This window comes from Balaenoptera borealis (assembly GCF_965194805.1).
Source record: "Balaenoptera borealis genome assembly, chromosome: X".
Classification (NCBI taxonomy): domain Eukaryota; kingdom Metazoa; phylum Chordata; class Mammalia; order Artiodactyla; family Balaenopteridae; genus Balaenoptera; species Balaenoptera borealis.
Window position 1 is genome coordinate 99,368,607 of NC_138881.1, and position 212,514 is coordinate 99,581,120.

At 40.3% G+C, this 212,514-nt stretch overlaps 1 protein-coding gene across 7 annotated transcripts; it reads left to right on the forward strand.

Moving 5' to 3' along the window:
• Window positions 1-1,466: 1,466 nt before the first annotated feature.
• DOCK11 (dedicator of cytokinesis 11) lies at window positions 1,467-190,958 on the forward strand. Of its 7 annotated transcripts, none has more exons than XM_082376942.1 (54): window positions 1,469-1,734; window positions 41,635-41,751; window positions 41,835-41,924; window positions 43,047-43,129; window positions 44,145-44,214; window positions 44,833-44,928; window positions 56,085-56,219; window positions 58,395-58,572; window positions 58,988-59,067; window positions 60,333-60,416; window positions 64,475-64,615; window positions 65,785-65,997; window positions 71,083-71,205; window positions 72,706-72,788; window positions 75,981-76,103; window positions 76,307-76,383; window positions 78,996-79,180; window positions 79,269-79,334; window positions 81,089-81,181; window positions 83,215-83,338; window positions 94,657-94,778; window positions 95,394-95,480; window positions 96,855-96,944; window positions 103,015-103,133; window positions 104,732-104,801; window positions 104,883-105,008; window positions 105,948-106,019; window positions 106,925-107,071; window positions 110,399-110,482; window positions 114,121-114,232; window positions 114,736-114,774; window positions 116,431-116,609; window positions 120,873-120,989; window positions 122,573-122,648; window positions 123,227-123,336; window positions 125,152-125,263; window positions 130,997-131,063; window positions 132,427-132,474; window positions 133,798-133,940; window positions 135,201-135,316; window positions 137,492-137,629; window positions 141,207-141,389; window positions 143,633-143,746; window positions 146,036-146,251; window positions 146,340-146,397; window positions 154,598-154,704; window positions 169,564-169,686; window positions 172,853-172,966; window positions 173,494-173,640; window positions 181,503-181,713; window positions 182,395-182,585; window positions 183,029-183,129; window positions 184,392-184,530; window positions 189,621-190,958. In XM_082376942.1, exons 1-54 carry the CDS (start codon window positions 1,633-1,635, stop codon window positions 189,741-189,743), a joined length of 6,264 nt encoding a protein of 2,087 aa, XP_082233068.1. In that variant the 5' UTR covers window positions 1,469-1,632; the 3' UTR covers window positions 189,744-190,958. The 7 variants fall into 7 exon arrangements, with proteins under 7 accessions (XP_082233074.1, XP_082233072.1, XP_082233071.1 ...); XM_082376943.1 differs by having other exon boundaries at window positions 95,397-95,480; XM_082376946.1 differs by lacking the exon at window positions 172,853-172,966 and having other exon boundaries at window positions 1,468-1,734.
• The last annotated feature ends 21,556 nt before the right edge of the window (window positions 190,959-212,514 follow it).

Below are 212,514 nucleotides of genomic sequence, written 5' to 3' on the forward strand. Positions count from 1 at the left end.
TGATCCACCTACATTCAACAATTAACAAATTTTATATACATACGCTCTGTGCAAAGCCAAGATTGGTGATACATGGCTTCTGCCATTAGAGGACTTCCGGGTCCCAAGCCCTCTGGAACCTTTGTCTGTGCTTTACTGGCACTAATGTGATGGCTGCTGAAATAGACATGCTGCTAAGAGATTTGGCCTTTTCTGGATTCACAGAAACCATCAACCATGACCTTGTTTTCATAACAAAGTCCTATATATAGGTGTGACTGCTTGGTCTTTGAAGATGGTAAAAAGTGGGCAAAGTGCCCTCATGGCAGTGGTAGGAACCCGCTTAGAAGGGCTGCATGGCTCTCCAGAAATTGTTGGCCATTTTCAAACTCTTAACACATTAAGTAACCGGACAGAAAATTCCCGCGATTAGCAGAGCCTCTCACTTTGTACTTGGGGAGGTTTTACAGGGTCACTAGTACTTCAAGATTCACATCCTTATTTCTGTCTTAAGCACGTTTATTTTACATCTAGTTAGAAGATGTTCTTTGATTCTTGGGAAACAATTTCTTGGAAGGTGAAGAGGATAAGGAAAGGAGTAGGAAATGGAGAGGCGATAGCAGGATGTGTAAAAGCTTCTAGAAGACCGGTAAATCCTCCAGACTCCAGGTAATAGCCTTCCCAACCCCTCCCCCCCCCCCGCTACCCCATCCCCCCCCCCGCCCCCGCCCAGTCTCTGCCGAACTAGACAACCTGCCACAGGATCAGGCCCCACCACCCAGCTCTCCCCTGCCCTGCTGGGGGTGGAGGAGTGGGTTCGCCCACAGCAAGTTTCCAGTCCCAGAAGCCCGCTCCCTCCTGGGGTTGCCCCCGACCCCTCCCACGTGAGGAGGATCGATGGGTAAGAAAACGGTGTGGGCAGCAGAGGACCCAGGCGAGTCGCTCCGGCCAGAAAACCCGCTCTCCCTCCTTCGACAGCGACATCGGCTCGACCCCTCCCGGGTGGAGCACACAATAGGCGGCTGCTCCACGTTGTCGCCCAGCCCCTCGCCGCCCCGGTCCTGGGGGCTTGCGGGGTGGGGGGACGCGAGAGTTCCCCAGCCCTCCTGCGGGCACTGCAGCCTCCGGGGCGGGAAAGGAGCGCTGGGGTAGAGCGCGCCGCACACTTGGAGACATTTCGTGTTGTTCCCCCCTCCCCGCCCCCAAATACACACAAACGAAAATGAAGCAACCAGACCTCCCCTCCCGGAGGCGGCTGCACCAGCAATATCAGCTGCGGGCGGAGCCCGAGCGGTTGCCACTTCCCCCCTCTTCCCTCGTGACCCTCGCCCCCCCTCCAGTGCTCCCTCCCCCTCCACACACCCTTCCTCGCCAGACACACCCTCCTCCTCGGGCTGCTCGCGCACGGAGCACAGGCTCTCTAGGAGAAGGAGCGGCCGCCGCCGTGGGGCCGGACGGCGAGCGAGCGAGGAAGGGAAGGAGGGAAAGAGGGAGGGGCAGCGGAGGGCGGGCGGGAGGGAGGAGCAGCGGGAGACGCGCCGCCGCCAAGCTGCGATGTGGCCGGCCGGCGTGTAAACACTTGGAGCAGCAGCGGCCGCGGCCGCCCCGGCCCGGGGCAGTGAACACGCCAGCCGAGACCTGCCCGCCGCTGCCATGGCCGAAGTGCGCAAATTCACCAAGCGGCTCAGCAAGCCCGGCACGGCGGCCGAGCTCCGGCAGAGCGTGTCGGAGGCCGTACGGGGCTCCGTAGTGCTGGTAAGTGGCCGGGGGACGGGGCGTCCCGGGGGACGCGCTCCGGGCGAGAGCGACCGGGCGGCTTCCCGCGCGCGCGCGCGGGGTCGGGACGGGAACGGCGTCGGCGGCGGCCGGCCGGTGCGCTCCGCGCTCTTTCTCCGTTTCAGTAAGTTTTCGCCTGGCCGCCGCTCGCCGGGGTCCGAGTCCCAGGCGCCCGCTGACAGCGCCGCGGCTGCCCGGCTGCCCCGCACGGGCTGGACGCCGACGGGCCGTCGGGGGCTCAGAACCTGGGCCCCGGCCGGGGGTGTGAGGTCGAGAGCGGACCCCGCACTGCCCTAGACCCGGCACAAAGAGCCGGCGACCCGGGCGCGACGAGATCCAGAGTCCCTGCTGCCCGCACCTGAGGCAGCCTAGGCGGAAGGATGCGATGCCCGTTTTGCATATACACACACTCGCGCGCGCACACACACACACCGTGTACACAAAAAAAGAACCCCACCCAAAAAGCCCCGGGCGCCCAAGCTCCGGCGGGCGGTGAGAACAGAGGAAGCACAGCGACTTCCTCCTGCTACTGGGGAGAGGGTGGTGATGGGTGTAGAAGGGGTGCTGCTGCTGCCGCCGCCGCCGCTGCTGCCGCGGAGGGAGGGGATTGGAGACAACGGGTTTCCGGGGCGTGTGGGCGCGGGGTCTGCAGCCGCAGGGCGAGCGTGTCCCCTGGGACCCGAGAGCGCTCCAGAGGCAAGGAGATGGGGCCATGGGGGTTTGGGGGAAGATGGTGTGCGCCAGTCCAGGGATGGAGGACCTGGGCTCAGAGCCCCACCGCTCACGGCTGGGGGATGGGCATTGGAAAGCGCGCTGACCTCCTGGGAGCCTTTCCATCGCACCCTCAGCCTCATTCGGATTGTCTGACTGTGGAGCGCAGCGGACGGGTACTCACGGGCACTTGCCCCTTCTCCTGTTTTCAAGACACTCGTTGCCAATTTCCTGGACCAGTAGTCAAAACCTAAATAAGCAATCAGACTGGTTAATTAGCATTTGTTTTGTTGCTTTGGTTTTTTTGTTTGTTCGTTTTTGGCTCTCTCCATGCTGTCTACCTTACAGCGAGTCGTCTGCTGTGTTTAAATTTCACCATTAAGAGTGAGCTCTTTTTGTTAAAACAACTTATCATCGGAAGGGAACTTCACAGCTTTTCCTTGTAATTTTTCTGTTGATCTTGTAGAATCTGCGATAAAACCAACATTAAAGGGAGGCCAGGGGCCTGATCCCAACAGTGGAGAAAGTTGACATTAGTGGGAGTTCTGGAGGAGGATCAAAGGTAAAATATGTACCTTTGAGATAAAGATCTGATCCCTAATAGCTACAACTGTGCAAAGCCAAATGACTTTAAAGAAATCTCTCTATCGTAGCTGGACCCTTGGAAGTTTAATCCTGCTGTTTAGCAGAGCTAAAAACCCAGACCTTTAATGTTGTTTTAATGGACTTGGCTTATTGTGTGTCTCACTGATTTTAGAATGAGGTCCTGTTGGGGTCAGATTGGAACCTCGATTGTCATCACAGCCAGTTAAGAGAGGAAAGCAAGCTGTGGGTAGGGAATTTATACCAGGGCTCTCATCTCGGGTGATTGTTAACAAGTGATTCAGCCTCCCTAGCACAGGAAACGCTTTCCTAAATTCAGGAAGAAAACCTCGCTTAAGCAGGGGTGGCTGGCCCTCTACCACATCGTGTGAAGGGAGCCTGTGAAGTGGACAGATGGTCTCAAGAGAATAAATGGGACTCAGCAAACCTCCACGGGGATTTGACCAGCATTTGACCTGCCACCCTCAGCAGCGTAAAGTTGACAGTAGCATTCTTGTCCAGGGTTTTGGGTTTGAAAAAGAATTTGGGGTAACACGGGTGCCTTCCTAACCATTGACTCTTTGGCACAAAAAACTGTTAGTGAGAGGAGACTCTTCTGAGAGATACCGCCAGCCTAGCTTACTTGGGACCAAGGCCACAGATTTTTTTACCAGGCAAGGCACAGGAATGATATTTATTTACTACTCTGGTATGTGGTCCACACTGAGATTTTGGGAGGTGGGGAGAACCGATTCTAGGAATCTAAATCTATATCTGTTGCGCCCCTGCAACGTGCAAGGCACAATCCTAGATGCCCTAAAATTATGAGTGAGTGTGGATGACTTTATCTTCATTTGTTTCTGTTAGTTCCAACCTGGGTTGGGTCTGTGTGTATGTGTTTGTCAAGAGGACATCCAGATTATGTACATAAATCAGTTTTATCTTATTCATAGCACCTTAGTGAATGCTATTTTGAAGCAGTTCAGTCAACTAAGAGATAAGGAAACAGTCTTAAATGGAGTGTACTCTCCTAAATGGCTCTCTTTCTTGGCCCCTGCTTTTCTGACACCAAGAGCTCGTTAACCAAAGTTAGCAAAGCCACGGGTGGCTGGAGAGCGAGCGGACCACATTGCAGCTGCCATCGTAACGTGTGATTCTTTTCTGATTTAAGACCCAAAATGTTTATTAGAGACAGCTGAGGTAGGATTTACACTTGCTGCTGTAAACCCACGACATTCAAGTTAGGGCTTCAATATGGAGTCGCGTTTTCATTAGATTTCAATATGGAGTCATTCCTGCCGCAGAGCAAGCTTTCCTGTGGTGTATCTTTCACTAGAACTTGGAAAACCCACCAAGCTGAACAAATATACAGAATTTCCTGTTTAGGTGGTTTCTTTTTTTTTTTTTTAACAATTATACCCTTTTTGGCATGTTGCTAACATCATTCAGTTTTGTTCACTGTTTGAAAAATTCAGAAGGCCTGGGCTATATATAACATGTAGTTGTGTATTCAAACCTTCATTCAGTTATCAGTACTTCCTCAAATCTATTAACTATATGATGAAGCAGACAGAGAAAGAGAGACTGTTTCGTTGCTGCATTTTCTTTTTTTTTTTTTTTAATGAAAGACAGTTTTAACCCAGGCAAAGGGATAATTACAGAATTAACCACTGGCAGAGATTTCTCAAGAGAGACTTGGGGAGGAATATTATAACCTGAGAGTGTATGTGATTAACTGAGAAGTGTTTACATATATACACATTTTAAAATGCAGAGTTTCAACGCTGTTTTTGTTATAATTCAGGATGTAGCTCTTTGTGCCTCTGGGGGAACAAAGGCATTTGATAAACCTGTTGTATTCTGGCTGCCCTTGGGAGGAGTCCTTGTATCAGCCTGGGAAGGTCGCCTAGTAGGTGTTTAAATACTGTTGGCTTGCTGCTGCTGAATTTACCCTCAATTCCTTGTGCGCCAAAGGATCAGGAAAGAGTTGCTAGATATTACGGGTTGTAGCCCCTTGAGGCAGGGCAATGCATGCATGGTCCCCTGGCTGGCGCCTGGCCAGATGGCATGTAACAAAGCCAGTGGAGAAAAGCTCTCCAAGAGCTGAGAATGGCCGAACAGGGTCTGCAGCTGTTGACACCCCCCCTCCCCCCCCCACTACCACCTTTGCAAGGAGTGTTCCTTAGGTTCGCATTTAGGGAAGGCCTGAAAATGAATCAGCTCCCCTGCTCCCTCTTCCCAGGGGAATTTGTGGAAAGTACTTAATTGAGGACGAAACAACTTACACGGTAGAATAAAGCCAGTTGCAACGGGCTTTGCCCGCGAGTCTGCAGTTCAGAGACTTAGCTGGGCTCTGCATGCACTGACCCAGAGTGTGGGCGAGTAAGCATGAAATAGTCTTACTGCTCCCGTTGGCTCCTCCAGGTTTGGAGAAGGAAGGATCTGTCAGCCAGCCCAGTGCAGAGGTTGCTGTGAAGCCGGAGAGGCCTCCTTGCCCAACCCTCTTTGAAGCACCAAATAGTACTGAATAGAATTTCTTTTCCAAGCCGAGCATGTTAAACAAATTTATCATACAAACTTGTAAATAATTACTTCACTTACCCATATCTTATGAACATTTCTTCACGCCAGTGATACAAATCTACATAATCATGTTTAACGACTGCCAAAAATTCCACTGTGGGTGGACCATAGGTTAATCATCCTTTATTGTTTGGTGTCTTGAGAAGTTCTAATTTTGAGGAGTTATAAACATGAGCTCTCCAGTACAGTAGCTACTAGCCACCTGTGGCTATTTACATTTACGTTTGAATTAACTAAAAAATTAAAATTAATTTAAAAAATTTAAAAAGCAGCTCCTAAATTGCCCTTGCCACAGTTCAAGTGCTCAAGAGCCACGTGTGCCTAGTGGCTGGCCCGCGTAGGACAGCCCAGAGACAACATTTCCATCACTGCAGAAAGTTCTTCAGGACAGCTCTGGTATAAACATGAATTTGAATGAACATCTTTGAGCAGGCATTTTCAAACATGCTAGATTGTCCCTCTAGGATAAATTTCTAGCATTGGAATTGCTTTGCTCAAACATTAGACACATTTTTAGCATTAACAATTCCTCTTAAACCTGCTGTTAAATTGCTCTGCAGAAAGTTATTGACATTTGCCCTTCCGTCACCAGAAAGTGTGAGTGTTCCTTTTGCCCCCTCCCATGCCAACACCTGTAATTAATATTTTTTAACCTTTGCAATCTGGTAGGCAGTAAACGGCATATCACCGTTCTAATTTGCATTCCTTTGATTAGTCTTGAAGTTGACCAGGTTGGCATATGTTGATTAGCCATTTGTATTTCTTCTTTTGAGGATTTGAGTGAACCTTCTTACAGACTTATTTCCTGGTTTGTAATTCTCACACTAACGGTCTCTACCCCTAAGATTCTGTTTCGGTAAGTCTGGGCTGGGGCCAGGCATCTGTATTTTTAAAAACAACCCAAGGTGACTTTGATGTGCACAGAAATGCAGATCTAGACCACTTGCCTACTCAAGGCAGAAATGTCCCCCGTACCAGCCCTGACAAACGATGCCTAGCTTCTCCTTAAACGCTCTCCGCCCATTAGAGGGCTGGGTTAGAAACGGCTCTTGCGCTGAAATTTGTTCTCTGTAAGTTGCACCACTAGGCTAGGCCTAGCTCTGCCATTTGGAGCCGCACAGAATATGTTTGCTTCCTCTTTCACATGGCAACCCTTCAAATATTTGGAGACAGCCACCATGGCATTTTAAAATGCACTCTTCCCAAAGCCAAAGAGCCTTCATTTCTTTCCTTCCTTCCTTCCTCATGTGACTTGGTTTCAAGATGCTTCACCATCACGATCATCTTGTTTGGGCTCCTTTCCAAGGTTTCAGTGTCCTCCTTAAAATGTGGGAGCCAGAGCCCAGGCTCAAGAGTCAGACCTGGGCTTGACTCTGCCCTCTGTCACCGGCTTGCATTGTGAACCGAAGCAAGTAACGAGATCTCGTTTTCCTCATCTGTGAAATGGGGATAATAAATAGTTGTACTGACCTTGTGGAGTTCTTGTGGGGGTCAAAGAAGGTAATATTTGGAAAACGTCTGATGTATAAGTGATTCATAAAAGTTAAGGAGAGATATAGTAAAAAAAAAAAGTATTCTAGAAGGGTCTATCACAGATTACAGTGAAGAAGGGGGCAATATTTCATACCCATTCTGAATATGAGCCAAGAAGGCAGGGGCTGTGTGTTCCTGTCTATTCCCAGTGCCTCTCACAGCGGGAAATACATGGAAACAATATATAGGATGGACCAGGTGTTGGGTGCCTGGAGACCAGGTAACTGGGTAAAATATAGCTATATGGTTCTGGAGAGGGACAACAATGGCTTAGCTGAGGCAGTGACAATGGAGATAAGGCAGAAGAAGTAGGAGAAGTGATAAAATCATCAGGATTTAGTGATCCTTGAAGGGGGAGTAGAGGGGGGAAGGAAGAAGTGGGAGGAGGGGGGGGAGGTGGAGTCAAGATGACTGAGGTTTGTCAGCCCAGGTGACCAGGAGGGTCAGTGTGTTCCACGAGAGGGGAAGGGAGAAGCAAATGAGCTGCCTCTTCTAGAGAGGGTCGTCAGGGCAAAGCCGAGTTACAGTTAAGGTGGTGGAGAGAACATTCTGGGGAAAGGCTGAGCCTCTAGTGTCGTGTTTTGGCAAAAGACTAGGGTTCTTGAGGACAGAGAAGAAAGTGTTCCAGATGGGATCAGGAAGGGGAGGAAGAGCCAGGGCTGAGCAGCCGGGCTGGCGAGGCGAGATTAGCTGATTGAAGAGGTTTGCACCTTTGGGGGTCGTTAGGGAAGTGGGAGGCAGGGTGAGGGGGAGGAGCGGCCTCCCCAGGCAGGCTTCATGGGAAGTTAGGTCACCCCCTGGGCAGCTTCCCGTCCCAGGGTTCAGCCTGACCAGCCTCCTTCCCCAGGTGCCTGAAGAGGCTGGCTAGCGTGTCCTGCCCTTGAGGGACTCACAAGCCTGGGAGGGAGATGGGTTGTATGCAAATGAGTGTGAAATAGAGAAGATGGAAGCGGCAGGAGGCTAGTGATTGGTGCTGCTTCTATCTTCAGTTAGTTACATCATTTCTGCCCGGCCCCCGCCCCCTCATGGTCTTTTTTTGTGATCCTTAACGTTTTTCAAGACGTTGGTCCTTTCTGGGTTCAACAATGTTAAATGAGGCCTTTGGCATTTCCCTCATTTACTGGGCTACAGAGGCCTTTTTTGGTTTTTTTTGATGGGAATGGGGAAAGTAAATGGCAGTGCCTGACACTCTGAGAAATTCACATACAGTGTACATGTGTAACTCACCTTGACATTCCTTGACCTGACCTCTGTGAGCTGCCGGCTTGCTACTTTCCCAGACCCCCAGAACTCCACCTCCGGGAGCCGCCCCGCCCCGCCAGGCTTGTTTGCGGGAATTCCGTTCAGAGGAGTCATTCACCTCCCTGGTCTTGCTTTCTTCTGAGACATAAAATGATCAGTAGGCATGTTGAAAAATTATTAGTTTTTTTGTTTGTTTTCTTTTTTCTTCCTTTTTTTTTTTTAAACACAGAGGGAAGGCCAGAAACCACAGGCGGGGAGAAAGCGCGAGAGCTGTTTCCCCTTTTCTGTAAATCCTAATGGTAATTTTATGATACATCTCTGTTTGGGATTTAGATATCTTAGTTTCCTTTAGCTTTTGTCAGGAGTGCAGAGGGGTTCATGGGTAACGTTGACCTGTCGCTTATATCAACCCAGAGCCAGATGCCTTTCCGATTCTTGCAGGGCCGCACCCTGGAGGCTCCCAGAGCAGGAACTGGGGCAAAGGGACAGTCTCATTCAGCTCCGTTGCCTGTGACTCGTGCTTAGTAGAGCACACTGGGCTCTGGAAGCTCACTGCCCGGGTTCAAAGTCCAGCTCGGCTGCTTACTAACTGGGTGACCTTGGGCCAGTTATTTCACCTTCTGTGCCTCGATAACCCTCTCGTGGGTTTGCGGAAAGGCTTCGACGAGTTGCATGCAAAGCCCTGGGGACCGGGGCTTGGCACGTGGAGGGCACTGGACAACTGTTGGCTCTCATGCTTATTCCCGGGCTTGATGGTGTGCAGAAGTCTTTTGTGTATGTGTGGCACGTCAACCGACAAAAGTAGACGGGTAGAAGGGAAGCAGGTACCCTTGCTTTTTTATTTCCCTGCTCCAGATCATGCCCCAAAGGGTGAGCCACATACATGGCTGAGCCAAGGGTACTTCTTGGCAGAATAAGCTGGCTGCCCATGAGGTCCTGGGGAGCAGCCGTTCCCAGGCGGACTGGGTCATATCGAAGAGCCCAGTGGATGTGAGCTAGGGCTCTGGGTCTGTGGCAGTTCTTGCCTTCAGACTAGTCAGATGAGTGAGTGGGAAGACTAGTCGTCTAGGGGGGAGGAACGCCCCAGCCTGTGCCCGGGGGGAGGTCCTCTGGTCTGGGGAACTTATGACAGTCTGTTCAGCGCGGTTTCTCCAAAAGCATGGATAGAGGAGCATTGGGCTCTGTATGGAAGAATAGAACTTGAACGCTCTTTCCTTTCCCTCTCAAAACTTTATTGACATGCCTTTTACTCATTAATCCTTACTTTAAAAAGAATCAAATGACTGTTGACATTCAAGTGCCTTTTTAAAGAGGTATTTTGGAAACATGTATTTTAGTGGGAACATTTTAAGCTTACAGGTCTTCTAAGAAATTAATATACTTTTCTATGCAGCTATCCCGGTTTTGTGGTAGCAGGATGAGTCCAATTAGGAATAGTGCGTGCAGGTTTCCAGCATAGTCAATACCGTGGAAAATATGCCAACTGTTCCAGGGACATGAGGTTGACCTACTATCTACGCACAGCCTCTCACAGTCACGCCAAAATTTGCTCTTAATGATTTCCTGCCATTCTTTACCACCTTGTTTTTATTGCTCATCGAGTTTATCGTTGACAGGAAGTTGTATTTTGGCCTTTCTCGACAGCTTATGTTGGACTGTATATGTTTCAAGCTGCAGAGAAATGTTTGAAGGTATTCTGATACTTCAGCTTTCCCCTCCTGTTGCTTTCCGTAGTGACTAAAAGATTTGACTGGGTGAGATTTAACTAAGAAGTCAGATGTTCTTCTAAGCCTCTGAGACAGAACATCTTTATTTGAAGTGCTTCAGCAAAGTGTGTCAGGAGGCTGGGGAATGCCTTTGTACGAAATGGTGGTTGGATAATGACAAGACCTTGTATTTTTATAGCCCCGATCTTATGATGAGTTAAAAATGCTGTTATGCCTCTGACCTCGCATGTTCTTCCAGGTCACTGTGAAACGCGTACCACATTGTCATCACCTGTCTCCCATCAGTGGGGAAACAGAGGCATGGTTTCAAGTGAGGCAGGCTGTAGGCCACCCAAGTTTGCTAAATGACAGAACAGGTAATGAACTCCGGGTGTCTCAATTTCTTTGGCATAATCAGGTAAAGAAGCACTAGCTCCTGGGCCAGATTCCACAATAGAACGGGTGGAGGAAGCTCTCTTTGTGTGGTTTTGGTGATGATCTCCTCCTATTGGGAAACAGTGTTTATTTCTGAACAAGCTTAGGTCTCTGTAGTGGGAAAGTAGGAGGTGAGGACAGAAAAAAAAAAAAAAGAGGGGTGGGGTTGTTACTGAGAAATGTGGGCAAGATCAGTATAGATTTTTCCTTGCCAAAGTCAGCCTAAGGATTTTGAGAACTTTTTGCAATTGGCCGTTCTTCCTTTCTTTGCTATTTGACTAGCTATATGGGGGAAAAAATCTCCGGAACACTGGCTCTGCCGAGGTACCTGGGATCATTTTCAGGGAACTGTTTTTATGATTTTTTTCAAGCAGGTTAGTGCCGTCCAAAAATAACAACATATATATTTCTCTCCATGCCTTTTATATTAGCGTGTAGTTTTCCCACTTGAGAAACTGCCAGCTTTATGTCTTACAGGACCTGTTGTCAATGTTCATGGCGTGAGTGGAACAGTGTGGTTGGCAAAACCAGTTTATTTTCATAGGTTAACAAGTTCCGAAGGCTTCAGTCCATTAAATGGTTTCCTAGAGACCAGAAGGAGGGAATACCACCTTCTAAGTTGCCTAACTTACCACCAGGAAAGCACTTAAATCCAGGAGGGCTCTCAATCAACTGTTGCGAAAATTGAACAAAATGGTTATTTGAAAGCTCATAGGCGCCCGCAGCTCTCCTTCTGGCCAGAGGAGTGTTTAGATCATGCTCTATTGCTTGTGGAGCAAAGAAGTTTCTCCCTGCTAACCTGACCCCAAGGGAGAATCGCTCCTCCACTGCTAGTGACCTGCGTGACTGCTTACAGAGGAGCTCTGCCTCTGTCTTCGCCTTCCAAACAAAGTGAAACCGGGTCTGGCAGAATTCTCACCAGGAGAGCCCCCCCACCCCGGGAGAGCCGGGGGAGAATTCCGTAGGGCTTTGTCGCCTCAGTTCTGCGATAGAGGCCCAGCTCCCTCCCCCTGCTTCCTCTGTGTGGACTCGGATGTCCACTGCCAGCCCGGCACCGCCCCAGGCCCGGAGACTCGTCAGGGCCTAAGCAGGGGACATCAGAAGACTCGTATTCAGAGCTCCGGATCTGGGCCTTAAGTCCCCTAGGCTACTGGTTCTGCCCGATCTGTAAAATCCATTTCCGGTCACTGGGTTTTATCTTCTTCCTTGTCCTCTTGTGTCACTGTCCCAGTCACTGTATCCTTGTCTTGACCCCCTACCCCATATCTAACCCTCTGTCTTGGTTTGCCGGCCAATTGCCCAGCTCCTCTAGGAGAGCTCTCATCTTGTTGCTGGTCCTGAGGAGGCCTGTCCTACACTCACCATGACCGCACAACAGCTTGAGCTTAGCACGCTGGGTGTCTGCTTAGAGAACTCAGAAAAGGCAGAGTACTTGAGATGAGGAGTTCCAGCAGTGACCCTGCTGAGAGTTGCACTAGATGCATGGCCTGTTAGTTTCCCATGGCCACTATAACACATTGCCGCAAACTCAGTGTCTCAAAACAACACAGATTTACTAAACTCACAGTTCTGGAGGTTGGAAGTCTGAAACGGTTTTAAGTGGGCTAACGCCAAGCTGTCTGTAAGTCCTCACTCCCTCCCAGAAGCTCTAGGGGAGAATCTGTTACCGTGCGTTTTACAGCTTCTAGAGGCTGCCTGCATTCCTTGGCTTGTGGCCCCTTCCTCCATCTTCAAGCCAGCAATGTCTGGTCAAGTCTTTCTCACATCATATCATACTGACACTGCTTCTGTCATCACATCTCCTTCTCTGATTCTGACTCTTCTTCCTTCCTTCCTCCCTCCCTCACTTAGAAGGACTCTTATGATTGATTACCTTGGTCCCACCAGGATAATTAGTTAGGATAATCTCCCCATCTCAAAATCCTTAACTTGATTACATCTGCAGAATCCCTTTGCTATGTAATATAACATAGTCACAAATTCCAGGGATTAAGAAGTGGACAGCTTTGGGAAACCATTGCTGGAGGTTGAGGAATGGTGGAATTCTAGGGTCACATGGGTTTCCAGCATGGATACTGACCTTGTGGTGGAGGAGGAACACGGGTCTGATAGACTGGCAAACTGCGAGCCAGGTGCAAAAGTCTTCACAGAATAAGAATGAGAAAGCACAAACCCTTTTGAGAATTTTGGCTGAAAGAAAGCAATATAGGTTTGCAGTCTGCAGTTTCAATTTGGATGTTTTCTTAAATTCTTCATGATTAAAAAAATTTTTTCCCACACAAAAGTCCCTCAGTCTGGAGTTCTTGTAAGTGGGCACTGCTTTCAGACTTGAGGTGTTTCAAGATACAAGCTGGCCAGACACTTGGCAGGCACTTAGCCAGTTTAGGCCTATGGAATTTTCCACCCTCAGCTAAAGAGTAAAGAGGTAAGGGGGTGGGTGTGTGTATTGAAAAGAGAAAAGGATGGTTTCACATCAGAGAGGATAACTTTGGCTGACAAGCCCCAAGACACCTCTCATGTGTCCTGTGTGAGAGACACTTCACCCATCCTGAAGGTCAAGTTAGACTGGGCATGGCCCTCCTGCATTTTCAAGGTAATTGGCAGACCCCTTCCCAGAAATGGGTTTCTAAAACACGTGATTCGAGAAGCAGAGAGAAGGACTGGAAAATCTCTCTGATTCCTTCTGTCTTCATGATGATTTCAATTGAGAGAGAAATTGAAACTTCCTGTCTCATTCACCAAGTCCAGTCGCTGCCATCTTAGAGACACACACTGCAAAAGCTTGCTGGCTGATCACATTTGCACCAGCCCTCCTCACGCTGGCCATGACAATATACCTGATAAGCTGATGGCAGAGAGCCTACTGCCCTGAAGAAGCACTCTATCATCGATGTGGATTGCATTTTCTATTTTTACATCAGTTCTAATTGGCCATGGCTATATTTCTCCGAGGCCGGGCATATCTTTTTCCAGACCCTTGGATAACTGGCTGAAATGTACTGAAAAACATTTTGTAAAAGGTTGGGAAACCCCCAGATTTTGTTTAAAAATCTGTACCGACAAAATATACATTAACCATCTTCACTTTCTCCTGTTCCAGTCTTCCTTTCTTTTCTCCTCAATAGGAAAATAGTTCCAATTCTCCTTATAAGCCAACTCAATTAAAAAATTCAGATGTTTGCAGTGGAATTATATTGAAATTTTTTCTAATGTATTTAGATACTACTAATCTCTAGGATGTGAAAACGTATTAACTGTAATCCTATTTAAATCTTCTTTAGAGACTGATGTTCATTTTCTTTATGTTACGGGCTGTTGCCCTTCAACCTGGCTTATTTTGTTACAGTTTATTTCATATTATTTTACTGAGTTACTCCTTTCTGGTTTGAGGTTTTTCCTTTTTCACTGGCACTCATCTGAACTTCATGGCTTAGGGATAGTAGGCATTGGATGAATGACCTTCGTGACAGAGTTGATGCCTCAGGACTCTGGAACATCTGGGAGTGTGGTATATACCAGAAGAAACTAGAAAGCAAATGTCTTTGAGAGTGAGCTAGAAGAGAGAGAGAGAGAGAGAGAGAGAGAGGTGGGGGGGAGGGGAGAGGCGTGCTGAGCTATGGGAGATAGCAAGCTGCCTTAGCTGAAGGAAAAGAGAGATACTTTCCTTCGGGTCATGCTAAAATCCCAAGGGAAATGCTTTTAGAACTGTTGCTTGAATTGAAGCAGAGAATCTATTTCTACTGATTTCTTTTTAATACATTGGATTTACTTAGGGCAAGGATGGGGGTGGGGTGGGGGAAGTGAAGACAAGGACTTAATCTGAGGAAACTAAAGGATAAAAATAAGTGAAGATGGAAGGAAGGGATTTTTTCCCCCCTCATTATAATAGACCAAGAGACCAGAGATGAAAATATTAGCAATATTTAATGAGGGTAGCAGTATAGTTTTAGATTCAGACCGGAAGAAATCCACCCCTGTAGAAGTTGTGCTAGGTAAATGGAACAGTTTTGTGTGGGATGGTGGCAGTGCACCCTGTCAACTCGCATAATTCAAGACCCCAAATTAATTAGTTAAGGAATGTGGAGGACACTTCTACGTAGTTCTCCGCCGTATGTGTTAGTTGGAACCCAATTCTCCGACTTGGGGGTTTAAGACTTGTGACCACCGGAAACCTGTAGAGGCCAGATTTCTTTTGGGAGTCAAGGGTTGGCTGGCCCTCACTTCCTCCATCTTCCAGTAGAAGAAGGGCAACAGTTCACACCTATTCCAGATCCGTATTTCTCAAGGCAGCAAACCCTGCTAGACAGGAATGGGGGCCGTGGAGGCAGGTCTCCGAGGCCTTGAGACTTGCTCTGAGCGAGGCGCCCACTGGCGCAGGATTCCTTTAGCTGACTTCGTGCTCGCCCTGCCAGATTTCTTTCTTTCTCTTTCCGCCTTCCACTGACCGCTGACTGTTCTCCCCTCATTCTGATCTGCCTCAAGTGCTGCTCCTGGCGGCCCTCACCTCTCTGCGCTGTGACCTTCCAGGAAAAGCTTCTGCATATTTGGCTCCAGTGTCACCAGCCCTGTGCTCTGGAAACTTCCTTCCACGGTGGGCACTCTCTCACTCACCCCGTCTCATCTTTTTCTCACCTCTTCCTTCCCTCTCTCCTCCGTGTTTGGTCATAAAGTGTTCTCTGGGGGACAGGGCCGGCACTGTGTTTATTGTTTTTAACCTTTTCTTTAGACAAGGATGGAAAATTCCAAAGGCCTGAGCTAGTGATGGCTGGGTGCCTTTTCTGGAAATCCAATGGCCTGGATGCTAAGGGAATGTTGTGGAGCTACACATCTGGCAAGGTTGTCCTGGCTAAGATGTCCTGGCTTTGTATTTAGTTCCAACTAAAAGAAGCGGAGATTCTGTCTGCGGAAGTATGGAATAAGAATGAAGAGTTTAAGAAATGATATAATTACCACTCCAGAGCCCAGTATACATCACTTTGTGTGTGTGTGTGTGTGTGTGTGTTTGCTGGGTTTTATTGGGAAAGAGTGGCCTTTGGCTTAGTAGACCTTTCAAAAGTGAAACCTTCCTCATGAGAGACAAGCAAAGTTCCTGCGGCTCAATTTAATGGAGGATTTTGCTTTCTTGGGGTGATGAGTTGGCAGAGGCCGTGCACGTTTCAGAGCAACCAGGGACATTTCAGAGTGTCTCCTGGGGGGCACGAGTGTCCTCCCAGTTGACAGCAGGTGGGATGGAATAGGTCTACCTCACTGTCACGGTTCTTGCCCCACCCTGGAGAAATCATTTAGGCACGATCTCGTCCACATGTCCCTAGGGGTATGACGTATCAGAGTGGACCATCTTGACAGTAAGCAAAGCAGTTATTGTCTTGAAATAGCTAGAAACTGACCCACCATTCTGCTGCCTCTCAGGAAAGGATGAGGGAAAATCACAAAATCCCCAAACCCATAAAAATACCAACTCTATCTGCCCTGGCTCCACGTTACTGGAAATGAGCGCCCAGATTTCCTAGCAGGCCTTCCTGTTCCTTCCTGTCCACCAGGAAGGCCCGTCCCATTTTTTTTAAAAATTTTTATTTATTTATTTATTCATTTATTTTTGGCTGTGTTGGGTCTTCGTTTCTGTGCGAGGGCTTTCCCTAGTTGCGGCAAGCGGGGGCCACTCTTTATCGCGGTGCGCGGGCCTCTCACTGTTGCGGCCTCTCTTGTTGCGGAGCACAGGCTCCAGACGCGCAGGCTCAGTAGTTGTGGCTCACGGGCCCAGTTGCTCCACGGCATGTGGGATCTTCCCAGACCAGGGCTCGAACCCGTGTCCCCTGCATTAGCAGGCAGATTCTCAACCACTGCGCCACCAGGGAAGCCCCCGTCCCATTTTTGAATTCTCTTCTCCCACCACATTCCTTCCTGTCACCTGAGCTCTAGCTGTGCTGGACCATTACTGCTCCCCAAACACACTCTAAACTTTCTCATCTCCATGCCTTCGCACATGCTGACTCCTCTTCCTAGAATGCCCTTCCAGCCCCTTCCCTGCTAAAGGGAACCCTATCTGTCCTGCAGGGCTTAGATCAAATGGCCATCCCTCACCCCCCCACATTTGGAGCAAGTTGCTCCTTCTATAGGCCCATAGCCTCCTGCTACTTGTATTGCTTTCCTGTGACTGTCGTAAAAAATGACCACCAACTCGGTGGCTTAAAAACCACGAATTGATTCTCTTATAGTTCTGGAGGCCGGAAGTCCAAAATCAGTATCAGTGGGCCACATTCCCTCTGGAGAATTTAGGACAAGTTCCGTACCTTGCCTCTCCCAGCTCTGGTCACTGCCAGCATTCCCTGGCTTGTGGCTGCATCACTCTAGTCTCTGCCTCTGTGAGTCGCATGGCCCGCTATTTGGTCGTGTCAAATCTCCCTCTGCCTTTTTCTTATAAGGACATATGTGATGGCGTTTAGGGCCCACCTCGATAATCCAGGATGATCTCTTCATCTTGAGACCCTTATGAACTCGATCACATGTTAAAGACCCTTTTGCCATAAGGTATCATTTGCAGGTTCCAGGGATTAGGATGGGGACATATCTTGGCGAGGGGGGGGGCATTTTTCAGCCTACCATTCCAGTTCTCCAGTTTTACAGAGGATTGATTTCATTCTGCCTCATAACTATGGCTGACAACTTCTCTCGTCCATTAGCATGTAAATGCCTTAAGGAGTGGGCAGGAGAGTAGAAGGAGCTAATGCATAGGCACCAGAGTGCCAGAAAGGCCCAGTGATTCCACTGACCCTCTCTGTTACCTTGGACAGGCTGTTTAACTTTGTGGAACCTCCTTGTGCTCATTTGTAAAATGGAGCTAATATCAACCTCAGTGGGCCTTGCCAAGTTGTTTATAATGGCAAAACAGCAACCGCCCCCCTCCCCAAGCTTAAACAACCTGAATGTTCAAAAGTAAAATGTACATCCATACACCAGAAAACCATGCAGTCATTAAAATGACATCTGTATTAATTATTGACATGGGAAAAAGTTTAGGTTATGAAACACCATGCAAAGTATGATCGTATTTTTGTAAAATAATGCTTATGTGATATATGTGACTTTAGTTACTTAACCACTCTCTGCCTCAGTTTTCCCAGCTGTAAAATGGAGATGATGATAGATAGTACCGACTTCACAAGGTTGATATAAGGATTGAGTAAAATAATACAGTAATACACTTAGAATAATGCCTGGAACATAGGAAGTGCTGAATAAATGTTAGCTGTTAGTATTACTGTTATATTCAAAGAAAACATTCTCAAAGGGAATGCCTGTGTTTATAATATATGTGAGTATATAGAATATTAACAGTGCATATCTCTGGGTGGTGGGATTATGAGTAAATTTTATTCTTGCTTTACATTTTCTGTTTTTAAAATGTATTATTTCTGTAATCAGAAAAAGTAGAATTCAGGAAAAGCTCCACACTTACTTTTCAGGCTTGCTATATTTCTCTGATATATATAAATGCATATGTATGTGGCATATAGTATCTATATAGTAATTAGCCTGGTGCTGTTATTATTAAAATAATTTCTCCTATAATCCTTCAGCTCCTTGCCCGTTGCTTTGCACGTCTCACATTCTCTGTGTCTTGAATCAATAAAATTAGGATGGCCTAGAAATTAGAGACTTCAATTCCCATTTGCTTTTCATTCCTATCTGCTTAAGTATTCCTCCAATTTTGATCATAATGGGTTCTCTATAAAGTGAAGTTTCAAAGGGTTTATGTATATGTATATACACACACACAGTATATGTGCCTGTATGTCTACATCTGTGTAATGTTTCATATTATCTTCACAGTTTTTGAGAGGTGGAAATGCCTACCCTGAATTTTCTGAAATGTAAATTAAAATTGGTCTCATCTTTCTTGCATGTGACCTGTGTCTTAGGTTGTCGATACTGTAGTCATCCTTTTCTGCCATTAATATGATCAATCACAAGAGGGACTTAAATTTCAAGTTTGGCTAATTAATAGGTGATATGCATTGATATTGCAAGGATTTCTGGTTGCCATTTTCCTGAGTTCAAAATTGCTGTATCTTTGTTCTTTTATTTAAAAATAATCTTAGATTTTTTGTGGATTTAAAACAAATGGATGGGAGAATTATGGATGAATTAGGAATTATGGATGAAATGGAAGGTCTTGCCTCTGACATTTCAGATAATTAGATTATGCTGCAGATCTTGGTAAGCAGGGTCTCTTTTCCTCTCTGTACTGTGTGCCCTTTTTCTTCCCTATCAGCATGTACATCCTTGAGTTCATTTCTTTTTCGTTGCCTTTGTCCTTCTGTTTTGTCTTTTCCCCACCACATTTCTTCCTCTGTTTTCTCTCCAGCACCCACTCTGATCATAATATAAAACTGATATATGAAAATTGATCTGTTGTATTTAAACTGAGTTTTGAATATTTTCTCTTCGTAACTTAAAAAGCAGCAGAGAGGGAGGCATGAATAGGGCGAGCACAGAGGAATTTTAAAGCAGTGAAACTATTCTGTATGATACTCTGATGGGAGATACGTGTTATTATATATTTGTCCAAATCCATAGAAGGTACAACACCAAGAGTGAACCCTGGTGTAAGCTCTGGACTTCGGGTGATTAAGAGGGTCAGTGATGGTTCATCGCTTGTAACAAATGTATCACTGTGATGGGGGATGTTGATATGGGGGAGGCTGTGCTGTGCACGTGGGCAGGGGTACATGGGAACTGAACTCTCTGTACTTTCAATTTGTCTGTGAACCTAAAACTGATTGAAAAATTACAGTCTATTTTTAAAAAATACTATGCATGAAATAGCTCATGTTTGGAAAAAAATAAACTTAAACGTAGTTCTTTTGTGCTTATGTGGACCTTTACTTTTTTTGCCTGTTAATGGTGCTAATTTTTTTTCCCCATCCCTGGTAGTTTGGAAGGTGGCATTCCCAGCTTTCTTGCCAACTTGTTTGGCATAATTATGAAGACTAACAAATGTGGTTTGAATACTTTGAAGACTTTGGGTGAAGAGTGCTAGGTAAAAAGCAAAGCGATTTTATTGTTAGAGTGGGGGAATTGTGAGTCAGAAATTGTAAGGTCAACTCCTCACTGTACGACCTTGGAGGCAATGAAATGGGTATAAGAATCACTGAAGTCATGGTGAAGAGGTACCTGTAATTAAATTCAGCCTTTGGTACAGCTGTGTTTGCTCAATGACGCCCATGTGCAAATCCAATCATTCAGCATACATTAGGGGAATCTGATTTTTGAATAAATATTTGATTGGAACCCTTTGGCAAATCAAAGAATCCTTTTGTAATGCAAATGGCCACCCGCTAATTTATGTCTTTTGTAAGGTAGGATTTAATGCTTTAAGCTTATACAATTCTTCTGCCATTTAAAATCAGATTGTTTTGGTGCCCCGGAGAGAAGAATTGCTCTGGGAAGTTGCATTAACTCCTTCAGCCCTGAGGAAACCATTTAGTCACTTATTGTTTCTGAGAACTAAATAATACCCGTGTCACCTGAAAGATTTAAAATACCCTTTGTAAGTGGCTCCTTAGTCTCTGAAAGAACGACTCATTCCTTCATTGTAACCTGAAAGAAATCCAAGTGTCAGAAGACACTGGGAAATGGACTTAAGTTATACTTCTAAACATCGATACTAGAGGTTTTAAATGTTAGGAAACCAATATGATATGGGTTAAAAGTTGATGGTTGGAGCCACTATATTAGGATGTGGCTGAAAGGGCAAGGGGTGGATTGAGAGTCCTTTCTAGCATATTCCTTGGGAAATTCTTGCTGGCGGCATTAAGAGTCTTGCGCTCTGGTTGAATTCGATATACCATGGGTTGTCTTATTCTTTTGCCCAGGGAGCCCACCTTGACCCCCTGCATTTCTGACTGCCCCATGTTTATACATGGCTCCATAACGTTCCTTCTGCCAGCTTTACTTAGGGTTACTTCCCCCTCAAGCAGCCTTTGGATCCTTCTTCTGCACGTGACCAGTGAAAGGAAACTAAGTGTATTAGAACAAGTCTTGTGTTAGTGCTGGGAGATAGATTGCATTCCCGTACCTCTTAAAACCCATGTTCTTGACAATGTAAAATGGGGCTGTGGAGGGTGAGATTGTCCAAGTGTGGGTCAGCCATTGCCTTTCACTGACCCCAGTGGATGCTGCTTAATGGAAAAATATGATCAGGGTTCACCCTATGGAATCATTGCTTAATATTGTAGATGACTCATTGGAACTAGTGTGTTAGAAAATCACTTCCAGATGTGTCACAGAAACTTTTCCAAAAGGGAGAACTAAACTCTGGGAAACTGCGTTAGTTTTCTTTTTTCTTTTTATGCTCTTAGCGCCAGAATCAAATCTTCCTGTAGAGGGTTAGTCAACATATATTTGGAGTTCTAAGTAGTATGATCCTGTTCACTTACTGTGAGACTGGCTCCCATCTTCTCTCAATGATGAATGGTCTGGAAGCCTTACCTAGACCCTCCGGCGCTGGCCTCATTCTTTATCATTATCAGCAAACATCTATGGAGCATTCCTATGTGAAGGCTCGTTGCTAGGTCCTGTGAAGGGTGGAAGAAATATCTAGTTGAAGAGCAGTAGAAGTACGGGTGATACAGCAACGTGACTGAGAATGTGAGCTCTGGTGTCAGCGTCTGAGTTGAAATGCCACTCTGGTTGGAGAGTGTTGAGAAAGTTACTTAACTTTCTAAATAAGTCTCAGTTTCTTGGTCTATAAAATGGGAGTGACAGTTGATAATAATACCTACTTCATGAGGTGAGCCGGAGGCCTAAATGACACAATTCATGGTAAACGCTTGGCATCGGCTATGTAAGTGTTAGCTATTATTATTCATCTGCTTTGTCCCCATGTGTAGTTTGGGTGTGTTCGTGTGTGAAAGAACATGAAACATGAGTTGTTGACTGATGCCCTCCAAAAAGCAACTCCAGTGTATGCTTTTGTGAGTTTCTCTTTAACGTGATCTCACTCCAGCAGAGAATTCGCCGGCCTCTCCTAGTCAGTGGATTTTGAGTTGGGCTGTCTGAAAAGAGATAATGGGTTGTCATCTCTTCAGAGGCACAGGATGACAGATCTTGCAGATTACGCAATGATCAGAAGGAAAGTATTCATAAGTAGCACAGCCTGGAGCCCTTGTAAAAGCCCAGCCTGCTTCAACAAGGTGCCATTGGTAACTAAAATCTTATGATTTCCAGCCTACTTATTTTTTCACAACTTACCTGTTACCATGTTGCATTCGAGCAGTTTTCTATTGAATGTGTATTCTTCCCCCAGATCTCAAATCAATATGTGTGTTTCTATACTAGAATGTGATCAAAACATTTTAAAAACTTGCAAACTGCATCAGAAGAGGAAAAGATCATACCCATAACCGTTAAGTAGAAATTGGTGTCTCTACTCATTTTGAAGAATTAAACATGGTTAGGAATTTGTGAAACTGCCACTGAAACTACTGTAGTGGTTACGAGCGTTCATGCCAGAGTTAAACAGCCCTGGCTTTGAATCCTGAATGAATGAGTTTTCTATTGCTGCATAGCAAATGACCACAAACTCAGCAGCTTAAAATAACACACACTTCGTATTTCAGTTTCTCTGGGTCAGAAGTATGGGCAGGGCGCAGCTGGAGTCTCTACTCAGGGTTTCACAGGTGTTGGCAGGACTGTGGTCTCATCTGGAAGCCCAGGGGCCTATTCCAAGCTCCTTCAAGTTGGCACAGATCAGTTGCTTGTGGTTGTAGGACTGATTGGACCCGTTTTCTTGCTGGCTGGCAGCTGGGGGTGGCTGTCAGTTCCTAGAGGACAGCCTCAGGTCTAGCCCCATGGACCTCTCATAACACTTCTGTCTCCTTCTTTAAGGCCAGTGGGTGAATCTCCCTCTCCAGGAAGGGCTCAGTTCCTCTCTCAGGGTTCACCCGATTAGGCCAGGCCCACCCAGGATAATCTCCCCTTTGATGACCTTGGAGTCAATTTATTACTAACCTGATCAGGGGAGTGATATCTCATAATATTCACAGGTCCTGCTTACAATCAAGGGGAGGGAATTATACAGGGTGAGTAGACTGGGGGCAGACCTCTTAGGGGGCATCATAGAATTCTGCCTACCATCCCTGCCCAACCTCCCTTAGTCTCAGTTTTCCCATTGATAAAGTGTGAGCAATGATAGTATTTTCTACCTCACAGGATAATTGCGAGAATGAAATAACACGCGTAATGCATTTAGCACAGCACCTGGTGCTTAGCAAGCTTTCAATAAATGTTAGAATGGTAGAGAAGAGCTACTTTTCTTCCTCCCCTCTTACATTTTCTCTCACACCAGCCATCCCATAATGTGATGGCTTTGAAGGTAGAGCATGTGAGCATAGGCTAAAGGAGTTGAGGGTTTTTTTTTTTTTTCCTAACGATTTAAGTACAAAAAAGAATTTCCTAAGAGTAAAGGTGAAATTTCTAAGACAGTTGTTTTGCAATGTCTAGGTGGAGGCCTTCCTACAGATATCCTTCTAATTTGATTCTTTGCTAAATGAATGCATGTACAGTACTCAGTTCACACCCTGGGGTATGAGATATGCTTCCTAGTTAAGGGAAAAGTTTCAGATAGTCTCCTTATGAAAAAATGGTTTGGTGGATCAGTGATCTATAATGAAAATACCTTTGATAACAAATGCTTACTTCGTAGAGCAGGAAATATCAATTTACAGGACCTGCGGTGGGTTTCTAACCTTTAGTCTTAGAGATATTCAACAGTTTAGCCTCACAATAGTCCTGAAATTTAGACTGAATTTATTCACATTCCAGGGGATTTGAGTGTGGTGCCATGGTCGTCCCTAGAAGAAAATTCCTATGTGGTGCTTCTTCTGATTGCCTGTAGAAACTGATTAGACTTCAGAAATACTTGGAAAATAAATTCCCACGTGACAAAGAGTTGTTTAGAAAGCCCCATTTTGCCGATAGGAGTAGGGAGGCAGAGAGGGAGGAGGGAGGAGAAAAGAAATGAAGGGCAGAGGCATACAAAAGGCAATGCCTGAAATTTACAAACAGAGGGAGTCACTTCCTGAGAGTTTGAGTCTTCAAGAGGGAACTGAACTTGGGTGTCACTTTCCACAGTAACGACTTAAACAGTCCATTCCATTCAGCAGTAACAAATCTGCGTGTTGATCTTGCATGTGAGAAGTTTGGAAGTTTGAGTGTGTATAGTCAAGAACCAGCCAGAGAAGGGGTTAGGGTGAAACGTCTGCCTGGTGGAACTGGGGAACCTTAAAAGTCTTACAGGATCCCATGTCCCCACCCACCATCCTGACCATCCCCATTGAGCTCACCTACCACACCCAGCATGAGTTCCCTTTCTGGGACTCTCGCTAGCATACAAGTGTCCTACAGCACTAGCTGCCTAGGAAGGAGCCAAGTTGGGGGAGGAGTTATGAGTTGTTACCTCATAGAGAAGACCTCAATTCTTGTTCCTTTTCCCTTGAAAAGGAAGTCTACATAGAGGTATGAGGATTCCCGTCCCCGTCTATACTTTATTTTTTTAATTTTTTAATTTTTAAATTAAAAAAAAAAATTTATTTATTTAATTTATTTATTTTTGGCTGCGTTGGGTCTTAGTTGCTGCGCGCGGACTTTCTCTAGTTGTGTCAACCGGCTTCGCATTGCGGTGGCTTCTCTTGTTGCGAAACACGGGCTCTAGGCGCACAGGCTTCAGTAGTTGTGGCGCGTGGGCTCAGTAGCTGTGGCTCGCGGGCCCTAGAGCACAGGATCAGTAGTTGTGGCGCCCGGGCTTAGTTGCTCTGTGGCATGTGGGATCTTCCCGGACCAGGGCTCGAACCCGTGTCCCCTGCATTGGCAGGCGGATTCTTAACCACTGTGCCACCAGGGAAGCCCCCCATCTATACTTTAGGCTGTCTGCCTATCCCCTAAACATTTTACCTGTACTTTCTTTAAAAAATAAAGTTAAGAACTTTTGTGCATCAGAGGACACTATCAAGAGAATGAAAAGGCAACCCACAGAATGGGGGAAGATATTTGCATAGTGTATACCTGAAAAAGGATTACTATCCAGAATATATGGAGAACTGCTATGACTCAACAACGAAAAAACAAACAACTCGATTTAAAAATGGGCCAAGAACTTGAGTAGACATTTCTCCAAAGAAGATAAACAAATGGCCAATAAGCACATGAAAAGATGCTCAACATCACTAATCTTTAGGGAAATGCAAATCAAAACCACAATGAGATACCTCTTCACACCTATCAGGATGGCTGTTATCAAAAAAGTGGAAAATAACAAATGTTGCAGAAGATGAGGAGAAATTGGAACCCTTGTGCAATACTGGTGGGAATGCAAAATGGTGCAGCCACTGTGGAAAACTGCTTGGCAGTTCCTCAGAAAGCTAAATACAGAATCACCATACGATCCAGCAATCCCACTTCTAGGTTATAAACCCAAAAGGACTGAAAGCAGGGGCTCATACAGATACTTGTACACAGTGTTCCTATCAACACATCCTATCAGTGTTTGTATCATATTATTCACAGTAGTCAAAAGGTGGAAACAACCCAAATGTCCATCAACAGATAAACAAAACATAGTACATATGTACAGTGGAATCATATTCAGCCTTTAAAAGGAATGAAATTCTGACATGAGCTGCCACATGGATGAACCTTGAAAATATCATGCTAAGTGAAATCAGCCAGACACAAAAGGACAATTATTGTATGATTCTACTTATATGAGGTACCTACAATAGGCAAATTCATAGAGACAGAAAGTAGATTAGAGGTTCCTGGGGGTTGGGGAGAAGGGGGAGTTAGGGTTTAATGAGTACAGAGTTTCTGTTTGGGATGATGAAAAAATTTGGACATGGGTAATGGTGGTGTTGCAGAACAATATAAATGTACTTAATGCCACTGAAGTGTACACTTAAAAATGGGTAAAATGGTGAATTTCATGTTATGTATATTTTACTGTAATAAAAAAAGCTAATAAAATTGATTTTATGTTTTTGGATTATAATAGCAATACAGGTTTGTGCTAGAAAAATTGGGGGAAAAGCAGAAAAAGAAGAAAAAAATCACCCATAATCCCATCACTCAGGATACAGAAATCTTTAATGTTTTCATTTGACCGTATTTACTTTTAACTACTCGCCTCTTGTCAGTAAAATGGCGCTCACTTTCTACCACTTCCTGTATAGGTAGTACAGTAGCGCCTACTTATTCCCCCGTGAAATTTTGGTGCCTTAAACAGTCCCCAAACAGAAAAGAAATAGTAGTGAAAGAAGGAGCCGCCGTGGCAGGCGTCGTGTCTCAAAGCTGTTGAGCACATCATGGGGACTTAATAGGGTCAGCAGGTCTGGCTTCCAGCTGCGGTTCTATGAAAAGCGTATAAAAGGGCTTTAAGGTCTTTGGTCTTTCTCATCTACACACTGAGCCCTGGAGCAGCGTCACATTTAGCCACGGATTCAAGTCCCCCTTAGACAGAGTGTGGCTCTTGCTTTAAGAGAAGGTGAGGGCTCTTAACTCTTGCAGTCACTGGCTGCCTCAGGGCCTTCCTAAAGGAGCTCTGGCCACGGGTCCCCGAGGGAGAGAAAGATGCTGAGGCATTGCAACGGGCTGCCTCGGCCTGCTTGCCCGATGACCACCTCACTTACAGCCTGCAGGCGGCTGCTGTCAGGTTGAGGTGTTGACAAGAAAGCAGGGCCGAGCCTTTGACCTGGCCAGAGGCTGCGGCTTCTCCAGTCGATGCCAGTATGTTCCAGGAAACTCTTGCAGGGTCAGGCCTGGATTGCTCCCTCAGAGAGGCCTCCAATGGTCAGAGGAAGGAGGAAAGGCCTCAGTGGTTTAGTGAGGGATGGGATGGCTGATAGAGAAAGCTCTGAAGCATTTCACTGGGCTTGGCCTTGAATTCTTGCAAGAGACTTATTTGCTTTCCTGCTTGAAAATGGGATAATGTTTAAATACGGGATGAAAAAGTGCAGTGGAGGGAGTGGACCTGAAATGGTAAGAAATCTTGCAGTTGGCTCATCCTCTGCCTATATATATTTAAAGCAAAGAAGCAATAATTCTGTTTTTCCAGAATTATCTTGATTGTGAAATATGTAAGCAGTGGCGGTGAAATAATTACACTCCTTAAACACAGCGGAATTCCACAAGCAAACAAGCGCTGTCCTTTGAACAGTCACCACCATAGGAGACTACACAATTATTCCCTAATGTCATTGCTCAAAACACGGGGAATTTCCCTCAGAATGAGTTTATGAGTCATGTGAGGTGATCCGGGCCTTTACTGTATAGTCACATCTCGTGTATTTTGTTTTATCACCTATTTTTTTTTTTATATCATTAGGTGAGAGTCCACATTTTGGTAATAAAGGAGAACCGTCATTTAAAAAAAAATCTGACTTCTAGTGGTTTAATCGTGTTCCTCCAAGTCTATAATTACGTCATCGTTGCCACCTGACCCCCTTTTTTTTCTGGTTGATATAGGTCCAGTCATTTTAAGCTAAAATGTTCTCTTTCTTAGGCTGGAACTTCACACAGCCTATTGAAATCCCTAGAATTTTTAAACACCTTGTGTGAGAACTTGGATAAGGATTTACTCTTGACTTTTGGAGTGGTATGTCATACACATAGCGGGTGCTCAAGAAATATTTGTTGGTAGATGCGCTTGGAAATCAAAGGGATTTGTGAACACTGGTCCCAAATTCTTTGTACTCTGAAGTTTCTCTTATATTATTTGGAACACTGTAACTATCAAAAATCAACAGTATGAATCCAATTTAGAAGGAGACAAAAATTGAAAAGAGATTGAGAAACATCAAAATGGTCACTAACAGTGATCCTCTATGGATGATGGGATTCTAAGGAACTTTCATTTTCTTTTTTACATTTTTAGATTAAAGATTCTTCAGTGAACATGTATTGCTTTATAACGACACAAAACCAGTAAGTCTTATATAAAAATAATGCAATCTGTATGAAGCTAGTAAGGCAGTAGATCTTAGCTTTTCTTGGGTCACACACTCCTTTGAGGTTCTGGAAAGCTCTGGATCCTTTTCCTGTAAAGGTGTACATACAACATTTTCCATATAATTTCAGACTTTCACAGATCCCACGTAGCCCATCCAAGGATCACTTAGGACCCTAGATTAGGAACCAAATTAGGAATGGAGAAAGCAGTACCCAGAAAGGAGTTGACTGCCAAATAAATGTGGCAGGATACAGGGTTATATGAAATTTGGTAACGTCAGCGTGGGGACATCGGATTCAGTGGAACAGCCCTTGCAGCAAGCTATGCAAGTCAACCAGGACGCCATTGTAAGAGAGGGGATTTTCCATTCGTGAAACTTCAAGTGTCCTGTTCTCTTTCAGGTCGTGGGGAGCTGACAAGGAGTAAGTAAAAGCCTTGAGGGTGGGACTGAGAGCCCAACTGAGCCTAGGATTTGTATCCCTGTAAATGAAGGCCTTGAGCAATCAGTCAGGCTCTTGTCCTGCAGCAGCAAAGACAGGCAAGCAGGGGGTTTGATCTAGAGCTGGGGAGTGGCCATGGATGTGGTTCTGAATGACAAGGGACTAGTGAGAGGGCTATCGGCCATGGGGTCCAGGTTGAAATGAAAATGAACACAAGACAGGAATGCGCTGTAACATGGAGAGAATGGGCAAGGGTGATGTTAGCCTAGTTGGAGATTGTCCTGGGGAGAAGGTGTGGAGATTCTTTTCTAGGAAAGACATAGTTTTGCCATTTTGACAGTGGTTCAGCCACATAATATAGGTAAGAGGCTTGTAGAGGCAGCGTTGTTCTAAGTCTGAGGTCTTGCAGTGGCATTGCACCGGATGAGGAACGTTGCAAAATGGGGATGCTTAGATAAGGGTGTGGGGAGTGCTTCTTGCTAGTGCTTCTGCGCATGTGTGGCGGGATGCATTTTGGATTACTTTTAGGGAAGGAAGCCAGAAAACATACCAGTAGGCACATTCAGCACACAGTAAATGTGAGCTCAAGGGAAGGGAGGGATGGGGAGAGAGAGGTTGTTCAGGAGGAAGTTTGGCAGTGGGAGAACTGTTACCAGCACAAAATGAGTTTTGCTGGAGTCATCAACTTTCTCTCCAGTTTAATTCAAATGCCCAACCAACACGATTTTCCACCTCCTGAAACTTTACATTTCTTCATGTAGGTGTGCCTGGTTCTGTGAAAACTTCATATATGATGTTGTGAATATACCAAAAGAGAAATGAATGAGTGATGATTCACATTATTAAAGTGTTCAGTAGCCTGGCTCCTTTGGACAGCTACCCAAATGTGTGTATTTCAGTGAGCATTTTGTAGATGGTGATCATCTTGAAAAATTGGAAGAGGCAGGAAATCTTAATGTTGAGAGTTAGAAAGATAATGACAGCACAGGGAGATCAGCTCGGTGCTTTGCATCCACCTAGAGGGGTGGGATGGGGAGAGTGGGAGGGAGGGAGACGCAAGAGGGAAGAGATATGGGGATATATGTATATGTATAACTGATTCACTTTGTTATACAGCAGAAACTAACACATCATTGTAAAGCAATTATACTCCAATAAAGATGTTAAAAAAAGAAAGAAAGAAAGAAAGAAAGATAATAACAGTGGATTCATAGTTTGCTCATTCAGTCATTCAAGATAAAATTTGGGGGTGCTGGGGATAGAGCCGCGAATAAGACAAAGGCTCTTGAATCACAGAGCTTTCATTCTAGTGAGGGGAGAGGCAGAAAAGGAAATGGGCACCTCAGCACTTCATCCTGGGACTAAGATGGGGAAGGAAGTTCAGGCACTAGCTCTGGGTTTGAGGAGGTGGGTAGCAGTGGGTAGGAGGGAGTGGCCATTTGCACCTAGAAAGATGGGCAGCTTCATGGAGTCTTGCAGTGGGGCTGGGGGAAGAACTGGCAGAGGAGCAGCAAAGGTGGGGTAACAGGGCCCATTAGGAGATCTGCCCACGGGGGTTGGAGGGCCTGGGCTGGAGGCTGGGGGTGGAGGCCAGATCTTATAAGCCTTGCTAAACGGTTCAAGCTTTTTTCTGCAGGCTATGTTTTTTATTTTAATTAAGAAAATTTATTATTAATTATATTAGTATATTATGCATTCTCCAGGAGAATGTAGTGACTTTCCCATTTTTACCCCAACGTTTTTCTCTGCTTCACAAATCACCAACTCTGCAGGCTATGTTGAACCATTAAAGGGGTTTAAACAACGGAATACTGTGATCCAACTTACGCTTCATCGAAAATTTAACCATTCTGAATCAAATTAGCCATTGAGAAGGTGTTGGAAACAAACTAAGTGCAGATTGGCAGTTGATCTTTTCAAAATAAAATGTTCAGGCGAATTTAATCTCAGTCCCAAGGAAGATGCAAGCAAGTATTTCTCTCTTTATTTCTCTTTTAAAGAAAAGCTCTTCACAGAAACAGAGCCCTCACTTTATTTTCCTCAGTAGTTTCGTGTGCAACTCTAAATGAGTAGTTTTCCATAATTCAGTGTATTGCTCCTGGAAAATGTAGACAATGGGGCAAATTTTCAGCCTATGCTGTCATTTTATGGATTAATTTCCATTAGCGCTGACCTTCTGGCTTGCAGTGCATAAATATGAGTAAAACATCTGTTCATGTCATTCCCCTGCTTAAAAACCTCTGCTGGCTGCCCATCGCCTACACTAGGGAACAGTCCAATCTCATGGCCTTGGCATCTGTGGTCCTCCGTAAACGTGCCTTTCCAGCTCTTCCCGGCCATTTCTCCTTATTCTGTGCATCCCCAGACTCCTTGAACACACGCTTTTCATCCTCGTCTATTACTTCCGCTCTCGTCTTTGCCTGCAATGCCTTTCTTCACCTTGCCTGCCATGGGCGTTTTTATTCAGTCCTTCAAGGCTCAGCGCACATGCTACCTCCTCTCTGAGCTTCCTTCACCCGTGGAATTAATCTGCATCCCCACAGCACTCTCTGTGTCCCCTGTCTCTTATCCCATCGTGTAGCATCTTAGTTCCCCGACCAGGGATGGAACCGCGCCCCCTGCAGTGGAAGCTCGGAGCTTTAGTCACTGGACCGCCAGGGAAGTCCCTATCCCATCGTATCTTAACTCTCTGTTGAGGGCGTCTGTCTTCCCTTCAAGCTCATGAGTTCCTGAACGGCAGCATGCACATCTTGCCCACGTTTGTTTTCTCAGCTTTGTAGCGCACTGCCTCTGGCACGTGGTCGATGCTCAGTGACCGTCAGAACTAGGCTGTGTGTTTTGTGTTTCTGTGTGTAAGAGCTCCAGAAGAGCCCTCAGGGAGCTACAGGGCAGCAAGCCTCACTTGTTCCAGGCCTGCCAGTGGACTCTCTCCTAACCATTCTAGTGAGGGGCCTGGTGGTTGCTGTACGGGGAACTCTTCTTCCTAAATAGTGGAGGGGTTTTTTAGGTATAAGGAAGTGAAACTGGATAGGTTATTTTTTCCCCTGGCTTTCTTAATAGCTTTGTTGCGATGTAATTTGCATACCATACCACTCACCCATTTAAAGGGTCTGTGTCAGTGGTTTTTAATATATTCACAGATATGTGCAACCATCACATCGATTTTATAACATTTTAATCACCTCAAGGTTATTCACTTAAGAACTTCAAAAAACCTTTCATAGGGGTCAACCCCTAAGACTCTCCTATCAAGTGGTATCTCTGATGATACAGGTTTGTCATAGGGAGGGAATTGGCTTAAAGAAGGAAACAAAGGCTATATACAGGCATTTTTTAAAGAAGAAGTTGTGTAGAAAAGCTGAATAGCCAAAGGATGGTTAAGCAAGGGATGCTGGTCTGACTTAACACCCTTTCCTAAGAGTTCAGAGAGGCCAGGCTCTAGGAGCTGTACCCCAGTGAGACCCCATGAGGCTGGATAATGTGGACAAGAGCTGGGGAGATAATTGAAACTTCTTAATAGGAGAGTAGGTTTTGAGCTTGATTATGCTCCGCTAGAGCAACATGGGAGTGATTGTAGACTGAACACTGAGCACGGTCTGCCCAGGATGCGTTAGGGCTGGAAGGACAGTAAAACGGATCATGGTCAGGAAGATCATCTATAGATTCCTGCCTCAAGTCATCAAAAGGCAGAGCCTTCTGGAAGAAGGTCTGCCTGTTTAATCACAAGTGGGTAGATAGGATAAACATGGCTCAGGTCACCATCTACTGGAATATTATACCAAGACATAGGGCATCTCCTGATATTTTAAAGAGGTACACTTAAGAAAAATCAAAGGAGCTCTCTATTTATTTCAAATAGCTTTTAGAATGTATTATCTCATGAAGTGGTATAAACTGAAAATACTGGTAAGGTTCAAAAAAGGCAGAGAGAATTTCAGTTAATGGATAGATCCAATATGACCGATTATGGAAAATGAAAATATTTGTAGAAAAGTGCGTTTTTGCCCCTGTCAAGGTTGGTTTTCAAAATGGGGCCCATCAATTTTCTTTACTCCATTGTCAGGAGCAAATTAATGGGATGGGTAGACCAGTGGTTGGATCCAGTGTGGAAAATGATGTGTGGCTGGCTGATTTATAGATTACTGAGCTTTTGTAATGAAATAGGCTTGTCCTGCTGTTTTCAAATGACACAAACAGGACCTTTGGGTTTTTATGTTTTCATGGAATGTAAGTAATCTCCACATACCTATAGAACATCAGTGCACTTTACATTTTGTTCTGCTTAAGAATGCAAGGTATGTTATGGTTCTGTTTGTCAAACTCAGGAAAAAGTCAACAAGATTTCTTTTTTTGTCATTACTGGAGTGGGAACGAAGATCCAAGGCAGGTTATAAATTAGTTGATGGGCACACAATCTAATTTCTCCTTGCTTGAATGAATTATCTGTAATAATTTTGTATGTCTATGTGAACTTGTTAAATTCTTTAATTTGTTAGAAAGAAAGCCATTATGTGTAACCAAGGTGCATTTTCTTTCTTTCTGTCAATAATGGCTTGCTAAAGAATAGAAACAGTGTTCTTCTAGTTTCAAAAAGCTACTTTGCCATTCTCTCAATTTATTCAATCCTTTCTTTTCATTTTTACCTCTTGTTGTCTTATCTTTGAGTCATTTAAATACTAACTAGCAGAAAGTGGACACAAAATGTAAGGAGTGATTGAATTCAAATCAGTTTTCCTACCTGTCAGCCAGCATATTGAGTAAACATATAATTATCAGTTAAAGTGAAGTTTGGGGGCATAGAGTTCATCGAAATTCTATTTATTCATTTGTAGATAATCTAGATTATTTGCGTAATATTTGAGTTGGCTGTAATGAAAAACACTTGTTAACCGAGTTTGATTTAATCATATAGTACATATGAGACTTGTTTATTTTGTGATTTAAAAAAATAATATAAATTCTTTGTAGGTTTTAAAAAATAGTTCTTGAGTTTATATAAATAACCGAATAGACTTAGAAAAGGGAAGTAATTTGGCATTTAAAAAGAATTCCTCCCTATGTGAAAACTCTAAACAGGGAAGAAAATGAGTTTTATTTTTCCTCAGTTAGATTTACATACCTTTAGAACCTCATTTTGCTGATTTCTTGGAATCAGAAATTAAATTCAAGCTGGGATCTGAAAATGAATTCTGAAAGCCTTAGCTAATCAATGACTTGTCCCTCTCTCCTTGTGTGCTGCCATTTTGGCTTGGAAGGCATACGTGTAGGATCAGTCTCTTTGTATTATTCAGCTGCTTATCCCTCATAAACCACAAAAGCTTCTGGCTTTGTAGTTCTCACGGCTGTCTTCTAGGTTCTGTCTGTAGAGAATACCGAGGTGAATTAGACACGGTCCCTTGATGATATCTTACTGTTGTTTTCTTGTAATCTGATTCTTACCCACTTGAAGTCAAATCTGCCAACTCCTTTCCCCAAAGTAAAAGACCTAAGGTGCTAATCCCTACTCATTGATGGCAAATGCTAAATTGGAAGCAACAGCTAAGAAATGTAAAACTCCTTATCCAATTACATTACAAGCTCTATAAGCCAGTCATGCTCAGCATCGTCAGGGCCATGAGAAGGCAAGATCTCACTTTGGTAAAAATGATGGTGTAGTTCAAGTAAGCGCTAGCAAATCCTAAAATGTCAAGTCCATCCAAGGAAATTAAACATGGTAGGAGGGACTTCCCTGGTGGTGCAGTGGTTAGGAATCTGCCTGCCAATGCAGGAGATATGGGTTCGAGCCCTGGCCGGGAAGATCCCACATGCCGTGGAGTAATTAAGCCCCCGAGCCACAACTACTGAGCCCGCATGCCACAAGTACTGAAGCCCAAGCACCTAGAGCCTGTGCTCCGTAACAGGAGAAGCCACCGCAATGACAAGCCCGCGCACCGCAACGAAGAGTAGCCCCTGCTCTCCGCAACTAGAGAAAAGCCCGTGCGCAGCAATGAAGACCCAACACAGCCAAAAATAAGAACAAATAAATTTATATAAAAAAAAAAATGGTAGGAGTGAAGGTGGGGAAATGTTTTGTTTTTGTTTATGTGTGTTATGGTTAGGAGTACTGGCTCTGGAGTCCATCAGATATAGATTTGAATCCCAGCTCCACTAATGTGTGACATTGGACCTGCCTGAGCCTCAGTTTCCTCGTCTGAAAATGGGCATAATAAAAGAACCTCCCTTGCAGGGTTTTTGAAGGAATTAAGTGAGATAATAGAAAATGCTTAGCTTGGTGTATATTGATACTCAGTGTAAAGGACAGCGAATGTACAAGGCACTCTTTCCCCCTCCAGGTGTTTACAATCCCGCTAAGGAGACTAATATGCAAAGTACCCACAATGCAATTACAGCTATATGTGAGAAAATGCCACAGTGGTTGGGAAGGACATTTTGAGCTGTGGGTGAGAGAGGCTGGAGGTTGGGCTGTCACAGGAATGATGTGAGAGCCAAGGTGTAAATTAGGAATAAGCATGACCCAGTGGTCTCATAAAAAGTATGATTTTCCCTTTAGCTCTTAGCTTTAAGAAAGGTCAGTGTCTTGAATGTGATCTGTATGTGGGTTTTTGTGCCAACATTTGTCCTGAAAAACAATCTTTATTAAAATGTGTCTGTGTCGGGCTTCCCTGGTGGCGCAGTGGTTAAGAACCCTCCTGCCAACGCAGGGGACACAGGTTCGAGCCCTGGTCTGGGAAGATCCCACATGCCGCGGAGCAACTAAGCCCGTGAGCCACAACTACTGAGCCTGTGCCCTAGAGCCGGCGAGCCACAGCTACTGAGCCCGTGCACCTAGAGCCTGTGCTCTGCAATGAGAAGCCACCGCGATGAGAAGCCTGCGCACCGCAACTAAAGAAAGCCTGCAAGCAGCAACGAAGACCCAACACAGCCAAAAATAAAAATAAATACATTTATAAAATAAAATAAAATAAAATATGTTCGTGTCTATTTTGCCAAGTCGGTTGTACTAACTGAAAAGATGGCCTTCCCTCCCCTAGCGTCATCATCAGATTATATTAATTCAAAGCTTCTTCGGTACTTGAGTTCCTTTTGGGAAAGAGGGAAGGAAATGAGCTGGTGAAAGGTAATCATATGATTGAGAAAAGACAAGGTCATAACAAAGTCAAATACTCTTGACGTGAACCTTATGAAAAAGTTCCTTACAGTTATGGTTCCTTTGTTGCCGTGCTGTGTAGGGTCCCCCTCTAGAGATCTCTAGTCTGCAGTGGTGACGTTTCTCATTTCTGCTAGTCACAGCCCAAATTTTGCTGCTCCTCATCGTCATACACCACTCTTGACAGTTACCTAGTCTCCGATCTTACAGAATTTATCAACTAAAGTAGAAGACAAGATGAAATGATCCGAGGCCACGTATACCCATACAGGGAAATTCTTCTGACTGATATAAATGTGAATAGATGGGCTTGCACACTTTAATGTGCAAGAACACTTGTGCAGTTGCTTTGTTGGAAGAAGATGTGGTATCAGAGGGTCTGACAGATGCATGGAAGCCAAGTGGTGCTTCAAGTTATAACAGCTTCTGTGATCAACTTAAACGTCTTGGGTTTATCCACCTCCCGCTCTAGACCGTGAGCTTCTCAAGGGCTAGCACACAGCCTGGACCTTAGCAGGGACTTGATAAGCATGCTCTACCACCAAACCCACTTTCTTTTCTGTGTTGCCGGAAGCAGCATGTCCCCAGTGGCCATTTTGAGCACAAAGTGTTATTTTGAGATCTCTGGAGAAAGCGCTCCAAACCCTGCTCCAAATGTCTGAAACAAAAGGGGAGCTAAATCCCTTAGGGGGTCTGGAGACATTCCCAAGGGAGGGAGGTGGGGGAAGGATGGGAAGGAGAGACTTACAGAGTAACCCCCTCTTTTTGAGTCTGTTCCTTCTTTTCTAAGATGGTTGTTATTTTTAATAAGATTATGTTCAGATGCCATTCAAACAGTCTGATCACAATACTGCAAAAATCAGCTTCTAACTTTTGGGCTAAATCATTCTCCTTCTCAAACCAGTCGTTGCCGTGCTCCGTCTGGCACCAAAACTTAATGTGGAGAAGCGGGTGGCAGTGGGAGATTTTTGAACTGGCTCCGTGCCCCACTGCTAAGCCTTCTGCCTCCTCTGCTCTCCCTCCCAGTGTGATGCAGAAGGGATTCTGTGAAGCCAGTGTTCACTTCAGACTTGCAGAAGAGACATTCTTAGAATTCTTAAGGAGAACTAGTTTCTAAAAGTCGAAAATTTACCAGCAAACGAGTGACCTTTGGTGTAATATCTAAGCAAAAGTAACCCAGGCTGATTTTGCACTGTTGACACGGAAATATTACACGATTATGATTGCTTTTTAAAAATGCAATTGAAATGATATGCTTAAGTTTCTAATGAGAGCATAAACCGGCTTACTGGTAATGTGCGCTTGTAAATACATGAGTGGTTGGAGGGTTGACTGTATACCTGCATATACATATTTACATATCACTTTAGGGTCGCAAGCTTGGTTTTACATTTATACATACATAGTTAAGATGATGAAAGATCAGTCATCCTGTACAGTGGATGTACAGGGGCCACCACAAAATCATAAAGTCTTAAGTGTTTGATGCTGTTAGTGACTCCCGGTAAGAATCCATTGCTTCCTCTCTTTGTACCAAGAAGCAGACTGTAACCGAATCTGTACTGATGAGTTCCCTTTTTCAGTCTCGGTCCTTTCACTCTATGTTAGACATCAGAAAGTTATCTCCATTTGCGGAATTGTGCATTTCTTCACAATTTGAGGGTTTACACAGGGAAGTCTATTTAGATTTGGTCTGAGTGGCCTAAGTCTGGAAGAGTGTACTGTGTCCTGAACCATGGTACAAAGGTTGACATTTAAAAGTTTATTTTTCTAGGGATTAGGAAAATATTGACTTATTTTCCTTTGGGGGGCTAATATAAAGCTTACTGTTTCAATAAATGTATTTCAATGAAAAAGAGATTTGATTTGAAGAAAAATATGACGTATATGATAGTGCAGAAGTTGTGGCAGAAATCTTGAAGATTGTACCATGAGTAAGTCGAGTTTGGGAGACACTTAAGAACAGAAAAAGGATCAGTAGTTGGAAGACTTGGACTTGAATCCTGATTCTACCGCTAGATGTAGACAGCTGATCTTAAGCCTCCGAGCCAGTTTCTTCATGTACAAAGTTGAAATGATAGTATTTTCCTTGTCTGTTTGATGAGTTTTGGTTAAGAAACAGGTAGAATATATGTTGAAAGTGTTTTCTTAAGACTGCAGAGTCATCTTGGAGTGAAACAACCACCAAAAACCCTAATAATGTGAGCAGCAAGTTATTTCAAGAGAGCTCAGGAATCAGTGAATGAGAACTTTCAAAGGCAAACCTTTTTTTTTTTTCCCCCTGCATGATGAAAACTGAGTAGGTTCCAAATTTAGGCTGACGGTTTTCCTGTCACTACTTAGGAAGAGAAGACTGAAACATATGCTCGCTTCTCTCCAGATTATATAAATGCTTTTGCCTTTTACTTAACGCTGCTACAGAACTTATAGAAGGACACAGTGGGACCTTGCTATTATTTGGGTGTTTATAAACTACTGATTATTATTTTTTTAAAAAATATATTTATTTATTTATTTATTTTTGGCTGCATTGGGTCTTTGTTGCTGTGCATGGGCTTCCTCTAGTTGCGGCGAGCGGGGGCTACTCTTCGTTGTGGTGCACAGGCTTCTCATTGTGGTGGCTTCTCTTGTTGTGGAGCACAGGCTCTAGGCACAGGGGCTTCAGTAGTTGTGGCACATGGGCTCAGTAGTTGTGGCTCGCGGGCTCTAGAGCGCAGGGCTCAGTAGCTGTGGCTCGTGGGCTTAGTTGCTCTGTGGCATGTGGGATCTTCCCGCACCAGGGCTCGAACCCGTGTCTCCTGCATTGCCAGGCGGATTCTTAACCACTGTGCCACCAGGGAAGCCCTAAACTACTGATTATTATAACACAGTTTTCTTGCGTTAGGCAAAAGCACCTTTTCAGGCCAGTTAGTGCACGAACTGGCAGGAAGGCAGTGCCCAAACCTGAGAGAAAGACCCTTTTTGTGTGTGATGGAAGCTTTATTTCGGGTAACCCTGTAAGTCTGATAATCAAATGATAAAGCCGAATAGGAAAGTTAGATAAGGGTTATGTTCTAGACCGCCGGGCAGAGCTGCCATTAAATCATGGTAATTCTAAAAGTCAAAGGTTTTCCTTGTCTCTGATGCCAACAGAGTTACAGCTGAATCCTACTGACAGCTTGAATTGTGCTTTTAATTCCGGGGAGAGGGCTGGAGAAACAAATGGGGATTGGAGGCAGCTGGGGGATGGGAGGGGGCCCTTAATCCTTCTCTTTTTCTTTTTGTAAAAATGAAGCCTGATTCACAGGCCTAGATCTTCTAGGGGAAGGTTTGTGGGACCCAGAATAGCCACCCCAGCTTCTTCTGCAGTTGAGCTATCCCTGACAAAGGAGTAGGAGTGAAGACCGAGAATGCTTAGTTGAATCAGTTTTCTATGAAAAGTGAAACCTCGTTTTCTGTAACATGAATATGTGGCCTTTGAAACACAGGGAGAGCTGGAAGTGTCATTTTTAGAAGGCATATACTGTACATTTAAACAAGTGATTCATTTTGACGTACCCTTTAGCATAGTAATTTGACAACTAGGTTAGAAAGCTGAAGGAGGATTTTCTTTTTCAAAGTTACTTGGAGCAGGTACCTGTGAAATTATTGTGCAGAGAAGATTAACAGATGCTAATTCAACAGGTTAAACAATGAAATTGGAGGACTGTTTTTGCAATCTGTATTGGGAAGATAGTTGGCACCGAAAGCAAACCTTTGAAATTATTTTCAGTCTCTAAGGCTTGCCTTTCTTTTTGGTTTTTAATCGGGGTATAGTTGTTTTACAGCGTTGTTAGTTTCTACTGTACAGCAAAGTGAAGTAGAGTTCCCTGTGCTATACAGCAGGTTCTCATTAGTTATCTATTTTATACCTAGTAGTGTATATATGTCAGTCCCAATCTCCCAAGGATTGCCTTCTTAGATGGGGCTTTATTCACTTAACTTCTCTGAGAAATTGATCACAGACTCTAAGTGTTAGGGCTCAAGCTGCAGTCACAGTGTCCTTTCACTTGGGTCCACGAAACATGGTAGATATGGGACAAGGGGGTCAAATGTTCCTATCAGAAAAATCTCTGAGTTCACAAAATAGGAGTTTTTTTTCTTTTATTTCAACTCGTTTTGCACGGGTATCCATAGACATGATAGGGATGATCTGCTTGATTTGATCTCATGGGTCAGTAAATCCAAATTTAAGACTTGAAATGAAATATATCTTTGTTAGGATCTTTTGTCCCCCAGATTTATTGAGATACAATTGAAAAATAAAAGTATATATTTAGAATGTACAGTGATTTAATATACATATACCTTGGGAAATGATTACCACAATCGAATTAATTAACACATCACCTCACATGGTTACCTTTTTTGTGTGTGTGAGAATGCTTAAGATATACTCTCTTAGCAGATTTCAAGTATGTAATACAGTATTGTTAGCTATAGTCACCATGCTGTACGTTAGATCCTCAGAACTCACTCAACTTATAAGTGAAAGTTTGTACCCTTTGACCAACATCTCCCCGTTTTCCCTCATCCCCCTGCCCTTGGCAACCACCATTCTACTTTTTTTTAGATTCTACATATAAGTGATACCATACTGTCTTTGTCTTTGTCTTTGTCTGGCTTATTTCACTTAGCATAATGCCTTCAAGATTTATTCATGTTGTCGCAAGCAGCGGAATTCCTTCTTCTCTATGACTGAACAATATTTCATTGTATATATGTATACATCACGTTTTTAAAATCCATGCCTCTCTTGATGGATACCTAGGTTGTTTCCATGTTTTGGCTATTGTAAATAATGCTGCAGTGAACATGGGAGTGCAGATATCTCTTTGAGATAATGATTTCTTTTCCTTCAGGTATGTACCCAGAAGTGGGATTGCTGGATCATATGGTAGTTCTATTTTTAACTTCTTGAGGCACCTCTATACTGTTTTTGTTAGGACCTTTTAGACTTGTTGAACACTGATTCTCATTCGTTAGAGTGGTTTACTCTCACCTAACTAATCTTAAAGAGGAAACTCTGTGACGCCCTTCGGATATGGAACTGCGATATAGCTGTGACCGTGTATAAAAACGGTTCTCAAAGGATTGTTTGGATACAGTATACTGGAGACTGCCTCAAATACTATGTACACAAATACAAATATAACCCCTATTCCATTATGCTGTTAAGTTTTAATATATCTTAAATTCATCCATTATGATATTAAGTTTTAATATATCTTAAATTCAAGTTTTCTTTATACAGTTTTCATTATAAAATTATTAAGAAAAATAATTTAAGTAAAACATTATTACTAGAAATCACTAATATATACCCGCCTGGGTTTCCAATAGTGTGTTGAGACATGGCTCTGGTAGAATCTGAACATCTCCAAGTTCATTCAACACTAATGACTGGATGTCTACTGAGTGCCAGGTACTGTTCTAGGTGCTAGGGTTATAGTGGTGAACAGATGAAGGGAAATCCCTGCCCTTAAACAGGCAGAGAGGTAAAATAGACAGTGTATCAGATCAGGGTAAATTCAGTGAAGGAATAGATGATAGGAAGGTAGGTGATGGGATCCTATTCCAAGTTCAGTACCTTGAACTTTAGTATTTTCCTGTATTTCTCAGGGGAGGAAAGGCTGTATGAGGTGGAAAGAACAGAGACAGTCACAGACTGTCACAGACTCAGGTTTGAATTCCAGCTCTGAAGGTGGGCAAGTTACTTAACCTGTTCTGAGTCCAGGATTTCTTCATCTGTAAAATGGCGACAAAGATTTAATCTATTTCATAGGGTTATTATGAGTCTTATGTGAAAAAATATAGAGAAAGCACTTGGCACGGTGCCTGGTATCTAGAAAAGGCTCGGTAAATGCTCTTATTACTTATCACTAATCCTGCTCCTTGTAACCTTGGCCTCGGGCTGTGGCCCCACTATCAATGGCCGGGTCACCTGGGAGTCCCACAGGGATCCCCTGACTTTGCCACCCGGAGCCTCATCCTCTCATGCCCTGCCCATTGGCTCAGGCATCTCCAGTACCCATGCCTGCCCCAGCTATTTGGAAACTTGAGACATCCTTCGGACAGCGTGCCTGGTACCAAGTAGGCACAGGAATGTTGATACTTTCTCCCCTTTAGTTACCCAGTGAATAGTGCATACTCAGTAAGTATCAACTGACAGGCTTCCATATATGCCACTTTGTGTTTTGCCTTAAATTCAATAAATTGTTGGGAGGCACACGGATAAGCAGAGTACAGGGCTGTCTCTCCTGAACTCTTGTGTTTAGCAGAGAGATCTGTGTTTATATGTATGTATTCGGTGTGTGGGTCTAATGATGGAGAATATTTCTCTCATAAAAGTGTCTCCTTTAATTGCTGAGTATCAGTAATCCCTTCTTTGGTGAAATAATGTATCTTTGACACATGACGAGGAGGAACTACTCTCTCATGAGTTTGACAGTATTAACTTTCTTTTCATCTCTCATTAAGGAAAAGACCAAAGTTGTTGAGCCCTTGGACTATGAGAATGTTATCACCCAAAGAAAAACCCAAATTTACAGCGACCCCCTCCGAGACCTGCTTATGTTTCCAATGGAAGATATATCTGTGAGTTTGCAAGCACTTCTTTAAAGAACAAAACTGCATTTTTCAAGGCGGTTCATAGAGCAAGGATATTCTTTGTCTTCTAGATCTCGGTGATAAGTCGTCAGCGCAGAACGGTGCAGTCCACTGTACCAGAGGATGGTGAGAAGAGGGCCCAGAGTTTGTTTGTCAAAGAGGTAAGAGGCTCAAAGGCCACAGAAGAAAATTCATCATTCATTCATTTTAAATATACTGTATTTAGGGGCTTCCCTGGCGGCGCAGTGGTTGAGAATCTGCCTGCCAGTGCAGGGGACACGGGTTCGAGCCCTGTTCCGGGAAGATCCCACATGCCGCGGAGCAACTAAGCCCGTGCACCACAACTACTGAGCCTGCGCTCTAGAGCCCGTGAGCCACAACTATTGAGCCCACGTGCCACAACTACTGAAGCCACGCGCCTAGAGCCCGTGCTCCACAGCGAAAGAAGCCACCGAAATGAGAAGCCCGCGCACTGCAATGAAGACCCAACACAGCCTAAAATAAATAAATAAATAAAAATTAAAAAAATATATATATACTGTATTTAAAATGCTCTTTCTTGGGGATATCTGTATGTGTATGGCTGATTCATTTTGTTGTGCAGTGGAGGCTAACACAACATTGTAAAGCAACCATACTCCAATAAAATTAATTTAAAAATTTAAAAAAATAAAATGCTCTTTCTTTAGTGTAAATGGAAAATAAAATTACTAGAACTTAACTGACCTACATAACAAGTCTATATGATGTGATATAGAGGATATAATTTAAATACTTTCACAAGTAGCTTGTATTCATAGTCTTTTTTTTTTTTTAGAAGGCAAAGGACATTGTTTACTTTTATTTATTTATTTATTTATGTGGCTGCGCCGGGTCTTAGTTGCTGGCATGCAGGATCTTTCTTGTGGCGTGCGGGATCTGTAGTTGCAGCATGCGTGCTGTTAGTTGCGGCATGTGGGATCTAGTTCCCTGACCAGGGATCGAACCCAGGCCCCCTGCATTGGGAGTGTGAAGTCTTAACCACTGGACCACCAGGGAAGTCTTTTTTTTTATTTGAACACTCTTTGGACTTGGAGTCAAGAGTGTCCAAGAGAACATATGAATTGGTATTTATTGCCACCAACTGGTTTAGGAAGACACGGTTAATCCCCAAAGGAAGATCCCAGTACCAACATTCCCCAAATGATTTTTAAAAGTCTTTCAGCCTATTACCAGACATAAAAAAAGCAGATATACATGTACTTTTCCTACATTTCAAATTAAAGCTTCTTATTTTCTTTCAGTGTATTAAAACCTATAGCACAGATTGGCATGTGGTAAACTACAAGTATGAAGACTTCTCTGGGGACTTTCGAATGTTGCCATGGTAAGTTTAGAATTTAAGGGAAACTTTCAAGAGGAGAGTTATTAAACATTTTACCTTTTTTCAAACCATTTGTGAAGCTTCTCAATTATAACATATAATAAAGCAAAACCTCAAACAACCAGCATGTTTGGTAAATGTATTTTGGGTAATTGGATATATTTTAACTTTGCTCATTGAAATTTTTTCCAAAATGGACGAGTTCACTTTTTGGCTTTGGTACATCTATATTGACCATAAAATCATCTTTCTTTGAATCTGGATAATGTAGTGAGCATTTTCTAGTGCTGTCAATGAAAAAGCTAGAAGACATTTGGCTCAGTTTGATGGCCCCGGACATCTCTTGACAAAAGTACATCTCTTTGAGTTGCGTTGAAGGGCAGCCGTGAGCACCCTGGCCCAAGATCCAGACTGTCAGGGTTCAAATCTTACTTCTACCACTTCCTAGCTGGATGACCTTGGGCTAGTCACTCAGTCACTTGAGCTCTCACTTTTCTCCCCTTTCTCATCCATAATACTATTAACCTCACAGGATATCATACAGGAGATGTTTTGGAGAAATAAGACTTGGTGTAGCCTTTTGTAGTTTTCAAGGCACTTTCCCAGACGAGAAAACTGAGTCTTAAAGATGTCCTGTAAAGCTGAGTGCTAAGATGATCAGTCCAGGGTCATACAGCAAACAGACGGAAGAGCCAGAATGACCTGATGTTGCTTTTAGGCCTGGGAAAGATAAGGTCCCACCACCAGTGACAGCTCTGGCACACATTCCTTGCAATTTCTGCAGTTTGGGCTTAGTTACGTCTTTGCTGCTGGCTGCGCATGTGGGAGTCCTTTTACAAAAGGTAATGCAAGTTTAGTCAGAGGGGAGAATCTGACTTTGGAAAGGAGAAAACAATTTCTCCTTCTTATGTCTTGGCGTTTCCTTGGTTGTGAAAGAGAGAAGTCTACTCATCTTGCTTTTTTTTTTTTTTTTGGTCTGTTCTGCTTAGTGTCTAAGACAGCTCTCTTGTATTTTCAGCAAATCTCTGCGACCAGAAAAGATTCCCAATCATGTGTTTGAGATTGATGAGGACTGTGAGAAGGATGAGGTAAAGATGGGGGCAACTGCACTGGTTTCTTCAAGATCACTTCTGCTGAGAGATTTCCCTGGGAAAAGATGAGGGAAAGAATTGTTTTTGAATGATCTGGGGCCAGCTTTCAAGCTGACGAGTGTCTTTAAAAAATTTTTTTAATTGTTGCATTTCCAAATGGAGCTTAGGAAAAATCAAGTGAAATGGGCTGTGATGTGTGTATAAACATGTTTTCCCACCTGTGGGACGCGCTTGTGGAGTTGCTTTTCCCGCACTGGGCATGTGGCATGGTGATTCATCTGAACTCTCCTGCCTGATAGATCCCTCTTGGGACAGATGGCCCGGATGTCTGGGACATTTTGAGGTGCAGTTTGACTGTTTATGTAATGCAGACTTTCCCAGAAGACAGTCCATACGATCCAGTAAATACTGAGTGCCTACTGTGTGCACGGCACAGAGCCTTTCATCCTGTAGTTAACAATTTCAAGTTTAATCAGGCATCGTCACGGTGGGGGGCGGGGGTAGGGGGAACTTTATGCTTTGGAAAGTCAGGCAGGGTCTAGTTCGTGCCCCCCAACTGTTTGATTAGATGCCAAGCCAGCTGCTGTTTGACTGATGGTTTTCGCTCTATTTCAGGATTCCTCATCGTTATGTTCTCAGAAGGGCGGTGTGATAAAACAAGGCTGGTTGCATAAAGCCAATGTAAATAGCACCATCACGGTTACCATGAAGGTAAGAAGTAGTTATTATATTATTTCATCATTTTAAGGATATTGCCATGACTAGCCTGTCTGGAAACAATATTTCTTTTTCAAAATTTCTTACAAGGAGCCCTAGCAAAAAAAAAAAATCTTTAGTGAGAGGATTCTCACACATGTATGGAATTTAAGAACTCTGAAACCTCAGGATAAATTTAGAAGTACACCTTTTTAAAGAAATGTAATTATTATCTTCTGAATCAGGATGTTTAAAAAGGAGGCTGTCAGTTGAATGAAGAAAATAGCTTTGAAACAAAAAAGGCATCAAAGGTTCCTGTGTGGAAATGAATGTAAATGAGTAGAAAAATAGGGTACTCTATTTCCTTAGCAGGTATTAATTAGGTGCTTATTATACGCTGTTCACGGTGGGGAACATATGGCTCGCTAAGATGGGATCCCTGGCCTCCAAAAGCCTCCAGACTAGATAAGAAACATACCAAATTAACTACTATACCAAGCGGTACCTTAGTGCTGTCAGAACTAGAGACTTCTGTAGTCTGGCCAGAATAGCGAGTTTGTGTACGGGGTTTGTGCGTGGCTTTGAGTGCCTCGGACATGAGGTTGGCTTTTGTTCGGGAGGCTGTGGAGAGCCATTAAAATCCAAAGGTAAAACTAACAAGCTACTTGAAGATTCTGAGCAGAAAACCAAATGATTCCCTGATACCAAATATAACTGTCCTTTCAGATATTCAATAGAACATCATGTGGTTCGCCGAGGATGACTCACACTTGCATTAAGTATTAAAAGTCATTCTGTCTTTCACACAGCCTGCAAGCAGAAACCATGGTTGTCTACCAAGGGGAGACTCAAATTTTATCTTAATTTAATATTTTGCCTGCTGCTTTCCATTTAGTGGTCATGTCCTGTTCTCACTTTCATTTTCAAGCCCTGAAAATAACAAATCCAAGTGGTAGGATGCTTCCTATATGTCTCCTGCACCTAAGCCTGGGCCTCGGCACGTGGTGAGGATAAGAAAATCCACTTATTGATGACTTAATATGTGCCAGGCACCATGCTGAATGTTTCATATTCTGTATCTCTTTTAATCCTCATGGCAGCCCTAAGACACAGGTATTATTATTATTCTTGGTTGACAAATGTGGAAAGTGAGGCACGAAGAAATTCAGTGATTAACCCAAGGTCGTATAGCTTCGAGTTTTCAGAGGTGGGATTTGAACCAAGGAAGGCTGATGCCTGAGCCTGTGATCTTAATCAGCACGCTGTTGATGCTTCCTAGCTGAGTAAGTGAGACTCAGGCGTTTATCGTATTACCTATCAGTTATCGGGTTCCGAAGTGCATGTGTGAAGGTGAAAATTCTGGGCAGTTTGTTAGAAAATGCTTCTGTGGTTTTTGACTGCACCCCCTTCCCCTAACCTTCTCAAAATATTAAAATGCTTTACCCATACTTAAGCTTTAGTTCAACATTAAGTAAATATAATGTATGGAAATCTGGATTCCTAAAACAAGACATTAGGAAGTTAATATCTTTACAAAACAATTCACAGGATTCCTTTCAATAGTGAGTTATTCTAATGACTTTAAATTATAATTTGCTTTACATATAACTTTTTTAGGAGTTCATACATTATAAATCAAAATACAGTTGTCTGTAAAAAGTGCATGCTTTAAATTTTCTTTCATAATTTGTGAACTACAGATTGGTTAATATAGTAGGCAGAATAAAGACCCCCATGCAAAGGTGTCCATTCCTAATCCCTGGAATCTGTAAATGTTCCCTTACATGACAAAGGGGAGTTAAAATCACTAATCAGCTGGTAGGGAGGTTAGCCTGGATTATCCAATGTAATCATCATGGTCCTTTTAAACTGGAAGACGGAAGCAGAAGAGAAGAGTTGGGGAAAGAGATGTGAGGGCAGAAGCAGGGTCAGAGAGAGATGCTGTGTTACTGGCTTTGAAGATGGAGAAAGGGCCAAGAAATGGAAGCTGGAAAAGGCAAGGAAGTGGATTCTCCCCTAGAGCCTCCGGGAAGGAACACAGCTCTGCTCTAACCTTGATTTTAGCCCAGTGAGATCCATGTCAGACTTCTAACCTCCAGAACTGTGAGATAATACATTTATGTTGTTTTCAGCCTCTAAGTTTGTGGTAATTTGTTACAACAGAAATAGAAAAGCAATTCAATCAGTTAGTCAAAGATTGATTGTTTAGCTTTTGTATTGTCTACCCCTGAGATTGCAAACTCCACTGCTTACAAAGGCCAGGCAGGAACCATAAATTCATGAAGCGGGGGTGGGGGGGGGTGGCGGGTGTTGGGGGGGTGGAGGGGGGTGGGTCCGAGGCAACCTGGTGACCACGTGGCCTGGCTGAAGGGGACAGCTGCTGCTTGTTTCCAGCTAATCGTTGCTCTGCTGCTGCTGAGCTAGGCTCTTTGCTTTTCCTCTTTTTTATCCCCAGCTGTTCATATTTTGGCTGCTTCTTTCTTCTTCTTCTTTTTTTTTAAGTGACATATAATTCACATAAGATAAAAACACTTATTTCTTTTAAAACCTCTACCAAACAGTAGGCAGAGGAAGGAGAAGAAGAGTAAACCAATTTGGTCATATGTGCTACACAGTTCTTTTAAAAAAAATGTGTGAGGAATAATTTGAAATATAAAGGCCGTTAATGAGCTTTGGGAATTGTCTCTGGTTATGGATTTCATTTATCCCAGCTATTCTTTATTATGGATTGTGGCTCTCCATTTTGGATTTCTGGGAGCTGAAAATACACCCTATGTTCTTCTGGTTTTACCTCCAGATAAAGGTCCAGCCAGATTCAGTTAAAGGCGTCAGGGATTTTGCCAAGATATTTTTTTCCTATAAGAACTATGTTTTAACTCTTATTTAGTTTAGCATCGTTGAAATTCGTGGAAACTTGCAGTGTTTACTGTGCTCTCTCTCCCTACATAAACAGAGGGCGTGTGAGTATGGAGCAAGGCAGGGGGAGGATTGGGCATAGGTGGCAGTTTCGTAGTTGTTAGGCTGGAGGTTGGAGTGAGGGCCAAAGCAGAAATCCAGGCCCGTGAACTGAGGTGCACTGGAGACCTCAGGCTTGTATCCCTAGGTGCCCTGTACAGGATGGGGGATCATACACATTCTTCCTGCTTCAGGCCTGGATTGGCTCAGGCATAGACAGAAGAACTGCAGTAAAGGGCTGCAGAGTTCATGAGGCATTCTGAAAGGAAAAATTCTGCATATCTGTTTCTGCCATGTAAATCTTTGAAGTGAAGCATATTAATGCCTCTCCTAAGCAAATGGGAAGATGATTCACGTATGCTGTTGGCTGAGTCACTTTCCTGATCGTGGTGGCAGTTTTACCTTTGGTGCATCCAGAGTCCCCTGCCTGCAAGGAACTCCAGCCCACACTGATGACAAGCTTTGCTGGCTTCAGCAATGAGCACCACAGGGCTAGAGCTCGCAGATTTGAGAGCAAAGAGCCATTTCTATTAGGAAATTCAAGTGTTGACAGCCCCTGCAAATACACAGCAGACTAACCGGGAAGCTACAGCAGAAGGATCTGGGTATTAATCATGACTCATTGGCAAGTAACAGCCTACGGGAGCCATGCGTCTTCCCTCCTGTTTTATCTGCACTTCTTTGATGCACTGTGGTTTGACACCGGCCTGCAGATCCTTCTGGGGATGACAGGATTAAAGCAGGACAGCTTGGTGTCTTTTAGAGTGAGGTGTAAGTTTACAGATCTTTATTCACTTAAAAATTTCTGGATTTTAAAAACTGTGTAGAATCAGTCCTTTGGAAAGTTTGAAATCATGCATGACCACTTTACACTGTTTTTTATCAACAAGTCTGAGTCCTTTTCCTGGCCCTTTTGACTCTCAGAAATAAGGCAATCTAATAGCCATGAAGGAAGAGATAGAATCATGAGAGAAGGTTAGAAAGAAAAAAATGGAAGAAAGAGGGTTAGAAAAGACTCCGCAACGTCCAGTAGATAAAAGGAAATCAGAAGACTCCTACTTTATAAGTTCTTTTGAGAAAGCAACCACATGACCTGTGATGTGATGTGAATAATGTAGCCAAAGTAATTTGTATATGGGCTGCTTTAGAAAGTTCAACCTCCCTAACTAGCTGCCAGACAGTTTTGCAAGAACATTCAAGTCGATGGTGACGGGCTCTAGGGAAAAGGGGCTGGTAAAGGAACTAAGCTGAGTTCTTCATATTGGAAGATTGGAAGACCCCGTATTTATGGAATAAACCTTTGTATTTTCCCCAGTATACACCTTTCCGCCAGCTAGGTCAGTTTAGATATAGTCTGCACAATTTTCTGCAGTTGTCATTATTTTCCCAGAAGTGCTTGCTGAGCTTCCCCATTATCGGCTGAGAACTAGCCGCGAGGAACCCAGGCTACAGGAGAGCTGCTAATGATGTGTGTCACTCTCCAAGTCACAGTTCTCAGTGCCCGAGCATGTCCTTTCACGGAGGCGGCTGTTGGCCACACGCAGCTCTCGCAGAAGCTCTGTTGGTTGTCTGGGCATGGTGACCACCTTACTCAGCTCATAATTGCTTTGTTCTCGGTGTTCATGTTAAAACAAGACAAGCCTTGTCATAGGTGATTAATTTCCCCAATTTGTACCTTCTAGATAATGAGAACACACCCCACTGCCACTCGTCAGCTCCTGGGAAAGTTTTGGAGAGAAGTTTTAGATAGCATAGAGAATAAATGATCCGTCAGGCAGAAACTCCAGTCCTAACAGAAGCCTCCATGCTCTCTTTCCCAAGTAGCTGCTAGAGACATCTGCTTTTCTCAGCTTCTCTCCATATCAGTGAAGGAATTTAGTGTGGACTAGATAGCTCTGATATTGGACATGACCTTCCCGTGGTATTTAGAACTGTTTTTCCTAAGGGGTATAATGATGTATGGAATAAGGAAGAATCTGATCTTGACGGTGGTTTTTCATTTTAAAAAAATCTGCTATAGATTCTTGGCCAACCCATTGGGACACCCACCTTTATGCATCTTCTTGGCTCAATTTGGTCACATTCCTCAAGCTCCCTCCTCCCCGTTCTTAGCAATTAAACATTGAAGTGTCTGGGTATGTTATCAGGGTTGCAAGTTCAACTGCTTGATGTATGACTCACTTCCGGTGCCCTCCTTTCCTTCCTCCCTCCCTCCCTTCCTCCTTCCCTCCCTCCCTTCCTCCTTCCCTCCCTCCCTTCCTCCTTCCCTCCCTCCCTCCCTCCCTTCCCTCCTTCCTTCCTTCCTTTCTTTCTTTCCTTCTTTCTCTTTCTTTCTTCTTTTTTCTTCTTTGCACAAAACAGAGCCATTTGTTATATATCCAGAGTCTAAAAGTTCTCACTTATTCTTTGACTGTTACGGGAGGGTTTTTGGCCTTCTGCAGTGGGAGAACAACAAATCAAAAGAGGATTTTACCTAAGAAAACACAGATGATATTAAAATAATTGCTGGGAGGCCAAGGTCACTATGTTTACTGGAACAAAGAGAAGAGGAAATCTTTTCTTTTTGATATATTAATACACTGCATGCTCAAGTCTCCCAGTCCGTCTCTCACAGCTAACAAACGGATTACACTCATTTTATTGGGTAAAGGATTTCTCACTAACTTGTTTTTTTTATGTTTCCATTTCCCTCATTCATTGGTGACTGTTTAAAACCATTTATTAGGGGCTTCTTATGTGCCAGACAGTATTAGGAATCAATGAGTTCATCATCACCAAATATATCTTGAATACCTTATTAGTACAAGGTGTTGGCACTGTGGAGGGTAGAGAGAAAGAGAGGTGTAACATGTAGAGTTTAAACCTGTTTGGGGAGATGAGACACACAATAATAATGTATTGTTTCAAGGTGGTACAGAGACCCAGTGCTATATGAGTCCAGATCACTGTGATCTGGGGTCAGAGAAGGCTTCTTGAAGGAGGTGGGGCCTCCAAGGAAGGGAATCAGAAAGGAGGTGAGGGTGGCAGGCAGTGTGTACAGGACAAGTGTGTTAGGTGAAGTTGAGTAGTCATGGGAGATGGAGTTGATTTGGTCCTTTGGTATTGCCCCGTGCCTCAGTTTCTCCTCTGTAACATGGAGATGATAACAGTACTTTCCACATGAGGTCATTATGAGGATTCACTGATGTAATATGAGAAAAGCACTTAGCCAGAAACTGTAACGTAGTAAGCACTCCACAGATGTCACAGATTGTTATTATTTTATATTATTAGTAGGATTGTGAGAGCACCTTGAATACCAGATCAGGCATGGGAGCCTTACCATGTGGGTAACTGAGGGTCATTGGAAATTTGAGCAGGACCATGACATGCTCTAGGAAAGAAAAATTAATTTGTCTCTAATGAGAAGGGTGGATTGTAGACCCCTCCTTTTAGACTTTGCTTCAAACTAAATAGTTAAAAAATCTCCAGTGCCTAGATATGATAGAATTATCAAAGAAAAGCTATTTGATTTTTAACCAGTCTCCCAGACAGTAGACCTATGTAATATATTAAAACTTGGTAGGGCTGTAAAATGATACAGTGGAGAGTGATGAGTGATATATTAGGTTGCCAACCTACTGGTAGGGGTATTCAGCAGGATGGCGTTCCTGACATTCTGGTATAATTAACTGCAGTTCAATTTTCTGATAAGTCGTGGGGTTTTCTTCCCCATTGTTTCTTTCATCTTTGCTTCGAACAGCTCTGAGACCCAGTGTGTCTCCTGCTCTCCTGCTTTCTCCTTTTCCTTGCTGCCTCTTTTTTCCTGTTCTGTCTGAGACATGAGTCAAGTAAGTTTCCCCCGCCCCATTTCTACATTGCTCCTGGCCCACCTACTTTGCCAAAGCCTTCAGACCATCCTTTCTCAGGGCTCCTGGTTCATAGAACTTAGCAGTAAATAATTACCCTCTAGGGAACACACGTAGGTAAACACCCTTGAGATTTGTTATATAAAATGATAAAAGGCTGTCCTCATTTTGAGGATGTTAGGTGCTCAAACTTTCTGGCCTTCCATCTTTGATTCAACCGAGTGACAGAAGGCCTTTGTTCCTGCTCCAGAAAGGGTCATATGGTAAATGTTCAAAAAGTTGTCATCCAGACACCTCAGGGCCTTCAGGAGACTTGGCAGGACCTGTTCCCAGAGAATTATCTCCTTTGGCTAACTCTCTATTTTATTCTTCTGGGTGGTCTGAGTGGGGCACTCATTAGGAACCATGCCTCTCACTGAGTACGGTGGGGAATTTTCAGCTGTGTTCACCATCTAGGAAAAATAATAAAGGTGCGGAGGAGGAAAAAGAATATGGGCGTTACAGAGAAACACCCTTCTATTCGATGAAACCGCTGGAGAATCTGTACTGGAGAATGAATTATTCATTCATTCCTCGTTCATTTTGTAAAATTTTATTGCTCTCCAGGCGCTGTTACAGGTACTGGGGCTACAGCAGTGGATGAGACTTGGACCGTAACAGTTTAAAAGAGACAGACAGCAAATAAATAGACAGATGAATAAGATATATTTGGATAGTGATCATTCTATGAAAAAGATAAAATAAGGTGCCGCCATGAGGGCAGGTAGTCATAGAAGGCCTCTCGGAGGAGGTAAAATTCAAGTGAAGACCTGAAAGAAGCTGTGGATATGTGGGGCAAGAGGCTTTCAGGCCAAGGGGACATGAAGTGCAAAGGCTCGAAGAAGGCTTTTTTGTTTGAGGAACAGCAGGTAAGCCAGTACAGCTGGAGCAGCATAATTAGAAATAAAATCCAAGAGGTAATCCAAGGCCAGAGCCTGTACATCATCCCAGGCTATGGGGGAAGGATCTTGGGTCTTATTCTAACCTTGATGGGAAGCCATTGGAAGGTTTGGGCAAGATTCTCTTTGTCATTGTCCTATGATTCTGATTCCAGTTCTACCATCGACTTGTCTGTGTGAACTTGAGTGAGGTCTTGGTCTCTCAGTTTGCTGTTAGGTAAAATGTGGATAATAATGCTTATCCTCAAGTGACATTAAAAGAATTAGCTCTTGGTTACAAAGGACTTGAGGCCTTCAGATGAAAGGTATGATATAGGGTAATTACCACTGTTCTATATAGTCATTATTTTAACAGTTGTCTTCTTTTCAAAATGGAAAAAAAACAACGTAGACCGGTACCCTAAATAGCAACATTAAAAAAAGTCCTGGGGCTTCCCTGGTGGCGCAGTGGTTGAGACTCCGCCTGCCAATGCAGGGGACACGGGTTCGAGCCCTGGTCTGGGAAGATCCCACATGCCGCGGAGCAACTAGGCCCGTGAGCCACAACTACTGAGCCTGCACGTCTGGAGCCTGTGCTCCACAACAAGAGAGGCCGCGATAGTGAGAGGCCCGCGCACCGCGATGAAGAGTGGCCTCCGCTTGCCACAACTAGAGAAAGCCCTCGCACAGAAACGAAGACCCAACACAGCCATAAATAAATTAATTAAAAAAAAAAGTGGGACTCCTGATATTCATCCCACTTAAAAAAAAAAAAAAAAAGTCCTGTTTCTGACTTCCCTTTTTGGTTCCATATGAGATTTAGGATACTCCTTTCTTCTTTGAAAAGTACCTTAAAAGCTTCCCAGAAGTGGAAACCCAACATATATCATAGAATATTAGAATGAGAAGACATCTTCGAGATCTTACAGATCTGTCGTTGGGGCAGAGTCTGCTGTCTCTAGAAATGATTTTTTTAAAAATGTCCTTACTATGCAAACTGAGTGCTTTAAGCCTGTAGGAAATCGCTTGGGGAGTGTGGCCCCCAGCTGGGAAGGCTGCTGTGTTATTTGTTCCTTTTCAATAAAATTATTTGTAGATCATGAAAAAAAAAAAAAGGATCTTACAGATCATTTGATCTGATCCCATCATTTTACAAGTGAGGAAACAGAGAGAAATTGAGTCTTGAGGACAGTTTCACTGCTGGGGAGCAGGAGTGCTGGGTGAGAATCAAGATCGTATGACTTTCAGGCATCTGCTCTCTCCCCAGGTTCACGAGCTCCCTTACCTCAGTGTCACATTTAGACATAATTGCAATGTTACAGGAAGTGATTTACTGTAATTTCAGATCCCTTTCCACCTCTATTGTGATGATCGTGCTTTGCTAATATTGGAAATGGCGGCTGCCACAAAACATCTTTGCTTGGTGAGGGAGCTGTACATGAAAAAAATTTTGCAGGCTATAATTTGACTCTGTGCCACAGATGTTTTGCTCTGTGTTTTCCCTTCCTCTGTTGCTGGCTAAGGACTCTGCCAATGGAGTCTACAGACTATACCACTGAATCTATGAACTTTGAGTTTTAGATTTGATCATGGTTCAGATTCTAATCTGGTTGTAATTTTTATGTTAATTTTTGCCTGGAAAATGTATTTTAATTTTTGTCATATGTAAGTATTGTGATAACTTCTAAAAAGTGGTGTTTTGTTCATTTGAAATCAGCTCATTATGTCATTTTAGGTCTTCTGGTTCCATCAATTTAATAACAGATACGAACCACTGTCATGAAAATAAGCAAACATAAATATATATATATATATATACACATATATATATGATCACCGTTATGATTAACATTTTCCTTATATATGAATCTAGATTTCTTCATTATAGTTGCAGTAAACTTAAACGTGGGTAAAATGATATCTCGCGCACACACACACACACACACACACACACACACACACTTTCTGTGCCTTTGTATACTGATGCAGTAATATTTACTTGATTGGCATTGAAAAACAAAGTGGTATTTTCTTCTTGGACTTCTTTCTGTTGATACCATATAGCCCACAGGGCCCCTCCCTGAAATAGAAGCAGTACGCATTTACCAGTCTAACCTGTTAGGGTGTTCCTCACACTGGTATATTTTTGTCATTCATTCTAAAATCAGGGATATTTGAACAAGTCAAAAATAACTACAAGCGTATGATTTCTTTTTACTGGTTTTCCTTAAAAGAAATGCCCCTTAACCTATTTCTATATTTTGCTTACTCTCATGCCATGGAGAAATGAATTGTTGATATTTTAGATACTTTGCCAAGAGTTAAGTAGTTTTCAAGAATAATCTTGCCAAATAATACTCTTTCCATAATTAAAGTTCTTAAAATAATCAGAGATCATACTGGATTATCAGATGGGTGATTGAAAATGGCTAGCTTAGGTCTTAAAGCTGACTTCTGTGAGTAAGACAAGATGCATAGGAATGCATTTCTTCAATATGATCACCAAGAGGCTATTTCCTAGTCTGTCTTCCCATTCCCGCCCTGAAATGCTTTTAGATCTCTTAACCAGGGGAATTTTACTATAACAAATGCTGAACACAGCTTGCAGTCTGTGGCTTACTGAAAGAAGCATAGATTCATCAGAGAGCTCTGAATCCTAAGCCTAACCCTTTTTCCACCTCCTTCATCAGGTCCAAGAGTCTTTTTTTTTTTTTTTTTTTTTCCAAGAGTCTTTTAAGGGAGAGTAGAGGGGCAGAATAAATGAATCAGGCTGTCTTTTCCTCCTTTTCCCCATTCCTGTGGGCTTCGCTGTGACTTGTAGCAGCAGGCTACTCCTTAACTGTTGTGAATCCCTAATTTCAAACGCGTGGCCCAATCACATTGGGCCTTTTGACTCAAATCTCAGCATACAGGGCGCTGAACAGCAACTGGTGGCAACTAATTGCTGTCAGTATTTCCCTGTGAGTGTGTTATAAGCTGGACTCTTGGGAGTGGGGACACTGGAGCAGCATAGGTGAGTGCAATAAGATGTGCAGGTGAGATGTAACTGTATGATAGAGGGTGTATGTGTGTGTGTGTGTGTGTATGTATGTGTGTATGTATACACCCTTGGATTTGTGGTGAGGTGAACGAAATTATAAGAATCCAATCATGGTTTGCAATTAAACAGGAGAAGGATGCTGTAGCGAAATGGATAGTGATTCAGATACAAAAATGCTTTATGAACTTTAAAGTGTTAAAACTTCTTCTCCAGATATTTGACTGAGAGTAAACCACTTGACTTCAAGCTCTCCATCTTAAAACAAAATCAAGATAACGGTAATTCCTAATGACTTCCCCAAGTTGTCTGAAGATTGTCCAGATATAATGCGTGTGGCAAGCCCTTCAAGGTTTTTTGTTCAAATGCAATGTATACATAACAAATGTGTCACTGCTGGTTTTTCCCCCATAGGTGTTCAAGAGACGGTATTTTTACTTAACCCAGCTTCCTGATGGTTCGTATATTCTCAATTCCTATAAAGATGAGAAAAATTCAAAAGAATCTAAAGGTTGCATCTACTTGGACGCCTGCATTGATGTTGTTCAGGTAGGGTTATTGATCAACTATTAAGAACCTCAGTATTTTTCTGCCTTGGTTAATGACATCTGCATCCACCAAAACATTCATACTAGCAATTCAGAATCCTCTTCAGAGTTCCCACTCTCCCTCTGTGCCACTATTCAAGTGTCTACCCAGTCCTTTGGAGTCTGCTCCAGAGTGCCTCTTGAATCTCTTACCTTCTTTCCATTCTCACTGTCTTCCTCTGGTTCCCCCTTTCATCCTCTCTTGCCTAGAGTCTCACCTTCCTGCCTTCTGATGTGTCGTCCGGCTTCCTAAGACGTAGATGGGGTCCTTCACTTGTCTCTTCAAAACCTTTTGGCTCTTGATTTATTGTCTTGCCGAGTGAGCTCGAAATCTCTTACCAGGGCATTGCAGGCCCGCAGTGATTTGACCTTACTCTCCTTACTATCCCCATCCCCCCGGCATCCCCATACACATTCTGTGCTCTAGTCACACCAGGCTAAGCACTCCGCTGAGTTTCACGCCTATGTGCCTTTCTTACATTTGCTTCTCTGCTTGGCATATACTTCCCCTTCTGTTCCTGTTTGAATCTTATCTTTTAAGACTTGGCTCAAATGGGACTTGTGGCGTGAAACATTTTTTGTGTTCTTCTTCACCCTCATGGAATTAAGCTCCACCTCCCCTGTGCTACCACTGTACTTAGCTCTGCACGTTCCTTTTTGGATTACAGGGACCATGTCATATTCATGTCTGGGTCCCTTATAGTAATTAGCAGAGTTGTACGTACAGTAGGGGCTTAACAAATGTTTGCTGATTTGAGTTACTGAGGAGGCAGGGACATTAGGGTTAGCATGGATGGGGTGGGAAGCAGAGGGCAGAGAGATGATTAAATAGGAAGTTGATTGACCGTGGGATAGGAGCCATTACTACAGAGCCGGGGTGGCCTGGTCGACAAGAAGGGGCACTGCATTGAGTGGAAGGCAGGAGATGTTGGTTCAACACCCTCAACCTACCTGAATCTTAGTTTTCAGAACTGTAAAGTGGGATTAATGATATCTACTCGCTTTATCAAATGAGATTGTCATGAGGAGCAAGTAAAGAAACACTTTAAAACATAAAATATAAAAGATATAAAGATCTATGTGAATAGAAGTTGCCTTCTTTTATATATGTATATATATGTGACAGCTTTCTTATCTACTGAAAGGAAGAAGGCACATACAATTCCCAGATTTTCTCAATTAGCTCTAGTCCGGATTGACCTCCTTTTCTGGTGCTCCCAGACTCTGCTTTCCCCTCTATTTATGATTCCCTCCTCCCAAATATTTTCAAATATATAAATCTTTATGACTTGCTACAGCAGTTTAATTTCATACTTTACTATGCTTTGAAGATGAGAAGGAGGAACTTTTCTTGGTTCCTTCTTGAATGATGACCATGCACTGGAAAATTATTGATTCATGAGCCTTTCTTGAAATTAATGCTGAGGTATTTGGGAGGGGGGGAGAGTGTGTCATTTCTTTTGTCATGACAGAGAAGGTGGTAATATAAAAGAGGTGTCATCGTGTTTGAGGAAAGGAAGAGGCTTTTATTTTCCTTGTGTGCTAGTATTCAGCCTGGGCCATTTCCATCATTTTTATGGAGAGCCACAATCTAATATGACCCAACTACAGTCTTCTTTTATGCTACTGTGATGCATTTCATATTCTGCATGGCAGAGTGAATTAGATAGTGATATTGCATTTTATGGTGTGATATAAAGCAAGTACCAGGTTTATTTCAGGTCACATTTAAGCTTGTTTTTAAGGGCTGATTTTGAAAACCTATGAATATGCCAGGAAAACTTTAAGCAGGGTGGAAATAGTAAAACATTTGCTTATTTTTATGGTGGTAGTTTGATTATCCAAATGTGGAGGATGTCAGAAGGCCTTAAATGATAATACTCACTCAACGTGTAGTATTTTATGCCAACTTTGTGCACGTACTGCCGTGCTCAGTACTGAGGGGAATAAATAAGATGTTTGACATGGTCATTCATCGTCTTGGAATTTCTGTTCCTTGTTGAAAGAAGCAATTCTTTCATGAAAGTATTGACGTACATATGTGCTGAGCTGAGGTAAAAATAAATAAGCTAATGAAATCTAATATTAAAAGGGCAACTAAACTAACTGAACACGTCTTTTTTTTTTCCCCCTCCAGTGCCCCAAAATGCGCCGTCATGCTTTTGAACTCAAGATGTTAGATAAGTATAGCCATTATCTGGCTGCTGAAACTGAGCAGGAAATGGAGGAATGGTTGATAACTTTGAAAAAGATTATTCAGATCAATACCGACAGTTTAGTGCAAGAGAAAAAGGAGACGGTAGAGACAGCACAAGGTCAGAATTTTTAAATGATTCATTACTGAGGTAAAGCCCTTGTCTTTAATCCATGGGAATGTCCTTTGTGTAGAGTGAATATAGAACTCTTAATCTTGAAGGTCGACCTACTTCTTCATTAAAAGTGACTATGGAGGTTGATAGGGTTTTCTTTTCTTTCTTTCTTTTTTTTTTAAGAGTTGATGCTACATGGGCTCTGACATATGAAATATAACCAGACTGAAACAGATAGGGAATTCATGGCAGATTTTCAAAAGTCCATTAGAGTTTTCCCTGTGCTTTCATAATCAAAATTCTTTGCAATAAATCTAGTAGGAGGGGTTGGGGTGGGAGAGAGAGATAGTTAGGATATTCCGCTTAGGTGATTAGTAATGGTCTGCATGGTTTAGAACATCTGCTTTTAATGAATTCGCAGATGATGAAACTAGCAGCCAAGGAAAAGCCGAGAACATCATGGCCAGTTTGGAACGGAGCATGCATCCGGAACTGATGAAGGTACATCTTTCTGATGGCAACTTGCCTTCAACTGAGACAATGCAGGATTAGCTATTAAAGTTTGAATGCTGGATTCCATGTGGCAATGTCGTTTCTAAGATTAAAAACCACAACAAATGAGTGAAACAGGTAGAGATGGTAAAAGAAAAGTTACACTCCTAAAGCTGGACCTGTAAGTGCCAACTAACAGTTTGGAAAATGTTATTTTTTTCCCTAGATGCCAAGAAGTACTTCTAGGCTTTTGTGACTTTATTAATTTTATCTGCTACTTCTTACTCAGTTCAGTTACTGTATGCCATTCATACACTAACTATTCTTCATTCAAGGGGCTCTTGATGAAGATTGAACATGATATTCAATCTAATGATTTGTATACGTTTTGTATGAAAATCATAGTCTTTCTATATGTGAATGCCTATGTATATGTATATGAATAATTTCATCAGATAAAGATTTTGGTTAACAGACAGCGTTTGTGTCAGTTACCCTGCTCTTTGGTGTTTGAAGTGAGCCAGTTTTGAAAGTGTAGAGGGGATTATCATACCTATCTTAGTAGGTTACATATATTACTCTGTGGACTCTCTACTATAATAGATTAGAAGGTTATGACCCATTTCTTCATTTAAATCCTTGCCAAACCTATTTATATTTTTACTTTATTCCTCTTCCTGAACTAATAAGTTACACAGGTTTTTAGATGTTACTTTTTTCTAGTTTAAATTTACCGTTCTCTTAAGCTTCAAAGCTGTTTTCCAAAATTTAGGAATGCACTCATGATCCCCTGTAGATTTTAATGTATCACCTCTGAGTCTTTGTCATTCCAGACCGTAGAGCCCGTTATGTTTTTCCTAAAGTGATGGAATCAGAATTGTGTAGAATATTCCATGGATAGCACCATGGATATATAAAAGATAGTGTTTTCTCTCGTTTATTCTCTTTTACATCCAAAGTCTCTTGTATTTCTTTTTTTGTACTATGGGTTGAACAGTATTCTTGGTATTATAAAAGGCATATAGAAAGTATAAGAAGCTGATCTATAGCTTATTTATGGGTCATGGTGACTGTGACTGTCTGCCCAGCAAGCATTCTTTATCCACCTTAAGTACTTGGAAATGGAGAATAGTATATTTTTGAAGCTGTGGCAGATTGCTAGTTTCACATAAACTAGATAATTAAATGGCATTTAATACTGTTTTGAAGGAAATGGAGTAATGTTTTGTGTTTGTGTGTGTGTGTGTGTATATATATGTTTGTTTTAATTTTAGTATGGAAGAGAAACTGAACAGCTGAACAAACTCAGTAGAGGAGATGGAAGACAGAACCTCTTTTCTTTTGACTCGGAAGTTCAGGTATTAATGATATATTTCTTTAAATAATCCTAGAATAGTTGCTTATTCAGATAAACAATGTCTGAAATGTTGAAATCACTGATTTTTGCACTACTGGGCATATCTATTGCTTTATACTTGTCTTGCTTACTTTGAACAAGTAGCTTAACAGCTAACTTCACTAAGAGGACTAGCGTATATACGAATAGTTTGGGACAACATATATATATATATTTTTTTTTTCTCTCAGTTCTTTATATTCTTTTCACTTCATCTCACTCCTCAAAATGGATAAATTAAAGAGTCCTTAACAATGGTTTCAGTGCTTTTAACCCATTAAATACAATTGTGATCCAGTAGCAGTGAATATCTACAGTATAAGGAACACCAAGTCATAAGAGACGTGTTTATTTTCCACTTTTGATGTAGGCCTGTAGAACTGGGATAATTTCACGTATCTCACTTTAAATGGAAAGCGGTGCAGGGAAGTGCGGGTTTATGTGCACATGCGTATTTTAATCTCTTTCATGAGAGTGAGGCACTTTTTGTACTAAGATATATAGGTAGTTAATATTTAATTCCATGATATTTTCTTTTTTTTACCTTTTTAAAATATTTTTATTTTATATTGGCGTATAATTGATTAATAATATTGTGTTAGTTTCAGGTGTATAGTGCAGTGATTCAGTTATACATATACATGTATCTATTCTTTTTCATATTCTTTTCCCATTTAGGTAATTCCATGATATTTTCTAATTAAATTGCTGATATTTTAAAATGGAAAAATTCTGCAGTGTATAAGTATTACAAATATTTTTCCTAATGGAAACTATTTCACAAGAAAATGAACTTATTTGAGGGAAGATGAATATTTTGGTTTTCTTTTCAATTTTTCTACATGAGATTTCTAATTAAAATCTGTGGAATTTTTTTAATAGAAAAGTATGCATTATATAAGCATTACAGTTTTTTCCTCAGTGAAAATGTCAATACAATATAAAATAATTTGGGGAAGACTGATTTTGTTTTCACTTCTTTTTGCTTCATACAGTTTTCTTTCTTTTTTTTTTTTAAAGAGGAGCCTCCTCTGATCTTTTTTTAAAATAAATTTATTTATTTTATTTATTTATTTTTGGCTGCATTGGGTCTTCGTTGCTGCACGAGGGCTTTCTCTAGTTGCAGCGAGCGGGGGCTACTCTTCGTTGTGGTGCACGGGCTTCTCATTGCGGTGGCTTCTCTTGTTGCGGAGCACGGGCTCTAGGCGCGCGGGCTTCAGTAGTTGTGGCTCCCGGGCTCTAGAACGCAGGCTCGGTAGTTGTGTGCCACAGGCTTAGTTGCTCTGCGGCATGTGGGATCTTCCCAGACCAGGGCTCGAACCTGTGTCCCCTGCACTGGCAGGTGGATTCTTAACCACTGTGCCACCAGGGAAGCCCCCACTTCATACAGTTTTCTAACTAAAAGTTTTTAGTCTGAAATGGAAAAAGTATATAGTCTATAAATAATGCAAAAGTTTTTCCTTAATAAAACACCACATGAGAAAATAAAATTATCTGGGGAAAATTTGTTTTAAATGTTTCCTCTCCCTTTTCCTCCATAGCACTATTATATTATTTGTGTAAGTTGTATGAATTAAAAAAAAAAAAGGATATAGCAGGCCTTGGGAATGTTAGTTCTAAGATATTCATTCAGAAATTTACTCATTCCAAGCATGTCTGAGCCTTTGATCCCACCCCTCACCATCATGATTGGGCTCTAATTGAACATGTCAGACTCTTTGATTGTATACAAAGAAGCCAATTGACTGTGGTTGAAACTCAATCTAGTGTCTTTAAAAAATCTGTGGTGTAGTGTTTTTGTGGTCATGGAACTGAACTGATATTATGTTTGAGTTGTTTATCTGTGAGCTACAGTGAGAGAAAAATTCACAGTTGCAATGAAAGTTTGACAGAAAATTGAGTTCAGTGTTGGTTATGGAAGGCAGTTTCACTACAGAGAAATCCAGGTTGTGTGTGTCGAGTACTTTTCTAGGTAGTCAGTGTCATCCTATAATATCGGCTGTCACTTTTGGCCAGAGTTCAGTGTTTAGAGACGTGTTTTCTTCCACTGACCGTAGAGAATAAAGAAACACTGGGGAATTCCCTGGCGGTCCAGTGGTTAAGACTCCGTGCTTCCAATGCAGGGGGGCACGGGTTCGATCCCTGGTTGGGGAGCTAAGATCCCACATTCCAAGTGGCGTGGCCAAAAAAATAAAAAATGTACATGCCTAATAAGCATCCCCCAAAGAAGAGGCAGACAAAAAATTTAAAAAAACACAAAAAACAAAAGAAAAGAAACACTGACTGAAGGGGGTGGCTCCGACTTTGAACTACTGAGGATGGCCATATGTCCCAACATTTGCACTCTTAGGCCTCAGGAGGGAAAGGATTTGGGGGCTGGGGTGGTTTAGTCCAGCTTCTCTTCACATTCCACTGTCTGAGTAAGCTAGAAAGGAGAGCAGATAAATGGGCGGAAATTAGAATTGATCTCCATGGCAATGACTTGCCTCCGCTGGCTCCACAGATAGATAAGTGTTCAAGAGGGAGCTGTCTAGTCCCACACATTTGTAGATAAATAGACTCTGGGGGGAAAATCGTGCTTTCAGGTACAAATATTATATTTTAGGCCCTTTTAAGGAGAATTTTGTCAGTGATGTAGGCAAGGTCAGAACAGCTATAATTATCCAAGACTCTGCAGGCACAATACCTGCTTTGGCTTGAAATACTCAGGCAGTTGAGAAAAATTCTTGTTTCTTGGCTTGAGTTTTCCATACTGGCAGTATATTCTGCTCGGATTCATCCAGTCATTTCCCATCTACCCTGTCTCTGGTCTTATCGAAAGTATAGTAAGTTGTCCCACAGTCTATACTTTTCCTCCCATTTGTGCACAGAATGTGAGTCTGTTCAGACCATTGGAATGAACAGATGAACTCAGATCGCCTGAGCCGGGTGAGCTGAGGAGGAGGATTCTGTGAGAGGAATTCTTTGACTCCCAATATCTTTTTTTAAACTTTATTTTGAAATACCAATAATTCTTAAAAATATATCTCTGTGGCAGCCAGGGTTCATCTCCCAGCTCTGTTAGAAGCTGAGCTCAGGGATTTTCAGTTTCCTAAGCACATGCCTTTCCCTCTGTTCATCATTTCAATGTAGGTGGTCCCCAGAGGTCCGGCCTTGTCCTCCTCACCCTAGTTACCGCTGATTCCCAAATCCAGATCTCCAACCCACACCTCTCCTATTTTTCCAACCACTTACTTGCATCACCTCAAACTCAACACATCCCTAGCTGAACTGATCATCTCTTTTCACCCTCCCCCTATACCTGCTATTCATTTTTATTTCACATCTAAGTTTATAACATCACAGTCTACTGAATCTTCCAAGTTAGAGGCCATTGTGTTATTCTTGCCTTCCATATCCATTCATGTCATATTTGTCTCCTGCACAGCTCATGAAAGAAACAAAATTCCTACCATCCTGGAACATAATATTTTGTGGGGAAGACAAACAATAAACAACCAAATAAATATTAAAAATAATGTTAGAAAACGAAATTAAAGAAAGGGAGTAGAGACTTTCAGAGAGTATATAGTTTTACATAGGGAATTAAGGAAGGTCTTTCTGTGGAAATGCCAATTGATTGGACACTTGAATGAAATGAAGGAATGAAATGAAGGAAGCCTTGCATTTATCTTGGGGGAAGAGGGTTCCTGACGGAACACCAAGTGCAAAGGTCCTGAGGTGGGAGTATACTTGGTGTGCTGGAGAAATAACCAAGGAGGCCAGTGGGGCTGAACAGAGGTGGGGGGGAGGATAGGAGATGAAGTCAGAGGAGCGGGGTGGAGGGTGAGGTCGGGATTTCTCTCTATCTGTGTTCAAACCTTACTATAAGAGCTCTACAAAGGCTTGTTGAATAAAAAAATAAGAGTTCAAATGAAGAATGGATAGAGAACTGTTGGGTTTTGCAATTTTTATGCATAGATCTGTATTCATATGATATCTATTTTGGGGGGGAAATGATTCATATTATGTATTTTGTAGAGGTTGGACTTTTCAGGAATTGAACCTGATATAAAGCCATTTGAGGAAAAGTGCAATAAACGTTTCCTGGTAAATTGCCATGATTTAACGTTCAATATCTTGGGTCAAGTTGGAGACAATGCAAAAGGACCACCCACAAACGTATGTATGAATTTTCCTTCTACCTCCATTAAACCAGTGCATTAAGGAAGCTTCTTCTTCCTTTTTTTTTTTTTTAAGATTTTTAATTTTTTTCTGAGAACTAATTTACTGCATGCAAATTCCATTGCTACATGTTATGATAAATTTGACATGGAAGAATTTCATACATGTCTTTCTTTTGCCAGAATAGGAATGTGTTTTCATCTTGAGAGGATTCATGAAAGTCTTACCTATTCAAAATAGCAGGTAGAGTAGGTAGGCTCTTTACATTCAAGAGGGACATGTCTCCAGAACCTGGAAAGTCCTCAAATTTGTAAATTCTACTAGAGAATATGACTTCTGTGAAATTGACTCATAGCCATGAGTAAGGAACACCAAAGCCATGGAGGAACGCAGGTGCTGTGCAGAAAATTCTAATTATTAGCTGTCATGCATCATTTGAGCTGCTTAGGAATACTTGAAACTATGAATGTAAAATCGCCAAAGAGACTGCATTTTATGTTCATCTTTTTGGGGGTTCTAGTTTGTCTTTGAAAAATATCCACAGTGATGATTTATTCTCTTACAAAGTAGCTGAGATGCACTAGCAGACTTTCGGTGTGTAAAGGGTTAATCTTTATGCCATCTGGCATGAAATTTCTCTTTGTGACCAGCTTTCAAATGCCATCTGTAGAGAGGAATCATGTCTTCCAAAATTGCTGATGGGGCAAAGCTTTTGTCAAGCAATTTGATGTTGACTGTTATTAGCTCTTATTAAATGTATAATCCAGTAAGCTGTAACATAGCAAAAGGGAAGATTTATTTCTACTCTGTAATGGCATTATTTTTGGGTAATTTCAATAAGGCTATGGAGAATTAAAATTTACTCATAGAACAGTTGAAGTTCTTTAAATGTGGCTTCTGATTTCTACTCATCATTTTAAAAAATTTATAACTTGTGAAATTATACCTGACAGAAGTTAAAATTTGATAGTCTGTTATTTAGAATGCTCTTTCTTATATGCAAATGAGCCACAATGCAATTTTAGCTAAATGTTGAACTCAGAAAGGAACTGTAATCACAGAAACTTGAGGAATTAAAAAAAAATTATTTTGTGATTTGTGTCCCTCCCCCCACCCCACCTAAAATTAAAGTCATAGTTTAAAAACGTAATGGTTTTCATTCCCAGGTTGAACCCTTTTTTATCAATCTTGCCTTATTTGATGTGAAGAACAATTGTAAGATTTCAGCTGACTTCCACGTAGACCTGAATCCCGCATCTGTCCGTGAAATGCTGTGGAGCCCTTCAACCCAACTAGCTAGTGACGGAAACCCAAGAGGCTCTTCACCGGAGTCTTTCATTCATGGAATTGCTGAATCTCAGTTACGCTACATAAGGCAGGTAAGGAATGATCTTTTAGCCTTGGTAGCGCATTCAGAATAAGAAACAGAGACACCCTTGGGTTCCTTCATGGTTTCAGGCCAGTGTTCTCATGGGCATTCCATCTCTTGTAGGGTCTGTGTATAGATGTTTTTCTGGTGACTGAAGTTGGAGGGGAAAAAAAGGAAACCAGCAAATATGCTAATAATACACTGGTGAAGTGGGACCCTGATGTGAATCTCAAAGGAAGTATTTTGTGAGATGGAATGCAGATAACACAGACACACCCCTGTACCCCTGCGCATACTTTTGAGCAAGGCAATAAGTACCTGTAAGACTCGTTTCTTTGAAGAAAATGTTGACCCTACAATAACCTTCCCTCCCTAACTCCCATTCCCATTCTGAGTAGGTAGTTTTAATGGAGCATAAACTCTCTTTATTCAAGGAGTTCTTGTGTCACAGCTGTAATGCTACGCTCCCCTGTCCTATCTGAGGCAAAGAATGCCCTTCGGAAGGAACCTAACAGTCCCCTGGCATTTTGACCTCTGACCAGACTGGACGCCACAAGAGGTTAGGCAGAGCAGAATTGATGGTCTGCCTTCTAGACTTTTGCAACTGAAAGGAAACTAGAGTGTGGCAGAGAATTAAAGTGGGAAGAAGCAGAACAAAGCAGCTCACATTGTAAGGAGATTTATTTTACCCTAAATAAAAATGTTGTTCCTTTTTCTTCGGATTATAAAAATAAATACATTATCATGTAGAAAATTCAAACAGTACAAAAATAAAGAAGAAAGTAAAAATCACCACCCACAGACGATAACTATTAACATTTTGGCAAACATCTTTCTAGATGTCTCTGTTGTGTCTATATAAACACATACACATTATGTATACTCTTATACAGACTGTATCACAGTCATGCTGTTTTATACCTACTGTATTTATTCAGCATCATGTTTATCACCCTGTATCACTATCTGGATCAGTCACATTCTTATTAAAGGCTAATCTGTTATTCCACTGATTTAGCTCATTAGGATATTTCTAATTTGGGGATTTCACAAAGAACACTGCATTATTGCATCCTTGTGCTTACATGTTAGCTCACTTGTTGAATTATCTCCTTAGAATAAATTTCAAGCATTGGGGTTTTCAGGGTCAAAGATTATGCTCATTGATACAGATTGCCCAATGGTAGGGGACTTGACATGTGCTGTCACTCCCCTCTGTGGGCTGTGGATCTGTGGTCGTTTTTCCCCATGTTGCTCCTCATTCCCTTACATCCTCTTAGTTTGTTACTCAGACTGTGGTTGTCAAATACTTGAACATTCCACTATGACGGCCTATGCTTCTAAAAGAGAGATTGAGCAAGACAGTATTACAAGTATTTGAGAACCTGCTATTGAATTATATGTCTAAAATTTTCCACACAATGTCAAATAAGTCCTTCTAAGCCAATGATGTATTTGCTGCATTAGTTCAATGTGCTCAGCTGTCTGTTCAATACAAGAAGTTTAAATTGTGGTTTCAGGTGTCATCCCACTTATAACCTAGGTCAGGAAGAAAATAAGCATTTTTTGCATATCTCTTGTGTGCCAGAATTTTCCATTGGTGTCTCATGTAAACACCATTGTCTTGTGAAATAGGATAATTATTGCTGTTTTGCAGATGAGGAAACTGCTGATCAGGAAGGCTAAGTAAGCTGCCCATCATGACCTGGCTGGTAGTGGTGAAGCTGGGATTTGAGCCTAGGTCTGTTTGAAAGACCTCAGTCAACAACATTAGGCAGTATGTAATTAAGTGCTGACGTGTATAACACAAGGGGAGTGGAGGAGTTTGGAATGTGAGGAGGGGTCAAGAGTCAGGAGTTGACTTAGAAGACTGCATAGAAGATGTGGGACATGAGAGAGGCTTCAAAGGAATAGATGAGAGCTGGAGAGGTGAGAACGATCGGCAGCGGCCTCAAATGGCTTTATCATTTTGCACCCTTGTTCCAGATCAACTAAAGATACCAGGAAGCGGTCATTTGCTCCAATATTTGAACATTTTCTTTTGAAGAAGGCTTTTTCTTCATCCTCTTCCCGTTTAGGACTAGGATGCAGTACTGTGTAGGGAGAGACTGGGTGTTAGCAGATCTGAACGCTAATCTCAGCTCAGCAATTTTTTTTCAGCAATTTTTTTTTCAGTATTTCTCTAGGTACTTTATCTGTATAAAGTCATTTAATTCTTACCACACCCCCAGTAAAGTAGGTAGGTCCTATTCCTATCCCCATTTTATAGATGAGGAAACTGAGGCACAGAGCAGTCAGGTGGCTTGCTCAAGGTCACAGAGCTACTAAGATGAGGAGCAGGACCTGAGCCTGGGTCTAGCAGGCTCCAAAGCCCAGCTTTTCCCCCTCTACTGTACTGCTTCCCTGTCACCCTAGAGACAGGGGAAGAGCCTGGTTTCCCAGCATTCCTGGAAAGGGCTCTCTGGCAACCCCGTCACCTCCACCAAGGCTGTTCAAGGGGCGGCATGATCTATAGGAAGAGGCCACTCCAGGGCTCGGTGGACAGTGGGGGCTTGTGGGCCATTCTAGGCCCTCCCCATCTGCTCCTTGGAGCAACAGCGTGACCACAGGAAAGGGAGGAAGCTGGGTCCGTTGACACCAAACAGCCACTGTGACCAGTTACTTCACTCTCAGCTGCCTGGCAGTTCCTTCCCAGATGCCCTGACAGAGCTCAGTCCCCCGTGTCCCCCAAACTGACCTGTGGCTTGTGGGCTCCCCGCTGGGGGGCAGCAGGTGTTGGGCGCTAGTGAAAAGGGGGCACTGCCGTCACGTGCCCTGCCATGCCCTGGGGGCTAAGTGCTGGGGACTGGGCTGGGGGGGACCTGGCCCGTTCTTTAGAGGGAGGGGGCAGTGGAGTGGGTGAGAGTCACCCTCCGGCGGGGGCAGGCCCACCCATGCCTCCTTGGTAGGGCAGGAGGGAAGGGCCAGAGGCCTTGTCCTGAAGAGCCAGACTCCCAGCGCGCACAGGATTCCTGGGTTTTCTCTGGTTGCCCTTCTGTGTTCCGGGGACGGGGAGAGCTTGAAGCTGCTGGGGCAAAAGGCAAAGCAGCCCCAGAGAGTCTCCCCCTGGGCCGGAATCCTGGTCAGTTGGTCAGTGAGCATCTCTGTGCCTCAGCATCTGTAAAGTGGAGGTAACCATAGCACCTGCATCCGGGGTGACCGTGAGGCTCAGACAACGTGTGCTGTCCCTAGAAAGCACTTGGCTCTGTACCAGGCCTGCCGAGTTGGCTCAGTAAGAAGCGGCTGCTATTCAGAACAGTAGTAACAGTGATAACAGATAAACGAGTGAAAGCAGCTTCCTCTTATCAGTTGTCAAATCCTTTAAATGATAATATTCGTTGCTCGCATCAGTGTGGGGAAACGGCTGGAGTACTGGGCACGGGGAACAATAGGCGCTCAGTGAATGTTAGCCATGGCAGTAATCGGTGTTACTGTTCTCGCCAAGCTGTATCGCGTGAGATGTTGGAAGCCTAGGTCAAGAGGCTGAGAGGCTGTGTATTGTCTGGAAGCCCTGGCTGCAATCTTCACCCACTTACTGCATGAACGTCTCTAAGCCTCAGTTTCTTAATCTGTAAAATGTGTATATCGTAGCGCCTGCGTTCAAGGGTTTTTATGAAGACTGAGGGAGATGGTGCACGAAAACTATCTAGCACAGTTATGTGACAATCAGAAAGCAAGAGATCGCACTCAAGGTGCACTGCTCAGCATACCTTCTGCGGGAGCCGCTCGAACAGTCTGCCAGCTGCATGTCACAGCCCGGGCAACACGCTCCTGGCAGAACCAAAAATCAAGTTCTGTGATCTTGAGACGCTTTGGGTTACTCTGGCAATAACCAGGTACCCAATGTGCGTTACTGCATTTAATCCACTCAAGAAGATTACAGAAGCGCTCTTAACTCTCATCATCCCCCGTTTCATAGATGGGAAATCTGAGATGTAGAGAGGATACGACTTGCCTAAATCCATAAATGGTGGGGTCAGCGTTTGATCCCCGAACAGTTTTTAACCACTTTCTTCCATGCTTGCTGCTTGGGAATTCAAAGCTAAATCAGCCATAATCCGGGACCCTTAGAAGCTGCTGGATTTGGGGGAATAACTTAGCGTCCTACACTCGGTTTTCTCTTCTTTCCTGTCTACCTCAGAGGGTTCTTTCTGGAACAGATGAGCTACCGTGTCTGAAATGCTTTGAAAACTGGAACACACTATCTTAACACAGTTGGTAATACACCAAGCAGAAAAATAAAACTTGGTAGAGTCCCAGTGATGGATTTTTACACTTGAATTCATTTGTGTGGTACTCCTTTAAGCAACGGACATAACCAACTAACAGGCTATTTGGAAGACATTATATTTGGAAGGAGCTGAACTAGAACAGGAGATGATATGGTTGTTCCACATGCCTTCAAAGAAAACTCATGGAACTTGGGTTGCATCTACATTGGTACCTGAGATAAAGTGTTTGGGAACTAAAGGAGTTTTGGATCCTCTGTCCTCTACCTTTACGTTGAGAGCACCAGAGCTCTTTAACTGCAACAAAGGAATGTTTTCTATAGGATGATTCAGTTTTTATGTTATACAGAGCAGTAAAGTATTTTCTTCCTTCTTAGCTACCATCAGTAGTAGTTAAGTGTGAGGGAATTGCCCTGGAGTTACAGGCAGTTACATTTAAAAATGCATATCCGGTTCCACTTCAGAAAGGCACGCTATTTTTGCACATGCCGCTTAAGCCAAACAATACACGCTGTACAGATAAGGCCTAAGGATGCTCCTCGCAAACACCGCCGAACACAAGAGACTAAGCAGCCAGGGTGACACCTGTGCTTTGGGGACTAATACACGTGAAATTGGTGACAAAATAGAAAATCCATTTTGAAAGGAACATTGGGAGCCTGGGAAACTGTATGAAAGGAAATGCTGTCTATTGCCAGGGCCCTGGACATGATACTATGTTGAATATCAACATTCTGTGCTAAACACACCACTAGGAATCACTAACCAAACAACTGTATATATGAGGTTACATTCAAGAAAAGTCTAACGGAAGGAATTTTTTCCAGGGAATTTTCTCAGTGACGAATCCACATCCTGAAATCTTCCTGGTTGCGAGAATTGAAAAGGTGCTCCAGGGAAACATCACGCACTGTGCAGAACCCTACATCAAAAATTCCGACCCGGCAAAGGTATTTATAAAGATCGTTTGTGAGCATTTCAGCCTGATGTAGAATTTGCCTTTTATTGATATTTTAAATGGTATCATCAATGATTCCTCCCAAAAGAAAACAAAAAACAAAAAAACCCCACAACGTTCTCTCAGCATGCAGTATTTTCTGAAAATGTTGTATACTATGTGAGTATGCATGCTAAGGCTTGAACGTGACTTTTTCCCCTTTTCCTTTATGTCCTTTTTACATGACGATCTGATTTTTGCTTGTTTATCAAAGTAAGAGCTAAAGGCTTTTAGGCAACACCTGTTCATTGATACCGTATCCTTGGCAATAGCTACCCTTTCTTTACTCCCAGCCCTGCAATACAGGCTTAGAATGTCAGAGCTCGGAGGATAAAAATGACCCAGTCCTGCAGTTTCCAAATGCCAGTCTGTACTCAAATTTACTCCTATCTGTGATGAAATGAGAAAAGAAAGACAAGATAGTGAGCCATTCATGAAACTTCAGTGTATTTTATTCGAAGGGCTGTCCTTTATTCCGAGATTTTTGCCCTTCCTACTTTTTAAACATTATACCTGTCTGTCTTTCCTGAAATGTTGACATATGAAATGGCAGGGATTATTTTTTACCATCCAGGGGCTTTAAATGGCAGCCTTCAAAGTCGGCAACCCATATAATCATCCAAATTTCTGGATCATGAATTCCAAACTTTTGGAAATTATTGATCTAGTTCTCTCGTCTCATTTTATAAATGAGAAAAGTGAGGCCCAGAGAGGGAAAGCATTCGTGGCACAGTTCATTAGCGGCACTCCAGCTGCTGAGTATTTATAAGAGTCGATCTGTTATATGTAGCATTTAGCTGTGTGTGCAAATAGTGTTTATTAAGTGGGAGATGCTGAGGAGACCTATGACTAAGTTGTGGGAAAAGAAACTCTGAACAATATAGATAAAAGCCTCTAGCATTCTGTATCCCTAGGGGTGAGCATACAGCCAGCATTTTCACAGCCTGTTTAGACTCTATAGGCAGTTAATCTCCTTTGCCATCTTCCAGTGCCTGTGCAAACAGCAGTTCCTGCCCACGCTAAACTAATTGCATTGATTCTTGGTCATTTGGCTTTTATCTTGGGAGTAAAAAGGTCAATGGTACCCAGAACAAACTTCTCCCAAGAATGATGAGTGTCTGCCTGCTCAGGTTGTGAAAGGAAATACACATTAAAACTGCTTAAATTTTCCCAGTAGTGGTCTTTGGTGCAAAACATGCCCTACATCTATTTTGTCTGTCTTCTGATATCTCGATGAGGGCTTTGTTGATGAGAAAACGCAGAACCTTTAGGAAATACTTTCGTCTTGAAAAGTGGGTGGCTGATGTGTGTTGTGTTTTACTTGTAGCTACTTCTATATATCGTTTTCCTAGATTTTGATGTTTTATATCAGTAAGTTGGGGCAATTATTTTTCTGGGTGAGTCCCTGGTAGTTTGAACAAATATGATCCTATCTTCTTATTTCTGCCCTTAGACAGCCCAGAAGGTACACAGGACAGCTAAGCAAGTGTGTAGCCGCCTTGGACAATACAGAATGCCCTTTGCCTGGGCTGCCAGGTTTGTACAAATATAATCCTGACCCATCTATTCACACTCATATGTGAAGTTGAGGGCTGTCGTCTTTCCCAGTAGCATTTGGAAGTCTGTTTCTGACAAGCCAGTTACATCTTGGGACACTTGGGATGTGTCTCAGTCCATTCGGACTGCTATAATGAATTATTATAGACTGGGTGGCTTAAACAACGACATTTATTTCGTACCCAGAGGTTAGAAGTCCGAGATCAGGGTGCCAGCATGGTTGGGTTCTGGTGAGGACTCTCTTCCAGGTTTTAGATAACCAACTTCTTGTATCCTCACGTGGTGGAACGAGGGCGGGCTAGCTCTCTGGCCTCTTAGAAGGGCACTAATCCCATTTATGAGGTCTCCATCCTCATGACCAAATCACCTCCCAAAGGCCCTACCTCCAAATATCACGTTGGGGGTTAGATTTCAACAAATGAACTTTGGCGGCATGGGGCCGGGGTGGGGGGAACGATACAAACATTCAGTCTGTAACAGGATATGAGAATTCTTTCTCTTAGAATTTGCTGTGCCTCAAAGACCTTTCATTTCTTCAAATGTCTTGCTTCAGGGAAATGTTCTTTGGCTTGGGTTACTGATCTGACTGACACCACTTAATTTTATTGCATTTTAAAGCAGAGCTTATTTGCTAAAGTGATGGAATTTTTTTCCAGAAAACCAGAAATTGTAGTGAATTATGTACAGTGTGCCCACTATTTCAGAGTTGGCTGGGTTTATGCTTTGAAAAGCCATCATAGAGTAATTCTGAAAAACATACTAAAAATGAGAAGGCAAAGAATGCTGTTGTTAAGTGCAAGTGTGTAATTACTTAATAGATTTTCTTGCTTTCTGATGACAAATTTGGCAACCCTTTCAGGGGTAGTCTATTAGGAAGTGTATTATCTATACCACATATCTGATGGTGGGTTACATGTTTTTTCTCCAGATCTTGCAAGTCTACCTACAGTGATGACTTAAAACGTGCTTCTTGCTTATTCCCCCTTTGAAGTACAAGTTCACTGGCTTGTTTGTGGTATAGCCTGTACAGCTCACTGGAACTTCTGGGGAAAGGGCACCATGTTCTGAATAATTCAATCAGTTACGTTCAGTGGGTGCTGAGGAGTAGCTTAAGGATAGGAGATTCTAAGTTAATTAACTCTTCTGTCACTATTTACAATCATTTCATTTGGGAGAAGGTCTCAAAATGCATTGTATGTTGGTAGATGAAAAGACACCTTGTCCTTGTTTTGCAGACTGGTAAGAATGATAGCCAAGGATAGGTCAAGGGCAAAGAGTAGTGGAGGGTGGTATATTTAGGCATTATAGAAGGTGAAATATAGCCTGTAAATATAAGCATACTTAGTGATGCTCCAGCTGCTGCTGCTGTTATTATTTATAGGAATTAAGTGCTCAGTGTATAAGGCAGAGGTCTAAGTGTTTAATGTATACTTCCTTAAGAGGTGGGTATTGGGACTTCCCTGGTGCTCCAGTGGGTAAGACTCTGCGCTCCCAATGCAGGGGACCCGGGTTCGATCCCTGGTCAGGGAACTAGATCCCGCATGCCGCAACTAAAAAAAAAAAAGATCCTGAATGCGGCAACGAAGATCCTGCACACCGCAACTAAGACCCGGCGCAGCCAAACAAACAAACAAACAAATAAATAAATACCTACATACATACATACCCCCCCCAAAAAAAAGAGGTGGGTAGTATTCTCCCCCATCTTAGAGACGAGGAAATTGAGTCACTGAAGTAAAAAAAAAAAAAAAATCCTTGCCCAAGTTCACATGGCATGTGTATGAATGGGACCTAGCGCTCATGGCTTCTGAGTTCAGAGCCCACTCTGGACACCTGTGGCACACTGCCCCCCGCCCCCCTTCAGGCCATAGCAGTAGCTGCTTGATGCTGATTTGCCAGTAGAAAAATAAATTTTAAAATCTTCAAAGTTAGAAGCTTTGCTCCTCAGTTCTGATGTGGAATTATGCTGTTTTTTTCTTCCTGAATTATTTTGGTTGTCAGCAGTAGCAGGACCTCACTCTAAAGGCTTGGCTGGGGTATTTAAAAAATGTGTGATAAACCCCTGTTTACCGAAAATAAAGGAGGTATGCTTAGAAGTAGGAACAATAGTTAATGCCTATAACCACATTTTCAGAGGTTCTGCCAGGGGGAATTGTGCTTCTGGCCATAGCTGCTTCCAGTGTGTTGGGTGCTTGTACATTACTTCCCGATTTAGCAGTAAAATAGCTGCTTGAAAAATGGAAGAAGGGGAGGGGGAGGGAATAATTCCAATTCATATTGGAAACTTTACATATATATTGTAGACTCTATAAATTGATCTTAAATATCTGATTCAATTTTTATCAACTTTATTGAGAGAGAATTTACCTTTGATTAAAATTCACATTTTATATGTCCAACTTGGTGAATTTTCACAGATATTTACAGTCATAAAACTACCACCCCAACCAAGATATAGAACATGTCTATCACTCCAGAGAATTTCCTTATATTCCTGTCCAGTCAGCCATCCCACCCACACCCAGGCAACCACTGACCTTAGATGACTTTTACCTATTCTAGACTATCATATAAATGGAATCATGCAGTATGTATTCTTGCATTTGGTTTCTTTTTTTTTTTTTTTTTGATGTGGACCATTTTTAAAGTCTTTATTGAATTTGTTACAGTATTGCTTCTGTTTCATGTTTTGGTTTTTTGGCCACGAGACATGTGGGATCTTACCTCCCCGACCAGGGATGGAACCCGCACCCCCTGTATTGGAAGGAGAAGTGTTAACCACTGGACCGCCAGGGAAGTCCCTTGCATTTGGTTTCTTATGCTCAATCTGTTTTTGAGTTTCATCCATAATGTTGTATCAGTTGTTCATTTTGAGTAGTATTCCATTGTAAGAATATACCACGATTTGTTTATTCACCTGTTGATGAATATCTGGGTGGTTGCCAGTTTGGGGCTATAACAAATAAATCTGCTGTGAACGTTCAAGTACCATGTGGAAATATGCCTAGGAGTGGAATTGCAGGATCAGAGGGTAGGTGTATGCTTAACTTCAGGAGAAACTGCCAAATTATGTTCCAAAATAGTTTCACCATTTTATACTCCCACCACCGCTATTTTATCTTAATTTATCAATACTTTCGAGTTAAAAAACCCCTTCTGTTCCTGTTTTAGACCCATTTTCAAAGATATTCAAGGTTCTCTGGACCTGGATGGGAGATTTTCTCCTTTGTATAAACAAGACAGTAGCAAGCTTTCAAATGAAGACATTCTCAAGTTGCTCTCGGAATACAAGAAGTAAGTGTTTTGGAGTTACTGCAGTAAATCAGTATAATAGATGAATTATAATTTCTTCAAATTCTGAATGTGAGTCATATATGGGAAAAATCAAATGCTTCAGAGCATTTGGATTTGGAAGCATTTGGAAGTTTGGATAAAGTGTAACCAATGCACTTCTTAATCATATTTTTAAGTATAAAATATTCTTATTTTACACCTAGGCCAGAGAAGACCAAGTTGCAGATTATTCCTGGGCAGCTAAACATCACAGTAGAATGTGTTCCTGTGGACTTATCAAGTAAGAACTTACATATTGCAAATAAGCCTACAGAGTTATGCTTGAATCTCAGGTTTTTATCTTCTCAGTGTTTTTCTTGAGGTTTACATGGTATATTAGTTTCCTAGGGCTGCTGTAAGAAAGTATTACAAACTGGGTGGCTTAAAACGACAAATTTATTCTCTTGTGGTTCTAGAGGCTAGAAGTCAAAATCAGGGTGTCAGCAGGGCCATGCTCCCTCTGAATGCTCTAAGGAAGAACCATTCCTCGCCTCTTCCTAGCTTCTAGTGGCTGCTGACTATCCTTGGCATCCTTTGGCTTGTAGCTGCATCGCTCCAATCTCTGCCTCTGTCCTCACATGGCCTTCTATTAAGAGCACCAGTCATTGGATTTAGGGCCCACCTTAATCCATTATGATCTCATCCTAACTAAGTACATCTGCCAAGACCCTATTTCCAAATAAGGTCACATTCTGAGCTTCTAGTGGACATGAATTTTGGTGGGACACTGTTCAACCCAGGACACGTGGTAAATAGTTACAGATTAGGAAGTGAATTAAGTTGATTTTATCAGGTGCTGTTTCATGTATTATATATGATGTTATGAGTGTGCTCCAGTGAGTTTCTGCTCCTTTTGCCTTGGATAAGTTTCATCAACGAAGGGATCCAAAAGGAGGAGAATCTCTTTTCTTGTCTAAAGAATCTATGATCTCAGGAGACACAAAAGACAATTTGCAGGAAATAAAATGACTTGTAAATAATTTTAAAATGTCCAATCTCAGTAATTATGCCACTAACACAAAGGTAAACATTTAAGCATTGTGATGTTTTTGTTCATCTATCAGATTTACAAAAATGAAGTGGAACTGTCTAATGCTGGCTAGGTTTTGGCCAGGCACCGTCCCCCATCATGAGTAGGAATACAATTTGGCAGTAGATATCCATGAATGTCCGTAACTAAGGCATTCCATTTCTGAGATTCTATCTAGCCATTTATTCACCGAATAAGCATTTATTGAGTAAACTTTATTGAATACTTACCAGATGCTTTGAAAGTATGGAGATTACAGTCTAGAAGGAATGACAGACATTAAACAAGAAAACAAATAAATGAATAATTTCAGTCTGTGGTTGGGCAGGCTGCTTTAAAAAGGGTGGCCAATGAAGGCTCACCATGTGACCCAGCCAGCATGTGGTGATTGGGACTGTACATTCTGCTCTGAGGGTGTCACATATGTAAAGATCTTGAGGGTGGGAGCTAGCTTGGTTTCTATGAACAGAAACGGAGCCAATGTGGCTCTAGTGTAGTGTGTGACGGGCACAAGAGAGAGTAGGAGATGAAGTAGGAGAAGTAGGAAAAATCACGTCATGTAGAGAATTGTAAAGACCCTGGTAACTCCTTAAAAGACTGAATTTCATTCCAAGTACCATGAGAAGTCACGAAAAGATTGAAGTAGGAGAGTGGCAATTGACATTTTAAAACATCTAAGAGTACAATGGATTATTTTTTTCCTAAAGAAATAATTTGAAGTGTAAACAGGAGTTTATGCATAAAGGTGTTCTTCGCAGTGTTGTTTATATGGGGCGGGGGGATTTGGAAACAACCAGAGCCCAGCACTGTCAGTGTGGTTAAGGCAATTATGGTATCCAGATACCATGAAACTTTATGCAGCTATGAAAAATAATGTTTACAAAAAATTCATGAAATAAGACATCAGATAAAACGCCAAATAAAACCAGGATAAAGTTCTGTATACAGTGGGATTTTTGTGTTGTTATATAAAACATGCATAAGAAGAAGACTAGAAGAAAATATGCCAAAATATTAGCAGTAGTTATCTCTGGGTAGTGAAATGATCACTTGTTTCTTTGTACCTTTACTCTATACCGCCAGATATTCTGTTGTAAGTATCGCTATAATAGAAAACCAAACCGAACGAAAAATATTGTGTCCTCAGGTCTGGCTCTCCGGGGTCTTCCTTCTCCATCAGTATTGCTCTGCAGCAAGGACCAGCAGTCTTAGAGCCCCTTAAGTGTATGAATAACCTTTACTACAAGGGGCTACCTCAATAACATGTGCTTCTACACCTCTCTGAGGCTTTGTGTTTTCCACTTTCGGGAGGATTGAATTTATCATTGGTAACACATCATAAGATTTGTAGTTTCAAAAGGCTGCCATTATTTCTTAAGTGAAAATTTGCACCTGCACCAAGTTAACTTTTTAAGAATGACTAGCCATGAGCTAATTGGCATAAATTTACTGTTACTTCCCTGATACCAATAGAAATTTGCAGTGAAAGCTAAATTGCAGTCACAGGAGGCAAAATGTAATGGATTTCTTTGCAGAGTTTAAATTTGTCAAAATTATGATGTGTTATATTTGGCAAATCACTCTACGTTGAGAATGAAATAGCAATCCACGTCTGGTTTGAAGGGTTTCACTAAAATCAGCATCAGGCTACTTACTCCTACTTGTTCTTCTGGGTTCTTAAAGTGGTTGTATAACTTTTTGTCAATCACTAAGAATTCTATTTGTTAAACTGCTCTTTGAGAACACAAATCATGTATATTTTTATAAATGCAGGAATGTGTTAATGATTGTTATATCTTTGCCTGTTCTTTTTTCTGCTATAGACTGTATTACGTCTTCATATGTGCCCCTGAAGCCTTTTGAAAAGAATTGTCAAAATATTACTGTGGAAGTTGAAGAGTTTGTTCCAGAAATGACAAAATATTGTTATCCATTTACTATTTACAAAAACCATCTATATGTATATCCCTTGCAGTTAAAATACGATAGCCAGAAAACATTTGCCAAGGTACACAGTGTAAACTATATATTTTGGGGTGTAAAATGTTATTTATAATTTTGTTTTGTCACTCATTTTGAATGATGAATCATTTTAGGCAAGGAACATCGCAGTCTGTGTGGAATTCCGGGATTCGGATGAAAGTGATGCTAGCGCTCTAAAGGTTTGTTTGTGATATTGATAAGCATGCATTTTTAGTAGAGATAGAGATTTTGGTACTCGGTAGTTCCATATGCTAAGTTTAATGTGTTTAAACGTCAAAGAAAATGTACTAATGTGACAAATATTATATCGTCTTCTCTACTCCTACACATTAACTACAAGAATGCGTTAAATACTAAGAAATAACAAAATGAATTAGGAGCATATATAGCTTTAAAAATGGGTAAGCTTCATATGCCAGATTTTTGCCTTTGCTCCACTTTGATTTTGGATTGTTCCAATGCCCAGTCACAAGGTCGTTTTCTCCTATGACCTGACAGCTTATAAACGGTACCATCAGGGGAGTTTAAACTCCTTTCTCCTTGAAACCTGAACGGGCTTCGAGCTGACAGAAGCACAGCATAACTGCTTTGATCTGAGATATGACTTCTAGTCTCTGGCTGCCAAATGGTGCCTCCAAACTTGAATTAGTGATCTACGAAAAGCATCTCAGCATTATCTAATACCGCAATCCTTAAATACCTGTCACTGCACAGTGCCCTTACATTTTCACTCTTCATAGCCGCTTTTTACTTTTGGCTCTTTAGCCCATTAATCAGAGGCCTGAGAGAGAAGTCAGACCTTCTAGCCATCACAAAGTGTTTATCTGGCTTCCCAACTTCTCTAGCTTGAGCCTAAGTCAGACAGATGGATGGCAAATCTTCCACTTAAACCACCTCGGGAAAGAGGCTGGAATAGCCCCGATTAAGTCATTGAATGTTTAATAGCTCTGACCTTTGAAAAGAGAGTTTTTTCACAGAGAAAGCTAAGTTAAATTAAGAATTAGCTGGCTCAAATTAGGTGTATGTTCTCTGATTCTTCCTTCAGTGGAGATGAGAATAACTTTTTCTTCACCCCCATGCGGTATCCTTTTGTATACTTAAAGATTCTTAGGTTACCTCTCCGCAGTGCCTGCAAATTGCCTTCATGACCATATTTAGGGAGAGCTGGCGTTGCACTCATGCGGAGTGTCACTTTCATTTCTTAGCTGGCCCGGAGGCTAGCTCTGAAGTACCCGAGTGAGGCAGTTAGGACCTTGGCACAGTGACTCCATATATTCATCCTTGAACTTATTAGGCCTATGGAAGTGAAAAACTCACACTAGAAATGAAATCGGATCTTTCCATGGAACCATAGAAAGCCTTCCATTAATTTTATTGGTGTAACAGCAAGCCGGTGACTCTTAAACTGTGGCTCATAAAGTGAGAGAACAGTAAGCTAGTCTGTAGCTTAATGGACATTCAATTTCTAATCCCTCGAGGCTAGGAATGGATCTGCTGTTGGTTCTGTTTTGTTAACTCCTCGCCTTACCCACCGCACAGCGAGCATTCAGCAAATGTTGCTGACCGACTTAGGGGGAGCTTCTCATATTAAGAAGTGCAAATAGCACGAGAGAAGTAAGCTTTCCAGGCCTGGTTGGAGAGTGTTTCCCTTCCGAATGATTAGAAGTGTTCAGCCTCTTACTGTCAGCTAGGTTGGAATTATATTTCTCAGATAGCCGGAAATTCAGAAGCATCCATGCAGCCAAGTAAGGCGATGTCTGGGGTGGTGTCTGGAGTGACTGTAAATGATTTGGAATTTACAGGTTCATGGTGAGAGCCCGGTGGGCTTGGCCGTGACCCTGGGCTCACAGATGCCTCTAACTGTATGTGGTTCCCTAGCATCATGTTTAAAGAGTGGCATTGAGAGCGGTGACTCTGTTTCCTTCTTTTGCAGTGTATTTATGGAAAACCTGCGGGGCCTGTTTTTACCACAAACGCTTATGCTGTTGTCTCGCATCACAACCAAAATCCAGAGTTCTATGATGAGGTAAAACGCGTTATTTTGATGTTTACAAAACGCAGTGGTGGCTCTTCTTTTTCTCTTTGAATCATTTCCAATATTGTGTCTGCATTTTCACTCCCTGAATGTTTTGTCCCATGAAAATAGAAAATGTCACATCAGAACGAGGGGCCACTGCCTGCTTGGTGCCCTTTGGTGACAGTGGAAGATTGGCCCACAAGTTGAAGGGGCTCTGGCGTGAGATAATGTAGGAAACAGACACCACACTGGAATGGGGATTCTAGCCCTTACCTTGACAACAACTGGCTCCGTGACCTTGAGCAAGTCACTTCCCCTTTCTGAGTCTCCATTTCCAAAGCTTTAAAATAAGAAATTTAGAAGGGATTTTCTGAAGGCGCTTTTAGCTCTTTCTTCCTGTGGTTCTGCGTGGGAGGGTGCAGCCTCCCTGTAAGTGAAATGCTCCGAGAGACACAGCGGCATGGCTGGGTCCCCAGAATCCCGTTGGCTGCACTAAATGCCGCAGCGCAATGTAGACAGAGGGGGCTGGCGCGGTCTCCCGGCCTCCGAGCGCCCTTCCTCAGTCTGCCTTTCTGACTCTGTCCCTGCCTCTCCTTCCTTCTTCCCACTTCTCTATCTCTATGTCTCTGTGTCCTTTCCAGTGTCTCTCTTAGTGTCTCTGTCACAGCCTCTTCTCGTCTGTGTGTAGCCAGCTTATCCAAATCCGCAGACTGCTTTTGATGGCTGTATGTCTCCATGGAACCCGGATGTGCATCCCAGGCCAGAAGCTCTGCTGTTTCTGCTTCTCAGGCTCCACGTCTCCATCCCTGGCTTGGTCTGAAACCATCCCCCGTGCTGTCCTGATTTCCCCAGGCCCAGCTGCTGTTGTATGGAGGCCTTAAACCCCAGCCCGAGGCTCACTCATTCCTTCTCAGTCCAGTGCCCCTACTTTCTCCGGGGATGGAGAGGAGGGTAGTGGGACTTTGCATTTTGGCCACCCAGGGAGGGAGTATGTCCATATTGATGTGCAGCAGAGCATTAGATACCCAGATGGTCTGGATGCTGTGAATAGGCATATTCTGTGGTGAAATATACCTACAACAGAAATTAGTTATAACACCAAAACGATGCCTTGTGTGAATGATAATTAGGCCAGATGTCCCATCACCAAGCTGTTTAATACATCCCTCTCTATAACCAATGTCAGTCAGTAGAGAAAACTTGTTCATGTAGTAAGTAGTCCACATTATCTTTAGGGAGTCAGAAATGGACTTTTCAAGCATTCACTATATATTAACCAGGAAAGTGAGTGTGAGCGTGTGTGTATGTTTGCATGTGTTCCTGTATGTGTCCAAGTATGTGTGTTAAATCAATTAAATCTGTAATCTGTCTCCCATATACTTCCCAGGAGGCATTACAAACAGGCAGTTGGGTTCTGACTGGAAAAGTACTTGCAATGCTTGTATTAAAGTATTAATTTTTAGTATTAAATTCGTGTGTCAGGATGATACTTTTTATTTATTCAAGAGTAAGGTTGTGTTTTTCTTCTAAAGAAATTTGTATAAACTGTAATTTGTGGATCCCATAATAACACAATGACTTTTTGCATGTTTATTTGTAAAGGCTTAATTTTTTCTTCATGCAGAGGAGGGCAGTGATTTCGAAAAAAGCAGCCTTTCAAATTCAATGCACATTGTAGACGGATTGCATTCACTGACTCACACTGAGTTACAGAGTACCCCTGGGCTGTAAGGATGTGGTTTTGATCCAGTGTTTCAGAAAATCCTGCTGCAAAGTTGAATCCAGGAGAATCCACTGGACTCTCCAGCAAAAGTAATAAATCAGCCCTCACAACCCAAGAGAATATTGTTGTCAAACTGTGAAACTGACCAGAAAAGCATTTGGAGTATATTTAAATCATATCTATTATTTGACCACTTGGCCTGTGATTTAGAAAAGTATGTCACTGGAAAAGTATGATGAAACAGAGCTAAAGGTCTGACAGTCCAGCTTGACAATGAAAACAAAACAAAACGCTATGTGTAATTTTGCTTTCATTTCAGATTAAAATTGAGCTTCCCATTCACCTGCATCAAAAACATCATTTGCTTTTCACTTTTTATCATGTAAGTTGTGAAATTAACACAAAGGGAACAACCAAAAAGCAGGATACAGTTGAAACTCCAGGTACGTGTGCTCTTTAAATGTCTCTCTCTAGACCTATTTGAAATTGAGTCATCTTGGCTATATATAACCTCTTTTCATCGAGGTACAGACCACTTCCCCTCACCAAAAAGTACATTTCTGAGTTAAAAGTTCATTGGTGAAAGATGAATTATATGTTCGTTTTATCATTACTTCTACCCAACGTCATGTCCAAATGCTTGCCAGTGTACTTAGACTACCATAGGCAACGTAAAGTAATATTGCCCCTCTCAGAGAGAAACCCATATTGTGATGCAGTGTTTTTGTTATTTCTTTCACATAGAATAGCCCAGCAACGAGAATTTTCCAGTTCTGCTCACTGAGAAGAGGGACGTGAGCCCAGAGCCATGGGCGTTTTTGAACCTGAGGGAGATTGGGGTTCTAGTGAGAGGAGGACAGGTCTAACAAACTTGAATAAGCTTTGGTAGTAAAGCTCCAGTCATGGTCTCGTTCAGCAAGGCTTTAGATAAGCCAATGGGAAGCATCCTTAGGAGAATATAGAAGGCCCTAAGAACATGGCCCGTGCCACACCCACTTTATCAATATCAGCACGCCCTGGGATTCAGATCCAAGCTAGCCTGGACCAATCTTTATTTAATGTAATTAATTTATTTATTTTTTATTTTTTTAACATCTTTACTGGAGTATAATTGCTTTACAATGGTGTGTTAGTTTCTGCTTTATAACAAAGTGAATCAGTTATACATACACATATGTTCCCATATCTCTTCCCTCTTGCATCTCCCTGCCTCCCACCCTCCCTATCCCACCCCTCTAGGTGGTCACAAAGCACCGAGCTGATCTCCCTGTGCTATGCGGCTGCTTCCCACTAGCTATCTGTTTTACATTTGGTAGTGTATATATGTCCATGCCACTCTCTCACTTTGTCACAGCTTACCGTTCCCCCTCCCCGTATCTTCAAGTCCATTCTCTAGTAGGTCTGTGTCTTTATTCCCATCTTGCCCCTAGGTTCTTCATGACCTTTTTTTTTTTTCCTTAGATTCCATATATATGTGTTAGCATACGGTATTTGTTTTTCTCTTTCTGACTTACTTCACTCTGTATGACAGACTCTAGGTCCATCCACCTCACTACAAATAACACAATTTCGTTTCTTTTTATGGCTGTGTAATATTCCATTGTATATATATGCCACACCTTCTTTATCCATTCATCTGTTGACGGACACTTAGGTTGCTTACATGTCCTGGCTATTATAAATAGAGCTGCAATGAACATTGTGGTCCATGATTCTTTTTGAATTATGGTTTTCTCAGGGTATATGCCCAGTAGTGGGATTGCTGGGTTATATGGTAGTTCTATTTTTAGTTTTTTAAGGAACCTCCATACTGTTCTCCATAGTAGCTATATCAATTTACATTCCCACCAACAGTGCAAGAGGGTTCCCTTTTCTCCACACCCTCTCCAGGATTTATTGTTTGCAGGTTTTTTGATGATGGGCATTCTGACTGGTGTGAGATAATACCTCATTGTAGTTTTGATTTGCATTTCTCTAATGATTAATGATATTGAGCATTCTTTCATGTGTTTGTTGGCAATCTGTATATCTTCTTTGGAGAAATGTCTATTTAGGTCTTCTGCCCATTTTTGGATTGGGTTGTTTGTTTTTTTGATATTGAGCTGCATGAGCTGCTTGTAAATTTTGGAGATTAATCCTTTGTCAGTTGCTTTATTTGCAAATATTTTCTCCCATTCTGAGGGTTGTCTTTTCGTCTTGTTTATGGTTTCCTTTGCTGTGCAAAAGCTTTTAAGTTTCATTAGGTCCCATTTGTTTATTTTTGTTTTTATTTCCATTTCTCTAGGAGGTGGGTCAAAAAGGATCTTGCTGTGATTTAGGTCATAGAGTGTTCTGCCTATGTTTTCCTCTAAGAGTTTGATAGTGTCTGGCCTTACATTTACGTCTTTAATCCATTTTGAGTTTATATTTGTGTATGGTGTTAGGGAGTGTTCTAATTTCGTTCTTTTACATGTAGCTATCCAGTTTTCCCAGCACCACTTATTGAAGAGGCTGTCTTTTCTCCACTGTATATGCTTGCCTCCTTTATCAAAGATAAGGTGACCATATGTGCGTGGGTTTATCTCTGGGCTTTCTATCCTGTTTCATTGATCTATATTTCTGCTTTTGTGCCAGTACCATACTGTCTTGATTACTGTAGCTTTGTAGTATAGTCTGAAGTCCGGGAGCCTGATTCCTCCACTCCGTTTTTCGTTCTCAAGATTGCTTTGGCTATTCGGGGTCTTTTGTGTTTCCATACAAATTGTGAAATTTTTTGTTGTAGTTCTGTGAAAAATGCCAGTGGTAGTTTGATAGGGATTGCATTGAATCTGTAGATTGCTTTGGGTAGTAGAGTCATTTTCACAATGTTGATTCTTCCAATACAAGAACATGGTATATCTCTCCATCTGTTTGTATCATCTTTAATTTCTTTCATCAGTGTCTTATAGTTTTCTGCATACAGGTCTTTTGTCTCCTTAGGTAGGTTTATTCCTAGATATTTTATTCTTTTTGTTGCAGTGGTAAATGGGAGTGTTTTCTTAATTTCATTTTCAGATTTTTCATCGTTAGTGTATAGGAATGCAAGAGATTTCTGTGCATTAATTTTGTATCCTGCTACTTTACCAAATTCATTGATTAGCTCTAGTAGTTTTCTGGTAGCATCTTTAGGATTCTCTATGTATAGTATCATGTCATCTGCAAACAGTGACAGCTTTACTTCTTCTTTTCCAATTTGGATTCCTTTTATTTCTTTTTCTTCTCTGATTGCTGTGGCTGAAACTTCCAAAACTATGTTGAATAATAGTGGTGAGAGTGGGCAACCTTGTCTTGTTCCTGATCTTAGTGGAAATGGTTTCAGTTTTTCACCACTGAGGATGATGTTGGCTGTGGGTTTGTCATATATGGCCTTTATTATGTTGAGGTAAGTTCCCTCTATGCCTACTTTCTGGAGGGTTTTTATCATAAATTGGTGTTGAATTTTGTCGAAAGCTTTCTCTGCATATATTGAGATGATCATATGGTTTTTCTCCTTCAACTTGTTAATATGGTGTATCACATTGATTGATTTGCGTATATTGAAGAATCCTTGCATTCCTGGGATAAACCCCACTTGATCATGGTGTATGATCCTTTTAATGTGCTGTCGGATTCTGTTTGCTAATACTCTGTTGAGGATTTTTGCATCTGTGTTCATCATTGATATTGGCCTGTAGTTTTCTTTCTTTGTGACATCTTTGTCTGGTTTTGGTATCAGGGTGATGGTGGCCTCGTAGAATGAGTTTGGGAGTGTTCCTCCCTCTGCTATATTTTGGAAGAGTTTGAGAAGGATAGGTGTTAGCTCTTCTCTAAATGTTTGATAGAATTCGCCTGTGAAGCCATCTGGTCCTGGGCTTTTGTTTGCTGGAAGATTTTTAATCACAGTTTGAATTTCAGTGCTTGTGATTGGTCTGTTCATATTTTCTATTTCTTCCTGGTTCAGTCTCGGCAGGTTGTGCATTTCTAAGAATTTGTCCATTTCTTCCATGTTGTCCATTTTATTGGCATATAGTTGCTTGTAGTAATCTCTCATGATCCTTTGTATTTCTGCAGTGTCAGTTGTTACTTCTCCACTTTCATTTCTAATTCTATTGATTTGAGTCTTCTCCCTTTTTTTCTTGATGAGTCTGGCTAGTGGTTTATCAATTTTGTTTATCTTCTCAAAGAACCAGCTTTTATTTTTATTGAGCTTTGCTATCGTTTCCTTCATTTCTGTTTCATTTATTTCTGATCTGATCTTTATGATTTCTTTCCTTCTGCTAACTTTGGGGTTTTTTTGTTCTTCTTTCTCTAATTGTTTTAGGTCTAAGGTTAGGTTGTTTGAGATGTTTCTTGTTTCTTAAGGTAAGATTGTATTGCTATAAAACTTCCCTCTTAGAACTGCTTTTGCTGCATCCCATAGGTTTTGGGTTGTCGTGTTTTCATTGTCATTTGTTTCTAGGTTTTTCTGATTTCCGCTTTGATTTCTTCAGTGATCTCTTAGTTATTAAGTAGTGTATTGTTTAGCCTCCCTGTGTTTGTATTTTTTACGGTTTTTTTCCTGTAATTGATATCTAGTCTCAGAGCGTTGTGGTCGGAAAAGATACTTGATACGATTTCAATTTTCTTAAATTTACCAAGGCTTGATTTGTGACCCAAGATATGATCTATCTTGGAGAATGTTCCATGAGCACTTGAGAAGAATGTGTATTCTGTTGTGTTTGGGTGGAATGTCCTATAAATATCAATTAAGTCCGTCTTATTTAATGTATCATTTAAAGCTTGTGTTTCCTTATTTATTTTCATTTTGGATGATCTGTCCATTGGTGAAAGTGAGGTGTTAAAGTCCCCTACTATGATTGTGTTACTGTCGATTTCCCCTTTTATGGCTGTTAGTATTTGCCTCATGTATCGAGGTGCTCCTATGTTGGGTGCATAAATATTTACAATTATTATATCTTCTTCTTGGAGTGATCCCTTGATCATTATGTAGTGTCCTTCTTTGCCTCTTGTAATAGTCTTTGTTGTAAAGTCTATTTTTTTCTGATATGAGAATTGCTACTCCAGCTTTCTTTTGATTTCCATTTGCATGGAATATCTTTTTCCATCCCCTCACTTTCAGTCTCTATGTGTCCCTAGGTCTGAAGTGGGTCTCTTGTAGACAGCATGTATACGGGTCTTGTTTTTGTATCCATTCAGCCAGCCTGTGTCTTTTGGTGGGAGCATTTAATCCATTTACATTCAAGGTAATTATCGATATGTATGTTCCTATTCCCATTTTCTTAAATGTTTTGGGTTTGTTATTGTAGGTGTTTTCCTTCTCTTGTGTTTCTTGCCTAGAGAAGTTCCTTTAGCATTTGTTGTAGAGCTGGTTTGGTGGTGCTGAATTCTCTTAGCTTTTGCTTGTCTGTAAAGGTTTTAATTTCTCTGTCAAATCTGAATGAGATCCTTGGTGGGTAGAGTAATCTTGGTTGTAGGTTTTTCTCTTTCATCACTTTAAATATGTCCTGCCACTCCCTTCTGGCTTGTAGAGTTTCTGCTGAAAGATCAGCTGTTAACCTTATGGGGATTCCCTTGTGTGTTATTTGTTGTTTTTCCCTTGCTGCTTTTAATATATTCTTTATATTTAATTTTTGATAGTTTGATTAATATGTGTCTTGGCGTGTTTCTCCTTGGATTTATCCTGTATGGGACTCTCTGTGCTTCCTGGACTTGATTAACTATTTCCTTTCCCATATTAGGGAAGTTTTCAACTATAATCTCTTCAAATATTTTGTCAGTCACTTTCTTTTTCTCTTCTTCTTCTGGGACCCCTATAATTCAAATGTTGGTGGGTTTAATGTTGTCCCAGAGGCCTTTGAGACTGTCCTCAATTCTTTTCATTTTTTTCTCTTTATTCTGCTCTGCAGTAATTATTTCCACTATTTTATCTTCCAGGTCACTTATCCATTCTTCTGCCTCAGTTATTCTGTTATTGATCCCTTCTAGAGAATTTTTAATTTCATTTATTGTATTGTTCATCACTGTTTGTTTGCTCTTTAGTTCTTGTAGGTCCTTGTTAAAAGTTCCTTGTATTTTCTCCCTTCTATTTCCAAGATTTTGCATCATCTTTACTATCAGTATTCTGAATTCTTTTTCAGGTAGACTGCCTATTTCCTCTTCATTTGTTAGGTCTGGTGGGTCTTTACCTTGCTTCTTCATCTGTTGTGTGTTTTTCTGTCTTCTCAGTTTGCTTAACTTACTGTGTTTGGGGGTCTCCTTTTCGCAGGCTGCAGGTTCATAGTTCCCGTTGTTTTTGGTGTCTGTCCCCAGTGGCTAAGGTTGGTTCAGTGGGTTGTGTAGGCTTCCTGGTGGAGGGGACTAGTGCCTGTGTTCTGGTGGATGAGGCTGGATCTTGTCTTTCTGGTGGGCACATCCACGTCTGGTGGTGTGTTTTGGGGTGTCTGTGGCCTTATTACGATTTTAGGCAGCCTCTGTGCTAATGGATGGGGTTGTGTTCCTTTCTTTCTAGTTGTTTGGCATAGGGTGTCCTGTACTGTAGCTTGCTGGTCGTTGAGTGGAGCTGGGTCTTCGCGTTGAGATGGAGATCTCTGGGAGATTTTCGCCGTTTGGTATTACGTGGAGCTGGGAGGTCTCTTGTGGACCAGTGTCCTGAAGTTGGCTCTCCCACCTCAGAGGCACAGCCCTGACGCCTGGCTGGAGCACCAAGAGGCTGTCCTCCACACAGCTCAGAATAAAAGGGAGAAAAAAAAGAAAGAAAGCAAGCAGAAGATAAAATAAAAGTTATTAAATAAAAGATAATTATTTAAAAAATTTTAAAAAGTAATAAAAAAAGAAAGAAAGAAGGGAGTAACCAAACCAAAAAACAAATCCACCAATGATAGCAAGCAATAAAAACTCTACTAAAAAAACCAAAAAAACAAAAAAAACGGACAGACAGAACCCTAGGACAAATGGTAAAAGCAAAGCTCTACAGACAGAATCACACACAGAGGCATACACATACACACTCACAAAAAGAGAAAAAGGGGAAAAATATATATATATCTTTCCTCCCAAAGTCCACCTCCTCAATTTGGGATGATTCGTTGTCTATTCAGGTATTCCACAGATGCAGGGTGCGTCAAGTTGACTGTGGAGCTTTAATCTGCTGCTTCTGAGGCTGCTGGGAGAAATTTCCCTTTCTCTTCTTTGTTTGCACAGCTCCCGGTGTTCAGCTTTGGATTTGGATCCGCCTCTGCATGTAGGTCGCCCGAGGGTGGCTGTTCCCGCTCAGACAGGACGGGGTTAAAGGCGCAGCTGCTTCGGGGTCTCTGGCTCACTCAGGCCGGGGGGAGGGAGGGGCACGGATGTGGGACGAGCCTGCAGCGGCAGAGGCCAGCGTGACGTTGCAGCAGCCTGAGGCGCGCCGTGTGTTTTCCCTGGGAAGTTGTCCCTGGATCACGGGACCCTGGCAGTGGCGGGCTGCACAGGCTCCCGGGAGGGCAGGTGTGGAGTGTGACCTGTGCTTGCACACAGGCTTCTTGGTGGCGGCCACAGCAGCCTTAGCGTCTCATGCCCGTCTTGGGGGTCCGTGCTGATAGCCGCGGCTCGTGCCCATCTCTGGAGCTCCTTTAAGTGGCGCTCTTAATCCTGTCTCCTTGCGCAGCAGGAAACAAAGAGGCAAGAAAAAGTCTCTTGCCTCTTCGGCAGCTCCTGACTTTTTCCCCGGACTCCCTCCCGGCCAGCTGTGGTGCACTAACCCCTTCAGGCTGTGTTCACGCAGCCAACCCCAGTCCTCTCCCTGGGACCCGACCTCCGAAGCCCGAGCCTCAGCTCCCAGCCCCCGCCCGCCCCGGCGGGTGAGCAGACAAGCCTGTCGGGCTGGCGAGTGCTGCTCGGCGCTGAGCCTCTGTGCGGGAATCTCTCCGCTTTGCCCTCCGCACCCCTGTGGCTGCGCTCTCCTCCGTGGCTCCGAAGCTTCCCCCCTCTGCCACCCGCAGTCTCCGCCCACGAAGGGGCTTCCTAGTGTGTGGAAACCTTTCCTCCTTCACAGCTCCCTCCCACTGGTGCAGGTCCCGTCCCTATTCTTTTGTCTGTTTTTTCTTTTTTCTTTTGCCCTACCCAAGTACATGGGGAGTTTCTTGCCTTTTGGGAGGTCTGAGCTCTTCTGCCAGCGTTCAGTGGGTGTTCTATAGGAGCAGTTCCACACGTAGATGTATTTCTGATGTATTTGTGGGGAGGAAGGTGATCTGCACGTCTTACTCTTCCGCCATCTTGAAGCTCCTCTCTATTTATTTATTTTTGGCTGCATTGGGTCTTCGTTGCTGCGCGCGGGCTTTCTCTAGTTGCAGCGAGCGGGGGCTACTCTTTGTTGCGGTGCACGGACTTCTCATTGCGGTGGCCTCTCTGGTTGTGGAGCACTGGCTCTAGGCGCGTGGGCTTCAGTAGTTGTGGCGCACGGGCTCTAGAGCCCAGGCTCAGTAGTTGTGGCACACGGGCTTAGTTGCTCCGCGGCATGTGGGATCTTCCTGTACCAGAGAGCGAACCCGTGTCCCCTGCACTGGCAGGCGGATTCTTAACCTTTGCACCACCAGAGAAGTCCCTGGACCAATCTTAAATTTGTTCATTTGTTCATTCACTCAGCACATATGTCTGCATATGTATTATGTACAAGATATTATAGGAGGTACTATGGAGAATACAGTGGAGAACCAAACATAGATCTCATCTTCAGTGAACACATGATCTAGTAGGGGAAATGAGACCTATGTAGACATTTATAACACAAGATAGAAAGTAGTAGTTACCAAGAAAATGGCACTGTGTGATGTCAGAGAAGAGTGAGTTATTACTTCAGCTGGTGGAGGGACAAGTGGCTGGGAATTAGGTAAGGCTTCCAGGAGGAGATGGTGTTTGGGTGAGGCCTTAAAGGGCAGGGTAGAATTTGATAATGCAGTGATGGCAGGATGGTAGAGGATTTCAGGATGAAGGAACAGCTGGTACAGAGGCAGAGTATTGAGGGGTCTGGACAGGGAACCACAAGTAATTCAATAGGATCAAAGCACAGGGCACTGGAGAGGGAATAATAGGATGCCAGCTTGGAAAGGAAGCGTCAGATGGTGGAAAGCCCTGAATGCCAGGTTGTGGGTTTGATTTTATTCTGTTACCGATAAGGAAATACTGGAGGGTTGTAAACACCAGTAAGAGCTGTTTTGCAGGAAATCTAATCAGGCAGCAATATAATGGGTGAGGTGAGTTGGAGCAGGAAGAAGGAAGGAAGGAGGAAACACCAGTTAGGGGGCTATTTCTGAAGTTCAGGAGAGAAAGGGGGCCGCACTATGGCTGTAACGGGGGGATGGAGGAAAAGAGAATTGCAGAGGAATATACTGCACCTGGCAAGTGATTGGCTACTAGAGAGATAATTCAAAGTTAGCACTGAAGTTTCGAAACTGGAAAGAAGGTATTGCCAGGTAGCAGAATTGTGGGTAGGGATGGTAGGTTTTGACTGATGTTGAGTTTGAGGTGCTAGTGAGACATCTGAGTGATGCCCGGCACACAGCAGGACTGAATATTAGGAAGTTCCCTTTGTGGATAGGGTGGTCCTCTTCTAGATCCCCATAGAAATTGCAGTTCATTCAGGGTAGGGACCTTGCAGGTTGAGAAGAAATCTGGCAGAATGATGAGAACCTGTGACAGTGCACCTCCTGAGCAACAAATGACTATTTCCTTATCCAAATCCTAGACAGATAGGGCAAGATGCTTAGTGGAGTGTGAGATGGTTGTTCTATGTGCCACTCATCACTTTTAAAAAAAATATTAAAATTTTTTTTGAAGTATAGTTGATTTACAATGTTTCAGGTGTACAGCAAAGTGATTCAGTATATACACCTATATATATATATATATATATATATATATATTCTTTTTCAGATTCTTTTCCATTATAGGTTATTACAAGATATTGAATATAGTTCCCTGTGCTATACAGTAGGTCCTAGTTGTTTATCTATTTTATATAGAGTAGTATGTATCTGTTAATCCCAAACTCCTAATTTATCCCTCCCTCCCCACCACTCATCACTTTTAACTGTCCATCCTTTAAGTGGCTTCACATCTTTGAGCTAGATGGCTTGTGCTTGACATTGTACCTTGATAGCGTCCAAGTGTGCTAGATGAGTTTTGACTGCAAGATACCCTTGGCCATGCTCTGATTGATTCACAGTGCAAAATGTTGCCCAAGCAATTCCATAGAGACAGAAAGGAGATCAGTGGTTGGCCGGGACTGGAAGAAGGGCAAATAGGGTGTGACTTCTAAGGGTATATGGAGTTCCTTTTTGGAGTGATGAAAAAGTTCTGGAATTAGATAGTGGCAATAGATGCACAGCTCTGTGAATATACTAAGAACCATTGAATTGTATACTTTAAATATTCAGTAGATGAATTGTATGGCATCTGAATTATATCTCAGTAAGAATTTCTATAAGGAAAAAAAAAACGTTGCCTAAGAAGAAGAAATATATTTTCCTTTTCCTACTTTCTGGACTGGAAACCTTTTGTCATTTGTCTAATTTTCAGTTTAACTACTTTGACAGAGTCCTTTTGCATGGTTTTTCTGCTCGTGTTACTTTCCTCTGCTTTTTCTAAAAGAAGATCTCCGGGTAGAGCATTTCTGAAGTTGTACTAGTAAGATGCCCTTCAGGCATGTTTCAGCATCTGAGAAAGCCATTCAGTCTGCTTAGAGAAAGCAACATATTAGTCTCTTTAAGAATTAAAGCATTTGCCAAATTAAACACGTGAATGAAAACATTCTAACCAGATTTGTGTTGACTTAAGTGCTCACAGTGTAAACACATGCACGCGTGCACACACAGACACACACACACACGCACTTACGCAAAGTATTTCAAAGCATCAGAAAGCAACGGCTTTCAAAAGTACTCTCCAGCCAACACCCTCTCTCATATGCCAGAACTCAGTCCAGAGCAAGCTTTTTTACAGCTGAGTTATAAACACTTGAAGCCCAGAGTAATCTCTATAATGGAAATACTGACATTGCTTGACTTGAGCAACACAGATGGCTCTGGCTTTTTTAGCTAGAACATGATGAGTTTTCTAATAGGAAGCCAAGAGGCTCTTTGGGGTAGAACTGTTAAGAAATGTAGAGACTGGGAGGAAAATCTCTCAGTGGGTTGCAGTTGTAAGCACTGTGCCCTGGCTGCATTCTCCCACTACCCCTCTTCCTTCTGTAATCAGGAAAACTGCCCAGATAAATACTGCCTTGTATAAATATGGAATGTAACCTTGACTTGTGACCTTAATTTTCTGCAGTCCCTTGCTTACCCTAGGGTTGCTGGAAGCAACAATGGTGATTGTTGTCTCAGATATGAGACTCTGTAAGGATGGACGAGAGACATCTGAATCGTTTAAAAAATAAGTCTACCAAAAATTCTCCCCCAGTGTGTCAAAATAATGAAATTGATGTACTTTAAAAGTTTTTAAGTGTTTTGGTATATTAGCTCACTTTGGTCTCTCAATCACTCTGTTTGATAGAAGAACTGTGTGTTGTTGTTCCCATCATTTTAGTCAAGGAGGTAGCATGAATAACCTGTTAGTGGTCAGGCTAGGATTAGGAAGCAATCCAAACTCATTGTTCCTTCCCCAGTACTCGGATGCCCAACACCTGGACTCCCACATACAGACCTGCCCTGCTCCCCGGTGACCAGACATTGGTGTAGCTAACTGCATTTGCGATTTCATTTCTCATGGTTGTTTATTGTCTTGGCAGTTGGCTTTGCCTGGGTACCTTTGCTAAAGGATGGTAGAATCATCACATTTGAGCAGCAGCTGCCAGTTTCCGCTAATCTTCCCCCAGGCTACTTGAATCTGAATGATGCCGAATCAAGAAGGGTAGGAAAATATCTGTATTTGTTGAAGTAATCATGATGAAATGGTTTTTTTCCCCTCTTTTTAAAAAACTGTATTGAAGTATAGTTGATTTACAGCGTTGTGTTAATTTCTGCTGTCCAGCAAAGTGATTCAGTTATACATATATGATGAAATGTTTAAAAAGTAGAATACCGTTGGCATAGTCGATAGTTTGGTCTGGTTGATAGCTACTCAGGGTGTGGTTTGAGGGCTGGTGCTGGTCCACGACAAAGATAAGTATAGAAAATGAGTGTTGAGAAGCTTGTATAATAGTTTGACAAAGTAACCTCATGTCTGTTGATTCTAATAACGATTTTTAAAATGGGACTTCGATTTTGTGCATCATGAAAAGAATTCATTTCTTTAGTAATTTTTATTGTCATTTGGAAAAGTATCAGCCTGCAAAGGATTGGAAATTCAAAATGGTTTAGGATACATTTATTCTAAAGGCAGGTTATTTTCTCCAATAATTCCCTATGTGCGAAACTAACACATTTGTTTCTGAAAGAAAATGTTGAAATGCATAAAGGTGTTATATGTTGCTCATCTATCCATTGCTATGGTACAGAAACTCATGTGTGTATTTTCTCTTCACAGCAGTCTAATGTGGATATTAAGTGGGTAGATGGTGCAAAGCCTTTGTTGAAGATTAAAAGTCACTTGGAGTCTACCATTTATACTCAAGTAAGTTGCATCACCTGAATTTTGTCAATTTTAATACTTGAGTGTATTTCTGGATTAACACAGACTATATTCGATTCTACAGCCTTAGAGAAGTTGTGGCCTGAAAGACTTTCTCATTAGTAATAACATCATTCTTAATAATAGCTCAAATTTAAAAATTCTTCTCAAATTACCAAATCCTTTTACCTATTAATGCCCTTTTTCTGTTTCAGGATTCTATCCAGTATAGCGTGTTACATTTAGTTGTCATGTCTCCTTAGGCTCTTCTTGGCGGTGACAAGTTCCGAGACTTTCCTTGTTTTTGGTCACCTTGTCAGTTTTCAGGACTACTGGTATTTTGTAGGATGCCCCTCTGTTGGGATTTGTCTGACATTTTTCTCATGGTTAGACTAGAGTTGAACACAGAAATTTGCAGTCAGTGGATCATGGCTGGCTACTACAGTTTGCTCTTAGCCTCGACATCCATGAAATTAGGATCAAATATCTGTGAGACGCCTCAAGCACAGTTTGAAAAATCACGGGTGGAGAAGGTGAAGTCCACGCTCTTTGGTGTGGCCTACAAGGTCCCTCTCAATTCCCCCTGCCCACTTCATCATTTTAGAGGAAAAGAAACCGAGGCTCACTCGGGTTAGATGATTTACCCGAGGTCACACAGGTAATAATTAGAGGAAGCAGGTCAAAATCCGAATTTCATGATTCTGGTTCCTGATACAGTCCATGCCGTCCACAAATTCAATATCTGTAGATTCCATACAGGACAGCTGGACACTGGCCGGTGCAGGGCCAGGGTACCTTGGGCACTGAATGCCTGAGACTTATTCTGGTGACTCCTTGTTGCTACGTTTTCTTCACCTGTCAATTCAGACCTCTCTTCCTGCTCGTTTCATTAAAATATAGAAACAGCCCAACTTCAGAGGCTACACTAGCCAAAAAAGAGATTAAACAAATGTGTGACTACTTGGGCATAAATGGTGACCTACCCAGTGTGCTTAGGTACATGCTGAATGCGCCTGGTTTTGCTGCTTTGTGTGATGGTCGAGAGGACTATGGGACTCATTTAGGAACATGCATGTTGATAGCTGCAGATGCCGAGTCTGGCCATTAGAAGACCCAGGGAAACAGGTTTCCAAGATTCCGGGGTGGCGGGGTGTGGTGCAGGGGTGGAGCCTGTGCTTTGCAGGTGGGAGGGAGGGAGACGCAAGAGGGAGGAGATATGCGGATGTATGTATACGTGCAGCTGATTCACTTTGTTGTACAGCAGAAACTAACACACCATTGTAGAGCAATTATACTCCAATAAAGATGTTAAAAAATAAAAAAAAAATTTTAAAAAAATGAATCAAATTTCATATGCTGTGTCCATCTGTTTTTCAGGATCTACATGTGCACAAATTCTTCCATCATTGCCAGCTTATTCAGTCAGGCTCGAAAGAAGTTCCAGGGGAGCTCATTAAATATTTAAAGGTAAATGAACAGTAGCTTTCTGTGAAAGGTTTGTTTTTCATGTCATTCGGTTGCCACATTTTTTGACGTGGGGGAAAAAAATCAAACGAACCCTTTAAAAATACTTATGGCTGTGTATCCTCAAGAGAACACTTTCTATTATGTGCTTTTCCATCAAGGGGCTGTTTAGAAGCAGACCGCAGAATTGCTACATTAGGAAGAAAATGTTTTAGCCAGAATTCGTCGACATATTTTTGAAAATCTCATGAAAATGTTTATTTCAGTTCCATAAATTGATTTTTCCAGACCTTTTCTCATCTTGCCAATGGCCTGGTAAAGGTGGAGAAAGCTTGGGGAAAAGGGCCAGGAGAAACGGAGTCACTTTTGCTTGGAATGAAATGTGAAATGATTCCTGTGTTCATAGGCGAAAGATTATCAGAAGGGTCAGCTAAAAAAAGAGAACCTAGTTTCTGCATGTTGCATAGGAGGGAGTCATAAGTAACGCCATATTTTATCAAATGTATTGAGAATCCAAGACTCCATTTATTCCCTAATGTGGTGGGACAGGGCACACGTCATGGGACCCAGCTAACAGTGACTTTTCTTTTGTCTGCTCCTTCAGTAGATCAGCCATGGCCAGTCTGAGGCATTTTTATTTTAAATGAAGCCTCTACAGGATTTCCCTTTAGGCATATGTTAATAGTGAATGATATTCTCAGGAAATGAAAAGGTTCATTTCTTTCAGAGAGGTAGTATGACATGAGGTAATACACGTATGGGTTCTGGAATCACAAACTGAGTTTGTGTCCCGGGTCTGTCACTTATTAGCTCTGTGATTGACCTTGACCAACTTACTTAACTTCTCCAAGCCCTTGTTCCTTCTTCTCTCACATAAAGATAAAAACCTACTTGTAGTCATGAGAGAAATGCAAATCAAAACTACAATGAGGTATCACCTCACACCAGTCAGAATGGCCATCATCAAAAACTCTACAAACAATAAATGCTGGAGAGGGTGTGGAGAAAAGGGAACCCTCTTGCACTGTTAGTGGGAATGTAAATTGATACAACCACTATGGAGAAAAGTATGGAGGTTCCTCAAAAAACTAAAAATAGAACTACCATACGACCCAGCAATCCCACTACTGGGCATATGCCCTGAGAAAACCATAATTCAAAAAGAGTCATGGACCACAATGTTCATTGCAGCTCTATTTACAATAGCCAGGACATGTAAGCAACCTAAATGTCCATCGACAGATGAATGGATAAAGAAGATGTGGCACATATATACAGTGGAATATTACTCAGCCATAAAAGGAAACGAAATTGTGTTATTTGTGGTGAGGTGGATGGACCTAGAGACTGTCATACAGAGTGAAGTAAGTCAGAAAGAGAAAAACAAATACCGTATGCTAACACATATATATGGAATCTAAAAAAAAAAAAGAAAAAATGGTCATGAAGAACCTAGGGGCAAGACGGGAATAAACACGCAGACCTACTAGAGAATGGACTTGAGGACATGGGGAGGGGGAAGGGTAAGCTGGGACGAAGTGAGAGAGTGGCATGGACATACGTACACTACCAAATGTAAAATAGATAGCTAGTGGGAAGCAGCTGCATAGCACAGGGAGATCAGCTCGGTGCTTTGTGACCACCTAGAGGGGTGGGATAGAGAGGGTGGGAGGGAGACGCAAGAGGGAGGAGATATGGGGATATATGTATATGTATAGCTGATTCACTTTCTTATACAGCAGAAACTAACACACCATTGTAAAGCAATTATACTCCAATAAAGATGTTAAAAAACAAAACCAAAAAAACAACCCACTTGTAGGGTGGTTACAAGGCCTCAGTGAGATAAGGCATCTGCTATATAGTATTCATTCATTCCACACTTTTTTCTTGAGTACATTCTATGGGCCAGGCTTCATTCTAAACATTAGGAGGATAAATGAAAAAAACAAACAGTATCCCTGTTTTCAAGGAGCTTACTTTGTTGTGGAGACAGATGGACAATAAACACATAAACGAATAAATGCATGCACACACACACACACACACACACATATACACATACAGTGGTCCCTCTGTATCCTCGGGGGACTGGTTCCAGGACCCTCCACAGATACCAAAGTCCAAAGATGCTCAAGTCCCTTGCAGTCAGTTCTCCGTATCCACAGATGTGGAACGTGTGGATACGGAGGGCCGACTGTGTATGTCATGTCAGGTGGTAATAAGTGCTATAAAGAAAACCAAAACATAGTGAAAGGGAATAGGAGTAATAAGGAGTCCCTCTTTTAGATAAAGTGTCAGAGAAGAGCTCTCCAGTAAAGTGATGTTTGACAGAGACCTAAAGGAAAGGAGGGTGCCAGCTATGTGGAATTCTGGGGGAGAGCTGGGAATAGCAAGGGCAAAGGCCCTGAGGAGCTTGCTGGGTGTGATCAAGGAACAGCCGGAGTTCCAGTGTGGCTGGCACACAGAGTGCTAGGCCCTCACACTGGAAAGGTAGCTGGGTTGCTGGTCAGGTCCGGCCTCATAAGCCATGATGAGGAGTTGGAATTGTACCCTGAATGAGATGGAAAGCCTTGAACTGAGGAGTGACATGATGTGACTTTGGTTTTAAAGTATCATTCTGCCTACCATACAGAAAATACATTGTTGGAAGGGTAGAATCAGGGAGGTAGCCGATAAATGGTGGCTACGATTCTTAATTATCATTAAGAAGTATAGTAGTCATCTAACTTCAAATCCTTTTCTTGGGTAATGTCTAGAACTCCCGCTCTACATATGAATGCATTGTCTGTTGAGATCATTGTCTTTTTCTTCCAGTGGGAAGCTTTGTAAAAGTTTTAGCAGAATTGAACAGAACACGATGTTCCTATACTGGTGTTCTTAGAATGGAGGGGAAAAAAAGTACTCATATTTGCGTTTTTAAGGGTGTGGAATTTCTGATATTTATGTGACCTATGCTTGCCCTCTAGTGGCAGTGAATGAAATGCCATGTTATCATAGAAAGAGCCAAACTCCTGTATGGAATGTTAGCGCTGAAAGGGATCTTTAGCGATTTTGTTTTACAGATGAGGAAACTGAGGCCCGAGGAGAGTGATTTGCCTGTGGTCATTCTGGTTACTAGCAGAGCTGAGCCAAGCCTGTCTCTTGATGTGTCTTTTGACTCCTAGTCCTGTTTTCTTTCTATCAAACCTTGCTACCTGTTGTCCTTGTAAATGACAGTGTTTCATCACTTCATTTAACCATCTACATGTTGAGCTCTTATTATGTGTTCAGTATTTTCCTAGATGCTGTGGGGCTTGCAAAGAAGAATAACTTAGGCTCATTGTCCGTAGGGATCTTACAACCAGTCAGAGAGACAGGATCCACTTTAGTCAAATGACAATATAAGTCAGTAGTACAAATGATAGTCCAAAGCAATATATAGTTAAATGTCAAATGTGTGATACAGGGTATAAATGCTAAGAGTTCACAAAACCGAGGAACCACTGAGACTAGAGGGTTCCCATCTTTATCCCTTTGGTTCCTTATTTTATTCATTTATTCAGTCATCCTGCAAATACTTATTGAGCACCTACTATGGGTCACATATTGTACTGGATGCTGGGACTATAATGGGAACAGTTTAGACAACATACCTACTCTAGTTGGGGTAGAGAGATTATAAATAAGTAAGTCACATTACATAGGGATGAGTGCTATGAAGAAAATAGAACAGGTTATTGGGCTCTAGCATGACCAGGAGTGCAGTCAAGATGGACTTGTCAGGGAAGACCTGTCTAGGAGATGACACCATTTTAAGCTGAAAAGAAGCTGATGCGAGGAAGACAGCCATAGGTGATAAAGCTGTGTAAAAGGATGACAGAATATTGCAGCAGGTGTAAACACTTTGCAGTGGGATGTGTGGAAAGAAAAAAAGCAAAGACACCGTAGCTAGAGCACATTGAGCAGCAAAGCAGGAGGATGGCCTCAGATGAGTGGGGAGCGATAGGCAGGGTACATGTAGGATGGGGAGCCCTTCACAACTTTTTGTTCGTGGTGGTTGGTTTTGTTTGTAACAGAGGGAAATGACATTGTGGAATTTGCCTTTCAAAAAGAACCCTCTGGCTGCTGTGTGGAGAATAAATTCTAGAGGAACAGTACTGGTGCAGGGAGATCACTTCTGCATGGAAGGTCCGTCTCTCTTTTCTACCTGATGTGATCCTACTTACGATCCTTGAACCTTCCTCCTTTCTGAAGCCTCATATGACATTCCCTCCTCACTGGCAGACTCGGTTTCTTCTTCCTCTGTACGTTTTGTATATACCACGGTTGTACTGTTTAGTGTTTGTATCACAGTGATTTAGTTCCATGTGTTTTCCCCCCATAGTCTGTGAACTGCTTGATGGTAGGAACCATGTTTTTTTGATGTGCTTGGCAATTGAAAGTTCATTCAGTATGCCTTTGTTGAATGAGTGATTGAATGGCTTTACTGAACTGGGGGTTGGAACTTGACTGGGAAGGGTGGCGAGGATTTGGCTACAAAGTGTGAACAAAGGTAGCAGTGCATTGATATATTCAAGGAGCAGTCAAGACACCAGTGTGGCCTCGTGAAGAATGATGAGTGTTAAGGTTAAGAGTGTAAGCTGGGTCTTAAGTAACTTAGACTTAATACCTGGGTCAGAGTTTCTCAAACTTGGCACTATTGACATTTGGGGCAGGATAAGTCTTTGTTGTAAAGGGCCGTCCTGTTCACTGGAGGGTGTTTAGAAGCATCTCTGGCCTATCCACTAGATGTCGGTAGCACCCCCCAATTGTGACAGCTCAAAAAGTCTCCGGACATTGGGGTGGAGGAGTGGCACAGGGTCTCTGGTTGAGAACCGCTGCCCTAGGTCATGGGGAAGCATCAGAAGAATCTTCTTGGTGGCACGGGGTGGCCTGATGTAACCCCTGTTTGAGGAGGATTAAGTTTTGGAAATGAGAGACATTGGGAGTGAGGAGAAAGTGTACATAGACCTACTAGAAAATTATTAGACTATTTTGGTTATAGGTCGGAGTTCTGAAAAAGGGCGACGGCTGTAAGGATAGAAGAGAGAGGGCAAAAGGAAGGAAAAACCTGAAGGATAGACCATGGGTTCCCTGAGCTCAGTTTCTTGCCTTATGCATCCGATTGAAGAGAGGCTGCCCGGAAATCTAAGAGGTCACTGTTGAGATGATTCAAATATAGATGAGAGAAGCCTGAAAAGGGATGGCGAGAGTAAGGATGGCAACATGGAGCAAGAGTAAGGGAGGCTATGAAAGATAAATGCTGAGTTCCTTAGTACAGACACTTGTTTTCCCCGTGTCTGTATTTCCCAGGGCACTAAATATTGAATTGGTGTAGAAGGTGCTCAGTGAGGTTATTTTGGTTGGCCAGTTGACTAAATGAGTGAGTGAATGAATGAGTGAATAAATGAATGCGGAGAGAAGGGAAGTAAGAAGGAAGACATTTTACATATTTAGCTGCTTGTATCATTTCTATGTATACACGGACATATTTCTTCTTTTTGATGTCAAGATACTGATCAGTAGAGACAGAGTGTTAGCACTTTGAAGAAACGTATTGTGAGATGTTAGAATGCAGAACTGCCTCAGCTTGTGGATGGTGCTAGTGTAAAGCCAATTATACATAGAAACACACCTTATTGAATCCCACGTAACTTCTCACCACAAAGTAATGGCCCACTTTCCCCTGTAAAACACACGAACTTGGGGGCTGGTAGGCCCGTCTCCATCACCTCCAAGCATGCCTGCTCCTCGCCCCGACTGAGTGTTGGTTTACCAAGAGTCTGTTGTCTTTATTCCAAAACCTGTTGATCCCGGTTATACTTATCTTCAATAGAGCATTTAATATTAAATGAACTAACAGAATCTGAGTGCCAAAATAAGAGATGTGGCTAAAGTAACTGACAAAGTCCCCTATCCCCTGAAGCTCGTTTTTAAAGTGAGCTTATATTCTAGTGAATGTAGTTTTCATTACTTAATTTTTTGTTGTTTCACCTTTGCAAGTTATATCATATTTTGGTTTATTTTCATAACTAATAATGACTTATTTTAGTGTTTGCATGCCATGGAGATCCAAGTCATGATACAGTTTCTACCTGTAATTCTTATGCAACTCTTCCGAGTTCTCACAAATATGACCCATGAAGATGACGTGCCTATCAACTGCACCATGTGAGTTTCAGTGTTATAATACCAAGAAGCAACTTTTGTTTCCTTTTGCATTTCTTCATTTGAAATATAAATTTATCTTCCAAATGAGAACCCCAAAGTCAGAAATCTAATATCAGTTTTCTCTAGTTTCATACTTCTCAGACCAGGGGACTTATATCCCCAGGGATAGATGATACCAGAAACCATAGGATGAACTTCCTCAACCAGAGGTTCTAAAACTGCTGCATGTTAGAAGCTTTTAAAAATGGCTGTTCCCGGACCATACTTCACACCAATTAAACCAGAATCTCTGAAGGTGGAACTCAGCATCAGTATTTTTTTTTTTAAGTTTCCCTGATGAGTCCCTAATGCAAGGGAGTTTGAGAACCATTGCCCTTGACCAGTCTTGTCCAGTAGAACTTTCTCCAGTCGTGGAAATGTTCTATACCTGTGCTTTCCAATATGGTGGCCATTAGCCACATTTAGCTGTTGAGCACTTGAAATGTGGCTAGTGTAACTGAGGAACTGAAGTTTTAATCGTAGTTAATTTTAATTCATTTTAATTCATTTAATCGCCACTTGTGACTAGTGGCTCTCACATTGGACAGAGTGGCCCTAGGCCATCAAATTGTACTCGAAAGAATGATGGAGTGTTCTTTTTATATGAAAACAAACAAGGATATATTGTAGAGTAGGATGCAAAATGCACCTGAATTTTGAAGTTAAAACAGGAGTTTTCTAAAAAATTGTGAGCTCAGTGCTGGCTGTTTCTGGCTTTGCTGCTTCTGCTGTTGCCACTTCTGTTGAGCCTCTCCGGAGCCTCAGGGCTGAAGCTCCACACACCTTCATACTGTTTGCTCTTCTCTGCTGTTGGGCATAGTCTGGTTGCAAATTTAAAAAGCATTATTCTAGTCCAGTGGTTCTCAAAATGTGGTTCCCAGACCAGCAGCATCAATATCACCTAGGAGCTTATTAAAAATGCTAATCATTGAACTTCACCCCAGACCTAAAAAATCAGAAACTCTGGGAGAGGGGTGTGCGGTCTACCCTCCAGGGGTTTCTGAGGCACGCTAAGGTTGGAGAACCACCGCTGGTCTCATAATTTTAAAACTTTCTATGAATCTTAGGTTTACTTCCAATTTTAGTTCATATCATTATACCTGCTCTGTCTCTCCCTTCCCTTTTCCCCTATCTGTTGTCATGCTTAACATCTTTTTTCTATTCTTTTCCTTTTATTCTCACTAGAGGGGATTTCAATATTTACCTTACTGAAGGTTTTTTTTTTTTTTTTTTTTTTTTTTTTTTTTTTTTTTTTTACTATATGGCAGTTATGACCATACTTCAAATGTGGTTTAGAAAGGAGATGAAATATCTGGGTTGCCAAAATAAAATATCCTTCTTTTGAACCAGGAAACATATTTTACAAGACCCTGAGCATGTTAGATGCTGAAATCTCTGTTAGACCCAAACTAAGATGACATTTAATGCAGTCATCTCACCTTTAATTATCTAGGCAGTATTAGGTATTTTTAGGGTTAAGTATGATGGTTTTATCTAACAATCAAACTATAGTGGTTAATTGTAGCCTGACGTGCTGACTTTTGTGAATGTTGTTTCAGGGTTCTCTTACATACCGTATCAAAGTGCCATGAAGAAGGCTTGGATAATTATTTAAGATCCTTCATAAAGGTTTGTGGAGTAAAGCTTTCTTTCTGAGCAGTTTGTCTTATGAGAGAATTTTGTTTTACAGCTCGTTTTCTTTGATTGTAGTATAGCTTCCGACCTGAAAAACCCAGTGTTCCTCAGGCCCAGCTGATACATGAAACTCTGGCTACTACGATGATAGCGGTATTGAAACAGTCTGCAGACTTTTTAGCAATAAACAAACTGCTAAAGGTAAGGACACAGGACACGGCAGGCAAGGAAAGCAGCCAGAGATATGCTTGTTTGATACCCTCCCATTTCACTTCTAGTCTTTCATCATTTCCTCATGTGACTTTCCTTTTCCTCACCACTTTACCTACACATCCTTTTCCCCCAAGTTCTCCACAGAACCTCCTTCATTCCCCTCACCCTCCCCACCCCATCCTGCCCACAGTCGAATGTGTAATGGAAAGAATTTTGGAGGAGATAGACCTGGGCTGGAATCCTCTATTCACTGCATAGTAGTTCTGTGTCCTGGAGCCCGTTATTTAGCAATCCTGAGCCTCCACTTCCTCATTTCTAAAATATAAGCAAAGCATTTAACATGTTTCTGGCACACAGTAGGCACTCAAATGGTGGCTCTTATTATTGTCATGTTTTTACTATTCCTGTTAATAATGGTAGAATTTCAATTTTGGGTATTTTAGGATGTATCTGCTTGAGGCTTCTCTGTACCCTTCAAATTACACTTAACACAAACACCTCTGCTACTTGGGCTGGCCCCAGTGTTGTACCAAGGGCAGGGTTGGGTCCCCCACTGGGTGCAGGCCATAATACGATTCATTGTCTATAGAGAATTTAAAAGCAGTGCTAAAATAAACTAAAAGTTGGTTTGCTCTTATCACCACACGTAGGCAAATCAAAGCAGTGTCAGTGATAAAATACCCTTCCCCACTGAGTTAAACATTCCCACCAAACAGCCTTTGTACATCACCAGCCAGCCCTAAGGTACACTACTACCTTTTTGCCAACACAATTTGAAGGTATCCTGTGGGACTTGGACAATTGCGATCACTTTAAAATGTTACTAAAGTTCAGAGACAAAATCCATAGTGATTCGTCAACCTCTGCTAAGCTTCAAGGATTTGGGTAACTATTAAAGATTGATTTGTATTTATTTGTTTATTTTAGTACTCATGGTTTTTCTTTGAAATTATTGCAAAGTCTATGGCCACATACTTGTTGGAAGAGAATAAAATTAAGGTAAGTAGGCTCAAGAATAATATTTAACATAGACAAAGAAGGCTAATCTTATTCACAGGTAGCCGTGACATGCAAATCCTCTTTTATATTTTAAGGGCTCTTAGCCCTTAGCTTTTTCAATTTTGCTTAAAACAAGCAAACAAACAATGGATGTATTGCAAAAATCTGACAGTTCATATGTTTTCGAAGTCTAATCGTCAGAGACTCTTCCACATAGATTGTTCCTGTGAGGTGTTTGCCATGTTAAATGCATTATCTTTGAAGCTTTCGCTTTGTCTTGTGGTTTTAAAATGTCTGTGTCAGAACATTCATTTGGAAGAAGAACAAGTACCAAATAAGAAAGAACCATTCTCTTAGAAAGGTCGAAGGCATGTACAAAGTTAAAAACACTTTATGTAATAATACATGTGTTCCTGGCATGTGCTGTATACATTTAGTTATATTTTTAAACTCTTTCGAAAGTACAAAGAAATTTTCTTAGCTATAGGAATTGAAAGCTAAGATTTGTGAAGTTAAAAAATATTCACCTCATACTTATCATTTTTATCAGAATCTTCACAGAGCAGGTTTACTGAAATTGAGATGCATGGATACATGTATACTTTGTGTGTCAGGAAAAACATGGAATGAAAAATGGATGTGTCTGTATCTCAGGAACACGATTCCAAAGTTGGGTCAAAATGACCTACTCTCGTTCATGATTTCAGTCAGTTATGGTATTAGAGGTCCAGATAGTTCCTATAATGATCTAAAGTATACACTGAACTAGCCATGTCATTTTTAAGTTGGGAGAAAAATTAAACTCCAGTTTAAAACACATTTTTATACAGAACGTATCTGAAAATAAAAACAGCAGTTGATTTAGATCTTTTGCAACTCTTTTTTCTATGCCTATTTAATTTAAGCTTCCCAGAGGCCAGAGATTTTCTGAGGCATATCATCATGTCTTACATTCATTGCTTCTTGCAATAATTCCTCACGTGACTATTCGCTATGCAGAGATTCCTGATGAGTCCAGAAACGTCAATTATAGTTTGGCTAGCTTCCTGAAGGTGAGTTAAAGGCAGCCAGAACATGGTAAGGAATTATTCTTCACGAATATGGTCTTTAAAGCCAAAGAAAAAAAATTACCCACTTTCTAGAGACTCAGCTAGGCTGCTGGAGAAACTTTTGACTGAATTAATCCATCAATTCAGTTAAACAGCCATGTTTGATCCCCCACCCCCAATGGTTAATTAATGAAATCAGAGGTCCCACATAGGTGGCTTAACCGGAAGGCACGTCTTGCTGGTTTTACATGGTGTTTCTCAAAAATATTAATTTGAATGCCTTTAGGTGGGGCATGTACTTTCTAGGTTGCCACAAACCCCACCACTCCTTAATATACCCCGACACTCTTTATACATTTAAATAGCTTCTCTGACCCTGTCAGCCTCTGAGTTTGTAACTCTTGAACTAAAGCACAGTCTACACATTGCTAATATAATCACCATCTACTTGTGGCTAATACATGTAAATGAAAACTGTTGATTTTGGTCAGTGAGACTATTTTGAGAGATATCAGAAACTCCTATATTTATGAAAGATAGCACATTTCTCGTTGTTGTATTTTGTTATTCTCCATATGTAAGGGGCAATGCTGGAATGCGATTGTTCTAGAAAGTGGGTAATAATAATATTTGATTTGTTGCAGAGAAGGGGCATGGATTTGTAATGCACATAGTTTTTACTTCTTTCCACTCCCCATCTTCTCACAGCCTTTCATCATGTCTCAACCTTATCTTAAGAACCTCATAGTCAATAATCCACCCAAGCAGTTTTAGTATCTCACATACCCTTGTTTTCTTATTAAAAATTCACAACTGGGTTTCAGATCTCCAGAGCATGATTTTCTGATGTAAGACCTCTCTTTACCAGAAGTAAAATAAAGTTTTAACACTATTACATGAGCCCTTTTGCGTATTAAAAACCAAACATCCACATATCTTTTTAAAGTAAAGATGAGATTATTTGGAATATAAAATCTCCGTTTCTTCCATGGAGTTTAAACTTAAAGTTTGCTATGTAAACGGAATAGAACATAGTCGATTTAATAGCAGTATTTACCTCATTCAAGTCAACAAACATTTGTCTGTCTTCTCTGTGAGAATCCAAAGATGTGAGAGGCTATCTCTGTAATTATATTCAAATACATGTACAAGATCAAGTGTGATGACTGCTATACTGAAAATACAAACAAAATACAATAGGAAAACAAGTAAGGGAGGGATTAGGACCAGGTAGTATGGACAGAGACTAGAAGAATAGTTCCCCAAGACAGGGTTGAGGGTGTTTCAGGTAGAGGATTCATGAGCAAAGATGAGATATATGCGTTCAAGAATTGTTCAGGGAGGAGCAAGAAAGTCATTGTGCAGAGTTTAGGATGTGTGGAGGTAGAGCTGGAAAGACCATCTGATGCCAGATGATGAAAGGCCTTGAATGTCAGGCTAAGGGATTTAGATTCTGAGCTATATGCCATGGAGCTATATACCAAAGATTTTGGAAGAGGTGAGGAAAAAGCCAGAGTCAAGGCAACCAGTTAGAAGACCAGTCGTTCCCCCTTGTCTGCCTGGCAGAGTCCATTCATCTTTTAGGCTCAGCTCTTTCCTAACCTTCCCACACAGGGCTGATCACCCCTTCTGTTGTTTACCCGTCCTTTACATACTTCTATAACTTTTTAGTGTGCTGTATTTTAATTATTTGTTTATTTGTCCTTACCATTGGACAAGGCTAAAGACCATATCTTATTCACCTTTGTATTTCTCTAGAATGTAATGCATTGTTTCAAACACAGTAGATCCTCAAAATGTTTTTGGATGAACAGATAAATATAAGCCTACCTCATTAATCCAGGTGAGAGGTGATGAGGCAGTGGAAGTTGAAGGGAGAGATGAGAAGTGAGATGCAAGTGGCTGATGAATCAAATATTGAGTTCCTTCTATTTCACAGGGTTACTGTAGGTACCATGGAGAGCATAAGAAAAAGAGATCGTTCCTATTGTCCTCTCTAGAGGAAAACAGGAAAATAATAAGGAAAATACAAGCTACTGTAAAGTGTTTAAAGGGCCCTGTAGACCAAGGTGGTTAATGAAAATGGGCTTCATCATTGAAGAGTGGGCAGGATTATGCAGAAGCAGTGATAGAATTGCTAGCTAGACCTGGCATGAGCAGAGACCCGGAGGTGGGAATGCACAGTGCATCTTGAGTGGGTAATAAGTAGATGAGCTGTATTGGGAGATAAAACTGGAAAAGTAGGTTGGGACAAGATTGTGAGTGTCCTTGAATGCCAAGCTAAGGAGTTTGAAATTATATTAGAGGCAATAGGGAACTGTTGAAAGCTTTTGGGAAGAAAGGTGACATGATTAGGGCTAGGACTTAGAGATTAATCTGGAAGCAGTTGGATGGAAAGATTAGTGGCAGGAAGACAGGTTTGGAGGATAACTGCAGTTGTGCAGTTGCAAGGTAATGAAAGCATTAACCAGGAGAGTGATGGCAGGAAAATATGAACAACTAGTAGGGTTGTCACAGAGGAAGAATGTTTTGTAGGCCAAGACTTCACAGGACCCAAAGAAAAACTTCACTTTTGGCCTGAAATGTTCACATAGGCAAGCCCCACTAACCACCCTCCAGTTCACTTTGAGCTTTGAGAGTTAACCAAAATGAGGCAGTATAGCTAATAGATTACATATCGATATATATGCGTATATATGTTTATATACATATATGTGTATATATATGTATACATGTGTTTGTGTGTGTATATATATCTTAGTTTGAAAATTATACAGTTGAGTCCCAATTCCAATGATAAGTCATTTGCCCTTTATCTCTCTCTTTTTTTAAAAAATAAATTTATTTATTTTATTTATTTATTTTTGGCTGCATTGGGTCTTCATTGCTGTGCTCAGGCTCTCTCTAGTTGCGGTGTGCATGCTTCTCATTGCGGTGGCTTCTCGTTGTAGAGCACGGGCTCTAGGCGCGCAGGCTTCAGTAGTTGTGGCACATGGGCTCAGTAATTGTGACTCGCGGGCTCTAGAGCGCAGGCTCAGTAGTCGTGGCACACGGGCTTAGTTGCTCCGCGGCATGTGGGATCTTCCCGGACCAGGGATCGAACCCGTGTCCCCTGCATTGGCAGGCAGATTCTTAACCATTGTGCCACCAGGGAAGTCCCCCTTTATCTCTTTAAGGTCACCTAAATCTCTGAAAGTTTTTCTATTATCTGTAAAAGTGAGAATGTCATCCCCTTAATGTGGAAAAAATTTAAAAATTTTTGAATTTTAAAAACTTGACAGACCTTTAGAATTATGTAACTAACTGTTCATTTTGATTTGGTTTCTATAGCGCTGTCTGACACTAATGGATAGAGGATTTGTTTTCAATTTGATAAATGACTATATATCTGGATTCAGCCCCAAAGATCCTAAGGTAAGTTATAAGGACATAACTGCAGTGGGTGTCAGACATTAGAGTGTGAGAACAGTGGTGACATTTATTCTCCTCTGGAGGATTTGGAACTGCTGTTTTCATTTAGGTGCTTTGACTAGAGTTATACCTCAAAGCAGGGAATAATGGATAGTGTTTTGGGGGTCCCCAATACTACCCCGTGTTTGATGGTTCACTAGAATGACTCACAGGATGTACTCATGGCTAAGATTCATTACAGTGACACAAAAAGGATGCTCAGTTGGATCAATAAGGGGAAAAGACATGAAGTGGAGTCCTTGGCAATCTACGTGCAGGCTTCCTGAGTGCCCTCCCTCCTGTGAAGGGTCACATAGAGCACATCCTCTCTCCAGCAGTGAAAATTGAGCCACATGTGTGCAATATTTCTCTTTAGGGAAGCCCATTTGAGACTCAGGGCTTAGAGGTTTTGTTGGGGGCTAGTTATGTATTTGAGGCTGGTCAAAATTTCCAGAGTCTTGGAAAGGACAGGAAAGCAGATGTTCACCATAAATCACATGGTTTGCACAGTGCTGAACAGGCTGGCACAGAAGGCACAGCCTTATCATGTAGGAAATGTTTGTTTCAAGATCTAATTTCCCACACCACAAAACAGAAAATCACAGGCCAATATCTTTGATGAACATAGACGCAAAATTCCTCAACAAAATATTAGCAAACTGAATTCAACAATACATTAAAAGTATCATACAACATGATCAAGTGGGATTTATTCCAGGGATACAAGGATGGGTCAACATCCACAAATCAGTCAACCCGATTCATCACATTAATAAAATGAAGGATAAAAATCATATGGTCATCTCAATAGATACAGAAGAAGCATTTGCTAAAATTCGACATCCATTTATGATAAAAACTCTCAACAGTGGGTATAGAGGGAACATACCTTAACATAATAAAGTCCATATATGACAAACCCATAGCTAACATCATACTCAACAGTGAAAAACTGAAAGCTTTTCCTCTTAAGATCAGGAACAAGGGGCTTCCCTGGTGGCACAGTAGTTAAGAATCTGCCTGCCAATGCAGGGGACATGGGTTCGATCCCTGGCCCAGGAAGATCCCACATGCCGTGGAGCAACTAAGCCCATGCACCACAACTACTGAGCCTGCACTCTAGAGCCTGTGAGCCACAACTCCTGAGCCCACGTGCCACAACTACTGAAGCCCGTGCTCCACAACAAGAGAAGCCACCGCAGTGAGAAGCCCATGCACCACAACGAAGAGTAGCGCCTGCTCGCCGCAACTAGAGAAAGCCCGCACACAGCAACAAAGATCCAACGCAGCAAAAAAAAAAAAAAAAAAAAGATCAGGAACAAGACAAGGATGCCCACAGAAATTAGGCAAGAAAAAGAAATAAAAGGCATCCAAATTGGAAAGGAAGAAGTAAAAACTGTCGCTGTTTGCAGATGACCTGATAATACATACAGAAAACCCTAAAGACTACACCAAAACTCTGTTAGAACTAATAAATGAATTCAGTAATGTTGTATGATACAAAATCAACATACAGAAGTCTGTGGTATTTCTATACACTAATAACAAACTATCAGCGAAATTAAGAAAACAATCCCATTTACAATTGCATCAAAAAGAATAAAATACCTAGGAATAAATTTAACCAAGGAGGTGAAAGATTTGTACACTGAAAACTATAAGACACTGATGAAAGAAACTGAAGAAGCCACAAATAAATGGAAATATTCCATAATCATGGATTGGAAGAATTAATATTGTTAAAATGTTCATACAACCCAAAGCAATCTACAGATTCAGTGTATTCCCTATCAAAATTCCAGTGGTATATTTCACAGAACTAGAACAAATAATTCTAAAATTTGTATGAAACCACAAAAGATCCTGAATAGCCAAATCTGAGAAAGAACAGAACTGGAGGTGTCATGCTCCCTGATTTCAAACTATACTACAAAAGCTATCATAATCAAAACAGTACGGGACTGGCATAAAAACAGATACACAGATCAGCAGAACAAAACTGAGAGCCCAGAAATAAACCCATACATATATGAACAATTAAGTTACAACAAAGGAGCAAAGCACATACAATGGAGAAAAGACAGTCTCTTCAATAAAAGGTGTTGGGAAAGCTGGACAGCCACATGTAAAAGAATGAAACTAGACCGCTATCTTACATCATAACACAAAAATTAACTCAAAATGGAGTAAAGACTTGAATGTAAGACCTGAAATCATAAAATTCCTAGAAGAAAACGTAGGCAGTAACCTTATTGACATCCATCTTAGTGATGTTTTTGTGGATCTGACTCCAAAGGCAAAGGAAACAAAAGCAAAAATAAGCAAATGGGACTACATCAAACTAAAAAGCTTTTACACAGTGATGGAAACCATCATCAAAATGAAAAGGCAGCCTACTGAATGGGAGAAGATATTTGCAAATCATATATCCATCAAGGGGTTAATATCCAAAATATATAATGAACTAATACAATTCAACAACAACAAAAACAATCTGATTTAAAAATGGGCAGAGGATCTGAATAGACATTTTTCTAAAGAAGACATACAGATGGCCAACAGCACATGGAAAGATGTTCAGCATCACTAATTATTGGGAAACGCAGATCAAAACCACAATGAGACATCACCTCATAATCTGTTAGAATGGCTATTATCGAAAAGACAAGAAATAACAAATGTTAGAGAGGATGTGGAGAAAATGGGAACCCTCGTACAGTGTTTGTGGGACTGTGAATTGGTGTAGCCACTGTGGAAAACAGTATGGAGATTCCTCAAAAAATTAAGAGTAGAACTACCATAATATGACCCAACTTTTCCACTTCTGGGTATCTATCCATAGAACATTAAAACGCTAATTCAAAATGATATGCATCCCTATGTTCACTGTGGCATCATTTACAGTAGCCAAGATATGGAAATAACCTAAATGTCCATCGATGGATGAATGGATAAAGAAGATGTGGTATATATGTGTGTAAGTGTGTGTGTGTCTTTGTATGTGTATATATATAAAATGGAATACTACTCAAACAAAAAAAGAATGAAATCTTGCCATTTTACAACATGGATGGACCTTAAAAGTATTATGCTAAGTGAAATAAGTCAGATGGAAAGACAAATACCATATGATTTCACTCACATGTGGAATCTAAAAAGAGAAATGAACAAAAAAACCCCAAAACAAACTCATAGATACAGAGAACAGATTAGTGATTACCAGCGGGGAAGAGGTTGGGGGGTGGGCAGAATGGTGAAGGGGGTGTAAACTGTATGCTGATGGATGGCAACTAGACTTGTGATGATGATCACTTTGCAGTGTATACAGATGTCAAATTATAATGTTGTATACCTGAAACTTATATAATTAAAAAAAAAATCCAATTTCCCAAATGCCAGCCAATGACCAACCGTGCAAGCAGGCCTTTTTAAGGCGAGCAGTCTTGGACCTGCTATTTTAGCTCTTTACTGCACAGGTCACATTTTAAGGTATGCCTGAAATACTAAACACTTCTGTTTTGAAAATTAATGTACTGTATTTAATTATTAAAATAGTAAATGACTACTAAATAGGAGTTTTTGTTTAATTTCTTTGTGTTTAGGTCCTGGCTGAATACAAGTTTGAATTCCTGCAAACAGTTTGCAATCACGAACATTACATTCCTCTGAATTTGCCAATGGCATTTGCAAAACCTAAACTTCAGCGAGTTCAAGGTATGTATTCGTGTTTTCCATCATTAGGGATTGTGTTTTCCTTTTTTTGGCTAGCGCTAGTATAGTATAACGTTTTCTAGTTAAACCAGTCAATCTAAAGGTAATGTCAGAATTGTTACTATCTGAAGATAGGTTTGTTAATGGTACTCGGCATTTCCTTCATAGTGTCAGTGGTAGTATTCATAGTATGAAGAAATTAGGTGTGTTACATAGATTGCTGCTTAAACACAGATGTCAGATACCAGTTAAATTGATCTCTGTAGTACTGTTTGGACTCTTATGTGAGACTGAATTAAGAAAAAACCATATAAATACATTTCTGCTGAATGGAACATCAAAAGAGAAGTATAAAGGCAGAGTAAAATAGTGATATGTATGTATTAAATTGATGAAATGCCTTCAGTTATCTCCATTGCTAGTTTTATTGAATGCTTTGTTGTGTAGCACTATTCTTATGTTACTATGTTTTTTATTTGTCCCTTTTCTTTTCATATATTAATTAGATTTTTTTTCATTTGCGGTGGACCGTTTGACTTCAGTAGGTAGGTTTAACTCGGTTCACTCTAAAGTAGTTTGCTGTCTTTAAAAACAATTGATTTCATGAATGGCTAAGATGGATGGGGGCTTTGTTTGCTTTTTAAATCCTCCCTAGCCAAGATGAAGCTTTAGTTAATGTACCCAGAAAACCTAGGAGGTGGTGTATTTGTTAACTCTTAAAATCAGCTTGAGTGTTGATTGCTAGAAGGATCAACTTTAAAACACCGTCCTCAGAAAACAAGTTTTGGCTCAAGCCAGCATGGGGGCTAGAGGGTAGCTGTTCTTTAAGTGTGTCTCATCTCTGCCAGGCTTGCCTCCCTCCTCTCTGACCCTGCTTAATGACTGCTTGGCCACAGTTTTGGAGGTTGGCTGAAACTACCTGATTGGATTTATTCAAACCCCTGAAGTAAAAAAGCTTACTACCATTGTAAAGTCGACCCAGATAAGGCCACCTGGGTTAGTCCGTACTGGTTCCTGTGCATAGAAAGTGGTTGGGGTTCACAAAAGAGCATGACCAATGGCAGAAAGAATATCAGCTACCTTGGTCTCTAGGAGGGTAGCTGCTGAGCACCAGTTTCAGTGCTTGAATGCCAGCCAGTGAAAACGGAGAAAAAATATTTAAAAACCCAAGCACCCCTATTCAACCGCTCCCTTATTAGATTCTGAGCATGTATAGCTCCGATATTTCCCCCAGTATTTATTGATGGCTTGAGGAATTCAGGGAAAAGAAGGGATGAGGATTTAGGGTTAAATCTGATTTAGCATTTATTAAGTCCTAACTGAATATATAGCATTATATTAAGTGCTGAAGAGACCAGAAAAGAAAAGGAAAACATATCCTTCAGCTTTATGGCCTAACTAAAATTAAAGGGTACGGGAGAGGAAATAAAGGTAGTAGAAATTTACCATAGAAATTACTAAACTTGGTCACGGTCTCTTCTGATTGTGACCTAATCAGTTTATAAGGCAAGTCCCAACCAGGATATTAGCAGCTGGGATTTAAAATGGACTGAGAATCTAAAAGGAAGTGAAAGAAATAGTTCAAAGCGGTAATTTTATGAAATAAAAGATTTGTATTCGTGTGATGAATTTGAGTGAGAGGCTGTTTTTCTTATTGTTCTTGTGCCCCATCGTATTGGGGCCAATATATAACGTTTACTAAAACAGTCAATAGTTAATAACTGTTACGGTGATTCAGTTGTCTGGTGTCGCTTCCTTTTCCTACTTTACAAATATAAACAGATAAGTGAATCAAGTATTGCTGTAGAGAATTACTCCAATCTGTAGTTGTAACTAAATCTCTTCAGATATGAAGAAATGTGTTAAAACATTGCCAAATACAGTATTCTTTCGTTCTAGGTTTTATCCTAAGATTTCTAAGATTTGAAAAGCATCTCGAAAAACAAAGAATTCTAGGGACTATTTTACCGACTGAAATTGTCATTAAGGCTATCATCTAGCCCCAATGATGAGTGCTCGTATCTTGTAAAATTTTGCATGCTTATTCTATATGACAAAAGAATTGTTCATATTTGTTAATAATAACAGTATAGTTCTTGCTAGCATGGTCACATATGACTAAGGAATAAATATAGTGCTTTAATGTTAAAGTAATTTTTGAGTATTTTTATAAATGGATTTTAAATTTCATTATGCTGCAGATTCAAATCTTGAATACAGTTTATCAGATGAGTATTGCAAGCATCACTTCTTGGTTGGTCTACTTCTGAGGGAAACCTCCATCGCTCTTCAAGACAATTATGAGATCAGATATACAGCTATCTCTGTCATAAAGAATCTTTTGATAAAACATGCATTTGACACTAGATACCAGCACAAGGTAAGGATGTTCGTATCATCATCAGTATCACATTAGTTAGTTTCTAAGAAGATTTTATGTTCAAGGTGAAGTTTTCAGTAAGGAACATAACGGGGGGATTGATGAATTTATTTTTACAAATACGTTTTGTTTCCGTTTCAAATGATTAGGTTTTAAAAATACTGTTCAGATAACTGTTGAAGAAGAACACTGGTTTTTCAAATCATGTCTAAAGAACAGCACAACTGCTTCATGATTTGTTACATAAACTAGAATTTTTTTAAAAAATCATATACGATTATAGCCATGTGCACTCTTTCAAATACACACCTTAATATATATCCTTAAATATATCTCCCTAAATAAATGCTATTATTGATTATTAAGTGATTGATAATGACACATTAAGTATGTCCAATATAAAATATGTAATATGAAGTTTTTCTTCTTACTGAAAAAATGTAGGTGTGGCTGTAAACTTTACATACATTACACACTGTCCGTGTGTGAAGGCCACAGCTGCAGTTGCTTTTTGCCGCACCTTTAACTTAATATATGGGGATGGAGGGTATATTCAAATCTTACTAACATTATACCCTATGGGCTTCAAAAAGTAGATGCCAAACTGTATGGATTTAGAATAACCTAACTTACTTACCTGGCTCAATGTAACATATTGTTTCATAATTAAGAATTTGTCCCTTTGTTTTACATTCAAATTTAAATAAAATTATCATGTCATTTATTATTATAATTACTTTGGAAAGCTGACTTGGAGATGGATTTTATTCTTTTTCTACAGTATTCCCATTTGTCCTTAAAAAACAGAAAATGCCTGCCAGCTACATCCAATTATATTTTTTTAATTATGAAGATTTGTTTTACTTACAAATTTTGCTAGTTTTCTTCATATAATTCTATCCTAAAGTAGATTTAAACTCTTTAGCTTTCAGATGTTATTACTTACTGCAGTTTGCATTGTTTTTTCCACATTATAATTATAATAACATACTCCCATTTAGTGTGGTTTGCTTTATTATGTGCCACTTTTTGTGTGTGTGTGAATGTTGATACTGACTTAACGTAAGTTAACTGGTATAATATATCTAAATGAAAAGATATCTTAAAGTCATCCATTCCAACCAAGCTTTGTCAAAGCTTTAAAAATGCCAGTTACCACTGGGCTCTGTTTGTACCTAGTAGTAGCGGAGGAAAATGTCTTTAGCCATGATTTCAAAGAATTTGTGGGAAAAGTACAAAATGAAGTTCTTGTTCTTAAAGCAGGAAGTTGTATTTTTTCCCCTGCCTCCTCAGATGAAAGTGAAGGAATATCGGATTTCACTAGTGTCTTACCTAGAGGTAGAATTTTAAATATTTTATATCACATATTTGCACATTATTTACTTTTTAAAATTCTGAGAGCAGTATATGTACTCACACGCACACACACACATCACTGTTGTTGTCTGTAAATAACACTCTGCCTCTTTGAGTGTTTGAGGTTTTAGACTATGGGAAAGATTGAGATGCCAGCCTATTACCCTTTCAGTAATTTCTAAAGCCCTTTCTTTGTTCAAAATCTTCTGACAGGTTTTAAGTGTGTATAGGATTCTCCCCAGTAAAACTTTGCTTCATGAACCTGCTTCATTCCCTTTCTCTGTTTGGTCCAAAGACTTCACAGGTGGCCTAAGAGGTCATTTGTCAAATATTGATACATTCACTTAAAACATGTTCACCATTAATGATGATGCCAAGGTGGGGGCAGAGAGGGGAGCTTTAAGCCCCTATAATTTCCACTGGGTCCCCCAAAGTGACCCCAAATAAAAATACAGTCAAGAAAAAAATTCTTCCTGTGGAAAGGCTGCTTTGAGACTCGATCTCCTAGTCACCGCCACCCCCCATTCCAGCCATGTTGCCCTCCACAGCCTCTCCTCTAATGAAATTATGGAGATGTCACTGGTCCCTATTATGTGCTACTCAAAAACTGCTTTGGGAGCCCTCCTAATACCATGAGACATCTTTCCTACTCAGAACAAGAATATCCAACATCTAACATTTATTCTGGGGTCTGTATTAGTTCCTGTACCCACTGCAAGTGATGTTGACACCTAAGAATTGCAATTTCTGCTTGGACTGTGGGCAGATTTTTTTTCCCTTTTTTTTTTTTTTTTACAGTAATCTTACACACATGGTAAAAAAAAGAATCAAAATGCCTCTCTCCCATTCCTTACCTCCATGCCTCAATTCATCTCTCCAGAAGCAACTACTGTTATCAGTTTCTTATATAAACTTCTATTTTATGCATGCACAAGCCAATATGCTATATATATGTATATATATAAATATATAGTAGAAACCATTATGCATTTTTCTTTTGTCACTTAACAATATAGCCTGAAGATTTGATCTACTGTATTTTTTTTTAAATCTGCATAGTATTCCATCATATGGATATACCTTATTCTATTTATCTAAACTGTCTTCTGTTAATAGATTCTTAGATGGTTTTCTGTCTTTTGTGCAGACAAAACTTTTAATATATTTGCCCTGACTGCATGCTTGCCTGTGTTCCTGTTCACCTGAGAAAGGTGTAGTATCTCCTTCCCTAGTGATCACTGACTATCAGAGCTAAAATGAATTCCCATCGAGAAGCTATAATATTAATAATAGTAGCTAAAATTTACTGAGGACTCACTATATGCCAGGCACTGTATTAAACATTAGCTTACATGAATTAATGTCACTATTATTATCCCCATCTTACTAAAGAGAAAACTGTGGTTAAGTGACTTGATCACAATCAAGTAACTAGTAACAGGAGAGCTGGAATTTATGTGTCTAAAATTCAAAATCTGTGCTCTTAACCACTAGACTATACTACTGCCTCTCAAATCTTAAGTGGGACCCTGGAAAATTAGAGAACTGCCGAGAAAGGGTGATGATGATGGTGGAAACTGTTGAAATCAAAGCCATGTGAAGAATAAAGAAAAGTAGTAACAGCTATTTAGCCTTGTGAAGAGTGAATTAAGACAATTTGTGGTAATTGTCTCCAAATATTTAAAGGGTTGCCATGTAAAGTGGAAGTGGACTATATACCTAGCAGGTAGAACTTATACCTAGCAGGTAGAACTTACAAACTGCTAAAGGATTTTTCTAACAGAACCTCTGAAAGGGCTGGAGTGTTTAAGAAGTTTAAAAACTAACCATCTGTCAAGGATGCAGGTAAGGGCTGTTCCTGCCTTGAGCAGGAAATTGAACTAGACCAGTGGTTCTCAAACCTCAGTGCACATCAGCACCATCTGGGGCAGATTCCTGGGACCCAGCCCAGACCTACTGAACCAGAATCTCCTAGTGATAGAGACTATTACTGATTAGGGTTGTGTATTAGAAGTAGGTCTGTTAAGAGTTCCTGAAACTCATAAAAGAGGAAGTACAAATGGACAATTAACATATGAAAAATTGTTCAATTTCAAGAATAAATGCAACTATGAGACACTATTGATCTGTATTCTATAGGTTAACCATTGTACCCTAGAGGCCTTATCTAAGTCTACAGACAAACCTCCCAAAGTCCTAAAATATGGAGGGCAACTCTTGTGCCATCACAACCACTGGTTTGGCTGATTTGAATGTATGTACATATCTGGTGAGGAATGTCTATAGCTGAGAAAAGCAATAAATTTGTATAAGAGGTACCACATTCATTAAGATGACCAGTGGCCAGCTTCACTTGCATATTTACAAATATATCAATCTCCCAAGTTGTATAATTGATTTAGGGGGCCAAGATTACATTATTTTAATTGCAGCTTTACTCAAAGCAAAGACATATTTCTTGAATGAATACAGTAATTCACCATGTTTTTTACTTCTTCCATCTATTCATTCATTCAGCTAATGTATATTGACCATATCCTATGTGCCCAGGCACTGGGGATGAAGCTATGAACAAGACAGACAGGATCCCTGCTCTCATCAAACCCAGCCCTCGCTGGAGTTAAAGAGCAGGACTAACACGATCTGCTATTAAAAAAAATAAACTTTTGCCTATTATGTAGTGATGTTTGAAGGATGTGCTTCGACTCTGTAGTGTATATAAATTCAAATACCAACAAAGTGGTGTGGCAGCTAGTTTTGAGAGTATGGGTATAAATAGACTCATGCTTCACTAATTTGTTATGGATATTAGCTTGCTTTTAGTGTTTAAACGGATAGATGGAGCCAACTTTATTTGTAATATAGGCATATTATATATCTATTAAGCTTTTGATAATTATTTTTCAGAACCAACAAGCCAAAATAGCACAATTGTACCTCCCATTTGTTGGACTGCTTTTGGAAAATATACAGCGATTAGCAGGTCGAGATACCTTGTATTCTTGTGCAGCCATGCCTAATTCTGTAAGTAGTAATGTGTTTCTATTGTCATTTTATCCTGTTTTGTTGACTGTATTGGGAATTAGGGTCATACGCTGTATGGTCTCAATAGTGCACCTTTTACAACATTTTAAATTTATACTTTTTCCTGGAGCAGTGCTTCTCAAATCTTAATGTGCATATGGATCATCTGGGGAATGAAGACAGAGATTCTAAGGTAGTAGCCCTGGGGTGGAGCTTGAGATTATGCGTTTCAAACAGGCTCTTGGCTTTTTCTCGTCTAAGGACCACACTTTGAGTAACGAGATCCAAGAGAACACCAAGAATCCTCTGTGCTCAGTGTTTTCTTTTTAAGATTTGCTGCTGTTACATGCCTTCATATGTTTATTCAACCAGAAAACTGAACAAAACATTCACTTTGCAAAATGTTAGGCACCAGGGATTAAACTGTATTCCTTTGCTTCTCCCTCTCTTTGACAGCCTCCTCTCAGCACTTCCTGGTGAGTGGCTTTTAACTCATCACGGTCGGTCTGTGCTTTTTTCTCCCCTTAGAATCTTAGAGTTGAAAGGAACTTTGGAGGTGATCAGTCTCCCACTTGGCAAAACAACCTTTTGCCATAGTAGTAATTAAAACTTTCCTTCTCACATTAGATCTACAAGATTTTCTATCCACTGGTCCTAGTTTTGCCTTCTAGTGATACATAGAACACATCCATTTCTACCTCCACGTGATACCCCTTCACACATGTCCCTTCTAAATTTTTCTCCAGGCCAGATATCTCCACTTCATCATTTGTTGTTTCAAACCCTTTACATTTCTTGGTTGGAGTCTTCTGGACATGCTCCATTTTACTGATTGCCATTTTAAAATGTGGTGTATACTTTGCAGTCTGTCCAGTGGGACTAATAACTCCTGCCCCACCCCCACTCCACGTTCTGTCTGGCCCAAGATCACCTTCACATGTTCAGTAGCCAAGTCACATTGTTGGGTGGCAGGTGAAACTGTGTCCTTTACAGCTTCCTTTGGAAATTCCCCATAATAAATGTCCGTAGATTTGTCAAGCCTACCCTGGGTTCCTGAGAAAGCTGCTTTTAAGCCTCGCTTGATTGCCTGTAGCTCCCAATTATGTAAATCAGCTAAATGTGGACGCTATATCACCTACCTGGGTGTCAAGCAAGCCTTTCTTCACAAGCACAGTTACTCATGCTTATGCACACTCCACAACATTTGACAGTGATATTTGGAAATATTTTACTTATCTATTCTTTCTTTTGCAACTCAAGATCATGTAGGGCCTCTGGTCACACCTCTCCTTCTAGTATTGCCCTTGCTTCAAGGAGGAGAATGGAACCATGTTTAGATCACACCAGTTGCAGCTTTTACCAGCCACCTAGAGTTGTGTCACTTTGCCAGAGGTCATGGTTGTAACAGCGTACGAGGATCCATTTTTAAAAGAGATGTCCCCTAAATACCAATACTGATATGTGACTTAGACTTTCACAGTGAGCTTTGTTTAAAATTAGGGTACCATCTCATTGTTAATTCCGATTTCTTATCCTAGTGTACAAATGTATTTAAATGACAGAGGTATCACACTGTGTTACAGGCATCCAGAGATGAGTTTGCATGTGGCTTCGCTTCACCTACAAGTAGAGGGAGTCTGAGCACTGACAAAGACACCGGTAATTAAAAGTCCTTTAAAGATTATACATGGCATGGCTGTTTAGAAATGTACCCTATACTTCTCCGTAGTTTTGAAATATTTCATAATAAAAACTATACATAGCATGATCTCTACTAAAGTTTAATTAAAATCTGACACACACTTGCAGCCACATTTCTTTGCTTAGGTTTCCTTGTCTCAGCTTGTGTAGAATTTAGCTTAGTATACTAAGAAAATAAAGGATAATGAGAAAAACACTGGTTTCCAATCCTCTGTCTCCAGTCCTGGACAAGACACTTCCTTTTTCTGGGCCAAACTTTCCTTATCTATAAAATTATCTAATTGTTTGCCTTTATTTTATGACTTGCAAGGAATTTCTTGTAGTTTCATATATGTTAAAGTGTTTCAAGGAAAAAAAATTGTTTACCCTTTATTTGGCTTCTTATGGTGTTTTAATGTAATATATAAACTTCACATTTTAGATGACCAAGATCTATTTCCTAAAATATGTCTTTACTTAAATTAACCTAGTGCTTAGTTTTAAAAATATTTTTGACAGTTCCTCCTGTTGCTAACAAGGACTTGGCTTTTTTCCAGCTTATGGGTCTTTTCAAAATGGACACGGAATTAAGAGGGAAGATTCGAGAGGTTCGCTCATCCCAGAAGGAGCAACAGGATTTCCAGATCAGGGCAGCACTGGTGAAAATGTAAGAACCTAAATATATAGGATAACCCTAGTGATGTGTTAAGCTACAGCAGTCTTTCTTTTTATGCAAATAGGGGTCTCTCTACTCTCCTGTAGTCTGTACTGGATCTGTAAAAAGCATCCCATAATTCTTGGATGTTGTAGCAGTTCCTTCCTATCCTGGCAGCTGCTACTTGGATATTTTAAAACTGTTTATAGAGAATAAGGCATTCATCTTTAAGAGTTCCAACTCTGAATACCTCCTTTAACCCTAACACTCTGTAAACCTGTTCTAGAGAGGGAAGGTTCAAGTTTAAAATGCCTAATGTACCTTGTCACTTAAATCACTCCCTGGCAGGATTCAGCTTTTTATTCTTTTGTAATAGAGTAATGACATTAACATGGGAGAAGAAAAATTAGGTCCCCAAATTGATGATCTCAGCATCCCAGAATCACTTAATCACAATATATTCTCTGACTCTTCCATCAAATTATTTCAAGCCTAACATTAAAGTTTGGGATATGTCTGCCTTGAGACAGAAACCTCACTTTAGACCAGTAAAGCCTTGTCACGCTGCTACGTAAAATCAGAGAATCATATAAAATTAGAGTTAGAAGGGTCCATAAAAATAATAAATTCCAACTCTCAATTTACAAATTAAAACTGGGATTGTGACTTAGGACAACCACACAACTATGGCAGGGCCAGGCCTGAACCCAGGTTTTCTAATTCCGGCACTTCTTCTCCTAGATCATGGCATTCTTAGGGTGCATCAGGGGGACTTTATAAAAATGGATAGCTGAGCCTCATGCCCAGAATTTGTTTCCGTCAGTCTGGGGGCTTTTGCTCATTTGTGTTTCTAAGCTCCCAGGTGATGCTGATGCCGCTGGTTGGGAACCACCCCTTGAGAACCACTGGACTATATACTCCATTGAGTCTTTGCATAGTTAGTAATTTAATCATAAAGGTTCTCATTTCACACCATTTAGAATTAAGACAACAGACACTGTCATAGGTAAGGCACATAAAGGACAAAGAGGTTAAATGACTTGCTAGTAGTCACACAGCTAGCAAGCGTTCAGAACCTAGATGTTTTGCTCCAAGTAGAAGTTCTTGGTGAATCCTACATTAGTAAATATATATCCCCAGCCCAGGTTAGCTCAGCTGAAAGTATTGGTTTCTAACAAGGGTACATTCGTTAGGAGATTGTCATTGCTGTATTCATACAAATCCCCAAATAAGTCAGATCTTGTCATGCTTAACTGCTATTTTAACAAAAGTCACTAAATAATAGGAACATCACTACTTTGTAGAGGCTCTAATTTTGAAGTATTACTGGGTCCTCCTTAGTAAAATTATCTTGTAATGTCATTAAGCCCCTTTTTTAAGATAGATTTTCCGACCTATTATTTAGACGTTGGATTTTAATAAACTCTAAGGAGAGACTGAAGTTAAAGAGTTTAAAATGTTTCTTATGCTTCAATGTACCTTAGTTAAGTTTCTCCTTGACGTAAAAGCTATTTTTCCTGGAATAGCCACATATGATTGTTCAAAATGTTTTCTTACTAAAACACAGGACCTATGGGAATGAAACATACATGGTATATTCATGGCTATATCTTGATGAAGACTGCAGGGTAATTTCCAGTGATATTATTAGGTACAGTAGCAAAGAAGAGTCAGCCCATTTACCTTCCAAATGTGATATAAAATTTGGATTTATGCTTAGAATTTTCCCAAACAGAGGACTAATGGTTAAAACAGTTATTGAGTTAAAGGCTATGGGAAGCTACAGTACCAATATTGTTTCACAAAAGTCCTATCTTTGTATTACAGACTCGGCAGAGTTCTGCAAGGAGTAGTGTATCTCAGTATAACCGATTGGATCAGTATGAAATCAGAAGCCTCTTGATGTGCTATTTGTATATAGTAAAAATGATTTCTGAAGGTGAGTTACCAGCATATTAATCGTGGACTGTACTCCACCCTCACAGGTTTACAAGTTCATGCAACAAATATTTGACCATCATCTGCATGTAGAACACATGCACATTAGAAACAGAACTTTGAAGACTCTGACCTTAGAATGTTCCTATATTTTAACTAAAAATAGGTTCATTTCGGTCATACAGGTTTGATTCTTTGAAATAACTTTTTTTTTAAATTTAAAAATTAGTTTCTAAAGTGAGGCAATAGTTTTAGAAGTGCTAAACATTTTTTTCATGCAGAGCATATAATGCAGTAAATGACCAACGTAAACAGAAGAAAATAACAATAACCAGTGTCATAGTTAACACTTTAGCTTTTATTTGACCCAGGATTTGGAAAATCAAAAGCAAACAAAAAGACAGGAAGGGTTCTTTGAGGGTAAGGAATGTCATTGTTATCTTTTGCAGTACCATTATACAGTTTTGCATGGTGTCAGGTTCTTTTCCAGGCTCTGTTCTCTTTTCCTTGGTGTATAATTGTATTATTTCCTAGTATTACCATTTCTTCTTTACCCTATATGATAGAATATAACCATTTTCATAAACTGCATGTCCTCTGGAAGTAAAATCAGAAGGTTATCTTATCCCCAATACCACATTTGTTTACACAGTTCCCTCCCCTTTCTTCCTTTTCTGTTTTTGCTCAAAAAAAAAAAAAAAAAGTAAGCAGGAATGAAGAACATAAAAGCACCTGGGTTCTGATCATCATAATACAGTAGTTAAATTTTACTTTTTTTCTATTTTTCTATTTTTTTATTTCATTTTTAGTAAATATTAAATCTTTTTTTGTAATAATGCAGCACATAAAAACATAAAATAAGTTGATAGTTAACTCACTAGAAACATTGAAACAAATCAAAAGCTAGATATGAATGGTTAATTCTAAAGTATATTAATAAAACAGGTTTAAATAACCAGAATCTTCAAGTTCTAAGAATGTATGATTTAGAGTAAACATCAAAGATTATTGAGGCTATGTGATAAGCCTCCATGTTTTGGTAAAGAAAACAGTAAAGGGAAATCATTTTCAATGCTGGTGGTATTTCATTCCAAGAGATAATGGATCAGTTAATAATTCACAGCTCACTGTTTTTGTCTCCCCACAATGCTGTTATCTTTGCAGTACCATTATACAGTTTTGCACGGTGTCAGGTTCTTTTCCAGGCTCTGTTCTTTTTTCCTTGGTGTATAATTGTATTATTAACTAGTATTACCATTTCCTCTTTACCTTATATGATAAACTATAACCAAAGGATTTTCATAAACTGCATGTCCTCTGGAAGTAAAATCAGAAGGTTATCTTATTCTCAATACCACATTTGTTTACACAATTCCCTCCCCTTTCTTCCTTTTCTGTTTTTGCTCAAAAAAAAAAAAAAAAGTAAGCGGGAATGAGGAACATAAAAGCACCTGGGTTCTGATCATCATAATACAGTAGTTAAATTTTACTTTTTTTCTATTTTTCTATTTTTTTATTTCATTTTTAGTAAATATTAAATCTTTTTTTGTAATAATGCAGCCTATAAAAACAAAATAAGTTGATAGTTAACTCACTAGAAACATTGAAACAAATCAAAAGCTAGATATGAATGGTTAATTCTAAAGTATATTAATAAAACAGGTTTAAATAACTAGAATCTTCAAGTTCTAAGAATGTATGATTTAGAGTAAACATCAAAGATTATTGAGGCTATGTGATAAGCCTCCATGTTTGGGGAAAGAAAACAGTAAAGGGAAACCATTTTCAACCCTGGTGGTATTTCATTCCAGGAAATAATGGATCAGTTAATAACTACAGCCACAGCTCACTGTTTTTGTCTCCCCACAAGGTGAAAAGTGGGGGAGTGTAGAAAGTGACTGCTAATATGTATGGGTTTTTTTTTTAGGGTGATGAAAGTATTCTAAAACTGTGGTGGTTTTATAAGTTTTTAAATGTACCATAAACTACTGTATTGGGCACTATTTAAATGGATGAGTTTTATGGCACATGAATTCACTTAATAAATTTGTCTTTTTTTTTTTTTAAGGCCCAAGAGGCAACATGGAAAAAAAAAACTGGAAAGAAAAAGAAAAAAGTAGTTGAATACCACCACAGCCCAGGGAAAGTAAGAAGGAGGGTGGTAGGGGGAGAGAGAGAAGGAAGGCGGAGAGGGAGATGCATCGTTGACTAGTTCTCCTCTCCTCCACCCCAGTACACATGTGCACACACGCCCACATACCACATACAGTGTTAGCCAGTGACAAGCCGCTGGCTGCTTTTTTCATGTCATGGGTAAAACCATAACTGCTTTGTTTCTTGAGAACTTCATAGTTCCCCCTCGTCTTGTAAATGTTGACCTTGCTTGCTAAATATTTGATCTTTGTTGGTTAGGTTTTTCCTTCTTCTGTTCTTGCTTTTTGATTTTTAAAAGCAAATTTTTAATGACTAGCATACAGTCACATCTCCTCTTTATCTTCTGTAAATGTAAAGTCATGCTGCATGGTATCTGTAAAGTCATATTCATTTTATTCCGAAAAAATATCTGCTTCTTGGTCCTTCTCAATGAATGTATTCTAGTTACCTTGTCAAGTCCAGTAAATATTTCACTTTCGTTACTCTATATGCATTTAAATGTTGAACTCTTACAGTCCACGCCCTTTAGGTCTTCTCTTGGCTTTCAGTTTTTTGGGCTTTTTATTGACTCATAAACAGTAGCAACTTAATTTCAGCAAAAAGATGGTAGACCCTACACATTCATATGAAAGTACAGGGATTCTGAAGAATGAGTTTCCTTCTCTGTAGCTGAAATTTATTAACTGGCAATAATTCACTGTGTCAAAGTCTTAGTCATTTGCCCAACTTTTGTGTAGGTCTTATTGCTTTGTATATTATATTCTGAGAAGTGTATCAGAGTCAGGGGTTATCAGTTACACAGTCTAAATTGACAGCAAGACTGTCCTCTTGGAAAAGAAAAGCAGTCTCCTTAAAAGAGAGGAAGAGGGAAAGCTACTTCCTTCTTTCTGACCGTACCCTGGCTTTTCTCTTTATTGCAGACCCCAAAATGAAACTCTGGGTCTCACCTTGTGGCTTATCAGCACCATGCGCTGCACCTGTAGATTCAGTAGTATTCTTCCTCACAGTCAACTTTTCATTGAAAGGTGTCTGGCTACAGCTGTCTCTCACCGAAAATCCAGTTTTGTAATGAGCAACACCAGTCACTGATCTTCTTTTCCCACTAGAAGTACAGTCAAAAGGAAATACATTTAAAGGGCGCTTTTCCTTTCTCTGTGTAAAAGGAGGAAATGAGCGAGTATGACCAGGCATATCTTCCTCTGAAGTTTCAGATACTAATGGAGTAGGTCGGTCTTCTCTCGCAGAAATACTGGAAGGGCTCCAAGAGAAGTACATCTGAGCTCTACGCTTTTGTGTGGAGGTCTTCTGTGTGAAAATCAGTTCCTTTTGTATATTGCCAAGCCTGTCTTTAGGAAGGCTGACGTCACCTTGAAATCCATACCCGCTCTGAGCGCCAGGTTTAGATGTTAAAGGAAAACTTACAGATGACTTCCGGTTGGCACTCCTTACTGTGGCAGGCTTACTGTTGTTAGAGGAACTCTCCAGAGGGGTCTCTGGCACCTCAGAGATGCCCTCACCATAAAGTGGACCTGGAAACGTGGGACTCCGTTGCTGTTCCTTTTTGCCTCCAGATTTCATCTCTTTAGTATTTGACTGCTTTACCAGTCTGACAGGCAGATGCATCTGAGATCTGGGTGCAGGCTTCCTGACTGAAAAAACTAGCCCGCTATTTTGAGTGCCAGGAATGAAATCGTCATCACTATCAGAACTAGAAGGATGAAGCTGTTGCTCCTTCAGTTTTAGTCTTGCAGAAAGCTGTTTATTTTCTTCTCTTAATTTATTCCTTTCTGCCATAAGCGAAGCAATAAACTTCATATTTTTTTGTTGGATATGGTAAAATTCTTTCTGTAGCGTCTTCCTGTACATTTCGTTCACTGAACAGCGGTCACATATTTTAGAGCTTAACTTATCTCGCAGGTCATGGATGGTGATATTCAGGATTTTCTGTTGCTCCATCAACTCTTCAATTTTGGCTTTGGAGCCCGTCCGCCTTCTGTCTGCCAATTGCTCTCTCCTCAGACTGGTTAGTTTCCTCTGGAGACGGAGTACCTCCCTGTCATGCAGCTCTTTTAGGATTAGCCAGGTTTTTTTAAAAGCGTCAGAAGACAAATCACAGACGCTAACCTGCTTTTTATCTCTTGCGTGAGATCTCCGGCCACTTCCCTTGTCTCCTCCACCCACGTTCCCCTCCTGCATCTCGTCTCCCTGACTGGGACTGGGAAACAGTGGAGACAAACCGCCGCCGGCAAAATGGCGGAAGGGCTGCTGACTAGAGCTGGGCCGCGAACGGGACGAGAGTTTCACCCCTTCTACAGACCTGCGAAGAGGCTTCAGAGCACAAGGCGGGTGCGAGGATGGCTCGGAGGTGGACAGAAGGGCCCAGTTTGGCGGCGGAAAGGAGACCCGAGCCTCCTTTTGGCGGGAAAAGCCAGTGCGCAGAAGGAAGATGGCGCCTTCAAGCCGGCCTGTAACGAGAGGCTGGAGAGACCGGAAACGCAGTGACTTCTGGGAGAGCCACGCTGCGCTGAGCCGGAAGGGCTCCTGAAGGCGGGGGGGGGGGACCGGAAGTCAGTGCTCACTTTATTTTTGAAACAAATCTAATTTGACCTTATGTTAGCATCTTTATTCCTGATGATCAGTATTTTATAAACATTGAAAACTGTCAGTACTCACGGTCTTGAGTAAATTGGGGAAATAAAGTCAAAACCCACACACTCTTCCCTCCCTGTCACCCCTCCGTTTAGCCAACATTACCTAGTCGTCCATCCCTATCTTCAGAGGTTCTCGCGGGGCAGGCCATTACGTCATTGCCTACTTTTGCGATCCCTACCAGGTTTTTAAATTTAGAAGTGGACCTGCTGACACCATTAGCTATATCTGAACAGGATAAAAAAGGAATGGAAGGTTAAGTGAGGGCAATATTTTTCTTTTTAAAAAAGTCTCCGTGAGTGTGTTGGAAGTAAAAAAAAAAAGGGAACAGCTCAAAAGAGAAGTGTATGTGATAGGTTTAAGGGACTTTTATATCTGAAATAGTAGTTCCATTAATGTGTGTGTCTGTTTGTATATTGCCAGGACTTCAGGGTTGATAATCCAAAGGCAAAGAGGAAAAAGAAAGTTATCAGTCTCTTCCTCTAAAGTTTAAAGTTCTCAGACTGTTTGGTTCGCAGAGCCCTTTGAGTAGCAGGCGAAGGTGCTTGACCCTACCTTCGGAAAAATGTACTTAAACGCACCATCTTGCATAAAATTTTAGGAAGCTTATTAAAAACCCCAGGTCTACTTCCCTTCCTCTGTCTTCAGGGATGATAAGCCATCCAAAAGAACATTTATAAAATACATAAAAATAATTGTTGAAGTTGAAATAATTACAGATTAAAAGGTATATTTAGAATTAATTCAAAAGAATACAGTGTGGGTATTGGGCAGTGAGATGAGATAGGAGGGGAGGATATAGATGAGACAGAATTGGCTGTGAGTTAATGGTTGTTGAAACTAAGTTATTGGTACATTGGAGTTCACTGCGCTATTCGCTGTAAGATCTATGCTATCTCAAGATGTAACACTTTATTCATTCCATTTTCAGATACACTCTTAACTTACTGGAATAAAGTATCTCCCCAGGAGCTCATAAACATTCTTATACTTCTAGAGTAAGTTATATTAACTTATTTTCATAAAATTTCCTCTTATTTTTGGGAGCTTAATTTTTATACATAATAAAATATTACCCCTTTTCTGTTTTCAACAGCATATTTGTTAATAATGTAGGAAATGATAAACTATTTTGATAGTTTAGAGGCTGACATACAGGTTCTTCACACATAGACAGAAGAAAAACATGGAGATGAAATACTTGTGATATTATAGAAAACTCTAGCTAATAATAGTGCATCCTTGCAGACCATCAGGAGTCTTTCTGTGATCTGGAAAACGGGAAGTGACATCAGCTGTCCTAAATCATTCATTTAGAGCAGATGCTGGCTTAATGGAGCAGCTTAAATGTTGGAATTTAGAATTTGTACTCTTATGTAGAGCTGAGTAATTCTACCTACTTCAGAAATGCATATATATATATTTCCATATATATATATATATATATCTCTATTGCAAGGTCCTTAGGGAAAAAAATCTAGCCTTTTTCCTAGGTGGAGGTTGGAAATTGTCCTGTATTGTATGCTGAGCTATTTTTACGTCATTATTGAAAGCTAAAAGAAAAATTAGAATGAAATGTAAGAAATTTCTAAATAAATAGTACACATATATGATATCGTGTGTGTGTGTCTACCAAAACACAAAGAGGGTAATCTATGCATAAGAACTTAGTAAAGTCTTTCAAAATTTTGCAGAAAATGTCAGCAAATAAAAATTACGATTAAAAAAAACTACTCTAATTATATTGAAATGTTTACTAATGAAAATATATGATGTTGGGGATTTACTTTAAAAAAATAAAGGCAGTAGGGAGTGTGGAGGGAGAGCATGGGACCTGTTTGGGGTAGAAGTTAAGAATGGCCATGAGCTGATAATTGTTGAAGCTGGTGGGTGCTGGGTATGTGGGATTTAGTTTGCTGTCCTCTCTACTTTTGTATGTGTTTGAGATTTTCCATACTAGAAAGTATTTTAATGCCATTATAAAAAATATAGCAATTGCCCCAATTTTTAGGGCTTAAGAACCTTTTTAGGTGTTACTCACTGTGCTAGAGACCTTTGCTGTGACACACACTATAAAGCACAAGGGATGATTTGCATTGACGGTTTTTTAAAAAATATGTCATTAGAATTGTATATGAAGACATGGAGCTTTTTGGTGCTGATGTAATTGTAGCAAATAAATGTAGAAAGATATAATATGGCAAGTAGTTATTTGTATATTTATTTTTGTATACCAAAACATATTATTGTAATATGATTTTAAATGGGTCATTCTTTGTGACACATGAATTTTCAAATATTACTTGTTAAAATGCAAAGTATGGTAATATCTTACTAACATGCTCTTGTTTTTCTTTCTAGAGTATGTTTGTTTCACTTTAGATATATGGGGAAAAGAAACATAGCAAGGTAATTCCCATAGCACTGCAATTTCCACTTTTTTTCTTCTCTTCCAACAGAGGGCAGTCTTAATTATGCCATGTATAACCTAGATGATTCATTTTGAGTTGACATTAAGATACCCATGATTTATTTAATGCGTCTCAACTCAAAGTTGAAATTAATCTGATGTGAACATTTTTTAAGTTTTCCAGAGGGTAGTAGTTAGACTGATATGCAGAGTTTCTGTTCTACTCCTAGAACAGATGCTTGTCTCTTCTGAAGGATGTGAGAAAGGGCTAGATCAAGGGGAAGGCAGGAAATCGTAAAGTGAGGACAACTGTAAGATCTGTACTTTTATCTACGACCTGTCAATACTCACCTCAGTTACTAACGTGAATAGAAATCCCCAACAGCAATTGGGACGTGCACTATATATTATTTATTTCTTCTTTTTGCTGTGTAAGTCTTAGTGAAATAAATACTTAATGAGAAACTGTAAGGAAAAGATTACTTGCTTATTTCAATAAGATATATTTCAGGGGTAGAGTTAGTCATTAAAGGAACTCAAATAGAATTCTTTTTTTAAGTAAATTCCATGGCACTTCCAAAAACTACAGAGGCTGTTTGGATGAGGTTTACTGCTGAGTCTCTGGAACATCCTAATAATTCAGGGGATGATTTCCACTGTCTTCCCAGCACTGGGAACTGGTTTAGAACTGGTATGGTAACTACCACCATGAACCTTAACCTCTAAGATTCTGCTGACCCACCCTCTATGTTTATTAGAGGATAGACAAACTCTTTTTCTTCCTTAGTTCCTGTATTACCCGGTTGTAATTTTTTTTAATGGAACCTTAAAATTAAAGGAAAACAAAGAAAAATGTGCAAATAGACGTGTTTATAGAGTAAAAATTTCTGCTCCAAGTTTAACTCAGGTCCAGAAACAGATTAGATAGGCACTCATTCTTAAACATCTAACTCCAGGAATTCTTCCACCTCACGTCAACTCCGAGTATCCCTCTTACTGTTTTCTCTGACTCTTGCCTTTCCTTACCTCCTGAGAAAAGACTGGATCTTATTGGAGTGTTGTCCACTTTACTCTGATATTTTTGAGGAGAAGAAGGGAAGTAAGAAACTCTCTAAATTCCTTACTTGTATTCATATAGTATAAGCTATTTTAAATATACATTAAGCTTCATACAATTTCCAGTGATGCCTCATTTAAGCCAAGTAAATACTGAGCATAACACAGTGTTTATGTGGAAACCTAGTCATTTATTAGTTTAAAAAATCTAACGTTGAGAGGTATTCTCAGAGTGCTCCATTTCCTAACTTTAACATTTATTTTAGGGTGCATGATGCCTGGATGTCAAAACACTTTGGAATAGACCGAAAATCGCAAACCATGCCAGCTCTTCGAAACAGATCAGGAATAATGCAGGCCCGGCTTCAACATCTTAGTAGCCTGGAAAGTTCATTTACACTTAATCACAGTAAGTGAAAAATGTGTGTAGGGTACCCATTTGAAACAGATATTTATACTATTTAATCTTAAAGAAGTACTGGCTTAAATCTCCAATACAATTGGTAATCATCTCCCATACATACATGCAATTGCATATCTCTGTTTATGAACAGTCATTTCATCATATGTGAATATATGATAAAATATGCATGGATTTTTCAGCAATTTTAGGTAATGATGGGTTTTTTTTCTTAGTTCAATATCAAGGAAGTTAATTTTCCCTTTGAATTATTGTTCTTATATTATTTTACATTCGATATCCTTTATTCCTACTTTAATGCAAATAACGGCATCTTAATATAATAGTATGTGTAATATTTGTTTAGAGTTGCTATTGTTCATTCAGTGATCTTAAGGGATTGTCCATGCTGAGCTGACCACAGAAATCAAAGAACTGTAAATAGTACTTTGACAAAGATGTATTTCACATAGGTTGAAGTATTGACAAGTCGAATAGGACAAGGAGGAAGCTACAGGGTTATATAAATGGAAGCTATCCTCTGAAAAACAAATATTAATAAAAAAGTCAAAGAGTGAGATAAACGTTCATTTCCACGCAGTCCTTTGGAGGTTGCATAAAAGGAAGCCAGCAGAACTGGCTTTGCGATAAGGGCTGATAATAAAAACAAATGTCTTGAGCAGATGGACCTGAGCTAATAGAGTCAAGACCTTTAAAAAAAATGCAAGTCTTACAGCCTTCAGCTTTGCTCTTTGTCACTTGTAAAAATATCAATATAATAAACCTGTGTATTTCAGTTGGCCCAGATGCTTTGTTTTCCTTCTGATTTAGAAACATCTCATACCATTGGCATCATTGAAAACATCTGGCCATAGGGCACCACTGTTATGTAATGTAGCTGCATTTCTATGAGTTTCTCATTTTTGCACACATAATTAACAGCACAGCCTAAAATGCCTCCTGCGTTATTTCCTGGTTACATCACCATAGTTCATCACTGAAATCTTGTCTCCAAAGAAGTGGGCACCTAATTATTTGTTGCAGAGCTGTTGATACAGAGCTGAAGTAAAAATCAGTGGAATTGATTAACCCAGACCATATTTGATTAAGGAGTAAACACAGTGAAACTCATTAAGTCTGCAGGTATTGAAAGCCTGCTTTCTTTGTGTTTGTCTCTCTCTCTGAGTCTTTGGGGGAGAATATCATTCAAAACTGTTATGTGAATCTCTGTGTTGGGCAGTTTTAATTTTCTTTTTTTTTAAATCCCAGGTTCTGCAACAACTGAAGCAGACATTTTCCATCAGGCACTTCTTGAAGGCAATACTGCTACTGAAGTTTCCCTAACAGTACTAGATACCATATCATTTTTCACCCAGTGCTTCAAGGTAAACATGAAGAGTTAGAACTCAGTTGGTATCATTGCAAAGAAAATATTATGCAAAAACTAATTAGTCAGACGAAGCTTAGTATAGTATAAAAGCCCCCAGTGAGCAGTCAGGAAACTTGGATGGCAGACCTAGTTTGGCTCCTGTGTGACCTTGGGAAATCACTGAGACTCGTGTGCCACATCCATAAAATGAGAGGATTGGACTAATTTGCCCTGAATTTCCCTTCTCTTTTATTTTCCTGTTTAAAAACAGTTTTCTTTCACACTTTTATGAAAATATCCAGTACTTTTTAGCCCAAATTATGATTTAGTCAGTTTATCCAAACACCCGTTGTGATGAGGTATCTTGTCAAGCCAGATGATGTCCAGGCAGGCTGGCCGGCTGGCTTCCCTCATCAGGTGCGTAGTGGTTTTTCTCAGATGCTTGCCTCTCGATACAAATCATCATTGCTAGGATTAAAAAAAAAAGAAGAAGAAATTAAAAGCAATTATCTTGCAGGGTTGTTGAAGATGTAAAATGAGATAATGGACGTGAGAGTGCTTTGAAAAGTAAAGACTGTATAACTATAATGAAGGGTAACAGTAGTGGGAGAACTCAAAAGTGAAAACTCTTGCTGGCTTTTCATCTGAGTTATACAGATTTTTTTTCTTCCCCCCTTCTCTAAGTAATTCAGTTAATTGCTTCAGCCCTCCGGATTTACTATGGAAACCTGGCCTGTGCTTTTCCAAGAGGCTTATCAGGGAAAACTGAATTAGATACTAACAAGAAATAGGCTGCAAAATCCCTTTATGAAGTATTAAGTTTGTTCTGATTAAAATGCAACCCAAATTCATTTTTTATTGTGCCAGTAAGTAAGACATTTGGTCTCAAGGTTTGCATTGTATTCCTTCCTCCGATTCAAATACTTCTTATTTGTTTAACATACATCTCTTGGTAGATGTCAGGCACTATCCTAAGTGCTTTAGAAACATTAACTCACTTTTTTGTTGTGGGTCTGGAGGTGGAAAAGAGGACTGCAAATGGGCACCAAGGATCTTTTTGAGATGATGGGAATGATTGGGTTGTAATGGTTGCAGAACTCTGGAAATTTACCAAAACTAATTGAATCATGTACTTAAAATAGGTAAATTTTGTGGTATGTAAATTATACCTTAGTAAACTTAAAAGTACAAATGTGGACTCACCTTTAATCCTCACACTAGCTTCGTGATATAGATACTGTTATTTTTCCCATTTTAAAATGAGGAAACTGAGGCTCACAGGGAAGTTAATGTCACATAGGTGGTTAGTTAGCAGAATCAGGATTCCTGATCTAGGCCAGTTATCACAAGAGTCCATGCTTCTAACCACTACCCCATGCTTGTTAGAAGTAGACTAACAGAAAGATCAAACACCATTCAGGGATTCTGGCTATCAAGGTTACTATTAAATCTGTTACAGGTTTGCATATTGTTTTGGTTCGTTGTTGTTACTTTTGGCCAAGTTGTAACCCGGTAATTAGTTTCTTGAGGGATAGGAGAGCAGGGCTGGAGGTGTTAACCAATGCCTTTTTTTTAAAGGTTCACAAACCAATAGATATTTCTCTACAATTTGTTGTTTCTCTTATATATCTATTTGCAAGGAACATTTAAACAATTTACGTAGTCTGTTCAGTTGTGATCCCTGTTATTATCTCTACTCATAGAGGGTTTAATTTGTCACCAGTGGCTAAAGATATCTTATGCTAAACATACATTTAAAAGCAAATTAGATACTAGACTTTTAAAATGGAATTGATGTTTTCCTTAATTCTTACATTACTTTGTCAGAGAAATACAAAGGCTGGTTACCTTGTATCCATTTTTAATTTACTGATTTCTGAATTGAGGAGCAATATGGTTAGGTTAATAGAAAATACTCTTCCCATACTAGTTCTGTATTTGCTGTGTTATACTGGAAAAAGATTTTTTTTCATCTATTTAAAATTGTGGAATTAAGTATAGATGTAGTTTATATAGTATTTTGAGATTTCCAAGTTGAAAGATGGCACAGATGATTTTAGATTATGTTAAACTTTTTATTGTTACTTTTCAAGCAGTGGTTTGATAAACAGGTTGTTGGTAAAGCGTGTTCTCTCATTCTAGGGGGAGCAGCATAAACTATTTCTGCAAATTTTTTTTTCATGTTTTGTAGAGCCAACTTTTGAATAATGATGGCCACAACCCGTTAATGAAAAAAGTATTTGATATTCATCTTGCTTTTCTTAAAAATGGGCAATCTGAAGTGTCGCTGAAACATGTCTTTGCCTCACTGCGAGCTTTCATTAGTAAGGTAAGAGCAGAGCTTTGTGGCTGCGAGTGGCCTTGCTTCATAGCAAGAAGGAAAGGGGAACAGGGATCATTGCGAAGACCTCTCCAAACCTCAGATAAGGAAGCCATTAAATCCTGCCTTTGTAAATATTAGAACAGCAAAATACGTAAAGAGAGCCTGACCAGGCATTCCCTAAAATCAGCACGTGCTTTTTATTTTGTCCTGTCATTCCTTTCTGAAGAGTATCATTTTAAAATTACCAACTGCCAGTTTTTCTTCTCTTTTGCTTCTTTTGAAAGTATTGTCATGCTGAAGATATATAAGCTGTGAGGGTACTCATGTATAAGCACTTTGAAAGCAGAGACCAAGTCTTATAACACCAGGGCCTTGTATGATATCTTGCAAATCGTAGGCACTCAATACACGTTCAGATGAATGAATCCTTCTTTTCAGTGTGAATTGTATCTGTGGGCTCTAAATTTTCAGGCCATTTACCTCATCTAAACTAAAACTTCAGACTAGGCTTTTAGGAATAAATATGACTGAAACAGATAGCAAAGATTTATTTCTGGTCTGGTTTTGATAGCTTTTAAACATAATTAAAAGCATCAGGAACCAAGATGGAGTTAAAATTATGGAAAGACACAGTCTAGGCCTCCACTCTGGTATGTGTAACTCCAACAAGACAAATTCAGTTAACCAATTTGTGTAATAGGATAGCTGAGTGTGGAAAACTTTTTTGTCATTATTTGTATGGCAACTTACGGGGTTTAACTGATATAGAAATTAGGTGATCTTGAAGGTTTATTTTTAAATTGCCATTCTTTTTTTTTTTTAATTTTTTTATTTTTGGCGGCATTGGGTCTTTGTTGCTGCACGCAGGCTTTCTCTAGTTGCGGCGAGCGGGGGCTACTCTTCATTGCGGTGCGCGGGCTTCTCATTGCGGTGGCTTCTCTTGTTGCAGAACATGGGCTCCAGGCGTGCGGGCTTCAGTAGTTGTGGCACGTGGGCTCAGTAGTTGTGGCTCGCAGGCTCTAGAGCGCAGGCTCTGTAGTTGTGGTGCAGGGGCTTAGTTGCTCTGCGGCATGTGGGATCTTCCCGGACCAGGGCTTGAACCCGTGTCCCCTGCATTGGCAGGCAGATTCTTAACCGCTACGCCACCAGGGAAGCCCTAAATTGCCATTATTTAATACAATTTTTTGAATAAAGAAATAAATGGAAAACTGAGTTCAGTGCAAGCATGTTACGAGAAACTAAGGGAAAGAGATTCAGAAATAATTCATTTAACAAACAGTTACTGGGTAGGTACTTACTGGTGTCAGACATTGTGTCAGGGATACAGTCTGAGGACTTACTGTCCAGTAGAGGGAAACACACACACATTGATGCACATCCACAAATACCATTAGGCTAAAAGAAGTCTATACAGAGAACTGAGGATGAACAGGAGAAGGACGGGAAACAGTAATTTAGCAAAAGTTTCTCTGCAGCACTGGAGTTAGGATTTAGTATGGACTCAGCAAGAGATGAGACTGAAGAGGTCGATGGGGACCGGATGATTATGTCCTCATCTTAGGAGTTAGACTTCATCTTTTAGGCATCAGGGAGCATGAAAGCACCATAATTAGATTTTTATTAAGAAAACTGTTGCGGGAGGGGGAGAATCTCTTTAAAAAGTAGCCTGGAAGCCTAGTCTCTGCCCTCATGAAGCTTTCAGTGGGCAAGGAGGGTGGGGCAGAAAATAAACAAGTAAATAAAACAGTAATTGTCACAAGTTCTAGGAAGGAACCAAGGCGTTGAGATAGAGAATAGTGATTTGTGGGAGTTACCTTACTTTAGATAGGTTTGTCACTTTTAAAATGAGACCTGAAATAGGAAAAGGCGCCAGCTGTTTGAAAAGCGTAAGGAAGAACATTCTAGGGAGAAGGACAAGCATATGCAAAGGCCTGGAGTTGGGATAGAGCTTGAAATTCTGGGAACTGCAAGGCCCAGTTTAGCTGGAATGTAGGGAGAAAAACAACATAGAAGGGGATGGAAGAGGAATCTATAGAGGAGATGAGAGGGAGCAGTCACAGAAGTAGGAAGAAAGGCAGGAGAGAAGGATATCATGGAAGCCAAAGGAGAAAAGAGTTTCAGCATTATTATGCAGTACAGAGTGGTCTAATAAGATAAGGTGGAAAAGGAGTCCATTGGAATTGGCAATTACAAGGTCATTGATGATTTTGGTCATTGCCCACTCAGAGAAGTGATGTAGGTAGAAGACTTCTTTTTTTTTTTTTTTTAAGTCAGGAGATGTCACATTAAAGTCTCCTTTTTTTAAAAAAAAATTTATTATTTATTTAATTTATTTTTGGCTGCGTCAGGTCTTAGTTGCAGCACACGGACTCTCTAGTTGAGGCACGCGAACTCAGTAGTTGAGGTGCGTGGGCTTAGTTGCCCTGCAGCGTGTGGAATCCTAGTTCCCTGACCCGGGATCAAACCCACATCCCCTGCACTGGAAGGCGGATTCTTTACCACTGGACCACCAGGGAAGTTCCGGTAGAAGACTTCTTATAGCGGATTAACTACACTACAGCTATGCTTTCCCTTCCTTTATTTTCGTACTAGAGTATCTTGCCCAACAAGATTTGGTTTAATCCGGTGAGACTATTGATGAGATCTTTCAACTGCCAACTAGAAAACATTTATTAAACTTTCATAGCATTGCACTTGGTGTTAAGGTGATAAAAAGAAGATAGGTTCCTATGATATGGGTTTAAATTCAATATTCCCAAGAAATAATTTTGAAAGGGTGGCCCTCTAGCTTCACACTCCCTGAAAAACATCCATTGTGTACCCTGGAGCAGCTTACTACTTGCTTGCCTAGACATGTAAGCATGGAAGATTGTAATAAGCCTATGTTACATGTATAGTTTGTTTTCCACGAAACAGAGTGAATACGTTCTCAAAGTAGCAGCCACTTGCCTGTTTTGAGAATTAGTCACTTTTTTTACTCTTTTTCTATGCCAACATGTATTTTGATCAACAGTTTATGAATAGAGGATGCACATGTTTATGTTTGTGTGTGTACACTTCATCTATACCCCATTTTGTTTAAAGATCAACTTTATTTGCTGAATAGATTCCTGGTATAATTTTCTCAGCATTTGGAAGTTCATAATATAAGGAACTGTTTAAATATAAAGCAAAAGAGTAAGTAATGCAGATTGTCCTAACCATTTTTAAGGCCCAAATTGAGACCCATCAATCATTCATCATTTCAGTCATTCATTAATTTAATACGTATTACTGAGAACCTAACTATCTTCTTTTCCAGACCATTATGAGCTCTTCTTAGATCCGTAGCACTTATAGTCAGCACCTCACATTTTTGTAGAGACTTGTATACTGACTTGCATTGTTCTGTCATTAATACATGCTGGTCTTTATGTTTTTAACTAGTTTGGGTTCTCCAGGGCGGAGCCCTAGCCTTATGTTGATTTTGTATCCTCAAAGCACCCAGCATAGTTTTAGGTTAGAATATAGTAGGCACTTGATAGTTGATTGACTTTTATGATTGGGTTTTCAGATACTTATTTATGTTTTTCCTGTTCTTTAGTTTCCCTCAGCCTTTTTCAAAGGAAGGGTAAACATGTGTGCTGCATTTTGCTATGAGGTTTTAAAGTGCTGCACATCAAAGATTAGCTCAACCAGGAATGAAGCCTCTGCACTTTTGTATCTTCTGATGAGAAACAACTTTGAGTATACCAAAAGGAAAACCTTTTTGAGGACACATCTGCAGGTCAGTGAAAACCAAAGCTCCTCTTCTTTCTTCTATTCAATCTTTAGCCTCTATGTCAAGATCTAGAGCTACCCAATCCAATACAATAGCTATTAGCCACAGGTGGCCATTTAGCACTTGAAATGTAGCTAGTCTGAATTCAGATCGCCTGTAAATATAGAATACACATTGGCTTTTGAAGACTAAGTACAAAGAAGTAAAATATCTCAATTGTTTTATATTGACTATATGTTGAAGTGATATTTTGGATATATTGGGGTAAGTAAAATAAATTAAAATTCACTTGTGTCTTTTTACTTTTTAATGTGACTACTGGACAATTTAAAATTACACATGTGACTCAGATCATATTTCTGTTGGACAGCACTACTCTACAGCATAGGTGTTAACAGCATAGATTCCAGATTCCAGATTCCAGGACTATCACACACTGTGTGACCTTAGCAAGGGCTTCCTTAGTCTCTCAGTGCCTCAGTTGCCTCATATGTAAAATAGTGGTAAATATCCCTACCTACCTCGTACGGTTGTGGTGAGGATTAAATGAGATGATTAAGTAACAAACAAAGCACTTGTGTTTTTCATGTGCCAGCATGCCCAGTTAGTAAAAAAAATGAGAGAAGTCTCAAGGTTTAGTAGAAAGCATAGACTTTGGAATTGGACCTACCTGGGCTTAAATCATAGCTCAGCTACTTACTTACTTATGTGACCCTAGGCAAGTTACTCAATTTGTCTTAACTATTTGCCTCATCTGTAAAATGAGACCAAGTATGTTTCACCTTGCAGGGTTATCATGAGGGTTAAAAATAAAGTGTGTGTGGTGCCAGGCACAAAATACCTGGCACATAATAGACACTGAGTACGTGGCAGTTGTTTTTCAATGTCTCCATGTTTTTTAGCTTATCTGATGAAGCAACTCTGAATTAAACAACAATTGGGACTTCTTGGCTCAGTAGCCCTCTTCGTAATATGGGAAATGCTTGGTCATATTTCTGTCTTCACTGCCATGGTCTGTCCCGTTGCAGTTGTTTATTGGAGACTGGGTTATAAATGAGGAAACAGCCATAAGCAGCTTTTTAGAAACGTCATCAGTGATTTGGAAATCTGATAGAAGTATATGCTTCCTGTAAAAATCTTCTATATAGTTACTTTTGGATACTAGGGCCAGCATTATATGTTAGGGTGTCTAATATTTGCTTTCATAGAGGTGTCACTTGTGTACCACCTTCCCCCAAAACATTTCTGCAATTAGTGTTCTGGTGTATCTGAAATTCCCCAGTAGGGTCCATTCTTCTGGGTTAAAACATCAATTTTTCTCAAGTCCTTTATTCAAATATAAATGAATTAATAAATGTGCAGACTTAGAACCAGGTTCTAAGTGGTCAATAAAGTGGGTAAGTAGTAGTATTATGATTATGATCTCTTTAATCCTCCTAACAGCTCTATGAAGTAGATATTGTTATCATCCCCATGTTGCAAATAAGGAAAGTGAGGCACAGGATGGGTAGTTAACTTTCTCAAACCCACTCAGTGAATAATGGATAAAGTCAAGATTTGAATCTAGGGCAGTTTCACTCAAGAGCCTGCACTCAGCTCCTATGGTATCTTGCTTCTCCGGATCAAGGGTAAAGCTTCCAGCCACTAACATCTTAGCCTGAATCATTTACACATTCAACCAAAGGAGCCTGAGAAATTAAAAAGCACCATTATGTTACATTATACTGCTATCATTATGTAATGTATATGCCGTAACATATACTGCTATCTAAACTAGACAGGCCCTAGTCAGAAACAAAGAAGGGAGCTGAGGCGCTGGAGTTGGAAGTCCAGCACACTGAAATAGACTAGTGAAAAGAAAGGAGAAACCATCAAGAAAAAGGTCATTTCTTCCCAACTTTGCCATAGCTACTACGTAGCAGGCATATTGAAAGTAGAGACCTGACCACCATTGTACTAGTTCACTAATTATGAAAACAGTTTTAGATCTAGCTGTGCCATGAGTTTGGAAGGTTTTTCACATCTAACCAAGAAAAGTCCCAATAAAATTTGTAATTAGGAACCTCTGAAGTTGCTATTTCAATAGAAGAGTTTAAACCCCTCATGTATGAAGAAAATAGATTTTGATGGAACTATGTAGGATCTTCAAAAGAATTTCATATGAGTGCTTATGGGTTTGTACAATGATGAAAATAAGCAGCATTTATTCAAAAGACATTTGAAAAAATGGTGTTTGCTTCTTCCCACAGATTATCATTGCTGTAAGCCAGCTGATAGCTGATGTAGCACTAAGCGGAGGATCGAGATTTCAGGAGTCTTTATCCATTATCAGTAATTTTGCAAATAGTGACAGACCTATGAAGGTATGCTCTCACTTCAAGTAAAAAATTAGAACTGCGTTCACTGTCAGGGAAGTTTACACTCCTCAAGTTAAACTGTGTGTTGGAGTCACAATTTTTATATAGTATAGAGTTTATAGAATGTGAGCTTCACAAGTCAAAGCTTTGTCTTGTATACCACTGCACCTCTAGCACCTAGAACACTGCCTGGTACACAGCGGATATTCAATATTATTTGAATGGATGGATCAATGGCTATAGTGTGTATACATAGTTATGATAGGATTCAAATTTTTTCTGGGCTTGATTTTTAAACTTGCTCAGAAAAGAAATGGGTCCTTTCTTAACAGTTGTTACCATTTATAAGATTGGTTAATTAAGCATTGAGTTTGAAACTTCACAAAACCTCACTTATTAGATTAGCTAACAGCTGCCTGATCCTTTGCCAACAGATAAGGAGTGGCACAGAAGGGATTCATTATTTGATGATTTTCTGAGTTTAAAGAATCATCTGTTAACTGGGGCTTACCAGAGATACTTACTGGCAAATCCAAGTCCAAGGCTGTCATTCTTAGGCACCAGCTGGCTGAGGCCAAACCCAAGACCCTGACCACCATTCCTCTTTCCGAGCTATATGCTTAAAACCTATAACATTGTGAAAATTCATTTTTTGTTTTGTTTCATGGAGAGCAGGTTCTGATCTTCAGTGATGCATGCGTACAAGGGAAGAAGAATCATTTGCCAATAGAGAACTTTTCCTCCCCGAGGAATCATCCCCATTCTTGGGAAAAGTCATCTTTCAGCATAATTTGACAATTTGTGTAATATCTGGAAAAAAAAAAAAAGCTCACAGTCACAGCATACTTAATGTTTGGGATGTGTCGGATCTTTGTACCAAAAAATATTCCCATAGGAACGTTGCTGAAACTGAAAAAAACACTGAGTAGTGCCAGCCATCGTCAGGCTGGGAAAGTTTGCTTTTCAGCCAGTTCTGGTTCCTCGGGAGATCAGTATATGCTTCAACTAATCCCATGAGCACAGAAAACGCTTATGTCATTTAGGATTTTTTTACTTATACCCTAAGAGTTTATTTTTACCAGTTTTTACCATCCTTAATTCCATGTTATGTAAAAGTTGGGTTAGCAGCTTTTTCAAAGTAAATGGGGTCTGTTTTAGCCCTCCTTGATAGGAAATCTTTTTCATGACTCATTTCTGAAATGACTTAGTTTTATTCTGGTAGGGAAGTCATTATCAATAAACTCTAGTACAACAAAGTATAGCTTTCTCCCAGTAAATGGAATCTCTATTAATGTATAAGAAGAGACTTTACATATATAATTATTTTTAAAAGTCATCTTTAAAGAAGGCACTTTTAAAAATCATTTTCTCCACATTTGGTTATATTCACGTTGAAAGGCTCCCAAAGCCCTGTACCTGTCCCTTACTCATCTTCTCTGAATCCTACAAATAATTGTGATTACTCCAGTGGAGTTAATAGGAAGCGATAGGACTTCCTTAATAGTGCCCAGGATAAAGAGGAAACTCGAACTTCGTGTTTTTGGGAACAGACACTTTGAGAGAAGTTAATGATCTCTTTAAACTCTTCAGAGTGTTCTGTGATTCATCAACTCTTATTTGCATAATTGGAAATTTTTGCAGTATGGTTTTCACCTTAGTGTATATGGTAGTTGGTAGATGGGATAAGTATGCTTGTCAATGTGGAAGAGTGACTAAGATCACTAGCTCTGGAGCCAAACTGCCTGGGTGTAAATCCTGTCTCTACCGCTTACCAACTGCAAGACTTTGGCCAAACTACTTAACTGCTGTATACCTCGGTTTTCCATTGGTAAAATGAATTATAATAGTACTTAATTCATAAGGTTGTTATAAAATTTAAAATATGTAAAGCACCTAGGCCACTGCCTGGTGCATAGTAAGCTGTCAATTTTTAGTTACTGTTGTAACTAAAATTACACAATAAAAGTGAATGTACATTACACTCATAGCTGTAGAATTCACGGTGGAGGAGCTGGGGTTCAAAGCCAGGCAGTCTGGCTCCGAAGTCCGTGCTTTTATGTATTATGAATATACTGCCCTCAAACTCATTGCCTTTGAAGCCTGAGCTAGTGGGATATATTTTAAAGAATTAACTTAAAACTCTTTAGGCATGCCACATGCCAAGAACCAAGAACCAAATACCAAGATCTCTAACAAGGGGTAAAAGTTGTGTGTTATTCCCAGGATTGGATGCCTAGGCTTAGAGCACATTGGTAATATTGATAAACATGTCCTTTTTGTTTGTTTTGATATTAGGCAACTGCTTTTCCCACAGAAGTTAAAGACTTGACCAAGAGAATCCGTACTGTTCTTATGGCCACTGCTCAAATGAAGGAGCATGAGAAAGACCCCGAAATGCTAATTGATCTCCAGTATAGCTTAGCCAAGTCCTATGCAAGTACCCCAGAGCTCAGGAAAACCTGGCTTGATAGCATGGCGAAGATTCATATAAAAAATGGAGATTTTTCAGAGGTGACTACTTATGGCTTTGTTCTAAACACAACCCTGCAAAACCCCTGGAGCGCAATCTGACAGTTCTTTCTTTGTCATCCTTTTTCAGGCAGCAATGTGTTATGTCCATGTAGCAGGTTTGGTTGCAGAGTTTCTTCATCGAAAAAGTAAGATATTTCTGTTCTTAGAGATGGGGAGAACTTCAGTTAGCACAAGAATTTTTATCTTTGTAGCTTGCAACTGTGAATGTGATATGATTGAGCTCTGAAAAGTATGTTCACCTTTAGCCTTATTCACTGTTAAACAGAAGTTGTTATAAAAGAAAACTGGATTGTTCATTTGCCTTCTGCTTTCATTAAGAGTACAAGAATAAGCTGAATAGTACAGGGCCAGGCCTGATGCCCAGTGTTTATTCTCCAAGACTGTCTCCCTGGAAGACTGCCACAAATTAAATTCTTCTCAGGGCTTATGAGAAGCCCTGGATAATACACACCACTTATTTTCCCCTATCTGCCTCAACTTTACCAACAACTGCCCACAAATTATATCTCTACAGCCACTTTAGTGCAACAATATCTTGGTATTAAAAGGGAGTTGGCACATCAGCAAGATGGCCCTATAAGATGTCCCTCATTTGTATACCCATCTCAACAGCAATTTGGCACCCATACATGGACGAAAGTGCCTTTGTGGGAGCTGTGGGATCCAGCACCACATGCCAAGGGACCTGGGAGGAATTTTACCCACCTATGCATCAGGTAATAGGCAGACAGATCTGTGTCCTGTCTGTGGACCCTGCAGTGGCCTATGAGCTGGCTCCAGCCCCTCTCAGCTGCAGTCCGGGATCCCCTGGAGAACACTGTCTTTAGATAATCTCCCACAGATGAGAGAGCCTTGGGGGAAGTCCAGAAGTCCAGTGGAGAAGTTCCAGCATGCTGTTGGAGCAAAAATTATACAAGTTTGAATGCATTGGAGAGGATAAGAGGAACAGTTTGATTTTACTCGTGTCACCCTTTCCCCAAGGTGGCACAGCTCAGTGCCAAGAGAGACTTTCTCACCGTGATTTCTTCTGCAGGGAAAAGTGAGGGCATGTGAGTGGGTACTGCCTTTCCCAGCAGTGCAGATGTTGCCAAAGAGGCCTATTTCTCTCTTGCCCCATTGAGAGTACTGAGTCATGAACTGAATGAGTGGGGGGCAGGAAGAGGCTGGGAGAGCAGCAGATAGGACTTAGAGGGCATTACAGGGACACAGATCCTACTAATCACATCACAGACTCCATCAAAAAGCCCACCAACAAATTGCTAGAGATATTTAGCCTGTGGATCCCCCCCAGCTGGCCCACAGGCACCCCTGGTGCTCCATGTGCCTCAACCACACACTGTAGCTGGATCTCTGTGCATGCTCCTGAAGGCAGATGGCTAGTGAGCATGTGCAGAAAACCAGCCAAAATCAGTGGGCCAGGGAGAGACCACAAGCTTGAACTTTAGAATCACCCTTGGGTGATCAAATGGGAGGCTGTTAGCACCTGGCCTGGTGTATTGCATGATGGAGAAAAGACATACACGCTTAAGAATTCTGTCGTAAGAGGGAGCAAGAACTGTGGAGCAGGTGTATCCATAGCAGGTCTGTGAAAGCCTCAGAGTCCCTAGCAGGACAGATGGAAAGTTGTTCTCTCCTAAAATCAGTCAGTAAAGTTGGTTGGAGGTAACTGCTACTTCACATGTGAATATAGCAGTGGAAGACTTCAAGGAACATGAAAAATGAAGGAAACATGACACCACCAAAGGATCACAATAATCTTGTAGTAACCAAACTCAAAGACATGGAGATCTGCAATTTATCTAATAAAGAATTCAAAATAGCTGTTCTAAGGAAGCTCAGTGAGCCACAATAAAACAGAAAATTCAACAAAATCAGGAAAATACACGAACAAAATGAGAAGTTAAACAGAGATAGAAACCTCACAAAAAAGGACCAAACATATTCTGGAGCTGAAGAATACAATGAATGAAGTGAAAAACCACAGTAGAGAGTATTAACAACAGAATGGATCAAGCAGAAGAAATAATCTGAATTAGAAGACTGGACCTTTGAAATTATCCAGTCAGAGGAGAAAAAAGAAAATGAAAAAGAGTGAAGAAAGCCTATGTGATCTGTGGGATACTATCAGCAGAAACCTTACAGGCCAGGAGAGAGTGGGATGATATTTTCAAAGTGCTGAAAGAAAAAAAAAAACTGCCAACCAAGAATACTCCATCCAGCAAAGTTGTCCTTCAGAAATGGACAGATGAAGACTTGCCCAGGCAAAAGCTGAGGGAGTCCATCACCACTAGACCTGTCTTCTAAGAAATGCTGAAAAAAGTTCTTCAAGCTGAAATGAAAGGATGCTAATTAGTAACATGAAAACATATGAAATGTATCCATATGAATGGATAAAGAAGACATGGCACATATAATCAATGGAAAGAAGGAAATCCTGCCATTTGTGACAAAAGGGATGGAGCTTGAGGGCATTATGTTAAGTGAATTAAGTCAGACAAAGACAAATACTGTATGATCTCACTTATACGTGGAATCTTCGAAAGCCAAATTTGTAGAAACAGAAGGTAGAATGGTGGTAGCCAGGGGTAGCGGAAATGGGGTAATTTTGGTCAAAGGGTACAAACTTCCGCTTAAAAGATGAATAAGTTCTGGATATCTAATGTACACAGTGATTATAGTTAACAGTACTGTGGTATATACTTGAAAGTTGCTAAGAGTATAGATCTGAAATGTTCTCACTCCCCCCAAAATGGTAATTATGTGTGGTGATAAACACTACTGTGGTAATCATTTCACAATATATACATGTATCAAATCAACACATACACCTTAAACTTACGCAGTGTGAGATATCGATTATGTCTCAACAGAGCTGGGGCTGGTTGCAGGGGTGGAAGGGGGCCACAAAAAGGAGTCATGGTCTTGAAGGGCTCAGGATCCAGCAAGTCTAATTCAGGAATCTGCCTGAAAACTTCCCTTTCCAAAATTAGTATTGTTGACTGTTGTAACAACTACTTAAATAGTAAAACAGTTGAGTTAGGTTTAAAAAGTGATTGGCAATGGACATTGCAAAGAAATCTCCCACTATCTATCATAATTGCCAAGCTATTTCCTTGAAGGCAGTCAAATGAGTAACATTTGGGCAAAATGAAACCATCTTGTGGGAGTCACATGGCTGCAGTTTTGGCTCTGAGAACACAACCATGTTTTGTTTTGTTTTTTAATTCCAGAATTCCTACAGTTAACTATATATCTTTCTTCCCAGATAGCATGACTAAAATGTAGATTCATTTTACTTATATTTTAAATTTAACACTTTCTGTTTGATACTGAATTTCTTTTGAATAATCCATATTTTGAAATTGGTATACTCTAGTATTCTCTTTTTAGTACATATGTGGTTTTAAAATGGAGAATGGGATTAATTATCAAAAGAAGGCCTTGTTTGAGGGTTTTTTTTCTACATCACTGGTATGCCTGAGAAATTGCAGTAAAAACACATATTGAAATTGCACACCTGCAGTTGCAAAAAACTAACAAATATGAGAACCCTAAACATGGTACTAAATAAAGTTCTAGGTGTGTCTTTCAGGTATATCAGGTTAATATTATCTCATCTTTTTCATTAGTAGAAATCTGAAATAAGAGTTTTTTGTCTACTGAGTATAAACCTATACCCTTTATATATTGAAAATAGTTAAATATATTAAAATATTTCCTTAGAATTTTTTTCACAAGTGCAAAGACCTTAAAACTAAGCAAAAATCAAGAATTATTAATCTCCATTATCAGTTCTTAAGCTTTAGAATTATAACTATAGTATTGGAGAAAATAGCAACTAAAATATTTAAATATTGCTGTGGGTTTTTTTGGACATTAGCTTGAGGCAGCTAGCCTGAACACCAAACAGTGTGACATGTTTCAACAAGTGGAAACAGTGCTTTTAACTAGTCATTTAAGTATTTATTTCATAATACCTTAAAGGTTTTTTAGAATTTATCCTTCACAGAAATCAAAGAGCCCTTCTCTGAGTAGGAAGAAAATGATGTTTTGCATTTTAAACAAAAAATAATGTTAAATATAGGAGAGGTTTACATATTTATTTATAGGTGCCATCTATTTTTAAGCCTGGAAAATTCTACTCAAACTAGAAAATCGTATTCTAAAATGGTGGCAGTAGTAAAATCCTCAGCATTTCCCCCCTTAGCTTCAATCATGCCAATGATCGAAAACACCTGATTTTGCTAATTAGCTGATTCAGCTATGATAGTTATACCCAGGTAGACCACTAATGTTAAAACAGAAGTTAAAAACTTAATCTGTTAACCTGTCATTCAGTCTGAGAAATCCATGATCTAGATAAGACCTGGATATTCACAGAGTAAATAAAAGTACGTTTGAGTGCAGGACTGAAAAAAAAAGTTTTATTTATACTTAAGACACACTTACTTAACAAAAATAATTGAGCAATTGTAGAACCCTGTGTTTTCTATCAAGTGTCCTTGATAATGAAGACAAAATCGCTGACGTATCAATTGCCAAAATTTTTCTGTTTTCTCAAAGTCCTATGCCATTTCTGTTGGAGTCATTATAAAGCTTTCTTTTTCATCAAGATGGAATGAAATGCTACAGCTGATGCACTGGAGACACATGTTTTCCTATTTAGAGTTTTTAAGAAAAAAAAATAGTTTGTCTCATTGGGTGGTTGCCTAAGCGAGCCAGGACTTGGGCCCCTGGCCTCCAGAGGTGACCACAGAACACCAGTGAGGGCCCATTTCTAGATCCTTTTTTTCATCTTTCAGGCCCTGAACTGAAAGGGGAAGGGGAAGGAGGTGTGCAGTTCTCCCTGCACCGCCACCCTCAAATGTCTTTCAGGCAGCCAGGGCTCCTGCTCTTTGTACCAGAGATCTTAAGGGTCACCATTCTCTTCCCTTTCCCTAAGTTACCTCTAAGTGGTGATGCTAGGTGTTAGTTACTCCCACTCCCAAAAATATGTAATAAAAAACAGATCTAAATTTCCTTATTTTTATTTTGTCTGAAAACCTCAAAATGTTCTAGATCTCATTCTCTGGAGACTAGACTTATGTACCTCTTCCTCCTCTCTTCTGGAGAGATTGCACAACTGTTTTCCCCCAGGGAAGACAAGAATCAAGTCTGCATTCTTACACCACCACATAGCATCCGAGGTTCAGCAAAGCTTCAGGCCTGTAGAGCTCCTCCAGCACCCCCAGGAAAAGGAATTTCCTTTCCCATAGAGTCTGTTCTTTTCATGCCTTATAGGATAATGTTCCCTTTGCCAAGTCTTTATACCCAGGTTCTGATAGCTTAAATTCTGCAAAGCTTTTTCTTTACCCACTTCCTTCCCAATTACAGCTTTTTCCCTTTTTGCCCTCCGCTCTTACCTCCTATCCCTCTTCTGACCAGCAGTCGTATTTTATCAAGGGTTCAACTGCTTTCCCATCCTCCAAACTCCTCCCTACTTTTTTCATGGGACTATTTGTGCTCAAGGTAGTGGTCTCTACTTGGACAGTTTGCATCTTGCTTTCCCTTGGACAGCAATCAGGAATACAGAAGCTACAGCTATGAAGGGCAAAATCAGGAATCCAGGTCACATACCAGAAAGATTCAAAGCAGACCCTCCAAGACCATGTTATATAATGCTACACAGGGCTACGGGAGAGCCCTCACACACGTGCCTCCCTCTGTTGGGACATATACACTGGCCTAGATTCAGCAACTTGTTTCATCTGAAACAAGACTAAACAAGACTAAAGGGAATCAGAATTTTCCCCAAGCATTTTAAAGACCCTAACAAACAAAAGAGTCCTCTTATCATTGGATAGTTTGGTGGGTGTTGATAACTTAAGCAAACAAAGGGATATATAGGCGTTTCTAGCTAGAGATAACGTCATCAGGCATAGGACTCAAGATAATACACTTAGCAAGAATAGTAGACTCTGAAGCTGAAAATCCATAATAGTAGTCTTTACACCAGATGATACACACAACAAAGTCCAAAAGAAGGTATTAACCTGTTTGTTTCTGACAAGAACCATAATTTACCCTCCTTCTACTTAAGGTACACACCGGAAGACTCTTTCCCAAGGTGCTTTAGTCTCATCTGATCTCAGGCATAGGAGTATGCCCCTTTTTGTCCTCCCCTAAATCACAGCCTACTAGAGAAACCCTAGATTTGGGAATCACTTAAAGTAATAATATCCTCAGAGTAGACAGGATTTTTCCCCCAGTCATGGACCTAGCTGCCTGAGGCCTTCAGGGATTGACCCTTTTCTTTGTTAAGGACCACACTATCTCTTCAAGTCAAGTTTTGGGGCCCTCTTCCTTAACTGCCTAGCTCTTGACTTCATAAAGGTAATCAAGTGGGACATTTTCTCCTAAATTTCAAAAAGTTCTCCTAATGCACCTGCTACTCAAAGAGTGTCCCATGGACGCAACTGCCAGTCTGAGAACTGTTTCTTACTGGTCCATGACATGATAAGGAATATTAACCCGAATGTAAATCAACTATGTCACTGAGCATGATGGTTAGTTCAGCTGAATTTTTTATTTTTTATAGAAAGACTTTGTTGAAGAAGGAAGTGATGAATTGATTTACATTCTGGTACAGCTCCTTATCGTGTTGTGATCCAGCACTTTGAATAGAATTCCCCTAGAAGTCTATATAACAGACCATTTTAGGCATGCTTATCCTCAGAAATGAAACATGCCATGCTCTATCTTCAGTGCCTTTTATTACCTAATTTCTTTGAACAAAAATGGCCCTAAAGTCCATTGGGTCAAAGTAAATCTTACTTTCATTTCTGCCTCTCCTTTTTCTCTAACAGAAATCCACTGACTACTCCCTATGTGTTTCTCCATTTTTGAAAAAGTGCTTCAGAATAACCCCATCTTCTCTTAACCAGAATCCCATCTTTCTCTCTCATAGAAGTGTGATGCTGACTTGATAACTCATTTTCTATTAAGCGTCTTACCAGAAGATGTATGTCTAGTTAGCATTCACTTAGACAAGAAGAGTTGGCAAAATCCAAGCCATGATACATGACCCTTTTTTCCATCAGAATGCTGAGAAATCTCCTCAATGTGAGGTTTGGCTTTCTTAAACCTTCCTTCTTCCTTCCCCAACCTCTAACACCAGGAAGCTTACCAAATATTTAGTCGTGAGTAGGTCATCATTTCTAAGCATCACTATTAGAGAGGTTGTAGAACAATAGATTGCAAAAGCTGTCCCCTTTGTGCCCAGCCATTTTCCACTGCCTAGCAGATTCGGTTATAAGGAAGCTGAATTTTCCTTAACTCTAAAATGACAGCCCCCTTAGATAGCGGTAAACGCAGCCAGAGCAGGAGTGTTTGGACATGTTCCTATGTCCAGAATCTGCAGGGAAACCACGTGGCCTTCTATACCCAGACTCTTGCTTGACAGTAACAATTTGGTCCACAGTCCTACAGCAGCTGTTCTCAGCTTGAGCTCACTTCCTACTTCCCAGGGGTCCAGCTGCAGAGTCACTTACTATACGAGCTGCTAGCAATTATTTTATCTTGAGAAAGCTAGTTTATTTATTGGTAGCTTTGTTTGGTAATAATAATGCATTGCACACTTGTTATATGTTAGGTTCTGTTCTAAACACTTTACATTTCATTGAATTCTTATAAGGTAGCTGCTGTTTCTATTTTACAGATGATGGAACTTTTTACAGTCCTAGAGAGAGAAACATGTCTCACACAGTTAATGATAGAGCTGGGTCTATCTAACTCCAAAAGCTCTGGTTCTTCCAGTGCCCCATCCTGTTTCTCTAAGGATGCTTCATCCCTGGCATCTGTTTTATTTTCTGCCTCTCTTTACAAGTCCTAGGCTAGGCTAACAACCCACTTTTCCAATTCTCCAGTGAAATGAGGAGCTAGAGATGACTACAAAAGCTCATTCGATGTTTATCTGAAAAGTACATGCTCTCTTTGTTTAGGTGACAGACCATAAACATACACAGGATCAAAGTGTTAATAACAATTTTTAGATCACATTAGGAAAACATTTACTATAGTAGCCATTGAAGATGATGCATAGTCAGAGAATGAAACTTATTTGTAAGTAACTTGAGCTCACCATTTGGTAAAAAGACTGGTAGGATGTATAGTAGATAGAAATAATTTGTAAAATTCTTTTTTTGTAACTGCAAATTGCACTTATGACTTTGATCCTTACAAAAATATGTGTTTATTTTTAAGGGTAACTAATCCCTGTAAGGCTATCTGTTATTTACAAAACACTTTTTAAAAATAAATTTACTTCACTGGTTTTTATTCACGCAGAATTATTCCCTAATGGATGTTCAGCCTTCAAGAAAATTACTCCCAATATAGATGAAGAAGGAGCAATGAAAGAAGATGCTGGAATGATGGACGTCCATTATAGTGAAGTAAGACTCCAGGGCCTGCATTGCCAGTTATATAAATTTAACTTCTTAAAATTTATTTACATTAAAAAATTATTACAGCTAAAAAAAAAATTATTACAGCTAACTTAATTTGGAAGGTAACTAAGGGTTGATGAACTGTAAGCATTAAAACTGCCCAGGGAAAAGATGTGCCTGTGTGGAATGTGGAGCCCTATCTCTGGAACTGTTCTTATTGTCTGGTTTTAGAAATGTACCATGTATCTTCCTCAGATCACCTTCCCAGTAACCAGATCACGGTCAACATACTTTGGAGAAATCTCCGTAAAAAAATATAGCTAACAATGTAACAGTTAAGGAGAGGATGCTTACGAGTATTTTAAAGACGGAAAATTTCTGCTTCAAGCTTCATATGGGTAGCAAACAGCTTCAGTTGTCAATCACTCAACAAATATTTGTTGAGCACTGACTTATGAGCAAGGCTTTGGACTTGGTGATATAGAAGCTATAAAATAATTAGATATGGCTGATCCCTGACCTCTTATGTCTACCTAAAGAGATAATACACCTGCTCGAAATGGAGAAAAGCAAGACAGTGCCATTTGAATAATACAGACAGTATGTTCCACGCAGAGTTGAAGGTGAGAGATGCCTTTGAGCTGAGGTAGAACAGAGGACAGTTAGGGTTAGAGAGAGATTTGAAGCGTGAAGACACCCTGAAGGCATTTTAGCAGAGGGAGGAGGATAACGGGGACAAAAGTTAAGAGGTGGGAAAGTATAAGGCATCTTTGGGGGCACAGTGAATGGATCATTTTGGCAAAGCCATTGGGTTCACATAGAGAAGAGTAGTAGTTGAGGTCAGATTTTGGGAAACTTTGAATGTCTGGACTTCACTGATTAGAATGTTGAATTGCTGTCAAAGGTTTTTGAGCAGGATAATGACAAGATGAAAGCAAGGAAGAGGAAAGGTTAATTTGGCGGTTATGTGGGAAATGTATTAGAGGTAGATGGATAGGGGCTGGAGGCAGAGTCTGGAGGGCGGGCTGCCCTAAGAGTCCAGATGTGAAGCAGCCAGGCCTAAACCCAGGTAGTGACAGGTTCAGGAAACACTGTGAAGAAAAGAGGAAGACTTGCTGGCTGTGGGAGGAGAAGAGTCAAAGATAGTGCTGAGATTTCAGGTTTGGATATTATAGAAAAATGATGGATGGATGATTTTACAGGGAAGATGATGAAATCAGTTTTTGATGGGTGTTGAATTTGAAGTAGAAGGTTATTGAAATGGAAATAACATCAGGCCATTAGAAATTCAGAACTGAATCTAAAGAGAGAGATCAGGGTTGGAGAGCCACATCTGGAAGTCGTAGCTGTGTGAGAACCAAAGCACACTGACGATGGGAGGTAATACAGCAAGCGAAGACCAGAGAACCAAGGACTGAGGCACATTGATGTTCACAATTAAGGAATGTGAAGACCAAAGAAAGAAAGAAACAACAAAAGTGGAGAGATTTAAGGGGTTGCAGTCCCATAGAAATAAATTTTTTTAACATTGTATTAAGAAACATAAGAAGCAGCCAGGTTAAAGTGGCAGAGGCACATTTTATACTTTATGAATTGTTTTTTTAATATTTTTACTTAATTTTTAAAATTTATTTATTTTATTTATTTATTTTTGGCTGCTTTGGGTCTTCGTTGCTGCGTGTGGGGTTTCTCTAGTTGCGGCGAGCGAGGGCTACTCTTCGTTGGAGTATGCAGGCTTCTCATTGCAGTGGCTTCTCTTGTTGCAGAGCACGGGCTCTAGGTGTGCGAGCTTCAGTAGTTGTGGCACATGGGCTCTAGAGCGCAGGCTCAGTAGTTGTGGCGCACGGGCTTAGTTGCTCTGCGTTATGTGGGATCTTCCCGGACCAGGGCTTGAACCGGTGTCCCCTGCATTGGCAGGTGGATTCTTAACCACTGCACCACCAGGGAAGTCCTGTTTTTTTTAAAAATATAAGCAATCTCAAGGTAGCTCTAGTTCGTTTAGCTAAGATGATATATGCCTAGAAGCTTTACCTACTACTTCTATATGGGTCTCTCTCCTCATCAATAAAATAAAGGTGATAATACTATCCTGGTCACTTCACAACAAATGTGAAGGCTCTTTATAAGTCATTAGGTGCTACATAAATGTCAGACTTTATCACTGACCAACTTGATAGTAAGGTTTCCTTTTACCTCCAGAACCTAGAAGAGTAGATGCTTAAAACATCCTTGCTGAATTAATTTATCATAACAGAGAATCGAGATACTTGAATTTTAATCCCAGTTCATTGCTTGACTGTGAAGCCTTGAGTAAGTTAATTCACTTTTTGGGTTTTTAGTTAGACTTCAATGATTTTCATCTAAGACCTCCAGTTTGTGCGGGCTAGCAGCAGAAAGATTCACGGGAGTTTGTGGGAGATAAATGGTTTAACACAACTGAAGTTACGTCCTTTTTTCCAAACAGCAGCTTCAACTTAGTCATAAAAATGGCCTTGCGCCTGACCCTTTTTTATACTCTCAAGGAGAGCGGTAATATTTCTTATTAGTCAAGAACTGTAATCAGTTTTCTATGTAAACACATTTGTTGGAACTCTGTTGTGTTCTACAGTAATAATTTATACATGCTTTTCATTTGATGTATACAGATAGAATCATGTTCTCCATAGTGCCATTTTATGTTTCAGTTTATATAATAGGGCTTCTTCCCCGTGCTCTAGCCAGTGGAAAATAACTGCCACCGATTTACAAGTTTAATTGAAATGAAAAATACAAATTGTTGTTCACTTAGTGCCTTATTTAAATAGGTTAGTTAAACCAATAATAATTTAATTTGTTTTTAAAACTGCCTTTCTGACTTTTGATTTGCAATAGTTTTTAAAGATATAATTAACATACAGTAAAATTCACACATCTTAAGTGGACAGCTTGATGAATTTCCACAGTTGTATACACCCGTATAAATTACCACCAGAAACAAGAAATAGAACGTGTCCATTCCCCCAGAAAGTTCCATTGTGCCCATTTCCAGTTAGTCTCCCCACCCCCACTATCTGATTTCTATCATTGTAGATTAGTTTTGCCATATTTTGGTGTCATAACATGGAATCATTCAGTATGTACCCTTTTGTATCTGCCTTCTTTTGCTTAACATAATGTTTTTGAGATACACCCATATTGCTGAGTATATCAAAAGTTCTTTTTCATTGCTAAATACTCCATTATATCAATGTAAGATTTTTAAATCCATTCTCCTGTTGATGGATTTTAGATTGTTTCCAGTTTGGGATTGTTACAAATATACGGCTGCTTTAAGCATTCTTATCTATGACCTTTTGTGGACATATGCTTTCATTTTTCTTGGGTAAATACCTAGGAGCGAAACTGCTGGATCCTGGGGAAGTTATATATTTAACTTCATAAAAAATTGCCAGAGTTTTTCCAAGTGGTTGGACTATTTTATATTCCTACCAGCAATGAATAAGAGTTTCAGCTGCTCCACTTCCTCACCAACATTTGATGTTGCTAATCTTTTTTTATATTTTTACCATTCTGTTAGACATGAATTGGTACCTCGTTGTGTTTTTCACTTGTATTTCCCTAATGACTAATGGTACTGAGCACTTTTTATGTGCTCCTTTGTCTTTCATATATCTTCTTTTGTGGAATGTTTGTTCAAGTCTTTTGCCCGTTTTTAGAAATTGCATTATTTTTTTTGTTGACTTAGGGGAGTTCTTTCTATATTCTGGATATAAGTCCATTGTCAAATATATTTGCTGCAGATTTATTTACCAGTCTTTGATTTGTTTATTTATTTTCTTAATTGAGTCTTTTATTGAGCAGAAAGTTTTGGTTTTAATGAAGTTCAATTTACCGTTTTTTTGATGGTTTGTTTTTGTGTGTGTGTTTGGTCTGAGAAATCTTTGCTTACCTCAAGACTGTGAAGATACTGCCTTATATTTTCTTCTATAAACTTTGTTTCTGAGTTTTATGTTTAGGCTGATAATCTATCTAGAATTCATTTTTGAGCATGGAATGAGAGGTCAAGGTTCATTTTTTTCTGTTTTTTTAAAATTAATTAATTTATTTATTTTTGGCTTTGTTGGGTCTTTGTTGCTGCGCGCGGGCTTTCTCTAGTTGTGGCGAGTGGGGGCTACTCTTCGTTGTGGTGCACGGGCTTCTCATTGCGGTGGCTTCTCTTGTTGTGGAGCATGGGCTCTAGGCACGCGGGCTTCAGTAGTTGTGGCACGTGGTCTCAGTAGTTGTGGCTCACGGGCTCTAGAGCGCAGGCTCAGTAGTTGTGGCACACAGGCTTAGTTGCTCCGCAGCATGTGGGATCATCCTGGACCAGGGATCGAACCCGTGTCCCCTGCATTGGCTGGTGGATTCTTAACCACTGAGCCACCAGAGAAGTCCCAAGGTTCATTTTTTTCTAAACAGTTATTTTACATGGTCCACACCATTTGGGGAAAAATAAAACTTTTACCCCCACTGAATTGCTTTGGCACCTTAGTCAAATTTCTGTTCTTTATATGTCTGTGGTCTATTTCTAGACTCTGTTTTGTTCCATTGATCTATTTGTCCATCTTGATACCAATATCACACTGTCTTGATTACTATAAATTTATAAGTCTTGGAATCAGGTAGTGTTAGCCCTCCAACTGTATTCTTTTTCAAAGTCGTTTTGGGTATTCTGTATCCTTTGAATTTCCATGCAGAATTTTGAATCATTGTTTCTATTTCCTCAAAATAGCCTGCTGGAAGCTTTGTAGAGATTTTGTTACATTTATATATCACTATATGGAGAATGGAGAGCTTAACAATACTGAGTCTTTCAGTCAGGTCTTATTTAGATTGTCTTTAATTTCTCCCAGCAATATTTTGTGATTTTTCAGGATAGAAGTCTTTTCCTGGGTATATATTGTTAGATAATGGATGTTCTGATGCTACTGGAAATAGTATTGCTTGATTTTTTAATCTTAGTTTCCAATTTGTTGTTGCTAGTATATAGAAATACAGTGATTTTGTATGGTGATCTTATAATCTGCAACCTTGCTAAATCTGCTTATTAGTTTTAGTAGTTTGTATATTCCTTAGGGTTTTCTACATACACAATCATGTCATCTGCACAGAAAGACAGTTTTACGTTTGCCAGTCTCTGCTCTCTCTCTCTCTCTCTCTCTCTCTCTCTCTCTCTCTCTCTCTCTCTGTCTCACCTTATTACACTGGCTAGGACCTTCAGCATAATGTTGAATAGAAGTGGTAAGAGCAGACATTCTTGACTTGTTCCCACATTTAGGAGAAGAGTGTTCAGCCTGTAGGTTTTTGGGTTTTAGTAGAAGCTCTTTATCAGATTGAGAAAGGTCTTCTATTCCCTGTTTTCTGGGGATTCTTTTCTAACATCATGAAGGGGTGTTGAGTTTTTTCAAATGCTTTTTCTGCATCTGTTGCTTGAGATCGCATTTTTCTCTTTTATTCCGTTTACATGGTTCATTCTGTTTACACTGGATTTATTCCTAATTGTAAACCAACTTTACATTCCTGGGGCAAACATTGCTAGTTTGTAATAGATTTTTAACTCCACCAAAGTTTCTCCTTCCCACTGTTGATAGAAATTTTAATTTGGCTATTAAATGTTAATATATAGATTATTTTTTCAAGTAGCAGCATTTAATGAACATCTACTATGTACTGCCGCCATACTAGTGACTGAAGAAACCAATATAATATATTGTCCCTACTCTTGAAGAGTCACAGCCTATTTGGAAAGTCAGATACATAGATAACGGACAAGTATAGTGATAAATATCCACCCAATGAATTATCAGAGTAAGAAAAAAAGGTGTCTTGTGTCTTGCTACTCTTTGTTAATCAGAAGAAGAATCCTGGAAGAGGTGATACCTAAGCTTTCTTAAAGGGTTAACTAAGTGAAAGGGATTAAAGGACAAGAGGGTACAGAATGGACAAAGGCACAAAGTTAAGGCAACACCATGGTGCTTCAGAGGAACTACCAGTAGCTCATCATTGTTTGAGCATCAAGTACCAGGCTGAGCATGATGAATGATGATATTATAAAAGTATCAGTCAGATCACTGCAAGGCTTGTGTGCCAAATGAAAGAGCTTGTCCTTTGTTCTGCGAATGATGGGAGCCATCATGAGATTTTAAGAAGGGAAGAAGGATGTGGTCTGGTTTGCATTTTAATCAGAACCCTATGGCAGATTTGTGGAGGTTAGATTTGAAAGTGCCAAGGCTGGAAGATCAGTTAGAAAACAATAATGAGGTCTTGAACCTTAACAATGAGAGCAGAAATGGAGAAGAAGGGTCAGATTTGAGAAATATTTAGGAAGTAAAACTGGCAGAACTTGGTGATGGACTGATTAGAGGATGAGTAAAGAAAGAGAGTGTATTAGTTTCCTAGGGTTGCCATAAGAACGTACACAAACTGGATGGTTTAAAACAACAGAATTTTATTGTCTCACAGTTCTAGAGTCCAGAAGTCTGAAATCAAGGTGTCAGCAGGGCCATGTTCCCTCTGAGACTCTGGGTAGGAGCCTTCCTTGCCTCTTCCTAGCTTCTGGTGGTAGCTGTCGATCTTTGGCGTTCCCTGGCTCGTAGCTCCGTTACTCCAGTCTCTGCCTCTGTAATCACATGGTGTTCTCCCTGCATATCTCTGTCATATTGGAGTAAGGGCTCACCCTACTCCAGTATGACTGCACCTCCACTATTCATATCTGCAATGACCCTATTTCCAAATAAGGTCACATTCTGAGGTACTGGGAGTTAGGGCTTCAACTTATCTTTTTGAGGGACACAGTTCAACCCATAACAAAGGGTAAAGTCAAAACTGCTGTTAATTTTCTAGCTAAGAGTTTATAGGGTATGACCACTGGCTAGGTAGGAAACACAAGTGAAAGAGCTAGTTTAGGAAGAAGATGAATTCAAAATTGTCTAGAGGACATACAGGAAGAGCCGCTTTAGCAGTCAGTTTTACAGGTCTGAAGTTCATCTCTTTAAGATAGAAACAAACTGTTAAGATTTATGGGAGAGGAGAAGATGGCAGAAGAGTAAGACGTGGAGATCACCTTCCTCCCCATAGATACATCAGAAATACATCTACACGTGGAACTGCTCCTATAGAACACCCACTGAACGCTGGCAGAAGAACTCAGACCTCCCAAAAGGCAAGAAACTCCCCACGTACCTGGGTAGGGCAAAAGAAAAAAGAAAAAACAGAGACAAAAGAATAGGGACAGGACCTGCACCAGTGGGAGGGAGCTGTGAAGGAGGAAAGGTTTCCACACACTAGGAAGCCCCTTCGTGGGCGGAGACTGCGGGTGGCGGAGGGGGGAAGCTTCGGAGCCACGGAGGAGAGCGCAGCCACAGGGGTGCAGAGGGCAAAGCGGAGAGATTCCCGCACAGAGGCTCGGCGCCGAGCAGCACTCGCCAGCCCGAGAGGCTTGTCTGCTCACCCGCTGGGACGGGCGGGGGCTGGGAGCTGAGGCTCGGGCTTCGGAGGTCGGATCCCAGGGAGAGGACTGGGGTTGGCTGCGTGAACACAGCCTGAAAGGGTTAGTGCGCCACAGCTGGCCGGGAGGGAGTCCAGTAAAGGCTGGAGCTTCCGAAGAGGCAAGAGACTCTTTCTTGCCTCTTTGTTTCCTGGTGCCCGAGGAGAGGGGATTAAGAGCGCCGCTTAAAGGAGCTCCAGAGACGGGCGCTAGCCGTGGCTAACAGCGGGGACCCCAGAGACGGGCATGAGACGCTAAAGCTGCTCCTTTAGCCACCAAGAAACCTGTGAGCAAGCACAGGTCACTCTCCACACCTCCCCTCCCGGGAGCCTGTGCAGCCCACCACTGCCAGGGTCCCGTGATCCAGGGACAACTTCTCCGGGAAAACACACGGCACCTCAGGCTGGTGCAACGTCACGCTGGCCTCTGCCGCCACAGGCTCACCCCGCATCCGTACCCCTCCCTCCCCGGCCTGAGTGAGCCAGAGCCCCCGAATCAGCTGCTCCTTTAACCCCGTCCTGTCTGAGCGAAGAACAGACGCCCTCAGGCGACCTACGCGCAGAGGCGGGTTCAAATCCAAAGCTGAACCCCGGGAGCTGTGCGAACAAAGAAGAGAAAGGGAAATCTCTCCCAGCAGCCCCAGAAGCAGCGGATTAAAGCTCCACAATCAACTTGATGTACCTGCATCTGTGGAATACCTGAATAGACAACGAATCATCCCAAATTGAGGAGGTGGACTTTGGGAGCAAGATATATTATTTTTTCCCCTTTTCCTCTTTTTGTGAGTGTGTATGTGTATGATTCTGTGTGAGATTTTGTCTGTAGAGCTTTGCTCTCACCATTTGTCATAGGGTTCTGTCCATCCATTTCTTTTTTTTTTTTTTTTTACTTAAATTTTTTTTCTTAATAATTATTTTTTATTTTTTTTATTTTTTTATTTTAATAACTTTATTTTATTCTATCTTACTTTATTTTATCCTCTTTCTTTCTATTTTTTCTCCCTTTTATTCTGAGCCGTGTGGATGAAAGACTCTTGGTGCTCCAGCCAGGCATCAGGGCTGTGCCTCTGAGGTGGGAGAGCCAAATTCAGGACAGTGGTCCACAAGAGACCTCCCAGCTGCACACAATACCAAACGGCGAAAATCTCCCAGAGATCTCCATCTCAACACCAAGACCCAGCTTCACTCAACGACCAGCAAGCTACAGTGCTGGACACCCTATGCCAAACAGCAAACAAGACAGGAACACAGCCCCATCCATTAGCAGACAGTCTGCCTATAATCATAATAAGGTCACAGACACCCCAAAACACACCACCAGACGTGGACGTGCCCACCAGAAAGACAAGATCCAGCCTTATCCACCAGAACACAGGCACTAGTCCCCTCGACCAGGAAGCCTACACAACCCACTGAACCAACCTTAGCCACTGGGGACAGACACCAAAAACAACGGGAACTACGAACCTGCAGCCTACGAAAAGGAAACCCCAAACACAGTAAGTTAAGCAAAATGAGACGACAGAAAAACACACAGCAGATGAAGGAGCAAGGCAAAAACCCACCAGACCTAACAAATGAAGTGGAAATAGGCAGTCTACATAAAAAAGAATTCAGAATAATAATAGTAAAGATGATCCAAAATCTTGGAAATAGAATAGAGAAAATGCAAGAAACATTTAACAAGGACCTAGAAGAACTAAAGAGGAAACAAGGAACGATGAAAAACACAATAAATGAAATTAAAAATTCTCTAGAAGGGATCAATAGCAGAATAACTGAGGCAGAAGAACGGGTAAGTGACCTGGAAGATAAAATAGTGGAAATAACTACTGCAGAGCAGAATAAAGAAAAAAGAATGAAAAGAACTGAGGACAGTCTCAGAGACCTCTGGGACAACATTAAACGCACCAACATTAGAATTATAGGGGTCCCAGAAGACGAAGAGAAAAAGAAAGGCACTGGGAAAATATTTGAAGAGATTATAGTTGAAAACTTCCCTAATATGGGAAAGGAAATAGTTAATCAAGTCCAGGAAGCACAGAGAGTCCCATACAGGATAAATCCAAGGAGAAACATGCCAAGACACATATTAATCAAACTATCAAAAATTAAATACAAAGAAAACATATTAAAAGCAGCAAGGGAAAAACAACAAATAACACACAAGGGAATCCCCATAAGGTTAACAGCTGATCTTTCAGCAGAAACTCTGTAAGCCAGAAGGGAGTGGCAGGACATATTTAAAAGTGATGAAGGAGAAAATCCTACAACCAAGATTACTCTACCCAGCAAGGATCTCATTCAGATTTGATGGAGAAATTGAAACCTTTACAGACAAGCAAAAGCTGAGAGAGTTCAGCACCACCAAACCAGCTTTACAACAAATGCTAAAGGAACTTCTCTAGGCAAGAAACACAAGAGAAGGAAAACACCTGCAATAACAAACTCAAAACATTTAAGAAAATGGGAATAGGAACATACATATCGATAATTACCTTAAATGTAAATGGATTAAATGCTCCCACCAAAAGACACAGACTGGCTGAATGGACACAAAAATAAGACCCGTATATATGCTGTCTACAAGAGACCCACTTCAGACCTAGGGACACATACAGACCGAAAGTGAGGGGATGGCAAAAGATATTCCATGCAAATGGAAATCAAAAGAAAGCTGGAGTAGCAATTCTCATATCAGACAAAATAGACTTTAAAATAAAGACTATTACAAGAGACAAAGAAGGACACTATATAATGATCAAGGGATCAATCCAAGAGCAAGGTATAACAATTGTAAATATTTATGCACCCAACATAGGAGCACCTCAATACATAAGGCAAATACTAACAGCCATAAAAGGGGAAATCAACAGTAACACAGTCATAGTAGGGGACTTTAACACCCCACTTACACCGATGGAAAGATCATCCAAACAGAAAATAAATAAGGAAACACAAGCTTTAAATGATACATTAAACAAGATGGACTTAATTGATATTTATAGGACATTCCACCCAAAAAAACCAGAATACCCATTTTTCTCAAGTGCTCATGGAACATTCTCCAGGATAGATCATATCTTGGGTCACAAATCAAGCCTTGGTAAATTTAAGAAAATTGAAATCGTATCAAGTATCTTTTCCGACCACAACGCTATGAGACTAGATATCAATTACAGGGAAAGATCTGTAAAAAATACAAACACATGGAGGCTACACAATACACTACTTAATAACGAAGTGATGACTAAAGAAACCAAAGGGGAAATCAAAAAATACCTAGAAACAAATGACAATGGAGACACAATGACCCAAAACCTATGGGATGCAGCAAAAGCAGTTCTAAGAGGGAAGTTTATAGCAATACAAGCCTACCTCAAGAAACAGGAAACATCTCGAATAAACAACCTAACCTTGCACCTAAAGCAATTAGAGAAAGAAGAACAAAAACACCCCAAAGTTAGCAGAAGGAAAGAAATCATAAAGATCAGAGCAGAAATAAATGAAAAACAAATGAAGGAAACAATAGCAAAGATCAGTAAAACTAAAAGCTGGTTCTTTGAGAAGATAAACAAAATTGATAAACCATTAGCCAGACTCATCAAGAAAAAAAGGGAGAAGACTCAAATCAATAGAATTAGAAATGGAAAGGGAGAAGTAACAACTGACCCTGCAGAAGAAATACAAAGGATCATGAGAGATTACTACAAGCAATTCTATGCCAATAAAATGGACAACATGGAAGAAATGGACAAATTCTTAGAAATGCACAACCTGCCAAGACTGAACCAGGAAGAAATAGAAAATATGAACAGACCAATCACAAGCACTGAAATTGAAACCGTGATTAAAAATCTTCCAACAAACAAAAGCCCAGGACCAGGTGGCTTCACAGGCAAATTCTATCAAACATTTAGAGAAGAGCTAACACCTATCCTTCTCAAACTCTTCCAAAATATTGCAGAGGGAGGAACACTCCCCAACTCATTCTATGAGGCCACCATCACCCTGATACCAAAACCAGACAAAGATGTCACAAAGAAAGAAAACTACAGGCCAATATCACTGATGAACCTAGATGCAAAAATCTTCAACAAAATACTAGCAAACAGAATCCAACAGCACATTAAAAGGATCATACACCATGATCAACTGGGGTTTATTCCAGGAATGCAAGGATTCTTCAATATACGCAAATCAATCAACGTGATGCACCATATTAACAAACTGAAGGAGAAAAACCATATGATCATCTCAATACATGCAGAAAAAGCTTTCGACAAAATTCAACACCCATTTATGTTAAAAGCCGTGCAGAAAGTAGGCATAGAGGGAACTTTCCTCAACATAATAAAGGCCATATATGACAAACCCACAGCCAACATCGTCCTCAATGGTGAAAAACTGAAACCATTTCCACTAAGATCAGGAACAAGACAAGGTTGCCCACTCTCACCACTATTATTCAACATAGTTTTGGAAGTTTCAACCACAGCAGTCAGAGAAGAAAAAGAAATAAAAGAATCCAAATCGGAAAAGAAGAAGTAAAGCTGTCACTGTTTGCAGATGACATGATATTATACATAGAGAATCCTAAAGATGCTACCAGAAAACTACTAGAGCTAATCAATGAATTTGGTAAAGTAGCAGGATACAAAATTAATGCACAGAAATCTCTTGCATTCCTATACACTAATGATGAAAAATCTGAAAGTGAAATTAAGAAAACACTCCCATTTACCACTGCAACAAAAAGAATAAAATATCTAGGAATAAACCTACCTAAGGAGACAGAAGACCTGTATGCAGAAAATTATAAGACACTGATGAAAGAAATTAAAGATGATACAAATAGATGGAGAGATATACCATGTTCTTGGATTGGGAGAATCAACATTGTGAAAATGACACTACTACCCAAAGCAATCTACAGATTCAATGCAATCTCTATCAAACTACCACTGGCATTTTTCACAGAACTAGAACAAAAAGTTTCACAATTTGTGTGGAAACACAAAAGACCCCGAATAGCCAAAGCAATCTTGAGAACAAAAAACGGAGTGGAGGAATCAGGCTCCCTGACTTAAGGCTATACTACAAAGCTACAGTAATCAAGACAGTATGGTACTGGCACAAAAACAGAAATATAGATCAATGAAACAGGATAGAAAGCCCAGAGATAAACCCACACACATATGGTCACCTTATCTTTGATAAAGGAGGCTAGCATAAACAGTGGAGAAAAGACAGCCTCTTCAATAAGTGGTGCTGGGAAAACTGGACAGGTACATGTAAAAGTACGAAATTAGAACACTCCCTAACACCATACACAAAAATAAACTCAAAATGGATTAAAGACCTAAATGTAAGGCCAGACACTATCAAATTCTTAGAGGAAAACATAGGCAGAACACTCTATGACCTAAATCACAGCAAGATCCTTTTTGACCCAGCTCCTAGAGAAATGGAAATAAAAACAAAAATAAACAAATGGGACCTAATGAAACTTAAAAGCTTTTGCACAGCAAAGGAAACCATAACCAAGACCAAAAGACAACCCTCATAATGGGAGAAAATGTTTGCAAATGAAGCAGCGGACAAAGGATTAATCTCCAAAATTTACAAGCAGCTCATGCAGCTCAATAACAAAAAAACAAACAACCCAATCCAAAAATGGGCAGAAGACCTAAATAGACATTTCTCCAAAGAAGATATACAGATGGCCAACAGACACATGAAAGAATGCTCAACATCATTAATCATTAGAGAAATGCAAATCAAAACTACAATGAGGTATCATCTCACACCGGTCAGAATGGCCATCATCAAAAAATCTAGAAACAATAAATGCTGGAGAGGGTGTGGAGAAAAGGGAACCCTCTTGCACTGTTGGTGGGAATGTAAATTGATATAACCACTATGGAGAACAGTATGGAGGTTCCTTAAAAACTAAAAATAGAACTACCATACGACCCAGCAATCCCACTACTGGGCATATACCCTGAGAAAACCATAATTCAAAAAGAGTCATGTACCACAATGTTCACTGCAACTTTATTTACAATAGCCAGGACATTGGAGCAACCTAAGTGTCCATCATCGGATGAATGGATAAAGAAGATGTGGCACATAATATACAATGGAATATTACTCAGCCATAAAAAGAAACGAAATTGAGTTATTTGTAGTGAGGTGGATGGAGTTAGAGTCTGTCATACAGAGTGAAGTAAGTCAGAAAGAGAAAAACAAATACCATATGCTAACACATATATATGGAATCTAAGGGGAAAAAAAAGTCATGAAGAACCTAGTGGCAAGACGGGAATAAAGACACAGACCTACTAGAGAATGGACTTGAGGATATGGGGAGGGGGAAGGGTAAGCTGTGACAAAGTGAGAGAGTGGCATGGACATATATACACTACCAACCGTAAAATAGATAGCTAGTGGGAAGCAGCCGTATAGCACAGGGAGATCAGCTCCGTGCTTTGTGACCTCCTAGAGGGGTGGGATAGGGAGGGTGGGAGGGAGGGAGACGCAAGAGGGAAGAGATATGGGAACATATGTATATGTATAACTGATTCACTTTGTTATAAAGTAGAAACTAACACACCATTGTAAAGCAATTATACTCCAATAAAGATGTTTAAAAAATAAATAAATAAATAAATTTTTAAAAAAAGACATGGATAGCATGAGTAGTTGGCTTCATCTTTTTATTGTTGAGAACATGACATGATGGTTGTTTTATAGCAGCTCTTATCATTATAGCAAGGTCAGAGATCTCTATCTTGAGGTATTATACTGTCATTCCCACTAATTTTAGAACCAATAGTGAGGAAGCAAGCAGTGTTGGCCAAAATCACGTCATTTTAATAAACACCTTTGTCACTGATGCAACAGCTTGAAAACTGCCAAATTATCTTAAGACTCTGTTAATTGTGTTTAAATATAATTTCAATACAAAGGAAAAATAATGGACATTTATAGAGTTAGTGGAATTTACCCTGTTAGACATTTAAACATCCTCAGTTTAGAACAATGTATCCCCTTTTAAAAATACTTCTTCTCAATGTGTTACCATTTGTAAGTACAGTTAACATCTTCATTATGTGATAAACAAAGTAAATAGTAGTTTAGTATTGTCAATATTAATTTCATACTTTTAAGAATGGTTTCAATTTCAAATATTTCAAGTATGTGATTTAGAAAAATATAGTCACACAACTATACTCCTTCTGTGCATTTCATTAAATTTAGTACATTCTATTCTTTATTAACTTGAAATGGTTCAAAATATATTTGCCCAGTGCTCTAAAACTATCTCAAATTCCTGATTGCAGTTTTCTCTCAATGCAGGAAGTTTTGCTGGAGTTGCTAGAACAATGTGTGGATGGCTTATGGAAAGCAGAACGTTATGAAGTAATTTCTGAAATTTCCAAGTTGATCATTCCAATTTATGAGAAACGTCGAGAATTCGAGGTAGGTAATTTAAACATTTGCATCATTGGCCTATATGTTTTATTTTGGTCTTAAGTTACTATCCTTAAAAAATGCTAGGAGGTCCTAAAATTACAATCCTACCTCATATTCATATAAATTTTCCAAATAAAATTAAGGACCAAACATTTAAGATATAAATTGAAATTTACATTATACCAGTGGTTCACAAAACATTTTTATCTAGCAATCTCTCCTCCTCCACTCATGGCAGAAAACAATCAACGTTGTCTTCACTAAACCTTCACTAAAAAAAGCTATTGGATTTCCATGTTGCCCGGGGAGGGTGATAGGCATGATTCTATTCTTTGCAATTTGAAGGTGAGACTAAAGGTGCTGGCAGATGACAGTAGGGGAGATAATGTCACTAGTAATAACCCTATTGTGAGGAGTTTTTCCAATTTATTCTGCCAGATAAAGCTGTTGATAAAGGGTAGTTAATAAAGAATAGTATTATAATGAGCAGCTGTTGCCACCAGCACCGATCAGGAATTTTTTATATTCAGGTCTCTAAGTCCATATCATAATTTTCTACCCTTACTATGCTGGGAAGGGATGATTTAGGATTCAAGCCATTTTTTTTAAAAAGCAAAGCAGTTTATCCTTAAATATACCAAGTAGTCTTTCATTGTTGAAGAAGTTTCCAAGAGTGAAAACATACATTTAATATCATCTGTGTAGTGTTCTAATCTCTGTTCCAAACTGGCTCTGATCAAACTCACTTTTTCTTCCTAGGTTCTGGGTCTTTCTCTCTTTGCCATGCTTTTGGTGTATATGGGGCATGCCTGAAAAATCATAGAGGAGTTCAAGTGATTATATTAAAAAGCAAGAGTTAAATAATTAAATCTAAGTCATACAGATGACAAAGAATAGCCTATGAGACAAGACAAGAATTGGCATTGAGCTTTCTATCAAAGCATTACATCCTAAGAACCTTTGTAAAAGTTTCAAAATACCCACTCTCTTACTCTTAGGTTGAAGATCAGGATATTAGAAACCCAGGGAACATTTTGCTACTCAATTGACTAATAGGGAAAAAAGAAAAATATATCTTCCCTACACATTAAAGGAAACAATACGTTCTATAGGGGAACTACTCCTATTCCCTTGTAGGGGTGCAAGGGTCTGTATAGATCCCCTAGTGTTCTGAATGAGATGAAGTAATTTTTCAGTGTATCTTTATGGGATAGGCTGAAAAGTGTCAGAGGTGGCAGCCATAAAGGTAAGGAAAACTTCCCTCAAATTGAGCTCAACTGCAGAAAATAATATGGAAAGAATTTTAGAGAAAGGATGTCTGCTTCTGTGCTCCCCTTTTTTTATTGAAGTGAAATTCACTAACATACAATTGACCATATTCTGGTGTGCAATTCAGTGGCATTTAGTGCATTCTTAACGTTACGCTCTCACCACCTCTCTCTAGTTTCAAAACATTTTTATCACCGCAGAAAAAAACTCCATATCCTTTAGTAATCACTCTCCACCCTATGCCCCACCCTCTGGAAACCATTAACCTGCTTTCTGTCTATGGATTTGCCTATTCTGGATGTGTCATAAAAAAAATTAATACAAGATGTGACCTTTTGTTTCTGGCTTCTTTCACTTAGCATAATATTTAGAGATTCATCCAGGTTGTAGCATGTATCAGAACTTCATTCCTTTTTATGGCGGAATGATATTTCATGGTATGGATATACCACAATTTGTTTATCCATTTGGGTTGTTTCCCCATTTTGGCTATTACGAATAGTGCTGTTGTAAACAGTTATGTATAAGTTTCTGTATGGGTATGTTTTCTTTTTTTATATATAAATTTATCTATTTTATTTATTTTTTTTGGCTGCGTTGGGTCTTTGTTGCTGTGCGTGGGCTTTCTCTAGTTGTGGCAAGCAGGGGCTACTCTTTGTTGCAGTGCACAGGCTTCTCATTGCCATGGCTTCTCTTGTTGCGGAGCACGGTCTCTAGGCGCGCAGGCTTCAGTAGTTGTGGCACATGGGCTCAGCAGTTGTGGCTCGCGGGCTCTAGAGCACAGGCTCAGTAGTTGTGGCACATGGACTTAGTTGCTTCGTGGCATGTGGGATCTTCCCGGACCAGGGCACGAACCCGTGTCCTCTGCATTGGCAGGCGGATTCTTAACCACTACGCCACCAGGGAAGCCCTGGGTGTGTTTTCATTTATCTTGGATATATACCTAACAGGGGAATTGCTGGATCATAGGGTAACTCCATGTATAACTTTTGAGTAACCACCAGATTGTTTTCCCTTTTACACTCCCACCAGCAGTGTACACATTCCACATCCTGATCAACACTTATTTTTGGTTTCTTATTACAGCCATCCTAGTGGATGTGAAGTGGGGTCACATTGTGGTTTTGATTTGTATTTCCTAATGAGCAGTGATTTTGAACATCTTTTCATGTCCTTGTTGGCCGTTTATATATATTCTTTGGAGAAATGTCTATTCAAGTCCTTTGCTCACTTTTAAATTAGGTTATTTGTCTTTTTGTTGTTGGATTGTGGGAGTTCTTTATATTTTCTGGATATGAAAACTTATCAGATCTGTGGTTTACAAATATTTTCTCCTGTTCTGTAGGTTGTCTTTTCACATTCTTGATAATGTTCTTAGCACAGCATGCTCCCTTTTTCTGGATGTGTAGAAGAATATATTCTTTGAAAATGTCTGTGAACCTGTATAAAAGGAGTCCTCAGTCAGGTTTATACTATTATTTTTGTGTCTGAATTTTATTTTCTTCTCCAAAATTGTTCGCATGGATTGTTTATTCTCATCTCTCCACCTAAGAGCTCAAGCAAAGCATTTTGCTTATCTTTCAGTTAAAATAATTCAGACATAAGAAAAAAGTAGTCAATAACACAGTATTTTTAAATTATACACTACCATTGAGATATGAATGAAATGAAACATGATATTTAGAAATACAGTGTTATTTGACCATTTTAAGCTCTACCCTACGACCTAAAGTTGTTAAGGAGTTTTGTCTAATAATGACCATGGGGGAGGGGAGTGTGAATGACCCCACCAAAACCATTTTGAAAAGGAAATAGTGTTGCTTTTTTTTTCCTATGCATTTATCTTAGACATTTAGTAACTAACCAAAAAACAAAGCTATTTTGTTTATTCTCATTTTTTCAGAAACTTACTCAAGTTTATAGAACTCTTCATGGAGCTTACACAAAAATTTTGGAGGTTATGCACACAAAAAAAAGACTTTTAGGCACTTTCTTCAGAGTTGCCTTTTATGGCCAAGTAAGTATACTTTAGTTCATAAAGTTGTTTTCCTTTTTAAACATTCACCTTTGAATGATTACTGTAGCAGCAGTTATTGGTTCTAGGATTCTGTCTAGATAGAGCACCTGTCACAACAGCAGGAAGCCTCGTTTGTAAGTATAAAGTTCACTTTGGTTCCCATATCTAAATCCACTAGGTCAGAGTACAACATATAAGATTTGAATGTTTCCTTCAGTTTCATTTTTTGTTAAGCTTCTTAAATGTATATTTAATATCTAGCACTGAAAGGTTTGCAATAAAAATCAGGTAAGTATGCAGGCGATGAAAAAATCGAGTGTGGAAATCTTCAGGCCAATAATATGCTCATATGACTGTGAGTTTGAAAATTCTCGTTTATTTCAGTTAAAATATATGCATGTGACTTTTAGTACTATTATTTAAAATCTATTTCAAATACATTATTGCTAATTATTTAGTAGATTTTCTGTAAATGCTTTGTTTGCTCATATTATTTATAAATTATTGTATGTTTAACTTTATAATAGTCTTTTTTTGAAGAAGAGGATGGAAAGGAGTACATCTATAAAGAGCCAAAGCTCACTGGCCTCTCGGAGATTTCCCTGAGACTTGTTAAACTTTATGGTGAAAAATTTGGTACAGAGAATGTCAAAATAATTCAGGATTCAGACAAGGTAACATATTTATTGGTTCCAGGCATGGTACGTTGCTTCTGACTTTTTCCTTTTTTAGCTAGTGGAGGAGAGGCATGGGAAATAGAGCCTTTCCAGATTGTGAAAGAAAGGACAGGGGCTTTGGAATCAGAAAGAAGGATTCAAATCTCCATTCTCTGCCACTTGCTAGCTGTGTGACCATGGGGAAGTTACTTAACCTCTCTGTGCCTCATTGTTCTCATTAGTAAAATGAAGTTAATAATAGTGCCTTCCTCATGGAGTTGTTGTACGAATTAAATGAGTTAATATATGGAAAGTGATTAGAGTTCCTGGTATGTAAAAAAGCATTCACTAATAATAATAGAAGCTGGCACGCTCAATAAAGTTTAGCTATTATTGTGAATGCTGTTGTGCATCATGATTGTCAATTTCATACTTTATGATTAAAATCATCTTAGGACACACATTTTACTCTAAGATATCCTTAGTTCACTAGTTACATTCGCAGTGATGTAGGTTTAGGAGAGATGCCTTGGGCCTTGATCTAAAGATTATCCATCCCACTAGCCCTGCCAAGGCAAGGATGAGAAAGGTTCCAGCAAGAGAGGCTCTTTCCTAGAAACGCATAGTTCCCTATAGACAGAATTGCGGGAAGGCACAATAGGAATGCCTGACTGTCCTTAGTTACCATGGGTATGTACAGGATGAGAGCTGATTTTTCAGGTAGGAAGGACCTATACAGTGCAGGATCTGTAGGCCCCAGAAATATTTACTGCGTGACTATGATTGCATGGTGCTACGCAAAGCACTTAATAGCTAACAAGCAGCATTGCCGGAGTGAAAAGCCTGTGGCAATAGTAAAGACACTTCATTTTCTACTGTGAAAATGATCTCTTCACTTTGTACTTACCTATATCTCATGGAGATGATTTTATCTTAAGCATATGCCTTCGACATTTAAAAATAGATGTGCTGATAGGTTCAAAATTCATGAATATTTGGCAGAACCTCTCTACTTCTGATCCATTTCACTATTTTGCGTTGTTTTATTGAATTAAGACAACAGAAAATTTTATCTCCTTGTAGCCAGAAAGTTTTAGGCTTGCTGCCATACTACTGATACTATAAATGGAAAGTTAATAGAAAGCCAGGCTTGCAGAACAACATGCGGTTTTCTACTTTCTTCTGCCTCTGAAAACCTGGCCAACAAGCACTAATGACAAACCACCATCAGGCAGCTGGACTCCTGACATTATTTTTATGCACAATATTTTAGTCATTCTTCATAGGCAACAGATATAATAAGCAGTTGCTACTTTTAAAATCCTTATTTCTTTCTTAATATGTGAAATTAAAAATTAAAAACACTCTTTTACTTGCCAAAGAACAAAATCTGCTTAAGGGCACAAACAATGTGAAAAACAGTTGGGCAATATTTTCCAGTATTTTAAATGTATCTTTCCTTGGACCCAGTAACTTCACATTTATCATTTTATCTTGTAGATAGATATATACACATAAACATGTATGTTTAAAGGTGTTTATTGCTGCAAAGTTTATATAACAAAAACCTGGAAACAATCTAATATCCATATGGTTAAGGAAGTGGTACTACCCCCATATAATGGATATAGTATCCTAAGCATTAAAAAACTGATAAGTATTGATATACCTATCAAGATATATTATTGAGAGAAAAAAGGTGAGGCACAGAACATTATGGATAGGATGATTACATTTGTGAAAATTGATATTCACATATACTCACTTGTTTATGCTTAGGAAATTTCTGGAATGATACATACAAAATTGTTAACCATGGTTATCCCTGAGGAGAGAGACTAGAGTCTTATGTGGGAAGAAAGACTTTTTTTTACTTTTCATATATACTCTCATGTACTGTTTGAATGTTTACCATATACATAGTTTATTTTATAAGGTCAGAATCAGTCTTGACCTCTTTTTTATTTTCCTTCTATGTCTTGTCTTAGCCAGATAATTAACCTCACCTGAGTTTCTCTGGAGAAATCTAGCTTTTTAATGGGAAAGAAAGAAAGGATTTCTAGATTTAGGCTTTTAGATTTTTATGTAATAACAAGTAGAATGGGTTTGGAGAAGTTTTAAAAGTTGCTAAGAAACTTTCCCTTGTCTATGCTCCTGTATATGTGGAGGAGAAAAAAAGGATGTAGGGACTGTTTCTTGGGAGGTTTTTGTTGTTTTTTTGGTTTGTTTCATTTTTTCCTATGCTAAACACAAAAAGGCCTGACTATGATAAATTGCAAGGATATTGACAGTGTCACCAACACCCAAGGCACAAGTCAAATTTAGTTGGGAGAACACTGAAAGAAGAGGGTCCTGGGAATCATCTGGAGTTAATGGAGAGACTGCAGCATAGCTTCTTAACGTGGAATTTAGACTCTTTATGTAATGGTCTGTAACTATTATAATTTTATGTCTCTGAAATAGAACGATTCTGCTTTCCTGTGGTCCCCTTCCTCCATAGAATAGGCTTAATGCAATCAAGAGTACCCACTCTTACAATGTCAAATACTGCTTGTGGATGTACGAATTGTAATCTTTTCTATAGGGTAGTTGGGTAGTATGTATCAAAATTCCTAAAACCATGTAAATCTTTTAACTAAGCAACTTCTCATCTAAAAATTTTTCCTAAGGAATAAATCAGAAAAAAATGTACACAGTTTTAAATACAAGGATGTTCATTGGAGCATTATTTATAATAGCAAAATGTTGGAAAACAACCTGAGTCTATCAATGAGGGACTGATCTAATAAATCATGCTTATCCATATCCATCCATTAAAAGTCATGTCAATGACTATAATATAGAACTGTGATAACTATCTTTTTTATTGTGGTAAAATACACATAACATAACATTTATATGTTAACCATTTTTAAGTGTACAATTCAGTGGTGCTTCCAACACCATGTTGCGTAGAAGTGGTGAAATGGGCATCCTTGCCTTGTTCCTCATCTTAGAGGAAAAGCTTTCAGCCTTTCACCATTGAATGTAATGTTTGCTATAGGTTTTTCACAGTGGCCCTTGATCAGATTGTAGACATTTCCTTCTATTCCTACTTTATTGAGTGTTTTTATTATGAAAGGGTGTTGAATTTTGTCAAATGCTTTTTCTGCATCGATTGAGATGATCATGTGGTTTTTTTCCCCTTCATTCTGTTAATGCAGTGTATCAATAGTACATTGATCAATTTTCATATGTTGAACCATCCTTGTATTCCAGGAATAAATCCCACTTGGTCATCATGTACAATCCTTTTAATATGCTGCTAAATTCAGTTTGCTAGTATTCTGTTGAGAACTTTTGCATCAGTGTTCATAAGGGATATCGGTCTGTAGTTTTCTTGTGCTGTCTTTGTCTGGCTTTGGTAATCAGAGTATTGCTGACCTCATAGAATAAGTTAGGGAGTGTTTCTTTCTCTTCACTTTTTTGGAAAATTTGGAGAATACTTGGTGTTAGTTCTCCTTTAAATATTTGGGAGACTTCACCAGTGATGATACCAAGTCCAGAGCTTCTCTCTGTCAGGATTTTTTTTTTTTTTTTTTTTTTTAATGTAAGGGCTTGGGTGCTCTTATAGCTACTTTATTTATTTATTTATTTTATTTATTTTTGACTGTGCTGGGTCTTCGGTTCGTGCGAGGGCTTTCTCCAGTTGCGGCAAGCGAGAGCCACTCCTCATCGCGGTGCGGGGACCGCTCTTCATCGCGGTGCGCGGGCCCCTCACTATCGCGGCCCCCCCTGCCGCGGGGCACAGGCTCCAGACACGCAGGCTCAGCAGCTGTGGCTCACGGGCACAGCCGCTCCGCGGCATGTGGGATCTTCCCAGACCAGGGCTCGAACCCGTGTCCCCTGCATTGGCAGGCAGACTCCCAACCACTGCGCCACCAGGGAAGCCCAGGATATTTTGTATTACTGATTCAGTTTCCTTACTGAAGATCTATTCAGATTTCCCTATTCCTTCATGGTTTAGTCTTGGTAGGCTTTGTGTTTCTAGGAATTTGTTCATTTCACATTTCATCTAGGTTTTCTAATTTGTTGGCATATACTTGCTCATAGTACTCTCTTATAATCCTTTTTATTTCTGTAGGATTGGTAGTAATGTCCTCGTTTTCACTTCTGATTTTAGTAATTTGAGTGTTCTCTCTTTCTTTCTGGTCTGTTTAGTTAAAGGGTTGTCAATCTTGTTGATCTTTTCGAAGAGCCAACTTTTGGTTTCATCGATTTTCTCTGTTATTTTTCTATTCTCTATTCCATTTATCTGTACTCTGATCTTTATTATTTCCTTCCTTCTGCTAGCTTTGAGTTTAGTTGTTCTTCTCTTTCTAGTTCCTTAAGTTGTAAAATTAGGTTGTTGATTTGAGACCTTTCCTGTTTTTTAATGTTAAATGTTATAGCTATAAATTCCCCCCCTCCTCTGAAGCACTGCTTTTGCTGTGTCCCATAAGTTTTGGTATGTTGTGATTTCATTTTCATTAATACCTAAGTATTTTCTAACTTCCCTTGTGATTTCTTCTTTGATCCATTGATTTCTTTAAAGAATATGTTGTTTAATTTCCACCAATTTGTGAAGTTTCTAATTTTACTTCTGTTACTGATTTCGAACTTCATCCCATTGTGGTCAGAGAAGATACTTTGTATGATATCTGTCTTTATAAACCTATTGAGACTTATTTGTGGCTTAACATATAGTCTATCCTGGAAAATGTCCCATGTGCACTTGAGAAGAATGTGTATTCTGTTGTTGGGTAGAGTTTTCTATATATGTCTGTTAGGTCTAGGTAAATTATTGTGTTATTCAAGTCATCTATGTCCTTACTTACCTTCTGCATGATTGTTCTATCCAGTATTAAGATTGAGGTATTAAATTCACCAACTATTATTGTAGAACTATTTATTATTTCTCCCTTCAGTTCTATCGATTTTTGCTTCATATATTTTGATGATCTGTTATTAGGTGTGTAGATGTTTATAATTGTTTTATCTTCTTGCTGTATTGAACCTTTTATCAATATATAATGTCCTCCTTTGTCGCTTGTAACCTTTTTAAATTTAAAGTCTATTTTGTCCAATATTAGTATCTTTACCCCTGCTCTCTTTTGATTACTATTTGGATGGTATATCTTTTTCCATTCTTTCACATTCAGCCTTTGTGTGTCTTTGGAGCTAAAGTGAGTCTCTTACAGACAGCATATAGTTGGATCATGTTTTTTTTTTTTAATCCATTCTCCCAATCTCTGCCTTTTGTTTACAGAATTTAACCCATTTATATTTAAATTAATTACTAATTAATAAGGAGGGACTTTACTTCTGTCACTCTGCTATGTTTTCTGTGTGCCTTATAGCTTTTTTGTCTCTCATTTCCTGCATTACTATCTTCTTTTGTATTCAGTTGATTTTTTTGGCAGTGTTTTTTTTTTTTTTTTTTAATCACATTCTCTCTTTTTAAATTTTATTTATTTTCGGCTGCATTGGGTCTTCATTGCTATACACGGACTTTTCTGTAGTTGCGGCGAGCGGGGCCTACTCTTCATTGCAGTGTGTGGGCTTTTCCTTGCGGTGGCTTCTCTTATTGCGGAGCGTGGACTCTAGGCACACGGGCTTCAGTAGTTGCAGCACGCAGGCTCAGTATTTGTGGCATGTGGGCTGTAGGGCACATGGGCTTCAGTAGTTGTGGCGCGCGGGCTCTAGAGCGCAGGCTCAGTAGTTGTGGTGCACAGGCTTAGTTGCTCCACAGCATGTGGGATCTTCCCGGACCAGGACTCGAACCCGTGTCCCCTGCATTGGCAGGTGGATTCTTAACCACTGCACAACCAGGGAAGTTGTCCCTCTCCCTCACTTTTAAGGATAGTTTTGCCAGATATAGGATTCTTGGTTGATAGATTTTTTTTTCTTTAGCACTTTGAATATATCAGTCCACTGGCTTCTGGCCTCCAAAGTTTCTGATGAGAAATTTGATAATCTTATTGAGGATCCCTCGTGTGTGACAAGTCATTTATCTCTTGCTTCTTTCAAAATTCTCTTTGTCTTTGGCTTTTGACATTCTGATTTTAATATGTCTCAGTGTGGGTCTCTTTGAGTTACCCTGCTTGGAGTTTGTTGAGCTTCCTGTCTTTCATCAGATTTGGGAAGTTTTCACCCATTATTTCTTCAAATATTCTCTCTGTCCTTTTCTCTCTCTTTTCTCCTTCAAGGACTCCCACAATGGGTATGTTCGTCTGCTGGATGATGTTCAACAGGTTCCTTAAGGCTCTGTCACTCTTCTTTAGTTTTTTTTTCCTTTGTGTTACTCTGATTGATAATTTCCATTGTCCTGTCTTCAAGTTTACTGACTATTACTTCTGCCTGCTGAAATTTGCCTTTGAATCCCTCTGGTGAATTTTCATTTCAGTTATTATATTTTTCAGCTCTGAAAAAAATTTTTGGTTTCTTTTTAGATTTTTTACCTCTTTATTGATATTGACATTTTGTTCATACATCATTTTCTTGACTTTTTCCATAACTTCCTTTAGTTCTTTTAGCATCGAGACTGTTGTTTTAAAGTCTTTTTCTAGGAGATCTGCTGTCAGGTCTTCTTCAGGGACAGTTTCTATTGGTTTATTTCTCGTTTGAATGGGCCATACTTTCCTGTTTCTTTGTATGCCTTGTGATTCTTTTTTTGTTGAAAACTGAACATTTGAATTTAATAACATGATCACTCTGGAAATCAGATTCTCTCTCTCTCTGTCCCAGAGTTTGCTGGGTTTTGGTTTTGTTTTTAATTGTTGTAAGCTGTCTCTGTGCCAGGGATAAACCTGAGGTGTAAACTTGGGGACTTATCAGGTCTTTCCTTAGCCTGTGCCTTCCCCTGAGCATGTGCAGTGACTTTCTAGTTTCCTTCATATATGCAGTTGCTTTTGAACGCCCTAGTCGCCAGTGTCTGGCTCCCAAGAGGGGAAAGAGAGGAAAATGAAGGGAGGGGGGGAGAAAAGGTACCGGTCCTTTAAATCCCCTGGAAGTCACTTCAGCCAGAGGGGGAGGGCCTTGCAACAATGGGAAGAGGTGCTACAGTAATGGCCATGGCCTCTTTGACTGCCCCCCTGTGATCAGAAGCAGCAATCAGGAGTCGTAGCACAGATCCCCAATATTTGGAAGACAGGGTCCTTCTTGTTCATCCTGGCTCCCGCAAGCTGTTCCAAGAACATGTGCACCACTGCCTGCCATGGTACTTGAGGGGTGAGGTACAGATAGCGGCCATTGTGCCAAGAGCTAAAATTGACCAAAATCAAAATTAAGGTAATTTCCTGCCCAGGTCCTCCCCTGGAAGTTGCAAGTCTTCAATAGACTGCAGAGTTCCAAAATAGTTACATCAGATAGATTCTGCCAGTGTAACTGTTGTCTCTGTAGGAAGATAGATTTCTGGTGCTCTGCCATCTTCTCAGAATCCTCTCTATAATATATATTTTATTGAGGTGGAATTCAAATATGCAGTTGAGCCACTTTAATATATTTTTAGGAAATCAGATTATAAAACAATGTTCAGCATGATCTCAGGTTTGTAAATACATGTGCATAGAGAAGAGATTGGAAGGAAATATATGAAAATATGAATAATGGTCATTGCTGAGTGGTAGCATTACAGTTTTTATTTTCTGCCTGCATTTCTGTAATCTCCAAATAGGTTTCTGTAACTTAATAATCAGAAGGAAACGATCCTTGAAAAAAGAGCAAAGACCTCTTCCAGGTGTGTATTCAACTCAGTGTATTCAGCGACAGTGGTCCTCAATTGATTTCAGAGGAGTTAGTAGCTTACCTGTACCCCCTTTTCCCATATATTGAATAAAAAACAAAACTTTCTTACCTTACAGGTAAATGTCAAAGAGCTTGATCCCAAATATGCTCATATCCAAGTCACTTATGTGAAGCCCTACTTTGATGACAAAGAACTCACAGAAAGAAAAACTGAGTTTGAAAGAAACCATAATATCAACAGATTTGTTTTTGAGGCTCCTTATACATTATCAGGCAAAAAGCAAGGCTGTATAGAAGAACAGTGCAAACGCCGTACGATCTTGACTAGTAAGTGGGACTTGGCATAACTTCTTTGTTTGACATGGTCATTTTTTTTTAATTAATTAATTTATTTATATATTTTTGGCTGCGTTGGGTCTTCGTTTCTGTGCAAGGGCTTTCTGTAGTTGCAGCAAGCGGGGGCCACTCTTCATCGCGATGGGCGCGCCTCTCATTATCGCGGCCTCTCTTGTTGCGGAGCACAGGCTCCAGACGCACAGGCTCAGTAGTTGTGGCTCACGGGCCTAGTTGCTCCGCGGCATGTGGGATCTTCCCAGACCAGGGCTCGAACCCATGTCCCCTGCATTAGCAGGCAGAGTCTCAACCACTGCGCCACCAGGGAAGCCCCTGACATGGTCATTTTTTTGATACACACAAGCAGCAGCTGGTCAGCAGGAAAATGTAACTGAAACTTTAATCATTCATTGTTCTGCTGTTCAGTCACTAGCTTGCACAAACATGGCTATGTTATAAACCATTGGTTTCCCGTATGTAATTCATGATTGCTCTGAGTTGTCTCATAAAGAGAATTTCTCCCTCAATCCTGAAGTAATAAGGCGCCAATCTGGTCCCTAAGGTATTTTCCAGACAAAGCATGGGGAGAATTAAGCACAATAGATTTTTTTCTTTAATTTGCCTGTTTGATTTACTGTCTTAAAAACTCATTTGTTCAATCTTAACATTTAATAGCTTCAAACTCATTTCCATATGTGAAGAAGAGGATCCCTATAAACTATGAACAGCAGATTAATTTAAAGCCAATTGATGTTGCTACTGATGAAATAAAAGATAAAACTGCAGAGCTGCAAAAGCTTTGCTCTTCTGCTGACGTGGACATGATTCAGCTCCAACTTAAATTGCAGGGCTGTGTTTCAGTGCAGGTATGTTGGTTGCTAAACATGTATTAAATGTTTCTTGACGTTCCTCTTGCTTTCATAAGGGCACAGAGCAAGCATTAATTGTAATTGTCTGTTATACTCTTACTGAGTGCAAAAACCTGTACATTTTTTATTAAGTTAATAAAGAAATTATGTTCAATTTCTATAAATTTTGTGTTATGTCAGAGGACTTTAACATAAATCCCTCTGACTATAGCCAAGCCCTATATTTACGTATCAGAAATCATTAACTAACCTATTAGAATATCATCTTTGCAGATGATTTGCTTTAGTTAATCTTTTTCAAATAAATTTATAGTAAGAATAGTAAATATGTTTCTCAGATGTGGATTTTTAACATATTGGTTTTCTTTAAAAATAGAATTGCAAAAATTACTTTTTGGTTGTATTCTAACAACTCTCGTTTTTCTCCTTTTGTAATTTAGGTAAATGCAGGTCCGTTAGCATATGCAAGGGCTTTCTTAAATGACAGTCAAGCTAGCAAGTATCCACCTAAGAAAGTAAATGAGTTGAAAGACATGTTTAGGTAAGTGCTTTGTAGTTTTCAGATTACTCCTCTATTCTTTTACTCCATTTTCTTCTTAAAAGAAGCCAAAATATTCACCAAATAATGTCCCTCCAAAAAAGGACATTCTCTGTTCTCTTTCACAACATTTAAGTGACCTTCTGATGGTACTTTAAGTAGTAAGGAAATGTGTGATTTCTATCTTGCTGCAGGACTTTAACAATGTCCTAGTGACCCAAGACATTAAATATGACAACTTACTTTATTGCTTTGGATATTGTGACACAAACACAAGCCTACTTTCATTATGTGATGCCCTCCTTTGCCTGACTGACCTTATGTTACAGCTTTTCAGACCATTTAGGGTAGGAAGGGCTGGATAGGCTTGCTTCTCTCCACATCCTTAGTTCCACTTGGATTCTTCCGGTCTAGGGCATGTGATATCTTGTCTGGACTGAGCATCCCTCTAAGCTAGGGCATGTCTGAATGGTCTTGCATTGGAAAAAATCTGTTTCATATATAAAAAGAGTTTACATTCAGAATAAGAGAGACAGCTGAGTAAAATAGACTAAGGAGAAAGATGATAACTTACCCACTCATTTGCTTCAGACTTATTTCATTTACTTTTCCTGTCTCTGTGTTATCAGCTGTTTCACGTTACAGAGTAACCTGTAGTCATTCATTCAATATTTATTAATGCCTGGCATGTATAAAAAGATTCTACTAGTTGCTATGACAGGGATACAAAACAAGTGGGCAGTGAGGTACTTTGTCCCCTAAGACCTACAGTCTAATTATGGACATTAAACATAAACACATGAAATGATGGAAAAATGCTTTTATGATAGCTCATCAACTCTCTGTCCCCACTCCTACCAGCCCAGGGCAGATACTTAATGCCTATAGCACCCAGCACTGTACTGGGTGCATAGTTAGTACCAAATAAATTATTTTTGAATAAATGACATTATCTACAGATGTAAATTAATGTTAGCACAACTTTAGCTGATATCATATCAAGTAAATGACTGAGCAAGTAGGCTTCCTAGAGGGTATATGTTTTGAGCCGGATTTTGAAGGAGGTAAGAAACCAGAAGAGAAAGATGGAAAAGAAAGAAAAAGATATTTCAGACTTAGGAGGTGGCATTAGCAAAAGCACAGTGAGAAAATATAGGATTCTAATCTTCCTTGTAGGCAAGCCATGGTTAAAGTAAATATTAAATTGTCAGTGAGACTTTCGAGGAATAAACAACAAAAACTTTATCTTTGATCTTCATCCACAGGAAGTTCATCCAAGCATGCAGCATTGCACTGGAACTAAACGAGCGGCTAATTAAAGAGGATCAGATTGAGTACCATGAAGGGCTAAAGTCAAATTTCAGAGACATGGTAAAAGAATTGTCTGACATTATTCACGAGCAGGCAAGTATTAGGGTGGTTGAAAACGAAAACGTGATCTGGGGTCCGTAAAGAGTTACTTAACAAATCTATTAGTTTGAAATGTGTTACCTTGAAATTAGTATGTTATTTTAAAATTTGCTCATATTTTCTTTAATCATTTAAATGATGTAACACAAATGAAATTTGAAGCGATTACTGACAATTGCTTTAGCAATTGCTTCAGATAATAAATCATTTGGTTCTTTGTGCCACAGAGCCATTAGAAGCGAGTAGCTGAGCAAGTCTGAGTTGATCTACTATGAACATGGATAAGAATCTCTCAAGAAGGGTCCTAGAGAAGTGAAATGGCTCAGTAGCCGAATCCCTAAATGAATATTCCTGTCTTAGCTGTAAGAAACTAGATACAGGTGGCCCTCCCTGTCTGCAGGTTACACATTCATGGATTCAACCAACTGCAGATCGAAAATATTTGAAAAAAAATTCCAGAAAGTTCCAAAAAGCAAAACTTGAATTTGCTGCACATAGGCAACTATTTACATAGCATTTACACTGTATTAGGTATTATAAACAATCTAAAGATGATTTAAGGTATCGGGGAGGATGTGCATAGGTTATATGCAAATACTATGCCGTTTTATGTAAGGGACTTGAGCATCCTCAGATTTTAATATCCGTGGTGGGGAGGGTGCGAGAGGCAGTGGTCCTGGCACTAATCCTCCAAGGATACCAAGGGACAACTATACCATCATTTAGGTGAGTTCCAAAATTTGGGAATCGTCTTAATACCCATACAGCTAGTTTTATTTTCATAAAACCTAGCATTTTAATTTATGACTGAGTGTTAATGACAATTACAGCTAACTTAGTAGAACACAGTCTGAAAAATATAGAAGCAAAGATCTGCTCACCACTTACAGCCAAATTATGTCATAATTAAATAGTTACGACTTTCATATCCCTACTTACCTAAAACCAGAGTACTCCTGAATTGTCCTGGTAAATGTCATTCCTATATTAGGGTCCTGAAATCTGTGTTTACAACCACTCTAGACATGGATTGTCACTCAAGTATTTTAATATCTTCAACACAGTTGTAAAAGTCACAGCATGATGGTCTGGTCCCTCACTGCGTGAGCCTATTAAGCTTATCGTTAAAGTCTCCTTAATTTCCTTACTAAGGAAAACAGCCAATAAGATAAATATTTGCTTCAGAAACTCTTCACACTCTCAATTTTTTAAAGAAATTAAGCCTCCTTAAAAGAAACAAAGATAACTACAACCCTTTAGAGAACCCATTCTTAACACTGGTTCCAGAAAGGAGAACCTCATCTGTCCTGGTATCTGCATTTCATTGATTGCTTGGCACTCCCCTGCGTGAGACCATCACTCAAAGGGTGTACTTACAAATAGACTTACAAATAGTGGTTAGTTCCCAAAGATCTGCAGTGTAATGATGGGTGAAAGAAGAGGCGTTTCGAGGAAAACAAAAGCTAGTTGACTCCAGGCTCCACCTCTCTGAATTTAGCATGTATGCTTTCTCTTAGAAAGGACTATGGGAAATTTAGTTACCATTAGCCCAAGGTCGCACTGAGTGACTAGGAGTCTAATTTTCTAACCATGGTCATCTTCTCAGTATGGAGAAGCCAGTCAGCCAGACGTTCATCATCCCATCTGTTCAATGAGACGAGTCACCCCAGTCTCCTACTCTCCCGTTCTCATGGCTGGGAATTTTGTTGGCCTGAGGAGTCTGGAATCAGTGATCTATTTCTTCTTTTTGCCATCTTTACTTCTGTTAGCCCACTTAGGAGTGAGTGCAAACTGTTCCAAGGCATACCTTTGCTGCTCAGTTTTCAGAGGCCCTTTTTGGCCTCCTTCCCAAAGCAGCCAGGTGATCAGGACTAGGAAGATAGGGAATCATTCCACTTCCCTTATTGTCTGTATCTCAAGCTCAGCCCCTGAGTACAGTGGGGACTTCACCATCACTGCTCTGGGGTATACTTGAATCAAATAAGACCACATAATTTATTCCTAGAACCTGTCCAGTTTATGGGGTTTTGTTCTCCATAGTCCATAGGAAAAAACAGCAAAAACTCCTCCTTCACAAAAGATATAAAACAATTACATCATTTTAAGCCAATGTGTATTATATTACAGTCATATAATTTGCATGCAACCGTATGACCTAGCATTGAGCTCTAATTTATTCAAAATGAAAGCAAATCATTCAATTTACTGCTATTACTGTGATCAAGATATTTAGAGTAGTGGTTTTATAAAGTTCTTTTTTCCCGTGTTTAAAAAAAACAAAGTTCAACTGAGTAAATTTTAAAGATCTTGGCTTTATTCGGTGATTCATGAGTCGGGCAGCATACCATCTAGCAGACAGAAAGGAGCTCCGAAGAGTTTTACAAAATGGAAGACTTTTACAGGTAGAACGAGGCAGGACAAGGAAGTTACTCTAGAAAAGAGCTGATTCTCTCAGGCAAGGTCACCTTCCTACGGGGCACAGTAAGGGTCTGTCAGATGGAGTACCTCACTAGTGCCGACCAGGTAATTCCAGACTGAAAGTAATACACACACTTTTTTTTTTTTAAACATCTTTATTGAAGTATAATTGCTTTACAATGGTGTGTTAGTTTCTGCTTTATAACAAAGTGAATCAGTTATACATATACATATGTTCCCATATCTCTTCCCTCTTGCATCTCCCTCCCTCCCACCCTCCCCATCCCACCCCTCTAGGTGGTCACAAAGCACCGAGCTGATCTCCCTGTGCTATGCGGCTGCTTCCCACTAGCTATCTATTTTACATTTGGTAGTATACACACTTTTTTCACTGCTTAAGATTACCTGCCTAGAAAAGGCTGAAACTGCAATTAGGTTAGGTATTAAGTCTCAGGTGACATGGGCTTAGTGCAAGTGACTCCATTTTGGGCCTCTCATCTCTTTTTTAACACCCTCAAGTATGGATTTTACAAATCTGCTGTCTTATATCCCACCTGTCTCTCTCATTTAATTTCCATGAACCATGGCTATTTTGTTTAGTTCTAGGGACCAATATTTTAGACCTTTGATATTATATATTGATAGCTAACCAAGAAAGATCTTAGTTTCTATTGGTTTATATTTATGCACGCTGTACTGTCATAATGCATCATATTCAGGTGTGCCTTACTTTGGGCAAATGTTGACTTTATAGTGAATTTTTGTAAATCAATATTTCCTATTAGATTCTCATATAAAAGAGAGCCTTTTTTTAGTCGTACACTTTGAGACATATTATTTCCCAAAGGAAAACATAATAATACAAAATAAGATAAAATATAGCTGTGCATTGCAATGTGAATTATCTATGAGCTCCATAAATGATTACTTGACAAAAAGATACGGCCTGGATATCCTTGGCCCTTTTCAATGTAATCTGTTACACTATACTAAAATATAAAGTCCTTTTAAAAACTTCTTCAGGGCTTCCCTGGTGGCGCAGTGGTTGAGAATCTGCCTGCCAATGCAGGGGACATGGGTTCGAGCCCTGGTCTGGGAAGATCCCACATGCCACGGAGCAACTAGGCCCGTGAGCCACAATTACTGAGCCTGCGCGTCTGGAGCCTGTGCTCCGCAACAAGAGAGGCCGCGATAGTGAGAGGCCCGCCCATCGCGATGAAGAGTGGCCCCCGCTTGCCGCAACTAGAGAAAGCCCTTGCACAGAAACGAAGACCCAACACAGCCATAAATTAATTAATTAATTAATTAATTAAAATAGCTTTACCAAAAAAAAAGCAAAATCATTTAAAAAAAAACTTCTTCAAGCTTTTGACTTTTTAAAAGGGATTTATATCACCTTAAAACTATTACTTGCAGGTCTTAATTAGATAGAGTTGGTGGTGGCCATTGTAGTGTCTTTTTGGTCTGTTTTGTTCATGATGAATGCTCTATTTTCTCGTCACATCTGACAGTTGTGGATAATCAATCATCCCTTAAACCTCTCCTGTGCTTTCAGATTAGTGTCATGAGTTATGATTTTTGTTAAGAGGAAATTTCTCTATTATGGACTTTATATAAGACATGATTTGTAGCAACACAAATGATATGACGCATTACTGCCACCGTAAACCAATTTGCAGGCTTAATACTGAAGTTTCAGAGCTAACTTGAGAACCCAGTATTGAAAGCTTGAGACCTAAATTGGGACAGTATAGTAAAGAGGTTGGATGTGATGTGTACGCTATTCTTTTCTTCTATATAATCCATGCATGAGATCTCTGTTGCTTTTGAGCACACAAAATAGTTAATTTTGGGGACTTCCCTGGCGGTCCAGGGGTTAAGACTTTACCTTCCAATGCAGGGGGTGAGGGTTTGATCCCTGGTCGGGGAGCTAAGATCCCACATGCCTCGCGGCCAAAAAAACAAAACACAAAACAGAAGCAACACTGTAACAAATTCAATGAAGACTTTAAAAATGGTCCATATCAAAAAAAAATCTTTAAAAAAAGTGGATAATTTTTAAAACATCTATACTAATATGAATATGTATGTTTACATGTTTATGGGATATAAAATTTATATTTATGAAGTTTATTTCCAAGAAAAGTCTTCTGTATTAATTAGCTTATATAATTATAGTATGTATTTAGAAATGTTCACTTATTTTCTCTTCACTTAATATTATTTCCCAAGTCTCCAGGGAAGGAGCATGGGTATCTGCATGTTTGAAAAGTCCCACAGTGATCCTGAGAACCACTCTTAGAAGATGATCTATAAACTTGTATCAAAGAGTCCACTGTTTAGGACTATTGTTATGACCATCTGTTAAAAAAATTGTTTTAGAGATTGTATTACCTCTCACTTTCTGTTGAATTTTGCATTTTACAGCCTTTTGTTTTTCTTAATGAGTAACCAGATCTTTTCTGCTTTTTTGATATGCTGCCTTTGTAATACAGCTTTGAAGACTTGAGTCGGTAATGTTTCTCTTTGCTCTTTCTGCTTTATGTCATTTTAAATAGCTAAGTGTCAGTGATAAATTGAAATATGCCTGTGATTTCATATACACATACTTTTTTGGCAGTGGCTATTTTACTTCATGATAAACATGCAGACTTCTTTCGTTTTAGATATTACAAGAAGACACAATGCATTCTCCCTGGATGAGCAACACGTTACATGTATTTTGTGCAATTAGTGGCACGTCGAGTGACAGAGGTTATGGTTCCCCAAGATACGCTGCTGAAATATGAGGACATACAGATGTAAAGTGATAACAAGAATGAACCTTCTCAGGAATATTTTGAGCTGTGCAAATGTTAAAATTTAAGGATTTGATATACATGGAGTGTTTTCTTCCTGACACCAAAATTTTCATGCTTTCAAACAGGGTGCTTACATATTTGTAAATATTTAAGCAACTTGAAAGTGCCTGGAAAATTGCACCACTGTGCTTGGTTTGTACTTTTTTAGGTAAATCTATATACTGAGAAGTAGAGCTCAAAAACATTAATTCGATTTGCTTAATTGTTGCTTAAAATAATAATGGTACTGTGTAAAATTGTATAATGGAACACAATAAAAGGTAAAACTTATTTGTAATTAGAAGTGAAGGAAATACTTTGAACTTAGCATTTTTCTTGACAGGAAGCTAAATTTATTATCATACTAATCCTTGGAGGAAAAAAATTGATAAAATTTCCATAAAACATGGATACTTCCAATTGGGGAGATGATTTGAAATCTTGCCTACCAGTGGTCAAGACTGGGCTAAAGGAAACAAAAGCATTATTTAAAAAGGAAAATTTCACAAAGAAAGGATATATATAGAAATACCAGGGTTACCGATCCTTCAAATTTTGATCCAGTGATGCTAGGTTCTCCAGTTGGTATCTCTGACGTACAAGACGAGGGATTCCTTTGTGGCGTAGGTTTGCCTAGCAAGCAGCGTTTGTTGCCAGAGCTTCATCAGCTGAGGCTATATAGCTATAAAGCTAAACAAAACATCTCTGAGATTTGCAGTCAGTACATACTATGCAACTTCAAAGCTTTAGCAGCAGATTCTGAGGGTAGGGATTTTGTAATGATGATTTTCTTCAGTTTACAAGTTTGACAAGCATTTTGATAGAACTTGATGGTTGCAGCGTTTCTTGGGTCGGTATACATAACCACCACAGATTTAGCAACTGCTAGCTAAGGATTACATCTCTAACTATGAAGAAGCCTCAGACTACTTAAATAATTCAGGAGAAACCAAGATGCAAAGAACTTTTTTAGCTTGCATTATCCGTATAATTTTGGCTGCCTTTCATGTAAACTTTAAGTCCTAGACTTATTTTTCTTATGTAGTTTAGCTTATTTTACAGACAAAAAAAAAGGGGGGGGGGAAACAGACACTGAAATATAAATGGATCGCATGGAGCCTTGGCTTTTTAAATACTTTGTGATCAAGTAAATCTTAGAGATTATGCACCTGGCTTGGCCATTTTTCTTTACATGTCATTTTTAAGCTTTCAGGGGAGCATGAAATTATTTATGAAATGTTAATTTTGTATTTAATAGGGGATTCAGAAATTTCAGAGGCAGTTTGTAATTCCTTAATATCTTGGAGTAACTGGAGAGTTAGTTTCACCTTTAAAGTGATTATATTTGGCATGTATATGTAAAGAACCGTCACCTAGAGAGAGTGCTGCCTTCTGAGAATGAGGCATCTTGGGGAAACTTCAGTGCTCCTTTGTCAATGACTAGTCCCTATCATGTCCCCCAGCACAGTATTGTGCCCTGTGGATAATTTTTTAAAGTATAACAAATGACCCCTGCCCTCAGGGAACTTGCAATCTAGTTGAGGAGGCAATATAGACACAAAATTAAATAAAACAAGAATTAACAATATAAGACAAGAAAAGTTGTATATGAACATTGACAAATGAAAGACATTGCCCATAGCTCATATCACATTCAAGGAATGAGAGGCCGCTGTGAGTTGTAATGTTCAGGGATGGTTTCATGGACAAAAGTAAGCCTTGAACAGGCTTTCAAAGGTGAGAGGGTATTCTAGGCAGGAGGAACATCATGAGCAAAGGTGCAAAGAGAATTTGCAGAAGTTCAGGGGATGGTGAGGAGACCAGTTTTGTTCAAGGGAGTAGTGGAAAGAAAATTCAGACCTAGATTTTGGAAGGCCTTGAATACCAGGCTAATAGTATTTGGACTTTAGTCAGTAAATATGGGGGAGCCAGTCAAGGTTTTTGAACAGAGAGATTACTTGATTAAATGTTATTTTTAGTTATGAGTCCATAAACCCATAGATGTGAATAAGAATGGAGAAGAAAGGACAAGTGCAAGAGATACTATGTGGAAAGACTGGACATGACTTATTGATGGCTAAGGAGAAAAGAGGAAAAGTTAAAGATAATTTTGTGCCCTGTGGCCAGTGAGTTCTCTGGGTCATAGCACAATTTCACTAGATTTTTTTTCACCAACTTTCAGACTGAGGTCAGAAAGCTATATACAGAAAACAAGGTGGGCTAGACTAGAGAAAGCCAGCGAAATGTGTTTTGAAACACTGCATATATTAGGTATTACTGTTTATATAGTTTAATGATTTCATGAAGTGATTTGGCCTCTACAGATTAATTCACATCAAAGAGTACATTTCTGCTATACTGATTATTTTGCAGTTAAGCTTGAGTCCAATTTCCCCTGGAAGCTCTTGTTTTGATAGTCTTCGACCATATTGTAAAATGTGAATAAAGTCACCATTAGTAGTGTTAGTTTATCACTACAGTGATAACCCGTAGAGAAAGTAAGCAATTCCATGCAGGTTTTCCAAGTAACCGGTGCACCAATGTCATCGTGTCTATAGATGGGATTGTTATTGTTACCATATGACTTGGCTGCCTATAATAAATACTGTAAACATCTTTTTAAAAATGAAACAAAGAGCAGCAGTGGTAACAACAGCCTTGGAACCTTGACCAACGTATCATAGAACTAGAGATGACTCACTGGTTAATTAACAAACTAAATAGGTCAGCATAATAAAAACCTAAGCCTTTGATTATAAATACTGGTTTATCTGAAATGCAGAACCTGAGCAATGTATTGGAATAATAGGAAATTTCCAAACTCTTGAAAATATTAATAATCAGACACATATTTCAGGCTTCAGACACATATTTCATATTTCAGGTAGCCCACAAAATGGTGGGCTACCTTCAGTCTTGTTCTAACAGTATACTACTTCAGCTATCAAAACACAGGGGGGAAAAAAAAACACAAGGGAAAGGAGTAGAGTAAAAGGGATGGGGATGGGGAGCGGGTTTGTGTAGCAAGGCTATTCCCCTATCCTGGGATTTGGCCAATAAGAGTGCTTTGTTCATCTGGTTCCAGTTACAATAATGCTTTTTTTCTAGTCCCAAACCACGTAATGGTTACTTGAAGAAAAGTGTATATGTATGTTTATCCAACTCCTGACTGAACTTGTGACTAAATCCTTCAAAGATTTTGCCTCTGTGTATGGCATCTTAAAACTTTTTCCAACATGCTTTTTTCTCTTCTGTTTTCCTCTTTATTGAGCTGTAATTCACACACCGTACAATTCACCCATTTGAAATTCACAATTCAAGGGTTTTTAGTATATTCAGAGTTGTGCAACCATCACCACAATTAATTTTAGAAATTTTCATCACTCCAAAAAGAAACCCCATACACATTAGCAGTCACTCCCCATTGCCCACCAACCAGCCCCCAGCCCCTGACAATCAGTAATCAACTTTCTGTATCTATAGACTTGTATTCTGGACATTTCATATAAATAGAATCACACAATATGTGGCCTTTTGTGACTAGCTTCTTTCATTTAGCGTAATGTTTTCAACGTTCATCCATGTTGTAGCATGTATCAGAATTTCACTCCTTTTTATAGCTGAATAATATTCCTTTTGTATGGATACACCACATTTAATCTGTTCATCAGTTGATGGACATTTGGGTTATTGTTGCTTTGGGGCTATTATTGATAATGTTGCTATGAACACTCATGTACAAGTTTTGCTGTGGATATGTTTTCATGTGTCTTGGGCATACACCTAGGAGTTGAATTACTGGGTCATATGGTAACTCTACATTTAGCCTTTTGAAGGACTGCCAGACTGTTTTCCACAGCAGCTGCACCACTTTACAGTCCCAGCAGCAATAAATAAGGATTCCAATTTCTCAATATTCTCAGCAACACTTGTTATTATCTGCCTCTTTGATTATCACCTTCCTAGTGGGTGTGAAGTGGTATCTCATTGGGGTTTTTGTTTGCATTTCCCAAATGGCTAATGAAGTTGAGCATTCTTTCATGTGTTTGTTGACTATTTTTATATGTTCTTTGGAGATATATCTATTCAGATTCTTTACCCATTTTTAAACATTGGTTTGTCTTTTTATTGTTGAGTTGCAAGAGTTCTTTATATGTTCTAGATGCAAGTTCCTTAGCAGATATATGATTTCCATATATTTCTGTGGGTTGCCTTTTCACTTTTGTAATGGCGTCCTTTGAAACAAAAGTTTTTAATTTTGATGAAGTCCAATTTATCTATGTTTTCTTTTGTCGCTTGTGCTTTGATATTGTACCTAAGAAGACATTGCCTAATCCAAGGTCATGGAGATTTATACCTACATTTTCTTCAGGTTTGGGAGTTTTAACTCTTACTTTTAGGTCTTTGATCCATTTCAAGCTGGGTCTTGTATATGGTGTGAGATAGGGGTTCAAATTCATTCTTTTGCATGTGGATATCCAGTTGTCTTTGTACCATTTGTTGAAAAGACTATTCTCCCCCATTGAATTGTCTTGGCACCCTTTTCAAAAATCTATTGACCATAAATGTACAGGTTTATTCTGGGCTCTCAGTTCTATTCCATTGATCTATATGTCTGTCCCTATGCCAGTACTGCATTGTCTTGATTACTGTAGCTTTGTAGTAAGTTTTTAAGTTGGGAAGTGCAAGTCCTCCAACCTCATTCTTTTTCAAGACTGTTTTGGATATTCTGGGTCCCTTGCATTTCCATATGAATTTTAGACTCAGATTGTCAATTTTTGCAAAAATAAAACAAAGTAGCTGGGATTTTGGTAGAATTTGCTGTGAATCTGTAATTTAATTTGGGGAATATTGCCACCTTAACAATATTAAGTGTCCCAATCCATGAACGTAGGATGTTTTTCTATTTGCTTTGGTTGTCTTTCTTTCAAAAGTATTTTGTGGTTTTCGGTTTAGAAGTCTTACACTTCTTTTGTTAAAGTTATTCCTTAGTATTTTATTCTTTTCAATGCTATTGTAAAGGGAGTTGTTTTTTTTAAATTTCATTTTCCGATTGTTCATTGCTAGTTTATAGAAATACAACTGACTTTTGTATATTGACCTTGTATCCCGAAACCTTGCTGAATGCATTTATTAGCTTTAATAGTTTTTTATGGATTCTTTAGTGTTTTCTATATAAGATCATGTCATCTGAAAATAGATAGTTTTACTTCTTCCTTTCCAATCTTGATTCTTTTTATTTCATGTTCTTACTTGGCACTTGGCTAGAACTTCCAGTAGAATGTTAAATAGCAGTGGTGAGAGCAAGACATCCTTGTCTTATTACTGATCTTTGGGAGAAAGCTTTCACTCTTTCACCTCTAAGTATGGCATTAGCTGTGGGTTTTTCATAGATGCTTTTTATCAGGTTGAGGAAGTTCCCTCCAACATGACTTGCATCTGTTTTCCAATTCAGTTTCCCCTGGTAATCATATGATCCGTGTATGACATATAGGGAAATAGGTGAGAAATGGTTAAGAAATGTACTCACGATACACATCAAATTAGAGATGAAACCAAGGCATCCTAACTCGCAGTCCACAGTGTTTTCAACTATTATATACTATTTCCTATAGTCTCCTGCTGCAACTTCCTGCAGCTTTCTACAGAGACCAAAAAAGTTTCCTCTCTTCCTTTTTACTAAGAAGGTAAGCTCCATAAAGGTAGAGTCTGTGTCTAATTTTTCACCTCTGTTTCCCTGAAATCTAAAGTGCCTGCCACAGAATAAGTACTTGAGCAGTCTCTAGGAAATAAAGCCAGTTTAGATAAGCAGATACTTCCAGGGCTTTTATTATGAGCAAGGCAATGTAGACAATATCCCAGCCCTCAGAGACAGTGTGGTTGAGAAAGTAAGACATAGTCACATAAGGTATGAAGAGGTCTGATAATAGCAAATCAGTGGTAATGGCAAGTGCTTGAATAGGCAGAGCTTTTCTAGATGTAGAACAAAAAAGCCTTCGTGAAAAAAAAAAAAAAAAAGCCTTCGTGGAGGAGCACAGCCTTGAAGGATGATGGGTAGGAACTAGCGTGTGTGTATTAAGGAAGTACCTTAGGCAGGGTTTTTAACAAGAAGTTAAAAAATTAACTTCATTTTAATTATTATGTGAACTCTGTTAAAACCAATCACTATCACAAGGGACATGCAAAGGAAAAATAATAATAGAGTGCATGTAAGATCAGGTAACATTCTCTATCTTGTTTTTCTGACTCCCTTATCCTTTCGTCTTAGATTCAAACTGAGTAAATCAGCCTTTTCTTTTTGTCTAGAAAATTTATGCTCTAGTTGCTTCATTCCCATGTTAGAAAACTTTTTCAGCCTACCTCAGTCAAGTTCTGACCAACAAGTCTTGTTCTTTGTGTATTGTAGCATTTTGTAATAATCACTGCTTCGGTAGATCTCCTACTTGAGAGTCTTAAAAAGCTCTGGACCCCGCATCCTGCATGCCGAGTGTGTGCCTCTGATAGGAAACCAATGGAAGCTATCACATGAGCAGTTCAGGGCTGCAATCCGCGAATTGTAGACCATTTGTCACAATTTTTTGATCTCCCATTGTGAGCCAGGTATATGAATGATCAAGGCAGTATTCGGTGGGCAGATATGCAGATGAGAGATTATAATTATAATCTAGTAGTTTTTCCAAAGGTAGTCTTTTTCTGTCAATAACTGGACTGGGTCTTCTGAATTCTGTATCCCTGAAGAGAAACATCTTATGTCTCTTTGAGGGATATAAATAATAGTGCCTGGCACTGATATATTTGAACACTTAATATTAAGAAGCAAAAGCAGACCTAAAATAGATGTGGAGTTCTGTTCAATGCAAAGATGATCAGATCCTATAGTGCTCATGCAGTGAATTATTTCAGAATTCTTCTTTGCCATAGTCAGGATTTGAGATGCTTCCAGAACCACTGTAAATCGTGATAATAGTACTATGCCCTCCCTCCACATCCCAAACTAAATCTAGACACACAAACACACACAAAATGAAAGAGGTCGAGTGAGGGAAAAGGGCTGAGTTGACCAAATTATCCCTATCGGAACAAGTACAGTGAAAATGAAAGACTTCTGGAAGGAAACCTTGGCTGCACTTTGTTCCACTGCAACCCCAAGTAGGTACAAGGTCAGCTGAAGACAATTCAGGTCACATGTAAGAGAAATTATGTTCAGGGAAGTAATTTGGGGTATTTATGCAGAAAATAAGGTAACCCCACCACCACTACCACCACCTCCTCCTCCTGTGTTATGGAAACAAAAAGTTCTAGCCCTGGAAGGAGAATCCTCAGGAGGGAAAATTCCAACTCTATCCCCATTGGTTTAACCATCTTGTGATTATTCTGCTTTCTCTTTGAACTGCCACCACTGTGATGGCCCCCAGGGGTGTTTCATGATAACCCTGTGCTTCTAGATGAGCCTTTGGCAGGGGATGGACTAGTTAGGGGTCCTCCTAGCCTACCCAGGGGCTTTGTCTGCCCTCTAGTGATTATTCTCATTTTGAGAGTTTTGGCATTCGTTCTATATAGCATATGCTGGTTAAGTGCACAGACTCTGAAAGCCAACTGGCTGGGTCAGAATCCCAGCTCTGTCATTTACCAAGCTGTGGGACCTTGGGCATGTTACTTGATCCCTCTATGCCTTAATTTTCTCATCTGTAAAATGGAGGTATTAATTTTACCTACCTCCTAACATTACTGTGAAAATTCAATGAAGTAAGATATGTAAAGCCCAGGCAGTGATACCTGACACATCTATTTGATTGTTACATCTATATGTGTGTTAGCTAAGAACTGTGATCTTTACCCCAAAGCATAGCAGAATTTTGCCAGCCACCACACCCTCTATGTCTCTGGACCCATCTCTCCCTTCCAGGTGGAAGTGGGGTAGGGACAATGGGTGGGTCAAGGTCAGGCCATTTTTACCACTTGATATTCCACAGTTCACCGCTGGCCTCACTAGATCTCGCCATGTGATGGAGAGCTGTGCCCCATGCAAGGACGTTATTTCCTGTGTGGTATGGGCGCCGACAAACATACACAGATGCTGGCTGTTAGCGGCAAACACTGCCATACTGGTGCATCCTGGCTGAATATCAGCCCTGCCCTTGTGTCTATCTTCCTGAACAGAAGCCGGTTATTTATCTTTATAGCTTCCACACACATCTGAGCATTGACAAGCTGTCCCTTAGGCCCCTGAACTCTAGGACCTCTCTGCTTACCTCCTCTGGCTTCCTTCCGCTCTCAGAATTACACAGAAGTGGTTTTGGATTTGCGATTGAACTGGTGGGAGTTACTCCCTCAGTATTCCCTCTATAGAGAGTCTCTAAATACACAGCCTCCTTCAACTGAGTTTAATTTACATTTCTCATTTGGATTTCCGCTGTCAATGTTCACAGATACCCAGCTCTCATGAAAAAGATCAGAAAAGTTTTCAGAGTTTCCCTTCCCCATTTCCTACCCATTTCTTTGTAGCTATAGAAATCCTTTAGGGGCAAACCTGCCCAACCAATCTTGTTTAAAGACATTTCATCCTCACTTTAGGTGATGGGGCTTGGAGTTGAGGTCTACTGTCCCCGTGCATTGCAGTGAAGCGCCGGCCCCTCCCTCCCAATCCCCTCCTAGACCCTGTCTTCTTCCTCCTTCATCTAAGAGCTCGCCACACTCCTATGCTGTGCGCTCTCCTCACACTAGCTTCTCAGCGATCACTGTCCGAATCAATCAGTTTCCACAACCATGACCCATAACTCCAGCTCATCTCACCTAAGGGCATTTCAGCAAGTTTCTGCAGCCACTGCAACTTGGAGAAACTGACATTTAGTCAGGATCTGACAAGCCTGCACTAGGGAAATGTCTTGAGGTGGAACTGGCTATAATTTCCCTCTCTCCACCCCAAATCTGAAACTTTCCTCATGGATGGATACCTCTCTACTGTCATTCTCCCCCCCTGCCAGGTATTCCCCAGCAAGGATTTCTTCCTTCAGTTGGCCGTGAGCAAACCAGTCCCTGCCCCTACTTTGCTTCCTCCCCCTGCTCTGATGTTGGGGCATCCGTAGGAAGTCAGCTACCTGCACCATCACACCCCGTCTACCAGGATGTGGCAGAGTGTGGGTGGTTATCTTGCACTTCCCGTTTCTAGGAGGCCAACCGGCCAAGACTGAATTGCCTAGACCCTAAACTTCACCACCAGCACCCTGCTGGCTGACCTCACGTGCTCACTTCTTTGGTTATTCCTTTGCTCTCTGGTCCCTTAGATCTCAGAATGGTGGTTCTTAATTGGGAGTGATGCCCCCTGCCGCCCCCGCCAAAGACATATGGCAACGTCTGGAGACATTTTGGAAGGTGGGGTAGCTATTGGAATCTAGCGCTACAACAAAACTACCTGGCCCCTAATGTCAGGAGGGCACAAGGTGCACTGCTGCCTACCTCACTGGACTCCGTGAAGGCTACTCCACCAGCTGGTTTGTCCTCAAGGACCCTTTTACTGGCCATCCTACCAATAGTCCACTGGGAGATCTCTCTTCCCAACTAATGACGGTTTTTTACCCTCAACTGCAACTATCTGCCCGCTTGCGTGCCTGCATACACGAGCAGGAGGGGTCCACCTGACCTTCATTTCTAACTCGGCCCTTGGTCTGCAGATGGGCTATGCTCAAGAACCTGAGGATGCTCAAGGTCTACTTCACCATCTCTGTAGCTGTCCCTTCCACTTTCTGGTGAAGTCTTTCTCACTACTAGTGACACTCCCAACTTGCTAACTTGGCCAAACAATTCCAATTTCTATTGCTGCTGCCACCTATAAAGCAGTTTAATTCCTCTAATAAGACAAAACCCAAGACTTCTACGATATTAGCTGTGAAAGAAAAAAGCATTAGGTCGAGAAGACTATCTACTGAACAACATAAAAATAAAGTCCTGAATCAATGGCGTTGCATACCTTGTCACAATTATAAAGATGTGACTTCTCTGCTAAATATCTAAATTCAATGCCATCCTAATCAAAATCCCTAAAGGATATTTTTAACTTGAAAAAATGATTTTCAAGTTTATCACAGAGAATAAAGATGAAAAAAGAGCGAAGAGAATACCCGAAATAGAGCAATAAGAAACAAAGGCTTGCCCTAGCAGACCTTAAAATGAATAATATACCTAATTAAAACTGGGCATTTACAGAAGAACAAAATTGGGAGGACTAATTACCTGACTTCCAGACTTACTGTGAAGCTACAATAATCAAGGCAGTGTGGTATTAGCAAAAGGATAGACAAAGGGATCAATGGGACAGAATAGAGATTCCAGAAATAGACCCCCATAAATATAGTCAATTGATCTTTGACAAAGGAGCAAAGGCAATGTAATGGAGCAAATATAGTCTTTTCAACACATGATACTGGACGAAATGGACATCCACAGGCAAAAGAACAAATCTAGACAGAGACCTTACACCCTTAACAAAAATTAACTGAAAATGGATCACAGATCTAAATGTAAAATGCAAAACTATAAAGCTCCCAGAAGATAACATAACAGAAAACCTAGATGACCTTGGGTATAGCGATGCCTTTTTAGATACAACACCAAAGACAGGTCCATGAAAGAACTAATTAATAAGCTGGACTTCATTAAAATCAAAAACTTGTTCTCTGTGAGAGACAATGTCAAGAGAATGAGAAGACAAGCCACAAACTGGGAGAACATATTTGCGAAAAAGAAGTATTTACAAAAATGTTCCACATTATATCTCATCAAGAAAATGCAAATTAAAACAACAGTGAGATACCACTACACATCTATTAGACTGGGCTAAAATCTAGAACACTGACAACACCAAATGCTGGCAAGGATATGGAGCAGCAGGAACTCCATTCGTTGCTAATGGGGATGCAAAATGGTACAGTCACTTTGGAAGACAGATTTCTACAAACTAGAAATACTCTTACCATATGATCCAGCTATTTACCCAAAGGAAATGATAACATGTCCACACAAAAACCTGCACAGGAATATTTATAGCAGCTTTATTCACCATTGCCAAAACTTGGAAGCAACCAAGATGTCCTTCTTGGTAGCTGAGTGGATAAATAAACTGAGGTACGTCCAGACAACGGAATATTATTCAGCCCTAAAAAGACATGGAGGAACGCTAAATGCATATTACTAAGTGAAAGAAGCCAGTCTGAAAACGCTACATACTGTATGACTCCAACTATATGACATTCTAGAAAAGGCAAAACTATGGAAAGACTTCCCTGGCGGTCCAGTGGTTAAGACCCCATGCTTCCACTCCAGGGGGCACAGGTTCAATCCCTGGTCGAGGAACTAGGATCCCGCATGATGCAAAGTGCATCCCAAAAATAAATAAATAAATTCTGAAAAAAACCAGAGTGGACATCCTTGTTAAAAAAAAAAAAGACAAAACTATGGAGACAATAAAAACATCAGTGATTGCTGTTTAGAAAGTGGGTGGAGGGAGATGAATAGGCAGAGCACAGAGGATTTTTAGGGCAGAGAGAATACTCTGTACGATATTATACTGATGGGTACATATCACTATAGATTTGCCCAAACCCACAGAATGTACACCACCAAGAGTGAACCCTAAGGTAAACTACAGACTTTGGGTGATTGAGATGTGTCAGTGTAGCTTCATCCTTGGTAACAAATGCACCCGTCTTGTGGGGGCTGTGGGTAATGGGGGAGGCCGCGCACGTGTGGGGAAGGAGTACATGGGAAATCTCTGCACCTTCCTCTCAATTTTGCTGTGAACCTAAAACTGCTCCAAAAAAAAAAGTCTTAATAATTTTTTAAAACCGGGAACTTACTAATATGGAAACAGGCAGGCAGAAGGATGTAACAGAATAATATATGTAAAAATCCATATGACAAAGCTTTAATTTCAAAAAATAAATCAATAAATCATGTTGGGATTATTCAATAAATAGTATTGTTGTAATCAGCTAAGTATCTGCACAAAAGTTAAGGGATCCCTACCTTACTGTTTACACAAAAATCAATTTCAAATTGATCATAGATTTAAATGTTAAAAAAAACAAGACCCTTAAAGAGCTAGAATTGAACATGTATTACTATGTGTACAGTCTTGAGGTTGGGAAGGTCTTTCCAACGAAGACTCAGAATTCAGAAGACGAAAAGGATAAGCAACTGATAAATTCGATCCCCCAAATTGTATTTATTTTTATTTTTTATTTTATCTTTAATTTTAGTTTTCTTGGCCGTGCCGCACAGTGTGCGGGATCTTACTTCCCCGACCAGGGGTCGAACCCGTGCTCCCTGCAGTGGAAGTGCGGAGTCTTAACTGCTGGGCTGCCAGGGAAGTCCCCCCAAAATTTTAAATTAAAAACATTGTAAGTAAAGTCAAAAGAAAAATAACTGAGTAAAATATTTGCAGCTCTATGATAGATTATAAATATCCTTAATATAAAAAGCATTCTTGGGCTTCCCTGGTGGCGCAGTGGTTGAGAATCTGCCTGCCAATGCAGGGGACACGGGTTCGAGCCCTGGTCTGGGAAGATCCCACATGCCACGGAGCAACTAGGCCCGTGAGCCACAACTACTGAGCCTGCGCGTCTGGAGCCTGTGCTCCGCAACAAGAGAGGCCGCGACAGTGAGAGGCCTGCGCACCGCAATTAAGAGTGGCCCCCGCTTGCCGCAACTAGAGAAAGCCCTCGCACAGAAACGAAGACCCAACACAGCCAAAAATAAATAAATAAATAAATAAATGTAAAAAGCATTCTTACAAGTCAATAAGATGAATTTTCTAATAGGAAAATGGGTAAAGAACATGAATAGGCAACTTGCAGGAGGGAAAACACAAATGGTTGATAAATATAAGAACAAATGTTCAACTTTCTTATTAAAGAAATGTAAATTAAAACAATGACAGTCAAAGGAGGAAGAAAGGACCTCTTTATTAAACTCTAAGGAGGAACAAAAAGGAAGTAAACATCTGAGACATCTAGCCTTAAAAAAGACTGGCACAACTTCAGAGACACCTTAACCTGGGGTCCTCGCTTTTTCTCCCTGCTTCTCACCACCCACAGCCTACTTCTCAGCCCAGGAGGTCCCTCCTAGACACTGTGACATCTTCCTGGTGAAGCTGGAGAGTCAGTGTCCCAATAGATATGCCAATGAACATTCTCCTGACTAGTGCAAGTTGGTTGTTTGTTTTTGGTTTGAGAGACAGGCATCTTACCAAGGTGACCGACACCTGGAATTGACTGATTCAGGTGAGGATTCACCTCTGTGAGGTTCCACATTGAAGAAAAACACAACAACCGCAGCACTCACGAAAGGAAACTCAAGCCTAGGCAGTAATCCAAGTGGGATCATTGTAGGACAGTAAACAATCAGGAAAGGAGAAAAAAGGATGTGGAAGGGAATGATGACATTAGTAATAACTCAGACAGTACTTAAATATGTGCCTGGCACTGTTATAAGTGCTTTGCATACAAGAATTCATTTCATTCTCACTACAAATTTGTGAGGCAATTAGTAATATTACCCACCGTCTTATGACTGGGGAAACTGAGGCACAGTGAAGCTAGATAAGTTGTTTGAGATCACACAATAAGTGGCAGAGCTGGAGTTTGAACCCAGGGAATCTGGTGTAAAAATTCACACTCTGAGCCACCACACTGAGATGAATCGAGGGAAAAAGAAGAGAGATGCTGGAGCATAAAAAGATGAGGAAGGAAGGAAGGAGGAGGAAAGCCTCAGTTTCCTGACGCTGGAAGGCAGTTGCTAGATATATACATATATCCGCTCTTTTTTAGATTCTTTTCCCATGTAGGTCATTACAGAGTACTGAGTAGAGTTCCCTGTGCTATACAGTAGGTCCTTTTTAGTGATCTATTTTATATATAGTAGTGTGTATATGTCAATCCCAATCTTCCAATTTATCCCCCTCCTCCCTTTTCCCCCCTGGTAACCCTAAGTTTGTTTCTACATCTGTGACTCTATTTCTGTCTTGTAAATAAGTTCATTTGTACCATTTTTTTAGATTCCACATATAAGCGAAATCATATTTGTCTTTCTCTGTCTGACTGACTTCACTTAGTATGATAATCTCTAGTTGCATCCATGTTGCTGCAAATGGCATTATTCCATTCTTTTTTATGGCTGAGTCATATTCTAATGTTATTTTTATATTGTGAGAAACAATTGTTTTCAGAAGGAATCCATGTGAATTCAGGGATACCAAAATGCTGCCTTTTGGTTTTGTTTTTCTCCCCTCTGCTGAAGCACAACCTAGAGCAGCAAAATCGAAAGATCTACCTATGCCCCCTCCCACCTCACCATTTAGCTGTAATTTAAACAAGAAAAGGCCTTACATCCTAGGAAGACTGGAGACTAAACGGAAGATAATTCCAATTCTCAAATAAATTCTTAAAAGCCCTCTAGTCTTCACCTGCACCACGCCACATCTTTAGGGTTCTAAAAGAAATTACAGCTCTATGGCTAAAGCAAACACTGAAATTGAGGAAAAACTTGGAACTCTAAGGTCCCTACCAAAATAGTGGGAAGAGACTGTGGGATTTGGGGCATTTACTTCTGGAGAAGGGGAAGGGCGCCAGTATTCACCAGCTCGGTGTCCAGCCCCGGCCTCTCTCCCAAGTTCTAGAGCCTTATACGCAGCTGCTTGCTGGGCTTCTCACCTTGGGGGCCCATGGGCACCTCAGGATCACCATGCCCCCACCTGACCTCCTCCTCTTCCCTAGAAGCCTGCTCGTCTTCCTGTGTTCCCCGCCTCAGTGATGACAATATCTCCCATCCAGTCACCCAGGCCACAAGCCCACAAGTCATCTAGGTCGGCGTCCTTTTTCCATGAAGGGCCAAATAGGAAATATTTGAGGCTTTGCAAGCCATATGGTCTCTGTCACAACTACTCAACCCTGCCATTGCAGAATGAAAGCAGCCGTAGACAGCATCTAGCAAATGGGTGGGGCTGAGTTCCAATAAATCTGCAGTTAGGTGCACTGAAAAATTTTCACATAATTTTCATATGTTACCAAATAGTCTTCTTTTGATTTTTGCCAACTATTTAAAAATGTGAAATCCATTCTTAGGTCATGGGTCGTACAAGTGGGTCATGGGTCGAAGTAAGTGGGCTGGATTTTGTTGCTCTAGAATCCTTGCTCTTCTTCCTTCCCACATCTAATCTGGCACGTCCTACAGAACTCACTTCCTCAATACTTCTCGAATCTGTCCCACCTCTTCATCCATATCTACACCGTTTTAATTCAGGTACTCGTCCATATTGCTTTCTGACATGGACAGTTAAAGTTGAAGACTGCAAAGAAAAATCCTCTATACCTATGGTAGGTGGAAGCACATGTCCCTTCCCAGGTTTTTAAAGTTCCTCATAGTGTGAAGCATAAGCTACAGATTAGTTTGCCTCTTCCTTCATCTGGCACTGGAGAAACAACCTATTAATGTATGCCACTGTTTCATGAGGTGGCCTGGGAGGAGAGGGTAAATGATTCTCTGTAGTCTAGTCCCGGTGGAAGGGACTACGAGGCAGAGAATGGGAGCAAGCACTTGAGTGCGTGCTGGCTCCGTCTAACCTCAGGGGCCGGCTGGACTAGGTCTGGCCCTTTTCTCCACTGGTCTCCAGACTGGACATTCAGACCTGCTTTAGCTTGGGGCCAAACCGTCTGCTGGTGGCTAGGACTCAGCTAATTTACCCAAGACATCTGAGGCATTGGTCCTCAGTTTCTAGTCCTTTGCCCTCTGTTTTCAGTGTGGCACTGGACAGCAGCAGTGTTCTTCTCTGGAAACGAGACCAGTGGCCAAACATCACGGGAGTTCACCCTGCCTATATGATGAGAGTCACCAAGTCTTGGTGGGAGCAAGAGACATTAGGCAAATCACTCTCTGATGTCACACCTCCCACGTAAATAAAGGGGAAAGCCAATTTAATTTCTATTTTATTCACTTGCTGGAATTTAAGAAACATTTTAGATTTTTAAAAAAATTTTATTGAAGTATAGTTGATTTACAGTGTTGGGTTAATTTCTGCTGTACAGCAAAGTGATTCAGTTATACATACATACATATTTTTTTTCATATTCTTTTCCACTGTGGTTTATCACAGGATACTGAAAATAGTTCCTTGTGCTATAGAGTAGGACCTTCTTGTTTATCCATCCTACATGTAATAGTTTGCATCTGCTAATCCCAAACTCCCACTCCATCCCTCTCCCACCCTCCTCCCCCTTGGCAACCACAACTCTGTTCTCTATGTCTGTGAGTCTGTAAGAAACATTTTAGATTTTTGATTGTTTCTTTTTTCTATGTTGTCTAATATGTCAGTTTCTTAAGGAAAGCATCTTTTGTCTTATTTTGGATAGGATGATTGTAAGTACCTACATGTCTTTTCATTTAAAATGACCTTTTTCCCTCATCATAAAAGTGAGCTACAACAGCAGACTGCTCATTGGATGACGCAAAAATCCCTCCCACAACGAACACCTAGAAATGTTTTACAAAATATAACATCACAAGTAGATATTTCAGGATTTCCCTGGTGGCACAGTGGTTAAGAATCTGCCTGCCAGTGCAGGGGACATGGGTTTGAGCCCTGGTCCAGGAAGATCCCACATGCCATGGAGCAACTAAGCCCGTGCACCACAACTACTGAGCCCCAGAGCCACAACTACTGAGCCTGCACGCCTAGAGCCTGTGCTCCACAACAAAGAGAAGCCACCGCAATGAGAGGCCCACACACCACAATGAAGAGCAGCCCCTGCTCACCACAACTAGAGAAAGCCCGCGCACAGCAACGAAGACCCAACGCAGCCAAAAATAAACAAATAAAAAAATTTATTAAAAAAAAAAAAGCAGCATCTTCACTGTCTGTTCCTTGATTCTACCTTATAATCCGACTTTGCGTAATGTTGCATAATATACTATATTTTTTTTAAAGTAGATATTTCACACCATCTCCCCTCTCCTCAAACCTCCAGTTTTCTCTCTACTATGTTACTGTTAGCAAATGATTTTTCTACTGATTTCACTGAAAAAAAAGGAATAAGAAGAGAATGTTCTGGGCTTCCCTGGTAGCACAGTGGTTAAGAATCCACCTGCCAATGCAGGGGACACAGGTTCAAGGCCTGGTCCGGGAAGATCCCACATGCCACGGAGCAACTAAGCCCGTGCGCCACAACTACTGAGCCTGCACTCTAGAGCCCGTGAGCCACAACTACTGAGCCCGCGTGCCACAACTACTGAAGCCTGTGCACCTAGAGCCCATGCTGCACAACAAGAGAAGCCACCGCAATGAGAAGCCCGCGCACCACCAACGAAGAGCAGCCCCCGCTCGCCGCGACTAGAGAAAGCCCGCGCGCAGCAATGAAGACCCACCGCAGCCAAAAATAAATGAATAAATAAAAATTTTTTTTAAATTAAATTATATTTAAAAAAAAACCTTCCAATGGCTTCTCTTCTCACTCCAATAAAAGCAAAATCCTACGAAGCTCTGGCTGATCTGGCACTTTGGAACCTCTGGTGTACCGCTGCTCTCTCTCTCTCCACTTTCCAGCCATGCTCCAGTCACACAGGCCTCCTTGCTGTTCCTTGAACATACCATGTCCACTTCCACCTCAGGGCATTTGCACTGGCTCTTACCTCTGCCTGAAATGCTCTCACCCAAAATAACGTCGTAACTTTCTTCCTCATTTCATTTAGGTTTCTACCCAAATGTCGGCTTTCCCTGAAATAATAACTGCTCACTCCACTCCCAGCACTCCCCATCCCCTTAGTAAACATGCTTTACTTTTCTCCATCCCAATTCATACCCTCTGACATTATAGTATTGCATTTTCTGGTTTGCTTGTGGTCTGCCTCCCTCAATTAGAATGTAAGCTTCATGAGGGCGGGGCTTTTGCCTTGTTCACTGGTGTAACTCCTGCTCTGAAAACAGTTCCTGGTTCCATAGTAGATGCTCAATAAATATTTATTGAATGACTGTCTGAAAGGCACAGTTGAGAGTACAAGAAAATAAGGTGTCAGAAAGGATAAGAGAACTAAAAACTATAGTGGTACATGGGTAACTTGTCATCTAATGACTTGAGATTTGACCACTGTGGCTAAGACTCTTATCCCCCAATATCCATTCTCCTCTGTATCTATAACAGAACTCCTAATTTTTAGTTGGACACAGTCACACAGAATAAAGACTACCATGACTAAGTTCTGACCAATGGGATATAAAAGAAAATGTTATTTGGAAGCTGCTGAGAATCTCCTTAAAAGACAACTGCCATGTCCCTTCTTCTTGACCTCTTACTCTTTTCTGCTGGCTGGAATGTACAAGCGAAGGCTAGGGCTGGAGCAGCCGTCTTGGACCATGAGGTGACCTGAGATACAGAGACCACATGGACTGGAACAACAAGATAGAAAGAGCCTGGGTACCTGAGAACATGGTAGGGACAAACACTCCATGCCGGCGTGGACTGCCTTACTCTGGACTGTTATATGAGACAATTTTTCTCTCACTTATGCCTCTATTATTTGGGAGCTCTGTTGCTCTCAGCTGAACCTACTACTAATCAGTACAATGCACATGCAGAGAGAGGAGCCAAGGCTTTGGAACCAAGAACCTCATATTAGTGTTGGGCCATCAATTAGTTATCCCCTCAGTGAAATGGCGAATTAGGAAAAAACCTGTCCACTGGCAGAGGAGACTAAATGAAAGATTGCCTACCTAGGCCTGGGTTCTGGGCAGAAAAATAGAGTTCTTTTGAGAATTCATAACCACTAATAGGGTAAGATTTTTTAAACAATAAAAAGCACAACCCAAAGGGGGAAATGATAAATCTGAGTATATTAAAATAAAAAAATATAATTCTGAATGACAAAAGACACCATAAATGAAGTTAAAGACAGGCCACAGAATACATAAACAACAAAGGATTAGTGCAAGAAAATATAAAGACTTCTATAAATCAATAAGAAAAAGACAACCTAGTAGAAGAACAATGGGGAAGGGACATGAAGAGGTACTTCACAGAGGAGGAAACTTTGTTTTTAACATCTTTATTGGAGTATAATTGCTTTACAATGGTGTGTTAGTTTCTGCTGTATAACAAAGTGAATCAGCTATATGTATACATATGTCCCCATATCTCCTCCCTCTTGCATCTCCCTCCCACCCTCCCTATCCCACCCCTCTAGGTGGTCACAAAGCACTTAGCTGATCTCCCTGTGCTATGCGGCTGCTTCCCACTAGCTATCTATTTTACATTTGGTAGAGTATATATGTCCATGCCACTCTCTCACTTCGTCCCAGCTTACCCTTCGCCCTCCCCGTGTCCTCAAGTCCATTCTCTATGTCTGCATCTTTATTCCTGTCCTGCCCCTAGGTTCTTTAGAACCTTTTTTTTTTTTTAAGATTCCATATATATGTGTTAGCATACAGTATTTGTTTTTCAGAAGAGGAAACTTTTAATGACCAGCAACCAAATGAAAAGGTGCCCAACCCATATTGATTATGGAAATGGTAATTAAAATAATAACTCATCCTTACCGAGACCCTACTATGTGCCAGGCAACATTCTAAAGGCTTTACATAAGACACCATTTCATATCCATCAAACTGGCAAAACTTTTAAAAGCACAACAAATAACAACTTTTGGCGAGGATGTGAAGCAATGGAAACTTCCAGGCACAGCTGGTGAGAGTACAAGTACTTTACAAGGCAATTTGGCAATATCTGATCAAGTGGAAGATGCAAATATCACTTCTAGATGGACATTTAGAGAAATCTGTATATATGCCCAAGAATTTTCAGAGCAACCCCATTTGTAACAGCGAAAAAATGGAAACGATATAAATGTCCTCCTTCAGGAGAATGGATAAGCAAACATACACACTCTGGAGCTCTCTACAACAAGGAAAATGAATGAACTAGAGCTACATATATCAACATGAATGAGTCTCACAAAGTACTGAATGAAAAAGTTTGTTTCAGAATGATACATATACAGATTACCATTTGTATAGAGTTTTAAAGTATGCAAAAACCCCTATATTATTTATGAATACCCTCATTGTAGTAGTATAAAAATATTCAAGATAATGGCGCTTCTAGGGAGAGATGGTGTTGGAGAGACAGGGAAAGGTGCATACAGGGTGTCAACTCTGTCTGTATTGTTTTAATTCTTAAAGGAAACTCAGGTAAATAGGGCATGGGGTTACAGTTTAATAAAGCTAAGTAATGGGTATACGTGCATTCACCATGTTGGTCTCTATACATTTCTGTAGGCTTGAAATACTAACAATAAAAATATATAAGCAAATAAAAGTAATCCAGTCATTTTGAGAAAAAATAAGAAACTGGCTTAAAAATTACATAACTGTATCATCCAAAAATGTTAACATTTTAATCTAAATTTTTTCATTGAGTTCTAATACTTACTGAGCCCCTACTTTGTGCCCAATTAGGATACTGGACATTCTAGATACCTGGGGCCAATAAGACTGTGACATTCCTGAATGACACCCTGCCATATGTGCTGCCAAAATCTCCGGCAAAAGGGTTACAGCTCTGTTAAGAAGTGTCTTTAAAATGTATGTTTAAGGTTTTTCACTGGACAAATATTCAATATTCATCAAAGGGATTACCCACAGTTTTCTGGAAATAACAGTAACTGATACTTTCATTGAGCATTTACTATGTGCCAGGATCTGTTCTGAGCACTTTACATGTATTAACACATCTAATCCTCACAACAACTCTCTGAAGTAGGTGCCATTATTATCATGATCATCCCCATTTTCAACAGGAGGACGCTGAGGCACAGAGAAGTTAAGTAACTTGCACAATGTCACACAGCTAGTAAACGATGGAGCCAGAATTCAGACCAGTCTGGCTCCAGAGCCCTCGCTCTTAACCATGGTGAAATCTTATTTTCAGCATCACTAATTTTACAATAATAATGCTTTAGGTTAGTTGTGTGTGGCAAGTGGACATGAGTCGATAATTGAACTCCAACATGGCATTGCCTTAATTAATCTCATTTCATGTGTGTATGGCTTGTCTCCTTAATCAGAGAGCAAGCTTCTGAAAGGCAGACACTGTGGTTTAAGACAATACTTTTTGTTGTTGATCACTATGTACCTTCAATAGTGTTATTTGCCCACAGAAAATTTTCAATTAATACTTACTGAATGACTGAAGGGAAATACAAGAAAACCCATGAACATTTCCACATGGAGGCATAAGAGTTTAATTTCCTAGGTCAATCGGGAAAGATATTCCTCAAGAGTCTTTTCTACGATTTTAGTTTTCATTAACCTTTTTGTTAACGAAAGCTTTATTGAGATATGACTCACTCATTTAAAGTCAATTTAGTGATTTTCAGTATAACCATTGAGTTGTATGACCATCACCACAATCAATTTAAAACATGATCATCTTTCTGCCTCAAAAAACCCTGTGTCCATTAACACCATTAGCAGCCTTTCCTCTTTTCATCCCATGCCTCCTCCTAGCCCTAGGCAGCCACTAAACCAGTTTCTGTCTCTATGGACTTGCCTCTTCCAGACCTCTCACAGAAATGAATCCTACAATATGTGGTCTTCTGTGACTGGCTTCTCTCACTTAGCATAATGTTTTCAAGGTGGTATATCCCTACAATGAACTATTATTTGGCAATAAAAAGGAATGATTCATTAACTTTTTTTTTTAAAGATCTCCTGACTAATTTATTTATTTATATATTTATTTTTATTTATTTTTTTTGCTGTGTTAGGTCTTCGTTTCTATGCAAGGGCTTTCTCTAGTTGCGGCGAGCGGGGGCCACTCTTCATCGTGGTGCGAAGGCCTTTCACTGTCGCGGCCTCTCTTGTTGTGGAGCACAGGCTCCAGACGCGCAGGCTCAGTAGCTGTGGCTCACGGGCCCAGCCGCTCCGCGGCATGTGGGATCCTCCCAGACCAGGGCTCGAACCCGTGTCCCCTGCATTGGCAGGCAGACTCTCAACCACTGCGCCACCAGGAAAGCCCGTCATTAACTATTTTATGCAACCAATTTACTAATGTATTGCAAGATTTCAGGCATACTTATAATTAATTTTTTAAAACCTTTTTTGTGGTGAAATATTCATAACATAAACATTTCCATTTTAACCATTTTTAACTGTGCAAATCAGAGACATTAAGCATATTCATATTATCATACCACCATCACTACTATCCATCTCCAGAACTTTTTCATCATCCCAAAGTGAAATGCTGTATGCATTAAGCAATAGCTCCCCATTCTCCCCTCTCCCCAGCCTGTGGCAACTACCACTGTACTTTCTATCAATATGACTCTTCTAGATACCTCATATAAGAGGAATAATATGGTATTTGTTCATTTGTTACTGGCTTATTTCACTTAGCATAACGTCTTCAATGTTCATCACTGTTGTAGCATGTCTCAGAATTTCCTTCCTTTTTAAGACTGAATAACATTCTATTGTATGAACACACCACATTTTGCTTCCATTCATCTGTCTGTGGATATTTGGGTTGCTTCCATGTTTCAGCTATTGTGAATAATGCTGCTATACACATGGATGTACAAAAATCTGTTCACATCACTCCTCTCAATTCTTTTGGATATATACCTAGAAGTAGAATTGTTGGATCATATGATAACTCTATGTTTAACTTTTTGAGGAACT

Coding starts and splice junctions, on each gene's coding strand:
- DOCK11 (XM_082376942.1), top strand. CDS start 1,633: ATGGCCGAAGTGCGCAAATTCACCAAGCGGCTCAGCAAGCCCGGCACG. Junction 72,789..75,980: donor CCCTTTGCCTGGGCTGCCAG/GTTTGTACAAAT, acceptor TTCCTGTTTTAG/ACCCATTTTCAAAGATATTC. Junction 146,252..146,339: donor AAAATGGAGATTTTTCAGAG/GTGACTACTTAT, acceptor ATCCTTTTTCAG/GCAGCAATGTGTTATGTCCA.